Source organism: Lucilia sericata, unplaced genomic scaffold (genome assembly GCF_015586225.1).
Source record: "Lucilia sericata isolate MDLA Ls3-8-SP2 unplaced genomic scaffold, ASM1558622v1 Contig000196F_arrow, whole genome shotgun sequence".
In the NCBI taxonomy this organism is placed as follows: Eukaryota; Metazoa; Arthropoda; class Insecta; order Diptera; family Calliphoridae; genus Lucilia; species Lucilia sericata.
The window spans coordinates 15,801-304,158 of record NW_023994224.1 but is presented as its reverse complement, the minus strand read 5'-3'; the positions used below and the strand labels follow the sequence as shown (position 1 = coordinate 304,158).

The 288,358-nt window shown below is 30.9% G+C and overlaps 4 protein-coding genes and 2 long non-coding RNA genes across 7 annotated transcripts; 3 read left to right on the top strand and 3 right to left on the bottom strand.

Moving 5' to 3' along the window:
* The first annotated feature begins 1,790 nt into the window (after positions 1–1,790).
* LOC119601879 (adapter molecule Crk) lies at positions 1,791–84,928 on the top strand. Of its 2 annotated transcripts, none has more exons than XM_037953115.1 (7): positions 1,791–2,119; positions 28,331–28,408; positions 55,596–55,718; positions 55,796–56,000; positions 56,058–56,186; positions 84,218–84,394; positions 84,455–84,928. In XM_037953115.1, the coding sequence occupies exons 2-7, from the start codon at positions 28,377–28,379 to the stop codon at positions 84,728–84,730; spliced, it is 942 nt and encodes a 313-aa protein (XP_037809043.1). In that variant the 5' UTR covers positions 1,791–2,119; positions 28,331–28,376; the 3' UTR covers positions 84,731–84,928. The 2 variants fall into 2 exon arrangements, with proteins under 2 accessions (XP_037809043.1, XP_037809044.1); XM_037953116.1 differs by having other exon boundaries at positions 1,791–2,142.
* On the bottom strand, positions 19,965–27,137 carry LOC119601884. Its single transcript, XM_037953120.1, has 4 exons — positions 27,120–27,137; positions 26,023–26,705; positions 25,225–25,551; positions 19,965–20,046 (listed from the first exon to the last, which is right to left on the bottom strand). Exons 1-4 carry the CDS (start codon positions 27,135–27,137, stop codon positions 19,965–19,967), a joined length of 1,110 nt encoding a protein of 369 aa, XP_037809048.1.
* A 9,962-nt stretch (positions 84,929–94,890) lies between the features above and the next one.
* LOC119601883 (secreted RxLR effector protein 161-like) lies at positions 94,891–95,535 on the bottom strand. The gene has a single exon (XM_037953119.1). It carries the CDS (start codon positions 95,533–95,535, stop codon positions 94,891–94,893), a length of 645 nt encoding a protein of 214 aa, XP_037809047.1.
* Positions 95,536–118,932: 23,397 nt separating this feature from the next.
* Positions 118,933–283,041, bottom strand: LOC119601880 (tetratricopeptide repeat protein 39B-like). Its single transcript, XM_037953117.1, has 8 exons — positions 282,942–283,041; positions 228,895–229,195; positions 190,476–190,633; positions 162,248–162,413; positions 161,858–162,186; positions 133,759–134,241; positions 133,534–133,674; positions 118,933–119,222 (listed from the first exon to the last, which is right to left on the bottom strand). The coding sequence occupies exons 2-8, from the start codon at positions 229,171–229,173 to the stop codon at positions 119,129–119,131; spliced, it is 1,650 nt and encodes a 549-aa protein (XP_037809045.1). The 5' UTR covers positions 229,174–229,195; positions 282,942–283,041; the 3' UTR covers positions 118,933–119,128.
* LOC119601881 lies at positions 204,905–214,447 on the top strand. Its single transcript, XR_005231272.1, has 3 exons — positions 204,905–205,060; positions 205,117–205,218; positions 213,416–214,447. It is a non-coding gene; the product is annotated as an uncharacterized LOC119601881 (long non-coding RNA).
* LOC119601882 lies at positions 210,332–211,505 on the top strand. The gene is made up of 4 exons (XR_005231273.1): positions 210,332–210,687; positions 210,753–211,136; positions 211,203–211,290; positions 211,348–211,505. It is a non-coding gene; the product is annotated as an uncharacterized LOC119601882 (long non-coding RNA).
* Positions 283,042–288,358: the final 5,317 nt, after the last annotated feature.

The window sequence follows — 288,358 nt, the reverse complement described above, 5'->3', positions numbered from 1 at the left end:
GATATTAATAATATTTGTACTAGTATCCATTAATTAAAACAAGTTTTTTGTTTCCAATCATCCATTACACACTCCTAAATACTACCAATAATGGTCAAATGGTGACCATGTCAATAACTTACACTACATATCGGTTCTGAAATTGATTATTGTCCAAAATAGGAAGATTTTTATATTATATCAGGCTCAATTGGTGGTATGAATACGAATTGAACAATTTTGAACACGGATACATCTTAATTTGTTGCTAGAACAAATAAAATGTCCGATCCATAAAACATGGTTATTGTATCGAGTATATCAAGATATGATTGGTAGCATTATTGTATGCTTTGGAAATCGGAGTATTTGGAAAACCTGTTTATATTAAAGGAAATATATAGAATTATCCAAATTTTAAAGATTATGTTGTAAGTCTTAAGAAATCGGAGTTAAATTTCGGTTTTTTAAGAACGTACTGTGTTCAAAATGGCCAAATCCATGCATATAACATTAATTTCGAAATAACAACTCTTTTCAAAAGTTAAAAATTCTATTTCCAATGCATCATTTGGAGGATTCAATGACCACCAGATCCAAAACCCGAGGTCTAAAGTGGAAAAAAATCATAGAAATGAGAAAAAACTGTTCTACTAATTAATTCCGGAGCCAATCGGCCCAAATTTCAAGATTTCGGAACTAAAAGTAGATTTTTTCCAAGTTATTGTGTAAAAAATATTTTATTAAAAAGTAATTATATTAATACAAGTAACATTTTCATAAATTTTGTTAATATCATTAAACCAAATATATACTGAAATGATCTGTATACTTACTTTTGTGACGTAAATTTTGCACCTTTTTAACTTCAGCATAAATGAGAACTCAAAGAACCAAAATATGAAGAAAAAAAGTAGTGAATAATAATTATCATAATTGTTTTTAATCATTAAATGTGTTACTTTCTTGTTTTTTGGAAAAATAATATCTTTTTTTAAATAAAACCAATCGTCAGTATTTCTGTATACTTACTTTTGTGATTAACTGTATATCAGAAAATAATTTCAGCTATTTGAACGAAGTTGCCACTATTTTAAATTCTAATGGCAAATTGAGAATAGTTGCCACACAATATTGTGCCAGTTTTAAAATAGTGAAAACTACTATAATAATGTCCATTTTTCGCAGAAAAAACTTATATAGAGACAGGTTTCTATATAACAGACTATTATACAGAGATTTTTGAATATAATAAACGCTTATAAGTTCAATTTCTGAAGAAAAAGTTAAATTGAGCAGACAATTTAGCCGCCGCCGCCGCCGCCGACCTAAAATGGTTGCGACGTCGCCGCCGATGATTTTGCATCGCCTTGTTTTTCTCCGCCAAAGTTGAATATTTTCAACTTTATTACTTCGTGCACAAGTTTGTCGTATTGATTATGACCGCTCTCATTTAAATACATACAATAAACACGAGCTGTCAGTAGCAGTTCGTCGTAAAGGATTGTATGTGTTTGGAGCTTTAAGTTTTTGAGTCGGCGCGGCGCGGCGCGGCATGACAAATTTTGCCGGTGACCAGCTGCCGCTTTTTGAGCCGAGACGGCTTGTATCTCTGCTAGAAAATCACAAACATGAAGCAAAAGCAATGTCGTAAAGACACCTCAAATTACGATTCGTGCGTGTCTTGCTACATCATTTTTTTCCCCTTGCCAACATACTTGACACGCTTGCATGCTTCAATTAAGAAAAAGTTTCTTGTAAACCGGTACTAAATTTGAGTTCTAAAATCGCTAGAATAGACAAAATTGCTCTAGTTTACATCACTTTTTCGTGCAAAGTATACTCTTTGACATTCTGACAGCTAAAGTAACGTAGGAGAAGCTTATGTTTTTTTTTGCAAATATTGGTATTTTATACTTTTTTCAATTTAATAAACAAAAATAAAATTACATATTGTTTTTCCAAATTACTGAAATAATAGAAGTTTTGTGTGTGTATTTATATTTCTTGTTATTTATTATGTTGCAAATGTTTGCACAAAATTAATACATATGTTGAATGATTAAAAATACCGTGTAAATTTTCCTGTAGTACGTGTGCGTGTTGTGTATATAAAAGTGTAAAAGATATCTACGACATTGTAAGTGAATGATAATAAATAAGGTGAAAAATAATATATTTTTACAGGGAAAGATTTATGAAACGTATATGATAAATATTAATGAAAGTAATAGGAATTTTATTTTTAACGCTATGAAAAGATATATGTATGTATGTACAAATTTCAGAATTGTGCACCACCCTTACATTCTCGAGGTCATAACGGAGCAAGTTGACACTAACCAGTTAGGTTTATTGTACGTTTTAGTTATTTATTATAATTATTAAATACTTTGCTTTATTTAAGGGCGACATTTTAGATCTTAATCGGTTGAACAAAAGTCTATGCCATTTATATTTATCTTGTTAATACTATTTATCAAAAGAATTTTCCGCCGGCCTACTCTATGAAAGATTGATTTTGAAATTCTATATTATTAATATAATAAAAGTGAAGAAAATAATTATTGTCACATATAGGGGTATTTTTTCTAACAGTTCAATTATATTAAAACTTGTTGTTTGTCATACGAACTTTTTCTATGTTTATGGGATGATAATAGGTGTCAATTAATATAGTCATACATATTTATTACGTCTGAACATGAAATATGTATGTTTGCCAAAAACATAATTTCTTTCATTCTTGGCTTCCAGTTGTCCGATATTGATAGTCCGTGAATAGTTGGCAAATATCGTTGAATTTCCCCTGTCTATTATCGCTAATGATTTCGCAAATATATATATATATATATATATAAATATATATATATATATATATATATATATATATATATATATATATATATATATATATATATATATATATATATATATATATATATATATATATATATATATATATATATATATATATATTGATATATATGTATATTTTGATATTGGGAATATCATTCAGAATTAAAATTTTTAAAATAAGTACAAAAACGCCGTTTAAGAAATCTTAGCTTATGTCTCCAGTGTAATATGAATCGTCTCTATTATTTTTTCCAATGCTAAATATTTGAAATACCATAGTGTGTTAAAAAAAGAATTTCAATTTATATCATTTTCCTGACTCTATCATTACTTAAACAATAGCAAAACAAAAGAAGAAGTCTATATTCGCCTTTGACGAATCTTATATGCCCTTCACCATAGTGTATTTAAAAAATATTGAATTTATAATATTTCAATTTATTTCATTTATCCGACTCTATCAATACTATAGCAATGACAAAACAAAAGGAACAACAGCAACGCTAAGCGAAATAAAACACACAAAAAACAAAATACACAACGCAATGAAACCAACAGCATCCAACCATAACAAACAAAATACACAAAAAAAAAAAAAAAAAACAAAATACACAAAGCAATGAAACCAACAGCATCCAACCATACCAAACAAGATACACAATGTAATGAAACCAACATACATCCAAACATAAATATTTTTAACAATTTTTTTTATTTTATTTTATTTATTTCATTTGTAATTTGTAAGCCTTATTGGCCAATTAATAAATTACAGTAATCCACACTACTACTATTATAATCTTTTTATGAAATGTTCAGAGGTTGTCTCAGATTTTTGCTAATATCTTCGTTATTTATGGACGGATTTTGCTGATTTTAAATAGGAAACTTCTCGAAAGCATGTCTGACAGAATTATTGAAGATTTCAACAGACACACATACAGACGGACAAACAGACAGTGGGTCGGAAAATTATATTTTCGAAGGTGAAGGGTATAACAAACAACAACAACGCTAAACGAAATAAAATACACAACGCAATGAGACAGACATCTAAACATACTAAACAAAATACACAAAAAACAAAATACACAACGCAATGAAACCCACATACATCCAAACATACATCTTTTTTCCAATAAGCAGTGTTGTTGTTGCTTATTTATCAAAGCATGCAAAAAATTTTCTTTTTTATCTCTCCGTTATTTATAGACGTATTTTGCTTATTTTAAATAGGAAATTCCTCAAAAGCATGTCTTAAAAGGTTTACATAAACTTTTCTCAAAATTTGCGCGATAGATTTTTTAATTTTTTCAGTTCATTTCGACATATCGTCAGTATATTATTGGTTTGACCCATACGCCAAACACTTGTTATTGAGAAAAACGAATAAGAAGGTTTAGATAAACTTTTCTCAAAATATACGTGATAGATTTTTTTTTTAATTTTTCACACTTGATTTCGACATATGTTTTGAACAAAATTATAGATTTACACACCTTTATGTAAAACTGAAAAATAGTTATTAAGATTTTAATGAAAACAAAAATTTGTATTTTATGGTCTATATCAATTTTTTATTTTTGTTTTCCCTTTTTAGGGTCTATATCCATACAAAATGAGTAATTTTTTATGCCTACCATCGAAAAAGATCCGAATGAAAACAGCTAGAAGGCTGAAATTTTTCACAAATATTTTTTATTTATGTAGGTTGCTTGGTATTGAAAATGGACAGTATCGGACAACAATTTCACCCATAGCCCCATACAAATACATAAGTGTCCGCCCAGAATACAGTTTAAGCAGTCAGCAGTGGCTTAGAAATACCAGTATAGCGATGAAATTCAACAAAAACTAGTTTTATAGGAAGCACAAACACTCTACCAAATTTTATGAGGATCGGCCCATAAGTGACCCTATAGGAAGCACAAACACTCTACCCAATTTTATGAGGATCGGACCATAAGTGACCCTACCCCTCATGTATAGCCCCCATCAAAAATGACTTTAACTATATGCTTAAAATGCCATTATAATGATGAAAATCGAAATGAGAACGTTTTATAGTAACCAAAATGTTTCAATCAAATGGTTTGAATATTGGTCTATATCTCTTTCACGTATGTATATGGGACACCGGTGTCCCAAGATTTTTTAAAATTTTTCTTGATGCAGAGCGTAATTTTCAGTTCACAGCTACAGCAAATAGTTATTTCCATAGAAAATTAAGTTCTTTTTTAGAATTTGATGGCACTGCAAGCTAAAAAGGATAATACCCTTTGATAAGTATTCCAAAAACCTAAAAATATTAGTTACCTATTTCTATATCCCATAATACATTCTCAATCTGCTATGTCGGATGAACATTCTGATGGTGTTTTTAAGGTAGTAAATATTCATCAAACATCCTAATGGCATGGAACTATAACAAAATGTCAGACAAACAATTAAATACCACTTAATTAATAATTTCTTCGGAAAAAACGGAGCTGGTGATTAAAATTGCATTTTTTACTTCGGCACTCAAATTATTTATGAATTGTTGTTGTTTATGTGCAAACTTTTCACTAAATTTGTAAGATGGTGTTACCAGACCAGCACATATTTTATACGTATACAAAAACTGTCAAATTATGTATGCTGAAAAATAACAATCAGTGTAATAGATCTGTCAAAATCCATATACAAATAATGTAAACAAGAATTTTAAAAACACCTTGTTATGGGTGCTTTGATCTACGTTTTTGTTACGGCAGTGAAGCAAAACAATATTGATCAATTTGTTTTCAGTATTTGTATGAAAATTGTGGTCTTTACGCCAAACAGTGGCATATGGAGCAAAATAATATTTATTTAGTCTTAAAATTGTGGATATAGACCAAAGTTAACACCCGATATCTCGGAAATCGTATCAAATATTGAAAAATGGGTTTCGGAAAGAGGATGTCCAAATTATATACAATCCACTCCTAACTCAATTTTTTTTAAAATGGTCGGTGGGTCAAACCAATAATATACTGACGAAATGTTTTGAACAAAATTATAGATTTATACACCGTTATGTAAAATTGAAAAAAAAGATTTCAATGACAACAATAATTCCTGTTCTTTTTATTTTTTAATAATTTAATTTAATTTTTTTCCAAAATAAACCTAGCCTATTGGCCATAATCGGTTACAAATTTCTACTTAAAAAAATTTTACTTAAAAATATAATCATATAACAAAGAATTCAAAAATAAAAAATAAATTATTAATAATAAAATCAATTGCATTGTATATATAAAAAGTTGTACCACCAAAATTAAAAACCTAACTCAAAATGTCAAAATATTAATAATGGAAGTTCATCACAACCAGCCAAGAAAAACAATCTCACCAAAGTCAGGATTCTGTATCCCTGCCATAAAAACAATCGACCAAATTAAAAGATAGAAGCATGATCCCCAATCTCTAAAAAGTTGAAAGTACAAGAACATGAGAGCCTGTTAGCTAAACGCACCCTTAGCTATACAAGATAATAGGAATGACTACCCAACATAGAAAACAAAGTCACAAAAAAAAAAACAAATATCTAAAACCAAGTTCCACATTCAAATAATGTAATCAGAAGTAAGTACAACAACAATTGTAAAATACGACAAGAAATAAAGACAATAAAATATATGCAAGCAAAATAAACTTACTCCGCTCACCAATTCAATGACAACACACTATCCGCAAATTAAACTCCAAAGTAAAATAGTTTTGACGCCTCCACAAAATGTCTAAGACTAACAATTCAATCAGTCACTAATATGTCAAATAAAACACCATGACAATTCACCAACTCTTTTAAGAATATACGACCATAACACAACAAAATAAACTCTAAACCCCATGATGCACATATAAATAAACCAAAAATATTGAAAACAAAGAATGAATCAAAAATTAAATACCAACTGTTTTATGGTCTATATCAATTTTTTATTTTTGTTTTCCCTTTTTAGTATTTTTTTATACCCGTCATCAAATAAGATTCTAACGAAAACAGCTAGAGGGCTAAATTTCCCACAAATATTTTTTATTGATGCAGGTTGCTTGGTGTTGAAAATGGACAGTATCGGACAATAATTTCACCCATAGCCACATAAACAAACATAAGTGCCCGCCCAGAATACATTTTAAGTAGACAAACCAGACTTAAAAATAACAGTATAGCGATGAAATTTGACAAAAACTAGTTTTATAGGAAACTCAAACTTTCTACCAAATTTTATGAGGATCGGCCCATAATTGACCCTACCTCCAATATATAGCCCTCATCCAAAATTACTTTAACTACAGTCTTAAAAATGCCATTATAATGATGAAAATCGAAATAAAAAAGTTTTATATTTATAGCAACTAAAATCTCTCAACAAAATTTTATGATGGTTGTCTATAATATTTTCATGTATGTATATGGGACACCGGTCTCCCAAGATTATTTTCTTAATTTTTCTCGATGTAGATCGTAATTTTGAGTTCACAGCTACAGTAAATGATTATTTCCCATAGAAAACTAAGTTCTTATTTAGAATTTGACGGCACTACATGCTAAAAGAGATAATATCCTGCGATATCCTTCGAAAACACTTTTTCCATTGTTCATCAAAATATATGTATGTACGTCAACATAAAGAGTGTAGTGAGCTCATATTCATAAAAAGTCCAGAAAAATTCATTCTTTCCCTAATAATGTCATACTTAGAAAACGACTTCAACGACCACTACTGACTCAAAAACATACCATTAAATTTATAAAACTCGCCATAAATATGTTTTATATTACTCAAAATCTACCTAATGAGGCAAAACTATATTTATTTAGTTTTAAAAATGTGAATATAGACCAAAGTTAACACCCGATATCTCGGAGGTCATATCAAATATCGTAAAATGGGTTTCGGAATCGGAAAGAGGATGTCTAAATTATATACAATTCACTCCTAACTAAATTTTTTTAAAAATGGTCGGTGGGTCAAACCAATAATATACTGACGATATTTGTTTCCAAAACTCGTATTGAAAACAGCAAAACAGTATTTCACAGCAAAATACAAAAACAAAACTGTAATAAAGAAGTAATATGTTTTTGTACTCTCCTCTCTTTTTTCTACAATGAATGAAAAACGTAGTGTTTGTTGCTTTGCTTTCTTGTTTTGATTTCTATTATTTTAATTTAAGCACATGTTAAAAATATATATCTTTTTCTAAACAATTGTATAAAATATCAAGCAAAATAATAACGAAATGTAAAAGGTTACATGTAAAAATAAAATTTTACAGTAATAACTTTAAGGTTCATAAAACATTTTCATTTAGACGTACATAGAAAAATTGGCATAACATTCTAACGTTGTTAAAAAATAGTATTATTAATTAAAAGGAGCAATTACCGAATGCAGCTCGCAACAAACTCCCTAAAACAGTCACTGTTGCCAGTCCTAATCCCCAAATAATTATTGTTTATCCCCAAAAATCCCCAATTACACTAAAAAGTCCTATTTTTTATACCCACCATCGAAAAATGTATAAATTTTGATCCCTTATTAGTTACTTAGACGATTTTGCCATGTGCTAAATGGTGCTAAATATAAAGTGGTAAATATGGAAAGAAATTATGGAATTGTTGAGTGTCTGTTTGCTGAAGTTACTTTTGGTGATATTAAAATTTTGGTGGAGATTGTATATCTTACTCATGGAGACTTTGTTTCCCTTGAGAGTGAAATATCTGATGTTCTTCTTAGATATTCAAATATTGTTATTATGGGTGATTTCAACAATAATTTCTTTGATTCGATTAAGTCCTTGAGGGTTAAGGATATTTGTAGGAGAATGAATCTTTCTCCTATTCACAATTCAATACCTACACATTTTGATGTTCGTCATAATTCTTTGGATTATTTTTTTGGTGTCTTCTCCGGATTCTGTGGAGAAATCTAATCCTGATGATGTAAACGATTCTTTCTCTCTAATCAGTCTGTTAATTCTGATGGCTATGTAGATTTTTCCAGTATTTCATATGGTGGATTTTCTTTCCGTTCTGTAGATATTTATGAAATGTTTGATGCCTTTGATCTGATAAAGTCAACTGCTGTTGGTTATGATCGTTTTACGATCAAGTTCCTTAGACTTTTGATGTCAATAGTTGGTAATCGTATATTGCATTTATTTAATATGATTTTAACTACTTCATCTTTTCCATTGTTATGGGAAATAGTAAACATTATTCTTATAAGGAAGAACAGTGTTTTAATTGGTCGTGATGAATTTAGATCTATATCTTTATTGCCTACTTTTTATTTTTTTTTTATTTCTTCATTTATTATAACCGAGCCTACTTTATCAAAGATGGTTGAGCATCTAATGAAGATTCAACGTGTTCAACATATTGATGAAAATCCCAGAATATTTATGACATTATTTGAAAAATCATTTGTTGTCAGTTTACGCATTTTTTCACATTCCAATAATGTTTTTCGGTTAAAACTTTTTCAACATTTCAGCTTAATTACAACTGGAACTGCTGTCAACAAACCACATATGAGAATATTGGGAAAAAATCAGAATTCTCAAATTTAAAATTTCTTTAAAGCGACACCAGATTGGCCATTTCTCCCAATGTGCGCTATCGACCGCTCAAAAAGAGCGAGCGACGAATTAAAATTAAGTGACTGCCGACGGAACACAAAAAATCAATGCAAAATTATGTTTTGTTTAAAATTATAATTATTTTTTAAGAAATAAATAGGAATGATTAAAAAATTATTCAGAACAACACGGGAACAGATATAATATGTTTTCTCATTATAATTTATATTTATTTCATTTAATATCTTCCATAAATAATAATAATACATGCGCATTATAACAACCCTGTTTATGCAATTTTGCATGATTTTTAGCAAAATATTATGAACATATGGCAACACTACAACATATAAATAAGAGAACAATGAGAGGATCGCTAGAGAGCGCAATGAAAGTAAAATAGAATCTATACAGCTTAATTACAATTGGAACCACAACCGATGTCGACAATGAGTTGTCATACATTTTGTATGGAGAGCAAAATATCGTCTTGGGTTGGCGATCAGAGATACAAGCCGAGACGGCTCAAAACGGCCGCCGCCGCCGATCATTTTGCATCGGCTTGTATCTCTGTTGGCGATATTGTGGTTGAGATAGATTCTATTTTATTTTTATTACGCTCTCTGGTGATCCTCTCATTTTTCTCTTATTTTCATGTTGTAGCGTTCGACAATCGCTTAATTTTATTTCGACGCTCGCTCTTTTTTTGTGGTTTGTCGACAGCGGTTCCAATTGTAATTAAACTGATACTAACCACAATAAGATATAGACCAATATTCAAACCAATTGGTTGAAACATTTTGGTTACTATAGAACGTTCTTATTTCGATTTTCATCATTATTATGGCATTTTTAAGCCTATAGTTAAAGTAATTTTTGATGGCGGCTATATATGAGGGGTAGGGTCACTTATGGGCCGATCCTCATAAAATTTGGTAGAGTGTTTGTGCTTCCTATAAAACTAGTTTTTGTTGAATTTCACCGCTATACTGATATTTCTAAGGCAGGTTTGACTATTTAAACTTTATTCTGGGCGGACACTTATGTATGTATATGGGGCTATGGGTGAAATTGTTGTCACATATTTGTCAAAAATTTCAGCCTACTAGCTGTTTTCGTTCGGATCTTTTTCGATGGTGGTCATAAAAAAAATACTCATTTTGTATCGATATAGACCCTAAAAAGGGAAAACAAAAATACAAAATTTATATAGACCATAAAACACGAATTTTTGTTTTCATTAAAATCTTAATAACATTTTTTCAATGTTACATAACGGTGTGTAAATCTATAATTTTGTTCAAAACATATGTTTGATTTAAAAAAAATCTATCACGTGAATTTTAAGAAAAGTTTATCTAAACCTTCTTATTCGTTTTTCTCAATAACAAGTGTTTGGCGTATGGGTCAAACCAATAATATACTGACGATATGACGACGGCATTTACGTGGTAATCGGCCAAAGGCCTTATTTATTTATTTATTTATTTTATTATTCAATCCATGTAAAGCCTATAAGGCTTTAACAATATTACAAAGTAAAAATATATGCCTTAGAATATTCTTACAAATTATATATATATAAAAAAAAAAAAAAAATAAATTAATCCTATCAAATATTTATTTCAATGGCTCCCCAACCATAATGCAAAAGAATTGAAAGAAAATTACAAATTGTTACCAAATTATAAAAAACAAATATATAAATATTAAATTTTGTTTATGTTAAGAAAACTTTTTTGTACATGTGCATTTTTACCCGAGTTTATTAGGTTTAGGTTGGCCTATTATTACATTTTTGGGATGTTCTTTCACATGACTTATGACTTTATTCTACAATCTGATAAGATTGGGTTATTATGACCTTGAAAAAGTCTTACATTTTTACCCGTTCCCTCAGATTCAAATATATATATATATATTTATATATATATATATATATATATATATATATATATATATATAAACAAAATTTGTGCGTTCAATGCGTCAATGTGCGATATAAAATCCAACCTACTATCCGAAACTGATTCACAATGTCAATTCTAGAGCCATCCATAATGATATTAAAATGACTACGGCATCTATATAAGGGATTGAAAAAAATCACCTTCGTCTTTGAGCTATTGATAGACAGCAGATTCGACGAAGCCCATTCAGAAACAGACTGGAGGTAAATGATCTGGTAACTCCGTCATGAGCTAACGCGAAATTTTTTGCTATTAAGAGAAATATTAAGAAATTTATAAATTTATAATATTAAAGTGGTTTTTATTTATTAAAATCATCTGAATTTGATGTATTGCTGCTCTTGAACATTAACTGCTGTATAGTTCATTGTTTATTAATTATAAAATAAACAAATAAGGAAAAAAGAACAAATTTGGTGTATGGCTGTAATTTGTGGACGTCGTTGTTTGGTTTTTTAACACTAATTTACTTGTATAAACTTTACAAAATAAAACAATAAAACGGCTGAACCTGTAATCTACATTTGCTGGTGATATTACTGTTCCCATTTATTGCATTGGAACCTTTTTTTATTAACTGTCTGTGGGTCTCCCATTTTAATTTTTTTGTGCGCCATCTGATTTGATTTGTTTACATCAGAGCTACATACATACAGACATACATAAATATAATTTCGCGCCATATAAATATTAATAATTTATGATGTCGTCAAAAGTTTTCAAATGTCCTGGTTGTACCAAAAATATTACTAAAACGAACAGGAGTGTTGTTTGTACATATTGTGAAAAATATTTTCATATCGTATGTGGCAAGATATCGACAGAGCAACATGACATCTTATTGAAGAACAAAATCTTGAAATTTGTTTGTGAAAACTGCTCAAGAATGCCAAAATATTGCAACATACAGGAGGAGCTTAGGAATGGATTTTCTACTCTTTTAACAAACTTGGAACAAAAATTGGAGGAAAAATTCATGGAGAGCAAGCGTAGAATTGATGAGCAGATAGAAAGTGGTCTCAAATTGTTCGAAGAAAAAATTAATGAACTTTCAAGTAATAATTCTGCGGTGAGTTCTGTAGATGTTGATCAGATGAAGTCTGACATAAAAAACTGTTTCGACGTGGTTAATGTTGTCGATAATGCTGCCAATCGACGAATTAAAAATTTGGAGATGCAGAATAATATTTTCCAGAGAAGACTAAACCGCTCGAACATAATAATAATAGGGTTACCCAAGAATATCTTAAATTTGAGGGAACCTATTTTAAAAATATGTTCGCTTTGCAACGTTAATGTTTCATATGAAGATATTCACAGTCGAATGTGTTCCTAAATGATCATCTCACAGATTCTGGTAAAAAGCTTATTTCGTTATGCCGAAAGCTGAAGGAGAAAAATAAGATCGCAAAATATACATTTAAAAACTATGATGTGCCCAAAGTTAGAATTAAAATGCCAGATAATAATGAAAAGACACTAAATTATGAACAATGCCTTGAACTCCTTGATGAGGAGTGTGTGTTGAATAATTGTTCATTTCCATCAGCGTCTCCTGGCTTGAATATATAACATTTTTGTATTATTACTATATAATTTATTATTATTGTTTCTTATTACTACTCTTATATTTTTGCGATTTAGTAGCTTTTGGTTGATTATGAATGTTCACAACATTAGTAGCTATTGGTTCAATGTTGATGATTTTAATTAAGATTTATGGCTGTGTTATTTACAGTTTAACATATTTACTTATATTTATAGTGTCAAATCTATAGTAATTTTACATATAAATTTTCTTCATTAGTTTCTTAATAGCTGATTTTATTGAATTTTTTTGTTTTATTGTTACTACAAGACTTAAGAAAAAGACTTGTTATTACATTCCTTTTATAAAATTATAATGGATTCCTATGTGAACTTAGGACCCGTTACTAGCAATAATTCTTTTTTACGTAATAGACTACATAACTTTGAAAGAGAATTGAAAATCGGTCATTACAATATACAAAGTTTTAGTACTTCCTCTTCGACATTCAAATTAAATGAAATTAGAAATATTCTCGAAGGGAATTTTCTTGATATTGTTGGTTTATGCGAAACATGGTTGAAACCCGATATTTTATCAGAAGTAGTTAACATTCCTGGGTACAATATTTGCAGAAGTGATAGGCCAAGACCGGTTAGAGCCGGTGGTGTGGCTTTACTTATATCAAAGAATATTAAATATAGAGTCATTTTTAAATCTGAGAATTTTGGTGTATCAGAGGCTATATTTGTTGAAGTTTTTGTACAGGGAGTAAAAATTTTATTAGGTGTTAATTATTTACCATATGGCAATATACAGGCATTTGAAGAATCTGTCGAAGAAATTCTTACCCGGTATTCTAACATTTGTATTATGGGTGATTTTAATATGAACATGTTTTGTAGTAGAAAGTCAAGTTTAGTTCGTCAAATGTGCCATAGGTTGAATTTAGTATGCCACCACAACTCTGCCCCAACACATCACGATGTCGATAGAAATTCAACATCTCTTATAGATTATTTTTTATTGAGTTCGTCTCTCACAGTTTCTACATCTGGTCAGATGCAATGTCCTGGTGTATCACACCATTCAATGATTTTTATAGCTCTTAATATTCCATGTTTTTCTTCACAGCAATATGTAACTTATTTGAATTATAAAGCCCTTAGTATGGAATTATTGGATCAAACCTATCGTTCTTTAGATTTTAGTGGAATGTACTTAACATCAAATGTTAATATTCAATTAGAAGTTTTTATGAAAAATATACATTCTTTACATTCCCTGGTTCCAGTTGTAAGACGTAAGGTTGCAACTAAGGCTGATTGCTGGTTCAAATCCCCGGAAATTGTATATCACATCTCAATGCGAGATATAACGTATAAACATTATCTTATGAATAAAAATTCAGAAAATTGGTTTATTTATTGTGAGCATAGAAACCGTGCAAAAAGTGTAATAAGAGCAGCAAAAAGGAGGGCTCACTCAAGTATTTTTAAAGATCTTAATCCAAAACAGATGTGGAGTTATTTGAGAAGTAATGGTTGTCTGGAGACAGAGGACCGTCTTATATCTGCTAATGTTGATGAAGTCAACAATTATTTTATCTCTTGTCAGACAAATGATATTCCCAACCATTTAAATTCGTTGGAAAATACTTTAGAAGGTGGATTTTCATTTCGTTGTGTAAATCTAAATGAGTTGTATACAGCGTTTAAGAAAATAAAGTCCAATGCAGCAGGCCATGACGGTTTACCGTTAAAATTTGTTAAAATAATCTTTCACCTTATATCTTCTCATTTTCTTCATTTGATAAATACTATCATTATGACGTCTGTTTTCCCAGATTATTGGAAGAAGGGTAGAGTAGTTCCAATAAAAAAGGAAGGTAGTTCTGATTCTTTTGATAATTTGCGTCCGATATCTGTCTTATCAATTTTTTCAAAAGTTTTTGAGCATATAATAAAAGATCAAATGATTTCTCATCTTGATGAAAACTCCCTACTTCATTACTCACAGTCGGGTTTTAGATGTGGGTATAGCACAACAGCACTTCTCATTGGTATGACTGACTCTGTCAGAAAATATTTGGATAGTGGTAAGAATGTAGTTCTTCTTTCAGTGGATCTCTCAAAAGCGTTTGACAGAGTGATACACTCTAAACTTGTTGAAAAATTGTTTATCCAATTTGGTTTTTCATTACTGGCCTGCGAACTTATATGCTCATATTTAAGAGGTAGAAGTCAATTTGTTTCTATTGGCAATTCTATTTCTTCAGATCTCCCGATATCTAGTGGTGTTCCGCAAGGTTCAGTTGTTGGTCCGTTATTGTTCATGATTTACATGAATGACCTTTTTAATGTTTGTAATGTCTATCCTGCCAGCCATACGTTTATGCTGATGATGTTCAGTTTATTTGCTACGCTGATAAAAACTTTTTGGACGTCTTGCAAGAAGGTGTAAATTTTGTAATTAGTGAAGTACTGTCTTGGGCCTCTGATAATGGATTTACTGTAAATCCAAGAAAAACAAGTATGATTGGTTTTGGTTTTGATTCACAAAACATGATAATTACCCTTGATGGTATGAGAGTAGATTTTGTTAATAGAATGAAGTGTCTTGGAGTTTTTATTGATGATCGGCTTAACTTTTCATCACATATTGATCACGTTTCATCTAAAATATCTTTTTTGCTGAGAAGGTTATATTCTTTGGATCTATACTTTCCTTTGTGGATAAAAATTCGCCTTGCTAAAACCTTACTAATGCCTCACATTCTTTACTGTATTGAGGTATTTAGTGGCACTACTAATGTAGAATTTAAAAGAGTTGTTAAAATATTTAATAGAATAGTGAGATTTGTATATGGACTAAGTCTACGTCCCCATATTTCTCCTTATGTATTACAATTTCTTGGGTGTTCGTTTCAAAATTATATTAATATCAGGATTTTATTGATCTTTTATAAAATTATGGTAAATGGCTTTCCTGAATATATTGTAGATAATTTTAATTTCAATCATTACAGCAGAAACCCACAATTATTATATCCCCGGTTTCATTCAAATATATATAATAATTCATTTCAGATTAGAATGTCGAGGATGTGGAATGATCTGCCTAGGGATTTGAAGCTTTTCTCGGCTTCGCCGCTCGGTTTTAGGCGAAAGCTTGAAAAATATGTTATTGACCATGATCTTCGATTGGTGCATTTGTAATTACCGCTCGAATTTTCTCTTTCAACTTGTATTCATTGCTAATATAAAGGAATATAACCATTTAGGCAATTTAATATTATCATTAAATTTTTGTATTGTTTATTATTATTATTTTATTTTTATAATTTTTTTTTTATATTATTTTTTATTTTATTTTTTATATTATTTTTTCATAATCATAATTTCATAATCACAATCAAAAAGTAGGGCAACATCACCCGCATATAAATATGTCCTACTGACATTCAAAGAAACAATCTGCGATCTTCCAAGAAGAATAAATAAGTTTGCAGGCAGATCTTGAAAAGTTAAAATTGTTATGAAGCTTATATACCAACTTAAAGTGAATAACAGAGTTGAATGCCTTAGAAAGGTCTAGAGAGACAAGAAAATTAATCCTATTATTGTTAATGCTGTTCCTGATTGTATCCGTCATACTCAGTAAGAGAGAAGTAGTATTGTGTCGATAAGCAAATTGAGATTCATATAAATTAAATCCAAATAACTGTAATAATTGGTCCTTCATTAAATGCTCTAAAATCTTCGAAAGCACCGGAAGAATCGAAATCGGTCTAAGATCACAAGGACTGTTCACAACCCTCGATTTCGGTATAGGAACAACCCTACCGAAACGTAAGGAAAAATTAATCTTAAAAACCTGATATCAATATCGTCAGTACCAATAGATTTCTACTTGATATTATTAAAAGAACTTATAACATCCTCCTCTCTCACACATCTAAAAGAACCAGAAATCTCAGAATCATCAAAGCCATCAAAGTCAACTACATTATCACTACTCAGCCCAGCAATATTTAAAAAATAAAAAATCATTCACGCAATCAGCATCAAAATCAACCAGCACCTCTAAGAACCTTCCATATACCCGCACTATCCAGACTTCCAAAGACCGTCTCTTTACCCTACGCACGACACTTTTCAATTTATTTCGATGTCTACAGTAAACCTTCCATTTCAGAACAGACCAAGAAAGAAAAATCCCTCACTAACATGAGAAGATACATGCTAATCTTTAACCAAAAACAAATTTACAATAATTTCATAACTAAAAAAGCCAATTATAGAAATTTTATGAGATCAAATTATAAATAACAAAAAAATCAATAAAATAAAGAATAATAAAGAAGTTGAAAATAAAAGACTAAGAGGAAACAATAGAATTTTGAATTCAGGAATACAATAATAATAATAATAGAAATAAGATAAAAGAAAAATAATAATACTAAAAGCAAAAAATAAACATAATAGGAAAAAAATTAATACGTATTCATTATAAAATAAAGTAGAAAATTCTGAAATAGAAAGAAAGAAGTAAATCATTTTTTCATATTACAACTAAACATAAGCATCCTTCCCGGTTCCAGCAAGTAGATCAGCACATCCCTTTACATTGTGAACAACTACATTATTGTTTGGGAAAGTTAATTCCATCTCGAGCTTATCCTTATAAAAATTTTGAATTTATTAATCACTTTCAAACGTAGCAGACGCCTGCACATAGCATTAAGCCTACTCGGCGCCGGAGAAAAATGATCATTTAGGTAGACGCGACTACCAATATTCCCACCGATGACGTCACATAACCTCAAAGTGCGTGTCTTGAAATATTCTTTCATGATTTTATCTCTCAGAAAAACTCTATTAAGTCTCACAAGAATAGACTTGTCCTTATTTATATAACAAGAATGCTGCATCTGAAACATTGTATATGGAACCAATTTTAATAACAGGGTCAATCAGATCATCTAAACCAAGAGGTAGGCCACTTATAATAAAATTAGTACGGTTTATCCTCCTGTACAATATATTATTCTTCTCTTCAAGAGCAGATATTTTAGTTGCTGTAGACGAATTTACTCTGTTGATAAGTTTGCTGCAAGTCAATATCTCTGCCTGTAACTCCTTACGACAAGACAACATCTCTGGCTTCAAGTCATCAACCCCTATGGCAAACATATTCTTCATTTCATTAAAATCATCTTGATTCTTATGAATGAACATATGCATCTTCTTGTTAATACCACTAATCTTATCATGCAGACCATTTTCTAGGACCTTGCGGGGATTAGCCTCGCAGCTATCATAAGTAAATGATAGTGACTTAACCTCCTTAAGCAATGTAAGGATTTCATCATCGATATCGGTATATTTAACATGAAACCAATCCTCACAGCTTTTACATTCAACACTAGCTTGTGTTTTTACAATGTTTTGGGAGCAAGTCCCACACCTATAGCTCTTATTAGGCATTTTTAATAGTCAGGATTTATTATGCCCTATTATGGAACAATCCGAAAAATATTTTACAGAGATATATATGTATACACAAAACATATTTATGTCGAATATTATTCCAATATCTTTATTTCTTAATTAATTATGTGTATGTATATTACAGGGACCGAAAATAATTGTTATTTTTTTCTTTCGAAAGAAAAGGTTACGCAAGAAATCCCTTTATTTTATTTAGGGACTTTTTAACCATTATTATAAGATTCATACTTTTTATTAAAACCCATTTAACATCTAATTTTTAGATAACTTGACTTCATATAGGAGCTATGACCAATTACGGGCCTCTCCAGAAAAATTTCGTAGAGTGATTCATATGTATGTACACAAAACATATTTGTGTCTAATTTTATAAAGATAGCTTTATTTAACTAGCTACGCGTACCCGGCGTTGCCCGGGTTTCTTCTAAAATAAAGAGAATATTATTTTGTCTGTAATGACTATTTTTTTTTTAATAGATGTCAAAATTTAGCTTATAAGGATAAAATAGTTATTATGTTTTTCTGCATTTTGTTTAATACTTAAAGTCAGTTTCTGGACAAAAATGTCCCTTAAGAATTTACTAATTGAAAATGAGCTTTAATTAGGAAATTTTGACTAATTTGTAGAAACATTTAGGAAAGTTTTTTTATTTGAGAAATTATACTGAAATCAGCATTCAAACTGGTAGGAAACTAAGGACACTTTCAAATTAGTTGTTTTATTTTTCCCATGTGAGGTTGATTTAAAGAATTGTTCAGTTTAAATTCGGTCACACTGTACTTTGAATTGTAGTGCCCCTGGTGTATAGAGACAAAAGGCTTCGGGGCATTTTATTAACTACAAAAATACGTACTATTAACCGTACAAAATTTCAAGCGATTTTCTTTCTATTTGAAAAAGTACAGGCAATTGAAGAAACTCTGAAACGATTATGAAACATTCTGCACAAAATTATGAAAAATTTGGAAGATTTCAAATTCCTTTAAAAATAACGAAATTAAGATTTTTTTCTGTTCTAAAAAATATGAAGAATCCTTTCTCAGTATAACACAAGCTTTAATTGTATGCAGACGTGTTTACTTAAAACATACTTTGGGCACTCGGTTATTCTTTTCAACACCGTGTTTTTTTACTTTCATTCTCGTTTTTGATAATTTTCTTAAATTAAAATATCTAATTGTCTAAACAATGGAATCCTCCTCGGGAGGAAACTTTTACTCGCTTTTAGACCCAGATCCGTCCCCCAAGCGAAAAAAAAACAGTAATAATTATAATGTAAATAATACATACGATTTTCCTAACATCGGTGACAAACAAAACAACAAAAAACAATGCCCAAAATATGTAGTAATAAAAAGTAAAATAGCAGACAAACCTATTCAAGGCTTTAATATTTTTCTGGTATCCAAAGCATTAGAATCAGTAACAACAGATCCTGTACAAAATATTAGTTTCACTAGAGACAGAGAACGAAATGCAAGCAAAATAAAAACTGTTTATTTGCCCGGATTATGTGCAGTTGAAAGTTCTTTAAATCCCTCTTTAATTACTATAAAAGGTGTAGCATTTGCTCCATCCCTAAAAGAATTATCCGAACGAGAAATTAAAGATGGATTAAAAACTAAATTTCAGGAAGGTAAAATATTAAATACACCTCTTCACATTCTTGACTTCAATATTGTCTACCAAAAAAAATAAAAATTGGATTTCTAATGTGTAAAGTGGAACAATTTATTCCAAGCCCAATTCAATGTAAAAATTGTTTTAAATTAGGACATACAAACAAATACTGCAACAGCAATTCAATATGTGAAGTCTGCTCGTCATCAATTCATGACCCTGTACTATGCACTAAAGTGCAATGTGTTAATTGCAATCACCCACACCGATCCAACAACAAAAAATGTCCCGCTTTTCAACATCGTCAAAATATTTTAAAATATAAAACAGTAAATAAATGCACTTATAAAGAAGCAACAACAAAAATACCACCAATAACCACACTTGAAATTCCAACAGAAGATCTTGTTAAAGCAATCGAAGAAAGAAAAAAGAGAATAAATATACAAAAAATAATAATATTAACAATCAAACCTCCAACAATACATCAACAAATAATACCCTCACAACATCAAACCCTAAACCATCAAAAGATCAAACTTCAAACAACAATACCAGGAATAAATTAATTGCAACAAACAACCATACCGACAACTCAAACCAAACCCTATCAACAAACTCAAATAATATAAAAACAACTAAACATACAAATACACTTTCAAGAGATTCAAATAACTCAACGCACTCAAGAGATACAAAAATAAACACTTCATCTCAAGACACACCTCTAAGAATTACTAACAGACGTTACACTTTAGATGGAAGAGACGAAATGGAGTAATAAGCCTACTGTAAATTCATTCTTAGAACAAATATGTCAAACTTCAATATAATACAATGGAATATCAAAGGATACCTTAACAACTACAAAGATTTACAGCTCATTTTAAATGAGCATAAACCTCATTTTGTTTCATTGCAAAACCCACTGTTCAGTAAGCATGACTCCAATTCCTCCAAAAAATTACTGTTGCTACTTCCAAAACGTTGCATCAAATATTACGGCTAAAAGTGGTCTAGGAGTTCTAATCCGTGATCATATCCCACATAAACGTATTACAAATACATCTAAATTACTTAACATCTCAATAGAAATTACGTTAAATATAAAAGTTACAATAATATCTGTATACCTACCACCTTATGAAACCTTTTCTCTACAGGATTTCAATGATCTCTTTAACAACATACAAACTCCTATTATATTAATAGGAGGTGTAAACAGTTGGAATGTAATATGGGGATCACATACAACTAACAACCGCGGATCTGTCATTGAATACTCAACCAAAATAATATATGTATTATAAATGATGGTAATCCCACACATTTTTCAACACACAACACTTTTACCCATATAGATATTACCGGTTGTTCGCCGTAGTTACTATCATTAATAACTTGTCATACACTTGATGATCTACATCATAGCGATAATTTTCCAATCAAGACAACACTTTTAATAAATGGAAATATACATTATAAACCACCTATACGTAAATTCAACCTTAAAAAAGCGAATTGGGAACAATATAGATTAATGGTTGACAACAAATTGGAACACAAACAAATGTCAGGTAACATAAACAAAGACAACGCAGTCATAACCAAAGCTATAAGAGACTCTGCTAATCATCATATTCCTCAAACTTCGCCTATTCAAAAACGTTTTGTACCCTGGTGGGTACAATGGCAATTTTTTAAAAAAACACCCATTAAAGGCAAATCTAATTCTATACAAAAAAACCAATTCTAAATTTAGATTGGAATCTAAAAAAGCCAAAGCTATATGCTTTGAAAACTTTAGTAAAACTATATCTAGGGATTCCCCGTTATCATACATATGGAAGAGAATTCACATGATTTCGAGTCGCAAAACATATAAACCTGTGACAGTAAGCTATACCCAAACCCAATAAGGATTTAACAACATTTATAGACCAATATCTTTACTATCATGCTCTCTAAAGTCATGGAAAGCATTATTGCTAACAGAATTAAATGGTATATTGAGAAAAGGAAACTTGTTGCTGTTAACCAAGTTGCATTTAAACAAAATAAAGGTTGTGCAGATGCTTTTTTACACATCGATTTCTGTGTTTAAAAATCGCTCTCATCAAGAAACCACACATATATTTTAGGAATAGATTTCGAAAAAACCTTCGACCGTGTTGGAATACACATAGTATTAGATACATTGAAAGACTGGGGTATAGGCCCTAATATATTTAACTACGTTAAATCATTCTTAACTGGAAGAACAATAAATGTAATAATTAACCAACAGCTATCAAACAAATATCCATTAAAAAACGGAATTCCTTAGGGCTCACCGCTATCAGTCGTTCTTTTTCAAATAGCTTTTAATCAAATTAGCAATATCATCAAAAAGCACAAATATATTGATCACTGTCTATATGCTGACGACCTTTATATTTTATGCAAAAACAATGATACAAAAAAAAATCAATGACATGCTTAAGGAAGTAGTTATCGATATCGAACTTTGGACTAAAATATCAGGTGCAAAAATTTTTCTTGAGAAATCATCTATACTTCATGTATGTAGGAAACACAATTGCTTTCCTAATAATTAATAATACTACAATTCCAAATGTAACAAGGCAAAAAATTCTGGGCATTATGTTCGAAAAAAACTATCGTTGGCATGAACAAATTAATATGCTTAAAAATCACTTATTCCCAAAGCTAACTTCATAACATATATTGCCACCAGAAGCTTTACACACATAAATTCACTTATCTATCTTGTTAAAACTCTTATTTTAAGCAAAATTGATTATGGTATTTTTCTCTTCGGCAATTGCTCGAAATCAAAATAAATAATATAAAAACGATATATCATCAAACAATTAGAGCTAGTACTTATGCATTTAGAACTACACCTATACAAATATTATTGATTGAATCTGGACTTCCATCGTTAGAACATAAAATCTCCGAATCACTTAAAAGACTTCTTCCTGAAATTCTTTCATACAAAAATTCTGTCATAGACCCTGACGTCACTTCAGTTATATTATCTAAAAAAAGACCGAAAGTTCAATCATCCATCTACAAAATTATCAACAACAATATAATCAACTATAGAGACAAGCTTCCAACATTTAATATAAAGCATCCTGTATGGCTGTTTGACGGCATATCTAATTCTAATTTCGTTTAGTGTTGTTGTTGTTCATTATGTTTTGCTATTGCTATAATAATGATATAAGCGGGAAAATTAATTTTAAATACACTATGGTGAAGGGTATATAAGATTCGGCACTGCCGAATATAGCACTCTTACTTGTTATTCATTAGCTTTTATACATCCACACTAAAGTTTTGACTAAATTTAGACACCACTTATTAAATCCGAAGAAATAAAGGTCAAATATCGTTAGATGTACAAAGCAGATACCCAAATAATTTTACTTATTAAAATATCCACGTCTTCCTCTAATTAAAATAAATTTCAGAATTTGTAAATGGTAAATGGAAAATGTGTGCTGGAGTTATTCAAAATTATTATTTAATTTGAAAAGCTTAGAATAAATACGGCGCTACATACAAAAAAAGTTGTGCAGAATTTTTGGTTCATAATTTTCTAAAAGTATAAAAAGATTTCGAAAGATCAATTTATCCAAATTTTATATGAACAATGCTTTCTATGCATCGTTTGAGAGGTCTACCTATATTATAGAGGTCTACCTATACTATAGATTTGCAAAAGTGCTCTGTCTTTCGGGACACTCTAATGAGTAGTCAAATACATATCTTCATGGTTTTTAGATTTAAACTGCATTTGAAAACTGGAAACCGAATTTATATCAAGATAATTTTTTGATGGCATATTTACCTGATCATAGATTTTTATTGTTATCTCGATTAACAATAAATTTAAATTTTTTATTTTTGATATAAAACTCGATTTGTATAGAAAATATGAGTGATTATGGATCTTTATTGTTTTCTCAAATTGAGAGTTATTTAAAGTAATTTTTTAAAGAGTTATATAAATAGAAATTTTAAGGGGAGATATGAATGATTTTCTAGATAGATTTAGGTGTTAAAGGAAGGAACCACAGCCGAAAATTCGAATTTAAGTGAAAATGAAGAAGCGGTTTTTGTTCAGTAGTTTTTATTCTGCATACAAACGTGGCATCGTAGACATTCATTTAAGATCTATTAAAGATTCTGTTTTAAAACAGTTATTTTCTGAGAATATACAGCAGATTACAGGTTTATAAATAAAAACAGTTTTCCGGTGGAAAACGCTTAAGATGAAAATCGATTTTTGATAATAAATTAAATTGAATACAGATTTTTATTTTACCCAATCGTAAAGTTAGTTAAGGATCTACAAACATTTTAGAATTTTCATATAAAAATAAATGTTTGATTAAAAATTTAATTAAATAATAATTCTCATATACTATGAGAATTATATATCATGTTCTTTAGCATTATAAATGTAACAAAAAGTGGACGGAAAAAGGTCATTGGATTTCATTAAGATCACAACAAGCCCGAAATTAGTGCTATAGGTGTATTTATTCGGATTTGGTGTATTAAACATTCTCTTCCTCAAACACTGTATGTTGCCAAATTTCTTGAAAATCGGTTCATGTTTTTTTATATTTAGCCTAGAAATTTGGTGTTATAGCAGTCATAACCATTTACCATTTACAAATTCCGATTTTTTTAATTAGAGGAAGACGTGGATATTTTAATAAGTAACATTATTTGGGTATCTGCTTTATACATCTAACGATATTTGACCTTTATTTCTTCGGATTTAATAAGTGGTGTCTAAATTCAGTCAAAACATTAGTGTGTATACATAAAAGCTAATGAATAAAAATAATATGTTTAAACATACTTTTGTATAAATGGACGTGTTTTTGAAAAACAATGATGAGACAAAAACGCTGGTTTTACTCTTTAATGAATTACTCAAAATTGTTTGTCAAATTAAAAGTTGTTTTGTTTTCTCTGTCATTCTTCATATGTTTTAGAACAGAAAAAAACTTAATTTTGTTTTTGTCAAAAAGAATTTGAAATCTTCCAAATTTTAATAATTTTGTGCAGAATGTTTCATAATCGTTTCAGAGTTTCTTCAATTGCCTGTACTTTTTCAAATAGAATGAAAATAACTTCCACACCTTGTGGAGGTGTGGGGAGTTTAGAGAGGTAGAAGTTAAATAATAGGGGGATAGGTCGCCGCCCTGTGGTGCACCCTGTTTAACTCTACGGGTTTTGGAACATTTGTCTCTAAACTCAACGAACGATTGACGGCCACTGAGATAATTTACAATCCATCTCTTCAAATTGTTGGGCATAGTGGACTGCAGGATGTCCTGGAAGAGAGTGGTATGGCTGACTGTATCGAAGGCCTTCGCCACTAGGAGTGTCCTTTCACAAGGCCTCTGCTGGTTCAAGCCTTGTGAGATCTGAGTGGTTATGGCGGTTAATGCTGTGCATATTACGAAATCCATGCTGGTAGCGTGCTACTGTTAGGTGGCAGGACAGCTGGGGGAGGAGGAGCGTCTCAAGAGTCTTCGCGACTGGTGACAGGAGGGAAATCGGCCTGTAGGATTGACCCTCTGTCGCGTTCTTCCCTGGTTTCAGTATCGGGATGACTCTACCCTTTTTCCAGACATTTTGGTATTATCAGGCTGCTCACTGACAGGTTAAAAACCATTGTCAAGTACTCGACTCCCCGTTCGCCAAGGTGTTTCAGCATCAGCATGGATTTGCCGTCGGGGCCAATCGCCTTAGATGGCTTGGCTGCGTTGATGGCCCCTGCAACTTCAGAAGGGGTGAAGGGTTGTGGAATGTCCGAGATTGGAAGTTTGTGAAGTTTTCGAACAACACTTCGTTTCGCCTTATCTCTCTCTGGGTGCTCAATAAAAAGTCGTGGTGTCTGCAAACTTAATCGCGACCCTGTCATCCTTCTTCGTCGGGTTGGAGAGAGACCGAACTGTAGACCACAACTTACTGACACCTGAGCTTAAGTTGCAGTTCTTCAAATTATTTAACCATTTATTCCGCTTGTCCTCATTTACCAACCTGCTAATATCGTGATTCAGCTGGACAATACGTGGATCGTCGGGGTTGATATTTCGGAGGTCATCGCGCTCGTCTGCTAGTCTCGCTGCATCTGCTGGGAAGTGCGGCCGCACTATGGATAGTCGACCAGCAGGAATAAAGCGGGCTGCTGCTGCGATGACAGCTTCGCGGAACTTGCTCTCTGCTTGGTGTACGTTGCTAGGAGCTGGAAGATCATTGAAAATGCGATCAGTGAATTCTCTGAAGCCGAGCCAGTTTGTTTTCTTTTGGTTTATGTAGAGACGTCGTTCAGAGACGATAAAGTCGTTGGGTCGATCCAGACAAACGATTATGGGTAAGTGGTCTGAGGCTAGAAAAACTACTGCTCTCCAAGTTGCGTAGTTTATTAGACCAGGGCTCGCTATTGTGATGTCTGGAGAGCTGGCGCAGTTACCCATAATCCGTGTGGGGGCATCATCATTTAGTGTGCAGAAAGTGGATTCGTCAATTTGTTCCGCCAGTGACGCGCCTCTCTGGTCTTCCCCTAGACTAGAGTGCCAGAGCTGATGATGCGCGTTAATTTGTTGTATTATTTTTTAGAATATACAGTACTTAAAACTAAAAGAAATTTTAAAATATCTTCATCGTGGAAAATGTTATAACAGATTCCATATAAATGTAATATCAGTTGCTTTAGTTTCAGCCACTAGTGTATGTGCAAAATTTCGCGGTGATACCGATATTTTTGACAAAGTTATTTATGATAAACCAATTTTCGAGAATATGGAACTTTGTATGGGCAGAATTTATTGAATAAACTTCGGTAGTTTCTAAGAAAACTACTCGAGAATTAGGAAAAAAAACAATTTTTTTCGATTTTGCTGATTTTCAATACCAAACTGCTCAGGCCAATAATGAATATTTTCGGAGAACTTGGTTGATTTCCTTTGATTAGTTTTAACTTTTTATCAAAATACCTTTATTTTTAAGTCCATTTTTATTTTCCAAAGTGTTTGAATTGTTAAGTAGTGTAAAATTGGGTAAATTGTCTGTGAAAATCGGTGAGTTTTCGATATCTATAAATGGGCCTAAAACTTTTCGACTTTAAATCATTTCAAAAAAATAGTGATTCTAATACTTTTACCAATTTATTTCATTTTTTATTCATGTTTTTAAGATATTTTGAAAGTGAGACCCGCGATTCTGCTGTATTTTTTAAATATTTTGTTACATACCCAATCCATCATAATAACTTGTTTCTATTATTTTTTCCAACGCATATTTTAGTTAACTTTAAATAGAAAGTATATATAAATAGCTTTCATTTGAGATATTGATCATCAAATTCTACCATATAGTTTGGCAGAAAATAGGTTTCCCACTGAACAATTTTTTTGTTTCTATTTTTTTGTCGGCATTATATGTTATACATAAATTTTACAGTAACGAATAAACAAATATATGTATATTCGGGTTGCCCCATTTGTATGGACGAATAATAAGGTATCAATGTTCCCAACTAAAATAAAAGTTTAATTGATTCTAAGTTACCATTTCTCAAAATTTTTGTCCTGGAGTCAATATTTGGTGAGCTGGATCAAAGGATAAATATGTCCTTTTTTTGAGGTTTTATGATTTTTTCATATTCCTCTAAAGAAAATATATGAATTATTGGTATCCTTTTTGTGTAACAGCAAAAGTAATCGAACAATATTCCAAAGGATCAAGTAATGCCCCTGAAGGCTTCTATGGCTCTTAGATGTGCTCCTGTTATAAAAAATAGTGATATGCTATGAATTATTATGTTTAAAATTTATTTAAACATGTTTATAAAGAAGTTGCTTTAGTTTTTGCCAATTTAAATCTAGTATGAATTTCTTTTCTTATAATTTTGTAGTTAGTATTATACATTACTTAAAACAAAAAACTAATTTAAAATATCATCAGTGTGGAAAATTTTATAAACGATTCCAATTAAATACAACATCAAATCCTTTAGTTTCGGCCACTAGTGTACGTACATACATACATATAATTTTTTTCTTGATATACATACGTTATAATATATATATATATATATATATATATATATATATATATATATATATATATATATATATATATATATATATATATATATATATATATATATATATTTCAACTTATAATACTTTTTATTTTATTTTAGCTTTCAACTCATGGCCTTAAGGAAAAATATTGCCTAACAAATTAAAATGGACACATTCGATGTCACCGATAAAAACAGGTTAATATTTATTTACTATAATATAAGATATGTTGTTACACAATAATAACTATAATTATACAAGATTTAAATAACATAGTTAATCACAAAAGTCATTAGATATATATTATATGCTTTATTTATTAAAAATGGAGAGTAATATGTGCGAAACTTACATATCAAAAGATGTACGTTTCGTGACTTTGTGATAGATAGCATAAAAGTCCAACTATGCATACTGGAACCGCCGCACAGAGGGAGAAATGGTCAATCTGGTGGATCTTAATTATGTATTTATAAATAGTGATCTGATCTATTAGAAATGTTCTGTGAAAATATAGCCAAGGACATGGTCTTTAAAACAAAATTTTTTTGGGACATGCCACTTTCCTAAAGGGTGCACCTAAAGTGTTGTATAGGTCACTTTCCTAAAGGGTGCGCCATAAGGTGTTGTATTGGTCACCCTCGATATTTCATATATTTAATAGTATGTAGTAACATGTTTATAATTTTTGTTTCCATTCGATTTGAACACTTTTTGAAAACGCTATCATGTTTTAGACATTTTAAGTTATATTTATTGATATTTGGACTTATACCCTACAGTCAGTATGCACCGAAACTATTACTATTTTTTAATTTTATTATGGTATTTTAATATTTAAAACGTGATTTGTTTTTATTTGTAAAGCATTTACGTCATTAAATTTGGTGGGGGTATTTATGTTTGTATTAAAGTTATTTTTGCCAAATATTATCTATACACTAGTATTTATATGGGAATTATGGATATATAAGTAATTTTATGAAGGGACTTTGTATGGGGGGTAGGTTCAAATGTGGTCCGATCATTATGGAAATGGACAATATTATTTAGGCTTATATATAATTTAGTTATACCGATTTTTGTAGTGATACCCTAAACTAGATGTTTGGTTGTATGGGGACTAGGTAAAATAATGGACCTATTTCAATTCTCAATAGATTTCATCCTTCGGCAGAATAGTGTCATGTATGGCTGTTAAAAGTTTATTTTTTTTGGGTCTGGTTCACTGTACCAAATGAAAAAAGTGTGAATTTTTTCATTTAGAACACTCATTAAAAACGTGATAAGTCAAAAAGTTGCAGCTAATTTTCTTACTTGACATAGAAAACAAACCAAAAAGACTAATAAACTAAACATTAGAGCGGAACTTGTCGAATTCGCCCTACTTTTATTCAACAGAAGATTATGTTACACATAATAAAACACTCTCCTACAAAGGTCATTTTGTGTACCACAATTCTGAACTAACCCGTACAAGGAGAGGCCGGAAAAAATTTTTTTCCCTTAATACATTCCTAATAATTTCAATTAAACCACTAATCCAAATAAAAAATCTAAACTTAAGATTTTATGTATAATCAAACTTAAACTGTTAACAAGTAAGAGTGTTATATTCTTATATACCCACCATCAAATCACTGCCATATAAATAATGAAAAATTAATGAGAACATCAGGGTAATATTTGAAAGAGGTCCATTAATGGGGATTAAACTATTGACAGTGCTCTTTCGAATTAAAAATATGAATTTATATAGGGAGTAGGGTTATTTATACATATATGGACCATTTCTCATAAAAGTCAGTAGGAAGATTTCAGTACCTTATTTATTTCAAATTTCAAAAGCGCAACTTTTTTACTTGACTCCATATTTCTTGCTCCAAAAAGAAATGTTATTTTTTATTCTTTCTACAGTTTATACTATTTTTTAATTTTTCTGCGGTCTCGCCTGCAAAGTTTGCTTCTGCTTCGTTTTGGACTCAAAATTATTGTTTTTAAATAAGATTATATTAGGATTGTAATAATAAGCCTTAAACTTACAATTTGTATCGATTTCAATTTGAAAATTGTCTACAAATTATTAAATTTTTATATTTTTGCAAACTGGCTCTATTTTTTGCCACATTAAAATTATGTGACGCGTAAATTATTGGAAAAACAAGTTAGAGTGCTATATTCGGCTGAGCCGAATCTTAAATACCCTCCAGCTACTTTTATATTAATACTTTTCTAATTGATCAAATATGTGTATAAATAAGTTTTCTGATGTCTTAAATAGAAAAAATCCCAAGATTTGAACAGCTTAAATCTATTACAATTCCAAGATTTATTGAACATTACAAACGCCAGTTTCTTTATATTTTTATAGCACTTAGCGGTATTTAGTAATTTGCATGTATGCATGTGTGTGAAAGATTTAAGGATTTTCAAAATACATACATATAATTTTGTTCTACACAAATTGATAATGCAACTAGTTAAATACGGTTAAAGCGCTCTTAGGGGCAGGACCTAGTATGGGAGATATTTCCAATTATAGACCGATCGTAAAAAATTCTTTAAGCTAAATTTCTGTATATAAAAGCTATATTTCAGTCAAAATTTAAGTTTATTCGATTTTCTGAAGGGAACCTTGTATGGGACCGACCGTACCCATGTTATGACCCGATCGTGAAAAAAATCTTGAAATATAATTGTTGTATACAAAACTAATATTTGTGCCAAATTTTGTATCAATAGCTTTATTTGGTAATGAGTAATGTGCGTTTAAGAGATTTTCGTAAAAGGCCCTTGTATGTGAGCTATGACCAATTATGTATATAAAGATAAAATTTCAAAATTCTGTATCTATATCATTATTTGGTAATGAATATTGTACCTTTAAGTGATTTTCTGGAGAGCTATGACCAAATATGGACCGATCGTAACACAATTTTATAGTTTAATTTATGTATATAAGAGCAATATTTTTGCTAAATGTATGGATATCAATATTTGGTAGTGAGTTATGAGTGTTTAAGTGATTTTCGGGAGGGATCCTTGTATGGAAGCTATGACCAATGGTGGACAATCGTGAAAAAATTTTGAAATAATTTATGGGTATCACTATTTGGTAATGAGCTGTGTGCTTTTAAGTGTTTTTCTTAAAGGGACCTTGTATGGGAGCTATGATCAATTATGGACCGATAGGAAAACAATTTCACAGTAATATTTCTGTGCATATAAGCAATACTTGTACCAATTTTTATATGATTATCTTTAGTAATGAGTTATGCGCGTTCAAGTGATTTTCGGGAGGGGACCTTGTATGGGAGCTAAGACCAATTATGGACCGATCCAAAAAAACTTTCATAGAAATATTTCTGTATATAAGAGAAATACTTGTACCAAATTTTATAGGGATATCTTCATTTAGTAATGAGTTATGCGCGTTCAAGTGATTTTCGGGAGGGGACCTTGTATGGGAGCTATGACCAATTATGGACCGATCGGAGAAATATTTCACAGCAATAATTCTCTGTATATGAGCAATACTTGTGCCAAACCTTATATGGATATCTTAATTTAGTAATGAGTTATGTGCGTTTAAGTTATTTTCGGGAAGGGACCTTGTATGGGAGCTATGACCAGTTATGGACCGATCGGAAAAAATTTTACAATAATATTTCTATACATATGGGCATTACTTATACCAAATTTTGTATGGATATCTTAATTTACTAATGAGTTATGCGCGTTTAAGTGATTTTTGGGAGGGTACCTTGTATGGGAGCTATGACCAATTATGGACCGATCGAAAACAAATTGCACAGTAATATTTTTGTGCATACGACCAATACTTGTACCAAATTTTATATGGATATCTTAATTTAGTAATGAGTTATGAGCGTTTAAGTGATTTTCGGGAGGGGACCTTGTATGGGAGCTATGTACAATTATGGACCGATCCAGAAAATGTTTTATTCTGAATGAATTGTATTGACATAAGATTTTAATTTGTAAAATTTGGTGAAGATGTCGACATTGTGACGGAAGTTATTAACAAAAAACCCATTTTCCGGGAATATGTAATTTTGTATGGAGGTATATGAAATTGTGGACCGATTCCGGCAATTTTCAGTAGAGATCAAGGTCTTCCGAAGAAACGAATGTATGGTGATTTTCATGCAATTATCTTGCATAGTTTTCGAGAAAATTACATCAGAATGTGTAAAAAATGGTTATTTTTTTGGAGGTTGTTTTAAATTTTGATTCATAACTTTTCCCGGCTTGAACCGATTTTGCCCATTTTCAATACCAAACAACTTAGGAAAATGAAGAACATTTTAGGTGAATTTGGTTAAACTCTATTGCTTCGTTTTATCGTGAGCGTGTTTTACACAGACAGACGGACATAGCTAAATCGACTCAGAGTTTGATAAGAACCCAGAATATATATACTTTGTTGGGTCTCAGATGAATATTTGTTGGTGTTACACACGGAATGACAAAGTTATATATACCCTCTGTCACCACTGATGGTGGTGGAGGGTATAATAATGGTATTATATTCATAACTGATCAATACAAAATTTCAGTTAGTTTTTCCAACTTAATTTTTCATTGGAGGGATTTTAAGTAAAAGAACGTCACTGTATGTCAAATATTTTTACGCCAATAATGAGCTTTAAAGTCATTTTCTGAGGGGGACCTTATATGGGGGTAGGGTCAATTATAAACCTATCCGCATGAAATTTGGTGGAAAGAGAGTTAAAGGACCGTATATGGGGGGTAGGGTCAATTATGGACCGATCCACATAAAATTTTGTGGAGAGATATTGGCTCGCATGAAAATTATGTGTGCCGAATTTCATTGCTATATTCGTATTTTTATGCCAGTATTAGCATTATAACCATTTTCTAAAGGGTCCTTATATGGGGAGTGTGGCCCTATGTCCGCCATAATTCAGAATTTTATTTCGGAAGTCAAAAAACTGACTTATGCGAAATTTTGTGGCATTTGCTTCATAAACAACGAATTTTCGAAGCTTTTCACACAATATTCCGAGGATACATTTGTATGGGGGCTATGTGAAATCGTTGACCGATTTTGCCCATTTTCAATACCAAACATTTCTGATCAATAAGAAATATTTTGCGAAAATTTCATAGCGAGCTAAATGAAATAAAAGATTAAAATTCCTTTGGTCCGAATTCTCAAATTTAAAATTTCCTTAAAGCGACACCAGATTGGCCATTTCTCCCAATGTGCGCTGTCGACAAACCGCACAGAAAGAGCGAGCGACGAATTAAAATTAAGCGAATGTCGACAGACCACAAAAAATCAATAAAAAATTATGTTTTATTTAAAATTATAATTATTTTTTAAGAAGTAAATAGGAATAATCATTCCTTATTTTTCTTATTTTAATTTATATTTCTTTCATTAATAACACATGGCGAAAAATTCGCATTATAACAACCCTGTATTATGAACATATGGCAACTCTACAACAAATAAATAAGAGAACAATGAGAAGATCGTCAGAGAGCGCAATAAAAATAGAATCTATCTCAACCACAATGCAGAGATACAAGCCGTGACGACTCAAATCGGCGGAGGCTGGTCGCCGGCCAAGTTTTGGCAAGCCGCGACGCCGCCGACTCAAAAACATTGTCATTATTACAGTTATTTTTATGAAAAATTGTTTCTAACAGTTTTTTACAATTTTTATACATGAAGACAAAATGATGTGGCAACTCTTTTAAATTTGTCTGAAAAAAGTGGCAACTCAGTTCAAATTTTTTAAGCAAAACATAAGTTTTTGATTCGGCAGCGGCGCTGCTTTCCAAAACTTGGGTGGCCACCAGCCGCCGCCGTACAAAGGGTTGAATTTGGGAAAAATGGAGATTAATTGAAAAAATAAAATTAGTTTTTTTGAAAATTTCTTTTTACTCGATTAAAGAGTAAAAAATTCTACATCTCTAGTAAAAATTTCAATGTCATATGTTGTTGAATTTTTCTTCTACATAGCTTTAAAGTTGAGACATTTTTATATTTCGGACTATTTTGAAACTTTATAACCTTTTTTAATACTTTAAAAGTGATATTTTTATTATGAAATCATGAACTTAAGACAATTTGGTGTGATCGAAAAAAGAATGTATTTAAAAAAATAGGTTGAAATATTTTTATTATTTTTTCTTAAATATGCCCAATTTTGCGCTATTTTTGAAATATATGTAGTGTTTTAAATACGTATTGGGTAACATTGGGTAAAAATTTAAATTTTGTATTAAACTACAATATATTGGCTTTAATAATCAGAAAAAAAGTTTTGCTCATTAAAAACCAAATTTTCTTTGTTTATCATCATTTTCGTTGTTATGATTGTTATTGTTGTACTGAATTTTAATTCAGTTTTGATTTATGTTTACAACAGAGACGAGCAAAACCACTCACGTGATTATCGTGAATCACGGGTGATCTCAAATTATCGTGACTTTTTATTTATTTTTTGTCATAAATATATTGACGTGGGAATTTCGTAGACCGATTAATGACCATGTTTGATTTTTCTTTACTATACTTACATGTTGGTGGGTAAAAGGTACTAACGATCCCAACTCTTGTTTAGACAAAGCATTGAGAGTTGGTTTTTATTACTTAGTTCATCCCAATCAGCACTATTTGTACATTAGTGTTCATGTTCCTAAATAATAGGGAACTTAGGGATTAGGAACTTTATAAGTTCGTAATAACCTCGGATCCAGCTATGTCTGGTAAAAGCAATTTATGTGAAAAGAAAAACTCCTTCCAATAGACAGTGACATCAGAAGGCGAAAATATTTCAGGTGAAGAATAGTTATGAGGTGGTTTATGAAGAGGAGTATAATAATTTTTGGCACCATGAGGAATATTAACGAGCTTACCACATTTTTTACAATAATAATAAATAATTTTAATAATTAAAAATTTTGAATTTAAAATAATTTTGTTCTATATACACTATCGGACAAAATAAAGTGCAAAAGTACTCATGTTATATTCTTTCAGCGAAAAATCTGTTAAATGATTACTGAATATGGAATTTTTTAAAGTTCATTTAGTTTATATGCAATGCTACAAAAATTACAATAAAACAAAATCATTCCTCCTAAAATTTTTCTGTATAACATCCAAAATTAAAGTAAATTCACCTTTTTGTCGGACAAAATAAAGTGTAAATTTTATATATCATTATTTAAATTTTTTGTATATCAAAATTTTTTATCTATTTTGGTTCTGATTTGAATATCTGGATCTACTTAAGCCATTTTTTTAATTTTTTTACCATTATTATTCGCAATCGCCTTCCCTTCCCCTTGCTTTCCCCCATACGATTTTTTTTTAAAATGAAATCCGTTTTTGTTCGCTATTTCAGCAGAATTTTTTATCAATTGTGGTCAAAAATTAATCTATTGGATTTAGGGCGATGGTCCTAAATGATCATATTCAATAATCATTTAACCGATTTTTCGATGAAAGAATATAGCATGAGTACTTTTGCACTTTATTTTGTCCGATAGTGTATATATATATAAAACTGGATTTATTTTTTTATTTTTCAAATAGTACAAACTATATACCTTCATTTCCAATTTAATTTTTTAAGTTATCGCATTTCATTATAAAGGTACAGCGAAAATTCTAAATCAAGTAATTATTTCCCGAAAAATAAAAACCCCGTAAAAGCTTTCAAAAATTTTTTTGTTATCTATTTTTATTAAAAAATGTATATTATTATGTGTTTTAACATATTGATGAACAATAAGTTAAAATTAAAGCTCCCCTGAATTAATCTCCATTTTTGACAATTTCAACCCTCTGTGCGCCGATTTGAGCCGAGACGGCTTGTATCTCTGTTGGAGACATTGTGGCCAATTTTTCATAAAAATAACTGTAATAACGACAATGTTCTATAGAAAATACTTATATATAAATACTTTTCTATCTTACAAACCAAAATAAATCTTATAGCATTTACATTAGTATTGAGAGTCCATTTGAGATTACGAATTTATTTACTTACTTTATTTATTTACTCTCTTGCCTGTAGGTGTTCGAACTGCAACCTTTATATGTTTAATGTTATTCTCCGAACAATAACCTTCAAAGCAGTTTGATGTAAACGACGTACCTCGGTCAGTAATTAATACCTTTGACATTCCATATTACACTAACAGCTGATTTAACTCATCCAAGACCGGTTTGGTTTTAGTTGATTTCACAGTCATAGTACAACATATCGGGTCAAAGCATCAACGATGACCAGTAGATGTTCGTTTCCTTTACGGCTCCTTATAAATGGACCGAGATGATCCATGTGCATAACCTCAAATGGGATCTTAGGGATGTCCACTCATTTGTTACCTTTTCCCTTCAGAAACAACATTCGACACATGATTTAATGTAGCTTTTCACAAAATTTTGTGCTCTTGGAAACCAAAAATCATGAACAAATATGACAATACGCCACCTCATACCTTTCAGAACAACCAAAATCAATGTATTCTCATCGCCTTTCTAAATAAATTCTTAATCACAAATTCACCTGAATATTGCTTTTGTTGGCTTGAATTGATTTGACCATTTAAAACGTCAATTATATCATTCAGCCTTTCGTCATCACATTGAATCATGTACACCCAGTCATTGACAGATGGTTTAATAATTATTATGTTTTCACACACATCTTTTACCGTGTTCTCACCGACAGACTCTACCGGAGCCCGGCTTAAGGCATCTACATGACACATTTTACTACCTTCTCGATGTATTATCTTGTAATCGTATTCCATCAGCTTGACACTCTAGGTATTATTGACTTTGACAATTTAAGGTTGGATATAGCTGAACAGTCGGTAACAATTAAGAATTCCTTTCCCAACAAATACATTAGGAATCGTTGGAATGCCTCCACAACAGCTAATACTTCCAATTCGTACGCATGATATTTTTGTTCAGCTTCATTGAATAGACGACTAAAATATGCGATTGGTCTCAGGTTATTTTCGTCATCTCGTTGCAACAAAATACCAGCTATGCCTACACTAGATGCGTCAGTGTGTAATTCATGTTCCTTCGAAACGTCATATATATCCACTACAGGTTCACTTGTTAGTAACTGCATTAATTTCCGATAGGATTCATCGCATTCATCGGACCAAACAAAATCGACATTCTTTCTTGTCAAACGAATTATAGGGGCAGCAATTAAGGCGTAATTACAAATAAATTTACGGAAATATCCAGTAAAACCAATGAATCTCCTAACCTCTTTCACATTGGTAGGCACTGGAAAATTTTTAATTGCCAATGTTTTAATCTTCCCCGGCTTGAGACCATTCTGATCCAATTCATGCCCCAATAATGTGACCTGTTCCTTCATAAATGAGCATTTGGACAATCGGAGTGTCAGTCCATTATTTTTCACCACACTCAGTAATGTTTCCACTTTCCTCAATCCATCCAGAAACGAATTGGATGTTATAATAATTTCATCCACTATTTTCACTTTTATTGTAATTAGATTTATCGTTATTCACATTTCCTATACTATAATAGCTATTCGATTTACGAATCTGGTCACTTTGTAAACTTTTCAATTTATTCTCCTCAAAAATTATAAAAATAATACAATAAAATCATTCCAACCATACGCATTCTTCAATTGGTCAATTCGTTCAACAAATTTCACAGATGTCATTTCACCACAACATGGATCAAATTCCGGCAACATTTTACAAATTTCATTTATACCATGATGGTGTAATATTTCATCTCGTATTCTTTGTGGAATAAATTCCCCTGCATTACCGTTCATATAGTGGTTACCCGCATTATCATACGGAGAAAATACATTTACCGACTGTCTGACATTTCCATAATTCATCGACATAGTATTTGAATTTAACGAATATTGAACATGATTAAACCTGTTCGCTATTGCCTGAGCATTGCCATTTGATGTTACACATACATTCACAGGCCTTGTTGCTACACTTGACACATCAGTTAACGGTTGACTATTTGCTGTTGTTGTCGTATTTGTTACCGTGTTGCTAGAAGCAACATATGACCGTACTGACGATACTTGATCCGACACTGATGTTATGTTCTGCGCCGTTGCTTCAGCGTTCCTCTCCATGGAATCAATTTTCTTTGTTAACATTGCAACTGCATCCATTAACCCAGATAAACCTTTCTGTAAATCACTTATTTGCTGACCATTCTGTTGTACAACACACTCTTCAAATCCAAGTAGATTCTCTTCTGAACCTGAAACCGTCTCCACATAATCTGGATTCTCCACATCAAACTTTTGCATTTTGGCCACTAACTCACTTTTATTTATATTTATTATTTATTTTATTTATTTATATTTTATTATCCCACTTCTGATTTTGTAAGGATTGCTCAGAAATATAAAACACGTCCGTTTAGTTGAAAGGAGTTTATTTAATTTACATGCAACACCAAAACACAGAGTTGTTCACTATTATAAGTTCTGGTGATGCCAGATTATTATGTAAAAGAATAAATTGTTTATATGCAAAATAGTATGACAAAAGATATTAAATGAAATAAATATAAATTAAAATAAGAAAACATATTATAACTTTTTTGGTCTGTCGCTCGCTCTTTTTGTGTGGTTTGTCGACAGCGGTTCCAATTGTAATCAAGCTGTTATGTATCAGTATTTGTAAAAATTTTTTTCCCTTTTCTGAAAAAAATTTTTGAGTTGAGCCACTTTTGTACTGGATGTGCGATATGTACAGTGTTGCCATATATTTTTTGAAGAAAACTTTTTATTTTTACGAAAAAAACTTTTTTTCAACAAAAAAAACTTTTTTTGTACTAAAATTACAAAATACCCAAGAAAAATTAGTGAAAAAATTGAGCAAATTGAGGAATTTTAAATAGCTTAATGATAATTGGTACAGAACTTTTCCTTAACATCAGTAGCAAGGAATTACTGGATATTGTGGTCTTAGACACCATAAATTTACACTTGAAATGTCATGATGAATCTATGTAGATTCTGTGTACTACAAGAGGAAACCTCTGAACTTTTGTAACTACCCGTCATTGGGAACTCGAAACACGAAGATTTTGTCTTACCCAGACCCAGATGATATCTTCAAACACTCACCGATTAATCCATTTATCTTCATGCGCGAATTTGGCCTAGTATGGTGAACCAATGGGCTGCACAAAATCTCTACAATATGGTCGAAGTGCATTGTGTCCTTAATGTCTATTCTAAGGTGTTAAGGTCATCAACACCGGTTAATTTTTTTCAGTTTTTAGGAATATCTCGAATATTAATGGTATAAAATATTATTTTGTTAATGGTAAACATTGTTTTTTTATTTTAAACTTATTTATTGATTAAATTAAATAAAAACTGAAAAACTGTATAAATTTAAAAAAAAACTTTTTTTATTGGAATAAAACTTGAAAACTTTTTTGAATCTCAAAAAACTTGCAAAAAAAAGGGAAAACTTGACATATGGTAACACTGCATATGTATGTAAATAATTATATATTATATTATATGTACGTATATTACCATATCTGACGAAGTTTATAAGGCATGATTAGGTAGTTATGGGATCACATTGTAAAAATAATTTATCTTGGAACAAATGTGATCCTTAAAATTTAAAAATTTTTTCCAATCTTTTTATACCCTTAACTTTCGTTTGTAAATTTCAGAGTAGAATATACAGTTAATCTCAAAAATAAGTATACAGAAATACTGACAATTGGTTTTATTTAAAAAAGGATATTATTTTTTCAAAAATCAAAAAAGTAACACATTTATTTATTAAAAACAATTATGATAATTATTATTTACTACTTTTTTCCGGGTTATTTTGGTTACTTGAGTTCTCATTTAAGGTGTAGTTAAATAGGTGCAAAATTTACGTCACAAAAGTAAGTATACAGATAATTTCAATATGTATTTGGCTTAATGATATTAACAAAATTCATGAAAATTTTATCTGTTTGAATGTAATTATTTTATAATAAAATATTCTGTACACTACAACATGGAAAAAATTCACCTTTTGTTCCGAAAAATTGAAGTTTTTGGTAATTGATGTGAATATTATTTATAGGAGCATTTTTTCCTATTTAAGAACATCTGACTATTTAAACCCCCGGAGTTTTGGATCGGGTATTCAATAATATCCCTCGTTTGTTCATTATGATACATTAGAAGACGATATTTTAACTTTTAAATTAATTGTTTCTTTACAATAATTGCAATCCATTGCGGAACATTGCCGTTTTTAACATAGTATAGCGTTCATATTAGATAATTAACGGCGATTTCCTAAAATATATATCTTAAAATGCGTTATTAATAATATTTGTACTAGTATCCATTAATTAAAACAAGTTTTTTGGTTCCAATCATCCATTACACACTCCTAAATACTACCAATAATCGTCAAATGGTGACCATGTCAATAACTTACACTACATATCGGTTCTGAAATTTATTATTGTCCAAAATAGTAAGATTTTTACATTAAATCAGGCTCAATTGGTGGTATGAATACGAATTGAACAATTTTGAACACGGATACATCTTAATTTGTTGCTAGAACAAATAAAATGTCCGATCCATAAAACATGGTTATTGTATCGACTATATCAAGATATGATTGGTAGCATTATTGTATGCTTTGGAAATCGGAGTATTTCGAAAACCTGTTTAAATTAAAGGAAATATATAGAATTATCAAAATTATAAAGTTTATGTTATAAGTCTTAAGAAATCGGAGTTAAGTTTCGGTTTTTTAAGAATGTACTGTGTTCAAAATAGCCAAATCTATGCACATAACATTAATTTCCAAATAACAACTCTTTTCAAAAGTTAAAAATTCTATTTCCAATGCATCATTTGGAGGGTTCAATGACCACCAGATCCAAAATCCGGTGTCTAAAGTGTAAAAAAATCGTAGAAATGAGAAAAAACTGTTCTACTAATTAATTCCGGAGCCAATCGGCCCAAATTTCAAGATTTCGGAACTAAAAGTAGATGTTTTCCAAGTAATTGTGTAAAAAAATATTTTATTAAAAAGTAATTATATTAATACAAGTAAAATTTTCATAAATTTTGTTAATATCATTAAACCAAATTTATACTGAAATGATCTGTATACTTACTTTTGTGACGTAAATTTTGCACCTTTTTAACTTCAGCTTAAATGAGAACTCAAAGAACCAAAATATGAATAAAAAAAGTAGTAAATAATAATTATCATAATTGTTTTTAATAAATAAATGTGTCACTTTTTTGTTTTTTGAAAAAATAATATCTTTTTTTTAATAAAACCAATCGTCAGTATTTCTGTATACTTATTTTTGTGATTAACTGTATATATATTTCTGAATCCTTATAAGTAGTCAAGTTGGTTTAGTGAAGTCCATCTGTTTATGTGTCTCTCCATATGTATGTTGAAACCAAAAATCAAACAGCAAAATCTGTCTATAAATAACGGAGATATGAGTAAAACTGCTAAACAACCCTTGAAAATGTTGTAAAAAATATATGTAAGTTTGTCATTGCATCCAAACGAGGACATACAGCTTCATATGTACAGTGTTGGACAAAACTAAAGCATAAACTTTTACTTGTTAGAACAAACCTCTGTAAAATTTATACGATTTTTTTTAATTTAATTTATTTTCCAAAATAAACCTAGCCTATTGGCCATAGTCGGTTACAATTTTTCTACTTAAAAAAAATGTATGCATAAAAAATATAACCATATAATAAAGAATTAAAAAATAAATTATTAATAATAAAATCAATTGTAAAATAATTTTGGAAAAATATATATTAAAAAAATATATAAAAAAATAAATTAAAAATGTCAAAATATTAATAATGGAAGTTCATCAAAACCAGCCAAGAAAAACAATCTTCACCAAAGTCAGGATACTGTATTCCTGCCATAAAAATAATCCAATTTAAAAGATAGAAGCGTGATCCCCAATCTCTTAAAACTTGAAAGCACAAGAACATGAGAGTCTGTTAGCTAAACGCACCCTAAGCTATACAAGATAATAGGAATGACTACCCAATATAGAAAACAACGTCACAAAAAAGCAAATATCTAAAACCAAAACCACATTCAAAAATAAAATTAAACTCCAAAGTAAAATATTTTTGATGAGTGACATATAAAAAACCAAAAATATTGAAAACAAAGAATGATTTAAAAATGAAAAACCAACGATTACATTAAACTAAGTATCCCTTAAGAACTGCAACAGCTAATAATCATAATGATAAGAAGAACAGCAACTGAAATAGACATCTAATTGCAAATAGAATCCAAACCATAGAACAATTCGCACAACGCAAACAAAAACAATTTCAAGACTCCTGAAAGAATAGGAAATAGACCAAATAAATTAATTGAAAACAAAGCAAAGAACTCATGTACATATATCAGCGTTGCGCGTTCATATTGTTCAAATTACGAAGATTTTCGGCAATTCACACGTACACTCAGGGCTGCCAGATAAATTTGTAGAAATATGGGCAATTTTTTCCCAAAAAATCGGCATTTATCAGCACTTGCGTTTTAAAAATCGGCAATAAATCGACAATTGAAAGAAACACTATTTTGTACCAAAGAAACATAACACAAATAAATTCAAAAATCACAATATTGTTTTTACATACATGCATAACTCAGGGAATTTTTATTCAGAATAGGTCTAATAAAACAACTCTTTGTAAGGGTACACCGAAACTTTGGTTTACTGGAATAAAATCTATTAGAATTTGTATCACTTTTGCAGAAAAATGTAAATGTATAATTATTTGTGGATTACTATATATTTACCTTGTAAAAAATTTTCAAATTTTGGTTATAAGTGATGTAGGTAGTTATTTCATACATCATACATACATGATGTAGTTATTTCATACATCACTTGACAGTGAGTGATCGTTATCAACAATATTAATTAATTTTTACAATAGGATTTGTAACCAATTGTCTAGAGCGTGTGTCTAATATGGAATTAGTTAATGGTTCTAATCCTAGTCAATATTAGAAGTTTTTTGAAAAAATATTGTTTTTTAAATTCCAAATTGCACGATCAAATAGAATAAACTAATAAACACAGAAAATTACTGCAAAGCCGATTTTAAATCCAGGAAAGTGGGGTTATCACATTTGTTATTGGTTATCGTCGAACAAAAATCGGATAGGTAAAGATTTTAATGAGTACATTTTTATAATGGGAAATTTTCTCAAAATTTTTTAACTTTTCCACAAAAATGTGTAAATTTATTTTCGAACCATAAAAAATTTCTTTAGCACCCTTACATCAGACTTTTAGAACCTATTCAGGATTTTCATACATAAATTGTGTTTCCTTTTCATAATCGATCCAATTGACATTGGTGATGGAGCAAATTGTGTTCTACCGTAAAGTAAATTTTCCTTTCCCAATTGTTTTAAAAGCTCCATGTAATTTTTGCTTATGTAAAGTTATAATAAATTCGTTAATTTGTTCGATTGGGTAAAAAATCAGCATTTTTGAAGCAAAAATCGGGAAATCGGCACTTTACTATTTTGAAGGTAAAATATCGGCAAAATGCCGATAAATCGGCAAATCTGGCAGGCCTGCGTACACTACCCGATCGTAAACAATTTGTAAAAACAACAACACAATTTGTAAACAAGAGAATTACTCGCAAAAAACTCGTACACTCCAAAAAAATTTTACTAATGCATAAGAATGAAAACACATAAAAACAGTATTTCAAATACTTTTTTACAGATTTTAAATAAAAAACTTTATCTTGGTGAAGAAATGTAGTGCACTTTAATGCAATTTAATATCCAAAATGGCTCCTAAAAAGTTTTACTTTCGATTAAAAGATGATTTTAATAAATGTAAAACATTGACACAAATTCCTTAAAAAAATTATATCCATAAGTCTATAATTTCGCAAATTATAAGCCATTGATAATCTCCACTGTATAGTACATCTTTACATTGCGCAAGAATTTTTCATACATAAAACGATCCTTTTTTCCATTTATTTACATTATATTTATAAAATTTTCCGATCCCATTACAAGGAAAACATCCCAAGACCATTATATTACCACTTCCGTGTTTTACACTACTGGCCTAGATTCTAACTATAGCTTCGACCCATCAGAAAAATTTTCATTGTATAAAATTCCGATCGAAGTGCCCCTCTGTTAAATCAATCCTAGCCGGTTTGAATTTTAGGCAAAATAAAGGCGTTTTTACTTCAATATGACATTGATCAACCTTTTGCAATTCTATAGATATTTTTAGACATAATATTTAATAGTAATTGAATTGCCATGTACCTTGTTAATGCAATACAACCATTTTTAATATCCGAATTCGACACTGGTCCTCCCGTTTAATGGTTTTTTCGGGGTCCACCACTACAGCCAATAGTGGCTGTAGTGCGAAACTATAGTGAGATATGTGTGATTTTTACAAATTTGTGTTAATGATTGATATTTATTACAATAACTCACAATTGTTTTCTTTTCATCGCATAATTTTGAGGAACCATTTTGAATTCAAAATGCTGGAAAATGCACTGAGAAGACGAATGATCAAAAATTAGTACAATATTAAATTTCGCAATATTGTCATACAAAACAACAGAAAACGTCACTGGTTGTTATCAAAACAATGCATGTGTATGTTTGTTTGGACTTTATAGACAGCTAAACGGCTGAATTGATTCTTCAGTTCAGAAACTGCAAGATTTGGAGTCCTCAAATTTTGTATGGACAACTTTGACATCCATAACAATAACATAGTAAGAAAGTCTTAAATCAATATTTCTGAGAAAATATAACAGATAGAGTCCTCAAATTTTGTCGGAACCAATTTAGTGCCAATATGATTATTTAAGGAAAAAGAGGGCGTACTAGCAGTAGGGGGCGTGGCACCCCCATATGAATTAAATACAAAAATTCGCTTATCTGGGAAACTATTTGTTTATAACAACACATAAAAGGAAAACAAACAACCCGTTTGACGCTTTTAAAGAGTTAGGAACTTTCAAATTAATAATAATGAATTGGCGGCCATATGAATAAAATATACAAAAATTCGTTTATCTGGGACATTAATAGAGCTAGCTTCTTAAAATTTTGCACGAAGAAATCTTCAAATTTTGCACGGAGAAATTTATCATTTATTTGAACATTTTGGGGAAAATGGCCGGACATTCAATAGGAACCTCCCATATGAAAAAAGTGGAAAAAATCGTATGTCTGGGAAACTATTAGAGCAAAAATCCTTTGACATCAATGTGAACATTTGGGTAATATGAATTAAATAAAAAATTCATATACATATGTATCTGAATATCAGTAGCAAAGCACACTGTGTATAACTTGTGTTTTATAAAAAAGAAGAAGAAAATTGTAAATTTAATATGAAAATTAATGAAAACTTAAATTTAAAACAAAAAATGTATTTTGAAGTTTCCATAATTTATACTAATCAATTAATCAAACCTTTTATTTTAATGTTTATTTAAAAAAAAAAATGTATTAATTTTTTTGCATTTCTTGCTCAAGTTTAAACCACCAAACAAAATTAACTATCTCCTTTTAATTTAATCCCTAATCGTTCACCTTACGATTCGCCCTAAAACAATGTATTTTAATTTTAAAGAACATGTTTATTTTTTTTAATTTCTAGACTATATTCTTCCTAAACTAATAATTTTTATTACAAAATAACCAATTTTGGTTTCCAAGAAACTTATTTGTGTCGAATTTCATCGCTAAGGTCGCATTTTTAAACCAGTAATGTGCGTTGAAGTCATTTTTTGAAGAAGTCTTATATGGAGGGTAGGATCAATTATGTACCGATTCTCATAAAATTCAGTGGAAAGATTTTTGTTCTTAAGAAATTTACATATGTAGAGCTATATTCGTATCATTAAGCCAGTAATGATCGTTAAAGTCATTTTCTAAGGGGGGCCGTATATGGGGAGTAGAGTCAATTGTGTGATTGTAAAATGTATCAAAAATTACAAGGCAAATAAGTACAAATAAGAAAATGCGCAATAGTGAAGTTTATTTTGTCGCAAAATATCCGTTATTCGGATACTTTTAATAATAATTATAAATTATATGTTATATTTATACATCTGAACTAAATTAACATTTATTATAGCCATATACATATATATTTATTTTTCTTAAAAGTTCGTTTTTATTGTCAAAAATCTATTATGAAAAAAAAAATATGAAATTAAGAAAACCGAATCAACGAATATTTTATTCTAATTGTATGTAACACTAACACATAAAATGACATCCAAATTGGACAGTGCTGACAAGTTAAATAGTTAATATAGGTTTATTATTTGTTTATGAATATCAAAATTTTATTAATGGTTTTTAAAGGTTAAAGTGTGCTTTAACTATTGTGTGCATTAAAAGCAAAATAGGATTTTTTATAAATACAAGCGTTGAAGTTTAGTGTAATAATATTTAGTGGTGTATGTGTGTACAGAAATAACTAATCAAGTTTAAAAGAAATTAGCATATTCCTTACAAAATTTTGTTAGAATATAAAAAAAAACTTTTTAATAATCTTTATAATGAAATAAATTTTAATTATTAAAGGTTCATGTTTATGTAAATACGGGACCACATACTGTAAAAAATATGTTATCTTGGTATAAATGTGTTCTTTAAAAATTAAAAATATGTGAAATTGCACCCAATATTTATATTTACTAAATTAACTTCAAAACAAGTTAGAGTGCTATATTCGGCTGTGCCGAATATAACATACCCTGCACCATAAAGAGGTTATATAAATCATCAAATTTTAACGATGGATTTATATTCACCATAAAGACTGAAGGATAAACATTTTTATTACGCCTTAAACTTTTCATGTAAAACGGAACTAACACTAACAGATGGTTGATAGGAGGATGTATAGTACATCAAATCGGAAGAAATACACCTAAGCCATTATCGGGCCTGCTGTGCGCTCCTTTTCATGAAAAAAATTTGTTCACTGAGTATATTATTTTTCAGTGTTCAGAAACTCAGTTTCCTGGACGTAATTCCTAAGAATTTTCCAACCAGTGTTAGTCAGGAATGCTATTTCCGGAATAACATCACTTCCAAGATACTTGGAACTAACTTCGACGAATGCTTGACGGTGGCAAAGAAAGTGACTTTCACTGTCCTCTCAACATGCTCTACATATTTTTTAATTCAGCTTTTGTTGCGTCGAAAGGTTTTGCGTTCGTCAAGTTAATTACTTCGAGCTCCCTTCCCTTTAAAGCTATTACATTCGCCCTTTCGTTGCCGACTACTCCCGAGTGTTCTGGTACCCATATGATGTAAACCTTACCTCTGTGAGAGTATTCAATTAAAGCTTTCTTACAATCCAGTTCGCCTAAAGTAAAGAGTCGTTCGGCTGTTAGCGCCGCCTCATATCTTAAATATGTTCCAATGGGTGGAATATCTAGCAACGTTTCCAGAGCTTTGGTTAAAGTAGTACACATGGCACCACTGTAGTAGTTTTATATTACTCTTTTTGTCCAAAGCAGTCTACCAGATTATTGAAGCATAAGCTAGAATTGGTCTAATTACACTTTTATAAAGCCAATTTGTCATAGAAGGACTAAGATCCCATTTCATGCATATAGTTCTCCTACATATCGCCCAGCACCAATGTGCCTTGTCGATCCTATCCTCTATGCAGGGACCGAAAATAATTGTTATTTTTTTCTTTCGAATGAAAAGGTTACGCAAAAAATCCCTTTATTTTATTTAGGGACTTTTGACCATTATTATAAGATTTATATTATTTAGGTCTCCGTAACCAATTAACATGAAAAATATATTTTGAATATATGAATAACTGTTATTATATATGAATAACTATTATTTAGCAACCAATATTTTTTTGGTTATAGATAACTAAAATTTATTTAATTTATTTTTTGGTCCATATAAATATTAACGGAATTAAAGGCAAATTAATTTAAATTATATTTTATTTATAAAATGAATAGACATTTGTTGCAAAACTGGCTGTTTTAATTTTAGGTCTTTGTCGGGTATACTGCTTTTAACCATACTATCGACTATCCGTTCCAAGGTTTTAAGTAGGAAGGACGTAAGACTTATCGGTAAGAGTGCCGGGAAAATGCCATCCGGCCCTGCAGCTTTATAGGGAGCGAAACTCTTGATTGTTCCTTTAACCATATCAGATGTAATTACAATTTCCGTGTTAGCCTCCCCTTCCTCCAATATCGGTTCATCTATGTTATTCGATATACCGGGTGGGAAATGAGAGTCCATTAGGAGTTTCATTGTCTCCTCCATATCCTCCAGCCCGTATCATCGACCATAGATTCCGGTTGGACATAAGTTTTGGATAGGAATTTTTTTATCTTTGATACGTCATTTACGCTGTCTACCTGTTCACAGAAAAGTTTCCAGGAGTCTCGTTTGGCTTTACGAACAATTTTCTTATATTCACCAAGTTTACTACGATACTCATTCCAGTATACTGCGGTCTTTTTACGCCGTGCCCGTTTAAATAGTTTGCGAAGAGTCTTACCAAGGTTCCGGATCTCCCCAGTTAGCCAGGGTTTCTCCTGGGCATATCTCCGCTCTCGCAGAGGGCAGCTGCCCTCGAACGATTCTCCAGGGCACTTGTGAGCATTTCTACTTTGCCGTCCATGTCCTCTTTATTTCGACATTGAAAAGTGTCCTGACATAAACGATTCTTTAGTAAGGAACCGAACATTGTCCAATTAGTTTTAGACTTATTCCGAAACTTTATCGTCTTTGGTGGCGGCCGTTGTATTTTGAATCTTATGTACCGATGGTCAGAAAAGGAGTGTATATGAGAATTATTATTTAATTAAATTTTTAATCGAAAATTTATTTTTATATGAAAACTCTAAATTTTTTTTAGATCCTTAACTATCTTTACGATTAGGTAAAATAAAAATCTGTATTCAATTTAATTTATTATCAAAAATCGATTTTCATCTTAAGCGTTTTCCACCGGAAAACTGTTTTTATTTCAAAACCTGTAATCTGCTGTATATTCTCAGAAAATAACTATTTTAAAACAGAATCTATATTAGATATTGAATGAATGTCTACGATGCCACATTTGTATGCAGAATAAAAACTACTGAACAAAAACCGCTTCTAAAATAGGGAAAACAATTTATTCATATTACTTTTTCACTTTCAAATTTTAAATCGGCTGTGTTTCCTTTTATAACACCTAAATCTATCTAGAAAATCATTCATATCTCCCCTTAAAATTTCTATTTTAAAAATTTACTTTAAATAAAAACAATAAAGATCCGTATTCACTCATATTTTCCATATAAATCGAGTTTTATATCAATAATATAAAATTTAAATTTATTGTTAAATCGAGATATCAATAAAAATCTATGATCAGGTAAATATGCCATCAAAAAATTATCTTGATATAAATTCCGTTGCCATTTTTTAAATGCAGCTCAAATCTAACAAATCATGAAGATATGTATTTGACTACTCATTAGAGTGTCCCGAAAGACAGCACTTTTGCGAATCTTATATAGGTAGACCTCTCAAACGATGCATAGAAAGCATTGTTCATATAAAATTTGGATAAATTGATCTTTCGATATCTTTTTATACCTTTAGAAAAATATCCACCAAAAATTCTGCACAACTTTTTCTGTATGTAGCGCCGTATTTATTCCAAGCTTTTCAAATAAAATAATGATTTTGAATAACTCCAGCACACATTTTCCATTTACCATTTACAAATTCCGATTTATTTTAATTAGAGGAAGATGTGGATATTTTAAAAAGAAAAATTATTTGGGTATCTTCTTTGTGCATCTAACGATATTTGACGTTTAAACCTTTATTTCTTCGGATTTAATAAGTGGTGTCTAAATTCAGCCAAAACTTTAATTTGGACGCATGCATAAAAGCTAATGAATAAAAATTATATTTTTAAACATACTTTTGTATAAATGGGTGTATTTTTGAGAAACAATGATGAGACAATAACGGTGGTTTTACTATTTAATGAACAACTCAAAATTGTTTGTCAAATTAAAAGTTGTTTTGTTTTGTCTGTCTAGATTCAAGGATTCTTCATATTTACCTAGGACAGAAAAAACTTAATTTTGTTATTTTTAAAGGAATTTTAAATCTTCCAATGAGCCGAAATTTTTAATGAGTTTGTGCAGAATTTTTCAAAATCGTTTCAGAGTTTCTTCAATTGCCTGTACTTTTTCAAACACCAAGAAAATCGCTTGAAATTTTGTACTGTTAATGATACGTATTTTTGTAGTTAATAAAATGCCCCTAAGACTTTTGCCTCTTTACACCAGGGGCACTACAATTCAAAGTACAGTGTGACCAAATTTAAACTGAACTGATAGTTCTTTAAATCTACTGCACATTGGAAAAATAAAACAACTAATTTGAAAGTGTCCTTAGTTCCCTACCAGTAATTGAGAATGCTGATTTCAGTATAATTTTTCAAAAAAAGTTTCTTAAAAGCTTCTACAAATTAGTCAAAATTTCCTAATTAAGGCTCATTTTCAATTTGTAAATTTTTAAGGGACTTATGGTGCAGAAACTGACTTAAGTATTAAACAACATGTAAAAAATTTAATAACTATTTTATCGTTATAAGCTAAATTTTGACATCTATTAAAAAAGTATAGACATTACAGATAGAAAAAGATTCTCTTTACTTTTAGAAGAAACCCGGGCAACGCCGGGTATGAGCAGCTTGTTTATTATTATATATTACTAGCTATACCCAGTGTGCTTTGCTACCCTAAAATCAATGTATATAAAAAACACTTTGCTATTTTGAAGATTATAACTATAATAGTTTTTTAGATATACATACATTTTTTACATTTTGGGGATGTCACAGACCAAAAAAATTATATCTCAATAATTTCTTAACCGATTTAATATTTTTCAATTGTTTCATATTTTTTACGGAAATGTGTACAATATATAGATCTAAATACAAATTTTTATATATTTTTTAATTTTTTTGCAATTGAAGATCATTTTTGACCCATACATTATTAGAAAACATATTTTTAAAATTTTTTTATTTTATCCCATTTCTTTATGAATAAATCTGATAAAAATTTACAAAAATAGAATATTTTTTGGTAAAATCAAAAATTTACCAAATCTCTCATTTCTAAAGTAAATTATCAATTTGAATAATAAAGCTTATATTTGTGTTGCATATCTTAAGTTGATATTTTACTCCAGCAAAGAGAGATTTGGTAAATTTTTGTTTTTAAGAAAAAAAATTGTATTTCTGTCAGTTTTTATCTGATTTCAACGTTTCATATCTTATTTTATTCATAAAAATATGGGCTAAAATAAAAAAATATTTAAAAAATATATTTTCTAATGAAGTGTGGGTCAATAATTATCGTGAATCGTATCCGATTTTTAGGGTATATTGAAGATTCTAAAAATGGTACTGTAATCTACTAGACCTACCAATTTCTCTAGGTCTCGCGATTAGTGTATTGATTTTATGTAATTTTGTCACACCGTGTAATTGTTTTAATTTTAATTGTTGGCGTAAAAAGGGACGTGGCGTCCGATTCAGATCTTATATAGTTTATAGTTCCTCCTGAAGTCAGACCTATCGGTATACCAAATTTCATGTAAAACGGTTCAGAAGTTTTCTGTGAGTCTCAAATGAAAATTTTGTATAACAATTATATAGAAAAAAGTGAGCATAAGAGGAATCGTGACGTCCAATCATGATTTTATATAGCCTATTGTTCCACTTAGAATAGAACTATTAGTGTTCTAAATTTCATGTAAATCGGTTCAGTAGTTTGGCCGCGAAAGCGTAACAAACAGACAGTCTCTTTCATATAATTATAGGATAGGATATGGGTAAGGATAGTTTTATAAAAAGTGGGCGTAGAAAACCGACTTGTTCCATAATTTGTTATTTTTAAATAGGAACTTATTTCATTTAAAAACAAGTAAGAGTGCTATATTCGGCTGTACCGAATCTTATATACCCTTCACCATAGTGTATTTAATATATATCAATTTCATAAAATTTATATTTATTTCATTTTCCCGACTAGGTATATACAGTGTCTCACATAAATATTCGAATTTATTATTTTTTATGAATTACTGTGTTATTTTATGATGCTACTTTAAAAATAATAATAGTATTTAAAATTTTTTACAGAAATTTTATTAATTTATATTATTTTTACGAAATACAAGAAAAAAGTAATAAAAACTCATTAATGGTTTCCAAGAAAATGGAAAAAACCCAAAAAGGGTCATTTCAGGTACTGCGAAAAATATTCGCATTTTTTCTAAGAACTTTTTTAGAATCCTTAAACACGTGTTTTATTGCCCATTAAATAACCCATTATGCAGGTAGTCGTTATATGGAATATACAACATTATATTTTTTGGAAATTTGCATAATTATGTTGTAAATTCTTCCTGTGTAAGCGTTTAAAAAGTTCAAAGAAAAAGAGTTGATCTATTCAAATTAAAAAATTTATTTATATCTGTATAATCAAGGCCGATCAATTAAATACACATAGGAAATGTTTGATAGATTCCCATCGACAATATATTTTGTCATTACACGCATGGAACAAAGAATTCCATCGAGTATTTACCATTATCAAGTCGTCCAAAACTGCTGTCAATACAGGACGACAGAGAAATACTGAGGAAATACCGAAGGAACCTTCATCTATCAGCTCCAAAAATTAACAACGAACTAAGGACAGTCCTGTGAATAAAAATTAGTGTCGAAATTGTGCGCAAAGTACTAGGGAGCAATAATTTGCATGGTCAAGTACCAAGGTGGAAACCGCTCATATCGAAGTTAATCGATGTTAAGTGTCTTCACTCCGCAAATAGACTCATAAGTAAGAATATTGGATTCTGGAAGGAGGTTATCTTCGATGATTGGAACAAATATAATATTTTTGGCTCAGATGGTCGTCAGATGATATGGCGAAAGCTTGGAGATGCCTTAGAATTATCTTACTTAAAACCAACTGTGAAGGACTCAAGTTGCTCTGCCATATTTTGGGGTTCTGTGTCCGTCCACGGTGTTGGACCGCTAAAATTTATTATTGTAATTATAGACTAGAAGGTCCACTTGTCAATTTTAGAGCAGAATTTGCATGCTAGTACCACCAAAATGGGGCTACAACCCATTCAATTTATTTTTCAACACAAAAACGATCCAAAATACACGACCTGGTACGTGAAAATGTTGATCATTTACAACACTAAGTATCTTCTTTCACCATATTTTCAATGGAGTTAATGTCTGGACTTAAACTCCATTGAAAATTTGTGGTTATATTAAGAAGAACAACTTTTAAATCACTCATTATCCTCTAAAACCACCATACGGTTGCTTTGAATTAAGAGTGGGATATAATAACGCCAGAACTATTCCATAAATTGGTAGAAACGGTCCCACGAAGCTTGAAAGTTGTTATTAAAAACAAAGGCTACTATACAAAACATTAATTTCATTTTAATTATTTGTTTTTACTTCATAATGCTAATCTAAATATGATTTATACAAAAAATTCGAATACTTTTGTGAAGCTATTTTTTGCACTTTTTTTTTAAAGTTAAATTAGTTTAAGTAAATTATTTTTTTTTTTAATTTTTAAAATGTGGTATAAAATTTAAGGACTGTCTGGACAACATAAAAAATTTATTTATTTTTTCCAAAAAATCTATTATAAAATGATGTCTGTTTTCATAATACATTAAATTCGAATACATTAAAATCGAATACTTATGAGAGACACTGTATATCATTATTATAGCAATAGCAAAACAAAATGAACAACAACAACGCTAAACGAAATAACCACACAAAAACAAAATACACAACGCAATAAAACCAACAGACATCCAAACATACGAAACTGAATACACCAAGAAACAAAAACAATATACACAAGGCAATGAAACACACAGCCATCCAAACATATGAAACGAAATACTCAAATAAGCAGTGTAGTTGTTGTTGCTTATATCAAAGCATGGAAAAAATTGTCTTTTTTATGAAATTTTCACAGGTTGTCTCGGATTTTTGCTTATATCTCCGTTGTTTATGAACGGATTTTGCTGATTTTAAATAGGAAGCTTTTCGAAAGCATGTCTGATAGAATAATTGAAGATTTGGATCCCGAAGATATCTGGGGTCTTCAGAAAACTGATTTCAACAGACAGACAGACGGACAGACAGACGGACATGGCTTAATCGACTCCGCTATCTATAAGGATCCAGAATATATATACTTTATAGGGTCGGAAAATTATATTATAGAAATTACAAACGGAATGACAAACTTATATATACCCTTCTCACGAAGGTGAAGGGTATAAAAATACGGTTTCAAATAAAGTGTGGGTCAAAAATGATCTTGAATTGTAAAAAATTGGAAAAAGATGGTTTTTGAATGTGAATCTTAAATAGAAGCTATAGTAAATTTTGGATTGATCCATTAATACGATTTGCATTGATGTTAGAAAATAGGAAACTTCTCGAAAGCAAGTCTAATAGAATTGTTGAAGATTTGGATTTCACAGATATCTGGTTAAAATTGATTTCAAAATACAGACAGACAATAAAGTATATATATTCTGGATCTTTATAAATAGCTGAGTCGATTATGCCATGTCCGACTTTCTGTATGTAAGTATATTTTTTGAAAACACCAGATAACTTCGGGAACTACATTTTCAGTAATTCTATCAGACATGCAAAACAACTACGTACAGTATCTTTGTTTATGCTTACGTTGTGTTTGTTTTTTTCTTATTTGCCAACATTACTGTAGAGATTGTATATAAATAATTTATAATTATAAGAAAAACCACAATTAATGAAAGAAAATAAATTAAAATTTTATGAAATTCAATTCATAAAAATATAAAAAAAACTATTTTTTTAATATTTTTTATTAACTGTTTTCTAAAACGCACTATGGTTAAGGGTATATACGATTCGGCACAGCTGAAAATAGAACTCTTACTTGGCTTTATTCGATTAATACATTTTAAATAAATATTCTTCTAAATTACAATTATCTAATAACAATAGCAATTTCAAACGTAATAATATTGTTAATAAAAAAGTTGAATAGAAATTAAAATTTTCATATTTCGACAATCATTACTAATGTACTAATTATTTAATGTCACAAAGAACATACAAACTTATATTTATTACATTTTATATTTTAGCTGGTATTTTGGACCTATGTCGCGTCAAGATGCTACTGAAGTGTTAATGAATGAACGTGAGCGAGGAGTATTCTTAGTACGTGATAGTAATTCAATAGTAGGCGATTATGTTTTATGCGTAAGGTAAATCAGTCTCTTTCATACAATTACCTTTCATTAACTAAATTACTTTTATGCATTTTTACATTCATATCATACAGGGAGGACACCAAAGTTAGTAATTATATTATAAATAAAATACAGCAAAATGACCAAATAGTTTATCGCATTGGAGATCAATCATTTGAAAACTTACCAAAACTTTTAACATTCTACACATTACACTATTTGGATACAACACCATTACGCAAGCCAGCTCAAAAAAAAATAGAACGAGTTGTGGGGAAGTTTGATTTTGACGGCAGTGTAAGTTTGTACATGCGTTTTAGAAAATAAAAAAAATTGCCTAATTATTCCCAACAGGATCAGGATGACTTACCATTCCGGCGGGGCGAAATATTAACCATTGTCAGAAAGGATGAAGACCAATGGTGGACGGCAAAAAATTCAATAGGGCAAATTGGACAAATTCCCGTACCTTACGTGCAAAAGGTAATTTATAAATATGTAAATATTTTACCAAAAATTATATCCAAATTATTATGGATGTAAGCTATACTGTGATGTTTCATAAAAAACAGCCACCAGCACGTTCAAAGTATATCTCAGGGTTCAATATATTCATTTACGAACACTTAAATTGATACATTCATAATAAATATATGTATGTACATGAATAAAATTAGCAATTTTTGTTTTTTTATGTTCACATTCGGAAAAGAGAAGCTATTTTTTTCTTTTATTTTAAGCACACAGAACTGAAAACATTTATACATATATTTCATTTTAGCACATACATATTTGTAAAGTGAATGATAAAAAAGAGTGCAAAATAAGACTATGTTCATACATTTGAGTATCACTTTTGTGTATGAAAATAAAACACAAAACAATACATACAAGAATGAATAAAGCATAAAATAGAGCCAGTTTAAAAAAAATATCTACAATTTTATAGAAAATGTTTAAATTGAAATCGCTCCAAAAGGGGCGATTACGAATGGCGACACGTAAATTATTGAAAAAATAGTGGTAATACAGATTAATATAAACATTCAGTAAGTTTTCCAACTCAATTCTTAGTAGGAGAGTTTTTAAGTGAAGAGAAACTTTGAACGTGCTAGTGGCTCTATATTATGCAACATAGCTGTATATTGCCGGCAAAAAATAGAAACGAGAATATTTTTATTTTTATTTTTTCATAATCTACATGTCTGAATTTGATGATTAATATCTCAAAGCTATTTATGTGTACATTATAAAAATTTTGAATTTAGCTAAAATAGGGATTGGACAAAATAAAAGAAAGAAATTATTATCATGCCTTGGGTACGTAACGTAATAAGTTTTGAAATGCTTTTCATTTATTTTGAAAATATGTATTTCTGAAAATTTAAATAGGTTTTTTGATTTGATTTTTCACATTAAAGTTAATTTTATCAACATTTTACAGAGTACATGAAATACGACAGCTCACAGGTCTCACTTTTAAAATTTATTTTTACATATGGGTCATTTCGTGACAAGCGACCCAACTTTAAAAATCGATATCTTTCGATTGATGAAATTTGCACATTTTAGTCATACATGGTTTTATTCAAATGAGTGTAACTTTTCACCTATTGGTTCTAGCAAAAATTGTCCAAAGGAGTTCAGATATCGATTTCATTGTTTCGAAAAAAATTTAAATTAAAAAAAAAATTATTTTTTTTGCTCAAAAGTAACTTAGACAATTTCCTTTATAGGATCCCACTCGCATCCCATAATGGGCGAGTGGGATATCTATTAAAAAAATTTTTTAACTTAAAAAAATATATGGTTGGGGAAATTGTCAATAATATTGTTATTTGTTCTTTGATATAAATCTTTTATACCTCATTGGATAGACAATTTTCTCTAGAAGATAAGATTTGCTCGAAATCAAAATCAAAAAAAAGCCTATTATTTACCCAATTTCACACTTTTCAATCGATTTCCTGCAAGGGTTCCCCTTATTCGATTTGACTAAAATTTAACACCAGTAGTTTTATACACTAAAGAACATAAGACCCATCTGAGCAAAACCGATATCTTTGGACACCTCTAATGTACATGAACATACAATAAATCAAAACTGGTGAAAGTATGGAAACTATCTATTAAAATTTTTTTGGAAGCATCGATAGATAATGTAAGAAGTTTAATTATAATGCTCGACTTTTTGTTTTCTATTCCGACTTCATATAACATTATACTTAATAAAAAATAAAAATGAAATTCCGTTTTAATGTACAGTTGACGAATTTTAAAATACAAACATGTTTGTGCATGCTTTTAATAAAAGAATCAAAATTTATTTAGATAATGTGAATATTTGTCGTAGAGTTTTCTTACAAAAGTACTTAAAATGGGCACAAAATGACCAAGCACAAAATATCAAAAAATATGCAGAGTATTTGTAAAATATCTAAAAGAAATTTATAAGATTCGGTTAATTGTCTGATAAAGTTACAAAAACAATTCTTTTCAGATATTGTGAAGATTTATAGAATATAATTCGTAAGCCATTTCATATTTTACTTCAGAAAATGTGCAGATTATTCCCCTTTATGTCTAAAGAACAAATTGTCCTCCGCCAACGTGCAGAGTAGTATCATAGTTGTCATAACACTGAAATTTCTTTAAGACAATGTGCAGACGAGTCTAATGTTAATCGTTTAATAGCTCAGAAAATATGCAAAGAACTCTAACAAAAAGTTCTCGATTATTCTGTAAAATGTGTAAGAGCGGGTTTTTAAGTTGGCAATTAAATGCCAATTAATAATCAGATTAGTTAATCTAAAAATAAATTTAATCCAATGTTAATCCCCTCTGATGTTTTTGAGTACAAATTAAAAATTCGCAGCGTTGCCATACAAAATAACACAAAACGTCAATGTTTTCTGATAGGATAACGTTAACAGGTGCCGGAACGGCTCTGAAGTTTCTAAGTGTATTTACAAGGGGGAAAATCGATTTTTTTTTAGTTTTTGCTAAAAAATTGCCACATAATAATACATTTTGCACTTTATTGTGAAGGAATCGCAATGTACACATAATAAGCATTTCGGAAAGATATCAAACACAAATATTGGTTGAAAAATTTACAAGTTATTGCTAATTCCCCAGACCATTAACGTGTCTCACAACACATGAATTCGAAATGTGACAAAAAAATTAACATTTTTTTAACATATATTTTAAAAACATTTTGTTACTTAAAATATATCTATAATAACTAGAATATTAGCTGTTGATTTTATACGATAACGCAAACTTTTTCTCAGCTATGGTTAAAAAAGTTTGATTTTTTCAACGGCTGTTTCAAATCTCCTATTTCAGTTTTTTGAAACTTTGTTAAACAAATTTCAGAATTTATAGGTGATCTCATGGGGATTTATGGACAATAGGTAAGGGAATAAAACGGTGAAAAATTATATCAATAAGTCTTACAGGTACAGTTAGTACCTGTGATTTGAACTCGCGGATTTCGGGAAATTCTTTACTGTTGTATATTTTAAATAAAGTATTTTCAGAGAATTATAGATCAGATAATATAAGATATATATTCCAAGTTTTATTTAAATTGGACATTCTTAACCCATAAAATGTGGAGTTCAAAGGTCAAATTTGCAATATTCGGGAATTCTCAGTGCACCATGTCGAAATATTATTTATTTGATGGCCATATTTACCAAAAATTACTGGAATTCATCATATAAAGTCCTATATATAAAATAAAGTGAAAAAAGGGTAAATTAACCCTTTAAGGCACTTGGAAACAATTTTAAACCAAAGTTCAAAGATTCGAAAAAGCACTATCCATATGAAAAAGGTCGACATAATTAAACACATAGCAGAAATATAACAAAAACTTATATATTAGATATAAATATTATATTTAACCCTTTTTGAATATGGAGTAAACTTGAAGTGTACATTCTTAAAAGAAAAATGTTGTTTCTAAAAATGATAACTTATGTAATCCATTCTTTCAGTCGATTTTCGACATAATATGTTAAAAACACATATTATGTCGAGGGTTAATTCATAAGCTTTTGTACCTAATAATTCATAAGCTTTTATACCTAAGGAGAACAAAGCTGAATTAAGCGGCTCCATTACTTGAAAACAAATCCAAAAGTTTGATGCGAAAGACATTATTTGAATGTGAGAAAATACGTAACTCTATAGGTAAGTAGTTCCAGCAACGAGCAATACGAACTAAGAAAGATCTTTCATAGAAGGAATTATTAATTTTGGGTACCAAAATCTGCGGATTCCTAGTCAATCTACTAAAAGTAAACTTATTAAACAACGGTAATGGACTACCAGATTTCATTATCTTATGAAAAGTAATCATACACCGTAGTTTAATGAAATCAGAAAAGTTACATTTTAAAAAGTTATTTACATATAGGGAAATGTGATCCCTTCGACCAACATTGTATACAAAACGAACAATAGTATTAACTATACGATTGATTTTAGATAAATCAATGGAACTAATTTAGTTTAATTTAGTTTAGTTTAAAAAAAGTTCACGATCGGCCCATATTTGGTCCTAGCTCCTATATAAGGTCCCAGATATCACTTAAGTTCACATTACCCGTTACCAAACAATGATATCCATGCAAAATTTGACACAGACATTACTTTTGTATACAAAATGTTGTTTTAATTTTTTCCACGATCGGTTCAAAATATGGGTCCGATCGGATATATCTAATATCACTTATTAAAAATTAGCTACATATATACTTAGAAACAAATTTTGACAGAAATATAGCTTTTATTTACAGAAATATTACTGTAAAAACACTTTAACCGTATATGATTAATTGTAATTAATTATAATGCTGCGAAAAAAAACTTGCAATTGTAACAGATTTAAAATATTTAAATCTTAGCTTTTTCTATTAGAAAAGATGTGAAACCCTTTTTCCACAAATATTTGATTACCTAAAATGTTATTATTATAAAAGTAGCTGGTGGAGGGTATTTAAAATTCGGCTGATCACTCTAACTTGTTTTATTACTGTTATTCCTCTAATTACATATATAGAGCATTATTGAAATGGATAGTGTTTTTACGATTTTTTTTAACTTCGGGGTTAAATTTGTCCCATGTATTTTAAAGGGTTAATTTTACTTTTATAGCTGTTTTAAACATAAGACTTTTTATTAAAAATTCCAGTCATATTTATTAAACATGGCCAACAAATAAATAATATTTCGACATTGAGAGTTCCCGAATATAAAAAATTTGACCTTTGAACTCCACATTTTATGGGTTAAGAATGTCTGATTTTAATATAGCTTTGAATATATATCTTATATTATCTGATCTATAATACTCTGAAAATACTTTGTTTAAAATATACAACAATAAAGAATTAATACGTATACTCTAAATCCACGTATACTCCATAAATCCCCATGAGATCACCTAAAATTTTGAAATTTGTTTAACAAAGTTTCAAAAAACTGAAATTGGAGATTTGAAACAGCCGTTGAAAAAATCAAACTTTTTGACCATAGCTAAGAACAAGTTCGCGTTATCATATGCAACAACAAATGAGAAATAAAGGTTAATAAATCAAGGATAAACTTATACATGCATAAATTTTTATACTCTTCACTTTCGTGAGAAGGGTATATACATATAAGTTTATCATTCCGTTTGTAATTTCCAAAATATATTTTTCCGACGTTATAAAGTATATGTACAGTGAATCAATTAAGTAATTTGCCTATGTAAAATTTTATAAATTTTAAGAAAAAACTTTATCTGAACAATTATTTTTAGCAAAATAAAGCAATTTGTTTGTTGTACTTTTTAAAAAATATCTTATATTTTAATTTTCTACCATAAAAAGTAAAATCGTGATATTAATTAACAAGATTTTTGATAAAATGTGAACGTATTGTTAATTTTTAAGGTCAATAAAGTATTTTGCTTTTTTAGGTTTTTTGTTCATTTTTTAATATTGCTGCATTATTTTATAAAATTTAATATTTTTATTACTCCTATGTATTAGAATAACATTTTTTAGATATTTTAGTAGTGGAACGACCAAGTTTGGACATTTCTTAACCGATTTATTATCCTATATACCTATAAGAATTTTTCAATATTTTACTTAACATGAAATCTATCGTTTCTTTGATTTAATTTCGAAAATAATAAGTAATTTTGAATTGGATACATGATATATTAGGAAATCAATGGATTTGGACCTAGAAAAAAATGTTAGTGGGCTATAAATCTATAGATTATAACAAAAATAATCTGGGTTTTTGGTCATTTTGTATTGATAGACAAAAACTACATTACGGAAACCCCATCTATTTGGGGGAGTACTGTGTGAATTTCATTTAGAATTGTATAATATTGATTCTTATTCAATAAAGCTAACACTAAGTACCATCCTAGCCACTCTAAGTATGGGGATATCACCGTATACCACTATAGAACTATTACATGCTAGAATCTTGATATTCTACCTCATATTTTGAATGCATTATTTTATGAATAAAATACAGTAGGCGTAGTTGGATTTGGATAGTTATTCTTGATTTGGGTTCTAACTATATATAAGTGTATGTATTAGCTGAAAAATATTGCTTTTGTGGATCTTAGGTGATGAGAACCGCCTCTATTTGTAAATATCTAAATTAAGTATTTTTCCCGTACCACACGATAGTTCACTTTATATTGTTTCCAAGCAACCTAAGGTCTGTTTAGAGGTCTAAATTTAAACATAGTGTTCTTTTAAGTTCGTATATGGACTTTGGAGAAGAAAAATTAGGACTTCAATGGTTTTTGCTTTCGCTCCCCTTTGGCAGTTAAAGATTTTGAAAGACAACTCAGTGCGTTTTTTTAATAATTCTTTGTGTTATTTCATCAATTTCTATATTTTATATTTTTTAATGATTGATTAAACATCTCATAATTGAATTTCATTGATTTACACTTGTTCTAAAAATCTAAACTAATATTTTATATTGGAATTGCCTCATTATTTCCCTTTAAACATTTTTGACGCAAATAACTACACAGTTTCACACAATGAGGATATGATTTTTGAAAATTACAATTGAAAAATACTTAACACGTGTCCTTTTAACAATAAAACAATAAATTCCAAAAAGCAATTAAAAAATAATTTGAAAAACCCAACGAAATAAACCGGAATTTTCAATATGCAAAATACTTTATTGACGTGCAAATTCTGATGAAAAATATAAAAATGTTATTTCATCAATTTCTATATTTTATATTTTTTAATGATTGATTAAACATCTCATAATTGAATTTCATTGATTTACACTTGTTCTAAAAATCTAAACTAATTTTTTATATTGGAATTGCCTCATTATTTCCCTTTAAACATTTTTGACGCAAATAACTACACAGTTTCACACAATGAGGATATGATTTTTGAAAATTACAATTGAAAAATACTTAACACGTGTCCTTTTAACAATAAAACAATAAATTCCAAAAAGCAATTAAATTGACGTGCAAATTCTGATGAAAAATAATAAAATGCAACAACAAATGCACCAAAATTTTTATTTTAATATTTTTTTCTTGGTTTTCCCATTCTACATAATCTCTATTTTCAATTGGAAAACATAAATTTACTTTTTACCTGTTTTTTTTTTTTTTTTGAATTTTATTTATGAACAAAAAACAAAATTCTCTTAAAAAAAGGTAGACAAAAAACTTAGTTGATTCACTGTATATATTCTGAATACTTATAGATAGCGGAGTCGATTAAGTCATGTCCGTCTGTCTATGTGTTTGTTGAAATCAGTTTTCTAAAGACCTCATATATCTTCGGGATCAAAATCTTTAATAATTCTGTCAGACATGCTTTAGAAAAGTTTCTTATTTAAAATCAGCAAAATTCGTACATTAATAACGGAGATTGTATAAGCAAAAATCCAAGACAACCTCTGAAAATTTAATTTCAAGACAATTTTTTGCATGCTTTGATAAATAAGCAACAACAACACTGATTATTGGAAAAAGATTTACGTTTAGATGTATGTTGGTTTCATTGCGTTGTGTATTTTGTTTGGTATGTTTGTATGCTCTTCGTATCATTGCGTTGTGTATTTTGTTTTATTATGTGTTTATATCGTGCATATATTTTGCCTATGGTTAAACGACATATGTTAATGTCGTTAGCGGACGAGACAAGGACTCACAAACATACGACATAGGACAACACAAGTCTAAAACCGCACGGACCAAAATTTGACGGTTGCCTATTAACAAATTAACCTTTAAGGTCGGATACAAGTTAATGGAATGGACCGGTGAGGGAATAGATTTCGCTCTTGACTGCTCTGAAGACTGGGGTTTCGGTTTCACTCGTTTCTTCCCAGCAAAAAAAGAACTTCCAAAGAAGCGAAAAAGAAGTAGAATTTACTTTATGAAAGTACTGAAAAAGACCTGAAGAAGTGATGATTTTAACACAGACTTGTCATAGGAGGGATGTCCTTTTTATTTAATTCCAAATTCACTACTTCTGAAGTCCTTCTGAAGAAGTAATTTTAATGCTCTTTTTCTGGAAGTTATTCGGAAGTGAAATTGTAGTATTATAGAATACAACTAATTTGACTTAAATAATATTAGCATTAATTTGGGTAATTAACACATTTAATACAAAAGCCCAAATATAAAATTTGTTATCCCATAAAAATGTAACAAAAAATATATCTTTAACATTGAAAAAAAAAGGATTATTTTCGCTTCTTCGGAAGTCTTTAAACATTACTTCCTCAGAAGGTAAACAAATTCTATTAGTGCTACTTTTGAAGTGGTGATAAATGTTATTATTTTGGAAGTACTTCGTTTTATTTTTGCTGGGTTCGTTTGAGGTTTTCCTGGTGAGTGCAAAAGAGAGTGGTGATTGTAGTTGCATTTCACCAACAACTTGCACTCATTAGCCAGGTGTTTACTAAGTCTCTGTTCGTAAGGCAACTTTCTAAAACTAGCGCATCTATATAGCGGGTGTCTTCCTTTACACTGTTTATACACATTCGAGCCCGACGATTCCACATTTGATGCCTTTGCGGTTGTAGGAACTGCTGACGGTCTTGGATCTTTACATTCGGTAGGATTCTCTATCGAAGCGACCTTTAAGGTAAGCGACTCAGGTGCCAAAGCATGTACCAAAGATCCCTGCATGTACCAAAGATCCCTGTTTCTCTACCTCCATTACTTCCTTTTTTTTAAGAGCGCAAACTCTATCGTACTGGTTAAAGCGTCCATGGTAACAATTTTACAAAAATTTCAGCGACGCGATCGTGTTCATCACTTCCCGCATAAGTTTTAACAACTCCACCTAATTTTCAGGAAGTCGGAGACATTTGTTCATCTTTTATAACTACTAAGACATCTACAGATAAGTCTCGTTCAGGGAGAATATACAAATATTTTCCCTTCCAAGGTCGACAGAAGTGATGGGATAGCGCTTTAACTTTCATATATCTATTTATGAGACTGATTGGGGATTCACATATAGAAGTCTACGGTGGAGCTAGTATTGGTGATCCTACCAAAAAATGTGCAGGAGTAAGAGCTACTGGCTCATTCGGATCATCACTCATTGGACACAACGGTCTCGTATTAAGACAACCTCAATTTTTGCGAAAACCGTCGATAGTTCCTCAAAGGTATATTTCACAGATTTGGCTTCTTTACGAAAATAAAGGTTGAAACTTCGAACTCCAATAGGCCTCCCATGAAGAGCGCCCACTAAAATAAATCGCCATGTTAGTCCGTTAATACCGAAATTGGTACAGATCCGAGCGCGACTTTCTGACAAAAATGTTCTAAAATCCCTTTCCAGTTCATGTGAAGCTCCCACAAAGTTCGTTCCGTTGTCGGACAACATAGTAGTGGAACAACCTCGTCTCGATATAAATCAATTAAAAGCAGCCAAGAATCTATCAGTTGATAAATCTGAAGTGACCAAATGAATGGCCTTAGTCGCAAAACAAACAAAAATACAAACGTTTAAATACAAACGCCTTTTAAGTTCGACGCGATCTACTATCGAAGTTTCTTAGTCAAAAGGCCCAGAAAAGTCAACTCCAGTTGTTGTAAATGGTTGGCCTATCTGAGTTCGTTCGGGGGGTAATGCTGCCATTATTTGTGTACAGGTGCGCTTAAGGTCAAGAATACACTGTTTGCACCGATTAATAATAGCTCGAACAAGTGTTTTTAGTCGAAGTACCCAATATTCGATCCTTAAGATCCTGAGCATTAACTTATAGAAATCATATGTACAGTGACTGTCATTAATATTCGGTTTTTATACCGTCCACCAGCATCAGTGGTGATAGAGGGTATATATAACTTTGTCATTCCGTGTGTAACTCCAAGAAATATTTATCTGAGACCCAACAAAGTATATATATTCGATGTGTTCGATTTAGGTATGTCCGTCTGTCTGTCTGTCTGTCTGTGTAAAACACGCTCACGTTAAAACTAAGATAAGGGAATCAACCAAATTCGCCGGAAATATTTGTTATTATCCTAAGTAGTTTTGTATTGAAAATCTGCAAAATCGCTTCACGACGTAAAAAGTTATGAGTAAAAACTTCAGACTACCTCGAAGAAAATTACATTTTTTTCTCAATTCTTAAGTATTTTTCTCAGAAACTACCAAAGATATTTCGATGAATTTTGCCACACGTTATTTTTTTTTCTGCCAGTGATCATGTTAAAAATCATAACAATTGATCAAATATTTCCCATAGCTCCCATACAAAGGTATATATTCCCGGAAAGTAGATTATCGTTAATAACTCCCAAATATAATGTGAATAGAAATCATACTACCAACGTAGATCTCAGTCGGTTCATAATTGATCATAGCTTTGGTCATCACTTTAACGCACATATTTCATTATCAAATAAACCTATCTTGATAAAATTCGACACAAATATGTGTTGTCTAAATATGAATCATTCTACGAAATTTTTCCGGAGATGGACGTAATTGGTCATAGCTCTTATATAAAGTCCACTTCCGAAAATTACTTAAACGCAGATATTTCATTAAATATTAAAAATTAATAAATAAATTAATAAATCTATTGGAGTAAAATTCCACTTGATTTTTTGTTTTTTTTATATATTATTACATATAATAATATATAAATATATAAAAAATTTTTTCCTGATCGGTCCATAATATGTCACAACTCCCATATAAGGACCATTTCCGAAAATGCACATTGATAATCAAAGTTATCGGGATAAAATTCGACATAAATGTGTATTTTTTATATATAAATCATTATACGTAATTTTATTTTTGAAAATCACTTAATAACAATTAATTCATTATTAAATGATTATATCCAGATAAAATTCGACATGAGTATGTTCTGTGTATAGGTAAATCTTTCTATTAAAATGTTTTCGAATATTTATTATATTAATAGGCCAGTAATATAAATTTTTATGGACCTAATCTAAAATTAGTTCCACGTATGCATACATAACATAGTACCCTTACTACGGAAACAAAATTTTTGTCAAGTTAACTAAAAATTAGATAGTTCAATGAGTTTTAATAAAAAGTCGCTTGCTGGTGGAGGCTATTTAAGATTCGGAATAGCCGAATATAGCACTCTAACTTGTTACGTTTCCGTTTTCTCCGATTCTCAAGTTATCTAAAAATTAGATAGTTCAATGAGTTTTAATAAAAAGTAGCTTGCTGGTGGAGGGTATTTAAGATTCGGCATAGCCGAATATAGCACTCTAACTTGTTACGTTTCCGTTTTCTCTGTTCTTAATTTTTAAATAAAAATTAAGGTATTTAAAAAAATATTTTGTACTTATTGTTGTACATACATATTAAGAGCTTTTTATACATACCAAATTTCTATATATGTATAACGATTAAATGTAATTAAAAAAGTGAAAAACATGGAATATTACATTTATTTATGCTACATTAATATTCTGTTTTTTCTTCTTATGAAAAAATTGATCGCTGCAACCATTCAAAAATTGTGTGAATAATGAACGAATTTATATTATGATGTTCAAATAAGCTCGTGCATCACATGGAATCATTTTAGAAACGGTTTTTTTTTTTAATAAAAAGCAATCGGTCTTAAGGAAAAACATCATCCTCAGAAAAAAATTTTATTGTATTTTTGCATTATGAAAATGAAAAAACATATACAAATATTGGTGAAATATTAAATATGAAGCCAAATACTGTCGGTGATATTGTACAAAGGTATAAAAATGAAGAATGTTTATATGGGAGAAAATGGCACTTTTTAGATTTTTTTTTCACAAAATGAGGCCTTAAGTATTAATTATAGCACCATTTTATAGCAAAATCGTAATGTCTACGAAATTGTCTTTTCAAAAAGAAAGAAAAACTCAAAATTGGTTAAAAAAGTTTTGAGTTATTAAAATTTCCTCCGAGAATTTTGTAATTCTGAAGACACATAAAAGTAAAAAAGAACATTTTTTTAGTTTTGAAAAATTTTACAAAAAAACATTATTTTTATCTTTATAAGATTCATAAATGTGCTAGTACGAATTTTTGTTCAAATTAGTCTTTTCAAAAAGATAGAAAAACTCAAAATTGGTTAAAAAAGTTTTGAGTTATAAAAATTTCCGCCGAGAATTTTGTGATTCGGAAGACACATAAAAGTAAATATAAGAACATTTTTTTAGTTTTGAAAAATTGTACAAAAAAATATAATGTTTATCTTTATAAGATACATAAATGTGGTAGTACGAATTTTTGTTTAAATTATATAACGCTTACTCGGTTTAAAATGGATTTTAAAAGTTGTTAATACTGGATATTATATAGGATATTAAAAACAAAAGGAATGAGGTCAATACCTCTCATAGTTTTTCCTTACCTGCAATGTGAAGTTGATGGATTTCGCGAAAAAGGAAATTTTTGCCAATAATTAGTAAAAATGATATTATTACAAATTGTTGCCTAATTTTGATCAAGTAAATTGCGATTATTATTTCCTATTCCTGATCAAATTTCTGAAATTAAAAATCATTAATCTTCTAAAAACCGGGGTCCATTTTCTCCCATATAAACGCATTTACAAACTTTGGAGGCGATGCGCGGGCTCTTAAAATAATAGAATAATATTTTACAGTCTTCCATTTGACGTTAAAATACAACATAAAATACAAATAATAAGTTGATCCGAGAGAAAAGCCTATTTTCTACCCACCCTAAGGCACAAGTCTATGTAACATAGTACTGCTCTTCTTTTTACATAAGGTAACAGAGTTATCGGGAAGTCGTTGAACACAAAGGAAAACACTTATCGGATCCCAATTTCCCAATGAAGAAAGACAACTGTTTATACCTCTTTGTATGGTCTTGAGACCTTCAGAAGTTTCCTTTTCAATAATAGAAAGGTTAAAAAGAGATGCTTATGAAAATCCACGCATGTTGGTTAACAACTAACTTGTTAACCAACATGCGTGGATTTTCATAAGCAGTCTAAGGCTAAGGCTATTCCATGTAGGGTTGCCAGCCTGGCTGGACTTGGCTGGATTGTCCAGTTTTTTTTATGCTTGTCCAGTTTCAAGCTAAAATTTAATTTGTCCAACTAAATAGAATTTTTTTTAGTGCACTGCAATAACTTGGGCAATAATGTTCATGTTATCTTTGTCAAATTATGTTAGCCAACACTGTTTGTACATTTGTTACACAACTAATGATTTTCCTCTTCTATCATCACAGACAACATATCTCAACACTTGAATAGCTGATGTCGTAATAAATATTATTGCGAGCGATAGTCAATTTCTTTACGTACAGCTTACGAACTTATGATTTTTAAAATTTAAAACTTCAAAAATGGCGCTTTTTCACATCTTTTGCTCGTAAAACGAAGTTAACGAAGTGATCGGGGAAAACTTAAAATATATTCGCAGTCTATGGACTATAACAAAACGGAATTGGTATATGAGAACCCCTGCACAAAACCAAAATTAACATTTTCTCAGTATTTTTTTATGTCCAGCTTTTTTTGTTTTGTCCAGCTTTTTAAAACCCAATGTCCAGCTTTTTGCGAATCAGAATCTGCCAACCCTAATTCCATGCCATATAAAATCGTAAATGCGGAATAGGATATTTAGCTACTAACCCCCTTATTCACAAACAAAATTTTTATTTTATGAACGGTTTATAAATTAGATTTGGTATGAAAATTTTGTTTTATAAACCTTTTATATATATATGTATATATAATATATATGTATATATTTCCTTTGCACCACTATTCTTACGTATAAGATGACACATTCTTTCTATGTTTGTGAGACGAGTATTATTTTCGTATAAACCTGTAAAATGTATTGGGTAGAAAAAAAATTTTGTGGTATTTATTTAATTATTTAAACAAGTTAGAGTGCAATATTCGGCTGAGCCGAATCTTAAATACCCTCCATCAGCTAATTTTATATTAATACTTTTTTAATTGATCAAATATTTGTAGAAATAAGTTTTCTGATGTCTTAAATAGAAAAACCCCAAGAATTAAACAGTTTAAATCTGTTACAATTCCAAGATAGCGCCCTAAAATATGCTCTAACGATATTTAATAATGTACATGTATGAATGTACATGTATGTGTGAAAATACATATATATTATTTTGTTCTACACAAATTGATAATGCAACTAGTTAAATACGGTTAAAGTGCTTTTAGGGGCAGGACCTAGTATGGGAGATATGACCAATTATCGACCGATCAAAAAAATTCTTTAAGCTATATTTCTGTACATAAAAGCTATATTTCAGTCAAATTTTGTATCTATATCATAATTTAGTAATCAGTAATGTGTGTTCAAGTGATTTTCTGAAGGGAACTTTGCATAGGACCGACCGCACCCATGTTATGGACCGATCGTGAAAAAATCTTGAAATAGAATTTTTGTATACCAAACTAATATTTGTGCCAAATTTTGTATCAATAGCTTTATTTGGTAATGAGTAATGTACCAAATTTTATATGGATATCTTAATTTAGTAATGAGTTATGTACTTTTAAGTGATTTTCGGGAGGGGACCTTGTATGGGAGCTATGACCAATTATGGACCAATCGAAAAAAAATTTCACAGTAATATTTCTGTGCATATGAGCAATACTTGTACCAAATGAGTTATGTGCGTTTAAGTGCTTTTCGGGAGGTGACCTTGTATGGGAGCTATGACCAATTATGGACCGATCGGAAAAACATTTTACAGTAATATTTCTGTGCATATGAGCAATACTTGTACCAAATTTTATATGGATATCTTAATTTAGTAATGAGTTGAGTGATTTTCGGGAATGGTCCTTGTATGGGAGCTATGACCAATTATGGACCGATCGGTAAAAAATTTCACAGTAATATTTCTGTATGTGAGAGCAATACTTGTACCAAATTGTATATGGATATTTTAATTTAGTAATGAGTTATGTGCGTTTAAGTGATATTCGTGATTTCCCTTGTATGGGAACTATGACCAATGATGGACCGATCGGAAAAAACTTTCACTGTAATATTTCTGTGCATATGAGCAGTACTTATTCCAAGTTTTATATGGATATCTTAATTTACTAATGAGTTATGCGCGTTTAACCGTTATGTCAATACCCACATACGGGTATGATTTTATTTTTGAAGTGATATATCTCGAGATCTATATATCGTATCGACTTGGACTATGCTTTCAGAGTAATGCTTTCTATACATTTTTCGAAAATTAGTTTGATATACACTATCGGACAAAATAAAGTGCAAAAGTGCTCATGCTACATTATTTCATCGAAAAATCTGTTAAATGATTATTGAATATGGAATTTTTTTTAAATTCATTTAGTTTATATACAATGCTACAAAAATAACAATAAAACAAATTTATTCCACCTAAAATTTTTCTGTATAATATTTAAAATTAAAGTAAATTCACTTTTTTGTCGGACAAAATAAAGTGTAAATTTTATATATCATTATTTTAATTTTATGTATATCAAAATATTTTGTCTATTTTGGTTCTGATTTGAATATCCGGTTCTACTCAAGCCATTTTTGTAATTTTTTTACCATTATTATTCGCAATTGCCTTCCCTTCCCCTTGCTTTCCCCCATACTATTATTTTCAAAAGAAATCCGTTATTGTTCGCTATTTCAGCGTATTTTTTTTTTATCAATTGTGGTCAAAAATTAATCTATTGGATTTAGGGCGATGCTCTGAGTAGGTCATTCCAATTCTTCAGTGTTTTTTTTTTTTTACAATAATGTTTTTAACCCTTGTCGTGTGTTTGAAATCATGAATCTGTTGAGGCATTAATTCTCCCAACCCCATTTTTACGGCATTTATTTAAACATTTTTATTAAATACGCTCGTGAATTGCTCATTTGTTATAGCTTACTCCATTTTTACTAAGATTCCCGCACCTAAAGTTGAATAATGTACCAATCCCTCCACCATAATGTTTAAAACCTGAGGTATTGTTTTTAAAATTTTGAATATTGAAGGGCTTAACTCACACTCATTGTCGGCATTTTAAATGTGAAATTTATTCAAAAAGCTCCAATGAACACTATGTGAGCGTATTACAGTCAAATCTAAAGATCAGTGCCTTTGAAATGGACTTGGGTAACTTTATATTTCGGCAATATAATAAGCTTAAGCACTTGATAAAGTTAAAAAAATAACATTACTGTAGGAAAAATCACTGAAAAATTGAAATAAGTTGCTCAGAACACCGCCCTAAATCCAATAGATTAATTTTGGACCACAATTGATCAAAAAATTCCGATGAAATAGTGATCAAAAACGGATTTCTTTTGAAAATTATCATATGGGGAAGGCAAGGGGAAGGGAAAGCGATTGAAAATAATAATTGAGAACAAAATTACCAAAATAGCTTAAGTAGATCCAAATATTAAAATCAGAACCAAAATAAATAAAAAATTTTGATATACAAGAAATTTAAATAATGATATATAAAATTTACACTTTATTTTGTCCGACAAAAAAGTGAATTTACTTTAATTTTAGATGCTATATAGAAAAATTTTAAGTACAATAATTCAGTTTTATTGTTATTTTTGTAGCATTGTATATAAACTAAATTATTTTGAAAAAAATTTTCATATTCAATAATCATTTAACCGATTTTTCACTGAAAGAATATAGCATAAGTACTTTTGCACTTTATTTTGTCCGATAGTGTATATATTTTAAACCGATTTATGACCGATTTTCCATTTTTACCTCGTGTATCAATACCCAACATACCCCGGTATATATAAAAATTATATGTCAGTTATCGGACAAAAATTATGTTTTATTATAAATTTTATGTTTTATTATTAGAATTATATATATTGTTGTATCTTATTAAAAAAAAATTTACCTAAACAACAAATTTAGTTTCAAATACAGAGTCATGTGTCTTTATTCATAAATTTGAATGTGAAATATTTGTGGACCCTGTAACATTAACAAATTTGGACGATTTTGATGAAATAATTATTTTTTATTGTATATGGCTTATTAACGTAAAATTATGCTGATTATAATAATTTTATTCTCATATAAACAAAATTATTTAAGTTTAAATTTTAAAATTTTAATTTTTGACCATGACTTAGCAATCTCTTTTTACAAAAAAGTTCCCTACGTACGAAAGCAAAAACAATTTCTTTAATGCTAATCAATTATATACATCTTAACAAATAATATATAATAAGTTTTCAATAATCTTTCCCGGTCACTGAGTAATAGCTTCTTGAAGTCAAAATTTTGCAATGTCAAATTCTGTATAATGTACATTATACGTTATGAAGGCGTTTTTCTTTAGGTTTTTTTCATATGATATTTTTGTTAATAGGAAAGCAATAAGAGAACTTAAAAAAAATTTTTCTAAAATTTAATGGTTTATGATCAAAAACTATTTAATTTATATATACAGACGTTTTATTAAATTAGTTTTAATAATTATCTGAATTATACACTAGAAATGTATAAAAAGATGAAATAGCCATATAAATTGTATGACATACCCGGTATTGAAAATGAGCAAAATCGGTTCACATCGGGAAAAGTTATGAATAAAAATTTAAAACAATTCCGAAAAAAATAAGCATTTTTTACACATTCTGATGTAATTTTCTCAAAAACTATGCAATATAATTCCATGAAAATCATCATACATTCGTTTCTACACAAGAGCTTGATTCCTGCTGAAAATTCCCAGAATCGGCCTATAATTTCATATATCTCACATACAAAAGTCCATATTCCCGGAAAATGAGTTTTTTGTCAATAACTTCCGTCAGAATGTTGATATCTTCAGCTATGACCATAATTGGTCATAGCTCCCATATAAGGTCCACATCCGAAAATCACTTAAACGCATATATTTCATTGAATTCTAAAGCTATATGGATAAAATTTCGACTTGAATATGGTTTGTGTACATATAAATCATTCTACCACTTTTTTCCCGGATCGGTCCATTATTGGTCATAGCTCTCATATATGGTCCACTTACGAAAATCATTTAGACGCATATATTTCTTTGAATAATTAAGCTATCGGGATAAAGTACGACTTGAATATGTTTTGTGAGCATATAAATATTTCTACCAAATTCTTTCCGGATCGGTCCATATTTTTAAATAGCTCCTACATAAGGTCCACATCCAAAAATCACTTAAACGCACATATTTCATTATCAAACAAGTTAGAGTGTTATATTCGGCTATGCCGAATCTTATATACCCGCCATCAAACTTCGTTTGACTCGAATGAAACTTACTTATGTCGAATTTCATCTATATACTCGTATATTTAGGCCAGTTATAAGCGTTAAAGTAATTTTCTGAAGGGGACCTTATATAGGGTAAAATTTGGTAGACAGAATTTGGTTCGTATTAAATTTATTTGTGTCGAATTTCATCGCTACACTCGTATTTTTAAACCATTAATGAGCGTTGCAGTCATTTTCTGAAGGGGACCTTATATGGGGGGGTAGGGTCAATCATGGACCGATCCTCATAAAATTTTGCATAGTGATTTTGGATCATAAGAAACTTACTTATGTCGTATTTTTAAACAAGTTATGGCTGTTAAAGCTGCATTTGAGGGGCCACTTGTATGGGGGCTATCCGAAAACGTGGACTGATATTGCCCATTTTCAATACCAAACAAACCTTACCTATAAGAAATATTTATGTGAAATTTCAACCCTCTAACTCTTTCCATTCGGACTCTATCGTGCTTTCAACAGACGGACGGACAGACATGGCTAGATCGTCTTAGAATTTAATGAGGACCAAGAATATATATAATTTTGTGGGTCTATGACCAATATTTCGATGTGTTACAAACGGAATGACAAAATCAATATACCCCCCATCTTTTTTGATGGTGGGTATAATAAAGACATGTTGATAAAATTCGACACAAATATGTTTCGTGTACACATATATTACAGGATAGGCCCGTAATTGGTCATACCTCCTATATAAAGTCCACTTCTGAAAATCACCTAAACGCACATATTTCATTAATCTATTGTAGTAAAATTCAACTTGATTTTTTTTATATAAATCATTATACGAAATTTTTTCCTTATCGGTCCTTAATTGGTCACAACTCCCATATAAGGACCATTTCCGAAAATTACTTAAATGCACATTGATAATCAAAGTTATCAGGATAAAATTCTACATAAATGTGTACTTTATATATATAAATCATTCTACGGAAATTTTTCCAGATCGGTCCATAAGTTTTCTTAACTCCCATAAAAGGTTAACTTCTGAAAATCACTTAATATCACTTAATTCGTTATTAAATGATTATATCCGGATAAAATTCGACATGATTATGTTCTGTGTATAGATAAATCATTCTTTTAAAATTGACCTAATCAAAATTAGTTCGACATATGCATAAATGTTAGTATCCTCAATACAGAAACAAACATTTTGTCAAATTATCTAAAAATTATGTAATTAAATGGTTTTTAGTAAAAAGTAACTTGCTGGTGGAGGGTATTTAAGATTCGGCATAGCCGAATATAGCACTCTAACTTGTTTTTAAGTCAATTCGGTCAAAAAACTTCCCTCACCGAAAGCATTTTCTAAAATGCTTTTAAGTTTGGGCATACATGTGCAATTGTTCTTTTATATTTGATAAACAGTATCGTCTGATACTTTGATGAAACGACATCTATATCATCAGGTTCTGCTGTGTCCGAAGTAGCAAAATAATTTTTTATGATAGAGTGTATATATATAAGTTTGTCATTCCGTGTGTAACACCAAGAAATATTCACCTGAGACCCAACAAAGTATATATGTATATTCTGAATCGTTATGAAATTCTGAGTCGATTTAGCTATGTCCGTCTATCTACCTCAAACTCGCTCAGGTTAAAACTAAGCAAAAGAAATCAGCCAAATTTAATGAAAATATTCACTATTGTCCTAAGCAGTTTGATATTGAAAATCAGTCAAATCGGTCCACAGCGTAAAAAGTTATGAGTAAAAATTTAAGACTACCTCGAAAAAATAACGAATTATTTATAATTCTTTAGTAGTTTTCTTAGAAACAACCGAAGATAATTTGACGAATTTTGTCACACGTTTTTTACCCAGGGATCAATTATGTTCAAAATTATAACAATCTATCCATAATTTCCCATAGCCCCCATACAAAGATACATATTCCCGGAAATAAATTAATCGCTAATAACTTCCCCAAATATATCGATATCAACACAAAACTTTGTATGTATAAATATAACGTAAATAGAAATCATATAACCACTTCCGAAAATTACTTAAACGGCCCACAGTGGTATAGGAAAAAAAAAGAGGGAAATAATTCGGTAACTTCTAAACGGTTAATCCGATTTTAATGAAATTTGGTGTGCACAAAGAGGAGGTGTTGTCGAGTTTAGGTTTTGAATTTGGACCTTATAGGCCAACCAGGGGCCCGGCGGGGGGTCATCAAATTAGGACACCTCGGCTATGTTAAATTTTTAAAACGATCCTATTTCTTCATTTGAGTTCCGATTTAAAAAAAATTTCGTATATAGAATCTCCTCATCGAGCACTATAAAAAATGTTGTCATAGCAGTAAATTATCTCTTATAGTTTAGGAGATATTCGCATTTGAAAATTAAAATTTTAAAATTTTTACCGTCCTTACTTTAGTTTTTTTTGATAATAGCAGGTCCAAATAATCCCGATTTTCGCCATTTTTTTTTATTCGCTTAACAACAAGTTTATATATCAAGCAGTGAAAGAATTATGTAAAAATCATGACTGAGTCCAAAGTTATAGGCATTTTAATTTAAAAAATTAAAAAAAGGCGATTTTTTGTCATTTTTTTGGGAAAAAAGTATCTTTTTCTTTTTAAGTTATCTAAAAAGTTTCTAAGAAGATGTATATAGAATTTATACTTTTTGGAAAGCTGACTTTACATAAAGTACGATAAATGAAACAAAACCTAAAAATTTTTGATACCGAGGGGACCAGGTCCATCCAAAAAAACCCTATTTTTTATGGAAAATTAAATTTTGAGCAAAAATTCTCAAATCGCATAGTCGATATCAAATTATAGTGACCTGTTTTATATGACCCAATATGTTCTTAATCATTTTGTAACGGGTTTCGATAACCCCGCCCCTGGTATGGATATAATAGGCAAAAAACCAAAAAATCCCATTTTTGGGATTTTTCAAAACTTTTTTGGGAATTCCGGGATTTCTAATAAGAAAATTCGAAATTTTTATTTAATTTTGGATTTTGAGTAAAAAAATCTACCTAACTGTAAAATTTCATCAAAAAATATTCATAAATAAAATTTTTATTGCAATTAGAAAAATTTGTATCTTCGCAAAAACTGAATAAAAAACATTTTTTAATTTTTTTTAAAAAAAGTATTCCGCGAATTTTTTAATTTTCAAAAATTATATACAGTTTTGAAAAATAGACAAAATTACCTTTCCATTGATATATAACATGTTTTTTAAGTGACAAATTAATTAGGGAAAACTCAACATCTTTTAGAAAATTTGCCTAGCACTATTATTTTCATCCATAAGGTTAACTCTTAAATTTGTTACATATATGAGATAATTTACTGCTACGACGACATTTTTTATAGTGCTCGATGAGAAGATTCTATATACGAAATTTTTTTTAAATCGGAACTCAAATGAAGAAATAAGATCGTTTTAAAAATTTAACATAGCCGAGGTGTCCTAATTTGAGGACCCCCCGCCGGGCCCCTGGTTGGCCTATAAGGTCCAAATTCAAAACCTAAACTCGACAACACCTCCTTTTTGTGCATACCAAATTTCATTAAAATCGGATTAACCGTTTAGAAGTTACCGAATTATTTCCCTCTTTTTTTTTCCTATACCACTGTGCGGCCCGAAATTATTTTTTCATAGTTATATGTATGTTGATATATTTTATTTATATTCTTGTAGGTCAATTTCAGATTCAGTTATATCATCTGTTACATGTCGGGTGTTGTTTTTCAGTTATAATTTTTAATTGATTGAAATTATTTATTAGAACTTGGATATTTGTATACATTCCACATATTGACTTTGGTTGTTATTCTTCTTATTTTTATTTCTAATTTATTTTTAAATACAGGACATTCTCTCTTGTTTGTAACATGGTTACCATCTAGATTAACAGCCTGTTTTTCTAAAACAATTAAGTTCTCACACGAACATTTCATTTTATTACGATCAAGTTTAAAATTAGGTTTTTATAAAACATTTGAAAGTTTTCATTTAAAATAAATTTCTAAAATGAATTCAGCTTTTTCTACTGTAACAGAACATTGTTGCCCAAAATAATTTTACAAAAAAATGTTTTTTTTAAGACAACATGAAAATTAATGCATTCAGGTTCAAGTGACCACATATTATTTCGTATTTTGGTATAATTTTCATTGTTTTTTGGGCAAACGAAAGGCCTTTGCCTATCGTCTAAAAATATATGGAAAAATAAAGCTCTTTCGTTGCCACTCACATGAAAATTTATTTTTTCGTTATAAAAACGTAAAGCCAATTTCGTTCGTTATTTTTAAGAACAAAAACACATTTTCATTTTAGAAAAACAGGCTGTAAGTCTTTTGTTTTCTTTTTTGAAGTTAATACATTTCTTTATTATTTCTTTGTTACATTCTTTGCTCTTATGATTTCCATGACATTTATAACATATTTCTTAATTTTTACACTCCGATGATTTGTGGTTATATTCTTGCAATTTATCAAAATCCTACATCAAATATCCTACATCTTTCCCAACCAACATTAATTGTTTGTACTGACATAATTTTTGCATATGTTTCATGTTCTAGTTTAATTTTTGCGTTATATATTGCTTTATTAAATCTTTCTGTTTCAAATATTTTTATTATTTTATTTTGTTTTATCAATTATTTCATTTTCTTGAATTTTAAAATGCATATCTGTTATTATTATTATTTGCATTCGCTTTGGTTATATCACTTCATAGTTTTCGCTTATTTTTTTCTTGAATTGCATAAATTATTATAATATATATTCTGGGTCCTTATTAATTTCTAAGACGATCTAGCCATGTCTGTCCGTCTGTCACGGTAGGAGCTAGACAGTTGAAATTTTGTTTAAGTATTCTCTACTGCTAAGGTTTGTTTGGTATAAAAATGGACAAATGGTCTACTTTTTCAGATAGCCCCCATACAAGTGGACCTTAAAAACAGCTTTAACGGGCATAACTGCCTTAGAAGTACTAGTATAGCAATGGAATTCGACATAAATAAGTTTCATATGAGCCAAAATCTTTCTACCAAATTTTTTGAGGATCGGTCCCTAGCCCCCATATAAGGTCCCCTTCAGAAAATGATTTTAATACCCATTACTGGCTTAAAAATTCGAGTAAAGCGATGAAATTCGGTTTAAGTATGTTTCTTACAAACCACAACCTCTCTACCAATTTGTTTTAAGATCGGCCCATAAATTACCCTACCCCCCATATAAGGTCCCCTTCAGAAAATGACTTTAACACTCATTACTGGCCTAAAAATGCGAGTATACTTACCAATTTTTTTAGGATCGGCCCATAAATGACCCTGTCCCTTCTGAAAATATCTTTAACGCTCATTACTGGCTCAATAAATATGAATATAGTGACGAAATTCGACACAAATAATTTTCATGCGAGCCAAAATCTCTCTTCCAAATATAGTGAGGATCGGTCCATAATTGACCCTACCGCCTACACAAGGTCCCCTTCAGAAAATTACTTTAACGTTTATTACTGGCTAAAAAATACGAATATAGCAATAAAATTTTACACAATTAAGTTCCTCGCGAGCCAAAATCTCTTTACCAACTTTTATGTGGATAGGTCCATAATTCACCCTCCCCCCTTTTAGGTTCCCTTCAGGAAATGGCTTTAACGCTCATTACTGTTTTAAAAATACGAGTAAAGCAATGAAATGCGACACGCGTAAGTTTCTTACGAGCCAAAACCTTTGTACCTTTTTTTTTGGATCGGCCCATAAATGACCCTACCTCCATATAAGGTCCCCGTCTGAAAATGACAATAACGCTCATTAATAGCTTAAAAATATGAATATTTATAGTGACGAAATTTGACACACATAAGTTTTATGAGAAGGTCCCCTTCAGAAAATTACTTAAACCATCATTACTGGCTTAAAAAATATGAGTTATGAAATACGGTTATGAAATTCGCTACCGAATTTCATGCGGAATGTGTCGGTAATTGACCCTACCCCCCATATAAGCCCCCTTTAGAAAATTACATTAACGCTAATTACTGGCATACAAATTCGAGTACAGCGATGGTATTCAATGTAAAGAAGTTTTATATGAACCAAAATCGGTCTACAAAAAGTTATGAGGATAGGTCAATAATTCACCATACCCCTCATAATAAGATCCTTTAGAATAGTTTATGAAAAAAATTCAGAAAATTACTAGTACTGCGATGAAAATCGACATAAAAAAGTTTATACTTAGGAACATAATTCTTCATTCCGAATTTAATGAGGACTGATCTATAACTGATCCTAGCCCCTATAAAAGGTTTTGGTTATTAAAATATGAGTTTTTTTAAAAAATTTTTGTTTTTAAATTTTATTTTAAATTAACCCACAATAAGATTAATTTTGCAACAAATAATTTAAATCCATTGATTTTAAGATGGTTGAGATCTAAACGGGTTAATACATTCACAACGTTTATGCATTGAACACATTGAAGACAGCAGGCTACACGACTACACGAAAACAAATGCTGCTGTGCTGTAGTTGTAGTCGTGTGGTAGCTACCGAATTATTTTAAAGACTACAGCTACAAAGTAATATAAATAAACAGCTGTTTCTTGTTGATATGGATTTATAATTCAGTGGTGTCACTTTATCGTTTTTTGTTTTTACTTTTTTTTTAATTTAAGATTTAAACTATTATTTTGAGTAAAAATATATATGTTGTAATAATTTACGTACCTATTATTAATTAATTCCAATATGGTTATCAGAACTTCTCTTAATAAATTAAAAAAAAAATTATATTTCTTAAGCACTTAAATTTTTTATTATATTAGCAACCTGTTTCTGTTTTGTGGTTGACAAAAATAGAAATTAGCTTAATTCGACTGCAGCTACAAAAGCAGTCGAGTGGTCGTCAAAAGAATCGTCTTCATATAAACGTGTGTATTTTATTTTTGAGAGATTGCAGTTGGTAGTCTGCTGTCTTCAATGTGTTCAATGCATTAGTCTTAAGGGGCCTTTACACGATCACACTTTACGTACGTAGTCTAATGAAAAAGTAATATTAAATTCCATCCGTATGTCAAAAAAAAAAAAAAGAATAAAAGTCGTATGATTTATATTCTTTGTGTTTACACGATTGGTATAAGACAACAACAAAGTAAGATGGAAACAGCTGTTTCACTTTTTTGTATGTGTATACATAAAAATACATCCTTGAGCTAATGCGATTTGCTCGTTTTTTGAATAATTTCAAAAAATGAAGAGAGCCATACGACTGTTAAATTTTGCACCCGTATTTTCTCTCAATGTGTGATGGTTTCATTACATATTGCGTTTAGACGATCGCATCTGTACTCTTCTACACAAAATTTTGACAGATCATATTACTTGCGTGCTCGTGTATAGGGGGCTTTACAAAGAAAAAAAAAAAAACAGTTGTAATAAATTTTAATAATTTTTTTTTTAATGGATGTAATTTGCAAGTGATTCTTATACTCATCACCTTCGTGAGTTTATCATTCTGTTAGTAATTTATACAATATAATTTTTCGAACTTATAAAGTATATTGTACATATACTCTGGATCCTTACACAGCAAAAGAAGTGAGGAAAAAGATGTAGAATTTTCACCACAAATAACATACTTAAAGTACTTCCAATTTTGGTGAAAAACCAATGAATTTTCATTAGATTGTCATTGTTCATTAGAGTGTCATTTGACAAATTTTAAATAAATATAATCTTATTTTTAGAATCAGTAAAATCATTGGTTTTTCGCCAGTAACTTTTCTACAATTTTTTCCTCGTTTTTTTCTGCGTTTATATTATTTAAAGGAATCGTAATCGCATTTTTAGATGTGATTAAGATGTAAAGAATGACTTCTATTATATTTTGATAGAACTACATATGTTCGTCTGTCTATCTTTATTAGGGATGCCAAACGGGACTGGCTTTTACAAATCCCGGGATTTTTCGGGATTACATAAATTTAATTATTTTATATATGAAAATCTTTAAATCTTCATGTTTGAAAGAAAATTGTGGAAATTTAGCAGACAGAAGATATATTAAAATTAAAACAATCCAATTAATTCCAATTTTTAAATAAAAACTTTAAAATTTCATCATTTCTGAAAATGTTTAACTACATACTTCCTAAAAGCACTTTTTATGCGTTTTTTAAATAATTATAACAAAGCCCAATTCAATTATTCGAACATCAATTTAGAATCTTTTCTTTGAAAAATATTTGGAATTTTACACAAAACACATATTAGTTTTGGAATATAACATATTCGTAGTATTTATATAAAATATTATGTATGTACATTCAGAACAAGGTAATTTACTTTTACGGGTATCACTCTGATTTGTAGAAAGTTTGGAATGCAAAATCTTCTAACATTGAAAAATATAATTTGTATTTAACTGTGGCAAAATTAAATACCCACCATCAAAATATTGTAACGTATTGATATTAATATGAGCATCAATGTGATTTTCAGAGGAGGTCCTACTAGGTTTTCTTGCGTCAATTTTGGTCCAAATTTGCAGCCTAAATTGAATGAGTCTTCTACAGACACAGAATGTGTATACTTTTTGTCTATGACCAACATTTCGATGTGTTAAAAACGAAATGAATAAATCAATCTATATGTACTATGTGTATGGAATCATCCCATTTAAAAAAAAAAAAGGTTCAAATACATATGTATAAAATTAGCTGTGTTGAATTTTGTTGTGCAAAAGTCAAAAATAAAATAAGATCGTAATTTTCAAACGAAAATTATGAAAAGAAAAAAGAAAATAAAAATTTTTTTGTAACAAATCCCGGGATTCATTTTTAAACATCCCGGGTATCAGGATATCCTAATACCGAAAAAATACCGGGATTTATTTGAGCAAATCCCTGGATTCGGGATTTCGGGATTGGCATCCCTAATCTGTATATGTTGTTTCAAACGAATTTTCTGAAACAGAAGATTTCGGTATTATACAAAAATCAAAAGTTTCTCTGTGTGAACCGGCACTTTGTTAAAGAAATTGCAAACACATCTTGAAAAAACAAAAACAACTTGCAAAAACAAGAGCATAATTTACAAAAACAACGTACATCCTAAATAATTTTCTAGAATGCATAACAATGAAAGTAAATAAGTTCACCTTGTTTCATACTTTTTTTGTACATTTTAATTTGAAATGTTTTTTCTATGTGAAGAAATTATCATTCTTATGTACATTGATTACATTTTTTTTTTTTTAAATATTCGCATTTTACAGTAATGCAATTTAATCTTCAAATTAAAAATAACCAAATATTTTTTCGGTGCAATTTAATTGAAAAAATGCCAATAGTGTGTGTGTAGTGGTAATTTTTTTATCTGCCTCTCTATACGCCGGTATATGATCTAAAACCATAACATACATGCTTAAAATTAAATAATTTAAAATTTAAAACAAAAAAAAAAAAAAAAAATAATAATACAAAAATTTAAGCATTAGCACATTAATTAACATCGAAACTATTTTCCTGGTTATGTATCAATTCATAAGGAGTTTCTAGTAATAGGGAAAAAAGTCAATAATTGTTCTATATGTAATAATAAAAAATAATATATAAAACCAATTTAACTGAAATATTTTATTTATTTTTAGTATGACGAGAATGTAGATGAAACTTTGCTGGAACGGCCGTCTTCAGGGAGTAGCAGTAATTGTGGCAGTAGCAATAGTATCATTAGACAGCCAAGACTTTCATGTGGCGGCGATATTGTACCAACACCTTCATCAATACATCAACTAAGCAATACTTTAAAGAAATCTGATTTGAACGTAAGATTCTTTATTTAGTGTTACAAAGTGGAATTTAATAATAATTAAATATTTTTACAGAGAAAATTGCCAGCATTTGCTCGAGTTAAGCAGGCTAGAGTTCCCAATGCTTATGACAAAACCGCTTTAAAACTAGAAGTGGGAGATATAATAAAAGTCACCAAAACAAATATAAATGGTCAATGGGAAGGTGAGCATAAAGGCAAAAAGGGTCACTTTCCTTTTACCCATGTGGAATTTATAGACGAAAGTGATTTCAGCAGTAAGGATTCAACGACACCACAACAGCAGTTAGTTGAAGGGCATACGATAAACAACACCGATTGGGGCGAATAAAATTTATTTCGACTTAATTTTAAACATTAATGTAAATTTTTTTTTTTTTTTTTTTTTTTGAAAAGAAAAACGTGAAAGGCAAACAACAAAACTTAAGTTTTAATTAGAGCATTTTGTCACACTTATTGAAAACATGTTTTAAAAATTTTCTTATATTTACATAAATCTCATTCAGAATTATGAATAATTTGTAAATAATACTTTATGCAATTTTTATTCAGAAATAGTTTTTTGCATGCAACAGAATATTGGGTATTAATTTTCGAGATTCAAAATATTAATTAGATTAGAAAGAAGTTCTTTTCATATTTGTGTTGCATATTTCTAAACGCATTGGTATTGAACGTTTATTTCTTATATGAAGAGCTTTTTGTAGGTCAAATCGAACAATAAACGTTTTAATATAATATGCCATTATAATCCGTCTGTGTGATTATACATAAAATTTCACTAATTCCTTATATAGGAAGTGGTATAAATTGGACTATTAATTTACTGGCCTCATAAAATATCTATCGAAATAGCGATTTTGTTATTACAAAAGGGTTAAAATCTCTAGAAATTTAAAGAAGATTTAAATTTAATCAATTACAATTGTTCTCAAAAATAACCCTAGAAGCCCTCAATCTCTTATAAAGTGGTGGGAAAAAATAAGGATTATTTTTTTAATTATTTTTTAATGTTTTTTTAATAATTTAAAGTTTGGTAACCGCCCGTTTTCAGATTAAAGTTTAGCGATTAAATTAGAATTTATTTTCGATTCTTTTTAAGTACTCATTTTTTTTTTTTTCTATAAGAATTAAACATAGGTTTCTTTATGTTACACTCACAGCTGTCTATTTTATGATAGCGAATAGAACAATTTAAACAAGCATTAATTAATATTGGTTTAAAATAATTTTTAGATTAACAGATCTGCTTATTTACCCAAAAACCTGCTCTAAGTAATACAATCGGCATTCAATTTGATAAAAAATAATATCTATAAAATCATTCCATAAGTATTTATATACAAAAATATACTTCGTGTTTATGGACCTTTAAAGAACTCGAAAGAAGGTAAAAAGGTTTGACTTTTAAGGTATTTTTTTTTTTGTTATTAGAACATACACATGCTTAATTCCTGTGTGGGGTAAATATTTTATTATAGAACTTCACTAGTTTTATATTCACCATCATTAAAAACATCGCCATGTCTTTGATTTTGTCATTCCATTTATAACACATCGTCTAGGACAATGCATGTCCCTCCATCTGTCCGTCTGTTAAAAGCATGATAGGGTACAAACGGCAGATGCTAAATGGATCTTGTTGATCAGCTTTGTTTGGCGTTAAATTTGAATATTAGTCCACAATTTTTTTTAGCCCCCGTAAAATAACCTTAATATTAATAATTGTATTATAATCCCAATGAAATAGTCTTAATTAACCCTGACATCCCTTTAAAGCCATCTTCCGAGAATCTCTGATGTTCATAGATCTCATGTATTTATATTTTGTTAATTTATTTCCAAGTAAAATAAAAAGCCTTCCAAGGCTGTTATTAAATACTAAAAGATTAATTCCTGAATAAATATATACAAATTAATTTAACTATACAATATTTATTTATGACAAACGTTTTGATGGTGGGTATAAAGAATTCGGCATAGCCGAACATATTTCACGTTCGGAGTGAGTATTTATCTTATTTGGATTGCACAAAATGCCTAGTTTTGTATATAATTTATAATCCCCCTTATTATTTATCTCGTAGTAGATTATTTTGATAACTTTTAAATAATTTACTTTTTTGAAATTATTAAGTTTTGAAGCATATTTCTTCTGATGATAAAAATATGAAATAGTAAAAATCGCCGGATAGTCAATATTTTAGGACCTTTATATACATACATATGTATATATATTAGCATATTGAATTAATTAGAACCATTAACGCTATTTCCATATATTTTAAGTCCAGAGATTATTTTAATAGCTTAAATTATTTTCCAACATTATTTTTTTGTATTTTGAACAAAAATTCGAATTTTCGAAGTAAAATAATGGTTTTAATCCATAGATTATTTTAATACCTTAAAATCGTTTGAACTTAATTTCGGATATTCGAAAATAATATTGTAATTCGACAGTCCATTTAGACTGTAGGAACTAGTTTTAATAGACTTAAAATATTTTCGAACATAGGTTCGAATGTTTTTTTATTTTTTGTTTTTAAAGATTATTTTAAACTATTAAACATGTTTCGATCTTAATTTCGAATTTTCAAACACAATACTGTATTGCCATCATAGTAATCATAATTATCAAATTTTAACTGATGACAATAGCTTTGAAAATTCGAAAGAAAATCGACGTGACTTCGACATACTAAGGGTGAATAATTACAATTAATATGTATTAACATTTTTTATTTATGGAAAAAAAATCATTTCTCCTATCTAGCTGATTAAAATATTAGCTTGAAATTATTAAAAGTACAAATATTTCTGCTTTGCAGCAAAACATAGTTTCGAAACCATAAAAGTCAAAAGATTAATACAAAAAAAAAAACAGCTGAGCATTGTTAAAGTTTTGTTAAAACTTTAATATATGTATAGCAGAATATTCTTTTATTTCTCAATGATTTTAAAAATATATGTATGTATGAATGTATGTATGTATGTATGTATGTATGTATGTATGTATGTATGTATGTATGTATGTATGTATGTATGTATGTATGTATGTATGTATGTATGTATGTATGTATGTATGTATGTTATGTATGTTATGTATGTATGCATGTATGTGTGTATATTTTTAATTTTCATAAAATATTAGCAAATGTAGATCTTAAACAAAACCGTTTAATGAATTCATAACATAATTCGGTACAAATTCAAGATCATCGTTCATTCATTCATTTGATCCGATGATCCCCTTTCTCTTTTCAAAATCGTAAATATACGATAATTATATATACATATTTACGATTATTCTCAGATGGATTTCATTTTGTTCATTAGTATATAAAACTTACTGGTGTTAAATTTTAGTCAAGTCGGATTACGATAACCTGTGCCGAAAATCTATTGAAAAGTATAAAATTGGGTAAAAAATAGCAAAAACTTTCATTACCTAGTAATGAAGACAGTAATATTGGAACTACGTGGAAACTAATTACTTTTGGGGTGAATAACTAATTATTTTTGTTCTATTACTACATATTATTGTACCTACCTTAAACAAATTAATAAATTACTACTAATTTGGTTACAAAAACGTTGCGAATAATAGGTATTCAGCTCCAGCAGAATTTCCCAAGATTTTATGAAAATAAAACAAAATATTTGTAAATTTAATGAGACGTAGATCTCTCTGTATTTATTTATATTTTACCTCATAGAAGTAATAACGCCAAGAGCACGTAGTGCTTATGTTGACGATCAAAAAAGAAGTGTATTCAATTTACAAAACGTATATTGGTGGCAAACAATATTTAAGTACCGTTAACGGTTTACTCGTTAGAATCTTCCAACAAAATTGTAAATAAAGCGGAGCTTAATAAGATTCTAACGTTGCAAAAAGTAGTTTTTGCATATGTTATCAAAACAAGTGTAAACCATAAATCGAACTTGAACAATAGGTTACATAGTCTGTTACAAATTTCAAATAAATAACTACATAGTTATCGACCTACATTTTAAAAGTAAATATAGACTAGAACATAGTCTAGTATATAGCCTAGTTTACAGCCTGGTTTATAGTTAAGTCTATAGTCTAGGCTGTAGTCTAGTCTATTATACAGACTATAGAATAGACTATAGACCAGACTAGTTTTCATCTTTAACTATATATATATATATATATATATATATATATATATATATATATATATATATATATATATATATATATATATATATATATATATATATATATATATATAGCGATCGAATTCAATTCGCTCGCGAGCGAGTTTAATTCGAGCGATTTAAATAATTCATTTTCCGGCGAATAAATCTATTCGACTCGCGAGTTTAATTTTTAAACTCGCGATAAGAGTTGAAAATTTAAAGAGCGTAAAATAGAACTCGCTCGCGATTCGAGTCAAAACGAGTTATTCGCGAGTTTTATAATTTTGTAAATGGTATAAATTTAAATTTATAAGGCATAAATCAATTTATATATAAATATGATATAACCAAATAAGTTTCCCATTAAAATTATGTACTTCAATCGATTTCTGGCACGGGTTCCGTTGTCCGAATTGGCTAAAATTTTACACCAGTTAGTTTTAGACACTAATGAACAAAAGACCCATCTGAGCAAAATCGATATTTTTTGGACACCTCTATTATCTACATATGTTCGGACATGAGCGATTATACTTCCTTATTATGTTATGAAGTAAAATTAATCAGTACCGCAATTCAGTAACTTTTTAACTACAAATAGTATAAATTCGTAAGTTAACAATAATTGTCGTTATGTGGTATTCTGAATTTTATTTCACCGATTTGTTTCGTTAAACAAAATCATTAGTTAACGAAAACAGGCCCGATAGTGGCCTAGGTGTATTTCTTCGGATCCTATCGACCTAACGAAAAGTATCGGCAACGTAACGACAAATAAAAAGTTCACGTTAATAATTTTATATTTTAAAAATATTTCAATACAAAACTTTTGACATTCTCATATTTTTTCGACGTTTGTCGATAAAATATTCTAATTTCGTTAAAAAGTTACAGAATTGAAAATTCGTTAATGCAACCGATATTTGTCGTTACTTTACGATATTGGTAGTTAAATTAAAAAATTACAGAATTGCGGTACAGGAATAACATTTTCAGAAATATCTATTATCAGAGTACCAAATAAATGAAAAAAATAATTTTTGTTGTGTTATCATCTACTCATGTATGAAAAGACAAAACAGTTTTTGCTTTATTCATTCTTGTGTGTATTGTTTTGTTTTTATCTTCATACCAGGGTGATCGACTCGATTTTTCAACCGGTTTTAAAACCGGTTTTTTCTGCTTTACCAGTGTCGGTTTTTTCTTAATGTTGATTTTTCGAATATCGAATAACCCGAATACTTTTATTTGCTTTGTATTCAAAGATTATTTAAATGAAATTTTTAGGTAAATAATAATACAGCCCGTCTAAATTTTAAAAATATTCGAGTCGAGGATCTAGCGTATATTTTTCTACAGCTCCTTTGTTAAACTTTTTTGATTTTCCTAATTAATTAAAAAAAAATTATTTGTAAAATTGATAACTGTTTGATAAAATTTTATCAATCTTTAGATTATATTCCAATTACAATAATTAATTTACGGCTGAAATTTTATGGAAGTGTTGGAATGCCTGTGCAAATTTCCTAAACAGGGCTTTTAAAATAAGGTAGGATTACATAGTACCTTATGTTTAACATAAGTGTCCCACTTTTTTCCTAATTTTTTTTATATTAAAGAAATAATGTAAATCAGACGACTAGATCTAAAGTTATAATCTTTTAAACTGTTAAAAATCATTTCGGGCCATGTTTTATTAATCAAATTTAAACATAAACATTAAGTATTTCAAATTAAAATATATTTTTTTTATTTACAATGAAAAACCGGTTAACCGGTTTTTTCTGCATTTGAAAAATATCAACCGGTATTTTTAAATGTCAACTATTCGAACTATTCGAAAACCGGTTTTTGGAAAATGTCGAATAATCGATCACCCTACTTCATACACAAAATTGAGAAAATAATTTTGTAAACTTTACTCAAATGAATGAGCATAGTTTTATTTTGCACTCTAGCATTCGAAAAATAAAACCAAAGAATATTTTTCATTTAAAATGTACATGGGTTTTCATTGTTGATAAAACACGAACGGTTTTGCAGTTTTGTTTTTGATTTTACAAATTATTTTTGCAATTTCTGAAACAAAGCGATGGCAACCTACTTTGTTTAATGCTGTCAAGCAACTAAATGGAATATTTGTATTGTGAAAAAAACTTGTTTTTATTTTTTTCATTTTCAAACAACTCACACATGTATTGTAAATATTAATGAGTGTGATGAGAACACTTGACATCTTTGACCGGTTAACCGGTTTTTCATTATAAATAAAAAAAAATATTTTAATTTGAAAAACTTAATGTTTATGTTTAAATTTGATTAATAAAACATGGCCCGAAATGATTTTTAACAGTTTAAAAGATTATAACTTTAGATCTAGTCTGATTTACATTATTTCTTTAATATAAAAAAAATTAGGAAAAAAGTGGGACACTTCTGTTAAACATAAGGTACTATGTAATCCTACCTTATTTTAAAAGCCCTGTTTAGGAAATTTGCACAGGCATTCCAACACTTCCATAAAATTTCAGCCGTAAATTAATTATTGTAATTGGAATATAATCTAAAGATTGATAAAATTTTATCAAACAGTTATCAATTTTACAAATAATTTTTTTTTAATTAATTAGGAAAATCAAAAAAGTTTAACAAAGGAGCTGTAAAAAAATATACGCTAGATCCTCGACTCGAATATTTTTAAAATTTAGACGGGCTGTATTATTATTTACTTAAAAATTTCATTTAAATAATCTTTGAATACAAAGCAAATAAAAGTATTCGAAACCGGTTTTTAAAAAGTGAAAAAAACCGGGTTATTCGATATTCGAAAAATCAACATTAAGAAAAAACCGTCACTGGTAAAGCAGAAAAAACCGGTTTTAAAACCGGTTGAAAAATCGAGTCGATCACCCTAATATTTACTACGAATGTATCAATTTAAGTCTTCGTACATGAATATTTTTGAACCCTGTGTATTATATATATTAATAAGGTTTGTTTGGTATTGAAAATGGAAAATAGGAGCATGATATTTTTCCGATCCTTACGGGATTTTGTAATTTTTCGGACAGTTATGAACGATAAGATAATTTTCTGAAGGGAACCATATATGAAGGATATCTATTCCCACTTAGGCCTTATCGAATTTGTAAAATATATAACATTGCTAGATCGTCTTAGAATCTAATAACGGAATGACAAAATCAATGAATTCTCCATCTTTTTTCGTGGTAGGTATATACCTATTATTTTATTTTTTATACTCATTGGAATTAAAATTAACTAAAAAAACTTCAACTAGTTAACAGAAGATTGTATTATTATTATAAACTTTTTTATACCCACCATCCAAAAAGAAAACGCCTATAATACTGATTAGTGACTTAAAAATACGAATATAGCGATGAAATTTGACACACATAAGTTTCAAGCAAGCCAATATCTCTCCACCAAAGTTTATGTGGATCGGTTCATAATTGACCCTACTTCCCTTCAGAAAATTACTTTAACGCTCATTACTCGCTTAAAAATACAAGTATAGCGATAAATTTGACATAAGTAAGTGTCTTACTAGCCAAAACCTCTCTATAAAATTTTATGTGGATCGGTCCATAATTGACCCTAACCCCTATATAATGTCCCCTTCAGAAAATGACTTTAACGCTCATGACTGGCTTAAAAATACTAGTATAGCGATGAAATTTGACATAAGTAAGTAAGTATCTTAAGAACCAAAACCTTTCCAACAAATTGTATATGGATCGGTCCATAATTGACCTTACCACCCATATAAGGTCCCCTCCATAAAATTACTTTAACGCTCATTATTGGCTTAAAAATACGAGTATAGCGATGAAATTTAAGTTTTATACGAGGCAAAATCTCCCTACCAAATTTTATGTGGATCGTTCCACAATTCTACCCCCCATATAAGGTCCCCTCCATAAAATTACTTTTACTGGCTTAAAAAAGGATTATAACAATGAAATTTCACAGAAGTAAGTTTTATACGGGCCAAAATCTCTCTACCAAATTTTATGTGGACCGGTACATAATTGACCCTACCCCCATATAAGGTACCCTTCAGAAAATGACTTTAACGTTAATTATTGGTATAAAAATACAAATATATAGCGAAGAAATTTGACATAAGTAAGTATCTGAGGAGCCAAAACCTTTCCACCAAATTTTATGTTGATTGGTCTATAATTGAATCTACCCCCCATATAAGGTCCCCTCCATAAAATTATTTTAACGCTCATTACTGGCTTAAAAATTCAAGTATAGCGATGAAATTCCACATTTTATGTGGATCAGGCCTTAATTGACCCTATCCCCATATAAGATCCCCATCAAAAAATTATTTTAACGCTCATTACTGGGCTAAAAAAAACGAGTAAAGCGATGAAATTCGATATAAACATGACTTGTAGGAACCAAGATCGTTCTACAAAATGTTACGAGGATCGGTCTATAATTGACGCTACCCCCATATAAGGACCCTTCAGAAAATGACTTTAAAACTCAGTACTGGATGGTATAGTAATTAAATTCGACTCAATTAAGTTCCTTGCGAGCCAAAATCTCTTAACCAAATTTTATGTGGATCGGGCCTTAATTGACCCTATCCCCATATAAGGCCCCCCCCCAGAAAATTACTTTAACGCTCATTACTGGGCTAAAACAACGAGTAAAGCGATGTAATTCGATATAAACATGACTTGTAGGAACCAAGATCGTTCTACAAAATTTTTTTTTATAATTGAATATAATTACCCCATATAAGGCCCCTTCAGAAAATGACTTTAAACCTCAGTACTGGCTACCAGTAGATCTATGAAATTCGACATAAACTAGTTTTGTATGAGCTAACATCTCTCTACAAAATTTTGTGGGCTTGCTCCTACCCCCTATTTAAGGTCCTCATCAGAAAATTACTTTAACGCTCATTAAAATAAGTTCTATAAGAACCGAAATCTGTCTACCAATTTGTATGAGGATCAGTCCATAATAACACCACCCCATATAAATTCCCCTTCAGAAAATGACTACAGAGCGAAAAATACGAATACCGCAATGCAATTAGACATAATTTTGAGCTAAAATCTCTCTACCATATTTTATGACTTTAATGCTGGCTTAAAAATACAAGTAGATCTATGAAATTTGAAATAAATAAGGAACTGAAATCTTCCTACCGACTTTTATGAGAATTGGTCCATACATGTATGTATAAAAAATCCTACTCCCTATATAAATTAATATTTTTAATTCAAAAGAGCAATGTCAATAGTTAAACCCGCATTAATGGATATCTTTAAAATATTACCCTGATATTCTCATTAATATCGATATATAATAATACAATTTTCAAAATATGTATCAAAGTTCATTTATATGGCAGTGATTTGATGGTGGGTATAAAAGATTCGGCATAGCCGAATATAACACTCTTACCTGTTTAATTATACCCTTCACCTTTGTGAGAAGAGTATATATAAGTTTGTCATTCCGGTTGTAATTTCTATAATATAATTTTCCGACCCCATAAAGTATATGTATTCTGGATCCTTATAGGTAGCGGATTTGATTAAGCTATGTCCGTCTGTCTGTCTGTCCGTCTGTGTGTTTGTTGAAATCAGTTTTTAGAGGACCCTAGATATCGGCGAGATCCGAATCTTCAATAATTCTGTTAGACATGCTTTCGAGAAGATCGCTATGATCGAGATATGAGCAAAAATCCGAGACAACCTCTGAAAATTTCATAAAAAATTTAGATTTTTTTATTCATGCTCAGATAGGAACTGTAAACTACAACAACAAAACACATAAATTTTTTATTGTACTTGTTTATAAAAACAATGCTGAACATGACGTCACAAACTGTTGTGATGTTGAAATAAATAGGCGGATTCGTTTTTGATGTATACAAGAATAAGAGTTTATTATAAAGTAAGTTGTAAAAAGGAAGTACAAAAAGGAAGTAAGTGTAATGACAATGAATGCAATAAGTGTTGCACAGAAGTGCAGTAGATCATCAAAACAGGTGATGCCAGATTTTTCCTACCAACACCTCCACTAATGCTGGCTAGAAATTGATGAGTCCTACCAGTTTGGAACATTTTAAATGTTTCTCCTTAGTGACTGGTTTTGTAAGGAAATCAGCAGCCATATCCTCAGAACACTTATACTGCAACACTATATTTCCATTGTTTACTTTGTCACGTAAAAAATGATGCCTCACATCAATGTGCTTTGATCGACCATGATATGCATCTGTCTTTGCTAAGTTTAGGGCACTATTATTGTCACAGAAAAGAATTATATTTTTTCGGAGTTCCATAAATCGTTTTGCAGTTGCCGCAGCCATTCTGCTTCTTGCACCGCTGCAGACATTGCCATGTATTCAGCTTCTGTTGTCGAAAGAGCAATAGTTGCCTGTCGCTTGCTACACCAGCTAATTGCACCCTGCTGCATAAACACATATCCAGTACATGAACGTCTATCTGTCACATCGCCAGCATAATCCGCATCACAAAATCCAAATATGTTTGGGTTTTCAATTTTCGAAAAACATAGTTTAACATTCATTGTACCTTTGATATATCTAAAAATGCGTTTTACGGCGGTCCAATGGGAATTATCAAAATTGTTGTTAAATTTACTTAAATGGTTTACCGCAAAAGCGATATCTGGCCTAGTTCCTTGCACCAGATAAAGTAAACTGCCAATAGCTTCTTGATAGGGAATATTATCAAAATCTGGTGATTTGTGTGTTGGAGTTGTCAATTTTGTATTTATATCAAAAGGTGTTGATATTGGTTTAGAATCAATCATTTTAAATCGTTTTAAAATATCCTCTATATACACAGATTTATCTATGTAAATCTCACCTTGTTCACGGTTTCTAGTAATACGTAGACCAACGCAGCATTTAACATCACCCAAATCGTTCAACAAAAACATCTGTTGAAGACCAGTTTTAACTTAAACTTCTAATTCATTATTGTTGGAAAAAATTAGTAAATCATCAACATAAACAGCAATGATAAACATATTGGAGTTACTCATGTTGAAATATATGCAAGTATCAACTTTTGATCTTTTAGAGCTTGATCAAGTTTTTGGTTCCATTGCCGGCTACCTTGTTTTAAGCCGTAAATGGCTTTATTTAGTTTGCAAACTTTGCCACCTTTATCTTCACCAACACCTTCTGGATGCTCCATGTATATATCATCAAAAAGATCACCTTGAAGGAAAGCGGTGACTGCATCCATCTGCTCAATATCAAGATCAAATTGTGCGGTAATGGATATTAAATATCGAATTGAAGTAAACCTTACCAATGACGAATAGGTCTCATGATAGTCTATACCTGGTTTTTGAAAGCAGCCTTTTATTACCAACCGAGCCTTATGCCTTCGCACTTCACCATTTTCATCACGTTTTCTTTTGAACACCCATTTCAAAAGAAAACGTGTTTCCATGGCATATTTCCATAACGATTCTTCATTACTATTTAAAGCCTCTTGAACTATAGAGGGTTCACCTGAGTCATTCGTCGCCACTGTATAGACATGATATTCTGGCAATTGCGTTGGTTTTCTTATACGATTTGAGAGTCGAACCTCATTGTGGGTTTGTTTGAATTCATTTTCAAAAGATACAACATCTCGACTTTTCACAACGCGCCAACCATCAGGATTTAATAAACGATATCCCTTTGTTTCCTACAATAACCAACGAAGACCAAATCTTGAGATTTTGGATCCCATTTTTTTCCGTTTTTCTTTGGGAACGTACGAAATGGCACGACAACCAAATACTCTTAAATGAGATACGTCTGGTTTGATACCAGTCCACATTTCTTGTGGTGTACGATTTTTAATTGCAGTACAAACGGAACGATTTATTACGTAAACGGCAGTTGCAACAGCCTCAGCCCAAAATTTCTTGTCCAAACCAGCGTGAAATAGCATAGAACGGGCTCGTTCAACGATGGAGCGATTCATGTGTTCAGCAACGCCGTTTTGCTGGGGGCTGATGTTTTATACCATTTCTGCTCAATAATTTGGTATATATGCTGGTTGCAAAATTCCGTAAACATGCTATTTTATGACCAGATTCTTTCTCAACTTTAGCCATAAAATTTTCAAAACATGCTAGTACTTCCGTTTTTTCCTGCAATATATAAATAAAAACCTTACGCGAAAAATCATCTATAAATGTTAAAAAATACTTAGCTCCACCAATCGATTTTTCCTCCATCGGGCCACAAAAGTCCGAATGTACGAGCTGTAGCAATTTTGTAGTATGGGATTTGGAAGCTTTAAACGATTTTCTTGACATTTTTCCTTTAATGCAAGGAACACAATTTTCCTCTTTATCGGATTGAAACTTCATTCCGGTTACCAACTCCTTCGTTTTGATTAAATCTGCGTAATTTAAATGGCCCATACGAGCATGCCATACCTTAGAGTTTGATGTAGTTGAAACCATACACATTTGATTCACTTCGTGATCTAATTTGAACATATTATCTTGCTGGTGAGCCGTTGCAATTACGGAGCCATTTTCGGTTATTGTGCATTTACCATTCTGGAATTTAACTATGTAGCCTCTTTCCATTATTTGGCTTACAGACAAAAGATTCACTGTTAGACCGGGTACATATAGTACGTCGTGAATAGTTACATTCACCAGATCTCCATTGGTGTGTTTGATATTAATTTTAATGTCACCGACACCTTGAACTTTTAATTTTTCTTTATTGGCCACAAAAATTTCCGATACGTTAGGCTCCTTAATGTCAATAAACCAGTCCTTTCTCATGGACATGTGCAAACTTGCACCGGAATCAATATACCAGTCATATACACCCGTTGTAAAAACTGTGCAAAAACCAACTTCTTTTTTAGTTTTACCTTTATTAGAATTTGCTTTACATTCAGATGCTTTATGCCCATAACGATTGCAATTGAAGCAACGAAATCCTTTTTTCGTATCATACTTCTTCTTTGTTTTAGCAAAATAGGCAACGTTTTCATTCGATTTTTTTACATCTTGTAAAAGTTTTGTTTTGATGGAATCACACGTTATTTTAACGCCGGAACTTTCGATTCCCATTATCAACGGAGCGTACTCATCAGGTAAACCTGCCAACAGGAGTGTACCTATCCACTCGTCACTTACTGGCATGTCAACTTCTTTTAATTTATGCGCGGTCGAAACTATTTTGCTAACGTATTCCTCAATATTTTCTGATGTGGAAAAACTTGTTATTAGCTGCCGTAAAAGACCAACTCTACGTGTGAGGCCGGAGCACAAAGTATACAGAGGTGTCACTTTTGACATTTAAAAAAGTCTAAAATCAGCTTTTGTTTGATTTTGAAATTGTTTGGTGAGAAGAGGTATTTAAAATACAGCTAAAAAAATCATTGAAATCGTTTTGTGCGAAAGAGAGGCTAATAGTTTTTTGCTCGTGACGCCTCTGTATACCCTGTGGCCGGAGTTCTGGAATGCTGCTTTTAATTTATCACAGACTTCCTTTGATGTTTCGGCATCTTCAATATGCACATAGTTGATTTTATCAACAAGAAGTATTATCTTCGTTTTTGCCTTTATGTCTTGCTTTGTATCCATTCCAGTAGGTGGATAGTTACCTTGAACAGTGTCCCATAGTTCCTCATGTTGAAGTAAATTCCTCACAGCAAACGACCACGATGCGTAGTTTTCTCTACCCACTAATTTCTCCACATTAAAATTTGAGGCAATAGACATTTTACCAAAACGATTTAATGTACTCTAAAAAACGGTTTTTGTATTTATCAACAAACGCTATCTGGGCCCATAACCTGTTGTGATGTTGAAATAAATAGGCGGATTCGTTTTTGATGTATACAAGAATAAGAGTTTATTATAAAGTAAGTTGTAAAAAGGAAGTACTAAAAGGAAGTAAGTGTAATGACAATGAATGCAATAAGTGTTGCACAGAAGTGCAGTAGATCATCAAAACAGGTGATGCCAGATTTTTCCTACCAACACAAACGAAGCAGTATGTTGTTATTGGCAAGAAACATGAAATTTAGTATGTAGAGCCCGCATTAGGTTCGAACATATAAAAGGGGACTTTTTGGTACTTTTTCGTTCTACAAAATTTATTTTTTGAATTTTCTAAAATATTGAACCTAGAAACATGAAATTAAATATGTAGAGCCCGGATTAGATGAGAACTTATTATAAAAGGGAACCTTTTGGTACTTTTTCGTTCTCCAAAAGAAACGATTTTTTTAACTTGTTTGTTCTATGAATTATGCAACACCCTGATTGATCGAAAATATATAAAAGGGGACTTTCTGATACATTTTCGTTTTACAACTGGTATTTTTTGTAATAATTCTTTGTACTGGCTATTCTATTTAACACCGAATATAGGACTCTTACCTGTTTTGATTCTCTTTGGAATATATATCACTAATTTTTAGCAATAATAAAGTCATTTTCTGAAGTATAGTATAGTAATATTTTTATACTAATTAAATGAGTTCTACTCAATTTTTTTTTAATGATTTTATTACCCAAGCCTGAAAAAAGTAGATACCCAGCAAAAACTTATATTGAAAAGTTAAAAAGCTAAAAAACGCCATTCACTTTATTTATTAGCATTTTACCTTAGTATTTTAAAACGGTGACATTGGAGGAAATTACTTAACACACTCTCTTATAAATAACTACTTAAATAAGGACTTACAATAGGAAGTAAAAAGTTGTTTTATTTTACGTCTACAAAAATTGCTCACATAGAATACAATACATGCTTCTTGTTCGTCACTTCCCTGTTTTACTTCCAACAACACTGCTTAGTTAAGGTGGAAGTGCACAACACGCTTTGTACTCGGAGACGCGTGAAATAGTGAATTTTCATTTAACAAGTTACACACTGTAGTTTGTAACGCGTCTGCCGCGAAAAGTTCAATAAATGTTAACTTTTCACGCGTCGGCAGCTGATCAGGTTTGTATTTTGTTTTGAGTAAAATAAGAATAAATTCAAATGGAATAAATTTAACCAACAATGAAAGGAAAATATTAACAAGTAAGAGTGTTATATTCGGCCATGCCGAATCTTATATACCGACCATCAAATGATTGGCGAAAAGGAATGCTTCCTTATAAATAAACTTTGATATTTACGAACCGATACTTTTGTTATTATCGAAAAAAAAAATATAATTTGTAAGATCTATATTGAATTTTATCATCATATATCGATATTAACATGAGGGTAATATTTGGAAGAGGGCCTTTAATGAGGGCTTAATTATGGACCGTGCTCTTCCGAATTAAAAATATTAATTTTTAAAAACAAATCGTTTTTGTCCAGTTTTTCCAACCATAAACAGTTTTTTGTAAAAAGGGTTATATCAATCAATCATCAAATTCAGTTGAAAAATTTCAGTTCCAACAAAACTACAGTAAAAAGTCTTTTTCTGAACTGGACCTTAGTAGACCGATCTCCATAAACTTTGTACATAAATTATGTTTCGTAAAGAAGTTGTTTATTTATTAGTAGCTAATGAGAGTTAAAGTAATTTTCTGAAGTGGTGCGGGGGAACATTTCAGTTCCCATAAAACTCGTTTATGTCGAATAGATCTACTGGTATTTTTAAGCCAGTAATGGCCGTTATAGTCATATTCTAAAGGGAACCTTATATGGGGGTAGGGTCAATTATGGGCCGATCCCCATAAGAGTTGTTGGAGATATTTTGGCTTATATGAAATTTATTTATGTCGAATTTCATAGCTATACTAATATTTTTAAAACAGTAATGTCAGTTAATGCTGTTTTCCGGGGGTCCACTTGTATGGGGCTATCCGAAAACGTGGACCAGTATTGCCCATTTTTAATACTAAACAAACCTTACCTGTACGGAATATTTGTGGAAAATCTCAACTTTCTACCCCTTTCCGTTCGGCCACTATCGTGCTTTCAACAGACAGACGGACGGACAGGCATGGATCGTCTTAGAATTAAAAAGGGCCCAGAATATATATACGTTTGTGGGTCTATGACCAATATTTCGACAAAATCTTTTTTGATGGTGGGTATAAAAAATAAACAAAAATTTTAATTTTTTATTTTTAAAAATGTCGGAAAGTGTAAAACGCGTTGCCGCCTTAACGCGAGTTATGTACTTCCACCTTTATTTTGTTGAGCATTAAATAATGGTTTTCACAGTACTTTTTAAAGTACTCACGTAATATCCCGTTCACATGATGCAATTATTCAATTTCACTGTTTCATGCGAAAAATTTTCCGATGCGATGCGATGATACCACTTGAGGTTCGTATGCCGACTACTCTTTGGGCAATATAAGGAGTGAGATCGTAAAATTCCTAAAACACATTTTTCATTAAAACATTTAACCAAAGTATTATTAGATTTTTTTGATCAAGTTACCTTGGTAAAACATGTCATTTATTATGTTTAATGTCAATTATATTCATTTATTGTTAATCTGATTAAAATGAGTGACCAGAAAAAAGTGCGTGCTAAAATTATTAAATATTTTCAACAAAACCCATTTTGGTCATACAAGCATTCAAAGGTCTGCCGTCAAACTGTTTCCAATGTTATTAACAGTTCCGGAAGAACTTGTCCGTTGGTAGAAAACCTGGTTCAAGCAGAAGGTATGGTCCACATGACGTTTCTAAAGCCAAAAATATAGAAAGCATTTTCAAAAGAACTCCCAACACATCCGGTAGGAAAGCAGTCCGGTTAGCTCAGTGCTCGGACTATTTGGTACGAAAAGTTAAAGCCAATGCAGATTTAACAAGTAAGATTTCTATATTCGGCTGTGCCGAATCTTATATACACTTCACCAAGGTGTGTTAAAAAAATAGTCAGTACACGCACATCTTCAATATTTATAAAAATACAATTACATTGAAAAACTAAATTAATTATAGCACAAATATGAATTATTTTTCATTTTATTTCACTTTAAAGCACTTTCTTAAATGTTTACTTTATGAAATTATTCTTTTTCTGTTTTATCTTCTTTAAAATTGGGCATTCACATGAGAATGATAGTTTGACATTGAATACGAAATAAATAAACATATGAAAAACAAACGTAAAGTTATACGAGCTTTTTTAATTGAAATTACCAACAACATTTATACACAAGTGTAAACTAATACAAAAATACACAAGATACGTAGATACACGAGGCTTGTGAATTGGACAATTATAAAATAATTTTGAAAAAAAAAATTATATATATCATTTAATGAAAATCTTTTGTAAAATTTTTATTTTTTATAAAAAACTAGTTATACCCATTGTGCTTTGCTACCCTAAAAGCAATGTAAATTAAAAAACACTGCATAGTGTGTCGCGCCAAAAACTCCTTGGAATATGGTGGAAGATATGGTAAGGATTAAAAAATCCTTCCGTGCACAAAATTGATAGAGCAGATCCTTGGAAAATTAGGTTCCTCCAAAATGGTCAGTAAAATCGTTGCTTGGATTCATCCAAAATGGTCAGTAAAATCGTTGCTGGTGAACTGTATAGGATCTAAGAGACATGGTAAGGATTAGCTTCCTCCAAAATGGTCAGTGAAATCGTTGCTGGTGAACTGTATAGGATATACGGAGTGTCGCGCCAAAAACTCGTTGGAATATGGTTGGAGACATGGTAAAGATTGAAAAAATCCTTCCGTGCAAAAAATCGGTAGAGCAGATCCTTGGAAAATTGGCTTCTTCCAAATTGGTCAGTAAAATTGTTGCTGGTAAATTACACAGGTTCTAAGAAGTGTCGCGCAAAATACTCCTTGGAATATGGATTAAAAGTATTAAGTATTAAGGAATCCTTCCGTGCAATATATCTATCGACTAGATACTTGGGAAGGTGGAAAGTCGATAAGTTAAAATTGTAAAAGTCGAAGAGTCGACTTTTCATGCACATACTGCAAAACGTCGAAAGTCGATGTTTTATTTTAATTATGGAAGCTGCGTCGTATTTTCTAGTATTAGTTAAGAAAAAACAGAGTTGCATTACTAAAACCAATTAGATTTTGAGTAGATTTTGCCGAAATCTACTTACGAAGTATATTTTGTTTGCTAAGGGAAATCTAGTTAAAATCAAATAGATTTGGCTCGAAATCTCATAACTGCTAGATTTCATAGTGGTGTAAATGGGCTATTACACTTATATTTTTTGACATTAAAGAATGTTTAATTCTAACCTTCACCTTCGTGAGAAGGGTGTATATAAGTTTGTTATTCCGTTTGTAATTTCCAAAATATAATTTTCCGACCCTATAAAGTATATATATTCTGAATCCTTATAGATAGCGGAGTCGATTAAGCCATGTCCGTCTGTCTGTTGAAATCAGTTTTCTGAAGACCCCACATATCTTCTGGATCCAAATCTTCAATAATTCTATCAGACATGCAACAACGGAGATATAAGTAAAAACCCGAGACAACCTCTGAAAATTTCTAAAAAAGACAATTTTTTGATGCTTTGATAAATAAGCAACAACAACACTGATTATATATTGCGTTGTGTATTTTGTTTTTTGATTATTTCGTTTCGTATGTTTGAATGGCTGTGTTTTTCATTGCCATGTGTATGTTGTTTTTGTTTCTTGGTATATTCAGTTTCGTATGTTTGGATGGCTGTGTGTTTCATTGCCTTGTGTATATTGTTTTTGTTTCTCGGTGTATTCGTATGTTTGGATGGCTGTTGGTGTATTTGTGTATTTTGTGTTGTTTTTATGTGTACTTCGTTTCGTATGTTTGGATGTCTGTTCGTTTTACTGCCTTGTGTGTTTATTTCGTTTTGCGTTGTTGATATTGTCGGGAAAATTAAATAAATTTAAATTTTATAAAATTGATATTTTTTAAATACACTATGGTGAAGGGTATATAAGATTCGGCACAGCCGAATATAGCACTCTTACTTGTTTTTTTATGCTTTGATAAATAAGCAACAACAACAACACTGCTTATTCATTGCTTTTTTTGTAGCATTAAAAGTACATTTTTGGCATTTTTTCTTCTATTTTGCACTTTTTTATAATTAAAGAACTTTAAAGTTTAATTTCTCTAGAGAACTGCAAAAATTTAGTTTTGAGATGTGAAATTTTAAGAAATTCTCACGAAAACTTTTTGTATATGTTTATTGTAAATTATAATTTACACTATAAATTAAACTAAGAAGTGAATTGTTTTAAATATTATTATGCAATAATCGTAACAAATATTTGAAAAAATAAGCTAAAAGAGCTTTGTTTTGTTAACAATGTAGTGACTACATGCTAAAACGGCTAATATCTTCCAAAAACATTTTTTTTGAAAAAAAAAAAAAAAAATCGTTAAAATTTAAAATATACAATAAAATAAAAATGTATGAACATATAAAAACAGGTAAAAGTTCAGGAATGCCGAATATTACATACGCATACGTATATAGAATCTCCTCATCGTCGTAGAAGTAAATTATCTCTTATAGTTTAGGAGATATTCGCATTTGAAAATTAAAATTTTAAAATTTTTACCGTCCTTACTTTAGTTTTTTTGATAATAGCGGGTCCAAATATTCCCAATTTTCGCCATTTTTTTTATTCGCTTAACAACAAGTTTATATATCAAGCAGTGAAAGAATTATGTAAAAATCATGACTGAGTCCAAAGTTATAGGCATTTTAATTTAAAAAATAAAAAACGGCGATTTTTTATCATTTTTTTGGGAAAAAAGTATCTTTTTCTTTTTAAGTTATCTAAAAAGTTTCTAAGAAGATGTATATAGAATTTATACTTTTTGGAAAGCTGACTTTACATAAAGTACGATAAATGAAACAAAACCTAAAAATTTTTGATACCGAAAGGACCAGGTCCATCCAAAAAAAACCCTATTTTTTATGGAAAATTCAATTTTGACCAAAAATTCTCAAATCGCATAGTCGATATCAAATTATAGTGACCTGTTTTATATGACCCAATATGTTCTTAATCATTTTGTAACGGGTTTCGATAACCCCGCCCCTCGTATGGATATAATAGCAAAAAACCAAAAAATCCCATTTTTGTGATTTTTTAAAACTTTTTTTTGGGAATTCCGGGATTTCTAATAAGAAAATTCGAAAAAAAAAATATTCATAAATAAAATTTTTATTGCAATTTGAAAAATTTGTATCTTCGCAAAAACTGAATAAAAAACATTTTTTAATTTTTTTTAAAAAAAATATTCCGCGAATTTTTTAATTTTCAAAAATTATACACAGTTTTGAAAAATAGACAAAATTACCTTTCCATTGATATATAACATGCCTACCTAATGTTATTTAAGTGACAAATTAATTAGGGAAAACTTAACATCTTTTAGAAAATTTACCTAGCACTATTATTTTCATCCATATATGTAACAAATTTAAGAGTTAACTTTATGGATGAAAACAATAGTGCTATGTAAATTTTCTAAAAGATGTTGAGTTTTCCCTAATTAATTTGTCACTTAAAAAACATTAGGTAGGCATGTTATATATCAATGGAAAGGTAATTTTGTCTATTTTTCAAAACTGTGTATAATTTTTGAAAATTAAAAAATTCGCGGAATACTTTTTTTAAAAAAAATTAAAAAATGTTTTTTATTCAGTTTTTGGGAAGATGCAAATTTTTCAAATTGCAATAAAAATTTTATTTATGAATATTTTTTGATGAAATTTTACAGTTAGGTAGATTTTTTTACTCAAAATCCAAAATTAAATAAAAATTTCGAATTTTCTTATTAGAAATCCCGGAATTCCCAAAAAAGTTTTAAAAAATCCCAAAAATGGGATTTTTTGGTTTTTTGCCTATTATATCCATACCAGGGGCAGGGTTATCGAAACCCGTTACAAAATGATTAAGAACATATTGGGTCATATAAAACAGGTCACTATAATTTGATATCGACTATGCGATTTGAGAATTTTTGCTCAAAATTGAATTTTCCATAAAAAATAGGGTTTTTTTGGATGGACCTGGTCCCCTCGGTATCAAAAATGTTTAGGTTTTGTTTCATTTATCGTACTTTATGTAAAGTCAGCTTTCCAAAAAGTATAAATTCTATATACATCTTCTTAGAAACTTTTAAGATAACTTAAAAAGAAAAAGATACTTTTTTCCCAAAAAATGACAAAAAATCGCCTTTTTTTATTTTTTAAATTAAAATGCCTATAACTTTGGACTCAGTCATGATTTTTACATAATTCTTTCACTGCTTGATATATAAACTTGTTGTTAAGCGAATAAAAAAAATGGTGAAAATCAGGAATATTTGGACCCGCTATTATCAAAAAAACTAAAGCAAGGACGGTAAAAATTTTAAAATTTTAATTTTCAAATGCGAATATCTCCTAAACTATAAGAGATAATTTACTGCTTTTACTTTTTATAGTGCTCGATGAGGAGATTCTATATACGAATTTTTTTTTAAATCGGAACTCAAATGAAGAAATAGGATCGTTTTAAAAATTTAACATAGCCGAGGTGTCCTAATTTAAGGACCCCCCGCCGGGACCTGGTTGGCCTATAAGGTCCAAATTCAAAACCTAAACTCGACAACACCTCCTCTTTGTGCATACCAAATTTCATTAAAATCGGATTAACCGTTTAGAAGTTACCGAATTATTTCCCTCTTTTTTTTTCCTATACCACTGTGAATCATTTCCATACAAATTTAAAAAATTTTAATTTTTTGTTCATAAACAATTTAATTTTTGTTTCAAATTCTTAAACTTTTTTGTGTTCATCATCAAATAAAACATTAAATTTTTAAATATCTTGAATATTTTCAAGCTACAAGACATAGACATAGTTTTAACGTGAGCGTTTTTTACACAGACAGACAGACGGACAGACGGAGATAGCTAATTCGACTCAGAATTTCATAAGGACCCAGAATATATATACTTTGTTGGGTCTTAGATGAATATTTCTTGGTGTTACACACGGAACGACAAACTTATATATACCCTCTATCACCACTGATGGTGGTGGAGGGTATAAAAACAACATACACAAGGCAGTAAAACCAACAGCCATCCAAACATACGAAACTGAATACACCAAGAGAACAAAAACAATATATACAAGGCAATGAAACACACAGCCAGTGTTGCCAGAACTCCCTCAGAATAAAGTACGATTAAAATCGGATAAACAGTTCAGAAAATATATGATGTAAAATTTAATGCTTGTTGAAAAAAATCCAAAAAAAAAAAAAATGAAATTTAAACATCGATAAAATCTGGACCGTAACGAATTTGAAAATTTTGGAGAACTTTAAATTCCTTATTTACATGAAGAATGTGTGTACCGAATTTCATCGAAATCGGGGAGGGTCATGTTCAAAATTCTACTTTTTTGTTTGAATTTTTTTTAAATTACCCCTCATCGATTTTGTAAAGGTATATTTATATAGGCAAGGTCAAATCATGGCAATTTTTCACATTGAATTATGTGAAAAATTGCGACCTGTACATTATACCTGGACAGCCAGCCGCACAGACGGGAAAACATGGATTAATGGACTTTTAAAAACTTGATTTGAATTTAGCACTTTTTTCAACGAATTTGCACTTTTTTGACCGTAATTTTGCACTTTATTCTGAGGGAGTTCTGGCAACACTAGCTGTGTGTTTCATTGCCTTGTATATATTGTTTTTGTTCTCTTGGTGTATTCAGTTTCGTATGTTTGGATGGCTGTTGGTTTTACTGCCTTGTGTATGTTGTTTTTATACCCTCCACCACCATCAGTGGTGATAGAGGGTATATATAAGTTTGTCGTTCCGTGTGTAACACCAAGAAATATTCATCTAAGACCCAACAAAGTATATATATTCTGGGTCCTTATGAAATTCTGAGTCGAATTAGCTATGTCCGTCTGTCCGTCTGTCTGTCTGTGTAAAAAACGCTCACGTTAAAACTAAGTAAAGGAAATCAACCAAATTCACCCAAAATATTTATTATTATCCTAAGCAGTTTGGTATTGAAAATCAGCAAAATCGGTTCACAATGTAAAAAGTTATGAGTAAAAATTTCAGACTACCTCGAAAAAAATTACGTTTTTTCCTAATTCTTTTGAAGTTTTCTCAGAAACTACTAAAGATATTGCGATGAATTTTGTCACACTTTATTTTTTAGGTCAGTGATCAATTACGTTCAAAATCTTTACAATCGATCCAATATTTCCCATAGTCCCCATACAAAGGTATATATTCCCGGAAATTAGTTTATCGTTAATAACTCCCTCAAATATATCGGTATCAACACAGAATTTTGTACATACAAATATAATACGAACAGAAATCATACTACTAACGTAGATCTCAGTCGGTCCACAATTGGTAATAGCTCCCATATAAGGTCCACTTCCGAAAATCACCTAAACGCACATATTTCATTGATGAATAAAGCTATTGTGATAAAATTCGGGCTGGATATGTTTTGTGTACATGCAAATCATTCTACCAAATTTTTTGCGGATCGGTCCATTATTGGTCATAGCTCCCATATAAGGCCCACTTCCGAAAATCATTTAAAAGCTCATATTTCATTGTCAAATAATACTATTTTGATCAAATTCGACACAAATATGTTTAGTCTAAATATAAATCACTCTACGAAATTTTTTTCGGATAGGCCCATAATTGGTCATAGCTCCCATATAAGGTCGACTTCCGAAAATCACTTAAACGCATATATTTCATTGAATTATAAAGCTATCGGGATAAAATTCGACATAAATCTGATTTGTACACATACAAATCTTTTTACAACATTTTTACGGATCGGTCCATTATTGGTCATAGATCCCATATAAGGCCCACTTCCGAAATCACTTAAAAGCAAATATTTCAATGTCAAGTAAAGCTATCTTGATAAAATTCGACACAAATATGTTTTGCCTAAACATGAATCACTCTACGAAATTTTTTCTGGATAGGCCCATAATTGGTCATAGCTCCCATATAAGATCCACTTCCGAAAATCACTTAAACGCATATATTTCATTGAATTCTAAAGCTATTGGGATAAAATTCGACTTGAATATGTTTTGTGTACGTACAAATCATTTTACAAAATTTTTTACGGATCGGTCCATTATTGGTCATAACTCCCAGATGAGGCCCACTTACGAAAATCACTTAAAAGCACATATTTCATTATCAAATAAAGCCATCTTGATAAAATTCGACACAAACATGTTTTGTATAAATATAAATCACTCTGCGAAATTTTTCCCGAATAGGCCCATAATTGGTCATAGCTCCCATATACACTGGTTTCCCGGTTTAACGAATACTCAGTTTAGCGATTTAACGAACGGGCAAATAGTTTACATTGAGTACCTTATATTACGAATAAATGAGTCAATTTTGTACGCGATATAACGAATTTCTAAAAAATTTTCTATAAAAGAAGTGAAAATAATACTGATCATTGTTAACCAAAAGATTAAGATTTTATGTAAGTTCAGTACTCAATTCAATGGGTACAAAATCTACAAATACAAAAATCCTGGAATAGAAATGAAAATAACTGTTAAAATTTTTTTTTTTTCTGAAATATAAATAAGATTTATGTATAATGTTAATATAAAATTCTTTATTTAAGAGAATATTATGATTATTTTCTAATAAAGTGAGAAATGGAATTGTTTGTAATGAAAAGTACCGTAAAATACTTAGAATTTTACATCGATTAAAATGGGGATCAAATCTCTAATTTGGTTTTTTATAAGAAAAGAATTAATTTTCGAAATGAAACAACTTTACCTTCATTAATCAAAAAATATAATTTTTTACCTAATTTTAATCAAAATCTTTAATTATGGTTTGATTCTAAATTTAACAAAAAAACTAATTTCTATCTTTTGCACACTGCATAAAAATGCAAGGAAATTGTTAAAAACTTAATTGCTATGTTTTTAACATACATTATAAATGTTCACTGTTAACATATCAATTTATGTTAGTATTTAAATATGGAAAATGTGTTATGTGGAGTGAAAATTCATTAATAAGATATATATTTATACAAACCCACCAAATTATCATCCCTCGAAGACTTACAGGCCTGTTGTCCTCCGGAATCTTGAGCTGTTGTTATTAAATTTTAATGTAAATGTTCACTCAATAAATTTTTATAAAATTGTGTGTTTTTTTGATATAAAATATTGTAACATTAACTGGATTAACAAAAAGCTCAAATCATGTTATTAACATAAATATATAAAAAAACAAATGAAAATGTAAATAAAGTTAATATAAAACAAGTAAGAAATTATAGTCGGGGCGAGGCCGACCATATAATACCCTACACACAGTGGTATAGGAAAAAAAAAAGGGAAATAATTCGGTAACTTCTAAACGGTTAATCCGATTTTAATGAAATTTGGTATGCACAAAGAGGAGGTGTTGTCGAGTTTAGGTTTTGAATTTGGACCTTATAGGCCAACCAGGGGCCCGGCGGGGGGTCCTCAAATTAGGACACCTCGGCTATATTAAATTTTTAAAACGATCCTATTTCTTCATTTGAGTTCCGATTTTTTGATAATAGCGGATTTTCGCCATTTTTTTATTCGCTTAACAACAAGTTTATATATCAAGCAGTGAAAGAATTATGTAAAAATCATGACTGAGTCCAAAGTTATAGGCATTTTAATTTAAAAAATTAAAAAAGGCGATTTTTTGTAATTTTTTTGGGAAAAAAGTATCTTTTTCTTTTTAAGTTATCTAAAAAGTTTCTAAGAAGATGTTCATAGAATTTATACTTAATGGTTAAGATCGGTTCATTATTTCACCTAGCCCCCATACAACTGAACCCCCCATACAACTGAACCCCCCAAAATTAAAAAATTCGCGGAATACTTTTTTTAAAAAAAATTAAAAAATGTTTTTTATTCAGTTTTTGGGAAGATGCAAATTTTTCAAATTGCAATAAAAATTTTATTTATGAATATTTTTTGATGAAATTTTACAGTTAGGTAGATTTTTTTACTCAAAATCCAAAATTAAATAAAAATTTCGAATTTTCTTATTAGAAATCCCGGAATTCCCAAAAAAGTTTTAAAAAAATCCCAAAAATGGGATTTTTTTGGTTTTTGCCTATTATATCCATACCAGGGGCAGGGTTATCGAAACCCGTTACAAAATGATTAAGAACATATTGGGTCATATAAAACAGGTCACTATAATTTGATATCGACTATGCGATTTGAGAATTTTTGCTCAAAATTGAATTTTCCATAAAAAATAGGGTTTTTTTGGATGGACCTGGTCCCCTCGGTATCAAAAATTTTTAGGTTTTGTTTCATTTATCGTACTTTATGTAAAGTCAGCTTTCCAAAAAGTATAAATTCTATATACATCTTCTTAGAAACTTTTAAGATAACTTAAAAAGAAAAAGATACTTTTTTTCCCAAAAAATTACAAAAAATCGCCTTTTTTTATTTTTTAAATTAAAATGCCTATAACTTTGGACTCAGTCATGATTTTTACATAATTCTTTCACTGCTTGATATATAAACTTGTTGTGCATACCAAATTTCATTAAAATCGGATTAACCGTTTAGAAGTTACCGAATTATTTCCCTCTTTTTTTTTCCTATACCACTGTGAATCATTTCCATACAAATTTAAAAAATTTTAATTTTTTGTTCATAAACAATTTAATTTTTGTTTCAAATTCTTAAACTTTTTTGTGTTCATCATCAAATAAAACATTAAATTTTTAAATATCTTGAATATTTTCAAGCTACAAGACATAGACATAGTTTTAACGTGAGCGTTTTTTACACAGACAGACAGACGGACAGACGGAGATAGCTAATTCGACTCAGAATTTCATAAGGACCCAGAATATATATACTTTGTTGGGTCTTAGATGAATATTTCTTGGTGTTACACACGGAACGACAAACTTATATATACCCTCTATCACCACTGATGGTGGTGGAGGGTATAAAAACAACATACACAAGGCAGTAAAACCAACAGCCATCCAAACATACGAAACTGAATACACCAAGAGAACAAAAACAATATATACAAGGCAATGAAACACACAGCCAGTGTTGCCAGAACTCCCTCAGAATAAAGTACGATTAAAATCGGATAAACAGTTCAGAAAATATATGATGTAAAATTTAATGCTTGTTGAAAAAAATCCAAAAAAAAAAAAAAAATGAAATTTAAACATCGATAAAATCTGGACCGTAACGAATTTGAAAATTTTGGAGAACTTTAAATTCCTTATTTACATGAAGAATGTGTGTACCGAATTTCATCGAAATCGGGGAGGGTCATGTTCAAAATTCTACTTTTTTGTTTGAATTTTTTTTAAATTACCCCTCATCGATTTTGTAAAGGTATATTTATATAGGCAAGGTCAAATCATGGCAATTTTTCACATTGAATTATGTGAAAAATTGCGACCTGTACATTATACCTGGACAGCCAGCCGCACAGACGGGAAAACATGGATTAATGGACTTTTAAAAACTTGATTTGAATTTAGCACTTTTTTCAACGAATTTGCACTTTTTTGACCGTAATTTATTCTGAGGGAGTTCTGGCAACACTAGCTGTGTGTTTCATTGCCTTGTATATATTGTTTTTGTTCTCTTGGTGTATTCAGTTTCGTATGTTTGGATGGCTGTTGGTTTTACTGCCTTGTGTATGTTGTTTTTATACCCTCCACCACCATCAGTGGTGATAGAGGGTATATATAAGTTTGTCGTTCCGTGTGTAATACCAAGAAATATTCATCTAAGACCCAACAAAGTATATATATTCTGGGTCCTTATGAAATTCTGAGTCGAATTAGCTATGTCCGTCTGTCCGTCTGTCTGTCTGTGTAAAAAACGCTCACGTTAAAACTAAGTACAGGAAATCAACCAAATTCACCCAAAATATTTATTATTATCCTAAGCAGTTTGGTATTGAAAATCAGCAAAATCGGTTCACAATGTAAAAAGTTATGAGTAAAAATTTCAGACTACCTCGAAAAAAATTACGTTTTTTCCTAATTCTTTTGAAGTTTTCTCAGAAACTACTAAAGATATTGCGATGAATTTTGTCACACTTTATTTTTTTAGGTCAGTGATCAATTACGTTCAAAATCTTTACAATCGATCCAATATTTCCCATAGTCCCCATACAAAGGTATATATTCCCGGAAATTAGTTTATCGTTAATAACTCCCTCAAATATATCGGTATCAACACAGAATTTTGTACATACAAATATAATACGAACAGAAATCATACTACCAACGTAGATCTCAGTCGGTCCACAATTGGTAATAGCTCCCATATAAGGTCCACTTCCGAAAATCACCTAAACGCACATATTTCATTGATGAATAAAGCTATTGTGATAAAATTCGGGCTGGATATGTTTTGTGTACATGCAAATCATTCTACCAAATTTTTTGCGGATCGGTCCATTATTGGTCATAGCTCCCATATAAGGCCCACTTCCGAAAATCATTTAAAAGCTCATATTTCATTGTCAAATAATACTATTTTGATCAAATTCGACACAAATATGTTTAGTCTAAATATAAATCACTCTACGAAATTTTTTTCGGATAGGCCCATAATTGGTCATAGCTCCCATATAAGGTCGACTTCCGAAAATCACTTAAACGCATATATTTCATTGAATTATAAAGCTATCGGGATAAAATTCGACATAAATCTGATTTGTACACATACAAATCTTTTTACAACATTTTTTACGGATCGGTCCATTATTGGTCATAGATCCCATATAAGGCCCACTTCCGAAATCACTTAAAAGCAAATATTTCAATGTCAAGTAAAGCTATCTTGATAAAATTCGACACAAATATATTTTGCCTAAACATGAATCACTCTACGAAATTTTTTCTGGATAGGCCCATAATTGGTCATAGCTCCCATATAAGATCCACTTCCGAAAATCACTTAAACGCATATATTTCATTGAATTCTAAAGCTATTGGGATAAAATTCGACTTGAATATGTTTTGTGTACGTACAAATCATTTTACAAAATTTTTTACGGATCGGTCCATTATTGGTCATAACTCCCAGATGAGGCCCACTTACGAAAATCACTTAAAAGCACATATTTCATTATCAAATAAAGCCATCTTGATAAAATTCGACACAAACATGTTTTGTATAAATATAAATCACTCTGCGAAATTTTTCCCGAATAGGCCCATAATTGGTCATAGCTCCCATATACACTGGTTTCCCGGTTTAACGAATACTCAGTTTAGCGATTTAACGAACGGGCAATTAGTTTACATTGAGTACCTTATATTACGAATAAATGAGTCAATTTTGTACGCGATATAACGAATTTCTAAAAAATTTTCTATAAAAAGAAGTGAAAATAATACTGATCATTGTTAACCAAAAGATTAAGATTTTATGTAAGTTCAGTACTCAATTCAATGGGTACAAAATCTACAAATACAAAAATCCTGGAATAGAAATGAAAATAACTGTTAAATTTTTTTTTTTCTGAAATATAAATAAGATTTATGTATAATGTTAATATAAAATTCTTTATTTAAGAGAATATTATGATTATTTTCTAATAAAGTGAGAAATGGAATTGTTTGTAATGAAAAGTACCGTAAAATACTTAGAATTTTACATCGATTAAAATGGGGATCAAATCTCTAATTTGGTTTTTTATAAGAAAAGAATTAATTTTCGAAATGAAACAACTTTACCTTCATTAATCAAAAAATATAATTTTTTACCTAATTTTAATCAAAATCTTTAATTATGGTTTGATTCTAAATTTAACAAAAAAACTAATTTCTATCTTTTGCACACTGCATAAAAATGCAAGGAAATTGTTAAAAACTTAATTGCTATGTTTTTAACATACATTATAAATGTTCACTGTTAACATATCAATTTATGTTAGTATTTAAATATGGAAAATGTGTTATGTGGAGTGAAAATTCATTAATAAGATATATATTTATACAAACCCACCAAATTATCATCCCTCGAAGACTTACAGGCCTGTTGTCCTCCGGAATCTTGAGCTGTTGTTATTAAATTTTAATGTAAATGTTCACTCAATAAATTTTTATAAAATTGTGTGTTTTTTTGATATAAAATATTCTAACATTAACTGGATTAACAAAAAGCTCAAATCATGTTATTAACATAAATATATAAAAAAACAAATGAAAATGTAAATAAAGTTAATATAAAACAAGTAAGAAATTATAGTCGGGCGAGGCCGACCATATAATACCCTACACACAGTGGTATAGGAAAAAAAAAAGGGAAATAATTCGGTAACTTCTAAACGGTTAATCCGATTTTAATGAAATTTGGTATGCACAAAGAGGAGGTGTTGTCGAGTTTAGGTTTTGAATTTGGACCTTATAGGCCAACCAGGGGCCCGGCGGGGGGTCCTCAAATTAGGACACCTCGGCTATATTAAATTTTTAAAACGATCCTATTTCTTCATTTGAGTTCCGATTTTTTGATAATAGCGGATTTTCGCCATTTTTTTTATTCGCTTAACAACAAGTTTATATATCAAGCAGTGAAAGAATTATGTAAAAATCATGACTGAGTCCAAAGTTATAGGCATTTTAATTTAAAAAATTAAAAAAAGGCGATTTTTTGTAATTTTTTTGGGAAAAAAGTATCTTTTTCTTTTTAAGTTATCTAAAAAGTTTCTAAGAAGATGTTCATAGAATTTATACTTAATGGTTAAGATCGGTTCATTATTTCACCTAGCCCCCATACAACTGAACCCCCCAATAGGGCTTATAATCCTTGTAATCAAACTACAGGTCGCAATTTTAGAGATAAATTAATGAAATTTGGCACATGATCTTTTATGGTATCGTAGACGAAGCTTATTGAAAATGGTTAACATTGGTCTATTATTTCACCTAGCCCCCATACAACTGAACCCGCCGAATAGGGCTTTTAAGTTCATAATTATGTTTAATATACTCATATCTCGACAAAAAGCTGCAAAAACCAAGTTGCATACAAGTATTGATGACCCCCACGAATTCCATAATAATAGGTTCACATATGACCCTAGCCCCTATGAAAAGCCTCCATCAAAATTTCACTTTAATGTTCACAATTTTATTCAACAATAAACGACTTAAATATGTATATCTAAGGCAAGGTACAATTCAACTTAAATGCTTTATTATGGCAACTAAATCACATTATATTTTTGTCAAAGGTGTAGGGTATTATATGGTCGGCCTCGCCCGACTATAATTTCTTACTTGTTTTTATTGCAATTTGAAAAATTTTTATCTTCGCAAAAACTGAATAAAAAACATTTTTTATTTTTTTTTTTAAAGTATTCCGCGAATTTTTTAATTTTCAAAAATTATATAAAGTTTTGAAAAATAGACAAAATTACCTTTCCATTGATATATAACATGCCTACCTGATGTTTTTTAAGTGACAAATTAATTAGGGAAAACTCAACATCTTTTAGAAAATTTACCTAGCACTATTATTTTCATCCATAAGGTTAACTCTTAAATTTGTTACATATATGGATGACATTTTTTATAGTGCTCGATGAGGAGATTCTATATACGAAATTTTTAACATAGCCGAGGTGTCCTAATTTGAGGACCCCCGCCGGGCCCCTGGTTGGCCTATAAGGTCCAAAGTCAAAACCTAAACTCGACAACACCTCCTCTTTGTGCATACCAAATTTCATTAAAATCGGATTAACTGTTTAGAAGTTATCGAATTATTTCCCTCTTTTTTTTTCCTATACCACTGTGCTACACCTTTGACAAAAATATAATGTGATTTATTTGCCATAATAAAGCATTTAAATTGAATTGTACCTTGCCTCAGATATACATACTTAAGCCGTTTATTGTTGAATAAAATTGAGGACATTTAAGTGAAATTTTGATGGGGCTTTTCATAGGGGCTAGGGTCATATGAGGACCTATTATTATGGAATTCATGAGGGTCATCAAATCTTGTATAGAACTTGGTTTTTGCAGCTTATTGTCGAGATATGAGTATATTAAACATAATTATGAACTTAAAAGCCCTATTCGGCGGGTTCAGTTGTATGGGGGCTAGGTGAAATAATGGACCGCCGTAAACCATTTTCAACAGGCTTCGTTTACGGTACCATAAAAGATCATGTGCCAAATTTCATTGAATTATCTCCAAAATTGCGACCTGTAGTTTGATTACAAGTTTTACAAGCCCTATTCGGGGGATTTAGTCGTATGGAGGACCGATGTTAACCATTTTCAATAGACTTTGTCTACGGTACCATAAAATATCATGTGCCAAATTCATTGAATTATCTCCAAAATTCCGAGCAGTAGTTTGATCACAAAGTTTAAAAGCCCTATTCGGGGGTTCAGTTGTATGGAGGCTAGGTGAAATAATGGACCGATGTTTACCATTTTCAATATGCTTCGTCTACGGTACCATAAAAGATCATGTGCCAAATTTCATTGAATTATCTCCAAAATTGCGACCTGTAGTTTGATTACAAAGTTTAAAAGCCCTATTCGGGGGGTTCAGTCGTATGGGGGCTACGTGAAATAATGGACCGATGTTAACCATTTTCAATAGGCTTCGTCCCTGGGACAATAGAAGATCATGTACCAAATTTCATTGAATTATCTTCAAAATTGCGACCTGTAGTTTGATTACAAGTTTTACATGGACGGACGGACGGACATAGCTAAATCGACTCAGAAAATGATTCTGAGCCGATTGGTATATTATTGTGCGTTACAAACATCAGCACAAACCCAATATATAACAAGTAAGAAATTATAGTCGGGTTACAAAATTAAAATGTGATTTAGTTTTCATAATAAAGCATTTAAGTTGAATTGTACCTTGTCTCAGATGTACTTAAGCCATTTATTGTTGAATAAAATTGTGGATATTTAAGTCGAATTTTGAAGGCGGCTTTGTATAGGGGCTATGGTCAAATGAGACCCTATAATTATAAAATTCATGAGAATCATTAAGGCTAGTATAGAACTTGGTTTTGCAGCTTTTTGTCGAGATACCAGTATATTAAACATAATTATGAACTTAAGAGCCTTATTCGGCGGGTTCAGTTGTATGGGTGCTAGGTGAAATAATGGACCGATCAATAGGCTTCGTCTCCGGTAACATAGAAGATCATGTGCCAAATTTCATTGAATTATCTTCAAAATTGCGACCTGTAGTTTGATTACAAGGTTTACATGGACGGACAGACGGACGGACATAGCTAAATCGACTCAGAAAATGATTCTAAGTCGATTGGTATACTTTAAGGTGGGTATTGAGCCAATATTATTGTGCGTTACAAACATCAGCACAAACCCAATATGCCCTCCCCACTAAAGTGGTGTAGGTTATAACAATATTTTAACAGAAAAAAAACCTTTTTAACTTTATGTCAAATTCAAGTTAAAATAATAAAATTATGTTATATAATCAAACGACAATTCAGATTAGGTTGGCATAGGCACTAATAATAAATCTCGGCCAGAAACAAATTAATTATTTCCTTATGCAGAAAAGCAAAGATGTTTTGATTTGGTTGTTAAAATTTGTAATAAACCACACGAAAAATGCTTTCAGAATAATTTAAATATAGAAAAGATAAAAATTTATAAAAAAAGTGCCAAAATTCCCTATGATTCCAAAGGTGTAATGTGCTGGTTTGATGAAAGTCTGGATAATTTATATCAACCAGATATTTCGAATTTTGATTAATGTTGGCGTATTATTACAGACTTCCAAGGAGAAAATATTGATTTTGAATTGAAATTAATGACATGCATTTAAAAGTTATCCAGGTCCTTGTACTGTTTAAGTACATAGAACCTGGTGTAGCAAAGAGAGTCTCTATAAAAACGAAGAATGAAAAGAACTATTAACAAAAAAAAACTAAATATTCATCAATTTGCTTAATTTTACCAAAGCTTCTGATCTTCTCGAGGACTAAGTAATAAAATATAGTAAATTTACTTTTTCCTGGAAACTATTTTCGATGAAATTTCAAACAATTAAAATATAAATATTCAAATTTTCAACACACAATAAAAGAAAACTTTATCAAAACAGAAAAATAAAATTTTACAAATGGTATTATATTCAAAATTACTGATACAATTTTTAAAAACAAAATTTCATGGCCAATTTGTTGAAAACAATTTTGAATTTGGAAAATAGTAAGAGTCAATTGTAAATTTGTTCTTGTTGATCCAATATCTGTTCTAATAGCCTCACAATGGGTAGTTCTAAATTCAAATAAAAATTACAAAATATTTTTTTTTCATATGTATTTTAAAATAAAATTTTATTTAATAAACCACATTTTCCCACCGATTAATATCCCTGATAAAAGTGCAAAATTAATTAGATTTTCTTAGAATTCTTAGAGGCATTGTAAATTTTTGCTAGTGTAGAGCTGATAACTCTATTGTTAAAACACTAAATTACAACATAATCATTCATACATGATTATTTGACTTTCCTTCTTTCTCTAAGATCCATTAAAGCTGTATGAATTCGGAAGTGTAATCTTGATTCTAGGGAAAATCCAGTATACTTTTTCCTGAAAAATAAAAAAAGTAAAATAAATGTAAGTTGTTGCAATATAAATTATATGTAATTAATCGTTAGATATTAATAAATTAATAAGTTGTAAATAATTATAGACAAAAAAGAAAAGTAAATTAAACAAATGCTATAGTTTTTGAAAAGTAGATTTTTCGACTTTTTGTGATTTATGAAAAGTAGACTTATTGAACCTTTTAATATCGACTTTTCCGACTTTTCAACTTTTTCCGAAAGGAAATCAATATTTGAATGCAAATTCCGACCAAAATGTATAACGTAACAAAGAAAGTCGTAAAAAGAAATATAAAAATATGAAAATAATCCAAATATACATACATATATATCTCTTTGTAAAATTGTTTATTTCTTTGTGCGTCAATCACATTAGACCTCTGTCTGGAAGCGTTTTATGAAAATTAAATAATATGTATGTAAGCACTTTCGATGTAGTTTTCGCAAAACTGTTATATAGTGTTCAAATCGGTGTTTTTACATACTTAATTTTTGGTATATTTGATTTAAAATAATTTGAAGTGGTCTATGTCAACATCTATAATACAATTTTATTTAGTTAACGAAACGAAAGAAGGCGTCATGAAATAACTCCCCACGAAATAACTCCCCAAAACAAAAATGAAATAACTCCCTAAAAGTTTGTTCAGAAAGCAAAAACAATGAAATTTGGGGATTTAATTCGTTTTATGGGACATTATTTCACATTTAAAATGGGGAGTTATTTCATTATGAAATAATTCCTTAAAAAAAATGAAATAAATCCCTAAAATAATGTTGGGGAGTTATTTCATTATATTACTTTTATCACACGAAATAAAGAAATATATGTCTGATAGGGCGTCATGAAATAACTCCCCACGAAATAACTCCCCTATCCTCTGGGGTACATTGGACACCGGCTTCGCTAAGAATACACTATTTAGAAAATCTTTACTAAGCGAAGCCGGTCATATTTTAGAGTGGTAAATCCTTGCGTTCGGCCGTAGGAGGGCTATTTAGGATATATTTATTAAGCGAAGCCGTTGTTGTACATACCATAGAGAAGAAAGTCCTTGCGCCCGGCCGCAGACCGGCTATTAAGGAAATCTTAATTAAGCGATTAAACTGAAATGTATTAAACTTTGAAGCCCCACTCGAAAGTATGAGCGACTTCAATAATTTGTTATTTTTAAATGGGAACTTATTTCATTTTAAAATTAGGGATGCCAGACGTCATGAAATAACTCCCCAAAACAAAAATGAAATAAGTCCTCAAATTTAGGGACTTATTTCATTATGTAATAATTCCCCAATTTAAAAATGAAAAGAAGCTCCAACGAAATGAAATAACTTCCTAAATTAAAATGAAAAAAAGTAGGTCGCTCATACTTTCGAGTGGGGCTTCAAAGTTTAAAACATTTCAGTTTAATCGCTTAATAAAAATTCTCAAATCCCTAATTTTAAAATTAAATAAGTTCCCATTAAAATATTCGACTCTAGATACAGAAAATAACAAATTAAGGAACAAGTCGGTTTTAGTGACATTTTAGAAAAAAAGTAGGTCGCTCATACTTTCGTGTAGGGCTTCAAAGTTTAATACATTTCAGTTTAATCGCTTAATAAAGGTTTCCTTAATAGCCGGTCTGTGGCCGGGCGCAATGATTTTCTACTCTATGGTATAATATCTCCTAAATAGACGGCCTAGGGCCGGACGCAAGGATTTATCTATAATAGAATGATGTCCAACACTGGCTTTGCTTAGTAAATATTTCCTAAAGAGCCGGCCTAAAGCCGTACGCTCTTGTTACAGGTAGAGTGTATTCTAGCTATGCCGGTGTCCAATATACCCCAGAGGGACTTATTTCATTACGAAATAATTCCGCAATTTAAAAATGAAAAAAGCCCCAACGAAATGAAATAACTTCCTAAATTAAAATGAAATAACACCCCATTTTTGGGGATTTATTTCATATGAAACAAATCCCTAATTTTAAAATGAAATAAGTTCCCATTTAAAAATAACAAATTATGGAACAAGTCGGACATTTCTAAAAAAAGTAGGCCGCTCATACTTTCGAGTGGGGCTTCAAAGTTTAATACATTTCAGTTTAATCGATTAATAAAGATTCCATTTCGCAAGGACTTTCTACTTTATGTTATGTCCAACAACGGCTTCTCTTAATAAATATTTCCTAAATAGCCGGCCTACGGCCGGACCCAAGGACTTACCACTCTATAATATGACCAACACCGGCTTCGCTTAATAAAGATTTCCAAAATAGCCAGCCTAAGGCCGAACACTTTTGGTACAAGGAGAATGTATTCTTAGCGAAGCCGGTGTCCAATGTAACCCAGAGGATAAAATCCTTGCGCCCGGCCGAAGGCCGGCTATGAGACATATATTATTTATTTCGCGTGACAAATGTAATATAATGAAATAACTCCCCGAAAATATTTTTAGGGATTTATTTAATATTTGAATTTTGAGGAATTATTTCATAATGAAATAACTCCCCATTTTAAATGTGAAATAATGCCCCAAAAAACGAATTAAATCCCCAAACTTCGTTGTTTTTGCTTTCTGAACAAATTTTTAGGGAATTATTTCATATTAGTTACTCTTACTTGTTTAACTTAAGAATACGATTTTTTTCAATATTTAGCACTTAATTTTCCCCTATTTTTTCAAAATGGACGTTTTTGCTGCTTTTTATACCCTCCACCACCATTAGTGGTGATAGAGGGTATATATTTGTCATTCCATGTGTAACAGCAAGAAATATTCATCTGAGACCTAACAAAGTATATATATTCCTGATCCTTATGAAATTCTGAGTCGATTTAGCTATGTCCACCTGTCCGTCCGTCTGTCAGTGTAAAACACGCTCACGTTAAAATGAAGCAATGGAAATTAACGAAATTCTGCAAAAATATTCATTATTATCCAGTTTGGTATTGAAAATGAACAAAATCGGTTCACATAGGGAAAAGTTATGAATCAAAATTTAAAACAACTCCGAAAAAATAAGCATTTTTTATACATTCTGATGTAATTTTCTCGAAAACTATGCAAGATAATTTCATGAAAGTCATACATTCATTTCTACACAAGATCTTGATTCCTGCTGAAAATTGCCAGAATCGGTCCATAATTTCATATACCTCCCAAACAAAAGTACATATTCCCGGAAAATTAGTTTTTTTGTTAATAAATTCTGTCAGAATATTAATATCTTCACAAAGTTTTACAAATTAAAATCTTATGTCAATAGAATTTATTGAGAGAAAAAATTTTCTGGATGGGTCCATAATTGGACGTAGTCCCCCACCGAAAATCACTTAAATGCGCATTACTAAATTAAGATATCCATATATTACTTCGAATAAGTATTGCTCATATGCACATAAATATTACTATGAATTTTTCTCCGATCGGTCCATAATTGGTCATAGCTCCCATACAAGGACCATTCCCGAAAATCACTTAAACGCGCATAACTCATTACTAAATTAAGATATCCATATAAAACTTCGAATAAGTATTGCTCATATGCACATAAATATTACTATGAATTTTTTTCCGATCGGTCCATAATTGGTCATAGTTCCCATACAAGGACCCTTCCCGAAAATCACACAAACGCGCATAACTCATTACTAAATTATGATATCCATATATAATAATTTGGTACAAGTATTGCTCATATGCACAGGAATACTACTGTGAAAGTATTTTCCAATCGGTCCATCCTTGGTCATAGCTCCCATGCAAGGTTCCCTCCCGAAAATCACTTAAACGCACATAACTCATTACAAAATATTGATATCCATAAATTTATCACAAATATTGCTCTTATATACATAAATTACTCTATAAAATTGTTTTGCGATCGGTCCATATTTGGCCATAGCTCTCATACTAGGTCCCCTCCAGAAAATCACTTAAATGCACAAAATTCATTACTAAATAATGATATAGATACAGAATTTTGAAATTTTGTCTTTATATACATAATTGGTCATAGCTCCCATACAAGGCCCTTTTACGAAAATCTCTTAAACGCCCATTACTCTTTACCAAATAAAGCTATTGATACAAAATTTGGCACAAATATTAGTTCGGTATACAAAAATTCTATTTCAAGATTTTTTCACGATCGGTCCATAACATGGGTGCGGTCGGTCCTATCACTTGAACACACATTACTTATTACTAAATTACGATATATATACAAAATTTGAGTGGAATATAGCTTTTATGTACAGAAATTTTGCTTAAAGAATATTTTTACGATAGGTCTATAATTGGTCCTATCTCCCATACTAGGTCCTGCCCCTAAAATCACTTTAACCGTATTTAACTAGTTGCATTATCAATTTGTGTAGAACAAAATTATATATATATTTTGAAAATCCTTAAATCTTTCACACACATGCATACATGCACTTTATTAAATATCGTCAAAGCATATCTTAGGGCGCTATAAAAATATAAAAGAAAATGTAATGTTCAATAAATTTTGGAATTGTAACAGATTTAAGCTGTTTAAATCTTGGGGTTTTTCTATTTAAGACATGAGAAAACTTATTTCCACAAATATTTGATCAATTAAAAAAGTATTAATATAAAAGTAGCTGGTGGAGGGTATTTAAGATTCGGCTCAACCGAATATAGCACTCTAACTTGTTTTTTTATTCAAATGAAACTGTAGACCATTTCCTTTAAGAGCTTTGTGGATACTTAGTGGGATATCTATAAAAAAAATATTTAAACTCAAGGAGCAATGTTTTTGAGTTAAAATATATTTTTTACTCTTTAGAGTAAAAAATACAACACAAACGTCCATTTTGAAAAAATGGGGGGAAAGTAAGAGCCAAATATTGAAAAAATCTTATTCTTAAGTTAAAATTCTTATTCTTAAGTTAAATTATGGGACTGTAAAGACCTTAAAGTAAATTGTCTAAGCTTTCGTTTGAGCAAAACAAGGAAAAATTATTTAAAAAAAATGTAAAGAGATTTTTTTGGAAACATTGAAGAAATAGCTATCTGAACTCCTTTGACAATTTTTGCTGGGACCAGTAGGTTAAAAGTTGCACGCATTTAAATAAAACCCTGTATGACCAAAATGTGCAACTTTGACCCCCTCTAAGTCCGGCAGTTCTCAAAATGTGTGTCTGGCTTACTTTCCAATAGTACTAACATTGGTGCAAATTTCGTCAAAATCGATTTTTTGAGTTGGGTCACTTGATATGAAATTGCCCATATGTATGAGATTTGTTTATTGCATTTAATCTGGACCAATAAATCAATAATGCGAAAACTACTGTACTGATAATTGTCTATACTTGAGCAAAAACATTTTCAAGTTCCTTTGCAAAAGTTGGACCAAAAGGGGGCAAAAATATGACAAAGGACAAAAAATGGGTGAAATGAGTACTTCGGTGCTTTAAGCCTGATTTTTCTATACTTAAACAAAAATTTTTTCTATTAAGCTTGTTAAAGTGTCCAAAATACATTTGTATTAGCAAAGTTCCGTTGTGAAAGTTGGACCAGAAGGGGACAAAAAATGTGACCAAGGGCGAAATGAGTACTTCGGTGCTTTAAGACAGATTTTTTCTTTTCTAAAATATTTTAGACTATGAGGTTTATTGTCTCAGAAATATGTACAGTGTGAGACAAAAATGTGTAATGGTCAAATATTTAAATTTTCGGTCATATTCGGTCTCCACCATCAGAGGTGATAGAGGGTATATATAAGTTTGTCATTCCGTGTGTAACACCAAGAAATATTCATCTGAAACCCAACAAAGTATATATATTCTGAGTCGATTTAGCTATGTGCGTCTGTCCGTCTGTCTGTCTGTGTAAAACACGCTCACGTTAAAACGAAACAATATAATAGAAACTAAGCAAGATCATTTCATGAAAGTCATCATACATTCGTTTCTACACAGTATCTTGATTCCTGCTGAAAATTGCCAGAATCGGTCCATAATTTCATATACCTCCCATACAAAAGTATATATTCCTGGAAAATGAGTTTTTTTTGTTAAGATATCCATATAAAATTTGGAATAAGTATTGCTCATATGCACAGAAATATTACTGAGAATGTTTTTCTCCGATCGGTCCATAATTGGTCATAGCTCCCATACAAGTTCCCCTCCCGAAAATTACTAAATTAAGATATCCATATAAAATTTGGTACAAGTATTGCTCATATGCACAGAAATACTACTGTGAAAGTATTTTCCAATCGGCCCATCCTTGGTCATAGCTCCCATGCAATGTTTCCTCCCGAAAATCACTTAAACGCACATAACTCATTACAAAATATTGATATCCATACGTTTAGCACAAATATTGCTCTTATATACATAAATTACACTATAAAGTTGTTTTACGATCGGTCCATATTTAGTCATAGCTCTCATACTAGGTCCCCTCCAGAAAAACACTTAAATGCACAACATTCATTACTAAATAATGATATAGATACAGAATTTTAAAATATTGCCTTTATATACATAATTGGTCATAGCTCCCATACAAGGTCCTTTTACGAAAATCTCTTAAACGCCCATTACTCATTACCAAATAAAGCTACTGATACAAAATTTGGCACAAATATTAGTTTGGTATACAAAAATTCCATTTCAAGATTTTTTCACGATCGGTCCATAACATGGGTGCGGTCGGTCCCATGAAAATGTCCCTTCAGAAATCACTTGAACACACATTACTTATTACTAAATTACGATATAGATAAAAAATTTGACTGAAATATAGCTTTCATGTACAGAAATTTTGCTTAAAGAATTTTTTACGATCGGTCTATAATTGGTCATATCTCCCATACTAGGTCCTGCCCCTAAAAGCACTTTAACCTTATTTAACTAGTCGCATTATGAATTTGTGTAGAACAAAATTATATATAATTGAATCTGGCAGTTCTATCGTGAGATAATGCAGAAAATTTTGTGCTAAGAAAAATATAATGAAAATAATTTAAATTAATTGTAATTGGAGTATTTCTGTAAAAATGTGTTAAGAAAGACTGTTTTATTGTTAATTGTGAACATTAATAAAAACAAAGCTTCTTTGGAAAAGGAGTTGGAAATAAAAATACAAGAGAGCCAGCGCATGATAAATGAAAAAATTTAAAGTGGAATCAAGCTGATTGAAGAAAAGTTTAATACCATTGTCAATGCACTGTCTCAATATACAAATAATGCTGAACTGCTCAAAACCGAAACTTCTAGTTTTCCTTAATTATGGAAGGTTGCAAGGATTGTTCCCTTGAGTAAGGATAGTGGTATTAATGGTGATAATGATTTTAGGCCTATATCTATATTGCCCATTTTAACAAAGATGGTTGAGCATCTGATTAAGATTCTACTGGTAAAGCATATTGATTATGGTTGGTTGCTTCATGATTGTCAGACTAGCTTCAGATGTAATAGGAACACCACTTCTTTGCTTCTAGGTCTTACTGATAATATAAGAAGATGTGTATCTAATAGGGGTAATTGTGTCTTATTATCATTAGACTTAGCCAAGGCATTTGATAGGGTCAATCATTCAATTTTAGTAGAAAAATTGAATAGGTATTACGGTTTCTCTGGCTCAGCATGTAGACTGATTTCATCTTATTTATCAGATAGGCGACTATGTGTGTGTAGTGGTGATCGTGTTTCTGGACTGCTTCCTGTTTACAGTGGAGTTCCTCAGGGATCAGTACTGGGACCTTTGCTTTTCATAATGTTTATGAATGATCTATTCAGTAGAATTTCTAGTAATATATGCCTTCCATTTTCATTTGCTGATGATGTTCACCTTTTGTTTAAAGGTGATGTAGAATTTCCTGATGTTTTACAAAGTGTTATTGATCATACTGCCGATTTATTATATATTTGGTTTGAGGATAATGATCTTTCTGTGAATGTAAGTAAGACTAAGGCAATGTTATTTGGTACATGTGGTATTAATAATAATTTCTCTGTTACTTTGGGTAATAATATGGTTGAGTTTGTTGGCAAACTTAAGTGTCTGGGGGTTATTCTTGACAGGGAACTGAACTTTGAAGGTCATGTTAATTCAGTGGTATCAAGGATTAATTTTACCTTACGAAAATTGTACAGTCTGGATTTGATGTTGCCTTTTCACATTAAGAAAAGAGTAGTTCATGGACTTATAATGCCAATATTTCTATATGCCCTTGAGGTATATTCAGGTACCTTTGGATATGTGATAAAGAGGTTGAGATTGACATTTAATAGAGTTGTGAGATACCTATACTCTATTGGAATGAGGCAGCATGTGTCAGTCTATGTTTTAAAGTTTCTTGGATTATTTTTTATGGATTATATTAATTATATAAATTTATTGCACTTTTACAAGTTATGTAGACTGTGTGTTCCGGAATATTTGGTTAGATTGTTTGAGTTTTGCAAATCTAATAGAAATAGACAGTTGAAAATACCAAAGTTGACTTCAATATTAGAGCGTTCATTTTGTGTTAGAGTGGCACATGTATACAATAAATTATCGAAAACTTTAGTAAATTTTGATGTTTCTGTTGAAACTTATAAGAAAAGGCTTTTTCGTGAAATTTCCGAAAACAGTTTATCCTTGTAAGTTTGAGTAGAACTGTGAAATGTTCTTATAGAATCGCTGATTTTGGGTATATATATGTTTTCTACATAAGGTGATTTATTTCTTTATTGTGTCAATATAGTGTAGTTAGCTGTTGTTTATATTGGATTTGGGAGATTTGCTGACTGTATATTGTGGAATTTGTCGTTTATATTGAACTAGCTAAAACTCGGCGGCAAAGCACGCCGATTTCCTTCAAATTTTCAGAGTGTCTTCAGCTATGTCAGGAAGGAACTATAGGCTACCCTTTGTTTTGGAATTTCAAGTAGGCAGTAGTAGGAATTTCAAGTAGTGCCACGCCAACCTACAAAATAAGTATTAAAAGTCGCATATCTTAGAAATTGCAACAGCTAGAGTCCTCAAATTTTGTATGAACAACTTTGACATTCATATGAACACATGTTGACAAAATGGGCAGCATAGCTACAGTGGGCGTGGCACCTCCCATATAAAGAAAATCTTATATTAGTATATCTGAGAAAATATAACAGCTATCGACATGAATATTTAGGACGGACTACCAATAGGAGGCGTGGCATCTCCCATAGGAATTAAATACCAAAATTCGTTTATCTGGAAAACTATTGGAGTTCTTAAATATTAAAATTTTGCACGAAGACCTTTAACATTAACATATGAATATTTGCGAGAAAAATGGGCGGACTTTCATAAGCGGAGCTTGGCACCTCCCATATGAATCTATCTATCTTCTATATATATATATAAAAACTAGCTAAAACCCGGCGTGCTTGCTACTCCTGTCGATATAAAATACAAAATTTTCAAAATATATTGATGTACATTTTTTGTTTATAAAAATTTTATTAATATTTGTTTGTCACTATCCAAAACCATAAAGTAATAAGGCAAAGAAAGTTTGATATTTAAAGTATTTTATTAATTAATAATATTTATGTACATATATTATTTCTTAATAATTATTTCTTATTCCTATTCATTAGCATAAATTTACAAAATATTACAAAATTACTAAAATATAACTTAATATTTACAATTAAAATGTTTCATAATAATTATTTCCTATTCTAAAGCCTTGGGATATACAATATTTTTCGTTTTCCCCTCAGGCGCGTAGATATACAAATCTGAAGTTTTCTCAACTCGCGAGCATGCAACATAAAGCTGACCATGTGAGAAGCATGGATTTTCGTGATTTATTCCACACACTTGCAGGGATTGACCCTGAGATTTGTTTATTGTCATCGCGAATGCCAAACGTATAGGAAATTGCAACCGTTTAAAGTCGAATGGCATTTCCGATGTTGTCATTGGGATCCGAGGTAGTAAGACATCCGTTCCTTTATATTGGCCAGTTGTAATCGTTGCTTCGATTATGTTGTTCATTAATTTCTTAACTGTTAATCGTGTACCATTACAAAGACGTGGTGGATCAATATTTCGCAATAAAATAATTGGAACGCCAATTTTCAACTTCAATTCGTGGGGATACATTGACGACATCATCATTATTTGTAACAGTATCGATGGATTTATGTTTTTAAATTACCATCGATTCTATTCAAAATAATATTATTGATACAATTAACGTCAATGTTTTTGGGTGCCAGTAAAGCACGCTCACATTTTGCAACGTATGTTTGTTGTCAATTTTAACGTGTGAACATGAACATGTTGACATGATGATTTCAGGCAAGCATTGAGTTCATCAGCCGGTGTTGAACCAGGTATCACAGTAAGTGTCCGGCGAAAATCACCCGCTAAAAGAATTAATGTACCTCCAAATAAATTAGAATTACTTCTCATGTTCTTTAAAGTGCGATCAAGCGCTTCTAAGGATTTTTTGTGGGCCATAGTGCATTTATCCTACGCTATTATTTTATACGTTTGCAGGATTTTACCCTTTAAAGAATTTTTCTTAACATTACATGCATAATCTTCAGAAAATTGTGTTTTCAACGGTAATTTGAGTGCATAATGCGCAGTTCTGCCTCCATCTGAAAGTGTTGCTGCAATACCTGATGACGCAATGGCTAAGGCAATATTCTTTTGTGATCGAACTTTAGCTAAAATTAATGAGATGAGAAAGGTTTTTCCGGTTCCTCCTGGCGCATCAATGAAATAAAATCCTCCTTGTAAGAAATAATTATTAAGAAACAATATATGTACATAAATATCATTAATTAATAAAATACTTTAAATATCAAACTTTCTTTGTCTTATTACTTTATGGTTTTGGATAGTGACAAACAAATAAAAATAAAATTTTTATAAACAAAAAATGTATATTAATATATTTTGAAAATTTTATATCGACAGGAGTAGCAAGCACGTCGGGTTTTAGCTAGTTTATATATATATATAGAAGATAGATAGATTCATATGGGAGGTGCCAAGCTCCGCTTATGAAAGTCCGCCCATTTTTCTCGCAAATATTCATATGTTAATGTTAAAGGTCTTCGTGCAAAATTTTAAGATTTAAGAACTCCAATAGTTTTTCAGATAAACGAATTTTGGTATTTAATTCCTATGGGAGATGCCACGCCTCCTATTGGTAGTCCGTCCTAAATATTCATGTCGATAGCTGTTATATTTTCTCAGATATACTAATGTAAGATTTTCTTTATATGGGAGGTGCCACGCCCACTGTAGCTATGCTGCCCATTTTGTCAACATGTGTTCATATGAATGTCAAAGTTGTTCATACAAAATTTGAGGACTCTAGCTGTTGCAATTTCTAAGATATGCGACTTTTAATACTTATTTTGTAGGTTGGCGTGGCACTACTTGAAATTCCTACTACTGCCTACTTGAAATTCCAAAACAAAGGGTAGCCTATAGTTCCTTCCGGGCATAGCTGAAGATACTCTGAAAATTTGAAGGAAATCGGTTCAGCCGTTTAGCTGTCTATAAAGCACAAACAAACATACATACATACAAACACACATTCATTTTTATATATATTGATAGATTGTTTAAATGTATCAATTTCTGTATTTATGTAATTCTGTAAAGAAAAATTTTGGGGATTTTATGGCATAATTGGTATAAGTATGTGCTTTAATTCTGGGTGTAATTGAGTGGCCTGTAACTCTATTGAATTATTTTTTGCTTCTTTATAGCGCATTCTTGGGTAATGTGGAGGTATGGTTGTAAAGCTTTGGATTTTCTTGTCTTTTTGTTGGGGAAACATTTCATTCTTGTATGTGCTGTTTATTTTTTTAAGGTGTAGTTAATTTTTTATGCTTTTTGTTATTTCTATGACTTTGGAAGCCTGGTTTGTTGTGTGGGATTTTGCTAGGGCATTTAAGTTTTTCTTCGCTTTATTTTGATTTATTCAGGTGACTGAGATTCTATTTAGCTACATTAAGAATTAACATTTTTTGGTTTTGTTCTTATATTTACATACTGGTTTTTGTAATGAATTAACTGATAATGATCTGCCAATATCATTAAATTTGTAATTTTTAGGTGATTTTTTGTAACTGTTAATAATGGTTGATAATCATTTTTAAGTGGATGGTTGCTGTATTATATATTTATTCTGTATAATAGGTATATTTTTTAACAATTGTAAAGTTGATGTCTTTTGACTGTATTTTTTAAGGATTGTTTACTATGAGTGGATAGTAGTCTTGTAATACTATAACTTATATATGCATTTTGCATTCTTCTAATAGATGAAATTCTTCTAATTTTACATGTCGTAAGTACCCTAATTTGAGCCGCCACAGCGCCGTCCCTGGAGCATCTGCAGGGTTCATCTTCAAAACTTAAACTCGAATAAATAATACTCCTTGGCTACGCTCACGCCAAATTTTATACCGATCGGATCAGCCGTTTAGAAATGCCAGATTTATTTCCAAAAAATTTCGATTCTGCCCCACTGTGCACTGTATATATCGAAAACTCCCGCTTAGGAGGTAAAAAGGAAAAGGGCATTTAAAATAAACGGGCAAAAACGGAATACTTAATACTTATGTATAATCCCAGCAAAAAAAGAACTTCCAAAGAAACGAAAAAGAAGTAGAATTTACTCCATGGAAGTACTGAAAAAGACCTGAAGAAGTGATGATTTTAACACAGGCTTGTCATAGGAGGGATGGCCTTTTTATTTGATTACAATTTCATTACTTCTGAAGACATTTTCAAGAAGTAATTTTAATGGTCTTTTTTGGAAGTTATTCGGAAATGAAATTGTAGTATTATAGAATACAACTTATTTGACTTAAATAATATTAAGATTAGTTAGGATAATAGAAACATTTAATACAAAAGCCCAAATATAACATATGGGCAATTCCATACGATTGTATGTGACATACTTACGCCTTCAGAGTGGTATAGATTTTATAAAATTAGGAGTACTTGGAAAACAATTTTGTCAATTTTTTCCATTTAAAGAATACTATATTTGCAAAAGGAATTCGGAACCTTGTTTTCCAAATTATGGATTAAAATATGGCGATATCATACGTGACAAAAAACGGAAGTGTTTTTAAAGTACATGTAAATATTTACGAAAATCTGCGAATTCTGTAGGTGTATCTTTTTTGTTTTAATTTCTTACACTATGGGACATATTTTCCATTAGTAATCCATAATTTTTAAATAAAAAAAGAAATTAATATAATTTTATAATGAACATATTTAAATATCGTACGTGACTGATTTTTCTCCTGATATTTTTTTAGGTTATAAAATATATATTTTGGAAATATATGCATACACACACTTCAACAAATCAAAAGGAGTAGGAAAGTGCAGTCGGACATGGCCGACATATATACATGTTTAAGCAATTTATAGATAAAAATAAAAAACTGGAGTTATATGGCGACTAGGGTCAAATATGGACCGATCCTCATAAAATTCTAGGGTGTGACTTTAATTCATATAAAACTTATTTGTGTATTTATCATAATACTAATGATTAGAGGTGAGTTACGGACGTTTAAGTGTTTTTCTGAAATTAAACTTTGAATGGAACTAGGGTCAAATGAGCTCCAATCGTTATGAAAATCGGTATAAAGGTTTAGGTTTTTAGATCTGCCGATTTCTGAAGGGATAGTATTATAATTAACAGAATTATGAGCTAAAAAGTGATATTTTCGGTTCCGTTTGTATAGCGGCGAGGTGTAAAAATAGACCGATTTCAAAAATTTTCAATAGTCTTCGTCTTTGGTGCTACAAAAGATCATATACCAAATTTTGTTGAATTATCTTTAAAAATGTAGAAGTTATAAGGGTTTTATTTTTTCAGTCGTGGTTTACCTTTTCATGGAATTGCCCATATTTTATCTCATAAAAATGTAAGAACAAAAAAAAAATATCTTCAACATTGAAAAAATATAATTATTTTCGCTTCTTCGGAAGTCTTTAAACATCACTTCCTCAGATGGTAAAAAAATTCAATTAGTGCTACTTTTGAAGTGGTGATAAATGTTATTCTTTTGGAAGTACTTCGTTTTATTTTTGCTGGGATGTTATGAATTCTCTAAAAACTACGGACAACGCCGGGTACAAAAATCTTGTGGTTTTCATAAAATTTATACGACCAATATTTCAATGTGCCGATGGAATGACAAAATCGAGCATATTGATTGATTTTTTTATAATGGATGCAAAATGGGTCTTAGTACTTATTATAAATTTTAGGAAATATAGGTATACTTACTTAGTTTCCTCTAACGTGTTTATTGCCAAATCAATTTTATTCTCATCAGCATAAACCAATCCGCATTCTACGCTTGCATAAGCAATCAAATAAAGATCTTCTTTTATGAGAGGGTGCAAATTAATGCATTCATTCAAATCTCTGAAATAATAAAAAAAAATAGTTAAAATATTAATATTTAGTTTTTTGTCTATTAAATAACAAGTTTGTTTGTGAATAACTTACTGTAATGCTAATCCTGGTTTTTTCATTTGCCTTAAGCATGCTCCGCGTAACAGAAGACATAAAGCTTTGTTATCTGAATCATATGCCGAACGTTCCGTACTTCTTTCCATTTCATTCAGTTTTGTATCTATAACTCTATAAATACTATCAGCTATTTCATATTGTTTGCTAATTACTTTAAACGTATTCCAAAGATACATTAATTCTATAGCAGGTAAACAAAGAAATTTTCCCTGTGCAAAATATCTTTCGGATTTTTTGCATATGAATTTCTCCATTGGCAAAGATTTTCCAGCAATACGCTGTTTGTAGGCGGGACAGTCGCGCATTAAATTGTCTATTGACAGTTTTTCAGTTGTTGTTAAATTTGGTAACATCAGCATAACAGCAGCTTTTTGAAATGAATAAATTGTACGAGACCATTTGCTATTTTCGACTAAAAATGTCGCATATAAACTGGCTTCACGCCAATCCAATCTTAAACTAAAAAAAAAAGATTTACATATTTTAATATAACTTATTTACAGAAGAAATAAAAAATTCAATATCTAATTATAACATACACCATTATAGCTTTGAATTACGTGAATGTACTGATGTTGAAATGCACAAAAATATCAGTTCTAAACAGTGTTGCCAACAAAAAATTAGAAACTACACTTAGTCGGCTTCTAAATTACACATTTAAGGAAAAATTACACATGCTCCTTATATGCACGGTACAGGTAGCAATTATTAAGATATTTTGAAAAATAAAAGTCTTTCAGCACAAGTGAGAGTGAAGTCTATTCAGAAGGATTAAAATCAATTATTTCAACTTACTTCCATACAACCGGGTGCCTCATATAGGGTTCATAATTACGACTTTAAAGAGTGATCGCCTTTTTTCGTTATAAAACTAAGAACTAATAACTGTAACAACGCTGAACTTTCGGATGTACATATATTATACATTATACATTGCACTACTAAACCGAATTATCATAATTATTATTTATTTATTTAGACTTTATTAGGACACTGTAGGCTGTTGTTAACAGTTAATTTATCGTTAGGATAAAACATAATCAGACATTGAGAAAGTGGGGGTAAGTCATTTTATTTTGCGGCAAATTCATAAATTTTTCATATATGGAGTCTGACAGCGTCGGTTTTGAGAGATAATTTTTATATATGGAGTTTAACATCTTCGTGCTAAATTTACGTGAACAAAACAAGTAAGAGTGTTATATTCGGCTATGCGAAATCTTATATACGCACCATCAAATCGTATGCCGTAAGAGGCATGCTCCTCTGTAAGTATCAGGGAGATCAGGCTTAAGTCAATTATGTACGTGATCTTCGAATTAACAACATATTAATTTTTAAAAACAAAAAAAATATTTTTGTCCAATTTTTTAATTATAAAATTTGGTAGAATAATTTCGAGTCGTATAACACTTATTCGTTTCGAATTTCATTGCTGTTCTCCTATTGTTAATTCAGTCATAAGCGTAAAAGTAATTATCTGATGGGGACCTTATATGAGGGTAAGGATAATTATGAATCGGTACCCATAAAATTTTGTACATAGATTTTGTTGGCTATGGTCAGTTATAGACAAATTCTCATAAAATTCGGAATAAACAATTATAATAAAAAACTTTTTATGGCTAGTACAACGGTGAAGTACTCATCATTTTCTCATGGTGGCTTTATATTTATATGAGGGGTAAGTTCAATTGTAGACCGAACCTGATAAAATTTTGTAATGCGATTTTCATTAATTCAAAAAATGTTTATGTCAAAATTTATCGTTTTTTAATTAGCTAAAGTAAATTTCTCAAGGGAACCTTATGTGCGGGTAGGATCAGTTATGGATCAATCCTTACAAATTTGGTAGAGATATTAGCTTATATAAAACCCATTTATGTCGAGTTTCATTATTATATTCGTATTTTTAAGCCAGTAATTAGAGTAGTTATCTATGGGGGACCTTATATGGGGGGTAGGGTGAGTAAACGACCCATTCTGCATGAATATGTAGAAGGATTACGTTCCTATAAAAGTTGCTTATGTATGTCGAGTTTCCTCCATATAGTCTTATGAGCGTTAAAATCATTTCTTGAAGTGGACCTTAAGTGGGGGTAGGTTCAATTCTGGAGCAACTCTCAAAAAAAATTATAGAGACAAAGGGGTATATTGATTTTGTCATTCCGTATGTAACACATCGAAATATTGGTCATAGACCCAGAAAAGTATATATATTCTGGGTCCTGGATTTAATTAACATAATCATTGCGAACGTTTAAAATGTTCTTTTAATAGTTTGTTATACCCTCCACCGCCATCAGTGGTGATAGAGGGTATATATAACTTTGTCATTCCATGTGTAACACCAAGAAATATTCATCTGAGACCTAACAAAGTATATATATTCTTGATCCTTATGAAATTCTGAGTCGATTTAGCTATGTCCGTCCGTCTGTCTGTCTGTGTAAAACACGCTCACGTTAAAACGAAGCAATAGAAATTCACGAAATTCACCCAAAACATTCTTTATTATCCGGTACAGTTTGGTATTGAAAATCAGTAAAATCGGTTTATGACGTAAAAAGTTATGAGTAAAAATTTCAGACTACCTCGAAAAAAATAACGTTTTTTTCCCAATTCTTAAGTAGTTTTCTCAGAAACTACCAAAGATATTTCGATAAATTTTGTCACACATTATTTTTTTGTGTTAGGGATCAATATGTTCATATAAGTTCCACTTCCGAAATTCACTTAAACGCATATATTTCATTGTCATATAAAGGTATCTTGATAAAATTCGACAAAAAATGTTTCGTCCATATATGAATCACTCTACGGAATGTTTTTCGGATAGGACCATAATTGTTCATAGCTCCCATATAAGGTTCACTTCTGAAAATCACTTAAACGCATATGTTTCATTGATAAATAAAGCTATCGGTATAAAGTTCAACTTAAATATGTTTTGTGTATGAAATTGGTCATAGCTCCTGTATAAAGTCCACTTCCGAAAATCACTTAAACGCACATATTTTATTAATTAATAAATCTATTGGAGTAAAATTCGACTTGATTTTTTTTTTTGCATATAAATCATTATACGAATTTTTTTTCTTGATCGGTCCATAATTGGTCACAATTTCCACTTAAACACACATTGACAATCAAAGTCATCGGATAAAATTAGACAAAAATGTGTATTTTGTATATATAAATCGCTATACGGAATTTTACTTCAAAAAATCACTTAATACCACTTCATTCATTATTAAATGATTATATCCAGATAAAATTCGACATGAGTATGTTTGTGTATAGATAAATTATTATATTAAAATGTTTACAACTGGACTATTAATATAAAATTTTATGAACCTAATCAAAATTAGTTCCACATATGCATAAATGTTAGTACCCTCACTACGGAAACAAACATTTTTCCAAGCTAAAAATTAGATAGTTAAACGGGTTTTAATAAAAAGTAGCTTGCTAGTGGAGGGTTTTTAAGATTAGGATAGCCGAATATAACACTCTAACTTGTTTCGTTAGTAATTACTAGTGTTGTTTATAATGTGTATAGGTATTTTATTCACGACTGTTGGTATGATAACTCCGGTAGTATATTTGCTATAATTATTGTAGAAACGATCCACTTTAAATCTTTCCTGAGCTCGACGTCTTATGTTATAATGGTGATCTATAACCTTCAGAAATCGATCATCTTTGTCAAACTCGCTTATTAATGTCATATAATAGATGCTTTTAATATTCAATACGTTCATGTTTTTCGCAAGATTACTATCGTTTGGGAATATATTTCGTGTTTGATTGGTGTTTGTGTTATGTTGGCTAGTGAGTTATTCGGAATTGTGTTGTATTTCATTGAATATGGTGTTGTTTGCTATGTGGTGATGTGTTTTATTTATATTCTGTACTAGTTGGTCGTTTGCATAAGAGTTGAATGCATTTAATGATGAATTTATGTTAGTTTGTGTTGAGTACCGTGCTATTGTAGCTTGAAGTGTTGTTATGAATTGTGTTATTGGATATGTAAACGTTTGTGTTTGCTCTTGCATTGTTTATTATGTTTATGTTGGATTGGGTGAGGTTGTTTTCTTCGAGTGATCTGTTGTTTCTGTATGTGTAGTTAGTTGTTCTGTGGATTTGTAGTGTGTTGTGACCCTTGAAACTATAGCTTTTGCTGAGGATTTTAAGTATTTGATTTTGAGTATTTTGTATAATTCGACAATGTGTTGAACTTCCCCATGCTTCGATACCATGTCGAATGTAAGACTCTACTAGTGAGAAGTAAACTTGTCTTAACACACTATATGTAGAACAGTAGCTCAAATGACATAAGATATAAGCAGATTTTCGTAGTTTACTTTGAAGATATTCAATATGAGCTTTTCATTTAAATTTACTATCGACATATATTCCTAGATATTTGTACGTATCTGCAGTTTCTATTATTGTGGAGCAATTGTAGTTATCATTTGTAGTATATTTGGCTTTTTCATGTAGACATTTTATCGGGGTTATTATATTAAATGTTGAATTTGGAATATGCTGTGGTTTAACGTACATTAACTTGTTTTTTTTTGCGTTAATTATTAACCCGTTGTCGTGACACCATTTATGTTGAGGCCCACGATAAAATATCTGATATGAAAGAGGACGACGATTGTTTGGATTTGGACACAGAGCCCTTACTTTAATGTGACCCTTCCCGCTCGCTACGTCTGTGGTATTCATATTACTGTGAATGATGCTAAGGAAGATTGACAGGTGTCTAGCAAGACGTTTTTGAATTGAGTCGCGATTTCCCGTACAATTTTAATTGTCCAATTGTATTAAAACTTTTAACAAAATTACTACGTGGCTAAAAATTGTTAATTCGTGAATCCTTTGCGTCATCACTTAACTTGTTAAAAAGTCGTTTCAATTACTACTCCGTGGTAATTATAGCATTTTTATAAACAAAGTCACTACGTAACGTAAAAGTGAAAAGATTGCTAATCCTTAGCGATTTAATTTTTGTTGTTTATAATAGCAATATCAAAAAATTCCGCTTTGCAACGAATTTGATCGCATAAAATGGGTAGTCAGGCTCACTCGAAATTTGTCATTGAGACAGAAAATTTATTTGATGAATGCGACAACTTCGCAAAATTACATGGCGAAGATTTGACAGAATCTTTGGTAGAGGCAAAATTGGAATCCTTAGAAGAAGATTGGAAGACAGTTCGAGCGTCTTATGAGATAATATATAGTACTGCGGATTCTTTAATATCCGTTGAATTTAAAGAATTAGCCTGAACTAGGTTCCGAGAATGTAGGGAAAAATATCAATGTAAGGCAAGTATGAACGACCTTCTAAAAGCTGCAAAAGATCCTCCTAACGTTCAAAGTGGCCCTCACCATTCTTCAGTTATTAGGTACTTCATCGTTTTATCCGATGAATTCGACTTATCGGAAATTGGGTTACGAGTACATAAACGTTTTTAATGGTGGTTATAAAGAGTGGGGATATGTTTTCTGTACTTTATCATACAAACACAAGAGTATTCCAAGTTGAAAAGTTTTTCCATTTGGTAAATAAAGCCGCTGGGGATGCATTGGCAATTGTACAGAAATATCCATTATCGGAACAAAATTACTTGCCAGCTTGGAACGCTTTAGAAGCTAGATACGAGAATTAGAGATTTTTGGTAGAAATTCAACTAAAAGCTCTATTTAACATGAAGTCAGCCGTATCTGAGACTAGTAACTACATAAACAGGATAAGAACAGCTATCTGTGATTTGTTCAGTACAAAATTACCTATTCAGACCATTAACCTTTGAGAATAGTCTTTGGAATCCATTTAAAAATGGATACCTTTTTAAAGAATAGACATCGTTTAGTGGAAAGGATAGAAATGACACGTGATCAAATGTTTGCAAATGAAGATACTCGTAAAAGTGATCCAAAGCCGGGAACATCTAAGAATAATAGTAACAAAAATTTCAAAAGCAAAGTGGATTCAAATAGTCAAAACTTATGTCCATTGTGTGGCGAAAATCATAATCTTGAGATGGGTAGAAAAGTTTTCAGATTTTTCTGTCCAGCAACGAATTGACTATGTAGAACAGAATATAATATGTAGCAACTGCTTATCACCAACTTACTTAAATCAAGATTGTAAAAGCGTGTTTCATTTGTAACAGAGAGAATTAGAAATAGATTAAATTTGGGAACAGAATCTGCAGATTGGATTAGGTGGAACAGTTGCTGCAAATTCTAAAAAGATTTGCAGTTTAACACTTTGCGCTGAGAAGCATAATTTTACGCTTGATACTCAAGCAATAATCGTTCCAAACTTAACAAGTTTGATGCCTTAAAATACAATTTCTAATCCTAACCTATCTGAGATTAGTGACATAGAGTTGGCGGACCCGAAATTTTATGTTTCTTCTCATATTGACATGCTATGAGGAAGTGATGTAATACCGTACATTTTACTTGAGGGCACTCGTACACACATTTTAGGAAATATGGTAGCTCAAAATTCTATTTATGGTTGTTTTATATATGGCCCATTCAAAATAAACACGTTGTCACTCGTTGCAGTTGATGTAAATGAAAAATTCAGAGAATCCAACGAGATATGTGTAGATCTAAGACAGCTTTGGGAAACAGAAGAAATTTCAACTAATTATAGCTTATCAGAGGAAGATACGTTTTGTGAGGAACGAAAACCACTTTTCGACGAGAAGATGGACGTTATGTAGTAAAATTACCATTTAAGCCAGAGTTTCCCAAAGAAACATTTTTGTCCTCATCCCGATTTCACGCAAAGAAGCAATATATAAGAAATCAAATATACTTACAATAGTATTTTGAGGGAATATATAGATTTAGGCCATATGGAGAAATGTAGCTCTTATAAAATAAGCAAATTTGGTAAATATTTTTCATATTACTTGCCACATCATGCGGTTTTCCGACCTGAAAGTGCTTCAACGAAGGTACGAGATGTTTTTAATGGTTCTCGGAAAACACAAAGTTCGTATTTCTTAAATAATATTATATATAGTGGACCAACACTTCAGTCAGATGTCATGACTGTAATTTTGAATTGGCGAAAATTCAAATATGTATTCAATGGTGATATTGAGAAAATGTATCGTTAGATAATGAGAATATTGTTTCGCAATATAAATACAGGCGACATAGAAGATTTTGAACTGTGCACCTTACTTAGCCATTCGAACACTTCTACAGTTAGCAGATGACACAGAAACACATAATGATGATGTGTTATCAGGGGGACATACTTTAGAATTGGCAATAGAATCTCGAAAACAGTTATGCACCGCATTGGATTCTGCTGGATTTCCGTTAAAAAAGATAACTGCGAATCATCCAAAATTATTAGAACACATTTCAAAATAAAAATTTTGATTTCTTGAAATTAGATAATTCAAGTTCAACAAAGACTCTGGGAATTCGTTGGAATGCAGTGAGCGACACTTTTAGTTATAAAATATAAGCTATTTCTCTAGGGAAAACAGTAACAAAACGCCAAATCTTATCTTGCGTGGCGAAAGATCCGGCAGGATGGCTAACGCCTATAATTATTGAAACTAAAATGCTTCTTCAGGAGTTCCGGCAAGATGGTGTAGAGTGCGATGAAAATGATATATTTCTAAAATGGAAAATTTTCATCGAAAAATTTCAACATATAGAAACAATAAAAATTACACCCTGGGTGAATTTTCAACCTGAAAACTTCACCCAGTTGCATGGTTTCTGTGATGCCTCAGAGAAAGTACACTGTGCCGCAGTATACATTAGATCTGATCATCCGAACAATAGAAGTGCACATTTACTAGTGGCTAAGAGCAAAGTAGCACCGCTACAGAAACTAAGTCTCCCACATTTAGAACTGTGTGGCACCTTACTTCTTCCTAAGTTAGTAAGGCATGTGTTATCTAAAAATCTGTTCCCAAATACAACCATACATATGTGGTCTGACTCCAGAAATCCAGCTGATCTCGGAACAAGAGGATGCAAGCCCCAGGATTTGGTTAATAGCCAATTATGGTGGCATGGACCCCTTTGGCTTTTATGTTCCCAAGAACAGTAGCCAAATTTCTAATCAACAGTTACAAGACGCGCCAGAACAAAGGAAAATAATTCTACTTACTTGTACAAGATTCAGTTTCTTCTTCGTCTTCTAAGAATAAACTGAATGTACAAAATTTACTAGACAATGATAGATCCCCAACGCGAGCCATTAAAGAAAATGCCGATGAATTTTCTATTATCAATAGTTTCTCAAGGTATCACCGAGCACTTCGCGTTATTGCCTTATCGTTTCTGCAATTTAGCCTCAAAAAGGATACAAATCGTGCAGAAACTTTAACGCAGAACGAGCTCAACAAATCTAAGATTGTTTTAATTCGCTTGACACAAAAAGCATATTATGGTTACGAATATGAAGACTTGTCCAACTCCAGAGCTATTTCGAAAAAAAGCTTTTTAGTAACCTTAAATCCGTTCCTAGATTCTAGCGAGTTAAGAGTTAACGGCCGCTTAGTTAATTCATCTATGAGTTATGATGAAAGGTTTCCCATCATCATTGCTTACAAATCGAATTTATGTGAAATGATTTTGGAATTTATTCACACAAATTTGATGCATGCCGATATTTCTTTAATGATCAGTATGGTTCGATACCAATTCTACATCCCAGCCCTGAAGAAAGCAGTTAAAAAATGTATAAATAAGTGCTTGACTTGTGTTATAAGCAAAGACTACTATCTCAGATTATGGCAGCCTTACCAGCTGAGCGAACTACGTCCTCTCTACCGTTTACCTTTACAGGTGTAGACTTCGCTGGTCCATTCCAGATAAAGGCTTGACATCTGAGAAACTCTCCTTATATCAAAGGCTACGCCTGCATATTTGTCTGCTTTGCTACTCGGGCTATACACCTAGAGCCATGTTCCAACCTTACATCCCAGGCCTTTCTCGCTACCTTTGATAGGTTTGTCGGAAGACGAGGTTACCAAGACGTTTGATGTCAGACAATGGTACGAATTTTGTAGGTGCAGGTAAAACATTGTTAGCAGAATATGCAATGTTTTTAGGGCAATCCTCAAAGGACATATCTGAAAAATATGCTATCCACGGCTTCGAGTGGAAATTCATTCCACTTAGTGCACCGCGCATGGGAAGCCTGTGGGAATCTGGAGTAAAAAGCTTCACTTTAGGAGAGTTGTAGGGAATCAAAAATTTAATTTTGAAGAATTCTTTACTCTTTTAGTTAGGATTGAAGGCATTCTTATCTCCAATGACAGAGGATCCAGAAGACTTAACCGTTTTAATGCCCGGACATTTTCTACGAGGTTCACCAATTATGGTTCCACCGAAAATGCCAATAGACGACCGCAGTATGTCCTTGCTGAATCGATGGGAAAAACTTAAGGCTCTCCACCATCGATTCGTCCAAAGAAGGAATACATCCAAGAACTGCATAAGCGTTACACATTTTTGTGATTTCTTTCATATATGGACCCCATTCGTCGATCTGAGGTATGACTTATCTGCTTCCAAAGGCATAATTTTCGTAACTGTAAAATATTTAATGGGTTTTGGGTGAGACAACTACTGTACTTCGTGAAGGTACACAGGTACTGCCGAAATTGCCTGTCGCACTCGCACCTATTTAAGGACTGCACCACCAATTCGGCATGTCGCAGGTGTACCGAGAAGCACCACACTCTCTTACATAAAGGAGGTGCAGATTCCGAACGGGTTACTGGTCATCCAAGGTGATCTCGTCGTAGCACCAGCGAAGAATCTAGAGCCCTTCAAATCGCTAACAGTCGCCAAAGAAGTTCGAGGAGAAGGCCGACGATGATTCAAAGGCAGTTAGAGGAACAAGCGGCCGGCCAAGCAACGACCCGTCAGTTATTGCGACAAATGATCGCTACAATGAACCGCCTAAGCGACTCATTCCTGCACCCATGCAAGGGGGCGGCATGTTGAGGCCCACGATAACATATCTGATATGGAAGAGGACGAGAATTGTTTGGACTTGGACATAGAGCCCTTACTTTAATGTGATCCTTCCCGCTCGCTACGTAAGGAAGATTGACAAGTAAGATTGTCAAGTAAGACGTCCTGTCAATCAACCTAAGCGTCATTACAGTTTGTGAAAATCTCAACAGCGTAAGCAACGGAAAACCCACCGACAGCCCTAATTTCTTTAAAAATAAAGTTTTTTGAAAGTTTACGCCTTTCATTTATACTCACGCATTAATCAAGTAAGTGCATCCTGCATTTTATCTTCCAAAGTTATTTATTTATTTTTTGTTGCTTCGATATCGTTGAAACATTTATAATAACAAATTTGCCTATAAAAGGCTGAATTTATGTTAGTTTGTGTAAAGTTGAGTACCGTGCTATTGTAGCTTGGATTGTAAACGTTTGTGTTTGATATTGCATTGTTTATTATGTTTATGTTGGATTGAGTGAGGTTGTTTTCTTCGAGTGATCTGTTGTTTCTGTATGTGTAGTTAGTTGTTCTATGGATTTGTAGTGTGTTGTGACCTGTGAAACCATAGCTTTTGCTGAGGATTTTAAATATTTGAACTTCCCCATGCTGCGATACCATGTCGAATGTAACACTCTACTAGTGTGAAGTAAACATGTATTTGACTTTTTCATGTAGGCATTTGCTATCGTGGTATATTATTTTAAATGTTAAATTTGGAATATGCTGTGGTTTAACGTACATTAACTTGGTTTTTGTTGCGTTAATTATTAACCCGTTGTTGTGACACCATTTATTTGCGATATCCAATTGCATTGTTTTGAGTAACAGAAGTAACAGTTTAACAGCATAAGCGAAGGTTGTTTTTCCCTGAAGAGTACTAATCATTTCATTTGCATAAGTTATATACAGTATTGGTTCTAGTTTAGACCCTTGTGGAACACCACAGTCAATTTCTACATCATCACTATATCTATCTCCTCTCTTAACGCGATAAGATCTAAGATCAAGGTAGTTTTTGAACCAGTTTAATGTATTGCCTCTTATTCCTATTTTCTCTAACATTTGTAGTAGTTTGCTGTGAGTTATAGTGTCGAAGGCTTTGCTGAAATCTATGAAAACAACCAGACAGTGCATACATTTACTTAAGTATCCATTTATATGGTCTGCAAGTTTCCCAATAGCTTGTTTATCTTTTGCCTTTCTGGAATCCGAATTGGTTTTTGTTTATAAATTTAAACTTTTCAATGTAAGCTGTTAGTCTTCTGACAACAATTTGCTGCAATATCTTTTCTATTATAGGTAAAATTTAAATAGGCCTATAGTTGTTGTAGTCTGTTTTGCATCAAAAATTGGTCTTATTAAAGAAGGTACGAAGTTAATAAATCTAAGTTTTCTAAACTAATATATATAATAAATCTCTTTGTAAGTCTGTTCGTTAGTTTTTTCAATAACGCCTAAACGGCTCGACCGATTTCCTCCAAATATTGACTATATTTTCTCCATATGTTCAAATGAATGCCGAAGCTCTAATAGTTTCCCATATATACGAATTTTTTTATTAAATTCATATGGGCGGTACCCCGCCATCTAATGCTAGTCCGCAAAATTGTTTGTATGTAATTAATGAATATGAGAGGATCCAAGCATCCCCCTCCCACATTTTCACCCAAATGTTTACATGGATGTTAAAGTCCTTCGTACAAAATTTGAAGATTCGAGCTCTACTATTAAATAAACGAGTTGTTGTGTTTAACTCATATGGGAGATGCTAAGTCCTATATTGCTAGTCCGCCAGTTAATTACCAAACTATGCACATTAATGCAAAGATATTTGTGCAAAATTTGAGAATTCTGGCTCCAATAGTTTCTTAGTTATACATCATTTTGTATTTTATTCATGTGAGAAGATCGAAGATCTTTCACAAGGACGTTAACGTTTTCATTCAAAGTTTGTATAAACGAATTAGTCTGTTTAATTTATATGGGAGGTGCAATGCCCCCCATTTCTAGTCCGCCAATTTATTACCCAAACATTCACATGAATGCAAAAGTTCTTCTTGCAAAATTATAGGATTTTAGCTCTAATAGTTTCTGAGATATACGAATTTTTGCATTTAATTCACATGTGCGATGCTAAGCCCCACTAATGAAAGTCCGCCCATTTTTCTCCACATATTCTCATGGATGTTGAAATTCTTCGTGCATATTTCGAAGATTCTACCTCTAATTGTTTCCCAGAAAAAAATTTGAGGACTCTAACTGCTATATTTTCTCAGACCCATTATAGCTAGACCGGATGTCAAAGTTGTCCATACAAAATATGAGGACTCTAGCTGTTGTAGTTTCTGATATAAACAACTTTTAATTCTTATTATGGATGTGGGCGTGGCACCTAGCCTACTTAAAATTTCGAAATAAAAAGTAGCTGTAGTTCATTCCATACTTATAGGAAGACACTTTGAAAATTGCAGAAAAATCGGTCCAACAGTATAGGCGTCTACAGACTTCAAACAAACAAACCCACAACCAAATAAACACACAATAATTTTTGTATATATATATTATCAATACAAGTGCGTGTGTTGTTGTTTATATCTTCGCGAGTATTTTCTGTTACAATATTTTGCATACCATTCGATGTTAACATGTCAATATATGATGTTGTTTTATTTTGTTTTGAAATATCGATGTTAATATATCCTACTAATATGATCTCTTCTTTTTTGTTTATTTTGCTGATAAGTGATTCTCATGAATGAAATAAACAAGACTGCGACACCGACAATTCCGTTATTTTAATATACTCTTTTACTCTTTTTTCCTGACGTCAACAGTGCTTGTTTTGCTATGTTTTAAATGTAAAATAATTACTTTTCACATGAAATTTGAAAACAAATAGTGAAAAAATAAAAATAAGTAAATTAAAAATTAAAATGTGGTGTGCAGTCAAAAATTGCAATAATGATAATAATAAATCAAAATAGTGTGCAATAAGTTTTTTTAACTTTCCTTCAGATCCTAGTTTATTAAAGCAATGGATAAGTTTTTGTTGCCGCAATAAAAAAATTAACGTTAAAACGTCTAAATCTGTATGGAGCATTTCAAAACCGAAGACTTTGAAAACAACAGCCTGTTTTTCTAAAATGAAAATTTGCCTTCGTTCTAAGACCCAACAAAGTATATATATTCTGGGTCCTTATCAAATTCTGAGTCGATTTAGCTATGTCCGTCTGTCCGTCTGTCTGTCTGTGTAAAACACGCTCACATTAAAACTAAGCAAAGGAAATCAGCCAAATTCACTCAAAATATTTATTATTATCCTAAGCAGTTTGGTATTGAAAATCAGCAAAATCGGTTTACAACGTAAAAAGTTATGAGTAAAAATTTCAGACTACCTCGAAAAAAATTACGTTTTTTTCAACATTCTTTTGAAGTTTTCTCAGAAACTACCAAAGATATTTCGATGAATTTTGTCACACATTATTCTTTTATGCCTGTGATCAATTATGTTCAAGATCTTTACAATCGATCGAATATTTCCCATAGCCCCCATATAAAGGTATATATTCCCGGAAATTAGTTTATAGTTAATAACTCCCTCAAATATATCGGTATCAACACAAAATTTTGTGCATGCAAATATAATATGAACAGTCAACGTAGATCTCAGTCGGTCCACAATTGGTCATAGCTTCCATATAAGGTCCACTTCCGAAAATCACTTAAACGTACATATTTCATTGATGAATATAGCTATTGTGTTAAATATGTTTTGTATACATACAAATCAATCTACCAAATTTTTTACGGATTGGTCAATTATTGGTCATAGCTCCCATATAAGGTCCACTTCCGAAAATCACTTAAAAGCACATTGTCAAATAAAGCTATCTTGATAAAATTCGACACAAATATGTTTTGTCTTTATATGAGTCACTCTACGAATTTTTTTCCGGATAGGATCATAATTGGTCATAACTCCCATATAAAGTCCACTTCCGAAAATCACTTAAACGCATATATTTCATTAAATTCTGAAAATATAAGTATAAAATTCGACTTGAATATATTTTGTGTGCATATAAATCATTCTACCACTTTTTTCCCGGATTGGTCCATTATTGGTCATAGCTCCCATATAAGGCCCACTTCCGAAAATCACTTAAACGCACATATTTAATTGTTAAATAAAGTTATCTAGATAAAATTCGGCACAAATATGTTTTATTTTTATATGAATCACTCTTCCAAAATTTTCCGGATTGGTCCATATATGGTAATAGCTGCTATATAAGGTCCACTTCAAAAAAAATTACTTAAGCGCACATATTTCATTATCAAATAAAGATATCTTGATAAAATTCGACAAAAATATGTTTTGTGTAAGGTCATAGCTCGTATACATATAAAGCACTTCCGAAAATCACCTAAACGCACATATTTCATTAATTAGTAAGTCTATTATAGTAAAATTCGAATTGAATTTTTTTGGCATATAAATCATTATACGAAATTTTTTCCTTATATTTTAAATATTTTTATTGAAAAAGTTTTTTTGGAAAAAAGTTTTTAAATTGTGGGATTAGATGGTGAATTGTATTATACACTCAATGTCGATGGAATTGTTAATTACTATGGAAGGGCTATTTTCTGATTTTCGTGCGCATATTTTGCCATTTCGAACCCAAACGAATTTCCAAAATGCTTCGCGGGCTTTTGTTTACCTTATCCATAGCAACCGTTGATAGTAGTATGTTAGTTCATCGTTGATATAGATCAACGATGTCCATTTCATAGCACAATTGTGCTGACTAAAACACACACATATTCTTATTCTCTTTTGTTTAGTCGTCACTGAGCCAGCGACGAATGCACATGTGTAGCGGGTGTACGATTTTATTTCAATATTTTTGTTTACAGCACTGAAAGAATTTAATATGGCATGCGAAAAATATTTTATGATTATAAATGCGTTTGACAATACTCAATGTCTATTATGTTATAAAACATTTAAGGAAATTAGGGGATTTGTTTTAAAAAGACATTATGATTCTTTTCATAGTAATATGGATAGATTTAGTGATAGGGAAAAAGAAAAATTATTTTTAAAATATAAAATTATTTTTTTGGAAAAACTAAAGAATTGGTTATCTGATAGGGAAGCCAACGAAAAGAATTTAGATGATAAAAGTTTAAAAAAAGAGTTATCAACTCTTATAAGTTTAGATATTGTTAAACATGGTAGACCATTTTCTGATGGAATATTTATTAAAAATATTTTATATAAATGTTTTGAAAAATTGAAGTACAATTTAAAGTTTATAAAGTCCCTCCCGTTATCTCGGAATAGCGTAGTTCGGCGAACAGGTCAACTAGGAATTTTTGTGGAGTCCGCTATTACTGAAAAATTAAAAAACTGTGAATTTTTTTCATTTTGCATAGATGAAAGCACAGATATAAATGATTTGTGTCAACTTATCATTTGTGTCAGATGCGTAGATGCAAATAATAACGTTTTTGAAACAATGTTTTCTCTTAAAACATTTCATGGAAATGTAACGGGAAAACTGTTATTTGATATTATAAATGAAAAACTTTTTTCTTTAATAAATATTAAAAAATTAGCAGGAGTTTGCACGTAACGTAATGACTGGTAAGTATGAAGGTTTCATAGGACAGTTAAAAAAGCATGGAATCTCCGTCCATTCCTTGCATTGTATTATTCACCAGACCGTCCTTGCTTCCAAATTTTTAACAGACCACCCCTCTATGAAGACTTCAGAAAAAATAATAAATAAAATACGACCCATCGGAAATTTGTAAATTTTTTAAAAAACAAAATTGCAGCTCACCCCGATTTAAAAATGTTTACGGAAGTTCGGTGGTTAAGTCGTGGTGAATGTCTTAATAGATTATATGATTTAAAAGATGATGTGCTTCAATTCATAGAGACCGAAAACATGGACAAATCCGAAATACAGCGTTTAAGTGACAATGATTTTATTTTAGATCTGGCATTTTTAGCGGACACTACAGCATTACTAAATGATTTTAATATACAATTACAGGATAAAGAAAAAACTTTATTTGATCTTTCAAATAAACTTTTTATTTTTAAAACTAAATTATTTTTACTTTCGTCAGAAATTCAAGCTGAAGATTTTTCAAACTTTCCAAAAACTTTACTTCTTTTTAATAATTTAAATATTGGTAAAAACTTAAAACTATCTAAAATTCATGAATACCACATAATATTTGAAACATTATTTTCCAACTTTGAAGAGAGGTTCCAAGATTTTAAGAAAGTACAGCTCCTGCTTGATCTTTGCATTAATCCCTTTAATTGTGACGTTACCAAATATGATTTTGAAATCCAAGCGGAGTTGATAATACTTCGTAGTGAATTTACCTTTAATAAAATTAATATCACCGAATTTTGGCCAAATTTAGATGATTTATTATATCCAGAATTAAAAAAGAATTATTAAAAATGTTTGTCATTTTTTCCCTCAACGTATCTATGTGAACAGATTTTTTCAGACTTAAAATTCATTGGTTCTAAACAACGTAATAAATTAAATTCCGCACACTTAAAAAATATTCTTTTGCCACGAAACTGTCATAACAGCATTAATGTAGAAAATTTCATTAATGATATATGAAATAAATTTCAATTTTTAATTTTGTCCGTAAATTTTTTATTTTTTTGGTATACACAACTTTTCTTTCAGTGCAGTTCTCTTTCGCTCACCAATACAACTACAGTTTTAGTTTTGGACATCACTGATATAGATGTATTTAGTAGTGCTACTATTTTCAACATCACTGCTGATTATATTCGCATCTACTCTATGTCTCTGTATTTTATTCATTAGCTCAAATTTTTGCTCAGAGAAAAAAATTCTATAATCATTTTGTTGTCTTGATTTCTCAAACGAAAAGCCTGGTTAATGTCTCTTTTCTCATTTCAACATTCAATATAGTTGCTATTTTTTTACATTTTTAATTTAGAACTATAGTTTAGTATTAACTGCCTCCAGAGACAATGACTTTTTATACTTTTTCGCTCCTTCATTTTAATCGAAACTGTCATCCTGGCGTAGTTGTTTTTGTTGATGATTGATTTCATCAAATACGACCACATGTTGAAGGTTTGTGGGAGATCGACTACGCGGCTTGCACACATGACATTTCCAGGTTTTTCTCTTCTCACTGGTCATGGTGCGATACGTAGACTCAGATAGAGGAGAACAAGGAGAGAAATGCTAGCTAGAATTACAATTGTAGCATTTCGGATAGTCACCATACAAGTGGACTCCCGAAATACCCCTTTAACCGGAATATCTGTTTTAAAAACACAGATAAGTATCATATGATCCAAAATCTCCATAACATATTTTATGAGGATCGGTCCATAATTGACCCTACCCCCCATTTAAGGTCCCCTTCAAAAAATGACTTGAAACTTTATGTGGATTGGTTCATAATTGATCCTATCCCCCATATAAGGTCCTCTTCAAACAATTACTTTAACTAGTCATTAAAAAAACTAGTATTACCAAATTTTATGTGGATCGGCCCATAATTTACTCTACCCTCCATTTAAGGTTCCCTTCAGAAAATGACTTTAACGCTCATTACTGGATTAAAAATACGAGTAATGCGATGAAATTCGACCCAAGTAAGTTCCTTGCGAACCAAAATCTCTTAACCAAATTTTATGTTATGTTTTATACGAGTTAAAATCTCTCTACCAAATTTATTGAGGATGGTCCATAAGAAAATTATTTTAACGATCATTGCTGACTTAAAAATACGTGAACAATTATGAAATTTGATACGGAATTTCATGCAGAAAGTGTCGGGAAGTGATATTCGATGTAAAGATGTTTTATATGAACCAAAATCGGTCTAAAAAAATCGTTGAAAAAAAATTATGAAAAACGGTCAATAATTAACCCTATCTTTCATATATGGTACTCCAGTTCATTTGATGAGTAATATCACCCTGATGTTTATAGGGTAGCATTCCTTTTACAGCATACGGTTTGATGGTTGGTATCAGTGATGCCAGGAGATTTTTTTCAGAAATCCCTACGCTTATGAGAAAAAATTCCTTTTTTCCCTACACCTACTTTTTATTTTCCCTACATTTTACCCTACACTACTTTTTTCATTTTTTCCAAGTTTATCTTAAAAAAATACAAAAATAACATAAAAAACTAATATATTAGCTCTGTTTTATAATATACATATATATATATATGTATTTTTTTTAATTTTTAGGAATGAAATTTCTAGAATTTAAATTTTTAATTTTTTACTTTCAATCATACAAATCTTCCAACCCTGACTCTTCAGTTAAGATAAAAAAAAACAAGACAATTGAGAGATTTATGGCAGTGTCACGATTCGATGTTAAAAATTTATTTATTTAAAAATTTTATTTATAATTATTTTAAATAAGGTTTACTTTTGCGTTTACTTTTATAAATTTTCAGAACATTAAATTATTTTTTTCAATCCTGAGTTACTGCATTAAGCCCCCGACTACTCTATCTATAAGGAGTCAGAATATATCGCCCTACAGGATTGGCATAATCCAAAAAAGTCGCTTCAAGAAAAATGGATATGAATATTTAATGAAATTTAACTATTTTCTTTGATAACTTTTAAACAAATCAAGGGATTTTAAAAATCCAAATTCAGATAGTTGATGTTAATATGTTTCTCATCTAAATTGAAATTAAATTTTTAGTTGTCTAATATTCACGAAAACGTGGGTTTTAGTTTCTACTTTTACAAAAAATCGATTTCACATCGAAAATAATAGACATATTAGAAATTTGATAAATCTATATGAAAGATTTTAGTATGTCGCATGTTTTGTAGACCTCAGTTCAAGAAACCCGAATTTTGGATTATGCCAGGCTTCTAGGTAAGTACACATATTGTAGAAATTACAAGCGGAATTTTTACTGACGATACACTTAAAATTGATTTCATTTTTAATTTTAAAGTTTAATACATGAAAGAGTATATTTTTAGTTGATAAAAACTATGAAATTGAAAAAATCCCTACAACTTGACAATAGTAAGAAATCTTTCCCTTCGGTTTTCAATGACCTCTTTGGACCTAGCCCTTGGATCCTACAAGAAGATAACGCCCCGATCAACACTACCGGAATCGTAAAATCTTATATAGAGTTCCAAAATGTTGAATTGTTGAGCTGCCCTCCATATTCACCAGTCTAAAACATTATAGAAAACTTGTAGGAATGGGTTGCCCGAAAGGTTTATGAGTCTGGAAAACAGTATTCAACAATTCCTGAACTAATCTATGCAATTAAAGAAGTCTGGAGCTCAGTACAACTGAATTACATGGCCAAGCTATATGAATCACTTCCAAACAGGATTTGTAAAGTATTAGTCAACACATTACTAAAATAGCTTAGTTTAATTTATATCGTTGTAAATAATCTAAATCAGTAAGTTTTAATTATAAAAGTTGCTATAAAATAACTTTTTCTGGGGGATGTTCTATTCAAGTGGCGAATTTTTAACAGTAGCTTTTTTCGGTTGATTTACAAAAAAAAATTATATAAAATCAAATATTACAGATATGACAACCATTTGCATCACATTTTATTCAGAACAAAAAATATTACAATGAGGGGAAAAAACAAGTTTCCAAAAATTCCTGATCCAAAAATATAAGCTATGAAAAAAAAACTTGATATATGTGCTATTCAAGGAGGTGATCATATTTTTTTCAGCAAAATACAGAACAAGAGAAAATAAAATACACTAAATACCATTTTCTAAATTTTAACCGTCAAAATTTCAATTTTTAATCAAGTTTTAAACATTATTATATTAATTGTTCACAGAAAAAAGTTTCAGCATAAATATTATGAACTGCTTTCATTGACAAAAGTTATAAATTTTTATACTCACCGTAAAAAAAGATGGGGGTATATTGATTATGTCATTCCGTTTGTAACACATCGAAATATTGGTCATAGACCCACAGAAGTATATATATATTCTGGGTCCTTATTTCTAAGACGATCTAGCCATGTCCGTCCGTCCGTCTGACTGTCTGTTGAAAGCACGATAGAGTGCGAACGGAATGAGCTAGAGGGTTGCAATTTTCCACAAATATTATCTATAGATAAGGTTTGTTTGGTATTGAAAATGAGCAATATCGGTCCACGTTTTCGGATAGCCCCCATACAAGTGGACCCTTGAAAAATAGCATTAACGGGCATATCTTTTCTAAAAGTACGAGTATAGCAATGAAATAAATAAGTTTCATTTCAGTCGAAATTTCCCTACCAAATTTTATGAGGATCGGTCCATAATTGACCCCACCCCCCATATAAGGTCCCCTTCAGAAAATCACTATAACGCTCATTAAATCATCGCTATATTCTTAAAAATAAGAATATAGCGATGAAAATTGACAGGCATAAGTTTGGTGCGATACAAAATCTCTCTACTAAATTTTATATGGATCGTTTAACAATTGACCCTACCTCCCTTATAAGGTCCTCTTTAGAAAATTACTTTGACGCTCATTACTGGCTTAAAAATTAAATTTGACATAAGCAAATCCCAGACGAGCCAAAACCTCTCTACCAAATTTTATGTGAATCGGTCCATAATCCTCTCCAGAAAATTTTATGTGGATCGGTCCATAATTGACGCCGTTCAGATCTTTACTGGCTTAAAAGTTCGAGTATAGAGATGAAATTTGACATAAGTAAGTATCTTACGAGCCAAAACCTTACGAAAGAAACTTTTATTGGAACGTAAATCATCCTATCGGAAAGTGTCGGGAACTGATATTCGATGTAAACATATTTTATATAAATATAAATCGGTCTAAAAAAATGTATGAACAATTTTATGAAAAACGGTCAATAATTCACCCTACCTCTCATATAAGGTGCTCTTCAGTAAACCCTGATGTTTATAGGAGAGCACACCTTTTACGGTATACGGTTTGATGGGGCCATATTAGATTCGGCATGGCCGAATATAACACTCTTACTTGTTTAATTTTTGTTTTTTTTTTAACATAATCGAGAAGCCTTGACTTAAAACATTTCAAATTTATTTTTATACCCTCCACCACCATCAGTGGTGATAGAGGATATATATAAGTTTGTCGTTCTGTGTGTAACACCAAGAAATATTCATCTAAGACCCAACAAAGTATATATATTCTGGGTCCTTATCAATTTCTGAGTCGATTTAGCTATGTCCGTCTGTCTGTCTGTCTGTCTGTGTAAAACACGCTCACATTAAAACTAAGCAAAGGAAATCAACCAAATTCACCCAAAATATTTATTATTATCCTAAGCAGTTTGGTATTGAGAATCAACAAAATCGGTTCACAACGTAAAAAGTTATGGGTAAAAATTTCAGACTACCTCGAAAAAAAAAAATACGTTTTTTTCAACATTCTTTTGAAGTTTTCTCAGAAACTACCAAAGATATTTCGATGAATTTTGTCACACACACGATCGAATATTTCCCATAGCCCTCATACAAAAGGTATATATTCCCGGAAATTAGTTTATCGTTAATAACTCCCTCAAATATATCGGTATCAACACAAAATTTTGTACATGTAAATATAATATGAACAGAAATTATACAGTCAACGTAGATCTCAGTCGGTCCACAATTGGTCATAGCTCCCATATAAGGTCCACTTCCGAAAATCACTTAAACGTACATATTTCATTGATGAATATAGCTATTGTGATAAAATTGGAGTTAAAAATGTTTTGTGAACATACAAATCAATCTACCAAATTTTTTACGGATCGGTCCATTATTGGTCATAGCTCCCATATAAGGCCCACTTCCAATAATCATTTAAAAGCTCATATTTCATTGTCAAATAAAGCTATCTTGAAAAATTCGACACAAATATGTTTAGTCTAAATATGAATCACTCTACGAAATGTTTTCCGCTTAGGCCCATAATTGGTCATAGCTCCCATATAAAGTCCACTTCCGAAAATCACTTAAACTAATATATTTCATTGAATTATAAACCAACCTATATGGATAAAATTCGACACAAATATGTTTTGTCTAAATGTGAATCACTCTACATTTTTTTTACGGATCGGTCCATTATTGGTCATATTTCTTATATAAGGCCCACTTCCGAAAATCACTTAAATGCATATATTTCATTGAATAATAAAGCTATCTTGATACAATTCGACACAAGTATGTGTTGTATACATACAAAACATTCTACAATTTTTTTTACGGATCGGTCCATTATTCGTCATAGCTCCCATATAAGGCCCACTTCCGAAAATCACTTAAAATAACACATTTCATTGTCAACTAAAGCTATCGTGATAAAATTCGACAAAAATATGTTTTGTGTACATTCAAATCATTCCACAAAATTTTTTACGGATAAAGCCCACTTCCGAAAATCACTTAAAAGCACATTGTCAAATAAAGCTATCTTGATAAAATTCGACACAAATATGTTTTGTCTTTATATGAGTCACTCTACGAATTTTTTTCCGGATAGGATCATAATTGGTCATAACTCCCATATAAAGCTCCCATATAAGTCCCACTTCCGAAAATCACTTAAACGCACATATTTAATTGTTAAATAAAGTTATCTAGATAAAATTCAGCACAAATATGTTATATCTTTATATGAATCACTCTTCCAAAATTTTTCGGATTGGTAATAGCTGCTACACAAGGTCCACTTCAAAAAAAATTACTTAAGCGCACATATTTCATTATCAAATAAAGATATCTTGATAAAATTCGACAAAAATATGTTTTGTGTAAGGTCATAGCTCGTATACCAGGGATGGAAAAATTGGTACGATGGTACTTTTTTTGATACTATTTGATGTTCCAAAGTACGGTGATACTCCCGAGTCTTACTTGATACTCTCAGGGCCACAATCTCAATATCCGATTATCGTTTAACCGGTAGACAATGTGCCGGTTAAAATAATTTTTGTATGAAAATTATAAATATTTCATTTCGATAAAAAATAACAATACATACATTGAGAAATGGGGGTCAAAGTATCTTTAAAATTTCAAATATTTATTCAAATTTAAAATTCCACGAATGTTTTGGCACATGTTTACATAAAATTCATCCACTATAACTTCTGGAAAAAACGGCTAAAAAGTTTTACCAGAAATTTCAATTTTGGAAAAATAGTTGACTTTGAATGATTTCCAAAAGATATAAACTCGAATTTAATTTTCAATTTCTATCTAATATAAAGCAATATATTTTGAAATTAAGCATTTAATATAATAAAAGAAGTTTTTGGTCAAAAATATTTGGACTTTAATGCAAATTATTGTTTCATGTCATATTCAGAATCAGATGTACGAACAAATATTCTGTGTGAAGTCTCATGTCATGGAGCGCAATGAACACCTACGTCGGATTTTAGTTTAATAAAAAGGGCCAAAGGTGGCCTGATATTAATTAAGACCGGATTTATTAAAATACAACAAACTGTATAATAACTGCTTTAACAAAGTTGCTATGGACAAGAAATTACATAGCAAATTTCATCAAACTGTATCTAAAAGGTTAACATTGAGGGACGAACACAGATTCATCATATTAACATATAATGACATTTCTACTTCCGTTGCGGATTATTTTAAAATGTCTAAATATATTGTATTTAAGAAGTTACAAAATTTTAGCGAAAAAATTATTTTAGTACTCTCTGATCCAAAAAAAGTACCCTCTGAAATATTTGTTGATACTGAAACAAAATCTCACTTTCCATCCCTGTCGTATACATATAAAGCACTTCCGAAAATCACCTAAACGCACATATTTCATTAATCAGTAAATCTATTATAGTAAAATTCGAATTGATTTTTTTTTTTTTGGCATATAAATCATTATACGAAATTTTGTCCTTATCGGTCGATAATTGGTCACAATTCCCATATAAGGACCATTTCCGAAAATTACTCAAATGCACATTGACAATCAAAGTTATCGGGATAAAATTCGACATAAATGTGTATTTTGTATATATAAGTCATTCTACGGAATTAATATACATTTTTCTCGACCTTATTAAAATTTGTTTGACATATGCATTAATGTTAGTACCCACAATACGGAAACAAAAATTTTGCCAAGTTATCTGAAAATTAGATATTTAAATGAGTTTTAATAAAAAGTAGCTTGCTGGTGGAGGGTATTTAAGATTCGGCATAGCCGAATATAGCACTCTAACTTGTTTCATATATTTTTGGTTTTTAGAAAATGGATTCGTTCGTAATAAACGAAAGAAATGTCAGAAATAGACCATAGGCAAAGGCCTTTCGTTTGCCCAAAATACGAAATAATGTGTGGCCACTTGAACCTGAATGCAATTTGCAATAAAAACCTTTAAGTTTCTTGAGACATTGCATACAATTTCCATGTTGTTTTAAAAAAACCAATCCGGGTGGGAAATGAGAGTCCATTAGGAGTTTCATTGTCTCCTCCATATCCTCAAGCCTCCTGCCCGTGTCATCGATCATAGATTCCGGTTGGACATGAGTTTTGGATAGGAATTTTTTTATCTTCGATACGTCATTTACGCTATCTACCTGTTCACAGAAAAGTTTCCAGGAGTCTCGTTTGGCTTTTCGAACGATTTTCTTATATTCACCAAGTTTATTACGATACTCATCCCAGTATACTGCGGTCTTTTTACGCCGTGCCCGGTTAAATAGTTTGCGAAGAGTCTTCCCAAGGTTCCGGATCTCCCCAGTTACCCAGGGTTTTTCCTTGGCATTTCGTTTATAAGCTCTTCTGGACATATAGTTATATCTAATACTTCTTCTCTGATTCTATTGACGAAGGCAGCTTTATTACCTAAGTTCAATGTTATCAAGTCTTTAGTATTAAGGAAATCCATGAGGGCTTGTCCCCTGCGATTGGTGTTTGTACTACGCCAAGCTACATGGTGCGAGTTGGCATCACAACCTATTACAATTTTCTTATTTTTTCTTTGTGCCTCTTCGACCAGTTTCATCAGATCCGACGTTGGTGTCGGAGAATCGAAAGGCAGGTAAACAGATGTAAGGAATATGTTGCCACGACCTTGCTTCAGCACCGTTGCATCCGATGTTGATAATCCTGTTGAGAGGAGAAAATATAAGTTCTTGTGACATAAGATACATGTTCTCGGGCGAGATCCTGTATCTGCGTAGAAAAGTTGGAAATTTACGTGATTTAATCCAGAAACCTTGTTGCGAATCGTCCAAGGTTCCTGGATTAAAGCTATATGTATTTTACCTGTGTTAATTTTAGCCATCAGAGCGTTGGTAGCTGTCTCGCTTCAATGGAGGTTTATTTGGATAACCTCAATCATGGTCATCCATTAAACTGTCTTCCAGCGAGTTGGTGGTCACCTCCTCGCTCTTTGGATTTGACTCCTCCGGATAGCCTGAAGTGGCTATTAATGCATTGGGTACTGTTGATGGCTCTGCGGTGTCCTTATCAGGCATAGGAATAGCAGTATTTTTAATAGACACATTCCCAATTCTGGAGAGCACTACTGTTCTGTCTTCTGGCGGGTGAGTGATTTCCTCCTCGCTTTTAGGATTTGACTCCTCAACACTGCCAGTATTTGCTAATGATGCTTTGGGTACTGTCTTAGGTGTTTTACTGTCCTTGTCCGGGCCGGTTTTGACAGCCCTTTCAATCGGCGCCTTCCCAATTTTGGAAAGAACAACTACACTTTCTTCTGTCGAGTTAATGGTAAATTCCTCGATTTTAGGATTTGACTCCTCAACATTATCAGTAGTGGATACTGATGCTGTGGTCTTAGGTTTTTTAGTGTCCTTTTCGAGGCTTGTTGTAACAGCCCTTCCAATCGGCACCTACCCAATTTTGAATATGACAGCTTTAGAGGCGAAGTAAGCCCTACCATTATTCTTGGCAAGACTAGCCATGGATTTCTGGTCGATACCTATTACAAATAAAGTTCTCTCAGGTTCTTCTTTCCTGTAAAAGACATCCCATTTTTCCACTGCCAGCTCAGCATTTTGACCTCCAAGAATTTCCAGTATACGTTCATTAGCCAGTTTACTGCTTGTGATTGTTTAGTTTTATGTTTTTAGGTTCATTATAATAGAAAATTCAAATAGTACCAGTTGAAGAACGAAAAAGTATAAAAAAGTCCCCTTTTATAGGCTATCACTTAATCCGGGCTCTACATGTTTATTTTAATGTTTCTAGATTTAATTTTATAGAAAACTCAAAAAGTATCGGTCGAATTACGATAAAGTTCCAAAAAGTCCCCTTTTATAGATTCTCATTCATGTTTCTAGGTTCAAATTTTGTAAAAAACTCAAAAAGTACCAGTCAAAGAACGAAAAAGTACCAAAAAGTGCCCTTTTATAGATTCTCATTTACTCCAGGCTTTACGTGCATAATTTCATGTTTCTAGGTTCAATTTAATAGAAAACTCAAAAAGTACCTCTTGAAGATCGAAAAAATACCAAAAAGTCCCTTTTTACAGGTCCTCACTTAATCTGGACTCTACATGCTTAATTTCACGTTTCTATGTTCAATATTATACAAAAACTTAAAATGTACCTTTCGAACAACCAAAAAGGTCAACTTTTATAGGTTGTCATTTAATCCAGGCTCTACATGCTTAATTTCGTGTTTCTAGGTTTAATATTATAGAAAATTCAAAAAGTTCCTTTTGAAGAACGAAAAAGTACCACAAAGTTCCTTTTTATAGATTCTCATTTACTACGGGCTCCACGTGCTTAATTATATGTATCTTAGTTCAATTTAATAGAAAACTCAAAAAAATACCAGTCGAAGTTTGATAAAGTATCAATAAGTCCCCTATTATAGATTCTCATTTACTCCGGGCTCTACTTGCTTAATTTCATGTTTCTAGATTAAATTTTATAGAAAACTCAAAAAGTACCAGTCGAAGGACGAAAAAGTACCAAAAAGTCTCCTCTTATAGATTCTCATTTACTCCGGGATCTCCATGCTTTATTTTATGTTTCTAGGTTTAATTTTAAAGAAAACTCAAAAAAGTACTTTTGTAGAACGATTTCAATATCATAGAAAACTCAAAATGTTCCAGTTGGAGAATGAAAAAGTACCAAAAAATATCAATTGGTACCGGTGTTCCAAAGAACACCCCATTAGCATATTTAATGATTCTAGATCTAAAAATTTTATATAAATTGGATCTTTGTGTTTGAATAAAATCAAATTTACCGTTAATACCCCTTTTGGTACTTTTTTCCTCCCCATTAACGAAATAAAAATTCTGTTCCAAAAAGTTGCAACATCGTATTAGTAGCCCGTTATTATGTATTCATATGTATAAGTTAATAAACCAAAAACAATGTTTTATGAAAAAAGTACCAAAAATAGGTACAATTTTCACTCCTTAAACGTCCGAATATCCCAAAAGTACAAAATTTTTATTTTTTCGTCAAGTTATGAAGGAGTCAAAAATATTTTTTGAATGTTCTCTGGTTTAAAAGATACATGGGGTGCAGTACAAAAATACAGTTTTTACCCATTTATTCCCTAAATGGGCCGAAATTGAAAAAAGTACCAGACACCTGTCCGCTTATTTTTTAAATGAACGACGATAAGCTTTAAACTGTTTTTGTATTTTATAGTTTAGGAGATACCCTTTTTTACCCCCTAAACATTCGAATTTCCAAAAATCCCGTCTTAGTGGTTTTATCTGGTGGGAGACCAACCTCCTGTCCAAATTTCAGCTCTTTAGCTTCAACTGTTTAGGCTGTGTGATGATGAATCAGTCAGTCAGTCAGTCAGTAACGCTAGAATTTTATATATATATAGATTTATATTTATGTATGTATTAATATTATATACTAACGAAGTTCTATTATTTGACTTTGCTAATATTTATATTAAAGAATCAGAATTTTAATATCGGTTCATTATAAACATTAAAAAATAAAAAAACAACAGTATTTTAATATTCTACTTACCAATTGACCCATAATAATTCCCAGAAGCTTAAATGATGAAACTGGGGCCAGACATTTTGAGATTTCCAGGATTTTTTATACCAAACTTGAGCTTCTTCTAAGTTACCCTTCATAAACTCGAGGCGTCCTTTAAAAAATAGAAACCATACTCCATTTGGATATAACTCTAGTTGACTGTTTAAGATTTGATTTGCGAATTTTAAATCGCCTTCTTGGTGGCTCAAAACATAACACACTATTAAATGATAACCTAATAAAGTCATTGCACATAAAATCTGCCGCAGCCCCGGTAGGTTGTAACCAGTTTGGAGATCTTCTAAGCCGCTTTCCTAATAAAGTTACACTATGAAATAATAATTTAATAAGTATTTTAACAACGTCCAAACGCACCTTATTTCCAGAAAACCCAATAAACTCTAAAACTTTCACCACTCCGGCTGGTAGTAAAGAAATCATAAGATTGAAAGTGCCCATACCCATTCGCACACCACTCTCAAAATGTATTCTAGATTTTTCTGAATCCCATTTACGATTATTAAGTATAAGCGCGCATTCCCTGTGTTTTTAAATCAAATTTTATTAGTGTAAATTTAATGCAAAACAAGAAATAGTGTTATGTTCGGAAACGTCGAATTTTATATAGCCACAACCAAGTATGTGTTAAAAATTAATCGGTACTAACACTTAATACCTTTAAATGAAAAAATTGCTTAATGAATAATAAAATAAATAATTTGTTTAATCGCAATTTATGTTTTAAATATAAAATAAAGAAGTACGAAAAGTATATTCGAAATTCCCTTCACCATATATTCAATTTTAATATAACTATATGAAAAAAAATCAACTATATTCAGAGATGTACAATGTACATCCATATCACCCTACGCAATTTACAAGTATGTATATTTATATTTATGAGAATTTCGAAATATATAAGGATTTGAGTCAGTGATTACAGCTGGTATGAACCTTATTTATATTGAATTTCATTTAAATATCATGACATGACATTTAATTTTTGACATAACCCAGCAAAAAAAAAGAACTTCCAAAAAGCGAAAAAGAAGTAGAATTTACTGAAAAAGACCTGAAGAAGTGATGATTTTAAGACAGACTTGTCATAGTAGGGATGTCCTTTTTATTTGATTCCAAATTCAAAACTTCTAAAGTCATTCTCAAGAAGTAATTTTTATGCTTTTTTTGGAAGTTATTCGGAGGTGAAATTGTAGTATTATAGAATACAACTAATTCGACTTAAATAATATTAACATTAATAAGGGTAATAGACACATTTATTACAAAAGCCCAAAAATAAAATTGTCTATCTCATAAAAATGTAAGAACAAAAAATATATATTCAACATTGAAAAAATAGAATTATTTTCGCTTCTTCGGAAGTCTTTAAACATCACTTCCTCAGAAGGTAAAAAATTCACTTAGTGCACCTTTTAAAGTGTTGATAAACGTTATTCTTTTGGAAGTACATCGTTTTATTTTTGTTGGGTACTTGCATAGACGTTAACTTGGCATTACCATTCCTTCAAAATTTTAAACATCATCTTATGCCAATTAATTAATCATGAATAAATATACGATTCAAGAACGTTTGCAAAAACATAGGACATAGGATTTAACCCACTGTTGCCAGAAAATGAATTTCAAAATATGATCAAATATATAAAACTAAATGTTAGAATGTTCTACAGGAGAAAAAAGTGCTAACTAAACAATGAACTTCAAATTGATTGTTTTTCAAATTTTTTTATACCCTCCACCACCATCAGTGGTGATAGAGGGTATATATAACTTTGTCATTCCGTGAGTAACACCAAGAAATATTTATCTGAGACCCAACAAAGTATATATATTCTGGATCCTTATCAAATTCTGTTTTATAGATTCTCATTTACTCCGGGATCTACACGCTTTATTTTATGTTTCTAGTTTTATTTTAAAGAAAACTCAAAAATTACCTTCGTAGAACGATTTCAATATCATAGAAAACTCAAAAAGCTATGTCCTTCTGTCTGTCCGTCAGACAGGCACGTGTAAAACACGCTCAAAATTCGCCAGAAATATTTGTTATTATCCTAAGCAGTTTGGTATTGAAAATGAGCAAAATCGATTCACGATGTAAAATGTTATGAGTAAAAATTACCTCGAAAACATTACGTTTTTTCCCCAATTCTTAAGCAGTTTTCTCAGAAACTACCAAAGATATTTCGATGAATTTTGCCACACGTTATTTTTTCAGGGATCAAGTATGTTAAAAATCAGAACAATTGATCCAATATTTCCCATAGCCCCCATAAAAAGGTATACATTCCGAGGAAAGTAGATTATTATAACTCCCTCAAATATATCGATATTAACACAAGATTTTGTACACACAAATATAATGTGAATAGAAATCATACTACCAACGTAGATCTCAGTCGGTCCATAATTCCGAAAATCACCCAAATCCAAATATTTAATTGATAACTAAAGCTATTGTGATAAAATTCGAGTTGAATATGTTTTGTGTACATATAAATCATTCTACTAAATTTTTTTCGGATCGGTCCACTATTGGTAATAGCTCCCATATGAAGCCTACTTCCGAAAATCACTTAAACGCACATATTTCATTGTCAAATAAAGCTATCTCCATAAAATTCGACACAAATATGTTTTGTCTATATATGAATCACTCTATGAAATTTTAACTGGTCATAGCACCCATATAAGGTCCACTTCCAAAAATCACTTTAACGCACATATTTCATTATCAAATAAAGCTATCTTGATAAAATTCGACACAAATATGTTTTGTCTAAATATAAGTCACTCTACGAAATTTTTCCGGAGATTGCCGTAATTGGTGATAGCTCCTATATAAAGTCCAGTTCCGAAAATCACTTAAACGCACATATTTCATTAAATAATAAATCTATTGGAGTAAAATTCCACTTGATTTTTTTTTTATATAAATCATTATAAGAAATTTTTTCCTGATCGGTCCATAATTGGTCACAACTCCCATATAGGGACCATTTCCGAAAATTACTTCAATGCACATTAACAATCAAAGTTATCGGGATAAAATTCGACATAGATGTGTATTTTTTATATATAAATCGTTATACGGAATTTTACTTCTGAAAATCACTTAATACCACTTAATAAAATTCGACATCTTTCTATTTTCGAACTAGCCTATTAATATACATTTTTCTGGATCTAATCCAAAATTAGTTCCACATATGCATACATAAATGTTAGTACCCTAACTATGGAAACAAATTTTTTGTCAAGTTCTCTAAAAATTAGATAGTTCAATGGGTTTTAACAAAAAGTAGCTTGCTGGTGGAGGGTATTTAAAATTCGGCATAGCCGAATATAGCACTCTAACTTGTTTCAGCTGACATTGAAAAAATTTATAGACAAATCTGGATTTCTGAAGCTGCCAGAAAATATCAGTTAATATATTGGCGCTGGAATCCAGATGAAACTATTAAGACATATGCTCTAAAAACTGTTACATATGGAACAGTTTCGGCTCCATATTTAACAGCAAAATGTTTGCAAAACATTGCAGATTGTAAAGAAGACAACTTTCCAATTGAATCAGACGCAATAAGGAATGATTTTTACATGGACGATTTGATGACTGGAGGAGATTGTATAGAATCATTAAAACGAGTTAGACAAAATATTGGCAATATATTGATGGAGTTCGGTATGCCTTAAAGAAAATGGTGTACTAATGAAAAACTATTGCTCCAAGTTATTGATCCCAGTTATATAGAAAATGATTTAAATATAGAATTAAATAATTTGAAGCTTGTTAAAACATTGGGTATTGTATGGAACCCAAAAACAGACATATTTAGTTTGAAATGTAAATGGAATTTTCAGAATAAAATTTCAAAACGCACAATTTTAAGTGAAGTTTCAAGATTCCATTAGGGTTGATTGGACCTGTAACCATAAGGGCGAAGATGTTACTCCATGATTTATGGAAGCAAAAATTGGATAGGGATGATAGAATTCCTGAGGAAATTGCGGAAGTTGGATCAAAATTAAGGAAAATTACTAAACGACGTACAGGTACCAAGGCATATTATTTGTGTGAATCCAACTGAAATAGAACTTCATGGATTCTGTGATGCTTCCATGAAAGCATATGGTGCAGCTGTCTATGTAAGGTCAGTGAACAGCTATGGAAGAGTTTATAGACATTTAGCTGCTTCAAAATCAAGAGCGGCTCCAATAAAACGATAACGCTTCCAAGATTAGAACCTTGTGCAGAAGTATTACTGACAGAGTTAATGAAAGTAGTCAGTGAAAGTTTGAAAATAATAGAATGTAGGACATTTTATTATTCTGACTATTCCACTGTATTGTGCTGGATTAAAATTGATCCAGTCAAATATTTCTATCAAATAGGATAAGATTGATACAAGAAAACAGCAATATAGGTGATTGGAGGTACGTTAGTTCAAAAGATAATCCAGCGGATCTCATATCTAGAGGCTTATTAGGTAGCGAGATTATAAATAATAGGTTTTGGTTTGAAGGTCCCTTATTTCACCAACAGTACTTGATGATATAACTGAAGTTAAGAAAAATTGTAAAGTACTTTTAGTACAGGAAAGGGAAGTATGGTGGAGAAATATTAATCATAGGAACAAGTTTGTTTTCTTCAAAACGTTGTAGCTTATGTGTTAAAATTTTAAAACAAAGCTAAAAAAGGTCACAACAAATCTTTTGTTGAATACAGAAAAGATGCATTATTGTTTTCAATTAGGTATATTCAAAATGGAAATTTTTCAGAAGAACTTAAATGTTTGCAATCTGGAAAAAATTTAGCAAAATCATGGAATTTAACAACTTTATATCCATTTGTAGATAATGACGGGTTAATAAGGGTAGGTGGAAGACTTCAAAATAACAGTTTATTTTATGGAGCAAAACACCCAAATCTCCTACCTTATAAAAAATTATATAGTAAACTTGTTGATAGAAGATTTACATAGGAAACATTTACATGTAGGACCTCAAGGATTACTAGCAATAGTAAGACAACAATTTTGGCCACTTAGAGGTCGACAGTTAGTAAAAAAGGTGGTAAATAAATGTTATAGATGGTTCAAATTAAATCCCAGACGGTTACATCAGTTAATGGGTAACTTACCAAAGGATCGTGTTATCAGAACGCGTCCATTTTTGAGTGAAGGAATAGATTTTCTTGGATCTATAACAATCCATTATTGCGTGTTTGTCTGTTTTACAACTAAAGTAGTTCATTTGGAAGTCGTATCTGATTGAACTTCCGCTGCTGTTATGGGTGCGTTGAAAAGATTTGTAGCTAGAAGAGGTTGTCCGATGAAAATATTTTCGGGTAATGCAACAAATTTTATAGGAGCTGCAAATAGCTTAAATGAAATATATAAGCTGTTTTCAGAAAAAGATCACTGTAGAAATGTAGATAAATTCTGCGCTCAAAGAAATATTGAATGGTTGAATATACCTGCAAGGTCTCCACATGTTGGTGGATTATGAGAAGCTTGTGTAAAATCAGTTAAAAAGCACTTTTATAAAGTGACTGAAGGGACAATGACTTACGAAGAACTTTACTTTAATGACACAAATAGAGTCGGTTCTTAACTCACGTCCGTTGACTCTATTGACAGATGATCCAAATGATTTTCAAGTCCTAACCCCTGGACATTTCTTGATTGGAGAACCATTCAATACTTTAAATGATTTAGTAGATAACAAATGTTATAGTGGATTGCGTGAGCATTGGAAAGCCGTGCAATCTAACACTGAAAAATTTTGGGAAATTTGTCCGAATTACAAAAAAGGTACAAATGGAACAATCCGATGCAAAATATTAAACCAAATACTTTGGTTCTTCTGAAAGAAGACAATATTCCTCCCATGAGCTGGAGGCGTGGGAGGGAAATCCGAACTATAATGGGTTCGGATGGATTATGCAGAATGGTGGAAGTAGGGACCAGCAATGGGGAAACGAAAAGATCGATCCACAATGTTTGTCCTTTTCCTACTGATGAAAATAAAGATGAAATTCTGGAAATACCAACCAGAAATATTTCAAATTCTGCTAAAAATTAGAGTATGGACATTCCATCTGTAAATAATAATAATAAAATATTAATTATTTAAAACAAAAAATCTGAAAATAATAATGATGATAACAACAATAACAATTTGAAAAAAATATGTATAAAAATAATAAAATAAAAAATAAGAATATTTTGTATACAGTACTAACACAAGCAATTATTAGTCCAATTAGGTCTTTAGTTAAAATTAATACGGTTGGGATAACGAAGACATCATGGAGTATTACTGTACATCACATCAGCGAGTATACCACAGCCATGAAATCTCTGAGCGATGCAGTGATGTCCCTCGGCAAGCTGAAAACTAAAGAAGCAGTGTTCCAGTCATCATCGTACCAGAATTTGCAGACTCTATATGAAAGAATAGAGAACAGGAATGATATGATAGTGGCTTCAGCACCGAAAAGACAAAAACAATAATTTTTTCCATTTGTGGGTGGTGTATTTCATTCTCTGTTTGGATTGATGGATGAAGAACATGCCGAAGAAGTTTCCAATAAGTTAAAAACAAGTGATGCAAAAGATAAACACTTGCTAAACATTTTCAGGAATTTATTATCTTCAGCTCAAGATATGACAATAGAAATTATCAGAAAACAAAATAAAGCAGTTTTTAAAGACATCACAAAGTTAAGTGGAGCCATAAAAGTTCTGGAGGGTGAAATCCATGAAACGAAGGATGAAGCTACTCGAGTTGCAACCATGGCGAACATTCTTACGTCACTTGATGAATTGGAGAGGATACAAAATGACCTCATTGGGACAATTTTCAATGCTAAAGGAAATTTTCACAATGGGATTTTTCCAATAAGAAAGTTTAAAAAACAAATTGAACTTATTAAAGTTAACCTCAACAACGGAAGATCCTGTGGAACTAGCAAAAGTGTCTAGAGTATTCACCAGAACAACAACAACTGCCTCTAATCAATCATGAAATCATTGATGCATATGAAGTATACCTATATCCAGTAACTTACGGTAAATATTGACACCAACAGCAGATATTTCCTCATCGATAAGAGAAAGGCGCTGTATTATATTTTAGATGATGGAAACTTTGAGCATTGCCAAAAGATGAGAGATTTAACGTTATGCCATCAAGTACACCCATTGTTCAGCACCAGGTCGGTAAATAGTTGTGAGGTCTAATTATTCCTCAGGGCTGAGCAAATTCCGGATAGTTGTGAAATATAAATCAAAAGTCTTCAAAACTGTTGGCGTCGAACATATACACCAAATATTTGGATTTTCTCAGTATATGAAGATAAAACTCAACATATTGTTTTACATGGTTCAGGACTATTAACTATGGAAGCAGATTGTCATTTGCAAGCAGCAGAACTTCATTTGTGGGCATATGAAACATATTCAACAGAGGTTCATTATGTGCTCCCCTCTATGAATATAACCTCATTTATGCCTAGCATAAGTAATTTGAAACATAAAAGTGAAGTGGAAGTATATAAGATTACAGATATTTCTTGATTTTCCAATATCAGCAGAGGGCCATCATTGAAACCACTACAAGATAAGCTTACTCATCACTACTGTCGTCATTATTTTTTTTTGGATACTAAAAAGAACTTATCTGCCTGCTACCATTGCGCTACATCGTATAGTATAGGGTAGAGTTAGAATCTTCAAAATCGTCAATTTTTTCAAGCTATACCAAGTGTGCTTTGCTACCCTAAAAGCAATATAAATAATTAAATAATTTGAAGATTCTAACTACAATAGTTTTCCACAGATAAAATTTGTTACATATGAGAGATGCCACGCAAATTATTGCAAGTTCGCCAATTTTCCCCAACGTTAATTAAGATTTTAATGTAATCTAAATTATTACAAATTTTAATAACCTAATAGTTTACCAGATATACGAAATTTTGTATTGGAGGTGCAAAGCGCCCCATTGAAAGTCCGCCCGTTATTATCTAAATGTTTAGATCAATGTCAATATTCTTCAAGTAAAATTTGAAGATTCTAGGCCTAATAGTTTCTCAAATATACGATTTTTTCTATTTAATTCATATTGGGGCTCCAAGCCCCTATATATATTTATATGTATATAAATATATACTAGCTATACCCAGTGTGCTTTGCTACTCTTAAAGCAATATAAATAAAAAATGGGGGCTCCAAGCCCCTCATCCCTTTTCTTCACCAAAATGTTCTGATGAATATTAAAGTTCTTCGTGCAAAATTTGAAGAATCTAGTTTTATTAGTTTCCTAGATAAACGAAATTTTGTAATTAATTAATATGGGAGGTGCCAAGCCCCACTGAAAGTCCACCCCTTATTCTCAAAATTTTCATATGAATATCTATTTCTATTTAAATTATATGGGTGCTCCAAGCTCCCAGATGAAAATCCGCCCTGTTTTTTACAAAATGTTCAGATGAATATTAAAGTTCTTCGTGCAAAATTTGAAGAATTTAGTTCTATTAGTTTACCAGATAAACGAATCTTTATATTTAATTCATATGGGAGGTACCGCTCCCTCATTGGTACCTTTAAGATTCTAAGGGTAACAGTTTCCAAGATAAAATAATTTTTCTATTTAATTTATATTTGAGGTGCCACGCCCTCTGCTGCTAGTCCGTCTACTTTTTGTCCTAAATAATCCTATTGACGCTAAAGTGGCTGCTCAAAATTTGAGGACTCAAACTGTTATATTATCTCAGATATACTCATTTAATATTTTCTTAATAGGGGCGTGGCTCCTCGCCCACTTCAAATTTCAAAATAAAAAGTAGCCTATAACCTCTTCCAGACATACAGGAATACACTGTGAAAATTTCAAGAAATATATATATATATATATATATATATATATATATATATATATATATATATATATATATAGATACTAGCTTACCCAGTGTGCTTTGCTACACTAAAAACAATATTCCCAAATACAATTTTTTCTATATTCACAGATATACGACTTTTAGTATTTCATTTATATGGAAGGAGGCATATATATATAAATATAAATTAGTTAAATTTTAAATTTTCATTTAGTTCTGTATTGTTCTGAAAGACTAGGAGCTTTCAGGACCGACAGAATGTTCAATCTGTGGAATAGAAAATATCAATAAACTAGGAGTTTTATGTATTTGTACAAAATCAATAAAATAGTTTTACGGCTGTATTTATAAAAACTTATTTTAGGTTTATTAAACAATTTTAGGCTTAGCTTAAAACACCTCCAATAAACCATTGACAAATATTTGAGTCGATTAGGCTATGTCCGTCCGTCTAGCTGGATGTCCATGCGCAAGGTACAGGTCACCATTTTCAAGATAATTCGATGAAATTTGGCACACACGCTTTTTTTGGCAAAAGGGCGGAGCCTATTGAAAATGGTTAAAATCGGTCCATTATTTCGCATAGCCCTCATACAACAGAACTACCCGAAAAGGGCTTCTGAGCTCATAATTATGGCAAATATACCTGTATATCGATAAAAGCAGCAAAACTAAGTTTTATACAAGCCTTGATGACCTTGCCAAATTTCATAGTGCCCTTCAGAAAATTACTTGAATGTCCAAAATTAACTTATAAATACAAATATCGCGATGAAATTCAGCACAAATAAATATTATATAAATATAAATATATCCACAAAATTTTATAGGGCTTGGCCCATATTTGACCTCTTTCAGATAATTAGTTTTTTATCCATAAATTCTTAAATGTATCGGAACAAGATAAATGCTTTATTATGAAAAATAAATTACATTTAATATTCATAACTGGTGTAGGGTATCATATGGTCGGTCACGCCCGACTATTCTTTCTTACTTGCTTTTTTTTGTATTTTGTTTTGTATGTTTGTATGTCTGTTAATTTCATTGCGTTGTGTATTTTTTTGTTTCTTTTGTTTTGCTATTAGTAAAGTAATGATAGAGTCGGGAAAATTAAATAAATTCAAATTTGATAAAAGTAATATTTTTTAAATACAGTAAATCAACTAAGTTTTTTGCCTACCAATTTTTTAAAGAATTTTGTTTTTTGTTCATAAATAAAATTAGATAAAACAGGTTACAAGTAAATTTATATTTTTCAATTAAAACTAGAGATTTTGTAAAATGGGAAAACCAAGAAAAAAATATTAAAATACAAAATTTGGTGCATTTGTTGTTGCATTTTACTATTTTTCATCAGAATTTGCATGTCAATAAAGTATTTTGCATTTTTAGAATTCAGGTAGAATAACACGCTCACGTTAAAACGAAGCAATGGAAATTAACGAAATTCAGCAAAAATATTCATTATTATCCGGTACAGTTTGGTATTGAAAATGAGCAAAATCGGTTCACATCGGGAAAAGTTATGAATCAAAATTTAAAACAACTCCGAAAAAATAAGCATTTTTCATACATTCTGATGTAATTTTCTCGAAAACTATGCAAGATAATTTCATGAAAGTCATACATTCGTTTCTACACAAGATCTTGATTCCTGCTGAAAATTGCCAGAATCGGTCCATAATTTCATATACCTCCCATACAAAAGTACATATTCCCGGAAAATTAGTTTTTTGTTAATAACTTCCGTCAGAATGCTGATATCTTCACAAAATTTTACAACTTAAAATCGTATGTCAAAAGAATTTATTGAGAGAAAAAATTTTCTGGATGGGTACATAATTGGACATAGCTCCCCCACCGAAAATCACTTAAACGCACATAACTCATTACGAAATTAAGATATCCATATCAAATTTGGAATAAGTATTGCTCATATGCACATAAATATTACATGAATTTTTTTCCGATCGGTCCATAATTGGTCATAGCTCCCATACAAGGACCCTTCCCGAAAATCACTTAAACGCGCATAACTCATTACTAAATTAAGATATCCATATAAAATTTGGTACAAGTATTGCCCCACATACAGAAATATTACTGTGAAAGTTTTTTTCGATCGGTCCATAATTGGTCATAGCTCCCATACAAGGTCCCCTCCCGAAAATCACTTAAACGCACATAACTCATTACAAAATATTGATATCCATACGTTTAGCACAAATATTGCTCTTATATACATAAATTACACTATAAAATTGTTTTACGATCGGTCCATATTTGGTATTAGCTCTCATACTAGGTCCCCTCCAGAAAATCACATAAATGCACAATATTCATTACTAAATAATGATATAGATACAGAATTTTGAAATTTTGTCTTTATATACATAATTTGTCATAGCTCCCATACAAGGTCCTTTTACGAAAATCTCTTAAACGCCCATTACTCATTACTAAATAAAGCTAATGATACAAAAAATATAAAAGAAAATGTAATGTTCAATAAATCTTGGAATTGTAACGGATTTAATCTGTTTAAATCTTGGGGTTTTTCTATTTAATACATGAGAAAACTTATTTCTACAAATATTTGATCAATTAAAAAAGTATTAATATAAAAGTAGCTGTTGGAGGGTATTTAAGATTCGGCTCAGCCGAATATAGCACTCTAACTTGTTTTGTTTGTTTGGACTTTGTAGACAGCTAAACGGCTGGATTAAAAGTCGCATATCTCAGAAACTGCAAGAGTTGGAGTCCTCAAATTTTGTATGGATTTTGTGTTTGACATCCATAAGAATATTTTTGGATTAAATGGGCGGAATGCCGATAGTGGGCGTGGCACCTTCCATATGAAGAAAATCTTAAACTAGTATATCTGAGAAAATATAACAGATAGAGTCCTCAAATTTTGTAGGACCCACTTTAGGATCAATATGATTATTTAAGGGAAAAGGGGGCGTACTAGCAGTAGGGGGCGTGGCACGCCCCATATGAATTAGATACAAAAATTCGCTTATGTAGGAAACTATTAGAGTTAGAACCTTCAAATTTTGCACGAAGAACTTTAGCATCCATGTAAACAATTTGTGTAATAAATTAGCGGACTAACAATGGCGGGGGCGTTCTTCCTCCCATATGAATAAAATATACAAAAATTCGTTTATCTGGGATACTAATAGAGCTAGCTTCTTAAAATTTAGCAAGAATAACTTTAATATTCATCTGAACATTTTGGGGAAAAAGGGCGGACTTTTGTCAGGGGGACTTGGAACCCCCCATATGAAGTAAATAGTAAAATTCGTATATTTGAAAAACTAATAGAGCTAAAATCCTCAAAATTTTGCAAGAACAACTTTAATATCCCTGTAAATAAATTGGCGTTGTCGTTTGTCTGAGAAACTGATAGACCTAAAATCTTAAAATTTGCACGATGAAATTTAACATTTTTTTGAACATTTAGAGAAAAATGGGCTGATTATCAATGGGATCTTGGGATCTCCCATATGAATTAAATACAAAATTTCGTACATGTGGGAAACTATTATATTATTTAATTTTTTCATAGGTTACATTAAAATCTAAATTAACGTTTGGAAAAATTGGCGAACTTGCAATAATTTGCGTTACATCCCCAAAATGTAAAAAATTTATATTTGGAAATCTATTACATTTAGAATCTTTAAAATCGTAAAGTGTTTTTTTTATATACATTGATTTTAGGGTAGCAAAGCACACTGGGTATAGCTAGGGTCTTATAAACACCAGTATTGTGTTCAAATTAGGCATGAGTCAGTTTTATATAAACGTAAATCCAACCACAAAATTTCATTAGGTTCCGTCCATGTTTAATTCTAGTTCCCATATAACACCACTTTTTTATTTTTATCAATCAATTGTATGTTAATCGGTCGACTGCCGACCGTATTTTCTTACATACTTTGCAATTGTATAAGCGATTGTATATACATACATACATATATATATTCAAAGGATCAACAGAAACAACATGAATTTCATGAAGGAAAAAAATGTAGCGTTCAACATGTCGCGTTCGAACGTAATTAAAATTAAATTAAAACAAGTTAGAGTGCTATATCTCCATTTTGTATACATAATATATCTTAACATTTCCTAACTTTTGTTTAACAATCTTAGGCATGTCTGTTCATATACACAAACGAAAAATAATGTTTAGAATTATCTATCCAAAATTACAATAAAATATCAAAATTTTGTACTAAAAATTTAAATTTTTTGAAACCGGTTAACCGAGACCTAAGAACCGGATAACCCGGTTAACCGAAAATCAATGTTTAAAGAAACCGGTTAGCGAAAAACCGAAATATGCAATAAAAACCGGGTTTTCGGTTAACCGGTTTATAAACACTAAAAATAACACAGCAATATTAAACAAATTAACAAGTAACCAAAAAAAGCAAAATACTTTATTGTCCTAAAAAATTAACAATACGTTCACATTTGATCAAAAATCTCGTTAATTAATATCACGATTTTACTTTTCATGGTAAAAATTAAAATAAAAGATTTTCTTTTAAAAATACAACAAACAAATTGATTAATTTTGCTAAAAGTAATTGATCAGATAAAGTTTTTTCTTAAAATTTAAAAAATTTTACATAGGCAAATTACTTAATTGATTCACTGTATGTACACTATGGTGAAGGGTATACTACTTGTTTATATATTACATATATAAGCGTTAAGTTTTTAATAAAAATTTTGTATTTAAAATAAAATACCTTTCAAAAAGCATAACAAATTTAAATGATGCACTAGTTGCGTTTATTTGCGTTGCAACTGAAAAACTTATTGACTTTAGGAATGTAATGCATTGCCAACATTTGCACAGTTGCGGTTAGGAAAGCAGCCTTTTTTGGTGATTTTGTATTAAATGTTTCTATTTCCCTTATATGTTAATATTATTTATCTCAAATTATTTGTAATCAAAAATGTATATCAAAAATTTACTTCTTGAGACCAGTGTTGCCAAAACGGCGGTTTTCCCGCTAGATCTGGAGGTTTTTGATCATCGATTGCGGCAACATTTCATAAAACCTGCTAAGTGTTTTTTTTAACTGGAATATATTTTTATTTAGCTGGATTATTAGCATTATTTGGCCAATTATTTTTTTAAGTATATTCAACTTGTTTATCAGATGTTTGGATGATTTATCGGTAAATGCACATTTTTAATATAAAATATAACGGCATTTTTTGTTTTTTTTTTTCTTCATAAGTGAGCGCAAAGAAAATTTGTGTTAAAAAAGAATAATTTGTTTAAAAAAAGTGAAAACATTAGTGCAAAAAAGAAAAATACATTAAAAAAAGCAAACATTGAAATATACAAAAGTTGAATATTGTTTTTATAAAAAAATACTTTGTTGGTAAAAAAAAAAAATATAAATATATTTGCAATAAGCGTTTTTGTTGACAACCTCTTTATGCAGGAAAATGGGTAAACCAACCTATAGTCAAAAATTTAGAAAAAAGTGGTAGACAAACCCCCAATTTAGGGATTGGATTAGTGAATCTGACAATACATCAAAGGCTTTTTGTCGCTATTGCAATTGTAATTTGCAATGTAAATTCTCAGATTTAATTGCTCATGCATCTACAAATAAGCACAAGACATCTAAAGGTGGCTTTGTACAACAAAATAAAATTCCTTTTCAATCATCAAACCATAGAGATCAAATGAATGAAGTTACATTATCAATGTATTTTTGTCAACACGAACCTATAGCTCCTGTAGATCATTTGACGTCGCTTTTAAAGAACCAGTTTGATGATTCTACGAACTGTCAACAAATTCGATTACATAGAACCAAGTGTTCCCAAATTGTTAAAAATGTTTTGTCAATACACTTTAAGGAAGACTTACAGAAAGATATTGGTGACTCACATTTTAGTCTCCTTTTAGATGAATCGACTGATATTGAAATAGTTAAATTACTTGGTAAGTTTATTGCTGAATTTTTAGGAAAGTCTTTATTTTATCTAACATGTATTTTTACAGGTATTGCAATTATATATTATAGTGTGAATCGTCAAAAAATTGTGTCAACATTTTTAGAGCTTGTTGAACTCCCTGGGTCGGACTCAGAATCTGTAGTTCAATGTTTGAGAAATGTTCTGAAAATGTTTCACCTAGATATGAAGAAATTGCTTGGAATTGGCACAGATAATGCGAACGTGCTGGTTGGGCGTAATAAAAGTGTATATGCAGAACTCAAAATGGAGAATCCTCATTTAATATTAATAAGATGCGTATGTCATTCTGTACAACTTGCCATAAACCACGCTTGTGCAGCTCTGTTCTGCTAGAAAGATGGCATACAAAAACGACGACAAGTAAGTAAGTTCTAAGGAAACATTGTTTTTATGTTCTTAAAACTATTTATATATTTATGTATATAGGAACCATTAAATATAACCCGTATATATGATACCCGATGGCTCTCTATAAATGTCGCAGCCAAAAGAATTCTTAACCAATGGTTAGAATTAGAAACACATTTTGAAAGAAAGATGTTAGTTATTCAGCTGAAACACTTCATAAAATGTATAAGGATCCTGTAAATTCTTTCCGACATAAATGTTGTTAACATGAGTTTCCAAAGTAATAATTCGGACCCAACTAAGCCCATTAATCACTTAAACATAGCAATAAATTCATTAAAAAATAAAATATGTGATACTGACCAACAATGCGAAATTGAATTGTTTGAAAATTATATTAAGCCTAATGGTTCTTGGGCTGCCAGTTTGAAACTGAATTGCGTAAACACAAAACCAATGGCACTATAACATCTGAAAAGGAATCGGAAATAAGACAACGATGTATCAATTTCTGTGTATCACTGTTGAAACAATTGATTCAAAGGTAAATAATTATATTATTTATTTTTGTTTTACAACTAATATTTTCTAAACTTTTAGGTTACCGGAAAATAGATACATTTTGTCCAAAATAGACTGCTTTTCTGTAAATAATATATTCTAATTAAAAAAGGAAAATATTATTCCATGTTTGGAACATTTTGGATGTAGTCCAGAAAAAATTTAAAAGATTTTAAATCAGCTAGGTAATATCAACATTGTTAGATGGAAAGATCTTTCAAATACTACATCGCTCTGGTTTAAAGTTTTACAACACGAAGATTCCGCAGGAAATAAAATATTTAAATAATTAGCAGATTTTGCTTTGGATGTTCTTTGTATGCTGTGGTACAATGCGGAAGTAGAACGAGTTTTCAGTCAGCTAAATATTGTAAAATCCAAACAAACAGTAAACAGTTCTGTTTAATAAAATCGGTTTTCTACCAAATAAACTTTAACGGTAAAAGTTAGCGTTTTTATTTGTGGATTTAGCGGCGTTTTTCAAAACTCAATCTTTTAGGATGGGACCTAAAAGTTTTGGCAATACTGCTTGAGACTTAATTCAGAAGTAATGAATTTGGAATGAGATATGAAGTCTGGCAACGCCATGATAGAGTAAGCGGAAAAAATTATGTTGTTAAGAAAAAATTAAAAAAAAGTATAAAAAAGACAAAAATTTGTGGTTTTAATTCATTAAATTATTGCAAGAATATATTTTATTACAAATTACATTGTTTATATGTAATTGAAATTTAAACGTTTGCACAACAAAATAAGACAAACAAAACAATTTGTAGTGTTTGCTGTTACAACAAGTACTGAGTGGTGATCGACAACTGTTCTGTTTACTTATACTTTAAATATACGTCGAATCTCTTTTGTATCTGAATATTGTGATCCAATTGGAATCCAATCCGAGGGTCTTACCATATCATTGGCTCTTCCGATTTTGTTATTTACAAAATCCGATTTGTTTTGTATTGCTGCAGCACCCCTGTAAATTTGTTTGTTTATTTGATACAGGGCTGGGATTTGCTAATTTTTATTAGATGTTTATAAATCAGCCAAGCGCAGAAAGAGAGGTGCTAAGAAACTTTTATTATAGTGGTGAGAAAATACCAAAAAAACACTTCGAAAAAATATTGCCTAATTACGCTTGTTATGATCAAATTTCATAAAAAGTAGAATGGTAAATTTTACAGATAAAACATATTCAAAGAAAAAAATGTATATTTCTTCACAAAGATAAAGTTTTTTATTTAAAATGTGTAAAAAAAGTATTAAAATTACTGTTTTTATGTGTTTTCATTCTTATGCATTAGTGACATTTTTTTGGAGTGTACGAGTTTTTGCAAGTAATTCTCTTGCTTACAAATTGTGTTGTTGTTTTTACAAATTGTTTTTGCAATTTTTGAAATAAAGCGAAAGAATTTAATATGGCATGCGAAAAATATTTTATGATTATAAATGCGTTTGACAATACTCAATGTCTATTATGTTATAAAACATTTAAGGAAATTAGGGGATTTGTTTTAAAAAGACATTATGATTCTTTTCATAGTAATATGGATAGATTTAGTGATAGGGAAAAAGAAAAATTATTTTTAAAATATAAAATTATTTTTTTGGAAAAACTAAAGAATTGGTTATCTGATAGGGAAGCCATCGAAAAGAATTTAGATGATAAAAGTTTAAAAAAAGAGTTATCAACTCTTATAAGTTTAGATATTGATATCTAAACTTATAAGATATCTGATGGAATATTTATTAAAAATATTTTATATAAATGTTTTGAAAAATTGAAGTACAATTTAAAGTTTATAAAGTCCCTCCCGTTATCTCGGAATAGCGTAGTTCGGCGAACAGATCAACTAGGAATTTTTGTAGAGTCCGCTATTACTGAAAAATTAAAAACTGTGAATTTTTTTCATTTTGCATAGATGAAAGCACAGATATAAATGATTTGTGTCAACTTATCATTTGTGTCAGATGCGTAGATGCAAATAATAACGTTTTTGAAACAATGTTTTCTCTTAAAACATTTCATGGAAATGTAACGGGAAAACTGTTATTATGTTATGTTGATATTATAAATGAAAAACTTTTTTCTTTAATAAATATTAAAAAATTAGCAGGAGTTTGCACGTAACGTAATGACTGGTAAGTATGAAGGTTTCATAGGACAGTTAAAAAAGCATGGAATCTCCGTCCATTCCTTGCATTGTATTATTCACTAGACCGCCCTTGCTTCCAAATTTTTAACAGACCACCCCTCTATGAAGACTTCAGAAAAAATAATAAATAAAATACAAAGAGGGCATCATTCACTGACCCATCGGAAATTTGTAAATTTTTTAAAAAACAAAATTGCAGCTCACCCCGATTTAAAAATGTTTACGGAGGTTCGGTGGTTAAGTCGTGGTGAATGTCTTAATAGATTATATGATTTAAAAGATGATGTGCTTCAATAATACCATGAATACCACATAATATTTGAAACATTATTTTCCAACTTTGAAGAGAGGTTCCAAGATTTTAAGAAAGTACAGCTCCTGCTTGATCTTTGCATTAATCCCTTTAATTGTGACGTTACCAAATATGATTTTGAAATCCAAGCGGAGTTGATTACTTCGTAGTGAATTCACCTTTAATAAAATTAATATCACCGAATTTTGGCAAAATTTAGATGATTTATTATATCCAGAATTAAAAAAGTATTATCAAAAATATTTGTCATTTTTTCCCTCAACGTATCTATGTGAACAGATTTTTTCAGACTTAAAATTCATTGGTTCTAAACAACGTAATAAATTATATTCCGCACACTTAAAAAATATTCTTTTGGTACGAAACTGTCATAACAGCATTAATGTAGAAAATTTCATTAATGATATATGAAATAAATTTCAATTTTTAATTTTGTCCGTAAATTTTTTATTTTGTTTTTGGTATACACAACTTTTCTTTCAGTGCAGTTCTCTTTTGCTCACCAATACAACTACAGTTTTAGTTTTGGACATCAGTGACCTACATTGTTGAATGCTGTTAAGCAACTGAAGATAATTTTTTGTATTTTTACGCTCTTGCTGTGAGTTTTGTTTACGATCGGGTAGTGTACGTGTGAATTGCCGAATATCTTCGTAATTTAAACCAAGGTATATTAATTTTATAAGGTAGTGTCATCGGCGAATTCAGAATACCAAGCGAATTGGTTATATTTTTTTTATATGTAGTTTGACATTGTGCCTGCACTTGAAGGCGAATTGGCTGTAAGGGAAAAATTTCAAAAACAGCTGACAAATAAATCAAAGCGAATTTAAATTAAACAAAAAATGTTTATAAATTTGAATCTGTTTATAATTTATTTTGATGTTTTAACTTTTAAAGATTAAAAACACAAAAATATACCCTAATCACACAATTTCACTTTAATCACAAAATTTAATATACAAAATGAAACCAGCAACCAGCAACCAACATTTACAAAATGTAAACAAAGTTTGACATTAATTATACACCACGGCGAAAAATGAACATAATAGCAAAAAACGATCAGCTGTTCTGATAACACTACCTTATAATTAATATATCTTGATTTAAACAATATGAACTCGCAACGCTGTTATAAATGCCCTGATTGTAACAAAAATGATACAAAAACACAAATTAGTGTTGGATGTGCTTGCTGTGATTATTATTATCACATAGAATGTGAAAAAATTTCATTTGAACAACATTCTATTTTAGTGAAAAATAAAATACTGAAGTTTATTTGTCGTCAATGTTCCATTAAGCCGAAATTTTGTAATATTCAGAAAGAACTTGGAAACGGATTTTCAGCCCTCACTGAACTTCTTCAGGAAGATTTGGATAAAAAATTTCATGAAAATAAACGTAAGATTGAAGAGCAACTGGAGAATGGGCTGAAAGCTATACAAAATAAAATTGAATTACAGAATTGGTTTGATGTCATTAAAGTTGTTGATAATGTTTCAAATGAAAGAATAGCGAAACTGCAATCTATGAATAGTATTCTTCAGAGACGTCTAAATCGGGCTGATATTATCATTCGAGGTTTATCAAGAAAATTAAAAATTTGCGTGAGCCCATTAAACGAATAAGTTCAATGCGCAATATTTGTACTGCTGATTCTGATATTCAACACTGTACATATTTTGCTGGTGGAAATGCTGTATTAGTTATATTCAATTCTGTACAAATTCGTGATAGTATAATGATCAATTACAACAAGAATCGTAAATTGTTATTGAAGGATTGAAGGATGGTTTCCATTGAAGATAACAACAATCAGTCTAAAATATTATTGTCTGATCATTTAACTGATGCTGCCAAAAAGCTTAGTTTGTCGTAATCTGAAATCTGATGGAAAAATTATAAATTATAAATTTATGAACTTTGATGTTCCAAAAGCAAAAATAACTATGTTGGATCAAAAAGAGAAGATGCTTACATTTGAAGAATGTGTGAACCTTGCTGACGGACGTCATGATTTAAGTGATATATCTTTCACTTCTGTTAATACTTTAATTATTGGTGATGTACATATAATGTAATGTTTATTCATGTATAGTGCTAGTTAATTAATATTTCTTGGTTAATTTTAATCAGTTTATTTTTTGTTTTTACCGGTTTATATAATTATCTTGCTTATTGATGGTATGTGTACTAAAGTACCTTAAGGCAAATGTTGTAGGAACCAAACATTTTTTTCTTCAGTATTTTTTATTATTATTTTTGGAATACTGCTTTCCATAAATAATATAATGGATGCAGTATATTTCTTAATAATGTATGGCATCATTGCAATTTTCTAGACATGATCTAGACATGTCCGTCCGTCTGTTGATAGGGACCACATGTGAGGAGCTAACAGTTGAAATTTTGCACAAATATTCTCTATTGCTAAGGCTTGTATGGTATTGAAAATGGGCAATATCGGTCCACTTTTTCGGATAGTCCCTATACAAGTTGACCTCCACAGCTTTAACGGGAATAACTGCTTTAGAAGTACTAGTATAGCGATGAAGTTCGGCATACATAAGTTTCATGTGAGCCAAAATCTCTCTAATGACTTTAAATGACTTTAACACTCATTTCAGGCCTAAAAATTCGAGAATAGCGATGAAATAAAATTAAGTTTCTTACGAACTACAACCTCTCCACCAATTTTTTTAAGATCGGCCCATAAATGACCCTACCCCCCATATAAGGCCCCTTTCAGAAAATGACTTTAACACTCATTACTGGCCTAAAAATTCGAGTATAGCGATGAAATTCGGTATACCAATTTTTTTTAGGATTGACCCTATAACGCTCATTACTGGCTCAAAAATATGAATATAGTGACGATACCTAATTTTGTGAGGATCGCTCCATAATTGACCCTACCGCCTATACAAGGTCCCCTTCAGAAAATTACTTTAACGCTCATTACTAAAAAATAAGAATATAGCCAAAACCTCTGTATTTTTTTTTTTTTTGATCAACCCATAAATGACCCTACCCCATATAAGGTCCCCCTCTTAAAATGACTATAACGCTCATTCGACACACATAAGTTTTATGCGATCCAAAATCTCTCTACCAAATTTAGGGAGGATCGGTGCATACAAGGTCCCCTTCAGAAAATTACTTTAACGCTCATTACTAAAAAATAAGAATATAGCAAAAAAATTTTACAAAATTAAAATCTAAAATCTCTTTACCAACTTTTATGTGGATAGGTCCATATTTGACCCCCCTTATTTGATCCCCTTCTGGAAATAGCTTTAACGCTCATTACTGGCTTAAAAATACGAGTAAAGCGATGAAATGCGACATACGTAAGTTTCTTACTAGCCAAAACCTCTGTAATTTTTTTTGGATCGGCCCATAAATGACCCTACCCCATATAAGGTCCCCCTCTGAAAATGACTATAACGCTCATTAATAGTTTAAAAATATGAATATAGTGACGAAATTCGACACACATAAGTTTTATGCGAGCCAAAATCTCTCTACCAAATTTAGGGAGGATCGCTGCATACAAGGTCCCCTTCAGAAAATTACTTCAACGTACACTGCGGGTTAAAAAATACGAATATAGCGATAAAATGTAAACAAGTATGTACGTTCCTCGCGAGCCAAAATCTCTCTACCAAATTGTATGTGGAGCGGTCCATAATTGACCCTACGCCCCATATAAATTCTCCTTCACAAAATTACTTAAACGATCACCACTGAGTTATGAAATACGGTTATGAAATTCGCTACCGAATTTCATGCGGAATGTGAGGGTAATTCACCCTACCCCCCATATAAGCCCCCTTTAGAAAATTACATTAACGCTAATTACTGGCATAAAAATGCGAGTACAGCGATGATATTCAATGTAAACAAGTTTTATATGAACCAAAATCGGTCTACAAAAAATTATGAGGATAGGTCAATAATTCACCATACCCCTCATATAAGATCCTTTTTAGAAAAGTTTATGAAGACAATTCAGAAAATTACTAGTACTGCAATGAAAATAGACATAAAAAAGTTTATACTTAGGAACATAATTTTTCATTCCGAATTTAATGAGGACTGGTCTATAACTGACCCTGGCCCTTATAAAAGGTTTCCTTCAGGAAAGTTTTGGTTATTAAGACACGAGTATTGCGATGAAATTTGGCATAAACAAGTTCTATACAAATCGAAATCTATTTAAAAAATTTTATGAGTATCGGTTCATAATTGACGCATATAAAGGTCCTCTTCAGAAAATTACTCGTACGTTCACGGTTTTAAAAATTGAACAAAAATATTTTGTTTTTAAAAATTAATATTTTGTTAGTTTAAAAGAGCTCAGTCCATAATTGACTTAAGCCATATTCCAAATATAACCCTGATGTTTATAGGTGAGCATTTCTTTTACGGCATACGGTTTGATGGTGGGTATATGAGATTCGGCACAGCCGAACATAGCACTCTCACTTGTTTATATATACATTTATATTTATTTTTCTTAATAACTATATTTAAAAATATGCTTTTTTAACCTATGGATATAAGGCAAAATTTAGGTAAATTGTGCCAATACCATTTAAATCAATACAAACAGAATCTTAATTTTGGACATGTAAATTGCACAAGCTTTCATTTGAGGCCTAATTCTTCTGAATGTGGTCGGTTTCACTGAGACATGGTTTAAGGGGAAATATCCTCTAATGCAATAAGTATTCCTGTATATCTGTCACAGGAATGACAGGCAAAGTGGTAGAGATGGTGGTGTTATTGTCTATGTTTCTAAATTTATTGATTATAGAGTTGTATTTGTTGGTAATGGTTATGGAAGTGCAGAATGCTTGTTTATTGAACTTAATGTTAGGAATGTTAAAGGTTTGGTGGGTGTTGTTTATCTTCCTCACGGGGACTTTTTTAGAGGACAGATATTAGAGTTACTTGTAAGATATTCGAATATTGTGATAATGGGTGATTTCAATAATAACGTTTTTGAACATAACAAGTATTAGAGTGAGAGATATTTGCAGTAGACTTAATCTTTCTGGATTATTTTTTAGTATCTTCCACTGAATTAGTTAAAACTTCTGGTCAGTTCCAGTGTCCTGGTATTACTAGATATTCTTTTATTTTTACGTCTGTTGCAATTTTAGAGCATTCTGCTAAAAAATTTTTATGAATACTATGATAATAATGCAGTTCATATTGGGTTGTTGCAGTCTACAGGGCTTGAATGCAATCTTGATGATATGTTCTTGACAGACAATGTGGATAATCAGTTAGAAATTTTAAATCGTAGATTGCAATGACCTATTCAGTGCTATATCAAATAATATGTGTCTTCCATTTTCTTTTGCTGATGATGTGCAGTTGTTGTTTAAAGGCAGTGATGAATTTCCTGATGTGTTACAGAATATGATTAATTATAATGTTGTTTTGTTGCTTAACTGGATTTCTTCCTATTAATACTGGTAAAGGGCCCTCCAGACGATCACAATTTTCGTACGACAAGTCTAATGAAAAAGTAAAATGAAATTCTATCCGTATGACAAAAAAGATAATAAAAGTAGTATGATTTATATTTTTTGTGTTTACAAAGTAGGATGGAAACAGCTGTTTCACTTTTTTTGTATATGTTTACATAAAAATACATCCCCGATCTAATGCGATTTGCTTGTTTTTTGAATCATTTCAAAAAATTAAGAGAGCCTGTCAAATTTTCCATCCGTATTTTCTTTCAATGTGTGATGGTTTCATTACATATTGCGTTTAGACGATCCCATCCGTTTTGTTTTACACAAAATTTTGACAGATCATATTACTTGTGTGCTCGTGTGAAGGGGGCTTTGTTGTTTGGTAATTGTGGTGGTAATATCTTCTCAGTAACCATGGGCAGTGATTCAATTGAGTTTGTAGATAGGATAAGGTGTCTTGGTGTCATTCTGGATACAAACTTGAGTTTTGAAGGCCATATAAACTCAATGGTATCCAGAGTTAATTTTACTTTGCGTAAGCTATACAATTTAGATTCGATGCTTTCTTTTTATATTAAGGAGAGGGTTGCCCATGGACTTATGCCAATTTTTTTTATATGCCTTGGAAGTGTATAGTGGTACCCTGGGATATGTTTTAAAGAAGTTAAGATTGGCTTTTAATAGAGGCAACATATTTCATCTTATGTTGTAAAATTTCTGGGACTTTCTTTTGAAGATTTTATAATGTTTAGAAATTTTATACATTTTTATAAGTCTTATTAGTTGCAAACGCTAAAATATTTATTTAACTTATTTGAATTTTGTAGATCTAATAGAAATAGATAATTGAAAATTCCACCATTAACTGTCATATTAGAAAGATCATTTTAGGTTACAGTGACACGTTCTTATAATAAATTACCAAATTCTTTGAAATTATTTAATGTTTCTTCCGATACATACAATTCCGAGAATTATCCCAGAATAATTCTATCCAATAGATGTAGTAATGAACTAGTATGTGTTTTACTTAGTAATACATTCTTGTATATTAAACTGGTAATGAAATAATAGAAAAAAAAAAAAAAAATTTGACATATGAGGCAAATTTAGTTATGTTCTGTTTTTAATGGGAAGTTGTGTTTTGTTTGTGCATACTAAGTGTAGGAAATGACTCTTCCTTTTGTTATAAGGTCATACAATGTTATTGCTATGTAGGTGTTCATGTCCATGTAAACCTTGTGCGCAAGGTACAGGTCGCAATTTTCAAGATAGTTGGATGAAATTTGGCACACACACTTTTTTTGACTGAAGGACGAAGCCTATTGAAAATGGTTAAAATCAGCCCATTATCTCACCTAGCCCCCATACAACAGAACTCCCCGAAAAGGGCTTCTGAGCTCATAATTATGTTAAATATACATGTATATCGAAAAAAAACGGCACAACTGAGTTTTATAAAAGCCGGATCGGGCCTCATTTGACCCTAGCTCCCATACAAAGTCCCCTTCTGAAAATTACTTGAATGTCCAAAATTAACTTATAAACACAATATTATAACAATTTAGAGTGCTATATTCGGCTGAGCCGAATCTTAAATACCCTCCACCAGCTACTTTTATATTAATACTTTTTTAATTGATCAACTATTTGTAGAAATAAGTTTTCTCATGTATTAAATAGAAAAACCCCAAGATTTAAACAGCTTAAATCTGTTACAATTCCAAGATTTATTGAACATTACATTTTCTTTTATATTTTTATAGCGCCCTAAAATATGCTTTAACGATATTTAATAATGTGCATGTATGCATGTGTGTGAAAGATTTAAGGATTTTCAAAATACGTATATATAATTTTGTTCTACACAAATTGATAATGTAACTAGTTAAATACGGTTAAAGTGCTTTTAGGGGCAGGACATAGTATGGGAGATATGACCAATTATAGACCGACCGTAAAAAAATTCTTTAAGCAAAATTTCTGTACATAAAAGCTATATTTCAGTCAAATTTTGTATCTATATCGTAATTTAGTAATAAGTAATGTGTGTTCAAGTGATTTTCTGAAGGGAATTTCGCATAGGACCGACCGCATCCATGTTATGTACCGATCGTGAAAAAATCTTGAAATACAATTTTTGTATACCAAACTAATATTTGTGCCAAATTTTGTATCAATAGCTTTATTTGGTAATGAGTAATGGGCGTTTAAGAGATTTTCGTAAAAGGACCTTGTATGGGAGCTATGACAAAATATGTATATAAAGACAAAATTTCTAAATTCTGTATCTATATCATTATTTAGTAATGAATATTGTACATTTATGTGATTTTCTGGAGGGGACCTAGTATGAGAGCTATGACCAAATATGGACCGATCGTAAAACTATTTTATAGTGTAATTTATGTATATAAGAGCAATATTTGTGCTAAACGTATGGATATCAATATTTTGTAATGAGTTATGTGCGTTTAAGTGATTTTCGGGAGGGAACCTTGGGAGCTATGACCACGGATGGACCGATCGGAAAAAACTTTCACAGTAATATTTCTGTATATGTGAGCAATACTTGTACCAAATTTTATATGGATATCTTAATTTAGAAATGAGTTATGTGCGTGTAAATGATTTTCGGGAGGGGAACTTGTATGGGAGCTATGACCAATTAAGGACCGATCATCAAAAATTTTCACAGTAATATTTCTGTGCATATGAGCAATACGTGTACCAAATTTTATAAGGATATCTTAATTTAGTAATGAGTTATGTGCGTTTAAGTGATTTTCGGGAAGGGACCTTGTATGGGAGCTATGACCAATTGTGGACCGATCGGAAAAAAAACATTCTCAGTAATATTTCTGTGCATATGAGCAATACTTGTTCCAAATTTTATATGGATATCTTAATTTAGTAATGAGTTATGTGCGTTTAAGTGATTTTCGTGAGGGGAGCTTTAATTATGGACCCATCCAGAAAATTTTTTCTCTCAATGAATTCTATTGACATAAGATTTTAGGTTGTAAAATTTTGTAAAGATATCAGCATTCTGACGGAAGTTATAAACAAAAAACTCATTTTCCGGGAATATGTACTTTTGTATAGGAGGTATATGAAATTATGGACCGATTCTGGCAATTTTCAGCAGGAATCGAGATGAAATTATCTTGCATAGTTTTCGAGAAAATTACATCAGAATGTATAAAAAATGCTTATTTTTTTTGGAGTTGTTTTAAATTTTGATCCACAACTTTTCCCTATGTGAACCGATTTTGCTCATTTTCAATATCAAACTGTACCGGATAATAGTGAATATTTTTGCTGAATTTCGTTAATTTCCATTGCTTCGTTTTAACGTGAACGTGTTTTACACAGACAGACAGACGGGCGGACGGACAGATGGACATATCTAAATCGACTCAGAATTTCATAAGGACCCAGAATATATATATATACTTTTTTGGGTCTCAGATGAATATTTCTTGGTGTTACACACGGAATGACAAACTTATATATACCCTCTATCACCACTGATGGTGGTGGAGGGTATACAAATATAAATATATTCACAAAACCTTATCGGGCTTGGTCCATATTTGCCCCTAGCCGCTATATAAAGCCTCTTTCAGAAAATTAGTTTTTCATCCATAAATTGCTTAAATGTATCGGAACAATGAATTATTATGAAAAATAAGTCACATTTAATATTCATAACTGGTGTAGGGTATCATATGGTCGGTGACGCCCGACTATACTTTCTTACTTGTTTTTTTTATAATTTGTTATTTTGTGATTTTTTTTGTGGACCAAATTATGCTTGTGGATGGTTTTCTACAACCGCAATTCACCTTTTATATTTCTTCAATACTTTGAAGCGTTTATATTATTAAAAAACTTTGGCTTATAAAATTTTAAAAGTATGTGCCATTTACTTGAATAATTGCATTTTTAAATAATTTAATTTATTCATTTGTTTTTGGGAAAACTATCATTACTTACATATATTTACCCTTTCGTAGCAAACAAAGATATCAGAATAATATTATTACATTTTTAAGACTTTTTGTATTGTATTTTATAAGGAAATCTTGTTGTACTTTTTTAGTAGAAATTTGTAACCGTCTATGGCCTTATAAATGTTAGGTTATGGTAATAAAATAAAAAAATAAAAAAGGACATCACTTCTTTGACAAGCCTGTGTTAAAAACATCACTTCAGTACTTCCATAGAGTAAATTCGACTTCTCTTTCGCTTCTGTGGAAGTTCTCTTTTTGCTGGGTTATAACCTATGTAAGTAACGTTAATTCAGAATAAGACCCAAATTTTTACGCGCAATTCAAAAATCTCTTTATAGAATTTTCTGGAGAAGAATTTTTTACATTAAAATATTCTTTGGTTTTTGCACAGAAGATTCTAAGATTTTGTTCGAAATTTTTGTTTCTAGTTTTTAAGTAGTCTATATAACACAGTATACGCCAAAACTTGTGAAACATGTAACACTACCAGTCAATATATGGATCAAATATACTCTTCCGTTTTCAATAAACAAAATAATAGTTCAACAAGTACTTTTTTGAAAATGTTTGTATTACACATGCTTGGTGAGGGGTAAATAATATTTGTTATAGCCGAATTTAGCACTGTTACTTGTTATTTAATTTCATTACAATCTTATATAATTTCAGTTATTTTGTAAATAATAATCCAATATCTTAAAACCTTAGCAAAAATAAAATTTGTAATTATTATATGAAATAAGAGTGTAAATATAAATACTTACTTGTAACTACTGTAACAGTGGCGTATTTTCATACCTCCTCTGATAAGACTTGATAACGTTTCATCTTCTATAAACGTTAATAATGCTCTGAGTAACAAAGCTTCCGCTGTGCATAATTCAGCATGAGCCTCTGTGTCGCTTAAATGACTATAGTTTACCTAAAAATAAAAAGATTTTGTTAAAAATTAATCCTCCTACACCTGTATGATGAATAAAAAGATTATTATTTAGAGTGATCTGGTGCACACGGGCGGATAAAAGTATAACAATGTACACATGAGTAGGGAAGGGTACAATACAGTACACTAATTGTTTGTCCTCTTTTGTTCCCTAGGAGTTACGGTCAATTAACTACCTTTTTAAAAAATGTTTTAAATGTTCTAAAACACATAAAGGTATTTTTTCCTAAAAAAAAATTATTTTAAAATTTATTTGTTCGCTGCTGAAATATAGTTATAATTTTTTATCTTCGGAGGTTTACTAGTGTTTACATTCAAATAAGTAGCATTACTTTAAAATCACAGACCATAAAAAATTATTTTTGTCCGCCATCTCAAAAAACAGTCCGCCCCAGATATGTTTATGTTTATAAACCAAATGTATTTTCGGTCAACCAAAAATAAACTAGTTATAAAATAAAATTGTAGAGTTTTAATAAAAGTCGATAAAAATGGACTCTGAATCCGAAATAAAAAAAACACTATACACATGTGTTTAAGATTCAGCATAACACTCTTACTAGTGAAGCTTGGTTATTAAAAAAGATTACTACATTTATTATTTGCGAAAATACAAACAATAAAATGACAAATATAGTTAAATATTATTGACCATTTAGAGTATTTTATACGCAAAATTTCATAAAAAACATTATCGGAATTGGATTTCAAAACGATAAAGAACATACATTAGACCCCTGATCGGCAAAGAGCTTTCTTGCTCTCTTAATTTTACACGCATGTTAGCTTACACATGTATAAACAAGTAGGAAAGTATAGTCGGGCATGGCCGACCATATAATACCCTACACCCTTTAACTCCAAAGTAAAGCAATTTATTGATAAAAAACTAATTTTTTAAATGAGGCTTTATATAGGAGTATAGGTCAAACATGGGTCGATCCTTATTAAATTTTGGGAAAAGGATATATTTTTATACCCTACACCACTTTAGTTGGGAGCGTATATTGGGTTTGTGCTGATGTTTGTAACATACAAAATATTCGACTTCTACCTTAAAGTATAACAATCGGCCGTCTGTCCGTCTGGCTGGCTGTCCATGTAAACTTTGTGCGCAAGGTACAGGTCACCATTTTTAAGATAATTGGATGAAATTTGGCACACACGCTTTTTTTGCCTATCGAAAATGGTTAAAATCGGTCCATTATTTCGCCTAGCCCCCATACAAAGTTCCCATTCAGAAAGTAACTTGAATGTCTAAAATTAACTTATAAACACAAATATCGCGATGAAATTCAGCACAAATAAATATTACATAAATATATTCACAAAATTTTATCGGGCTTGGTCCATATTTGACCCTAACCCCCATAAAGAAAATTGGTTTTTCATCTATAAATTGCATAAATGTATCGGAACAAGGTAATAGAATTTACGTGCTTTATTATGAAAAAATAAATCACATTCTTACCTGTTAAATAACAGTTAGTTATGTTGAGTTTCATTGCGATGCAAATGGTTACAGGTCAATGTTAGACGTTTAAGACAATTTTTGAGGGGGGGTTTGTATGGGGGATAAGGTCAAATAAGGGCCGATCATTACGAAAATCTGCAGTGTCATTTATACTTATATAAAATTTATTTGTCCGAATTTTTGTAGAGATAATAGTATATTTGACGTAATTATGACATAAAAAGTCCAAATCGGGAGGTACGGTTGTATGGGGGCTAAGTGAAATAATGGAAAAACACGTTTGATCCAAATTTCATCAAATTATCTTGAAAATTGCGACATGTACCTTGCGCATAAAGTTTACATGGACAGCCTGCCGGACGGACGGACATGTCTTAATCGACTCAAAAAGTGATTCTGAGTCGATCGGTATACTTTTTTGGCTGTAGGACCAATATTTTTGTCAGCACAAACGTATAATACCCTCCCACTATAGTGGTGTAGGGTATAAAAAACGATAAAAATCACTTATTTTTTACTCTCTGCCGATGTTGGCATTAGACCAGTGGTGGTCAGCGAGAGAGTGCTTAAATCGCATATGTGTACTGAAAAAGTAAAAGAATACATAAATAGAAATACGTGTACTTTACACTGAACAAAATTATATATTTGTATTTATTTTGTTTTATTCATATTACATATTTGTATTATAAATGAACATCGGAAGGTAGTATATATTTATGTGACGACGTAAGTATTATTGTATGTCTTGATGCATGCTTTGATGTATTTTTGTATGTGTTAATATATTGATGTACATATGTATGTGTTTATGTATGTTTTGTTATAAGTATGTATGTGTTGATGTAAGTATGTACTGATGTATATGTTGATTTAAGTATGTGTTGATGTAAATATGTATTGATGTAAGTATGTACTGATGTACATATGTGTTGATATAATTATGTATTGATGTATATGCCTATCTATCCATCTACCTATCATATATTTAATATTTTATAATATGCAATAGTAAAACCTGAAATTAACATTTATTTGTAACGGCTACTGAAAAATATTCGCCGTGTATTATAACATCAAGCGACATAAACCTTCTTTGTTGAATGCTGACAAGCAACAAAATAAAATTGTTTTTGTTTTGTGCTTACTTTGTCTTTTTACTCAGAGTATTCGTATTGCGTATGTATTAGTGTGAATATCGGGGCAGGCCTGCCAGATTTCCCGATTTATCGGCATCTTGTCGATATTTTACCTTCAAAATAGTAAAGTGCCGATTTCCCAATTTTTGCTTCAAAAATACCGATTTTTACCCTATCAAACCCAATCGAACAAACTCACGAATTTATTATAACATTACAAAAGCAAAAATTAAATGGATCTTTTAAAACAATTGGGAAAGGAAAATTTACATTACGGTAGAACACAATTTGCTCCATCACCAATGTCAATTGGATCGATTATGAAAAGAAAACACAATTTATATATGAAAATCTTGAATAGGTTTCCCAAAGTCTGATCTAAGGGTGCAAAAATTTTAAATTTTTAAAAAAATTTTTATGGTTTGAAAATAAATTTACACATTTTTGTGGAAAAGTTAAAAAGTCTTTAGAAAAATTCCCATTATAAAAATGTACTTAGCAAAATCTTTACCTATCCGGTTTTTGTTCGACGATAACCAGAAAATAACTGATTACAAATGTGATTACCCCACTTTCCTGGATTTAAAATCGGCTTTGTAGTAATTATCTGTATTTATTAGTCTATTATCTTTCTCAATGCTCCATTAACAATTCCATATTAGACACACGCTCTAGACAATTAGTTACAAATCCTATTGAAAAAATTAATTAATATTGTTGATATCGATCACTTACTGTCAAGTAATGTATGAAATAACTACATCACTCATAACCAAGATTTGAAATTGTTTTACTGGGTAAATGTATAGTATTCCACAAATAATTATACATTTATATTTTTCGGCAAAAGTGATACAAATTCTAATAGATTTTATGCCAAGTAAACCAAAGTTTCGGTGTACTTATAAAGACTTCTTTTATTAGACCTATACAAGAGAAGGCAGAGAATTGTATAAAGCGGCAAATACCCTAGGATGTGATTTTATTTCCACTGGTAAACCTTCATATTGGCCCACTGACCAATCTAAAATACCCGATCTTATTGATTTCTTTATTATTCATAAAATATCAAAAAAACTTTATAAACATTGAAGATGGTATAGATTTAAGCTCTGACCATTCTCCAATTCTTCTAACAGTAAGTGAACATATAATTCAACCAGAAAGCAATCCATTTCTTTATAATAAGAATACTGACTGGAAGTACTTTAGACAAAACCTCAATAAAATGATTGTGCCAAATATTATTAGTTCTATTGAAGAATTCGAAAAATATAATAATAATTTTACGGAAAACATCCAAAACGCAGCTTGGTCTAGTACGCCAAATATTAAAATAAAACAAGTAAGAAATTATAGTCCTGCGAGGCCGACTTTGCCTTAATAAAGCATTTAAATTGAATTGTACCTCGCCTCAGATATACATACTTACCAGTTTATTGTTGAATAAAATTGTGGACATTTAAGTGAAATTTTGATGGGGGCTTTTAATAGGGGCTAGGGTCATATGAGGACCTATTATTATGGAATTCGTGAGGGTCATCAAATCTTGTATAGAACTTGGTTTTTGCAGCTTTTTGTCGAGATATGAGTATATTAAACATAATTATGAACTTAAAAGCCCTATTCGGCGGGTTCAGTTGGATGGGGGCTAGGTGAAATAATGGACCGATGTAAACCATTTTCAACTGGCTTCGTTTACGGTACCATAAAAGATCATGTGCCAAATTTCATTGAATTATCTCCAAAATTGCGACCTGTAGTTTGATTACAAAGTTTATAAGCCCTATTCGGGGGGTTCAGTCGTATGGAGGCTAGGTGAAATAATGGACCGATGTTAACCATTTTCAATAGACTTTGTCTACGATATCATAAAAGATCATGTGTCAAATTTCATTGAATTATCTTCAAAATTGCGACTTGTAGTTTGATTACAAGGTTTACAAGCCATACGGACATAGCTAAATCGACTCAGAAAATGATTCTGAGCCGATTGGTATACTTTACTTTAGGTGGGTATAGGACCAATATTATTGTGCGTTACAAACATCAGCACAAACCCAATATACCCTCCCCACTGAAGTGGTGTAGGGTATAACAAACAGGTATAAATTACTCAAAAGAAATAAAAATATTGCTGAAACAAAAAAATTAATATAATTGACATTACACATAATAACTGACATGTTTTTCAAAGGTAACTTGATTAAAAAAAAAATCAAATAATACTTTGGTTGAAAAATGTAATGAAAAACGTGTGTTAAGAATTTTTCGATCTCACTCCTTAAAAGAAAACTTAGGAGAAAATGAAACCCGATGTCGAGATGACAAAAATAAATACAAGAGAGCTTCACAGTATTTAAGGCGTAAGCTCAAACAAATAAAAAACAAGTAAGAAAGTATAGTCGGGCGTGGCCGACCATATGATACCCTACACCAGTTATGAATATTAAATGTGATTTATTTTTCATAATAAAGCATTTATCTTCAATATTCCCTTGTTCCGATACATTTAAGCAATTTATGGATGAAAAACTAATTTTCTGAAAGAGGCTTTATATGGGGGCTAGGGGCAAATATGGACCAAGCCCGATAAAATTTTGTGAATATATTTATATTTACATAATATTTTATTGTGCTGAATTTTATCGCGATATTTGTGTTTATAAGTTAATTTGGGACATTCAAGTAATTTTCTGAAGGGGACTTTGTATGGGAGCTAGGGTCAAATGGGGCCCGATCTTTATGAAATTTGGCAGGGTCATCAAGACTTCTATAAAACTTAGTTGTGCCGTATTTTATCGATATATCTGTATATTTAACATAATTATGAGCTCAGAAGCCTTTTTCGGGGGGTTCTGTTCTATGGGGGCTAGGTGAAATAATGGACCGATTTTAACCATTTTCAATAGGCTTCGTCCTTAGGTCAAATAAAACGTGCGTGCCAAATTTCATCCAATTATCTTGAAAATTGCGACCTGTACCTTGCGCACAAGGTTTACATGGACAGCCAGCCAGCCAGCCGGCCAGACGGACGGACGGACGGACGGACGGACATAGCTTAATCGACTCAGAAAACGATTCTAAGCCGATTGGTATATTTTAAGGTGTGTCTAGGACGAATATTTTTGTATGTTACAAACATCAGCACAAATCCAATATACCCTCCCCACTAAAGTGGTGTAGGGTATAATCAAACTATGGAAAAGTATCTTCAAAACCTTTCAAGTACCAAACAAAACTACCATTCCCTTTGGAAGGCGAAAAAACCATAAACCCACCCAAAAACCATTCTCATCCACTTAAACAACCAAATGGATAATGGGTCAAATCGAACAAAGAAAAACTTCTCCTTTTCTCAAGCCATCTAGAGAACGTCTTTCAACTAAATGTACCGATTTATGTAATACTAACAACTTTTGTAACATAGCAAACAATGTATCTCCATCGAATATTCAAATCTCTGTAAGTGAAGTTAAACGAGAAATCTACAAGCTTAAAAATAAAAAATCCCCGGGTTATGATTTTTAACAGCTGAAATACTACAAGTACCTCATAAGGCAATTGTATTTCTAACAACACAAATCCAATCTGCTATACTGCTACAATATGTACCATCCTCATGATACAAAAACCAGGCAAAAATCCACATGATGTTTCATCATATAAACCTATCTCGCTATTACCTGTAATCTCAAAAATATTGGAAAAAATTATACAAAAACGTATTAATCCGTTTATAGTCATAAACAATTGTATCCCTAAACACCAATTTGGATTTCGAGAAAAACATTAAACGATTGAGGAAATTCATCGTATTATTGAAAAAATTGATAAAGCTTTCGACATGCTCTGCTCTTTTTATAGACGTAGCTCATTTGATAAAGTATGGCACGAAGGCCTGCCGAAAATGAGTTCTCGGAGCTGAAGGATACAAAAGCGGGCGTTGCTCAAGGGAACATTCTTGGCCTCTACAATATTTGTTATTTACAAATGACATTCCTAACACACCAAACACTACAATAGCAACATTTGCCGGCGACACAGCTGTACTTGCGATTGGAAAACTAACCAGCTATTAATAATATTTCTTTTTTGGCTTCAAAATGGAAAATAAAAATCAACAATTCAAAATCTATACATGTAAACTTTTCACTAAAAAAAATACAACTTATGTTCCTCTCAAAATGCAAGAATCCACAATTCCATTATCAAAAACCACAAAATACCTCGGTCTTACGTTAGATTCTAAACTTACTTGGCTCGACCATATACTAAAGAAAAAGCAAAAACTTGAAATTAAGTACAGAAGCCTGAAATGGCTCATAGGTAAAACTTCTTCCATGTCAATACAAAATACAATACTTGTCTACCAACAAATCCTGAAACCAGTTTGGACGTATGGATGCCAGCTTTGGGGATGTGCCAAAAATACAACAATTAAACACATTGAAGTTTTTAAAAATAAAGTTTTAAGACACATGGTCGATGCGCCATGGTACGTTCGAAATCATGACCTTCACCGTGATTTAGGCGTAGAGTTTGTCAGAGACGTAGTGAAGAAATTTGCAATATCACACCACCAAAAGTTATCAACACATGTGAACAGTGAAGCCAGCAGACTTTACTTCATCCGAAGCCAACCAAATAGCCTCCAACGCATTAAACCACATCATCTGGTTTAAATAAAAGAGTGTTTTGGATATATTTAGTGTTATATCTTATTCTTACTACTAATCATTTTATTTAATCAAAAAAATCTGCTCGTTAGTCAAATTAGACTAGTCGCAGAATAATACATAAACAAAAACAAGTTAGAGTGCTATATTCGTCTGAGCCGAATCTTAAATACCCTCCACCAGCTACTTTTATATTAATACGTTTTTAATTGATCAAATATTTGTAGAAATAAGTTTTCTCATGTCTTAAATAGAAAAACCCCAAGATTCAAACAGCTTAAATCTGTTACAATTCCAAGATTTATTATGCTTTAACGATATTTAATAATGTGCATGTATACATGTGTGTGAAAGATTTAAGGATTTTCAAAATACGTATATATAATTTTGTTCTACACAAATTGATAATGCAACTAGTTAAATACGGTTAAAGTGCTTTTAGGGTCAGAACATAGTATGGGAGATATGACCAATTATAGACCGACCGTAAAAAAATTCTTTAAGCTAAATTTCTGTACATAAAAGCTATATTTCAGTCAAATTTTGTATCTATATCGTAATTTAGTAATAAGTAATGTGTGTTCAAGTGATTTTCTGAAGGGAACCTTGCATAGGACCCACAGCACCCATGTTATGGACCGATCGTCAAAAAATCTTGAAATACAATTTTTGTATACCAAACCAATATTTGTGCCAAATTTTGTATCAATAGCTTTATTTGGTAATGAGTAATGGGCGTTTTCGTAAAAGGACCTTGTATGGGAGCTACGACCAATTATGTATATAAAGACAAAATTTCAAAATTCTGTATCTATTTCATTATTTAGTAATGAATATTGTGCATTTAAGTGATTTTCTGGGGGACCTAGTATGAGAGCTATGACCAAATATGGACCGATCGTAAAACAATTTTATAGTGTAATTTATGTATATAAGAGCAATATTTGTGCTAAATGTATGATATCAATGTGTAATGAGTTATGTGCGTTTAAGTGATTTTCGGGATTGAACCTTGCATGGGAGCTATGACCAATTATGGACCGATCGGAAAAAAAATTCATAGTAATATTTCTGTACATATGAGCAATACTTATTCAAATTTTATATGGATATCTTAATTTAGTAATGAGTTGTGAGCGTTTAAGTGATTTTCGGGAAGGGTCCTTGTATGGGAGCTATGACCAATTATCGACCGATCGGAAAAAAATTTCATAGTAATATTTCTGTGCATATGAGCAATACTTATTCCAAATTTTATATGGATAATTTTATTTAGTAATGAGTTATGTGCGTTTAAGTGATTTTCGGGAGGGTACCTTGTATGGGAGCTATGTCCAATTATGGACCCATCCAGAAAATTGTTTCTCTCAATGAATTCTATTGACATAAGATTTTAAGTTGTAAAATTTTGTAAAGATATCAGCATTCTGACGGAAGTTATAAACAAAAAACTCATTTTCCGGGAATATGTACTTTTGTATAGGAGGTATATGAAATTATGGACCGATTCTGGCAATTTTCAGCAGGAATCGAGATACTATGTAGAAACGAATGTATGATGACTTTCATGAAATTATCTTGCATAGCTTTCGAGAAAATTACATCAGAATGTATAAAAAATGCTTATTTTTTTCGGAGTTGTTTTAAATTTTGATTCACAACTTTTTTCTATGTGAACCGATTTTGCTCATTTTCATTACCAAACTGTACCGGATAATAGTGAATATTTTTGCTGAATTTTGTTAATTTCCATTGCTTCGTTTTAACGTGAGCGTGTTTTACACAGACAGACGGACGGACATAGCTAAATCGACTCAGAATTTCATAAGGACCCAGAATATATATACTTTATTGGGTCTCAGATGAATATTTCTTGGTGTTACACACGGAATGACAAACTTATATATACCCTCTATCACCACTGATGGTGCTGGAGAGTATAAAAAAATTAGACCTATGCTGAATAAAAATTCCCTGAGTTATGAATGTATGTACAAACAATATTGAATTTATTTGTGTTATGTTTCTTTGGTACAAAATAGTATATTTTTCAATTGCCGATTTATTGCCGATTTTTAAAACGTAAGTGCCGACAGTAAAGTGACGACTGCCTTCGCTCTCGTTTACGAAGAGTACGTTGGTGACGAATAACCCATTATATAGATATTAGAGTCAACCATATGGTTACACATTAGTGTAAATTACTGTTTTTTTTACATATGCATTTATTCTTTTCGAAATGCTGGGATACCCAGCAGTTCGACAAAGAGTCAATGCATACGTAAAAGACAGTCATTTACACTAATGTGTAACCATAGGGTTGACCCTAATTTCTATATATTGGGTTATTCGTCACCAACGTACTCTTCGTAAACGAGAGTGAAGACAGTCGTCACTTTACTGTACCCTAGGTAAACGAGTCAGGGGACACTTAAAAATTGTTTTTTTCCATTGTACTTCAGAATGTAGATATTTTACACATCTATTGGAGACACAATTGTTATTTTCCACTAAAGTTTAACCAACTGGTTCTACCCTATTTGAATGTTTTTGGTCATTCGTCACGAATGTACACTTTGTAACCGAGAGCGAAGACAGTCACCACTTTACTGGTCACCAAGTAAGCAAGAGACTGGCAGTCGTCACTTTACTGTCCCTGAGTAAACGAGAGAGAAGACACTTGAATAAACTTAAGAATTGAAAGTGAAGAGAAAAAGAACAAACATGATCAGTTTTGTCTGAGTGCAAAGACAATGAACAGTTATACTATTTTATCACTTTTTAAGTTATTTATTTGATTTTTATGTTAGTTGACTTTAATAAGTTGTTTAAGACAGTTCTTGAAAAAATTTTGTTGTGTAAATTTTAAAGTAAAAAAATGATTTTTAATTTGATTAAAAATTGTAAAATTTAAATATGAAATATTTACAATTTGGAAGAGTGAATTTATTTGAGATGAGTTAAAACAAAAAACTTTAGCAGAGATTACGGAAAAAATAATATTTCCTTAATATAACAAATTCTATTCTTTCAGAATCATACATATATGTATTAATGAATTCCAAAGTTTAAAAGTCTGATTTTTCTGGAGATACAAATGAGCAACAATATTTATGTATTTCAATATTTATTTAATCTAGAAATAAAAGTATTTTTTTAAACTTTTTTTTTATTTTTCATAAGTTTTTAGAATTATACCTCGACGGACCGGTTATTTAACCCTACTGCAATACCTGTCCATTGGACAAGCTACTTGGGGACACTTCACTTCCCCTAGGACACATCACTAGCTAGTAAAGTAACTAGTAAAAGAGCTAGTAATGTGACTAACTCCCAAGAACCCATTTGGAGATTACCATCCATTGACTACTTTTGACTACCTCTTGAGAGTCTCATTGTAGACTGTAGAGTGACGATTGACTTCCTCGTAGGACAAGCCCATGTTAAAATGGTTGGTCACCTGGGTAGTCGGGTGGCTAGGGGCCACCATAAGTGGTATGACAAGTGGTTAGTTCGGGACTGTCCCGTCGAACTGCTGGGCCCAGCAGTTCGACAAAGAGTCAATGCATACGAAAAAGATAGTAATTTCCACTACTAGTTAACCACCTGGATGATTGTAATTCGTATGTTTTAGGTCATTCGTCACGAATGTACCCTTTGTAATCGAGAATGAAGACAGTCGTCACTTTAGTGTCCTCTTTGTAAGCGGGAGCGGAGACTGTCGTATCTTCACTGTCCTCAAGTAACCTAGAGATTATACTCTTAAAAGTTGTTTTTTTTATTGTACTTCCGAAAGTAGTTATTTTACCCATCTTTGGGAGAAATGATTGTTACTTTCTACTAATATGCCACCATCTGGTTGACTCAAATTTACATCTTTCGGGTCAATCGTCACATTGATGTCCCATAGTATTCTAGAGAGTAGACCCTTGAATTTTTTTTACTTTTATTTCCATTAATATCTTACCATTCATTAAGAATAAAAGGAAATCGTCACTTTACGGCCGTGAATAGTATAGAGAGTATACACTAGATACTTACTTTTACATTGTACTTTAGATGGTAGTTATTCTATCTATCATAAATAATCTATTGACATAATTACTTTTATTTAGTTTAAATACATACATATATGTATGTAATATAATTGAATTGAGAAATAATAATTACTTAAAAAAAAAAAACAAAGAAATAACAAATAATAAAGCGTATTAATACGGTGGACTCTTAAAGGGTAAAAGTAACTAAAACAGATGTCACATTTTGACAGATATTGAGTAACAAAATGTAATGATTTTTATAGATGTTTGTTGTACAACAAGTCGTCACTTTATTTAAACACTTTTGTTGTAAAGATTATTAAAAAAGTAAGTATGCATATGTACATGCCTTTTTTAAATATTATCCCATTGGTAACACTGATCATACTCAATAGTAATTCACCCAGAAGAGAACAGAATAACAAAACACTTCACTGTAATAAATATGGGATATTCAATTTACATTATAATTATAATTAATATTACTATTATAATTATAATTATTATTGTTGGTACGATAATTTCTTTAATCTCATGTGCTTGTGAGCAACTATAAAATTCAAAGAAAACAATCTAAATTAAAGTTAAACGAAATAAATAAGGTAAATACACAAATAAATATACAATATTAAAACTTGTAAGAAATCTTAGAATTTAAACATTTTTTAATAATAGGTATTTTTATTTTTATTGAAAATTTGTTTAAATCAATTTTATCCGTTTTTTTTCTGTTTCTGTAGTTTTCTATTGTTTTATTTGTATAATTTTGTGTTTCTGTTATTTACTAAGCTTTGTTACATGGTTAGGAAAATTTTACTTATTACAATTTTTTACTATTTGAAATATAATTTTTTTTTAAGTTTCAATTTGAACAAAATGAACAAAAAAAATTATAGAAGACAAATAAAAAAAGAAAAGGAAGATCTTATAAAACGACTTGAGGGTTTTGAAATCGCAGATTCTAATGTAGATGTTGTTACAGATGTTATAAATGTAGATAATAACTTTACTGACGAAAGAAGGCCTGATATTGACATCCGAGAAGAACACATAATCGAAAACACAGCGCATAATTCTCTTAACGAGAAATTAATATTTTGTTTCCAAAAATATAGACCAAGTAGAAAATGTGTACTTGCATTAATTAATATCCTAAATGAGGAAAATCTTAATGTAAATGCTTTTTATAAATTTCAAAATCAATGTCCAAAATCATTGCGATTGCTGGCGGTTTATATCTCCATATTGGCATACCATCCCAATTAAAAAAATTTTCAAAACAACTTAAACTTCCACCTTCTGTAGATATTAATATTGATGGTCTTCCTTTATTTAAAAGTTCTAGAATACAATTCTGAATATCGCTGAAAGAATATAGCATGAGTACTTTTGCACTTTATTGTGTCCGATAGTGTATATTACTTGTTTCTTTTGTTACACACTGCTTATAGATTATTAAGCTCTCCAAAACTAGATTATTAAGCTCTCCAAGACTTTTTTGTTGAAAACTTTCCCATAGTGTTCGGAGAAAATAGTGTATCATACAACATTCATAGTTTACTTCACGTTAAAGAAACTGTAGATTTAGTCGGTGATCCCATTGCAGGTTCATCTTACTCTTTCGAAAATTATTTACAACATTTGAAGAAAGAAGTTCGAAAACCAAATAAAATCCTCCAGCAAATTCATAGATGTTTAAAAGAAGAATTTGTAATACAATCCGATGCTACGGAACCAGCTGTTTTTGAAAACAAATGCATATTTTCAGGCTTTATATTATTTAAAAAACATCCAGACTGTTATTGTTTCATAAGAGATTACATACCTATTAATATAATATCATTTCCTACTACAGAGACCGGCGACGGTGTGGGACGAAAATTTAAAAATTTACAAAGCTTTTACTCTCTACCATGTGATTCAGCAAGCTTACGCATATTCTTAGCTGATTTTGAGACCTCCTCAGAAGAACAATTTCAATTAAAAGTTATAATATGTAAGGCAATCGTTTTTCCTTACAATAAAGAACTGTTATGCTTCACTGTAGTAATTAAATAAATAAATTTTCAAATATAAAATAGTACGTCCCGAAATTGTTTTTAACTTGTTTACTATATAGTTAAATATGCTCTAAAAAGTAACAGATTATTATACACTTCCCGGTTTAACCAATACTCAGTTTAAAATTATTTTCGGAAATATAAATAAGACTTATTAAGTAGACATACATTTTAATATAAAATTCTTTATTTATGGAATATTATGATTACTAATAAAGTGAGAAATGGAATTGTTTGTAATGAAAATTACCGTAAAATACTTAGAATTCACATCGATTAAAATAATTTGTTTTTTTTATAAGAAAACAATTCATTTTCGAAATGAAACATCTCTACATTCATTAAACAAAAAATATAGTTTTTTACATAATTTTAATCAAATTTTTCATAAAATCTTTAATTTTGTTTTGATTCTAAATTTATAAAAATAAAATAAAATTATAACAATAATTTATAATATTTGAAAATAGCAGAACAACATGTCGGATTCTGGAAGCCCTCCTATTAAATTTAAGAAGCTAAAGATCAGAAACTGAGGTAAGTAAAATCAATTAATTATATAATATAAAGTATAGTGGTTAGTCGACAATGAATGCATAAAAAAGAAAATATTTTTTCTGCTAGTTACTTTCTGGTCGTTAATGGGTTAATAATGTTAATGGGTTAATATAGCTTTTATCAATCTAAAGAAAACATTGTTGCCAATGTGATTATTTTCGTACATTTTGTTTTGTTTTACATAAGCTATATGGTATTTGTTGTTAACTCTGCAAACCAGCTATCTTTTGTTTACTTGAAATTAGTAAAGCAACAGAAGAAGAAGAAATTAGTAAAGAAAAAAATAGAAATAGAATAATTGTTTTTATAAAACACATGTAAAGAAGAATGTTTAAATTTATTGCAAGAATTTGGAAAATTATTAGAAAAGAAATCAGTTTCTTGTAAATTTTAAAATATTGCATTGATTTTAATAACATTAATGCAATTGTGAAATAGAAATAGATAATCTTAAAGGTAAAAATAATTACGATGTTTTAAATTAAAAGTTTTAAAAATTTTATGCTTTGCAGATGATATTAAAGAAATTCTTAATAACATGCAAAGTAAACAATATAATTAAAATATAACTTTCTTAAAATATGCTGTGGAACAAAAGCTGCTTCAAATGCAAAGTGAGTTGAAATCTAAAATACAAATTTGCAAAATTTGTGGAAGTGTAATATTCGTTTATGTTGATGTTTGTAACGCACTAAAATATTAACTATACCTTAAAGTATACCGATTGACTCGGAATCACTTTCTGAATCGATTTAACGATATCCCTCCGACCGTCCGTGTGTTCATGTAAATTGGTCCATTATTTCATCTAGCCATACAACTGAACCCCCCGAAAAGGGCTTATGGGTTCATAATTATGTAAAATATAAAACAACAAAGTTTTAAACAAGCCTTGCTGACCTTGCCGAATTTTGAAATGAATGGGCCTTAATTATCCCTAGCCCCCATACAAAGTCCCCTTCAGAAAGTAACTTGAATATAGTAGGCACAAAAGTTAAGTAAAATTAGTTTACAATTATAATTATCATTAAATATATAGTTGATACAATTAAAACGGCGAAAAAGATAGATTCTACAAATAGTTAGTTTAAAACAAGTAAGAAAGTATAGTCGGGCTTGGCCGACCATATGATACCCTACACCAGTTATGAATATTAAATGTGATTTATTTTTCATAATAAAGCATTTATCTTGAATAATACCTTGATTGCGATTTATTTAAGCAATTTATTGACGAAAAACTTAATTTCTAAAAGAGGCTTTATATGGGGGATAGGAGCAAATGGAAGTGCAAGCGGAGCAAAACGTATTCACCAAAAATATTATTTCACAATTAAATAATTCAAATCCGGATCTCTATCCATTATTTCCTGTAACATCAGAAGACAAACTTCTGAAACTCGAAGAAGCAATTACTGACCTTAATATGCAGGCATACGTAAGTTGTTTTTACATATATCTCTAATTATTTCTATAGTCTATACCACTGAGGTCTTACAATAATGTTCGTTCTTCTGTAACTTTGTCATTCCGTGTGTAACACCAAGAAATATTCATCTGAGACCCAACAAAGTACATATATTCTTGGACCTTATGAAATTCTGAGTTGATCTAGCCATGTCCGTCCGTCCGTCTGTCTATCTGTATAAAACATTCTCACGTTAACACGAAGCAACAAAATTTAACGAAATTAACCCAAAATATTTACTATTGCCCTAGGACGTTTGGTATTGAAAATGAGCAAAATCGGTTTACAACGGGAAAAGTTATGAATCAAAATTTAAAAAAACTCCGAAAAAAATAAGCATTTTCTACACATTGCGATGTAATTTTCATGAGATTCGATTTCATTCAGAGAAAAAATTTTCAGAATCGGTCTATAATTGGACATAGATCCCATACAAGGTCCCTCCCGAAAATCACTTAAACACGCATAACTCTTTACTAAATTAAAATATCCTTATAAAATTTGGAACAAGTATTGCTCTAATATACAGAAATATTACTGTGACATTTTTTTCCGATCGGTCTATAATTGGTCATAGCTCCCATACAAGGTCCTCTCCCGAAAATCACTTAAACGCACATAACTCATTACTTAATTAAGATATCCATATAAACAGATATTGTTCTTATATACAGAAATGTTACTGTGACTTTTTTTCCTTTCGGTCCATAATTGGTCATAGCTCCCATACAAGGTCTCCTCCCGAAAATCACTTAAACGCACCTAACTCATTACTAAATTAAGATATCCATATAAAATTTGGTACAAGTATTGCTGTTATATACAGAAATGTTACTGTGAAATTTTTTTCCGATCGGTCCCATACAAGGTCCCCTTCCGAAAATTACTTAAACGCACATAACTAAACATAACGCACATTACTAAATATTGATATCCATACATTTAGCACAAATATTGCTCTTATATACATAAATCACACTATAAAATTTGTTCACGATCGCTCCATATTTGGTCATAGCTTCCATACAAAGTCACCTCCAGAAAATCAATTGTATGCACAATATTCATTACCAAATAATGATATAGATACAGAATTTAGCCAATGTTACTGTGGAATTTTTACGATCGGACCATAATTGCACAGAAAAAACTGGAGCTCTAAAATTGCCTACAATTTTTTTTTTTCATAAATAGACAATTTTTTGATTAAAAATTTAGTTAAGTTGATAAAATAATTATTCAAAAGATGACTTTAGAAAAATAGCAACCGATGAATTCACTTAATAAAATAATTAATCTGTTTGACTAAAGAAATTAGTCAGTTTGATTAATTCACCTACAATTTTGTCATCGAGTGCATTTTCTTGTACTTTTCTTTGCTGTTGCTATGCAATTTGCTGTTACTACGCTTTAAAAAGACGTTACATTTTTTTTTGTTTGGCAAATCATATTTTAGCTTAATACTGTTGTTGTTTAACATCTGTATGAAAGATCATGTATAAACCAAGGTATATTAATTTTATAAGGTAGTGTCATCGGCGAATTCAGAATACCAAGCGAATTGGTTATATTTTTTTTATATGTAGTTTGACATTGTGCCTGCACTTGAAGGCGAATTGGCTGTAAGGGAAAAATTTCAAAAACAGCTGACAAATACATCAAAGCGAATTTAAATTAAACAAAAAATGTTTATAAATTTGAATCTGTTTATAATTTATTTTGATGTTTTAACTTTTAAAGATTAAAAACACAAAAATATACCCTAATCACACAATTTCACTTTAATCACAAAATTTACATATACAAAATGAAACCAGTTTGACATTAACAAAATGAAAACAAAGTTTGACATTTACAAAATGTAAACAAAGTTTGACATTAATTATACACCACGGCGAAAAATGAACATAATAGCAAAAAACGATCAGCTGTTCTGATAACACTACCTTATAATTAATATATCTTGGTATAAAAAAGACACGCGTAAAATTATCAACGGTTTTTTTGTTTGTTTATGTTTTTGTGTTTATGTTTAGTTTTACTTTGCTAGTCAATGTGGACGGACGTATTTTGTAAAAAGTGATCTGTTAAAAAATAAAAGTAATTACAATTGCAATTAATACGCGTTTTTGCTTAAAGTGAAGAGTGATTATAAACAAATATACATAATATTTTTTTTAATTATTTATGTACATACATCTATAATTTTTTTCGGAAGCCACATAAAGATGGTAAGTTTAATTAAGTGTTCCTTTTGTGATGAGGCATTTGACTCCGCAGAAATATATTTTGTGCATTTAAAAAAACACACACCTTTTGGAACCAATTTTATTTGTAATTTTGGGGAATGTTACCAAAGATTTTCGTCTAAAGACAGTTTTAAGAGACACGTTTTGAATCATTTAAAAAAAAATAATTTGTGTAAAAATGTAAATAATATATTAGAGGAAGAAACAAGTCCCATTGTATGGATTCCGAGAATTTAAACGTGGACAGTCATCGTCGAACCCACCTTTTTGTTATACTAAATATTTTGAAACTGTTATGGAATTCGCCACAAAATTTGTAATACAATTACATAATTACAGTCGTTCAGACATAATTTCTTTACAAAAATCAATCCAGTCCTTTATAATTGAACCGATTTGTAATTTTCTTGAAAACTGTGTCGAAAACATAACTCCAACAATTACAGTAAACGACTTAAAAAGTTTATTTTAAAATGTTAATACAGACTATATGTTAGAAAAATATTTAACAGAAAAAAGACTTATAGAGGAATTACAAGTATTTTCAATTGACGAATCCTTAAATGCTAAAGGCACTTTAATGCCTTTACGTTTTCAGTTTGAACAGATTTTTACAAAAGATGGTTTCATTGACAAAGTTCTTACCCATATGGAAGCTACTGAAAAAAAACGATAGAAAAATTTATTTCATACAGTCAGACCTATGGAAACAAAAGAAATCCCTATATCCTAATAAGATTCTGATTCCATATTATTTATACAATGACGATTTTGTCATTAATAATCCATTGGGTTCCAAAGCAAAAAAATCAGGCAGTATGTAATTTCTATTATAGCTTTCCGTGCATGCCACAGAACTCCTCAAAATTGAATAGTGTTTTTCTTGCATGCTCCATACTTTCAGCTGACGTTAAAAAACATGGAAATAAATGTTATGATGCTCTAATTGAGTCAATCATTGACCTTGAAATAACTGGCATTGAAACAAATACTGTAACTGGACCGAAAAAGATTCATTTTATATTGGTCCTTATGTTAGGTGATAACCTAGGACTCAACTGCACTCTTGGCTTCTCAAAGTCATTTTCAGCCAAATATTTTTGCAGATTTTGTTTAATAGAAAAAAAAAGATTCACAAAAGGCCGTAACTGAATAGAATAGAATAAACTATAGGGAAGCTCTTGAAACTGAAACCCCAATGGAATACGGTATAGCAACAAAGTCAAATTTTAATAATATACCTTCATTTCACGTAATGCACGACCTCTATGAGGGAATATGCCACTTAATTTTATGTAATTGTTTAGTACACTTTATTAAAAAAATGAAATATTTGACGATTGATGATGTTAACACCAGAATTAAATATTTTTCATCCTCCTTAAAAAATGACAGAGGGACTGAAAAAGTTAGCATTACATTTAAGGAAGTAGATAGTTGTAAACTTAAATTGTCAGCTAGGCAAATGATGTCATTTTGTTATTATTTTCCAATTTTGTTCGGGGAATACATACCTCAGAATGATGAAGTGTTGGAGTTTCTATTAACATTCTTTCATTTAATTGAAGATTTGTTACGTTATGAAATATCAGATTCACTAATTTCTAAAATTAAAAAAAATTTAAATCCTCAATCAAACCTACCAAAATTTATTCAAAAGTAATTTAACCCCAAAATTTCACAATTTACTTCATTATCCAATGCAAAAATCTGGACCATTACGAAATTTTTGGAATTTTAAATTCGAAGCTAAACATAAAGAATTTAAAATATATTCTCATATAATAACATCCAGAAGAAATATAACCAAATCCTTTTCTATAAAACACCAAATAAAATTTGCAAATTTAATGTTAACCAGTGATGAGGACGAGCAAAATGTGTTTAATAAAATAATTAAGAGAACAAATATCAAACATTTTACAATGTAATGACATAAGTGTATATTCAGAAGCATTTTTGTTTGGTTTTAAATATGGCAATAAATCTTATATTGGGACATTCCGAAATGATTTTGACATTTATATTGTAGCTTATATAATAAAAATTAGAAAAGAAGATATAGCTTTATGTTACAAAAAAGTTAGCAGTCAATATAACCGTCATTTTGGAGCCTTCGAAATATCGACTTTAGCTCCTTCTTTTGAAATTATTCCCTTCGAACAAATAACTGGCCCTCCCGTGGAGAAAATTACAACTTCTATGGGAAGAATATTTACAAAATTAAAAGAATTCTATCACAGTATTTGGTAATATTATGGAATTTTAGGAATCTTCAGAAACCGATGAATCTACAGTGGCTGATCATGATTTGTACCTCCTCTTACAGGATTGGAACCTTAAACATCTTTATAACCATTTTATTGGTAAGTCTTTCTTAAGTAATAATTATTCACTTATAATATCAACTGATTTTTTATTATCTTTGCAGACCACCATATTACGATCAAGGTATTAAAAATACTCAAACTAAAACATATTGATATGCTTTTTTATGGTCTTCCTATCGGTGATATGGTAACATTTGAAGATGAATTTGAAAAATGGAAAAAGACGCATATTGATGAAAGTACTAATTTAGAAAAACCAAGATGTTTTAACCAACAACAATTTGTTTCCGTTCAGTCCAAGATACTGAAAACGGCAAACAAATTTTAAAATATTATGAAAAGAATAAAATTCTTCATGAGGGTCATCGCAATTTACTTATTGACAGGATTTCCAAATATATAGAAGCAAAGGGCTATAAATTATCAATTTCGCAATGTGCTGATTTGGTAAGGAAATCTGTAAAATTTTTCCTTCAGAAGAATTGGTAAGGTTTAATTTTTGAATGAAAAAATATATACATAAATTCAAATTTACTATTATATAATTTCAGGAATATTATAATACTGGGAAAATAGGTAAACTTTACAACAAGATATTTAATTTAAAACGAAGAATCTGACACTAACTTGCTGAACTAGGTAAGATTATTGTTAAAAAAAATTATGCGTGTCAAACAAATTTATCATATATTTTAGTTCCGGAAAAAGATTCCAGTTTCGCTATTCAAATTCTTCGAAGTGGACACTATAGTAACAATGAAATGGACTTATATTGGAGGAAATGTTATCAATGTAGATTTAAGCAAATTAAGGAATCAAAGTCTACATCCGAGATCTTAAAATTATGGCCTGAATACATAAAACCTTCCGGATATACATTAGTAAGTTAACTCTTTTTACACAATAAATTATATTATTTTTAACTAACTTAAATTTTACAGATTGACATAGATTTTGGTCTTAAGTATCCACAAGCTAAAGACATGAAAACTAAGTGGGTTTTAACGGAAAGTAATTTGTTGCATCTGCTTCAGTCTAAAGTTTCAAAAATGCTAACAAATTTAAAGTCGTGCGATAGTGGTAAGCTACTACATTATTGTAGTATTTTCAGAATCGAGGATATTTTTTATTCTATATTGCCTACATTATTTGTTTCCACCTCAGCAGAAAGTAGTTACAGACAAAGCCGGAGCCAAAATCAGAAAAAAGTTTACCGTAACAGATTCCCAAGATTCATTTGCCATAGTTGCAGAAACCAAAGAGGAACTGGATATGAAATTAAAACTCCTTAAACTTCAAAAATGTAACATCCAACCAATGTTGCTAATTCTTGGTGAAATTGCAAATGTTAAAGAAATTTTTGTTTATTTTGATGAAATTAAATATCAAATGGTACAAATAATCACCGCTGTAGATATTCTATTTAAAATATTCTTTGTGTTTAACTTGGAGTTTCCTATAGAATCTGATTTATTTTATAATTTTATGCAACAATTTTTTTATGAAATTAATTCAGAAAATAAATAATCAAAAGTATTCACTGTTATTAATGAAATACTTAATTTAAAAGAATAATGCAAAACTATAAAACATTGTTTAAAACTTAAAAATTAAAAATTGATTATTTATGTTCCTAAAATGTACAATTATAAATATGTATATACATATTATATTTCATTGTAATAACTTTATAATATATATATTTTTTTAATAAAAGTAAAAATAAATTTAAAAAAAAATTTTTGGGGTGGAAAAAGCTAATTTGATAAAAAAATTAGTCAAATCAATGATATTTTTAATTGAAATTGGCATAAAATCCAACAAAAAAATGGTTGTCTTAATAAAAAAAAAAAAATAAAATAAAAATAATTATAAATTTTTTTCTAATTACTTAACAAATTTTATAATCAACAAACAAGTAGTAAAAATATGACTGAGTAATATTTTAGTCGATTTGATTATTTTTTTTTTTATCGACTGTAAAAAACCAAAACAAGACAAAAAATTAAAAATGTCGTAGTCAATGAGACAAAAATCTTTATAGGCTGGAAATTGAATAATTTTGGATTCAGATCTGTGAATTTTGTAGTCAAATACGATTTTTATCTTTTTCTGTGTGGTCATAGCTCCATACAAGGTCCTCCTACGAAAATCTCTTAAACGCAAATTACTCATTACCAAATAAAGCTATTGATACAAAATTTTGCACAAATATTAGTTTTGTATACAAAAATTATATTTTAAGATTTTTCACGATCGGTTTATAATATGGGTGCGATCGGTCCCATACAAGGCTCCTTCCGAAAATCAGTTAAACACACATTACTTATTACTAAATTACGATATACATACATACAAAATCTGACTGAAATATAGCCTTTATATACAGAAATGGTACTTAAAGATTTTTTTACGATCGGTTCATAATTGGTCATATCTCCCATACTAGGTCCTGACACGAAAATTTGAATTTCCTTAAATCTTTCACACAAATTATTAAATATCGCTAAATCATATCTTAAGGCGCTTTAAAAATATAAAAGAAAATGGAGTTTGTAATGTTCAATAAATCTTGCAATTGTAACAGATTTAAGCTGTTTAAATCTTGGGGTTTTTCTATTTAGGACATGAGAAAGCTTATTTCTACAAATATTTGATCAATTAAAAAAGGATTAATATAAAAGTAGCTGGTGGAGGGTATTTAAGATTCGGTCGAATATAGCACTCTAACTTGTTTATCATTATTTTTTGTTATTATTTTCAGATTCTATAGTTGTGACAACAAATTCTGGCACACCTGATCATTAACTACGTGATGCCTTCAGACTACAAAAAAAATATTTTTTAAAAAGACATGCTCTACAAAAACGAGAGACAAAGTAAATTAATTCTGTGTTTAATCATAATGTTGAGATTTCGGTCTTTTTAAATATATGCAATCAAACATTTTCTATAAAAAATAATTGAATTTAATCATCGTTCTCAATATAAAAATGTTTGTTCGTATTAGACAAACGGACCATTTCATTACAATTTCTATACCATTCAATACATTTTGAATGTGTATTTTCGAAATAGCTAAGAAAAAGCTATTTTTCAGTAATCAACAATAAAAATATATCTGACGAGATAAATAACTATATGTATAAAAGAAACAAACTGAAATTTTTAATAATGTATTTATATGTATAATATTTTAATTTACACTTAATGCTTCCGTTGCTGTAAAATACATTTATTGAATTAAAATATTTTTTTAATAACAAAATATTTTAAAATGATATTTTATAATTTAACTGCCTTATTCCAAAACGATTATTGAAGTTAACAATTTTTTACAACACACTTTTTCCATAAAAACAGGTTTTAATAACCATTGTTAACTTTAATAATCGTTTTCGGATAAGGCAGTTAATATTTAATAATTTACACTAATTTAATGAATTAAAAATGAAATCCAGTATTTTTTATATATTAAAGACCAGAAGTTTATAATATATAATTATTGTTTGGAGTACCTAAAAAAGTAATGTTAAATAATTATCGTATAAATAAAAAATAGTATTATTTAATTTGATTTTACTCTAATTTTGTTTTACCAATTTATAAACATGTATTATGTATGTATGTGTACAGTAAAAAACTAAGTGCGACAGTTTTATTGCAGCTAGGTACTGTTGTGATCAGACGATAGATTGCTTACAATAAACCAGTTAATTGACTACACCTACATATAGTCAACACGTATGTCCCATAAAAATAGTTAACTACTTGTAACATACTATTCGACTCTCACCTAGTACCTGTCCATTAGACTAGCTTTTAGGGGACAGTTGGCACTCTCCTAAAACACGTCCATGTCCTAGTTTTATAGCAAGAAAAGTAGCGCCAGTTAAATAGCTAGTAATGTGACTGACTTCCAAGAACCCATTTGGAGAGTACCATCCTTTGACTATTTTTGACCCTCTTTTGACTGTCTCTTTGTAGGGTGTAGAGTGACGATTGACTTCCTCGTAGGACAAGCCCATGTTAAAATGGTTGGTCACCTGGGTAGTCAGGTGGCTAGGGGCCACCACAAGTGGTAGGTTAAGTGGTCAGTTCGGGACTGTCCCGTCGAACTGCTGGGTAGTTGATCAAATGCTTTTTTAACTTCGGCCGCACTACAGACAGCACTACAAATAAACAAGAGACTTGTAAGTAATTTTTAACGCACTCGTGCAGATGTCTAAATAACACTGTCAACTTTCATAATGATCGGGCCTCATTTGACGGTTTGTATGTTGTTTTTTACATTATTTTGCAATGTTTTAGTGGCGTACATAAAGGTCTATAAAATCAAATACACTTCGATCTAGATTGAATTTTGAAAAACGGATGGGGATTATTATATATTAATTTCAACGAATTATATATGTGTCGTAGTTTGACAATATTTTATTTGAAATATTATGGTTTTAAAAAGGATAATGATATCAAAAAATGTCCTTGAGTCAAGGATATCTTAAAAACAGTATCTCCCATTTTCATTATTCCTTAACTAACATTAGTTTATAATATCAACAAAAACATATAAAAAAATCAGAGTTGGACCATGAAGAGATCCATAGAAAATCAAATTTTAGTAAACTAATCTATACAAATTTGAAATTTTAAAATTTTTAATTTTATTTTTTGATAAATCAAATAAAATTTGAATATTTCTAGTAAAGCCCACAAAGTATAAACATCAATAAATTTAAGTATCATTGACCTTAAGTTGTCAAGTATAATTGAGTAATTTATATGTATATTGACTTATTTCATTGGATTATCTGTATATATAACAAGTAGGAAAGTATAGTCGGGCATGGCCGATCATATAATACCCTACACCATGAGTATAATTTTAAAGTTTTTATTTTTCATAAAGAAACCTTTATGTTGAATTTTACCTTAATTCCAAAGTATTTAATCAATTTATTGATAAAAAACTAATTTTCTAAATGAGGCTTTATATAGGAGTATAGATCAAACATGGGCCGATCCTCATTAAATTTGGGAGAAGGATATATTTTTAAATAACACTAAGTTTTGTTATGTTTCATAGCGATACAAATGGATACATTTTTAAATAACAGTTAGTTTTGTTGAGTTTCATTGCGATATAAATGGTTACAAGTCAATTTTAGACGTTTAAGACATTTTTTGAAGGGGCTTTGTATGGGGGCTAGGGTCAAATAAGGGCCGATCATGACGAAAATCTGCTGTGTCATTTATACTTATTTTACGTTTATTTATTTTTTTTTGTTTGTTTGGACTTCATAGACAGCTAAACGGCTGGAGCGATTTTTCTGAAATTTTCATAGTGTTTTCCTGTACGTCCGGAAGGAACTATATGCTATTTTTTACTTCAAAATTTCAAGTGGGCGATGTGCCACGCCCATTTACAAAATAAGTATTAAGAGTCGCTTATCTCAGAAACTGTAAGAGCTAGAGTCCTCAAATTCTGTATGGACAACTTTAACATCCATATGAATACATGGAATGAAATTAGCAGCCTAGCTACTGTGGGCGTGGCACCTCCCATATAAAGAAAATCTTAAATTAGTATATCTGAGAAAATATAACAGCTAGAGTCCTTATTTTTGTCGGAGGAACTTTAGTTTAAAATTGAATGTTTAGGACAAAAATGGGCGGTCTAGCAACTTTTAGGCAGTCTTGGTACCTCCCATATGAAAGTACAAAAATTCGTGTATCTGGAAAGCTATTAGAGCTAGAATCCTCAATTTTGCACGAAGAACTCTGACATTCAATAGGGGCACCTTTCATATAAATTAAATGCAAAAATTCGTATATTTGAGAAACTGTAAGAGCTAGAATCTTCAAAAATCGTAAAGGAAGTTTTTTAAGTTTAGAACTTTAGGATAGCAAAACACACTTGGTATAGCTTAGAGATATGAAAAAAAGAAAATACATAAATTAATGTATCTTGGAAACTAAAACAGCTGGAGTCTCAAATTTTGTGAAAGTCACTGTAGTAAGTATTCATATTATTATTTAGAGGAAATGACCAAGACCTGCAACATGAAATGGGTTACAACCCACAAGATTTAGAGAATTTGGTGGCAGAAAATTTGCCGCATATACAACCAGAGCAGAGAATGGCATACAATACAATAATGTCAACAATTACAAGTCAAAAAGGAGGATTTTTTCATTGATGCGCCAGGAGGAACCGGAAAACCCTTTTCTCATCTCATTGATTTTAGCTAAAGTTCGATCACAAAAGAGTATTGCGTCATAAGGTATTGCAGCAACACTTTTATATGGAGGCAGAACTGCGCATTCTCAACTCAAATTACCATTGAAAACTCAATTTTTTAAAAGTTATACATTTAATGTTAAGAAAAATAGGCAGTTGTTATGTGAGCGTTCTTTACTGGCACCCAAGAACATTGACGTTAATTGTATCAATAATATTATTTTGAATATAAACTTTTACAGGATCACACAATCAAAGGAAGAGTTAATAAATTGTGTTTTTCCAAATCTTCAATGTAATTTCAGAAATAGGCAGTGGTTATGTGAGCGTGCTTTACTGGCACCCAAAAACATTGACGTTAATTGTATCAATAATATTATTTTGAATAGAATCGATGCTATTTTAAAAACATATAAATCCATCGATACTGTTACAAATAATGATGATGTCGTCAATTATCCTGTAGAATTTTTTAATACACTTGATTTATCAGGCTTTCCACTCCACGAACTTAAGTTGAAAATTGGCGTTCCAATTATTTTATTGCGAAATATTGATCCACCATGTCTTTGTAATGGTACTCGATTAACAGTTAAGAAATTAATGAACAACTTAATAGAAGCAACGATTATAACTGGCCAATATAAAGGAACGTATGTCTTACTACCTCGGCTCGCAATGACAACATCGGATATCCCATTGGACTTTAAACGGTTGCAATTTACTATACGTTTGGCATTCGCAATGACAATAAACAAATCTCAGGGTCAATCCCTGCAAGTGCGCCTGAGGGAAAACGAAAAATATTGTATATTCCAAGGCTTTAGAATAGGAAATAATTATAAAGAAAAATTTTAATTGTAAATATGAAGTCAATTTTATTTTAGTAATTTTGTAATATTTTGTAAATTTATGCTAATGAATAGGAATAAGAAATAATATACATAAATTTCAATTTATCAATAAAATACTTTAAATATCAAACTTTCTTTGTCTTATTACCTTATGGTTTTGGATAGTGATAAACAAATATTATTCAAATTTGCCTAAACAAAAAATATATTTCAATATATTTTGAATATTTTTATACCCTCCACCACCATCAGAGGTGATAGAGGGTATATATAAGTTTGTCATTTCGTGTGTAACACCAAGAAATATTCATCTGAGACCCTTATGAAATTCTGAGTCGATTTAGGTATGTCCGTCTGTCTGTCTGTGTAAAACACGCTCACGTTAAAACGAAGCAATAGAAATTAACGAAATTCAGTAAAATTATTCATTATTATTCGGTACAGTTTGGTATTGAAAATGAGCAAAATCGGTTCACATTGGGAAAAGCTATGAATCAAAATTTAAAACAACTCCGAAAAAAATAAGCATTTTTTATACATTCTGATGTAATTTTCTCGAAAACTATGCAAGATAATTTCATGAAAGTCATCACGCATTCGTTTCTACACAAGATCTTGATTCCTGCTGAAAATTGCCAGAATCGGTCCATAATTTCATATACCTCCCATACAAAAGTACATATTCCCGGAAAATTAGTTTTTTTTTAATAACTTCCGTCAGAATGCTGATATCTTCACAAAATTTTACAAATTAAAATCATATGTCAATAGAATTCATTGAGAGAAAAAATGTTCTGGGTGGGTCCATAATTGAACATAGCTCCCATACAAGATCCCCTCCCGAAAATCACTTAAACGCGCATAACTCATTACTAAATTAAGATATCCATATACAATTTGGAATATGTATTGCTCATATGCACAGAAATATTACTGTGAATGTTTTTTCCGATCGGTCGATAATTGGTCATAACTCCAACACAAGGTCCCCTCCCGAAAATCACTTCAACGCACATAAGTGATTACTAAATTAAGACATCCATATAAAATTTGGTACAAGTATTGCTCTCACATACAGAAATATTACTATGAAAATTTTTTCCGATCGGTCCATTATTGGCCATAGCTCCCATACAAGATCCCCTCCCGAAAATCACTTAAACGCGCATAACTCATTACAAAATATTGATATCCATACACTTAGCACAAATATTGCTCTTATATACATAAATTACAATATAAAATTGTTTTACGATCGGTCCATATTTGGTCATAGCTCTCATACTAAATGAACAATATTCATTACTAAATAATGATATAGATACAGAATTTTGAAATTTTGTCTTTATATACATAATTGGTCATAGCTCATAGCTTACGAAAATCTCTTAAACGCCCATTACTCATTACCAAATAAAGCTATTGATACAAAATTTGGCACAAATATTAGTTTGGTATACACAAATTCTATTTCAAGATTTTTTCACGATCGGCCCATAACATGGGTGCGGTCGGTCCTATGCAAGGTTCCCTTCAGAAAATCACTTGAACACACATTACTTATTACTAAATTACGATATAGATACAAAATTTGACTGAAATATAGCTTTTATGTACAGAAGTTTAGCTTAAAGAATTTTTTACGATCGGTCTTTAATTGGTCATATCTCCCATACTATGTCCTGCCCATAAAAGCACTTTAACCGTATTTAACTAGTTGCATTATCAATTTGTGTAGAACAAAATTATATTAGCACTTTAACTTGTTTTATTTTATATCGACAGGAGTAGCAAAGCACCCCGGGTTCTAGCTAGTCTATATATAAAATTCTATAGCTACATACTTTCACTGGCTGTAATATGAACACAAAATATTTTTGAAGGGCAAACAAAATGTCAGTTGTTTTCGTGAAAGATTTATATTTGTCAACCTACAAATATTTTACCAATGTGAACACCAAACATGAAACATTTTTGTTTAACATTAAAAAAAAACTATTTAATTAAACTTAAAATCGTTTTTATAGAAATTTCAGCATAAAAACAAAAAATTAAATACATATTTATTATATAATGTGCTTAAAATGAGCATTTCTGTTTTAACGTTTTGTTTGAAGAAACAAAGCCAAACACAATTCAATACAAATAGTGAAAATTTGTTTGCCCGGAGTTCACATTAAAACAAATAATATCGTAAAAAAAATGACGGATAAAACAGTAAAAACAGGATTTTGTTTGTAGGCAAAGAGGAACATAACAAGAAGAGCAGTTAATGAGCAACCAAACGCCAAAAATATATGTGTTTACATTTAGTAAAAAGATATATCATTCAATAATAAATTCTATTTATTTTAAAATTTCATTTCAGTTTTTCATCAAAATTATACCACAAAAAAATACAAATTACGTTGATGGTGGACCCGTACTGTCCTGTTGTCAGTGTTGCCAGAAAATGAAAAATATGCTAAAACTTAAAAAACAAAGTGCTAAAATGTTCTACAGAAGAAGAAAAAAGTGCTAAAAATTTTTAATATAACAAAACAATATAAATGCCTTTTTTTCCAGTTTTTATTAAAATACTGATTATGTAGTGCATGACTCCAACATGCAAATAAGTTTTATATGAATAGAAATCCAACTCCAAAATTTTATGAGGATCGGTCCATATTTTATCCTAGGCGCCATATAACTTCTGTTCTTTAATTTTATCTATAAATTGCTTAAACATGTATATAGGTCGGCCATGTCCGACTGCACTTTCCTACTCCTTTTTTATTTGTTGAGGTGTGTGTGCATATATTTCCAAAATATATATTTTATAACCTAAAAAAATTCAGGAGAAAGATATGTCACATTCAATGTGTCACGTAAAATATTCAAAAATGTTCATTATAAAATTATATTAATTTTTTTCTTTTTTAAAAATTATGGATTACGAATGAAAAATATGGCCCATAGTGTAAGAAATTAAAACAAAACAGATACACCTACAGAATTCGCAGATTTTCGTAAATATTTACATGTACTTTAAAATCATATCCATTTTTCGTCACGTATGATATCGCCATATTTTAATCCATATTTTGGAAAACAAGATTCCGAATGGGATGATTCCTTTTGCAAATATAGTATTTTCAGAATGGAGCAGAATGTCAATATTGTTTTCCAAGTACATACTCCCATTTTTACCAAATCTATACCACTCTGAAGGCGTACGAACGTCACATACAATCGTTTGGAATTGCCCATATATAAAAAACAGACTGTTTGTTTATGTGTTTGTTTGTTACGCTTTGAAGGCAAAACCACTCAACCGATTTTCATGAAATTTGGACCGCTAATAGGTCTAACCCAAAAAGGAACAATAGGCTATATATAAGACTATTATTACCAATATCCTATCCTATAATTATATGAAAGAGACTGTCAGTTTTTACTGCTTTCACTGCCAAACTACTGAACCGATTTAGATTAAATTAAGAACACTAATAGTTCTATTCTAAAGTGGAACAATAGGCTATATAATATCATCATTGGACGTCACGATTCTTCTTATGCTCACTTTCGAGACAGAAAACTACTAAACCGATTTACATGAACTTTGGTATACCGATGACCTCAGGAGGAACTATGAACTCTATAAGATCTGGATCGGACGCCACGCGCCTTTTTACGCCAACCTTTTGTAAAACAATTATATATTATATATTTATATAATTTGGCGTTCAAGCATACAATCCTATTCATGAATATAATAATGGGTATAGCTAGTATATATATAAAACGACTGCTTGTTGTGTGTTTGTTACTTTTTCACGGCAAAACTACTGGACCAATTTACATGGTCCAGTATATGATAGAAACTGTCTGTTTATTACGCTTTCACGCCAAACTACTGAACCGATTTACATGAAATTTGGACCGTTAATAGGTCTAACCCCAAAAGGAAGAGTAGGTTATAAGATCTTGATCGGATGCCACGCCCGTTACTACGCCCACATTTTGTAAAACTTATTACACCAATTTTGCAATCACAATATACAAAACCTACTTAACTGATTTACCTGAAATTTTGTATAACGATAGGTATAGGCTCGGAAAGAACTATAGGTTATATATAAGATTTTGATCCGATGAAAGAGACTGTCTTTTTGTTACATTTTCACGGACAAACTACAGAACCGATTTACAAGAACACTAATAGTTGTGTTGTAAAGTAGAACAATAGGCTATATAAAGTTATGATTGGACGTCACGGTTCTTCTTCTGCTTACTTTTTTCTATACAATTGTTACACAAAAGTTTCATTCGAGACTTACGGAAAACTACTGAACCGATTTACATGAAGGAACCATGAACTGTATAAGATATGGATCGGATGCCACGTCCCTTTTTACGCCAACTTTTTGTAAAACAATTATTATACCAAATTTACGTTCAGGCATACAAAAAACTACTGATCCAATTTTTTTGAAATCTGTTATAATGAATGTATATATGCAATGTATATATAATATACATATATAGATACTATAGCACGGACTTTTAATTATTATAAAAAGCTTAGTAAAATTAAAAATTGGTTATTTTGTAAATAACCAAATCTACTGGACCGACCGCTAACAGGTCTAACAACAAAAGATACAATACCCCAATACTGCAATCACAATATGCAAAAACTACTAAATTGATTTACCTGAAATTTTGCATTCCGATAGGTATAAGCTCGGAAAGAATTATAGGCTATATATATGATCTTGATCCGATGCCACGCCACTTTCTACGCCCACTTTTTATAAAGCTATCCTTACCTACAGTGAATCAATTATTAAGATAAAACTTTATCTGAACAATTATTTTTATTGTATTTTTTAAAGAATATCTTTTAGTTTCATTTTCTACCGTTAAAAATTAAAATCGTGGTATTAATTAACGAGATATTTGATAAAATGTGAACGTATTGTAAATTTTTTAGGTCAATAAAGTATTTTGCTTTTTTGTTCATTTTTGTAACATTGCTGTGTTATTTTATTAAATTTAATATTTTTATTACTCCTATACATTAAAATAACCATTCTTAGATATTTTAAAAGTGGTACGATTAAATTTGGACAATTCTTAACCGATTAATTATCCTATATACCTATAAGCATTTATCAATATTTGACTTAACATGAAATCTATCGTTTCTTTGGTTTTATTTCAAAAATAATAAGTAATTTTGAATTGGATACATGATATACTAGAAAATCAATGGATTTGGACCTAGAAAAATATTTAAAGGGGTATAAAACTATATATTATAAAAAAATAATCTAGGTTTTTGGTCATTTTGTATTGAAAAACAAAAACTACATTTCGGAAACCCCGTCTATTTGGGGAGTACTGTGTGAATTTTATTTAGAATTGTATAATATTGATTCTTATTCAATAAAGCTAACACTAAGTACCATCCTAGCTACTCTAACTATGGGGACATCACCGTATACCACTATAGAACTACTACATGCTAAAATCTTGATTTTCTGCTTCATATTTTGAATGCTTTATTTTATGAATCAAATACAGTAGGCGTATTAGGATCTGGATAGTTATTCTTGATTTGGGATCCAAATATATACATATAAGTGAATGTATTAGCTGAAAAATATTGCTTATGTGGACCTGATGATAGCCACCTCTATCTGTAAATTTCTAAATTTGGTATTTTTCCTATACCACATGACAGTTCACTTTATATTGGTTCAAAGCAACCTAAGGTCTCTTTAGAGGTCTAAATTTAAATATAGTGTTCTTTCTACTTCGTATATGGACTTTGGAGAACATAAATGATGAGTTTAATGGTTTTCCTTGGTTATAAGCTGCTTCCCTTTGGTAGTTAAAGAATTTAAAAGACCACTTAGTGCGTTTTTTCTAATAATTCTATGGGTCACTTCATCAATTACTCTATTTTACATTTTTAATGATATTGATTAAACATTCCATAATATATTTTTTATGGGAGGTTCCAATTTGCTAGTCCGCCAATTTATTACCAAAATGTTCACATTGATGTCAAAGTATTTTTGCTATAATAGTTTCCCACACATTTAATTCTATTCAATTCATATGAAAGGTTCAAACCCATTTTCCTCCACATGCTCTAATAAATTTCTTCGTGCAAAATTTGAAGATTTTAGGTCTATTAGTTTCCCAGACAATCGACAACGCCAAATTATTACCAAAATGTTCATATGGATGTCATAGTTGTTTTTGCAAAATTTAAGGATTTTAGCCCGAATAGTTTCTCAGATATACGAAATTATCTATTTAATTCATATGGGGCGTTCCAAGCCCCCCTTATAAAGGTCCACCCCTTTTTTTCCAACATATTCATATGAATATTAAAGTTCTTCGTGCAAAATTTAAAGAAGCTAGCTCTATTACCGAATAAAATATTTTAAAATTTTGGTTATGAGTATTGTAGGTAATGTAGTTATTTCACACATAACTTGGTAATGATTGGTCTTTATTAATAAAATTATTTCATTTTTTTGGATAGAAGTTTTAAACCTAGTCGATATTAGAATATTTTTGAAGAAATATTGATTTGCACCTTTGTGTAAAAACTATTCCAAATAGCACGATAAAACAACTTGTTAATGGAGCATTGGCTAATAGAATAGACTAATAAACACAGAAAATAACTGTAAAGCCGGTTTTAAATCCGGAATAGTCTAATAAGGAATTAGTTAAGAGTTTTAAACCTAGTCGATATTAGAATATTTTTGAAGAAATATTGATTTGCACCTTTGTGTAAAAACTATTCCAAATAGCACGATAAAACAACTTGTTAATGGAGCATTGGCTAATAGAATAGACTAATAAACACAGAAAATAACTGTAAAGCCGGTTTTAAATCCGGAATAGTCGGGTAAGCACATTTGTAACCAGTTATTTTTGGATCATCGTCAAACAAATATAAGTAGTTATTCACCCAAAAATAAAGTACTTACACTTTGCTCCAATATTACTTGCCTACTTACCGGGTAGGTAAAGATTTTGCTGGGTAGTTTCCCAAATAAATGCATTTTTGCATATTTTATTCATATAGGAGGAGCAATGTCCCCCCATTGGTAGTCCGCCAATTTATTACAAAAATGTTTACATGCATGTTAAAGTTCTTCATGAAAAATTGGAAGATTCTAACTCTAGTAGTTTCCCAGATAAGCGATTTTTTGTATTTAATTCATATGGGAGGTGCCACGCCCCTACTGCTAGTCCTTTTTCCTTAAATAATAATATTAACACTATAGTGGTTCCGACAAAATTTGAGGACACTATCTGTTATATTTTCTCGGATATACTGATTTAAGATTTTCTTCATATGGAAGGTGGCACGCCCACTATCGCCATTCCGCTCATTTTATCCAAAAATATTCTTATGGATATCAAAGTTGTCCATACAAAATTTGAGGACACCAACTCTTGCAGTTTCTGAGATATGCGACTTTTAATACTTATTTTGAATGTGAGCGTGGCACGTCGCCCACTTGAAATTTTGAAGTAAAAAGTAGCCTATAGTTCCTTCCAGACATACAGGAAGACACTGTGAAAATTTCAGAAAAATCCATCCAGCCGTTTAGCTGTCTCTAAAGTCCAAACCAACAAACAAACATACAAACACACATTCATTTTTATATCTATAGATAGGGGTGCCACGCCCCCTATTGCTAGTCCTATAATTTTTCCAGAAAATAATCATATGGATGTCAAAATTGTCCATAAAAATTTGAGGACTCTAGTTGTACCATATTCCGAGATATTCGACTTTTGAAGAAGTGGGCGTGGCATCCCTCCCACTTGCAATTTCAAAATAAAAAGTAGCTTATAGTTCCTTCCATACTGAAAATTTCAACAAAATCGCTTCAGTGGTTTAGCCTCCTATAAGGTACAAACAAATAAACAAACATACCTTGATTTATATATATATACATATATATAGAAGATAGAAGAAGAAGATAGGCTGATTATTTTCCTTTAAAAATTTTTAACGCAAATAACTCCACAGTTTCACACAATGAGTATATGATTTTTGCAAATTGAAAAATACTTAACACGTGTCCTTTTAACAATAAATTCCAAAAAGTAATTAAAAAAAAAAGTAAGAAAGTATAGTCGGGCGTGGCTGACCATATGATACCCTACACCAGTTATGAATATTAAATGTGATTTATTTTTCATAATAAAACATTTATCTTCAATATTCCCTTGTTCCGATACATTTAAGCAATTTATGGATGAAAAACTAATTTTCTGAAAGAGGCTTTATATGGGGGCTAGGGGCAAATATGGACCAAGCCCGATAAAATTTTGCGAATATATTTATATTTACATAATATTTTATTGTGGTGAATTTCATCGCGATATTTGTGTTTATAAGCAGTGTTGCCAACATTGGTCAAGCAAAACGCGCGCGAAAAAATTAAAAAGGGGTAAAAAAGCACTAACGTTTTTTTTAGTAAAATAAAATAAATTTTAATAAAAAATTGCACATCATATTGCTCATTTACTACAAGACTGGCATACTCCAAAATTTTTTTTTGAACTGAGAGCTACAAAACATGCTTCATACTAAAGTTTAAGTTTTCAAATCCCTCATGATACAACCGTTAACAGGTAGAATAGTATGGAGAGCTGTTAATTTTCTTCCTTATTATGTCAAATATAAAAGAACTGAAAAGAAAAAAACTTCAAAATATCCAAATGAACGGCACACACTTTTATGTGCTTCCTTTGATTTCCAATGGTTTTGCGTTCTATGTTATTCAAATTATTAAATTTTTTTTCAAAAAAATATTCCGATAACCGATTTTCCGCCTACCGATGCATCCACACCCAAATTGTAAAATTGTACAAAACTTATGAAATATTTTTTTTCAAAATCTATATTTCTCTAAACAAAACCACTTCAAACCAGTCATCTGCCCTGATGTTTAAAAATACAAAGAAATACATATTCCTGTCTGTTCTGTAAACCGAATCCGAGCAAATTTCTCGTTTAAAAACGAGTTCTCATAATTTTTCTCGTTTTAAAACCGAGTACACAAATCTAGTCGAAAGTAAATCGAATTTAATTTTATTCTAATAAATTAAATAATTATTTTTTGCGTTTTTTTAATACAATTGTAACTAAATATAAATGCTATGGGAATTTTAAACTCTTTTTCATTTAAATATGTTTATTTTTCTGAATTTTGCGTTCAAATAAAAATTCGATTTGCAGAACACCAAAAAGGTTTTAAAAAATAACGAGTTAATTTAAATAAATGCAAAAACAAACTTTGGAATAACAGTGCCCCATTTACGTCAAAGAGTTATGTTAGGTTTCTAAAATTTAAAACAGTTTTTTAAGTAAAATTTAGACCCTGAGTATGGACTATTAAACGGTTCCAACAAAAAGTTGTACACATAAAGTGATCAAAAATTATCAGTTTTCTTAACATTATAGAGAAAATGTTAAAGATTAATTTACTTAATTAATTCCTGAAAATCACAAAATAAGATTTAAAATATTACAAAAAGCACTAAATGCACTGTCAATAGGCTTCGTCAAATAAAACGTGCGTGCCAAATTTCATCCAATTATCTGTACCTTGCGCACAAGGTTTACATGGACAGCCAGCCAGCCAGACGGACGGACGGACATTGCTTAATCGACTCAGAAAACTATTCTAAGCCCGAAATTTGTATTTTAATATTTTTTCTTGGTTTTCTCATTTTACACAATCTCCATTTTTAATATGAAAATATAAATTTACCTGTTTAATGTTATCTGTTTTATCGAATTTTATTTATGAACAAAAACGCTAAATTCTCTTAAAAATAGGAAGGCAAAAAACTTAGTTATATGTATATCCTATCCTATAATTATACTGGTTGTTACGATTCTTCTTACAGAAAACTACTGGACCGATTTACATGAAATTTGGTATACTAATAAGTCTGACCTTAGAAGGAACCATAAACTAAATAAGATCTGAATCGGAAGCCACGCCCCTTTTTACGAGAACTTTTTGTAAAACAATTATTATTCCAAATTTTCTTTCAGGCGTACAAAAACAACTGATGCGATTTTTATGATATCTGTTATAACGAATGTTGTGGAATGAACAGTACGATACAGAGGGCGAAGTCGACCGGCTTCGAGTCGGCGCTTAGTCGCCGCCGAACTATATTTAGTTGATTGAGCCGCCGCCGAAACACTCGGCTTAAGACGACTCAAATTTTTTAATGTTTTTATTAACTAGGACCAATTATTTTTGATTCTGTAACATAATGAATTATTAATTATTATTATTGAAAACGTACAAGATTTTTACAAAGGATATATGTAACAAGCGATATTTTATAATTTTCAATACTCCCGATATGTATATTCGTTGTTATATTTTTTATATGAATGTGAATGTGCAATAAGTTGTTTAGGAACTATTATGCTAGCATTTTTTTATATTAATAATATTTATATTTTGCAAAAAAAAAATATTTAAAAGATATGTAAATGTATCTCTTGTTAATTTAAATATTTTTTATTTGTTCCCTAATATGGCTATACCATCCACAATTTCTTCATAAACTTCCAGAGAGTGTAAATGAGAATTAAAGTAGACTAAATCTAGAAACTTTTGAGCCTTTTTTTAAAAATCATTTATTATTAATATTTTAAGCAAAGTGATCCTCCCAATCTCTAAATTTTTACATTATTTTTGAACATAAATTTAAGAGTTTAAATTTCCCTACAATTTTAAGTCTAATCCGAATAAATACACCTATACCACTAATTTCGGGCCTTCATATAGTATATGAGAATTATTATTTAGGTAGTTAAAATCTAGAAAATCATTCATATCTCCCCTTAAAATTTCTATTTATAAAACTCTTTAAAAATTTACATTATATAACTCTCAATTCGAAAAAACAATAAAGATCCGTTAGGTTAGAATGATAGCAGGATGTTTGCCGACTAAGGTTTTTTATTTATATTGCTTCTAGGGTAGCTAAGCACACTGGTTCCCTTTATTGAATTTTCTATGGAACTAGTATATATATTTTTAAAAAACGAATTAATCGCACAAAACGAGGTCTAAGTGTATATTAATTACTTACTCTTTTAAATTTTTTCCCTATTGACTGGGTTATAGTAACTTTGCGCCGTTGCCTCTGACAGACATCTAAACATTTTCGTAATTCTTCGCCTGCTTTAATAATGTGCTGTTGCTCAAATGTAAGTATCGCCTCCAAAAATGAAAACACTGCCCGACCCATTGAGTGGTACATACTACAGTGCGCGTGAGGCATCATTAAGGCGCGGGCATCATCAAACTTATTATTAAAAAAATAACATATTGCCAATTTAGCTTCTTCCACAGCCTTATCCAAAGGCATTGTCTTGGCTTCATGCAGCGTACTAAAATATAAGAATGTATTAAAAAAAAAAAACAATTTCATTACGTTTATATTCATAGACAATTCTTATTTTGGTCTTAATGCCTATTGTGTGCATTAATAAAATTGTTAAAACCATTAATAAAATTGTGATATTCATATACATATTATAAAATTACATTAACTACACTGTGTGACACTAAAAAACACTCGTTACGCGATATAATGCTTTTTATAGACCTAAATGAGTAGATCATTTTACCATTTTTAGAATCTATATATATATACCCTAAAAATCGGAAGCTATTGGAAAAAAACGCTTTTTGTTGATAGACAGACAAAAAAAATTATATCTCAAAATTTTCTTAACCGATTTAATATTTTTCAACTGTTTTGAAGAGTTTCCTTTGTCATTTCCTTTGTGTAAAATATTTAGATCTGAATACAAATTTTTATATATTTTTTTATTTTTTTTACAATTCAAGATTATTTTTGAAATACACAAAAATATTTATTATTATCCTAAGCAGTTTGGTATTGAAAATCAGCTAAATCGGCTCACAACGTAAAAAGTTATGAGTAAAAATTTCAGACTACCTCGAAAAAATTTAAGTTTTTTCATAATTCTTTTGAAGTTTTCTCAGAAACTACCAAAAAATCGGCAAAATCGGCTCACAACGTAAAAAGTTATGAGTAAAAATTTCAGACTATCTCGAAAAAAAATAAGTTTTTTTCATAATTCTTTTGAAGTTTTCTCAGAAACTACCAAAGATATTTCGATGAATTGTCACACATTATTTTTTCAGGGCAGTGATCAATTATGTTCAAAATCTTCACAATCGATCCAATATTTCCCATAGCCCACATACAATGGTATATATTCCCGGAAATTAGTTTATCGTTAATAACTCCCTCAAATATATCGATATCAATACAAAATTTTGTACATGCAAATAAAATAAGAACAGAAATCATACTATCAACGTAGATCTCAGTCGGTCCATAATTGGGCATAGCTCCCATATAAGGTCCACTTCCGAAAATCACCTAGACGCATATATTTCAGTGATGAATAAAGCTATTGTGATAAAATTCGAGTTAAATATGTTTTGTGTACATGCAAATCATTCTACCAAATATTTTACGGATCGGTCCATTATTGATCATAGCTCCCATATAAGACCCACTTCCGAAAATCATTTAAAAGCTCATATTTCATTGTCAAATAAAGCTATCTTAATAAAATATGAATCACTCTACGAAATTTTTTCCGGATAGGCCCATAACACTGTACAACAAAAAAAAAATACAAGTTTACATCTGAATTTCATTTGAGGGGGGGTTAAAGTTTTCCAACTCTGGCACATTCTTATTGTTAATCGGCATAAGAAACCATGTGACCCTTACATTTAAGGTATAAAATTTGTTCACTAGGCAATTCTTCTTCATTATCGTATAAACTCCAGCATATTTCAGCTTTTGCCTTTAAAGCGTTCTTCAAGGGTGCGCGTGTCTGATGAAATTGTTCACCATGCTCATCAGATTCCGTTGACAACTGGTTCTCAAAATAATCCATATGGGAATTTAAAAAATGAATTTTTGTTAACATATGAACGCCTAATTTTTCAAAAGCCCTAAGCATGCTGTCTACGTATATTCTAGCAGTAGGAGATCGATTTTTGTCTAAGACATTGTATATCACGTCCTTAATGCTTTTCCACGCTTCGAGCTCAATTGGTGAGAGCATTTCGTCGAAGTTAGCGTTTTGCATTAGCTTTCTGATATCTGGACCAACAAAAACACTTGTTGGTATGAAACCAATATTAAGACTTTTAACAATATCAACGACTGAAAAACACATACATATTCAAACATTCCATTGTTTTTTGGAATATTGGTCGCCCTTCCATCTGCTATCCCAAGTGCATAAAAAGCATCCGTACTTAACGTATCCGGACTGCATACCTGAGAGGAAACTAACGACATTTAAATCACAACAGATCCGCCACTTATGGTCTTCGTATTTTACGGAGTCCAATATTAATTTTATTGATTCATAGCTTTCTTTAATGTTCATTCCATAGGCAATTGGAATAGGATTTTTGGCATTATCGTAATGCAAAAGTACAGCTTTTAGACTCTTCTTAGATGAATCAATAAATAAACGCCAGTGCTCATTGTTATACTCAATATTCATTGCATTCATTATACCTTCAATATCGTTGCAATAAGCAAACGTGTTATCACCGTTTACTGAAAAGAACGGCAGAAAGCTATCTTGGTGCTTGCGAAAGCTGGTAGCATTGACCCCAGGTTCAAGTAGATTAAGACTTTTTAAGTCTGCAGCTAAAATTTCTGATTTGTTTTTAGACAGATTCAGTCTCCGAGTCAATGCATTTAAATGCTCTTGCGACATTAATGTTGGTCTTGGGATAACTTCATTTTTTATATAATCACTACCTGCGCAATAAAAAGTTCCAGTTTCAGCGTTTGTTCCATTGCCACAATGACTAGGTCTTCGAAGTTGTAGCACAGGTACTGGAAGTTCGTCAGAATGCGGAACTGGTAGCATGGCTGACATTACACCTTTGTATACAAAACTTTTTCTCCTATATCTATTTAACTTTAATATAGGACTATTTTGGCACACATAGCACGTAGATTCATTATGTTCACCTGGATCTAACCACCGCATAGGAATACCAAACTGCATTGAATTTCGCTGACCTTCAGCGAGAGTTCAAAAATAAAACTATAGTTTAAAAACAAAAAAAAAAAAACAATTACCTTTGAACCACAAAATTAAGTCATTATAACAAATGCGACAGCAATGCTTCGGAGTCCACAGTTCATCCGGAAAAACTTCTAGCTCGAAATACATTTTATAAATGTCTTCAACTTTACTATTCAAAAAATTAACTTTATATTCCACAGATGTAGCAAAACAAATCAAATTTTTCCAAACAATTAGACATTTTTGCCAAAACAAATCTTACAAAAATCTTTATTTTTTTTGTTATTTTTGAAGTAAAACACTCACACAATATGTGCACCGCAAATTGACAGACACTTATAATAAAATTTCACGTAGAATATTTTTGCTGAACATTTTAACCCATAAAATGCCGGTTTTAATCGTGTTTTTGCTCTTTTTCTAAACGTAGAGCAAAAAAAGCATACCTTGAGGAGTTAGAGGGTTAACATGTTCAACAAATATGTTCTCCGTAATATTTTACACAAATTTAATGAACACATTTTATACCTAAAATGTAAGGGTCACATGGTTTCTTATGCCGATTAATAAAAAGAGTGTTGGGAAACTTTAACCCCCCACCCCTCAAATTACATTCAGTTGTAAACTTTCAAAACGCGGATACATGTGTCTTTTTTTGTCTCCTTTATCAAAATTTATAGAGATAATAGTGATTTTTATTTAAAGTTGAACAATTTTTTCATGCAAATTTTAAGGTACTTTAAAATAAAATTCTACATTAACACTAAGCTCTCTTTTGTTGAGTCTTATTTCTACCTTCTGGTTGAATTTTCCGTTTTAGTGTATTCAGAGACTTATAGTAAAATTTCACGTAGAATATTTTTGCGGGACATTTTAACCCCTTAAATACCTGTTTTAATGGTGTTTTTGCTCTTTTCTAAAAGAAGGACAAAAAAGACCCATACCTCGAGGTCTTAGAGGGTTAACATGTTCTACAAAAATGTTCTCCGTAATATTTTACATAAATTTACTGAACAAATTTTATACCTTAAATGTAAGGGTCACATGGTTTCTTATGCCGATTAACAATAACCCCCTCAAATGAAATTCAGATGTAAACTTTCAAAACGCCGATACACGTGTCTTGTTTTGTTGTCTCCTCTATCAAAATTTATAGGTCGGACCTTGTAATTTTGAAAAAAATTTGATTTTGTTGTCATATAAAGTCCACTTCCGAAAATCACTTAAACGCATATATTTCATTAAATTATAAAGCTATCGGGTTAAAATTCGACACAAATATGTTTTTTTACGTATTGGTCTATTATTAGTCATAGCTCCCATATAACCCCACTTCCGAAAATCACTTAAAAGCACATATTTCATTGTCAAATAAAGCTATCTTGATAAAATTCGACACAAATATGTTTTGTCTTTATATGAGTCACTCTACGAAATTTTTTTCCGGATAGTCTCATAATTGGTCATAACTCCCTATAAAGTCCACTTCCGAATATCACTTAAACGCATATATTTCATTAAATTCTAAAACTATAAGGATAAAATTCGACTTAATATATTTTGTGTACATATAAATCATTCTACCACTTTTTCCCGGAACGGTCCATTATTGGTCATGGCTCCCATATAAGTCCCACTTCCGTAAACACTTAAACGCACATATTTCATTGTAAAATAAAGTTATCTTAATAAATTTCGACACAAATATGTTTTGTGTAAGGTCATAGCTCCTATATATAGAGACCACTTTTGGCATATAAATCATTATACGTAATTTTTCCTTATCGGTCGATAATTGGTCTCAACTCCCATATAAGGACCATTTCCGAAAATTACTCAAATGCACATTCACAATCAAAGTTATCGGGATAAAATTCGACATAAATGTGTGTTTTGACAATCAAAGTTATCGGGATAAAATTCGACATAAATGTGTATTTTGTATATATAAATCATTCTACGGAATTTTTTTCCGGATTGGTCCATAGGTTGTCTTAGCTCCCATATATGGTATACTTCTGAAAATCACTTAATACCACTTAATTCGTAATTAAACGATTATATCCGGATAAAATTCAAAATGAGTATGTTCTGTCTATAGATAAATCATTATATTAAAATGTTTTCGAACAGGCCTATTAATATACATTTTTCTCGACCTAATTAAAATTAGTTTGACATATGTATAAATGTTAATACCCTCAATACGGAAACAAAAATTTTGCCAAGTTATCTAAAAATTAGATAGTTAAATGGGATTTAATAAAAAGTAGCTTGCTGGTGGAGGGTATTTAAGATTCGGCATAGCCGAATATAGCACTTTAACTTGTTTTTGTATAACTTTGCAGCTGTCATTTTATGTGTTGCGTACAATTAAGCTGGAGGTCCACACTACGCGAAAACATTTCGTGCTTTTCATGCCTTTTTTGTATCCTACGCTTAATTTTTTTTTTATTTATTTACAAAGAACTTCGCGTTTTTTTTAAGTTTTTCATTTATATTTTCACATTTTACCTCGTTTTAATTTATTAAAATTGATAAATACTAGGGTGATCGATTATTCGACATTTTCCAAAAACCGGTTTTCGAATGGTTCGAATAGTTGACATTTAAAAAAACCGGTTGATATTTTTCAAATTCAGAAAAAACCGGTTAACCGGTTTTTCATTATAAATAAAAAAAATATTTTAATTTGAAAAACTTAATGTTTATGTTTAAATTTGATTAATAAAACATGGCCAGAAATGATTTTTAACAGTTTAAAAGATAATAACTATAGATCTAGTCGTCTGATTTACATTATTTCATTAATATAAAAAAATTATGAAAAAAGTGGGACAGTTCTGTTAAACATAAGGTACTATGTAATTCTAGCTTATTTCAAAAGCCCTGTTTAGGACAACACTTCCATAAAATTTCAGCCGTAAATTAATTATTGTAAATTGAATATAATCTTAAGATTGATAAAATTTTATCAAACAGTTATCAATTTTACAAATAAATTTTTTTAATTAATTAGGAAAATCAAAAAAGTTTAACCAAAGGAGCTTTAGAAAAATATACGCTAGTTCCTCGACTCAAATAATTTTAAAATTTAGCTGTATTATTATTTACTTAAAAATTTCATTTAAATAATCTTTGAATACAAAGCAAATAAAAGTATTCAAACCCGGTTTTTAAAAAGTGAAAAAATCGGGTTATTCGATATTCGAAAAATCAACATTAAGAAAAAATCGAGACTGGTAAAGCAGAAAAAACCGGTTGAAAAATCGAGTCGATCACCCTAATAAATACATATTAAAAATAGAATATAAATTGTCAAATATTCGTGCGCCGCTTATGACGCTTACAAAAGTTGAAAGTAGAACTACTTTAAGCATCCTACGCTTTTGTGCTTGTAAATTGTAGCACACAACAACATTGATTCTACTTTTTTGACAGCGGCGTAGAATGCTAAGACGCGTAGTAAGCGTGGTGTGGACCTCCAGCTTTAGGATAAAATAATCTTTGATTCGGTTTTCTTAATTTTATACTTTTGTTTATAATAGATTTTTGACAATAAAAACGAACTTTTGAGAGAAATAAATATGGGGAATTTCATGTCAAGTGACCCAACTCAAAAAATCGATTTTGACGAAATTTGCACCAAGGTTAGAACTATGGGATAGTTTGCCGACACAAATTTTCAGCTCTATCGGTTAAGAACTGCCGGACTTACAGGGGGTCAAAGTTGGACATTTTGGTCATACAGGTTTTATTCAAAGTAGTGTAACTTTTCACTTGTTGGTTCTAGCAAAAATTGTTGAAAGGTGTTCAGATAGCTATTTCTTCATCCTTTCCGATTTTTTTTTTTAATTTCTTAAAAATTTGTTTTTTATTTTTTAATGGGTCCTTTTTTGCTTAAAAGAAAGCTTATACAATTTCCTTGAAGGGCTTTTCCTATTTTTTCAAAATGGACGTTTTTGTTGTATATTTTTTGTTCAAAATAAAGGTTAGACCATTGCATTTAAGAGCTTTGTGATTACTTTGTTGGATGTGAGTGGGATATATCAGTAGCAGATCCACGGGGGGAAGGAAAATTACACCCGATAATTTTTACTTAGATAAATTGTTTATGTATTGTATTTTTATTAAAAATCCTCAAAGTTCATAAAGAATATTGTCGAAATCCTCTATAGTACGTATATTGGAGTGGTGCTGTTTGTCTGGAGAAAATAAAAGATGTCGATTTCCCTTACTAAAATTCGAAAATACCGTTTTTAACAAAATTGTTGTTTACATTCGAAATAAATGAAACTTTTCAACGGTCCTTTTCTGAAATTCAAATGAATAATATCCCTGCAGGAAATGTATTTGTATGTATGTATTATTTTACTAATACAAAAATCACCAGTACTAGTTCCCAAATTAACATTGAGTGTGTTTCAAAAATGACCAATTGTAAACTAGTACAATTGGACCCAATTGGGTGCTTTAGAACCACTTAATTACTAGTATATTGTTTTATTTATAAAAAAATTAAATTAAATAAAAAATTTTGTAAATACATTTATCTTTTATAATGCAAGTTAAAATTTCGAAGAAATTATGGTTTCTATCCGCACCACCAACGTAGATATCGTGGATTATACATATAATGTCCACAAAATTGCCTTAAATACATTTGCGTATAAACAAATAAATATGAAACTCTGCAATTTTTAAATAGGGCTCTGCATGCAAGTGGACTTAAACAGTCATTCACTATTTATCCTCTGATTTGAAAGGAAGATTTTGTAAATTTCCTTCATTTTATGTAAAAACTTGAACGCAAAGCCCAGTCGCTAAAGACCATTTGAAATAAATTTTGAAAAACTGTTGTCTATAACAAATAAATTTATATTGTCTAGTGCAGACGTCGGCGCTAGTATTGTTCTGACAACGAAGATTTTCGGCAAATTACATGTACACAACACGATCGCAGACGAACTTCTAAACAAGAGCATCAAAAATACAAATATTTTATTTGGTTGCTTGACAGCATTCAACAAAGCAGGTTGATGTCGCTTTGTTAAAGAAATTGCAAACACAACTTGAAAAAACAAAAACAACTTGCAAAAACAAGAGCATATTTTACAAAAACAACGTACACCCTAAATAATTTTCTAGAATGCATAACAATGAAAGTAAATAAGTTCATCTTGTTTCATATATTTTTTTGTACATTTTAATTTGAAATGTTGTTTCTATGTGAAGAAATTATCATTCTTATGTACATTGATTACATTTGTTTATAAATATTCGCATTTTACAGTAATGCAATTTAATCTTCAAAATTAAAAATAACCAAATATTTTTTCGGTGCAATTTCATTGAAAAAATGCCAATAGTGTGTGTGTAGTGGTGATTTTTTTATCTGCCTCTCTATACGCCGGTATATGGTCTAGTGGGTAATTAAAAAAAAAATCGAAAAACTGAGATTTTCAACATGACCCTCTCCGATTTCAGAAAACTTTCGATGAAATTCTGTACAATCTTCGTATAAATACCAAATTTAAAGTTCTCCAAAATTTTCAAATACATACTTTACGGTTTAGATTTTATCGATGTTAAAAGTTCATATTTTTTAAGATTTTTTTTCAACAACCTTTAATTTTGACATTGTCTATTTTCTAAATTTATATCTTTGGAGCATTTCAAAAATTTTCGAACAGGTTTGGACTTACCTTTTCTGATTTTGATGAAACTTGGTACACCCATTCTTTATATAAATACGAAGTTTAAAGTTCTCCAAAATTACCAAATTCTTCACGGTTTAGATTTTATTAATGTTCAAAGTTCACATTTTTTTAAAGATTTTTTTCAACAAGCATTAAATTTGACATCTTATATTTTCTAATTTTTATCCGATTTTAATCGTTTATTATTGAGTACACTATAAGCAATCTTATGTGAAGGAATACAGAAAATGGAAGGTACCTTTTTTGATATATCCTTGACTAAAGGACGTTTTATGACATTATTATCTTTATATTAAAACTGTAATATTTTAAGTAATTGTCAAACTACAAGACATAGGACTAAAACATTTAAAATCGGATAAATAGTTTAGAAAATATATGATGTCAAATTTAATGCTTGTTGATAAAAATTCTAAAAAATATGAACTTTGAACCTCGATAAAATATGAACCGTAACGAATTTAGAAATTTTGGAGAACTTTAAGTTCCGTATTTACATGAAGAATATGTTTACCGAATTTCATCGAAATCGGAGAGGATCATGTTGAAAATCCTACGTTTTTGTTCGGAATTTTTTGAAATTACCCCTTCCTTTATCATTATATTAACAATATAATATAATTTTAAATTTTATGCTTCTTGAAAAAATCTTAAAAATATAAACTTGAAACTTTAAAAACTTTAAAAGTGCCAAATATTGAAAAATGTATTCTTGAGTTAAAAATATTTGTTTTGATAGATATCCCAGGAGAAAACCCTGTATGACCAAAATGTCTAACTTTGACCCCCACAAATTTTCAGCTCTATCGATCAAGTGCTGCCGGACTTAGAGGGGGTCAAAGTTGGACATTTTGGTCATACAGAATTTTATTTCAATGAGGTTAATTTTTCACCTATTGGTGCTAGCAAAAATTGTCGAAAGGAGTTCAGACAGCTATTTCTTCATTCTTTCCACGAATATTTTTTTTAACTTTTTAAACTTTTTTTTAATTTTTTTTTAATATTTTTATATATTTATATATATATTATATATATTTTTATATATTTATATATATTTATATATATATTATATATATATATATTTTATTATACCCACAATCAAAAAAGATGAGAGGTATATTGATTTTGTCATTCCGTTTGTAACACATCGAAATATTCTTCATAGACCCACACAAGTATATATATTCTGGGTCCTTATTAAATTCTAAGACGATCTAGCCATGTCTGTCGTCCGTCTGTTGAAAGCACGATAAAGTACGAACGGAACGAGATAGAGGATTGAAATTTTCCACAAACATTCTCTATAGGTAAGGTTTGTTTGGTAATGAAATTGGGCAATATCGGTCCACGTTTTCAGTTTTCAGACCCCATACAAGTGGGTCCCCGAAAAACAGCTTTTATGGGCATATCTGTTTCAAAAGTACGAAATTCGACATAAATAAGTTTCATATGATCCAAAATCTCCCTACCAAATCTTATGAGGATCGGTAAATAATTGGTCCTACCCCCCATATAAGGCCCCCTTCAGAACATTACTTTAACGCTCATTACTGGCTTAAAAATACGAGTATAGTGATGAAATTCGACACACATAAGTTTCAATGTAGCCAAAATCTCTCTATCAAACTTTATGTGGATCGGTCCATAAAAAACTTATTGCATTTGGTGTCGGTAATAACTTCACTCGATTTATTTCGAACTTTCTCAGTGATAGCACTATATGAGTTGTTATAGATGGGATCTCATCAAACGAGTTCAAGATTAATTCAGGGTATCGCAAGGCTCCGTTCTTTCTCCATTCTTCTCACATTTTCCACCTGTCGAAAGAAGCATTCAAGTGTCTTGGTTTTTTGAAACGGTGTAAGACATACTTCACTACATCTGATCTTCTTACTATTTACACCACTTATATCCGATCGAAAATGTAATACAAACTTGGAGCTACTCGACCGCGTATCAGAGAGGGCGAAGGTACTTATTGGTGACAGTAGGGTATCCAACACTATTGATTCACTGGAGCACCGTCGCAACATGGGGTGTATTTCACTGTTCTATCGATACTATATTGGAATGTGTTCCTCTGAAATTAGGAAACTCGTTTCCGATACCTGTATATTTTTACGCAGCACACGACTGTCATCAACAACACACCCATTTGTGGTCGATTTGTCAGTGGACCGCACAACACATTACAGGGAAAATTCATTCTTCAGCCGCACTGTTCGTATGTGGAACAGACTTCCTGCAGAAGTATTCCCCGCCACTTTCGATGTGAAAAGGTTTAAATCAAATGTCCACAAACACTACTCCTTCTATCCTCCCTCCCACAACCTATTTTCCTAGTTCCAGCACAATGTACTGCATGAGTAGGGGCCATCCCCTGATTGCTGGTCCACGAAAAAAAAAATAAAAATAAAAAAAAAAAATTTTAAATCAGCAAAATCCGTCCATAAATAACGGAGATATATACAAAATTCCGAGCGAGACAACCACTGAATATTTAAAAAAAATACACTTTTTTGCATGTTTTGATATATATATACAGTTAATCACAAAAATAAGTATACAGAAATACTGACGATTGGTTTTACTTAAAAAAACATATTATTTTTTCAAAAAACAAGAAAGTAACACATTTATTTATTAAAAACAATTATGATAATTATTATTCACTACTTTTTTTCTTCAAAAAAAAAAACAAAAAACAAAAAAAAACAAAAGTAAGTATACAGATCATTTCAGTATATATTTGGTTTAATGATATTAACAAAATTTATGAAAATTTTACTTGTATTAATATAATTGCTTTTTAATAAAATATTTTTTACACAATAACTTGGAAAAAATCTACTTTTAGTTCCGAAATCTTGAAATTTGGGTCGATTGGCTCCGGAATTAATTAGTAGAACAGTTTTTTCTCATTTCTACGATTTTTTTCCACTTTAGATCCCGGTTTGTGGATCTGGTGGCCACTGAACCCTCCAAATGATGCATTGGAAATAGAATTTTTAACTTTTGAAAAGAGTTGTTATTTCGAAATTAATGTTATATGCATGGATTTGGCCATTTTGAACACAGTACGTTCTTAAAAACCCGAAATTTAACTCCGATTTCTTAAGACTTACAACATAAACTTTAAAATTTGGATAATTCTATATATTTTCTTTAATTTAAACAGGTTTTCCAAATACTCCGATTTCCAAAGCATATAATAATGCTACCAATCATATCTTGATATAATCGATACAATAAGCATGTTTTATGGATCGGACATTTTATTTGTTCTAGCAACAAATTAAGATGTATCCGTGTTTAAAATTGTTCAATTCGTATTCATACCACAAATTGAGCCTGATTTAATATAAAAATCTTACTATTTTGGACAATAATCAATTTCAGAACCGATATGTAATGTAAGTTATTGACATGGTCACCATTTGACGATTATTGGTAGTATTTAGGAGTGTGTAATGGATGATTGGAACCAAAAAACTTGTTTTAATTAATGGATATATATATATATATATATATATATATATATATATATATATATATATATATATATATATATATATATATATATATATATATATATATATATATATATATATATATATATATATATATATATATATATATATATATATATATATTAAAAGACAGTCAGTACGAATTTTTTTACAAAATATCAAAAAATACCAATTGTAAAACGGTAAAGTCCCCTTTTATGGATTTATGTTAAACTTTTATCAAAGTTTATCATTTGTTAAATTTAGTACACTATGTAACAGTCTGTTAAGTGTTAGTTCCATTTTACATGGTATAGTTTAAAGCGAAAGAATAATTTTTTTTCAATATTTTGCACTTAATTTTCCCCTATTTTTTGTTGTATTTTTTAATCAAAAGATAGCTTACACCATTTCCTTTAAGAGCTTTGTGGTCACTTAGTCGGATGCAAGGGGTATATGTGAAAAAACAAGTCAGAATTCTTTATTCGGTTATGCCGAATCTTAAATACCCACCACCTGTAAGCTACTTTTTATTTAAACCCTACTAAATATTTCTAGATACGTATATAATAAATTGTGAAAGTTTAAATTGTGTTGTGATGAGGAGATATGGCAAATTATTGGCCAATCCAAACAAAATTTCGCAGAATGATTTATCGATAAAGCAAAAACACACTATGTCAGATTTTATCCGTATATACTTATATTTTAATTTAATATATTGGAAAAGTAGCTTTAGGAAGTGGACCTTATATTTCTTATTTACACAAAATATACTCATGTACATTTTTTATTTATGCAGATTTTTGAGTCCGACCGAACTCAAAATTTCGTTCGGTACCGAACCCGAACTTCGGTAAATTTGAAAGTTCGGCCGAACCCGAACTATGTTCAGTTTTCAAAGTTCGGTGAACACGAACTTTTTGAATAACAATACTTTTTTATTTTTGGTTTTTAAACGATTTATTGAAAATGATATAATTATCTGTAAGACATAGATGGGCACTTTGCAGTACCAGTAAAATTGCTGTAAAAATAAGTTTTTACTGTTTACTGAAAAAAAATTCAGTATTCATTAATTTTTTACTGGTTACTGAAAATATTTTCAGTATTCAGTAAATGTTACTGATTACTGCAAAAAATTGCAATAAATTTACTGGTTACTGCAAAAAAAAATTCAGTATTTTACTGATTACTGAAAATGTGTTTACAGTATTCCGTACAATCTAATAATTTACTGAAAATTCTATTTTCAACATATTTTTGAATATAAGACATATTTATCATCACAAGTAGCTATAGTGCGATAAATTTTACTTTTTGGGATTGTAAATCTTTTCAAAAGACAAGAACTTTGCTATGTACAAATTTATATAATAGCCTAAATCTTATATTATTTTGTCAGCCAATAAAAAGTTGTTGGAATCATTTATTATATTTTATAATATTAGATTATTAATAGAAAAGAGAGTAAAAGAGATCAATATGATAATAGTTGTATGAACATTTTAGTTAAATATAATATTTTTTACCAATAATGCATTTTGGTTGAAAATTTTACTGATTACTGAAAAAAATTTCAGTATTCAGTAAGATTTGCATTACCAGTATTTTTTACTGTTTACTGAAATTTTTTTCAGTATTCAGTAAAATTTTACTGAATACTGTAATTTTTTCAGTAATCAGTAAAAATTTACTGAATACTGAAAATTTTTTCAGCAACCAGTAAAGATATACTGAATACTGAAATGTTTTGAACGGTGTTTCATATCTACTTTAAACACATTCATGACTAATTTTATACCGATATCTTCATTCATTTATGAAATATGTGCGTTTACGTGGTTATCGGAAATGGGCCTTAATTGGGCATAGCACCCATAGCCCAATTATGGACTGATCAAAAAAATATTTGCAGAGTGATATATGTATACATACATATTTATGTTTAATATTATTTCAATATGTTTATTTCTAAATTAGTTATGTGCATTTACGTGATTTTCGGAAGTTGACCTTACATGGTAGCTGTGACCAATTATGGCCCGATCCGAAAAAAATTTCGCAGGGTGTTTTATATCTACTTTAAACACATTCACGAATTTTATGCAGATATCTTCATTCATTTATGAAATATGTATGTGCGTTTACGTGGTTATCGGAAATGGGTCTTATATGGGAGCTATGCTCAATTATGAACCAATCCGAAAAATATTTTGCAAATATATATGTATACTCAAAACATATTTTTGTCAAATATTATTCCAATATATTTTTTTTAATTAGTTATTTGTATTTAAGTATTTTTCAAAAGTGGACCCCTTATGGGAGCTATGACCAATAATGGACCTATACATATCTACGTTGGTAATTTCTGTTCATATTATATACATAAGTGCGAAATTTCGTGGTGATACCGATATTTTTTCCTCAGCTATTAACGAAAAATCTATTTCCGAGAATATGTACCATTGTATGGGGGCTATGGGAAATTTTGAATCGATTGTTTTGAGTTTGACAAAACTACTCAAGCAGACAGACAGACGGACACAGCTAAATCATCTCAGAATTACATAAGGATCCAGAATATATATGTTGTTGGGTCTCAGATGAATATTTCTTGGTGTTACACACGGAATGACAAACTTATATATGCCCTCTATCACCATTGATGGTGGTGGAAGGTATAAAAATAATATTTTAACTCCCTTCACCTTCGTGAGAAGGGTATATATAAGTTTGTCATTCCGTTTGTAATTTCTATAATATAATTTTCCGACCCTATAAAGTATATATATTCAGGATCCTTATAGATAGCGAAGTCGATGTCCGTTTGTCCCTCTCTCCGTCTGTCTGTCTGTGTGTATGTTGAAATCAGTTTTCAGAAGACCCCAGATATCTGCGAGATCCGAATTTTCAATAATTCTATCGGAAATACGATCGAATAGAACGCTATTTAAAATCGGCCCACAAAAAATTTACAATTTTCGTAAATGCTTATACACAAACAATAAACAAACAAAAACAAAACACAGTATCAAACGGTAAATTTTTTTGTTATAGTAATTTCTTGTTTATAAACACAAAGCAAAGAATGAACATCACGTTACGTTGTTATTGGCTAGAAACATGGTATTAAGTATGTAGAGTTAGGATTAGGCGAGAACACATTAAAAGGGACTTTTTGGTACTTTTTTTTTGGTTGAAAATTTTACTGATTACTGAAAAAAATTTCAGTATTCAGTAAGATTTGCATTACCAGTATTTTTTACTGTTTACTGAAATTTTTTTCAGTATTCAGTAAAATTTTACTGAATACTGTAATTTTTTTCAGTAATCAGTAAAAATTTACTGAATACTGAAAATTTTTTCAGCAACCAGTAAAGATATACTGAATACTGAAATTTTTTGAACGGTGTTTCATATCTACTTTAAACACATTCATGACTAATTTTATACCGATATCTTCATTCATTTATGAAATATGTGCGTTTACGTGGTTATCGGAAATGGGCCTTAATTGGGCATAGCACCCATAGCCCAATTATGGACTGATCCAAAAAATATTTGCAGAGTGATATATGTATACATACATATTTATGTTTAATATTATTTCAATATGTTTATTTCTAAATTAGTTATGTGCATTTACGTGATTTTCGGAAGTTGACCTTACATGGTAGCTGTGACCAATTATGGCCCGATCCGAAAAAAATTTCGCAGGGTGTTTTATATCTACTTTAAACACATTCACGAATTTTATGCAGATATCTTCATTCATTTATGAAATATGTATGTGCGTTTACGTGGTTATCGGAAATGGGTCTTATATGGGAGCTATGCTCAATTATGAACCAATCCGAAAAATATTTTGCAAATATATATGTATACTCAAAACATATTTTTGTCAAATATTATTCCAATATATTTATTTTTTAATTAGTTATTTGTATTTAAGTATTTTTCAAAAGTGGACCCCTTATGGGAGCTATGACCAATAATGGACCTATACATATCTACGTTGGTAATTTCTGTTCATATTATATACATAAGTGCGAAATTTCGTGGTGATACCGATATTTTTTCCTAAGCTATTAACGAAAAATCTATTTCCGAGAATATGTACCATTGTATGGGGGCTATGGGAAATTTTGAATCGATTGTTTTGAGTTTGACAAAACTACTCAAGCAGACAGACAGACGGACAGACAGACGGACACAGCTAAATCATCTCAGAATTTCATAAGGATCCAGAATATATATGTTGTTGGGTCTCAGATGAATATTTCTTGGTGTTACACACGGAATGACAAACTTATATATGCCCTCTATCACCATTGATGGTGGTGGAAGGTATAAAAATAATATTTTAACTCCCTTCACCTTCGTGAGAAGGGTATATATAAGTTTGTCATTCCGTTTGTAATTTCTATAATATAATTTTCCGACCCTATAAAGTATATATATTCAGGATCCTTATAGATAGCGAAGTCGATGTCCGTTTGTCCCTCTCTCCGTCTGTCTGTCTGTGTGTATGTTGAAATCAGTTTTCAGAAGACCCCAGATATCTGCGAGATCCGAATTTTCAATAATTCTATCGGAAATACGATCGAATAGAACGCTATTTAAAATCGGCCCACAAAAAATTTACAATTTTCGTAAATGCTTATACACAAACAATAAACAAACAAAAACAAAACACAGTATCAAACGGTAAATTTTTTTGTTATAGTAATTTCTTGTTTATAAACACAAAGCAAAGAATGAACATCACGTTACGTTGTTATTGGCTAGAAACATGGTATTAAGTATGTAGAGTTAGGATTAGGCGAGAACACATTAAAAGGGACTTTTTGGTACTTTTTCGTTCTACAAAGGGTACTTTTTGAATTTTGTATAATATTGAACCTAGAAACATGAAATTTAGCATGTAGGGCCTTGACTAGGTAAAAACCTATAAAAATGGACTTTTTGGTACTTTTTCGTTCTACAAAAGGTACTTTTTGAATTTTCTATAATAGCGAACCTAGAAACATGAAATTTAGCATATAGGGCCTTGACTAGGTAAGAACCTATAAAAATAGACATTTTGGTACTTTTTCGTTCTACAAAAGGTACTTTTTGAATTTTCTACAATATTGAACATAGAAACATGAAATTTAACGTGTAGGGCCTTGACTAGGTAAGAACCTATAAAAGGAGACTTTTTGGTACTTTTTCGTTCTACAAAAAGTACTTTTTGAATTTTCTATAATATTGAACCTAGAAACATGAAATTAAGTATGTGAGCCCGGATTAGGCCAGAACACATAAAAGGGGACTTTTTGGTACCTTTTCGTTCTACAAAATATACTTTTTGAAATTTCTCTAATATTGAACCTAGAAACAGGAAATTAAGTGTGTAGAGTCTGGATTAAGTGAGAACCAATAAAAGGGGACTTTTTGGTACTTTTTCGTTCTTCAAAAGGTACTTTTTGAAATTTCTATAATATATATAGCCCGCATTAAGTTAGAACGTATAAAATGGGACTTTTTGGCATTTTTTCAGTCCTTAAAAGACATATTGAACCTAGAAACATGTAATTAAGTATGATGAGCCAGGATTATGTGAAAACCTATAAAGGACTCTTTTTGGTACTTTTTCCGTTCTTCAAAAGGTACTTTTTGAGATTTATATTATATTGAACCGAGAAACATATGTGAGAACCTATAAAAGGGTTTTGGTACTTTGACGTTCTGCAAAGAATGACAATATTAAATTATGCATGTAGATCCCTGATTAAGTGAAAATCCATAAAAGGGGACTTTACCGTTTTACAATTGGTATTTTTTGATATTTTGTAAAAATATATATATATATATATATATATATATATATATATATATATATATATATATATATATATATATATATATATATATATATATATATATATCTATATATATATATATATATATATATATATATATATATATATATATATATATATATATATATATAAATGCCAAAAAGTCCCATTTTATACGTTCTAACTTAATGCGGGCTATATATATTATAGAAATTTCAAAAAGTACCTTTTGAAGAACGAAAAAGTACCAAAAAGTCCCCTTTTATTGGTTCTCACTTAATCCAGACTCTACACACTTAATTTCCTGTTTCTAGGTTCAATATTAGAGAAATTTCAAAAAGTATATTTTGTAGAACGAAAAGGTACCAAAAAGTCCCCTTTTATGTGTTCTGGCCTAATCCGGGCTCACATACTTAATTTCATGTTTCTAGGTTCAATATTATAGAAAATTCAAAAAGTACTTTTTGTAGAACGAAAAAGTACCAAAAAGTCTCCTTTTATAGGTTCTTACCTAGTCAAGGCCCTACACGTTAAATTTCATGTTTCTATGTTCAATATTGTAGAAAATTCAAAAAGTACCTTTTGTAGAACGAAAAAGTACCAAAATGTCTATTTTTATAGGTTCTTACCTAGTCAAGGCCCTATATGCTAAATTTCATGTTTCTAGGTTCGCTATTATAGAAAATTCAAAAAGTACCTTTTGTAGAACGAAAAAGTACCAAAAAGTCCATTTTTATAGGTTTTTACCTAGTCAAGGCCCTACATGCTAAATTTCATGTTTCTAGGTTCAATATTATACAAAATTCAAAAAGTACCCTTTGTAGAACGAAAAAGTACCAAAAAGTCACTTTTAATGTGTTCTCGCCTAATCCTAACTCTACATACTTAATACCATGTTTCTAGCCAATAACAACGTAACGTGATGTTCATTCTTTGCTTTGTGTTTATAAACAAGAAATTACTATAACAAAAAAATTTACCGTTTGATACTGTGTTTTGTTTTTGTTTGTTTATTGTTTGTGTATAAGCATTTACGAAAATTGTAAATTTTTTGTGGGCCGATTTTAAATAGCGTTGTATTCGATCGTATTTCCGATAGAATTATTGAAAATTCGGATCTCGCAGATATCTGGGGTCTTCTGAAAACTGATTTCAACATACACACAGACAGACAGACGGAGAGAAGGACAAACGGACATCGACTTCGCTATCTATAAGGATCCAGAATATATATACTTTATAGGGTCGGAAAATTATATTATAGAAATTACAAACGGAATGACAAACTTATATATACCCTTCTCACGAAGGTGAAGGGAGTTAAAATATTATTTTTATACCTTCCACCACCATCAATGGTGATAGAGGGCATATATAAGTTTGTCATTCCGTGTGTAACACCAAGAAATATTCATCTGAGACCCAACAACATATATATTCTGGATCCTTATGAAATTCTGAGATGATTTAGCTGTGTCCGTCTGTCTGTCCGTCTGTCTGTCTGCTTGAGTAGTTTTGTCAAACTCAAAACAATCGATTCAAAATTTCCCATAGCCCCCATACAATGGTACATATTCTCGGAAATAGATTTTTCGTTAATAGCTTAGGAAAAAATATCGGTATCACCACGAAATTTCGCACTTATGTATATAATATGAACAGAAATTACCAACGTAGATATGTATAGGTCCATTATTGGTCATAGCTCCCATAAGGGGTCCACTTTTGAAAAATACTTAAATACAAATAACTAATTAAAAAATAAATATATTGGAATAATATTTGACAAAAATATGTTTTGAGTATACATATATATTTGCAAAATATTTTTCGGATTGGTTCATAATTGAGCATAGCTCCCATATAAGACCCATTTCCGATAACCACGTAAACGCACATACATATTTCATAAATGAATGAAGATATCTGCATAAAATTCGTGAATGTGTTTAAAGTAGATATAAAACACCCTGCGAAACTTTTTTCGGATCGGGCCATAATTGGTCACAGCTACCATGTAAGGTCAACTTCCGAAAATCACGTAAATGCACATAACTAATTTAGAAATAAACATATTGAAATAATATTAAACATAAATATGTATGTATACATATATCACTCTGCAAATATTTTTTTGATCAGTCCATAATTGGGCTATGGGTGCTATGCCCAATTAAGGCCCATTTCCGATAACCACGTAAACGCACATATTTCATAAATGAATGAAGATATCGGTATAAAATTAGTCATGAATGTGTTTAAAGTAGATATGAAACACCGTTCAAAACATTTCAGTATTCAGTATATCTTTACTGGTTGCTGAAAAAATTTTCAGTATTCAGTAAATTTTTACTGATTACTGAAAAAAATTACAGTATTCAGTAAAATTTTACTGAATACTGAAAAAAATTTCAGTAAACAGTAAAAAATACTGGTAATGCAAATCTTACTGAATACTGAAATTTTTTTCAGTAATCAGTAAAATTTTCAACCAAAATGCATTATTGGTAAAAAATATTATATTTAACTAAAATGTTCATACAACTATTATCATATTGATCTCTTTTACTCTCTTTTCTATTAATAATCTAATATTATAAAATATAATAAATGCTTCCAACAACTTTTTATTGGCTGACAAAATAATATAAGATTTAGGCTATTATATAAATTTGTACATAGCAAAGTTCTTGTCTTTTGAAAAGATTTACAATCCCAAAAAGTAAAATTTATCGCACTATAGCTACTTGTGATGATAAATATGTCTTATATTCAAAAATATGTTGAAAATAGAATTTTCAGTAAATTATTAGATTGTACGGAATACTGTAAACACATTTTCAGTAATCAGTAAAATACTGAATTTTTTTTGCAGTAACCAGTAAATTTATTGCAATTTTTTGCAGTAATCAGTAACATTTACTGAATACTGAAAATATTTTCAGTAACCAGTAAAAAATTAATGAATACTGAATTTTTTTTCAGTAAACAGTAAAAACTTATTTTTACAGCAATTTTACTGGTACTGCAAAGTGCCCATCTATGTCTTACAGATAATTATATCATTTTCAATAAATCGTTTAAAAACCAAAAATAAAAAAGTATTGTTATTCAAAAAGTTCGTGTTCACCGAACTTTGAAAACTGAACATAGTTCGGGTTCGGCCGAACTTTCAAATTTACCGAAGTTCGGGTTCGGTACCGAACGAAATTTTGAGTTCGGTCGGACTCAAAAATCTGCATAAATAAACAAGTAAGAGTGTTATATTCGGCCATGCCGAATCTTATATACCCACCATCAAATCATCCTTATAAATAAACTTTGATATTATCGACCTATGTTGAATCATATGTCGATATTAATATGAACATCAGGGAAATATTTGGTAGAAGGAATTTAATAAGGGCTTAAGCATGGACCGTGCTCTTCCGAATTAAAAATATTAATTTTGTTTGATCCAATATTTATAACCATAAACTGTTTTTTTGTAAGAGTGGTTATATGAAGGGTAGAGTCAATTATGGACCTATCCTTGTCGGTTTATACAATAATTATTTGTATCTAATGTAGCGGTACTTGTATCTTTAATTCAGTCATGAGGTTTAAAATATTTATCTGAAGGGAACCGGAAATGGGTGTTTGATTAGTTATCCTCATCAAATTCAGTTGAAAACTTCCAGTTCCTGTAAAACTACTAAAACTACTACCTGGAAGAACTTTTGAGCCATACATGAGCGTCAAAGTGATTCTCTGTAGTGAATCGTTAAAGGCGCCCCTATACGCCCACCCCCGTATAAGTCAATTATGGATCGATACTTCTAAAATTTAAAACGATTTTTAGTTTCTGGCTAGTACAAAACTTGCTTACGTAGATTTTCACTGCTGTAATCGCATTTTTGAGTCAGTAATGAGCGTTAAAGTCATTGTCTGAAGGGGACCTTATAGGGGGGTAGGCTCAATTACAGACTGATCCTCATAAAATTTAGTGGGAGATTTTAGCTAATACGAAAATTGTTTATGTCGAAATTCATCGATGTACTCACATTTTTGAATCAGTAATAAGTCTTAAAGTCATTTTCTGAAGGGGACCTTATATGGGGGGTAGGGTCAATTATGAATTGATCCTTATAAAATTTTACGAAGAGATTTAAATTCTTATAAAACACGTTTGTGCCGAATTTCACCTCTATTGATGCTTCCCTTAGCCCGTTATGTGCGATAAAGTCATTTTCTGACGGGGACTTTATATTGGCGGTAGGGTCAATTATGGACCTATCCTTATAAAATTTTACAAAGAGATTTAGGTTACCATAAAATTTGTTTGTGCCGAACTTCACCGCTATTGATGGTTCTCTTAGCCAGTTATGGGCGATAAAGTCATTTTCTGAAGGGGACTTTATATGGGGGGTAGGGTCAATTATGGGCCTATCCTTATAAAATTTTACAAAGAGATTTATGTTCCCATAAAACATGTTTGTACCGAATTTCACCGCTATTGATGCTTTTCTTATACAGTTATGGGCGATAAAGTCATTTTCTGAAGGGGACTTTATATGGGGGGTAGGGTCAATTATGGACCGATCCTTATAAAATTCAACGAAGAGATTTATGTTCCCATAAAACATGTTTGTACCGAATTTCACCGCTATTGATGCTTTTCTTAGCCAGGTGTGGGCGATAAAGTCATTTTCTGAAGGGGACTTTATATGGGGGGTAGGGTCAGTTATGGGCCTATCCCTACAAAATTTTACAAAGAGATTTATGTTCCCATAAAACATGTTTGTGCCGAATTTCACCGCTATTAACGCTTCTCTTATCCAGTTATGGGCGATAAAGTCATTTTCTGAAGGGGACTTTATATGGGGGGTAGGGTCAATTATGGACCGATCCTTATAAAATTCTACGAAGAGATTTATGTTCCCGTAAAACCTGTTTGTGCCGAATTTCACCGCTATTGATGCTTCCCTTAGCAAGTTATGAGCGATAAAGTCATTTTCTGAAGGGGGCCTTATATGGGGGCTAGGCGAAATCGTGGACCGATATTGTCCATTTTCAATACCAAACAAACTGCATCAACTAGAAGTATCTGTGCAAAATTTCAGCTCGCTAGCTACTTGCGTTTGGACTCTATCGTGTTTTCAACAGACAGACAGACAGACGGACAGACGGACGGACATGGCTAGATCGTCTTAGAATCTAATAAGGACCCAGAATATATATACTTTTATGGGTCTTAGACGAATATTTCAATGTGTTACAAACGGAATGACAAAAACATCTTTTTTGATGGTGGGTATAAAAATGTACATGAGTACATTTTGTGTAAATAAGAAATATAAGGTCCACTTCCTAAAGCTACTTTTCCAATATATTAAATTAAAATATAAGTATATACGGATAAAATCTGACATAGTGTGTTTTTGCTTTATCGATAAATCATTCTGCGAAATTTTGTTTGGATTGGCCAATAATTTGCCATATCTCCTCATCACAGCACAATTTAAACCTTCACAATTTATTATATACGTATCTAGAAATATTTAGTAGGGTTTAAATAAAAAGTAGCTTACAGGTGGTGGGTATTTAAGATTCGGCATAACCGAATAAAGAATTCTGACTTGTTTTTTTCACATATACCCCTTGCATCCGACTAAGTGACCACAAAGCTCTTAAAGGAAATGGTGTAAGCTATCTTTTGATTAAAAAAATACAACAAAAAATAGGGGAAAATTAAGTGCAAAATATTGAAAAAAAATTATTCTTTCGCTTTAAACTATACCATGTAAAATGGAACTAACACTTAACAGACTGTTACATAGTGTACTAAATTTAACAAATGATAAACTTTGATAAAAGTTTAACATAATTTTTTTCTGTGTGAAAAAGGAAATATAGACCAGTGTTGCCAGAAAATGAATTTCAAAATATTAATATAACAAAACAATATAAATAATTGTTTTTTCTAGTTTACATTAAAATACTGAAATGCATTTTCACCAGCCAGAAGGCAATTAGAGCGATATCAGGTGATAGAATTAAATCTAAGACCAGAGGTAAGGTTTGCATCATATGGGTACAGGCCACTCGGGAGTACTCGGCAAAGAAAGGGCGAATGTAATAGCTTTAAAGGAAAGGAAGCTCGAACGCAAAACCATTCGACGCAACAAAAGCAGAATTATCAAGTTAGAGTGCTATATTCGGCTTTGCTGAATCTTAAATACCCTCCACATTAAACTGGTTTCATAAATGATCAAATTTTAGGGACTTTCATTACGCCTTACAATATGCAATTAAAAACAAAACTACCACTTAACAGACTGTTAGGCAATTTACATTAAGACTTTTCAGACGTCTGTTTTTTCGAATTCCCTTTTGACAATCTTCCAAAAAATTATGAACGGTGATTTATACGGTGATTTTTTACATGAAACTATGTTTGTTTTGTTTTTGTCATTTAATTGTTGATTTTCTTTAGTTGTTTATTCGTAATGTTTTTTTAAACGAAAACATCTTTTTTGATTGTGGAAAATAAATTGGACAACTTTTAAAATGCTTTTCAAAAATAAATTAAAAATGAATGAGGAAATAATTGAAGAAATGTTTGATTTAACTGAATTGGCAAGAGGAATGGGTAAAAAATGGCGTTTAGATAGATTGGAACGCGGAACATTTTCGTTTCTTATGAACGATTTATTTAATGATTCTTCATCATTTTTAAACTACATAAGAATGAAACCTGAAACTTTTAACTTTATCCTTTCTAAAATAGAAAATGATTTAAAAAGGCAAGATACGTTAATAAGAAAATCAGTAACTCCAGCAGAGAAATTGGCTGCCACTTTACGGTATGTTGCAACAGGAGAATCATATAAAAGTACGAATTATCAAACAAGATTGTCTGAATCACTTCTTTGCGGTGCGATTCCTGAAGTTTGTAATGCTATTTGGAAACATTTCAAAGATGAATTTTTAAAGGTTAGTTTTTAATTTATCTGAATAAAAGTCCAAGTTATTTTGTTTTCATTTTTATTAATTTCAAAATAGGAACAATACATTGCAATGTTTTAAATATCACATTACTGAATTACATAACTATAATAAAGATAACAGTCTATAATATCAAGAATAAGTACAACAATATTTGTCACTAGATTTCAGTCTGTTGTGTTAATTTTTTACAAAAATTCATTTAAGATATGGAAGAGTAATAAACTATTATTTTTAAATAAAAAATCAAATAATTAAAAATCTTCACCATCTAACACGCCATTCAGAGATATGTAGCTGTAAAATATCTGGTGTTGAGACAGATGATTGATGATTATATTCTGAAATCAACGATTGTGAAGTTGTTTCTGATGATACTGACAATCTTATATTTCTATTGACTGGTAAAAACGCCGTTTCTGACGATGGTAGAGAAAATGAGCAGCTTCTGCCTCCGCGTCTTGTAGTGATGCCTGACGGAGTATTTGTTCGATATTCCATAATGTATCTTTTTGTATTTTTTATCTTTGATCTGGTTTATTTCATAAACAATCTGTTTACCAAGCCAATCATAGCAAGTTTTATCCTGTAATTTATTTACAAGCAAACTTTTAACATTATCAATGCGTTCTTCCAATTTAAGGGTTTTTTCTGAAAAAAAAAAAAGATTATACATACTTAAATTCATAGAATCATATTAAAATCTTTCTTTAATTAAATTTGTCTTTGAAGAAAAATCTTTCTAAAATTAATGAAATATTTTTTACTTTTTTTAACAGTTTCCGGCCACTAAATTTTATTGGCAAAATATTGCCAATAATTTTGCCATAAAGTGGCAATTTCCTAACTGCTTGGGTGCATTAGATGGTAAGCACATCACTTTTCAAGCACTCCGCAAAGATGGATCATTTTTTTATAACTACAAGGGGACAAACAGTATTGTCTTATTGGCTCCAGGTGATGCGGATTGCCGGTTCATATGTATAGACGTCGGATGCAATGGTCGCACCCATGATGCTGGAGTTTTATTGCAAAGTGATTTGAAAAACATTGTAGACAATGCCGAAACTTACTTCCATGAGGATAAAGTAATAGGAAATGGAAGAAGACTACCATTTGTTATAATTGGCGATGACGCCTTTCCGCTTCAAAGGCATATTATGAAGCCGTACTCTTCCAACACCACAATAAAAGAAAAACAAATTTTCAATCTTCGACTTTCACGTGCTAGGCAAGTTGTAGAAAGAGCTATTGGGATTATGGCCACCAGATTTCGGATTTTTCAAAATAATTTGAATTTGTCAGTAGAAAAGGTGGAGCTGATTACTAAAACTTGTTGTATTTTGCACAATTTATTATGTGTAAAAAATAATAATTATTTAAATGAGCCATTAGACACAGGTTGTAACTCTTCGACACCGTTTACTACTGGCACTGAGAAAAATTCTGGAAAGGGAGCAGCACAGTCTATACGACAAGCTTTTGAAGAATATTTCTACAATGAAGGAAAACTTAACTGGCAAGAAAATAAATTGTAATATACATTAAATAAGAACTCTGTTATATATTCTCAGATATACTAATTTTCAATTTTTTTTGTATGGGAGGTGAAAGCAGGCCGCCATTTTGTTCCCAAGTGTTCCTAGGTATTGTAAAAGTTAATGATATATACGACATTAAGTATTTATTTTTTGTTTACATGGTACCTCACCTATTAGTACCGATTTTCACGTTTTATATCTTATTGGAACGATAATTGCATACATAGACCAATCAATAGAATAGTCAATTGACCAATCTATAAAAAAGTCAATTGACCAATCAATAGAATAGTCAATTGACCAATCAATATAATAGTCAATACATTAATCAATATAGTAATCAATTAATAGAATAGCCAATAGAATGGTCATTTGACCAATCCATAGAATAGTCAATTAACCAATCAATAGAATAGTCAATTGACCAATCAATATAATAGTCAATTGACCAATCAATATAATAGTCAATACACCAATCAATAGAGTAATCAATTAATAGAATAGTCAATAGAATGGTCAATTGACTATTTTAGGGATTGGTATATTGACTATTCTATTGATTGGTCAAATGACCATTCTATTGACTATTATATTAATTGATTACTCTATTGATTGGTGTATTGACTATTATATTGATTGGTCAATTGACTATTCTATTGATTGGTCAATTGACTATTTTATGGATTGATATATTGACTATTCTATGGATTAGTCAAATGACCATTCTATTGACTATTCTATTAATTGACTACTCTATTGATTTGGTGTATTGACTATTATATTGATTGGTCAATTAACGAATCTATAGACTAGTATATATTACTATTGATATATTAATCAATAGACTATTTGGTTGACTAGTCCATAAATTAGTCTGACTATTAACAAGTCAGTAGACTATGAAACTAACAAGACACAGACTAATCAACATACTAATGGGTCGATTATGGATGATAACTGAACTTCAGTTGAGTATACAAAATAGAACAATGTTTTCACTCTGGAAATGGCTCAAGTCAACCAAAAACTCATTGGACCAATGTTATTAATAAATAAAATATTCATTATTTATAAAGTTTCCAAGTTATTGTTTTTAAAACATCCAGTAACAACATAATTTTGGTAACGCAACTGAAGTGCAACCGAGATATATAATTATCGATTATAATCGACCTATAAATTTAATATTTAAACATTAATACTGATAAAATGAAATTCCGATCGAAAGTGGAATTATTTTTTTCTTTTTTCTTCTTAAAATAGGAAAACGACAACTTTTTTAGAATGAAACCACTTCAAACTATCAAAGAGGAATGGAAATTTGTTTGATTTTATTGTATTTTTAATGTTTTAAGCCACTTTCGATCGGAATACTATTCTGTAACAGGCCCAAATATAATAATATTGAAACTTACTCTTTTATAACTAGTGGATTGAGGTTGAATTTCAGGTTCCGACTCCTGACTCCTGGTGGCATTACCCTCTATAACAATTGTAGAATTACTATTATCTGTCTAAAAACGATGGTGAAAAAATACATATATTTATTTAATGTTTTCCATCAGCATCATCATATACTTACCTGGGTAATGTTTGATTCTGATTTTCTAATGTTGCAATGCGACCTTAGGAACTTCATATAAGTCTTCTACCCCAACACCACTTTTTTTGCTGCTGCACATTTCGCGCATTTCTTTAATGTATTGCGCTCTTAAAGTGTGATTTTTTTTAATATCCTCCACGGTAATATCCAATATACCCTCCCCACTAAAGTGGGGTAGGGTATATTGGGTTTGTACTGATGTTTGTAACATACAAAAATATTCGTCCTTAAAGTATACCAATCGGTTTAGAATCGTTTTCTGAGTCGATTAAGCTATGTCCGTCCGTCCGTCTGGCTGACTGTCCATGTAAACCTTGTGCGCAAGGTACAGGTGCAATGAAATTTGGGCCAAGGATGAAGCCTATCGAAAATTGTTAAAATCGGTCCATTATTTCACCTAGCCCCCATACAACAGAACCCCCTGAAAACGGCTTCTGAGCTCATAATTATGTTAAATATACCTGTATATTGATAAAAAGCGGCACAACTAAGTTTTATACAAGCCTTGATGACCTTGCCAAATTTCATAGAGATCGGGCCTCATTTGACCCTAGCTGCCATTAGCAAGCAATTTATGGATGAAAAACTAATTTTCTGAAAGAGGCTTTATATGGGGGCTAGGGGCAAATATGGACCAAGCCCGATAACATTTTGTGAATATATTTATATTTACAAAATATTTTATTGTGCTGAATTTCGTCGCGATATTTGTGTTTATAAGTTAATTTAGGACATTCAAGTAATTTTCTGAAGGGGACTTTATATGGGAGCTAGGGCCAAATGGGGCCCGATCTTTATGAAATTTGGCAGGGTCATCAAGACTTCTATAAAACTTAGTTGTGCCGTATTTTATCGATATATCTGTATATTTAACAAAATTATGAGCTCAGAAGCCCTTTTCGGGGGGTTCTGTTCTATGGGGGCTAGGTGAAATAATGGACCGATTTTAACCATTTTCAATAGGCTTCCTCCTTGGGCCAATAAAACGTGCGTGCCAAATTTCATCCAATTATCTTGAAAATTGCGACCTGTAGCTTGCGCACAAGGTTTACATGGACAGCCAGCCAGCCAGACGGACGGACATAGCTTAATCGACTCAGAAAACGATTCTAAGCACTAAAGTGGTGTAGGGTATAAATATTTTTGTTTTTATTTATTTCTTTTTATACCCTACACCACTTTAGTGGGGAGGGTATATTGGGTTTGTCCTGATGTTTGTAACATACAAAAATATTTGTCCTATACCCACCTTAAAGTATACCAATCGGCTTAGAATCGTTTTCTGAGTCGATTAAGCTATGTCCGTCCGTCCGTCTGGCTGGCTGTCCATGTAAACCTTGTGCGCAAGGTATAGGTCGCAATTTTCAAGATAATTGGATGAAATTTGGCACACACGCTTTTATTGGCCCAAGGACGAAGCCTATTGAAAATGGTTAAAATAGGTCCATTATTTCACCTAGCCCCCATACAACAGAACCCCCCGAAAAGGGCTTCAGAGCTCATAATTATGTTAAATATACCTGTATATCGATAAAAAGAGGCACAACTAAGTTTTATACAGGTCTTGGTGACCTCGCCAAATTTCATAAAGATCGGGCCTCATTTGACCCTAGCTCCCATACAAAGTCCCCTTCACAAAATTACTTGAATGCCCAAAATTAACTTATAAACACAAATACCGCGATGAAGTTCAGCACAAATAAATATTAAATAAATATTATATAAATATAAATACATTCACAAAACTATATAGGGTTTGGTCCATATTTGCCCCTAGCCCCCCATATAAAGCCTCTTTCAGAAAATTAGTTTTTCATCCATAAATTGCTTAAATATATCGCAACAAGGTAATATTGAAGATAAATACTGTATTATGAAAAATAAATCATATTTAATATTCATAACTGGTGTAGGATATCATATGGTCGGTCACGCCCGACTATACTTTCTTACTTGTTAATAAATACAAAAGTGCATCTAAATAAAAAAGTATGATCTCTTTCAGAAACATGCATACATAATTATATATTTAACATTATTTGAGATGCAGTATTGTAACGAATTAAAAAACGTAGTTAGTTTGATCAGTGATTAAATTAAACAAATAATTAAAACAAAGTAAAAAAGTACAAAATTAGTTCAATTGATTATTATTTAGTTTGACGCCAACATTCTCCCCCACCAAGAGCAACTGTGCTTAAATTGTAGAAGTAGCATCAAAATTTTCTGTAGGGGTTTCTATTTCATTATATTGGTCATTAATGGGCAGAAATGCAATTTTAGATACAGGTCGTTTTATTAGTTTGCAATTTGAGAACAAAGTTACCACCCTCACAAAACCGTCTTTGCCGGGATGAACATCATGCATTCTGCATTCTTTACAATTTTAAGCCATTTAGGTCTTGCATGAAGGCGACATAACCATTCCATTGACCAACCCTGCCAAAAGTGATGTTTTAACTTTTCTACTACTTTCCACCTACTAAATCGATTGATGTTGGTGTCGAGTAAATTTTCGTCTGGAACACATATTGTTGGTTCTCCAATTAAAAAATGTGCCGGTGTAAGCGCCATACAATCTGATGGTTCGCAAGTAAGTGGACATAATGGTCTGAAATTGAGGCAACTCTCTTTTTGAACCAACAGTGTTGTTAGCTCTTCAAATGATTCGTTTCAAATGATATTTAGTGGAATTAGGTGAAGCTGGAGGTATAAAGTGACATGTAGTTCCCTGAGATTCCTCATATATTGAGGAATTGAAGACTTACAGTAAAGTGACTATAACTGAATCCTGATATAATACACATTTTGGACTATATACAAAGTAAGTACTTTCTTCAATAAAACCACTTTTATAAACAAAATAAAAGCTTATTGTAATAAAAAAAAAACTTAATTTATGAGATCCATTTTAAGGCCCGTATTCAGAAAGAAAAATGTAAAACAACATTTAAAATTTTATATGAAAAACCATAATAAAAACTGAGTAGTTTTCATACAAAATTTTAAAAATTGTTTTCTGTTTTTTTCTTTCTGAATTCGGGCATAAGTCTTTGGATGACTAAATCAAGCACCAGATAGATATCAATTTCTATATGAAATATAAATTGCGAATTGTTGAACATTTTTAAAAGAATTCTGTAATCCTAGATTCTTTCTTTTTTAAAGAATTTACAATAAATGATTCTATTTTTTCAAAAAATAAGTTTGCCAGTTTGTTTAAAAAAAGTATTAAACAAGTAAAGTGTAGTCGGGCGTGACCGACCATATGATACCCTACACCAGTTATGAATATTAAATGTGATTTATTTTTCATAATAAAGTAGGGGCTAGGGGCAAATATGGACCAAACTCGATAAAATTTTGTGAATGTATCGGAATAGCTTTTTGTGGACACTATTGGCTGCAGTTTAACAGATCATAATATTATATCTTGTATATTAAAAACTGATATTGTTAGTTCGGAATGTTATGAAACAGTTTATAAAATTTGTGATTATCATCATGCCAATGAAATCCTTTCAAATGACTTATCAACGTTTCAAGAATCTGGTAATCCTTCCATTGATATTTCACACATTATACAACATATTTCAAATGCTACTAGAAGTTCGACTGAGGAAAAAAAATGAAACAAGGCTAAAAAAATATGATCTCACTCCATGGGTTAATAAAAACCTACAGGTTCTTATTGCATATAAGAAAAAGCTTTTGAAAATAAGAAAAAGTCGTAACTGTGATGTTGAATATAGATTGAAAAGAATTAGTAAAGTAATTAAGAGAGCTTTGAAGGAATCTCTGAATAACTATTACTATAACAACTTGAGTCAAATTCAGCATGAACCAAAAAAATGTTGGAGGTTTTTAAATGAAACTCTTGGTAGAAAATTAAATAGTATGCCTAATATAAAGAATGATAATGGCGAGCTCGTCGTGTACAATAAAGTTATGTGTGATCTATTTAATGAAAATTTTCTTCAGATCCCTAAAATATTAAAACAGAAGATTGTTTGTTTACCAGGTGATTCTTCTAATACACTTAGAACCTTAAGACAGTGTCAAACTTCATTTAGTTTCACAAATACTTCAGATATAGAAGTTGCTGAAAAAATTGCAGAACTGGATGTTACTAAAGGTTGTGGTTATGATGGAATTTTCCCTAAGATGCTAAAAGTATGTACAAATATTATTTCTCCATGTCTAGCAAGAGCATTTAATAATATTGTCAATAGTTCTATTTTCCCAAAAGAATTAAAAATATCTAAAATAATTCTAATACCAAAAGAAAGTAATGCAACATTAGTAGAAAAGTTTCGGCCAATTACTTTACTTTCAACAATTGATAAGCTTTTTGAAAAATTACTTCATGATCAGTTGTCGTATTTAGACGCTAACAAATTACTATATGAATGTCAATATGGTTTCAAAAAGGGTTGTGGCACAGAAGAAGCTGTAGTAAATGTCATAAATACCATATGTAAAGGACTGGATGATGGTTTCTGTGGTGCATCTGGTATATTCTACGATTTCTCTAAGACGTTTGATCTAGTTGATCATGATATTATGATACACAAATTAAAGTATTATGGTTTGGATAAGAAAAGTTTGAACTTGTTGAAAAGCTACTTAACAAACAGGAAACAATTTGTTAATATTGGTAGGTAGGTAGGTCGATAGGAGGATGTATATTACATCAAATCCGAAGATTTTTTCCTTATCATGAAAAAAAAAAACTGAAAGAATTATTTTTCAGTGTTCAGAAACTCAGTTTCCTGAACGTAATTCCTACGAATCTTCCAATCAGTGTTAGTAAGGAATGTTATTTCCGGAATAACATCACTTCCAAGATATTTGGATCTAACTTCGACGAATGCCTGGCAGTGGCAAAGAAAGTGCTCCAGAGTTTCACTGTCCTCTCCACATGCTCTAAATTCGTCTGAATCCGCACGTCCAATTTTGCATAGATGTGCTCGTAGTCCTCTGTGTCCACTCAGAATACGTACCATCGTACTAACTTCAGACTTGCTCATTTTGAGGAGATTTTTCGTCTTGCTCTCATCAGGGTCACCCCATAGGATCTTCGTGGTTCTACCCACTGTTTCATTATTCCAAGAGACCTTATGGGATTCTCTCACCCATATTTTTAGTTCAGCTTTTGTTGCGTCGAATGGTTTTGCGTTTGTCAGGTTAGCTGCCTCGAGCTCCCTTCGCTTTAAAGCTATTACATTCGCCCTTTCGTTTCCGACTACTCCCGAGTGGGCTGGTACCCATATGATGTGAACCTTACCTCTGGTATAGTATTCAGTTAAAGCTTTCTTACAATCCAATACGGTTTTAGATTTAGTTCTATCGCCTGATATCGCTCTAATTGCCTTCTAGCTGTCGGTAAATATATTAAGCGCTGTGGGCGCCATATTCATTCTAATCCAATTTACGCATTCCGTTATTGCTCATACTTCTGCCTGGAAGCTTGTGTTATGATTTGGTAAACGGTGGTATATTTCTGTTTCTGGGTCTTCAATATAGAAACCGAGCCCCACTTTGTAAGCGCCGCCTCATATCTTAAATATGTTTCAATGGGTGGAATATCTAGCAACGTTTCCAGAGCCTTGGTTGAAGTTGTACACATGGCACCACTTATACCCAAGCAGCATGTACGCTGAACTCCCTGTAGTAGTTTGATATTGCACTTTTTGTCTAAAGCAGTCCACCAGATTATTGAAGCATAAGCTAGAATTGGTCTAATTACACTTTTATAAAGCCAATTTGTCATAGTAGGACTAAGACCCCATTTCATGCCTACAGTTCTCCTACATATCGCCCAGCACCGATGTGCCTTGTTGATTCTATCCTTTATGTGGTATCTCCATTTTAATTTCCGGTCGAGGTTTACACCTAAGTACTTAACTTTGTCTGTCACTGGTATCTTCTTGCCCAGGAAGCAAGGTTCAGTATACGTAGAAATTTTTGTCTTTCTTGTGAAAAGACAGATTTCCGTTTTTGCCGGGTTAACATTGAGGCCTCTCGGTTGAGCCCAGCTCAAGGCCGTATTCAGAGCCACCTCAGCTCTTCTACACAAGTAATTTGAATCCTTTCCCTTTAAAAGTATTACGACATCGTCTGCATAGCAGATAGGTCTAAGTCCTTTTTCAGTTAGGGTCCTAATCGTGGTAACCCAGAGTACCGCGAAATACCAATTTCCTGATAGTTATATCGTACATCTCGTAGCTTATCCATCTGTTCCTTAGCATGTGCTTGATCCAGTTACGGAGCACCCGGTCAACATAAAACTGGTCTGGGGATTGGATAAGAGTGCAAGTTATTGAAGGCGCCTTCGATGTCAATGCATACCGCCAGTGTATACAGTTTGCTATCAAAGGATGCACCTATGTAGTGGACAACTTCGTTTAAAGCGGTTTCCACCGATCGTCCCTTTACACAAGCATGCTGCTTAAATTTTGGGTCTTTGTCGGGTATACTGCTTTTCACCATACTATCAACTATCCGTTCCAAAGTTTTAAGTAGGAAGGACGTAAGACTTATCGGTCGATAAGACTTAGGTGTCGAATAGCTAGGTTTCCCTGGTTTAGGTATAAATATTACCCTTGCATCCTGCCATTTAATTGGGGTATATGTGAATTTCAAGCATGCAGTGAATATCTGAGACAGATGTACGGAAACCAGTCCCGCCGGGCAAATGCCATCCGGCCCTGCAGCTTTATAGGGAGCGAAGCTCTTGATTGCCCCTTTAACCATATCAGATGTAATTACAATTTCCGTGTTAGCCTCCCCTTGCTTCAATATCTGTTCATCTATGTTATTCGATATACCGGGTGGAAAATGAGAGTCCATTGGGAGTTTCATTGTCTCCCCCATATCCTCCAGCCTCCTGCCCGTATCATCGACCATAGATTCTGGTTGGACATGAGTTTTGGATAGGAATTTTTTTATCTTCGATACGTCATTTACGCTGTCTACCTGTTCACAGAAAAATTTCCAGGAGTCTCGTTTGGCTTTACGAACAATTTTCTTATATTTACCAAGATTATTACGATACTCATCCCAGTATACTGCGGTCTTTTTACGCCGTGCCCGGTTAAATAGTTTGCGAAGAGTCTTACCAAGGTTCCGGATCTCCCCAGTTACCCAAAGTTTCTCCTGGGCAGATCTCCGCTCTCGCAGAGGGCAGCTGTCCTCGAACGATTCAACCAAGGCACTTGTGAGCATTTCTACTTTGGCGTCTATGTCCTCTTTATTTCGACATTGAAAAGTGTTCTGACATAAACGGTTCTTTAGTAAGGAACCGAACATTGTCCAATTAGTTTTAGACTTATTCTGAAACTTTATCGGCTTTGGTGGCGACCGTAGTATTTTGAAGGAGTGCTCGTCGGAAACTCTCCAATCCTGAATTTCGTTTATAAGCTCTTCTGAACATATAGTTATATCTAATACTTCTTCTCTGATTCTATTGACGAAGGTAGCTTTATTACCTAAGTTCGATGTGATCAAGTCTTTAGTATTAAGGAAATCCATAAGGGCTTGAACCCTGCGATTGGTGTTTGTACTACCCCAAGCTACATGGTGCGAGTTGGCATCACAACCTATTACAATTTTCTTATTTTTTCTTTGTGCCTCTTCAACCAGTTTCATCAGATCCGACGTTGGTGGTAGTGTCGGAGAATCGAAAGGCAGGTAAATAGATGCAAGGAATATGTTGCCACGACCTTGCTTCAGTACCGTTGCATCCGATGTGGATAATCCTGTTGAGAGGAGAAAACATAAATTCTTGTGACATAAGATACATGTTCTCGGTCGGGACCATGTATCAGCGTAGAAAAGTTGGAAATTTACGTGATTTAATCCAGAAACCTTGTTGCGAATCGTCCAAGGTTCCTGCATTAAAGCTATATGTATCTTACCTGTGTTAATTTTAGCCATCAGAGCGTTGGTAGCTGTCTCGCTCCGATGAAGGTTTATTTGGATAACCTCAATCATGGTCATCCATTAAACTGTCTTCCAGCGAGTTGGTGGTCACCTCCTCGCTCTTTGGATTTGACTCCTCCGGATAGCCTGAAGTGGCTATTAATGCATTGGGTACTGTTGATGGCTCTGCGGTGTCCTTATCAGGCATAGGAATAGCAGTATTTTTAATCAACACTTTCCCAATTTTGGACAGCACTGCTGTTGTCTTCTGGCGGGTGAGGGATTTCCTCCTCGCTTTTAGGATTTGACTCCTCAACATTGCCAGTATTTGCTAATGATGCTTTGGGTACTGTCTTAGGTGTTTTAGTGTCCTTGTCGGGGCCGGTTTTGACAGCCCTTTCAATCGGCGCCTTCCCAATTTTGGAAAGGACAACTACACTTTCTTCTGGCGAGTTAATGGTAAATTCCTCGATTTTAGGATTTGACTCCTTAACGTTATCAGTAGTTGCTACTGATGCTGTGGTCTTAGGTATTTTAGTGTCCTTTTCGAGGCTTGTTGTAACAGCCCTTCCAATCGGCACCTTTCCAATTTTGAATATGACAGCTTTAGAGGCGAAGTAAGCCCTACCTCTATTCTTGGCAAGACTAGCCATGGATTTCTGGTCGATACCTATTACAAATAAAGTTCCCTACGGTTCTTCTTTCCTGTAAAAGATATCCCATTTTTCCACGGCCAGCTCAGAATTTTGACCTCCAAGAATTTCCAGTATACGTTCATTAGCCAGTTTACTGCCCCATCCTTTTATGTAGACAGTGGACTTTATGAGCACCGGAAGCTCGCTCTTCTTTGCCAGTTCCAGCTTAGTGCCGTCCCAGGGAGGAGGGATACTTTCCACCAAGATCTTTAGGGTGCTCACACATTGGTGAGATGCCAACCTCTATTGTTTGTTGGCTATTTGAAGCGATTGCATGGTCCACTATCTTATTGTTCACCAGATCTTCTACTTTACTCTGTTGGTCTATTGAAATTTTGCCTGTCAGATTACCGTCATCGTAAACTGCATAACAGAGATCGTCCCGGTGTCTTCTTTTGGCAACTTTGGCGTAAGATGGCGGCTCTTTTCCTTTTCCACTGTCAAGCCTATCTTTCCTCGCTTTTCGGGGCTTCTTTTGAGATACCCTTACCTTCGAGGTTGATTTCGCCGACGTGGTCGTCTTCGGGATATCTATCTTGGCGCTGTCACCCTTACTCTCAGGATTCTGACTTGAGGTTCCTTTGAGTGAAGTATGGCTTGACTTCGACTGTGTATTAGAAGACGGGGAGCTCATTTTCTTCTTAGGTTTATTCTCAGTTGTCAACTCTTCGGGAGACCTGATCCCCTTTGCCTCAGATCTTGTGAGAGAGTCCGATTTTTCCTTTGGAGTGTCGTTGGATTGACTAACTATGATTTCCTGAAGCATCTTTTTCAGCTTCCTCCTCTGTGCTCCAGATAGTCTTTTCTTAGTAATAGGTAGTTTAGCTATGCTATCACTCACCTGTTTCACCATTTGCCCTACTTCATCCATTTTGGGATTTGCTATAATGGTGTTGTTATTATCTTCAGAGTCGGAACCCTCACCTATATTTAAAGGCTAAGGTAGCTTAGAACTCTCTCCGAGTACATCCTTCTCTTTCACCCCTATGTTTTTGCTAATGGCATGCTGTACACTTGACGCATTGTCCGCCACGGAGGCCAAGGTACCCACCTCCGTAGTAGTATTTTGATCACGATTGCAGGATGACGACGACACATGACTCGCGAGTGGATCAACACTTGCCGCCGGTACTGGGTTATTTAGGCCCTGCACCGTAACTTTCATCTTTTTATTTTCCAGTTTTTGGTCCGCGGGGAATATAATATTCCCAGGTGGTGGACAATCTGCCCTTCCTCAGCTTGATTCAAACTAAAACTGGGGGAGGACAGATGGTCCATCACGACCCCCTATCCGCCACCCGGGGACGCGCTCGGTAGGGAAAACTCCCCCGATATTTGTTAATATTAACAATCAAGAACGTTTTATTGGAAATGTTGAGTATGGAGTTCCTCAAGGAAGTGCGTTGGGTCCATTATTATTTAAAATTTATTTGAATGACATTAAAAACTTAAACTTGTATAGTAAATTAATAATGTATGCAGATGACATAAATCTATTTTATCCCAATAAACATGAAGCTGTTTTAAAGGTACATATGGAATACGATGCTGCCATAATAGTTGAGTATGCAAGGTTGAACAAATTGATTTTAAATGCGGATAAAACAAAGTTTATAAGGTTCAGACCATATAATTTAAATAGTTTTTAGCATTTTTGTAGATGGTAAAGAAATGTATGAAAGTTTTTCAATAAAATACCTTGGAGTTCATCTACAAAGTAATGTGTAATGGGACATGCACATCCGAGAATTAAAATCTAAAGTGTTATCTGTGGCTGGTCTTTTATACAAATTTAAAAACAATACAATTTAAAAACGAAAACGAAGTTGGTAGTATATCAAGCTTTAATACATAGTCACTTAAACTACCTGCCTATTGTTTAAGGTTTCAAAAAAGCAAGTGAATTTAAATCGCTATAAAGAGCTCAAAATAGGGCACTGAAAAGTGTTTTTATTTTGCCTCTAACTTTTTCAACAATATCCCTCTACAAGGATGTGTCGAAGAATATTCTTCCTGTTTATGGCTTATATGAGATGCAACTTTTAACTTATGTCTTCAAATCTATGAATAACATTGGTCATCATACGATTTCGTTTTTTAGAAACCAGACAACATTTAATACACGAAATAATTCAAATTTAAGGATAGCCAGATGTCGTTTGGAAACAACGAAACAGCGAATTGAATGCATAGGTAGTTTTGAATATAATTATCTTCTTCAAAATATTAAAAATATTGAACGTATTTCCACATTCAAACGAGATTTTAGAGAATATTTGCCTCAAAACTTAGAAATGCTTAGAAAAAATTATATTTATATAATATTTATTTGTCATCGCGGTATTTGTGTTTAAAGTTAATTTTGGGCATTCAAGTAATTTCCTGAAGGGGACTTTGTATGGGAGCTAGGGTCAAATGAGGCCCGATCTTTATGAAATTTGGCGAAGTCATCAAGACTTGTATAAAACTTAGTTGTGCCGCTTTTCATCGATATACAGGTATATTTAACATAATTATGAGCTCAGAAGCCCTTTTCGGGGGTTCTGTTGTATGGGGGCTAGGTGAAATAATGGACGAAGCCTATTGAAAATGGTTAAAATCGGTCCATTATTTCACCTAGCCCCCATACAACAGAACCCCCGAAAAGGGCTTCTAAACACGAATACCGCGATGAAGTTCAGCACAAATAAATATTAAATAAATATTAAATAAATATTATATAAATATAAATACATTCACAAAACTTTATCGGTTTTGGTCCATAGTTGCCACTAGCCCCCCATATAAAGCCTCTTTCAGAAAATTAGTTTTTCATCCATAAATTGCTTAAATGTATCGGAACAAGGTAATATTGAAGATAAACTATACTTTCTTACTTGTTTTTCTATACAATATTAGTTATGCATGCAAAAAAAATTTGGCCTTTAAACGACTTAAGAGCAAATAATTTGTATGAAATTCGAAAAAAAAAAAACCTGCAAGTGAATAGGGTTGTTTTGGGTTACATCCGTTTTTGCCCTTTAAGCTTAATGGACTATAAGCAATTACGATGATACAGTATTTGTAGTTCTTTATTCCAATAAAGTTTGTAATTTAAGCAAGAATTTTCTATTCTACCACCCACTCTTAATATATTGGATGAATCCAAAAATGGACATAATTTAGAAATGGATGTATTGGAAATTATTTGACCCTGCATTTGCAATTCTGCTATTTCCTCAGTAAAATCGACTATTTGAAAAATTCTAATTAATTCAAGGCGAGCGTCTTTTAATTCTTTTGTATTTAGGAATCCTGTCATCTTACTGTAACCCTTATTTACTGATTTCTTTTTGTAAAATGTATAAATGAAATTATTTTAATAACGTAGTATGTATGCCATGATACGAATAAGTTTGCTCAGAGACGAAAATTTACTTAATATTTCAGGGTAAGTGTTAACCTTAACTTCTCTTGAGTGTATATTAAAATTAGAATCCTCAGGTTCTTTGCCTATTCTTTCAATGTTAAGATTTGGTTGTTTTCGCCAGTGTGTCGGTAATTCAATCAGACATTTGGGACCATTCCACCAAAGATTGTGCTGAACTAGTTCCTGTAATGAAATTTTGAGGCACAATCGGCAGGATTATCCTTTGTTGATACATATCGCCATTGTGAAGTTGTGGAATTTCGCTGAATTTCACTACTCTATTTCCCACAAAAACAGGCTATTTTGACGATTGCCCACGAATCCACGACAGCACAAAATTTGGGATATATCTTTATGCAGTGAAGATGTAATTTTGTTAACCAAATTTACTAATAAGTTGCTCCACACAATTCCATGCGGGGAAAAGTCATACGTTTTGGTAGACCAACTGTAGTTTTTGACTGAATTTAATTTACCTTTACGGATCCATCAAAAGAAATAGTTTTTGAATATACCACAGCAGCTTATGCTAATTTTGATGAATCGCAAAATCCGTGGATTTCCAGAATAGCATTTTCCTTAAATCCAATCCAACGTGGTATTTTTATGTTTTCCAAATATTTTAGATTTTTTCTATACTGCACAGTTGGGCAAAATGGAAATTTTTTGGAAATAAATCTGGCATTTCTAAACGGCTGATCCGATCGGGATAAAATTTTGCGTGAGCGTAGCCAAGGAGTATTAGAGTTTAAGTTTTGAAGATGAACCCTGCAGATGCCCCAGGGACGGCGCTGTGGCGGCTCAAAGTAGGGTACCTACGACATGTAAAATTTTTAAACTCGTGCCATTTTTTTGTTTTTCACCCAAATACAAAGATTTTTATATTGTGAAAGCGCTCGACGAGATCTTGAAAAAACATGCTTGGACATACTACTTATCTCTTATAATATCCGAGTTATAGGCATTTAAAAATTTAGTGATACAAAATTTACCATACCTTGGTCCGCCTTTTTTTGAATACCGGGCGTAATTTTGGACCAAATGGACTCAATTTTTTCTTGTTAGTTAGACAACAAAATTTCCAATAACATACAAAAAATTTCAGATCAATATCATTTACAGATCCAAAAATATACGTTTTTTAATTTAAAAATTCAAAAAATTTTAGATTTTTGCCGTTTTTTTTGCCAAAAATGTGTCTTAACTCTTTTATTAATAAAATAAAATTTTCTTTAAGAACATATAACAATTTTATAGTTTTCTAAAAGGTATCTTTACGCAGAACGTTTTGGCGTAAAAAACTTGTCCTATTTTTTGAAAATGTTGCCACTGCGTCCTTCCGAATATGACCTATTTTTTATCAAAACTTCAACTTTGGGCGACATATTCTAAAATCCCAAAGCTGGGATCAGAAAACTGAAAGCAGTTTTGGAAACCTCAATATGTTTTCTATTTACTCCAAAAGTATTTTCCCAGCCCTGAAAGAAATGTGGACCCTATGGGCAAAAAAGTAAAAAATCCCATTTTTGGGATTTTCATTCCTATTTTTGGGAATTGCGGGATGCCCTTTGACCTTTTCAATTTTTTTGCATTTTCTTATTTGAAATGACAAATTTAACAAGTGTTGAAAATTTCATTGAGTTTTGTTCATAAATAAAGATTTTGTCATATATTACATATTTGTTTAATTTCTAAAACTATGATTTATATCAAAATTTTAATAGGGTCGCAGATAGCTACAACAATTTAGTCCATATTTATCCCTTAATATCATTTTTTAGTTAGATATGGAAATTCTCGACCCTTTACAAAAAATTTCAAGCCAATATCTCAATTACATTCAAAAATATGTTCATTTAAACATGTGTCCTTTAATTTCATCTTTTTCATATTTTAGTATTAAGTATGACAGAACATATTTAAATCTTATATTTACCTATTTTCTATTTGTTTGCTTATCCTTATAATTGAAAGGTCCTATTATGCTTAAATTTTCAAAAATTTATAACTATTTTTTACCTAAATTTTTCGACAGATCATTTCGTTCTGTTTCGTTTATGATCATGTAGGTAAAAACATACAGGTAATGATAATTTCGATTCATTCACTAATAAGAAATATCAATGACTGAATTACAGGTTATAGTAATATAGTCCTAAATGTTAATAGGTAGACAATTCGTAATTTTTTACTTTGGAATACCTGTATCGGAAATGACAAGAATTGGTATATAAGTAAACTTCATAGATTTTAAGTACCATATTTAATAAATCTACAATGAAGATTACATTAAAGTACGAAGAGTTGTGTTCCGTTTTATGGAGTGTATCTTCAAAAGGGCCAGAAAGAATTGAAGACATTTCAAATTATATAAAAACTACATATAGTAGAAAAGTAGACAAAACAGGCATATCAAAAATTGAAAACTTTTTAAAACTTTTTGATGTAAAAAGTAAGTCTGTGGATGGAAATCAAAAGAAATTTCGATACAAATTTTCTAGTTGGATGGAAACTACTACGGAAATCTCAACTTACAACACATCAACAGGAGCGCCTTGGAAGTCATACGAAGACTTATGTTCAAGGTATAAAAAAAGGGGGTCACACAAAAACTTTTTTCAATCTCAAATGAGGAAATTGCTGATACATTTAACGAAATGCTGAAAAAGGAAAACCAACCTATGGATGCCGTACATATTGCAACTATTCTTCCTAATGCATCACCAAAACGACTTAAGCGAATTGTGGAAAGTATACCAACTCCAACATCACAATCAAATTTTACTGAAGAGGAAGCAATAGCGCTTATGTTGGAACTGGGTCTCAGTCGAAATAAGTACCAAATATTAAGGAAAGCTCTGCATGAAAAAGGACACAATATATTACCATCATACAAGACGATCCAGGAAAAAAAACAAACTATCCTACCATCACCTATTGCTGTTAATGATGTGGAAGCTTGTATTGATATATCATCTTTGCTCGAAAACACAGCATCAAGAATTGTGTCAGACTTTTCAGAAGACCAACTAAGGAAAATTCATAACTGTGATGTTGTCTTAATGTGTAAGTGGGGATGTGACGGTTTATCAGCACTTCCAGAATACAAACAAGCTTGTGGAAGTCGGACATTAGCAGACTACAAAAGTGTATTTATGTCATCATTAGTGCCATTACGAATTCGTTCATATTCCCTTAATCCATTATCGTCAAGCATCGGAAATTCATTTGAAGATATATGGATCAATACAACTCCGGGTTCAAAAAATTTTTGTAGACCCATTGGATTTGAATATATAAAGGAGTCAAAGAAAACAACAAAAGATTTAGTGGAATATTTAAAAGGTGAAATAAATGAACTGGAGCCCATTTGCATAAAAATAAAGGAATTCTCTATTAATTTTGGGCATTCAAGTAATTTCCTGAAGGGGACTTTGTATGGGAGCTAGGGTCAAATGAGGCCCGATCTTTATGAAATTTGGCGAAGTCATCAAGACTTGTATAAAACTTAGTTGTGCCGCTTTTCATCGATATACAGGTATATTTAACATAATTATGAGCTCAGAAGCCCTTTTCGGGGGTTCTGTTGTATGGGGGCTAGGTGAAATAATGGACGAAGCCTATTGAAAATGGTTAAAATCGGTCCATTATTTCACCTAGCCCCCATACAACAGAACCCCCGAAAAGGGCTTCTAAACACGAATACCGCGATGAAGTTCAGCACAAATAAATATTAAATAAATATTAAATAAATATTATATAAATATAAATACATTCACAAAACTTTATCGGTTTTGGTCCATAGTTGCCACTAGCCCCCCATATAAAGCCTCTTTCAGAAAATTAGTTTTTCATCCATAAATTGCTTAAATGTATCGGAACAAGGTAATATTGAAGATAAACTATACTTTCTTACTTGTTTTTCTATACAATATTAGTTATGCATGCAAAAAAAATTTGGCCTTTAAACGACTTAAGAGCAAATAATTTGTATGAAATTCGAAAAAAAAAAAACCTGCAAGTGAATAGGGTTGTTTTGGGTTACATCCGTTTTTGCCCTTTAAGCTTAATGGACTATAAGCAATTACGATGATACAGTATTTGTAGTTCTTTATTCCAATAAAGTTTGTAATTTAAGCAAGAATTTTCTATTCTACCACCCACTCTTAATATATTGGATGAATCCAAAAATGGACATAATTTAGAAATGGATGTATTGGAAATTATTTGACCCTGCATTTGCAATTCTGCTATTTCCTCAGTAAAATCGACTATTTGAAAAATTCTAATTAATTCAAGGCGAGCGTCTTTTAATTCTTTTGTATTTAGGAATCCTGTCATCTTACTGTAACCCTTATTTACTGATTTCTTTTTGTAAAATGTATAAATGAAATTATTTTAATAACGTAGTATGTATGCCATGATACGAATAAGTTTGCTCAGAGACGAAAATTTACTTAATATTTCAGGGTAAGTGTTAACCTTAACTTCTCTTGAGTGTATATTAAAATTAGAATCCTCAGGTTCTTTGCCTATTCTTTCAATGTTAAGATTTGGTTGTTTTCGCCAGTGTGTCGGTAATTCAATCAGACATTTGGGACCATTCCACCAAAGATTGTGCTGAACTAGTTCCTGTAATGAAATTTTGAGGCACAATCGGCAGGATTATCCTTTGTTGATACATATCGCCATTGTGAAGTTGTGGAATTTCGCTGAATTTCACTACTCTATTTCCCACAAAAACAGGCTATTTTGACGATTGCCCACGAATCCACGACAGCACAAAATTTGGGATATATCTTTATGCAGTGAAGATGTAATTTTGTTAACCAAATTTACTAATAAGTTGCTCCACACAATTCCATGCGGGGAAAAGTCATACGTTTTGGTAGACCAACTGTAGTTTTTGACTGAATTTAATTTACCTTTACGGATCCATCAAAAGAAATAGTTTTTGAATATACCACAGCAGCTTATGCTAATTTTGATGAATCGCAAAATCCGTGGATTTCCAGAATAGCATTTTCCTTAAATCCAATCCAACGTGGTATTTTTATGTTTTCCAAATATTTTAGATTTTTTCTATACTGCACAGTTGGGCAAAATGGAAATTTTTTGGAAATAAATCTGGCATTTCTAAACGGCTGATCCGATCGGGATAAAATTTTGCGTGAGCGTAGCCAAGGAGTATTAGAGTTTAAGTTTTGAAGATGAACCCTGCAGATGCCCCAGGGACGGCGCTGTGGCGGCTCAAAGTAGGGTACCTACGACATGTAAAATTTTTAAACTCGTGCCATTTTTTTGTTTTTCACCCAAATACAAAGATTTTTATATTGTGAAAGCGCTCGACGAGATCTTGAAAAAACATGCTTGGACATACTACTTATCTCTTATAATATCCGAGTTATAGGCATTTAAAAATTTAGTGATACAAAATTTACCATACCTTGGTCCGCCTTTTTTTGAATACCGGGCGTAATTTTGGACCAAATGGACTCAATTTTTTCTTGTTAGTTAGACAACAAAATTTCCAATAACATACAAAAAATTTCAGATCAATATCATTTACAGATCCAAAAATATACGTTTTTTAATTTAAAAATTCAAAAAATTTTAGATTTTTGCCGTTTTTTTTGCCAAAAATGTGTCTTAACTCTTTTATTAATAAAATAAAATTTTCTTTAAGAACATATAACAATTTTATAGTTTTCTAAAAGGTATCTTTACGCAGAACGTTTTGGCGTAAAAAACTTGTCCTATTTTTTGAAAATGTTGCCACTGCGTCCTTCCGAATATGACCTATTTTTTATCAAAACTTCAACTTTGGGCGACATATTCTAAAATCCCAAAGCTGGGATCAGAAAACTGAAAGCAGTTTTGGAAACCTCAATATGTTTTCTATTTACTCCAAAAGTATTTTCCCAGCCCTGAAAGAAATGTGGACCCTATGGGCAAAAAAGTAAAAAATCCCATTTTTGGGATTTTCATTCCTATTTTTGGGAATTGCGGGATGCCCTTTGACCTTTTCAATTTTTTTGCATTTTCTTATTTGAAATGACAAATTTAACAAGTGTTGAAAATTTCATTGAGTTTTGTTCATAAATAAAGATTTTGTCATATATTACATATTTGTTTAATTTCTAAAACTATGATTTATATCAAAATTTTAATAGGGTCGCAGATAGCTACAACAATTTAGTCCATATTTATCCCTTAATATCATTTTTTAGTTAGATATGGAAATTCTCGACCCTTTACAAAAAATTTCAAGCCAATATCTCAATTACATTCAAAAATATGTTCATTTAAACATGTGTCCTTTAATTTCATCTTTTTCATATTTTAGTATTAAGTATGACAGAACATATTTAAATCTTATATTTACCTATTTTCTATTTGTTTGCTTATCCTTATAATTGAAAGGTCCTATTATGCTTAAATTTTCAAAAATTTATAACTATTTTTTACCTAAATTTTTCGACAGATCATTTCGTTCTGTTTCGTTTATGATCATGTAGGTAAAAACATACAGGTAATGATAATTTCGATTCATTCACTAATAAGAAATATCAATGACTGAATTACAGGTTATAGTAATATAGTCCTAAATGTTAATAGGTAGACAATTCGTAATTTTTTACTTTGGAATACCTGTATCGGAAATGACAAGAATTGGTATATAAGTAAACTTCATAGATTTTAAGTACCATATTTAATAAATCTACAATGAAGATTACATTAAAGTACGAAGAGTTGTGTTCCGTTTTATGGAGTGTATCTTCAAAAGGGCCAGAAAGAATTGAAGACATTTCAAATTATATAAAAACTACATATAGTAGAAAAGTAGACAAAACAGGCATATCAAAAATTGAAAACTTTTTAAAACTTTTTGATGTAAAAAGTAAGTCTGTGGATGGAAATCAAAAGAAATTTCGATACAAATTTTCTAGTTGGATGGAAACTACTACGGAAATCTCAACTTACAACACATCAACAGGAGCGCCTTGGAAGTCATACGAAGACTTATGTTCAAGGTATAAAAAAAGGGGGTCACACAAAAACTTTTTTCAATCTCAAATGAGGAAATTGCTGATACATTTAACGAAATGCTGAAAAAGGAAAACCAACCTATGGATGCCGTACATATTGCAACTATTCTTCCTAATGCATCACCAAAACGACTTAAGCGAATTGTGGAAAGTATACCAACTCCAACATCACAATCAAATTTTACTGAAGAGGAAGCAATAGCGCTTATGTTGGAACTGGGTCTCAGTCGAAATAAGTACCAAATATTAAGGAAAGCTCTGCATGAAAAAGGACACAATATATTACCATCATACAAGACGATCCAGGAAAAAAAACAAACTATCCTACCATCACCTATTGCTGTTAATGATGTGGAAGCTTGTATTGATATATCATCTTTGCTCGAAAACACAGCATCAAGAATTGTGTCAGACTTTTCAGAAGACCAACTAAGGAAAATTCATAACTGTGATGTTGTCTTAATGTGTAAGTGGGGATGTGACGGTTTATCAGCACTTCCAGAATACAAACAAGCTTGTGGAAGTCGGACATTAGCAGACTACAAAAGTGTATTTATGTCATCATTAGTGCCATTACGAATTCGTTCATATTCCCTTAATCCATTATCGTCAAGCATCGGAAATTCATTTGAAGATATATGGATCAATACAACTCCGGGTTCAAAAAATTTTTGTAGACCCATTGGATTTGAATATATAAAGGAGTCAAAGAAAACAACAAAAGATTTAGTGGAATATTTAAAAGGTGAAATAAATGAACTGGAGCCCATTTGCATAAAAATAAAGGAATTCTCTATTAACGTATCATATCAGCTAAGCTTAACAGTGATTGAGCAATGCCATAACAGAAACTTCTTCCTTCTGGAGATGTTCAATATGTAATGAGAAAAAGTCGCAATTCTCAAATATAAACAAAAGCAGAAGTATTAATGTCTTTCGGAATTTCACCACTTCATGCCAGAATACGATTTTTGGATTACTTTTTACACATAGCATACGACCTCAAATACAGAAGTGTGCCAGAGAATCTTACTAAATCAACAAAAAATAATGAAGAAATTTGTTATGAAACTCTATCATCTCAAGACAAGGAAGATTTAAAGGACTTATATTACCTTCTGGATATGTATACCGATATGACAGATTATTTTATAGAAAATAAGTAGTGTTAGGAATTAACTATATAAGTAGGTTGTAAGAATTAATTGTATTATGATTAAGATAAACAGTTCAAATAAAAATAGCTATTATACTAACTGATGATATTGTATTAAATTGTGTTTTATGTTTCGGTGGGCGGGAAAGGTGGTTTGTGTGGGGTGATTTAGGTGTTGTTGTGCGTGGCTCATACTAAAATTATAATTTTTTTATTGTATATACAATTTTATAGTCTTTAATAAAATAATTAACTAAATAATAATTGTCCAAATATTTTATTCAACACCAAATGTATGTTCTGTCATACTTAATACTAAAATATGAAAAAGATGAAATTAAAGGACACAGGTTTAAATGAACATATTTTTTAATGTAATTGAGATATTGGCTTGAAATTTTTTGTAAAGGGTCGAGAATTTCCATATCTAACTAAAAAATGATATTAAGGGATATATATGGACTAAATTGTTGTAGCTATCTGCGACCCTATTAAAATTTTGATATAAATCATAGTTTTAGAAATTAAACAAATATGTAATATATGACAAAATCTTTATTTATGAACAAAACTCAATGAAATTTTCAACACTTGTTAAATTTGTCATTTCAAATAAGAAAATGCAAAAAAAAATTGAAAAGGTCAAAGGGCATCCCGCAATTCCCAAAAATAGGAATGAAAATCCCAAAAATGGGATTTTTTACTTTTTTGCCCATAGGGTCCACATTTCTTTCAGGGCTGGGAAAATACTTTTGGAGTAAATAGAAAACATATTGAGGTTTCCAAAACTGCTTTCAGTTTTCTGATCCCAGCTTTGGGATTTTAGAATATGTCGCCCAAAGTTGAAGTTTTGATAAAAAATAGGTCATATTCGGAAGGACGCAGCAACATTTCAAAAAATAGGACAAGTTTTTTACGCCAAAGCGTTCTGCGTAAAGATACCTTTTAGAAAACTATAAAATTGTTATATGTTCTTAAAGAAAATTTTATTTTATTAATAAAAGAGTTAAGACACATTTTTGGCAAAAAACGGCAAAAATCTAAAATTTTTTGAATTTTTAAATTAAAAAACGTATATTTTTGGATCTGTAAATGATATTGATCTGAATTTTTTTATATGTTACTGGAAATTTTGTTGTCTAACTAACAAGGAAAAATTGAGTCCATTTGGTCCAAAATTACGCCCGGTATTCAAAAAAAGGCGGACCAAGGTATGGTAAATTTTGTATCACTAAATTTTTAAATGCCTATAACTCGGATATTATAAAAGATAAGTAGTATGTCCAAGCATGTTTTTTCAAGATCTCGTCGACTGCTTTCACAAAATATAAAAATCTTTGTATTTGGGTGAAAAACAAAAAAATGGCACGAGTTTAAAAATTTTACATGTCGTAGGTAACCTATTTTGAGCCACCACAGCGCCGTCCCTGGGGCATCTGCAGGGTTCATCTTCAAAACTTAAACTCGAATACTCCTTGGCTACGCTCACGCCAAATTTTATCCCGATCGGATCAGCCGTTTAGAAATGCCAGATTTATTCACAAAAAATTTCCATTCTGCCCCACTGTGTGGTGATAGAGGGTACATATAAGTTTGTCATTCCGTGTGTAACACCAAGAAATATTCATTTGAGACCCAACAAAGTATATACTATATTCTGGGTCCTTATCAAATTCTGAATCTATTTAGCTATGTCCGTCTGTCTGTCTGTGTAAAACACGCTTACGTAAAAACTATACTAAATAGATTAATGAAATTCGGTCAAAAGATTCACTATTGTCAGTTTACATCGGAAAGAGTTATGGATCAAAATTTAAAAAACTCCGAAAAAATCAGCTCCCATACAAGGTTCCATCCCGATAATCACTTATACTTATACACATAACTCATTATTAAACAATGGTATCCATAAAAATTTTGGCACAAATATTGCTTTTATATATAGAAATGATACTGTAAAAATTCTATACAAAATTTGCCACAAATATTACTTTTTTAAACAAAAATTTAATTTTTACCTTTAACTTATGACGTGGTAGTAATTTTTACACTCCATTTTTTATTTTGTTTTGGTTTATGAAAAAGAGGCTTGCGAAAAAGTAAAATTTTGCTAGTCCGCCAATTTATTACCAAAATGTTCACATTGATGTCAAAGTATTTTTGCTATAATAGTTTCCCAGACATTTAATTCTATTTAATTCATATGCGAGGTTCAAGCCCCCCTAATAAAGGTCCTCAACATGTGGCACCTTCCATTTTCTTCATATGGAAGGTGTCACGCTCACTATAGCAATTCCGCTCATTTTGTCCAAAAATATTCTTATGGATGTCAAAGTTGCCCTCACAAAATTTGAGGACTCCAACTCTTGCAGTTTCTGAGATATTTCTGTTTTAATACTAATTTTTAATGTGGGTGTGGCACGTCGCCCACTTGAAATTTTGAAGTAAAAAGTAGCCTGTAGTTCCTTCCAGACATACGGGAAGACACTGTGAAAATTTGAGAAAATCGGTCCAGCCGTTTAGCTGTCTATAAAGTCCAAACCAACAAACACACATTCATTTTTATATAAATAGATGGGGGTGCCACGCCCCCTATTGCTAGTCCTCCAATTTCCACCAAATAATCAAATGGATGTCAAAATTGTCCATAAAAAATTTGAGGACTCTAGTTGTACCATGTTCCGAGATATTCGACTTTTGAAGAAGTTGGCGTGGCACCCCTACCACTTGCAATTTCAAAATAAAAAGTAGCCTATAGTTCCTTCCAGATATAGGCGAACGTACACTGAAAATTTCAAGAAAATCGCTTCAGTGGTTTAGCCTCCTATAAGGTACAAACAATCAAACAAACATACATTGATTTTTATATATGTAGATAAGCCACCTCTTCATATGCGCTAAACAATTTCACGTCAGCAGTTAAAGGTTAATATTGTTTCACGATCGGTCCATATTTGATCTTAGCTCTCATAGAAGATCTCCTTCAGAAAATTACTTAAACCATAAATCATTACCAAATAATGATATCCTTATAAAATACATTAATTTATCCTTACAAAATACATAAATTTTATTTTAAAAACGATCGTCCCATATTTTGTCATAGCTCCCATATAAGGACCCCCTCCCAGATATCACTTAAATTCACATTACTCATTAGCAAACAATGATATCCATGCTAAATTTGAGACAGACATTACTTTTGTATACAAAATGTTATTTGCAATTTTTTTCACGATCGGTCCATAATATGGGTCCGATCGGTCCCATACAAAGCCTCTCCCGAAAATCACTTAATGCACATCACTTATTACCAAATAGCTATATAGATAAAAATTTTGACAGAAATATTTATAGAAATGTTATTGTAAAAACACTTTAACCGTATATAATTAATTGTAATTTGTTTAGTAAAATTAATTTAGTATAAACAAATTCTGAACAGCGGTACACATATCTAAATTTCCTTAAATATTTCACACACATGCATACCTGGAAGTTATTAAATATCTTTAAAGCATATTTTAAGGAGCTATAAAATATTATAGAAAATCGTTATAATGCTGCGAAAAAACTTGCAATTGTAACAGATTTAAAATATTTAAATCATTGCTTGTAGTATTAGAAAGATGAGAACCTATTTTCACAAATATTTGATTAACCAAAAGGTTATTCATATAAAAGAAGATGATGCAGGGTATTTAAGATTCGGCCGAATATAGCACTCTAACTTGTTTTTACTTATTTTTATTGCAATTTTTGATTAATTTTCGCATATATTGATAAATTTCTTTGATATTTCACTAATTTTGTATTGGCATAACAATAATCAATATAATTTACATAATTAATTATCTCATGGCATTATATTTAACCAACAAACTATAAAAAAGGCAAATCAAATTATTTATTAAAAAATTCCTTTTTTGTCAACAAATTGTTTAAATATTTCTGATAAATTAAATACTTTATTATTAAAAGAATTATGAAAATTTGCAACATAATCACTGATCGGACATGCCCGACTATAAATTCTTACTTAAGTTTTTTCCCTGGGATTTTATTTCATTTTAAAGGAAAACATAATTAGTTGTCGCTATCAACCTAAAATTAATCTGTCGCTATCAACCTAAAATTAATCTGAGAAGAGAGAATCAACTTATTGTTGGCTTAAAGGAGGGTCGAGCTACAATACATTTTTATACTCACCATCAAAAAAGATGGGCGGTATATTGTTTTTGTCATTCCGTTTGTAACACATCGATATATTGGTCATAGACCCACAAAAGTGTATATAATCTGGGTTCTTATTAAAGACGATCTAGCTATGTCCGTCTGTCCGTCCGTCTGTTAAAATCACGATAGTGAACACATGGAAGAAGCTGGGCAGCTGAAATTTTGCATTTAACGGTCATAATTGTTTGAAATGTAGCGATGAAATTCGACATAAATAAGTTTTATATGATCCAAAATCTCTCTACCAAATTTTATGAGGATCGGTCCCCTTCCGAAAAGGACTTTAGAACTTACTACTGGCTGGAAAATACGATTATAAAATTTGACACAAGTAAGTTCCTCGCGAGCCAAAACCTCTCTACCAAAGTTTATGTGGACCGGTCCATAATTGACTATACCCTCAAATGAGGTCCCCTTTAGAAAATTACTTTAACGCTCATTACTTCCTTAAAAATACGAGGTCCCCTTCTGAAAGTTACTTAAACGATCATTGCTGGCTTAAAAATACGACAGTTATGAAATTCGACATAAGAAACTTTTATACGAACGGTTATCTTGCTAACACCCCCCCACCTATTAAGAAAATTATTTTAACGATTATTACTGGCAAAAAATGCGAATACAGCGATGATATTCAATGTACACAAGTTTTATATGAACCAAAATCAATCTAAAAAAAGTTATGAGGATCGGTCAATAATTGACCCTACCCCTCATATAAGGTCCTTTTCTGAAAATTTGATCGAAAATTACGAGTATAGCAATGAAAATCGACATAAAAAGTTTTTACTTAGAAACATAATTCTTCATTCCGATTATAATGAGGATTGGTCTAGCCCCTATAAAAAGTTCCCTTCATAAAGGGTTTTGCTTATTAATATACCAGTTTTCCTAATTTAAAAATACGTATATAGCGATGAAATTTGACATAAACAAGTTCTATACAAAACAAAATCTATGACGCATATAAGGTCCCCTTCGGAAAATTACTCATACGCTCACGGTCTAAATATTGAACAAAAATATTTTGTTTTTAAAAATTAATATTTTGTTAGTTCAAAAGAGCTTAGTCCATAATTGATTTAAACCATATTCCAAATATCGCCCTAATATTTATAGGGGAGCATTCCTTTTACGGCATACGGTTTGATGGTGGGTATATGAGATTCGGCACAGCCGAATATAACACTCTTACTTGTTTATATGTATTTGTCAATGGTTTATTGAAGGTATTTTAGGCTATTTGAAGTATATGAATACGATTTTCGTAAATTTTGCCAAAAATTTTTTAATAAACTTAAATAACTTTTTATGAATACAACCGTTAGTTTTTAAAAATGTACTTTAATTAGCTTACCTATTGTCATCACATTTTGACGCAACGTTATATTTAAAAACATCTACTTCTTCGGTAACACATTCAGTAACATCTTCTGTAATGTCGTTGACGGCGTCATAAAACTGCAAATAAAAAATATTAGTTGCATTTTATATATCAGCATAATTTATTTTATATATCGGATTGAAAACAAAACAAGTAAGAGTGCTATATTAGGCTGTGCCGAATCTTATATACCCTACACCATAGTGTATTTAAAAATTCATTTTCCCGACTATATCATTATTATAGCAATAACAAAACATAATGAACAACAACAACGCTAAACGATATAAACACACAAAAAACAAAATGCACAAGGCAGTAAAACCAACAGACATCCAAACATACGAAACGAAATACAGAAAAAAAAACAAAAACAAAATACACAACGCAATGAAACCAACAGACACCCAAACATACGAAATTCAATACACCAAGAAAACAAAAACAATATACACAAGGCAATGAAACACACAGCCATCCAAACATACGAAATTGAATGCACCAAGAAACAAAAACAATATACACAAGGCAATGAAACACACAGCGATCCAAACATACGAAACGAAATACTCAAAAAAACAAAATACAAAGGCAATGAATAAGCAGTGTTGTTGTTGTTTATTTTTTATGAAATGATTTTAATTAGGAAACTCCTCGAAAGCATGTCTGAAAGCATTCTGATTTGGATCCCGAAGATATCTGGGGTCTTCAGAAAACTGATTTCAACAGACAGACAGACAGACGGACATGGCTTAATCGACTCCGCTATCTATAAGGATTCAGAATATATATACTTTATGGGGTCGGAAAATTATATTTTGGAAATTACAAACGGAATGACAAACTCACGAAGGTGAAGGGTATAAAAATAGCACATGTACAAAAATGGCCCTGTTTGTATGGAGGAAAAATAAGGTGTCAATGTTCCCAACTAAAATTAAAATTTACTTGATTCTATGATAACATTTATTACAATTTTTGTCCTAACATGAATATTTGGTCACCTGGATCAAAGGATATAAAGGTCCTTTTTAGGTCTTTATGATATTTTCATATTTTTTTCCAAAGGAAAACGCTTTTAACTCCATATCTGAAATTTTTGTGTATCAGGGAAATTTTAAGGTTTTTACATTTAACACAGATTAATTTAATATCATTCGCGGAAATTAATACATAATAATCCCCAATAAAATTTACGGAAAAGGTTTTTTCCGTTTTTTTTAAATGCAATATAGATCGAAGTTTATCGGGGTTTTCCGTGGTTAAGGAGCGCACAACAGGCCCGATGGAGGCCTAGGTGAATTTCTTCTAACTAACTAACTAACTAACTACTAACTAACTAACTAACTAACTAACTAACTAACTAACTAACTAACTAACTAACTAACTAACTAACTAACTACTAACTAACTAACTAACTAACTACTAACTAACTAACTACTAACTAACTAACTAACTAACTAACTAACTACTAACTAACTACTAACTAACTAACTAACTAACTAACTAACTAACTAACTAACTAACTAACTAACTAACTAACTAACTAACTACAACTAACTAACTAACTAACTAACTAACTAACTACTACTAACTAACTACTAACTAACTAACTAACTAACTAACTAACTACTACTAACTAACTAACTAACTAACTAACTAACTAACTAACTAACTAACTAACTAACTAACTAACTAACTAACTAACTAACTAACTAACTAACTAACTAACTAACTAACTAACTAACTACTAACTAACTAACTAACTACTAACTAACTACTAACTAACTAACTAACTAACTAACTAACTAACTAACTAACTAACTAACTAACTAACTAACTACTAACTAACTAACTAACTAACTAACTAACTACTAACTAACTAACTAACTAACTACTAACTAACTAACTAACTAACTAACTAACTAACTAACTAACTAACTAACTAACTAACTAACTAACTAACTAACTAACTAACTAACTAACTAACTAACTAACTAACTAACTAACTAACTAACTAACTAACTACTAACTAACTAACTAACTAACTAACTAACTAACTAACTAACTACTAACTAACTAACTAACTAACTAACTAACTAACTAACTAACTAACTAACTAACTAACTAACTAACTAACTAACTAACTAACTAACTACTAACTAACTAACTAACTAACTAACTAACTAACTACTAACTAACTAACTAACTAACTAACTAACTAACTAACTAACTAACTAACTAACTAACTAACTAACTAACTAACTAACTAACTAACTAACTAACTAACTAACTAACTAACTAACTAACTAACTAACTAACTAACTAACTAACTAACTAACTAACTAACTAACTAACTAACTAACTACTAACTAACTAACTAACTAACTAACTAACTAACTAACTAACTAACTAACTAACTAACCTAACTAACTAACTAACTACTAACTAACTAACTAACTAACTAACTAACTAACTAACTAACTAACTAACTAACTAACTACTAACTAACTAACTAATTGGCCTCATTGACCCTAGCACCCATATAAAGTCAGAATATTACTTGAATGTCCAAAAGTAACTTTTCAACACAATATCGCAATGTAATTCAGCACAATTACATATTATATAAATATATTCACAAAACTTTATCGGGCTTGGACCATATTTGCCTCTAGCCCCCCATATAAAGCCTCTTTCAGAAAATTAGTTTTTCATCCATAAATAGCTTAAAAGTATCGGAACAAGGTAATATTGAAGATAAATATTTTATTATGAAAAATAAATCACATTTAATATTCATAACTGGTGTATGGACGTCTCTGAAAATAGCAATATCATTTTAAAATGTTATCCTTTCATATAAAGAATGAAATTATAAAATGAATAGTATTTTTTATTTATCAGGACAGAAAAAATTAAAACTATTTTTTTCGTCCTGATATACAGAAACAAAAACAATATAAAATATGTATTGGAAAATTTTTAGAAATTTGAAGGAATAATATATTTAAAGGACATCATTTACAATCTTTCAACTTTTAAATGAAAACAATATATTTTTTAATTTCCCTATTTGATGTCCATATTTATATAAGGACAAGCTATACCCAGTGTATTTTGCTACCCTAAAAGCAAAAAAAACCCACTTACACATGGGAGATGCCACTCAAATTATTGCAAGTTCGCCAATTTTCCGAACGCTAATAAGGATTTTAATGTAAGCTATGAAAAATGTAAATAATATTGTATTGTATTTAATTCATATGGGAGGGTCCAATCCCCCTCAAAGTTCTTCATGTAAAATTTGAAGGTTCTAGCTTCTACAGTATCTCAGATATACAAATTTTTCTATATAATTCATATGGGGGTTCCAAGCCATCCCCTGATGAAAGTCCGCTTTTTTCCCCCAAAATGTTCAGATGAATATGAATGTCCTTTTTGCAAAATGTTAGGAATCTAGTTCTATTAGTTTCTTAGATAAAATATTTTGTTGTATTTAATTCCTATGCGAGGTGCCGCTTCCCTCCTAACTAATCATATTGAGACTTATGTGGTTTCGACCAAATTTGAGGGCTCTAACTGTTACATTTTCCGTCTGTTACATTTGCCGTCTATAGACTTCAAAAAACAAACAAACCCACAAACAAATAAACACACATTCATTTTTATATACATATATAGATTAAAAATTTAATTAAATGTCCTTCAAAAAGAACAAGTTACAGTGCTTTATTCGGTTGTGCCGAATCTTAAATCTTAAAACCAGCAAGCTACTTTTTATTAAAACCAATTTAACTATCTAATATTTAGATAGCTTGACAAAAATGTCGTTTCCGTAGTGAGGGTACCAATTTATATTAATAGGCCAGTTGTAAACATTTTAATATAATGATTTATCTATACACAAACATACTTATGACGAATTTTATCTGGATATAATCATTTAATAATGAATTAAGTGGTATTAAGTGATTTTCAGAAGTAAAATTCCGTATAACGATTTATATATACAAAATACACATTTATGTCGAATTTTATCCCGACTTTGATTTTCAATGTGCGTTTAAGTAATTTTCAGAAATGATCCTTATATGGGAGTTGTGACCAATTACGGACCGACCAAGAAAAAATTTCGTATAATGCAAAAAAAGAAATTCAAGTCGAATTTTGAGGTGGACCTTATATGGGAGCTATGACCAATTGTGGACCGACTGAGATCTACGTTGCTAGCATGATTTCTATTTATATTATATTTGTATGTACAAAATTTTGTGTTGATACCGATATATTTGAGGGAGTTATTAACGGTAAACTAGTTTCCGGGAATATACACCTTTGTATGGGGGCTATGGGAAATATTGGATCAATTATTATGAATTTGAACATACTTGATCCTTGGTATAAAAAATAATGTGTGACAAAATTTATCGAAATATCTTTGGTAGTTTCTGAGAAAACTACTTAAGAATTGGGAAAAAAACTTTATTTTTTTCGAGGTAGTCTGTAATTTTTACTCATAACTTTTTACGTCGTGAACCGATTTTACTGATATTCAATACCAAACTGTACCGTATAATAAAGAATGTTTTGGGTGAATTTCGTGAATTTCTATTGCTTCGTTTAAAATATTGGTGCATTTGAACATTACCCTCAATGAGCATAATGTTGGTGAAAGGATAATAGCTTTCCCACAAAAGCTAAAAACTGAAATTATCCAGGATTTAAAAGGAAAAAAGGATTTAAGAGTTCTTGGTATTATTGTGCAATACATTAGTAATAAAGCCATTCAAATAAAAACCTTGGCTGTAAAAAAACTGAAGGCAAGTTACACTAGTGAATATTTATAATGTGTGATACTCGATGTCCTAAAGGAGTATGACATCGATATAAATCAGATTTTAACAATAACAACCGATAATGGAGCGAATATGATTAAAACAGTGAAAGATTTAAATGTAGGACTACAATATTCCCAGGAGGAAGATGAGTTTGATCATGTTAATGCAGAGCACTGTGATGAAGATACAATGGAATTAATTCAATTCAAGCAGTTTTCATCCTTCAATATAATTTGTATTCGCTGCGGAGCACATACAATCCAACTTTGTGTGCAAGATGTCTTAAAAACACCTGAACTGGAAACCTGCAGATCTGTAATAAAAAGATTGAGAAGTCCAACGTATTCCAATATTTTAAAAAATATGAACAGCAAAAAACCAATAATAGACTGCATAACGAGATGGAATTCAACATTTGGTATGATTAAAAGGCTTTTGGAAATAAAAGATGTTATAGATCCACTAAGCATTGAAAGTTTGAGTATACATCTGAGTCCTGATGAATGGAATTTTTACACAAGTGTTTCAACCCATTTATAATGCTACAAT

Excerpts from the sequence above, each read along its gene's own strand:
- LOC119601879 (XM_037953115.1), top strand. The coding sequence starts at position 28,377 with ATGGACACATTCGATGTCACCGATAAAAACAG. Across the intron at positions 55,719-55,795 it reads GATTATGTTTTATGCGTAAG|GGAGGACACCAAAGTTAGTA; the intron begins GTAAATCAGTCT and ends CATATCATACAG. Across the intron at positions 84,395-84,454 it reads TAAAGAAATCTGATTTGAAC|AGAAAATTGCCAGCATTTGC; the intron begins GTAAGATTCTTT and ends ATATTTTTACAG.
- LOC119601883 (XM_037953119.1), bottom strand. The coding sequence starts at position 95,535 with ATGTTTTTGTTGAACGATTTGGGTGATGTTAAATGCTGCGTTGGTCTA.
- LOC119601884 (XM_037953120.1), bottom strand. Across the intron at positions 25,552-26,022 it reads GACAGGGTCGCGATTAAGTT|CACTCAGATCTCACAAGGCT; the intron begins TGCAGACACCAC and ends AACCGCCATAAC. Across the intron at positions 20,047-25,224 it reads TTTTCATTCTATTTGAAAAA|GGATGGAGCAAATGCTACAC; the intron begins GTACAGGCAATT and ends TAATTCTTTTAG.
- LOC119601880 (XM_037953117.1), bottom strand. The coding sequence starts at position 229,173 with ATGCCTTTGGATAAGGCTGTGGAAGAAGCTAAATTGGCAATATGTTAT. Across the intron at positions 162,187-162,247 it reads TTGGGTTTTCTGGAAATAAG|GAAAGCGGCTTAGAAGATCT; the intron begins GTGCGTTTGGAC and ends TAACTTTATTAG. Across the intron at positions 119,223-133,533 it reads AACACGTTAGAGGAAACTAA|GAAAAAGTATACTGGATTTT; the intron begins GTAAGTATACCT and ends TTTATTTTTCAG.